The sequence below is a fragment of the Heterodontus francisci genome, chromosome 1 (genome assembly GCF_036365525.1).
Source record: "Heterodontus francisci isolate sHetFra1 chromosome 1, sHetFra1.hap1, whole genome shotgun sequence".
Lineage (NCBI taxonomy): Eukaryota > Metazoa > Chordata > Chondrichthyes > Heterodontiformes > Heterodontidae > Heterodontus > Heterodontus francisci.
In genome coordinates, this window is record NC_090371.1 from 76,574,812 (window position 1) to 76,820,484 (window position 245,673).

A 245,673-nucleotide genomic window follows, 5' to 3' on the forward strand; every position below is an offset into this window, starting at 1 on the left:
AGTAGCACAATTTGTCTTTTCTCTTTATTGAAGCTGACTGACCTATATATTTCCAGCATTTGCAGTCCTTCCTTCTCCTTGTCCATTTATCATCTTTCAGTAAAATCATTCTCAAGATGAATGACAGAACTATTTGTTTTATGCTAGGCACAGGAGATTAATGTCATGTGTCACAGTTAGTTAAAAAGAAGCCAAGTACAAAATTGAATGAATCTAATTCAAGTTGGTAATGTACATTGCTGCAATGTTAAGCCGACAGGAAGATATAAAAAAAAGTACCAAAATCTACAGTTTCATATTCTGGACTAGTGAATACAGCCAGTCGGGATAAATGGGTCATTTTCAGGTTGGCAAACTGTAACTAGTGGAATGCCACAGGGATCAGTGCTGGGACCTCAACTATTTACAATCTATATGAATAACTTGGATGAAGGGACCGAGTGTATTGAGCCAAATTTGCTGGTGATACATAGATAGGTAGGAATGCAAGTTGTGAGGCAGACACAAAAGAGTGTGCAAAGGGATATAGATAGGCTAAGTGAGTGGGAAAAAGTTAGCAGATGGAGTTGTTGCAGCCATAGTCACAGAGGACCATAGACAACTCTCTCCATTAGAGAGAGACAGTTGGTGATGTATAACTTGAAGGTCACCATTCCTTAAGCTTGGGGAAGGCCTCCACGAACTACCACAGCCAGTATGGGGGTTGAACCCACGCTGTTGGTGTCTTTTCTGTATCACACTCTAGAAAAACAGAGAGAGAGACTGCAGAATGCTGCAATACAAAAGTATCTGGGTGTCCTGGTACGTGAATCACAAGAAGTTAGCATGCAGGCACGGCTAATTAGGAAGGAAATTGGATGTTGGGATTTATTGCAAGTGGGTTTGGGGTATAAAAGTAGGGAAGTCTTGTTACAACTGTAAGGACATTGGTGAGACCATGCCTAAAATACGGTATACAGTTTTAGTCTCCTTACTTAAGGAGAGATACATACGAACATACGAATTAGGAGCAGAAATAAGCCATTCGGCCCCTCGAGTCTGTTTTGCCATTCAATAAGATCATGCCTGATGTGCTCGTGTCTTGAATTCCCATCTACCTCTGATAACCTTTGATTCCCTTGCCTAACATGGATCTACCTCCACCTTAAAAATATTCATTGTCCCCACCTCCACCACCTTCTGAGGCAGTGTTCCAAAGTCGCACAACCCTCAGAAAAAAATTTCTCATGTCTGTCCTAAAAAGGGCAACCCCTAATTTTAAAACTGTGCCCCCCAGTTCTAGACTCATCCGCAAGAGGAAACATCCTTTCCACATTCACCTTGTCAAGATAATTCAGGATCTTATTTACTTCAATCAAGTCTCCCCTCATTCTTCTAAACTCCAGTGAAAACAAACCCAGTCTGTCCAACCTTTCCTCATAAGACAACCCGCTCATTCCCCAGGTATCAATCTAGTAAACCTCCTAAACCGTCTCCAACGTATTTACATCCTTCCTTAAATAAGGAGACCAAAACTGCACACAGTATTCGAGATGTGATTTCACCAATGCCCTGTATAACTGAAGCATAACTTCCTTGCTTTTATTTTCAATTCCTCTCGTAATAAAGGATAGCATTCTATTAGCCTTCTTTATGACTTGCTGAACCTGCATTCTAACTTTTTGTTACTCGTGCACTAGAACACCTGGATCACCCTGCACCTCTGAATTCAGCAGTCGTTCTCCGTTTAAGTAATACTCTGCTTTTTTTTTTATTCTTCCTGCCAAAGCGAACTTCACATTTTCCCACATTATACTCCATCTGCCAGATTTTTGCCCACTCATTCAACCTATCTGTATTCGTCTGCAACCTCCTTATGTCCTCTTCACTACATATTTTCCTACCCATCTTTGTGTCATCTGCAAATTTAGCTACCATGCTATCGCTCCCCTCATCTGAGTCATTGATATAAATTGTAAAAGGTTGAGGCCCCAGCACTGACTCCTGCCAATCAGAAAAGGACCCATTTATGCACACACTCTGTTTTCTGCCAGCCAGGCAATCTTCTATCCATGCTAATATGTTACCTCCTACTTTGCGCAATAACTTTTTATGTGGCACCTTGTCAAATGCCTTATTGAAATGGTGGAGCAGGCTCAAGGGGTCGAATGGCCTTCATCTGCTCCTATTTCTGATCTTATGTTTGAGCATTTCACGAGGTTAAGTGTTCAAAAGAATAGATGAAGTCTCTAACATGACAAAGGTATGCTGATGTATTTGAAGATCGAGGATGCATAACAGGAAAGTGGAGCATATAACTATAGCTAACCAAGTGAGCATTCATGAAGAGCTGGATAAAATGGAGGAAGTTGGTATAATAAAGTCAAAGAACCACACTAGTTAACAGTAGTCAAATAGTGAACTGAATGACAATATGCCTCATCTTAACACCATAGAAAGAGAATATTTTACAGTGTATATCATGGAGAAAGACAATTTTCAAATGCCAAAATAATTAGCAAACTTGATGTAAATTGTGATTACTGGTAAGTGCAACTGGGCGAACATTTATCAAACTTGTGAGGGTGGTGGGGTTAGTGGACCCAGAGGGAATTGGGGCGAAGAAGGGGAGGGAAACTAGGTCAACAGGGAGGGGTGAAGGCAAAGAAAAAACCTCAGTTGGACTGGGTGTAAAGTCAGGAAACAAACTTGTGTTAAAAAGTATCACAGTGAGAATGTCAGCAGAGCACCTTGGATGAGGGCTGGGAAAATACATAGGGGGTGTGGGTTGGTGAGAAGGGGAGAGCAGTGAGTGCACAGCCCATGTTAAATCAGCAAGTTTAAGAACAGCATTGAATCTTCTTGGATGATTCAGAGAATGAGTGGGCTTCGCACTGGTCTGCTACTTATGTCAATTTGATTATATACACTGGATTGTACTGCTTAAGATAAGGAGATTAAATATATGTGGTTGCACAAGAGGCCTCCTTCTCAGGATTTTTTTGAAGGACCTTTCATCAAGGTCACTTCGGGTTGACAAAGTTGGTGAGGCAGCAGCAACGGGGAGTGGGGTTGTGGAATGGGAGAGTGGTTTCGATGCATAATGTAATTTCCGAGGAAGGTGTAACAGCCAGGAAATGGGTCTGATCGGGAAGGCTGCATCCTAAATTAACGTTTTGGTGTGGTAATGCAAAGCCATTGTGTGGAGTACATGGGGCCTTGGAAGCGGGGAAGGAAAGAAAGTAGGCAGACCATGACATGCATGATGCATGTCAGGCGAATTCTTCAAGCAAGAGCCAGGCCAAATATTATAAGTTGGAAGGGGAACTGAAGAGGAAAGTAAGACAGGTAAAGAGAGAATATGAGAATGAAATGGCAGTCAACATAAAAGGGAACCCATGAAACTTCTAACAGCATGTAAATAGTGGGTAGTAAGGCATGGTGGGGCCTATTCGGGACAAAGAGGGTAATAATGTTTAGAGGCGCAGGGCAATACTAGAATACTTAATGAGTACTTTGTATCAGTGTTTACTAAGGAAGAGGAGGCTGATAAAATAATAGTAGAAACGGAGATGGTAAAGGTAATGGATGGGGTGCAAATTGATGGGAAGGATTTACTGGAAAGGCTGGCCATATATATTGGATAAGTTGCCTGGTCCAGATGGTTTTCATCCCAGGACATTAAGGGAAGTGGGGTTGGAGATAGTGGAAGGGCTTGCCATAATCTTGCCATCTTCCCTAGATATTTGGGAAGGTGCCAGAGGATTGGAAAGCAGCAAATGTGGTTCCCCTGTTCAAGAAAGGGTGTAAGGATGTTCATAGTAACTACAGGCCGGTCAGTTTAACATTAGTGGTGGGTAAGGTTTTAAAAACAATAATCAGGGAAAAAAATTAATCGGTGCTGGGAGAGGTTTGAATTAGTTAAGGAGCACGAGCATGGATTTGTAAAAGGCAGATGAACAAGAAGAGAAGGTTAATGAAAGGAATGCAGTGGATGTTGTCTACATGGATTTTAAGAAAGTGTTTGATAAAGTACTCATTAAAATTCGGTTAACAAAATTGAGGCTCATGGAATAGGAAGGTCAGTGTCCAATTGGATAAAAAATTGGCTTAAGGACAGAAAACAGCAAGTTGTGGTAAATGGTTGTTTTTCAGAATGGAGGATGGTAGACAGTGGTGTTCCCCGAGGCTCAGTGCTAGCACCACTGATTTTTTGATATATATAAATGGCTTGGATATTGGAATCTAGAGTAAAATTTCAAAATTTGCCGATGATACCAAACTTGGAGGTGAGGCAAACAGTGAGGATGATACTAACCGGCTGCAACAGGACATAGAATGGCTGATGGAATTTAATAGAGAAGTGTGAGGTGATGCATTTTGGCAGTATGGGTAAGGTGAAGCAGTATAGACTTCTAGAAATGCACTTAAGTGCCTGATTGGCAGTAGATTCAGCAGACCTTCCGGAGTAGAGGCGAATTGGAGTTCTCGGCGTCTCTTTTCCCAGACGTTGAGACACCCCCCCCCCCCCCCCCCCCCATTGCCATCATATAATCTCGGGGCCAAAGAGTTGCACTGAAAGTACAGTGGTATAGAGGTTAGTCATAACAAACAGCTGATAGACCCAATAATTCATCACGTTTATTGCGATGGTAGTAAGTATTGAAACTGGAGGCATGCCTCCCCCAGAAAACCTTCATCTGGTGTGATGCATTTGTTGGCGTTGTGGAACATACGGTGATTAAGAGTGAATCTCAGTTTTTTAATTTATTATTTGTAAAATAAATCACTCCAATCTTACTCCCTATTCTATTTCCAAACCTTGATAATCCCACAAGTGCACTAATGGAAACTGTCAAATATACCAGTTAATACATTCACACAAGAGAGCATCCACCTGATCTCAAAAAAATCAACTTCAGCCAGTATTGGAGAAAATAAACTTCACGTAAGCTAACAACCAGGCATTTCCCAGAACATTATTATGGAGGAAATTGAAGGATTTTTAGAAGTTGCATTGTAGCAGTTTACTGCTTATTTATCACAGCATAGAATGGTCACAGCACAGGAGGAGGACATTCGCCCAGTCGTCGTCATGCCAACTCACTGCAAGAGCAACTCAGCTCCCACTCCCCTGCCTTTTCCCTCTCACCCTGCAATTTTTTTTCTCTTCAGGTAATTATCCAATTCCTTTTTGAAAGCCACAATTGAATCTGCCGTCCACCAGACTCTCAGGCAGTGCATTCCAGTTCCTAAACACTCACTGCAAAATTACATTTTTCCTCATGTCGCCTTTGGTTCTTCTGCCATTCATCTTAAATCAGTGTCCTCTGGTTCTCGACCCTTCCGCCAATGGGAACATTTTCTCCCTATCTGCTCTGTCCAAACCCCTCATGATTTTGAATACCTCTCAAATCTCCTCTCAACCTTCTCTAAGGAGGACAGCCCTGACTTCTCTAATGTATCCACTTAACTGAAGCCCTCAACCCCAGAACCATTCTCACAAATCATTGCTGCAATTTCTCTAATGTCTTAACATCCTTCCTAAAGTTTGGTGCCCAGGACTGGACGCAGTAGTCCAGTTGAGGCTGAACCCCTCTTTTATAATGGTTCACCCATAACTTCTTTGCTTTTGTACTCTATGGCAAAATTTTACGTCAGGGCAGAGGCCTCACCCACTGGCCAAAAAGTCGGGGGTGAGCTGGCCTCCGCCGGGCCTAAGCCGTGCCATGATTTTACATGGCCCAGGCCCTTATTTGGCCTTGGGTGGGACTTCTGCCACCTCTGAGGCAGCAAGAGCTGCCGGCCATTCAGCGGGCCGGCAGCTCTTCTGTCCCAGCACAGTGCTCTGGGAGTGGTGGCCACTGCTGGGACTGTACCCAGCAAGAGAAGCAGCAATGGTGTAGGCCCCGAAATTGAGGTAAGTGTGTGACGCCTCACTGGGGACAATCAGCAAGGCCCCAGTGCGGCGGGGTGGGGTTGGGGGGGTGCCCTCCATGGGGCAGCAATATGGGAGGGCGCCCTTAAGTGGTAATTAATTGGCCTGGGACAGGCGGGCCATTTGTCACCTCCCCTGCTGCTAGTAAAATTGCAGCGGGGCAGGAAGGCAACAGGAACAGCACCTCCCCGCGTCCCACTTAATTTTACCTCTGCTCTGCTCCGCTCCACCCCGCCACCTTCACCTCGCTCCCATGGGGTGTAAAGTTCTAGACTATGCCTCTTCTGAACATAAGCCTACTGCACCTGGTATTCCCAATCAGTCTCCATTCCAAATACGAACCATGCCTGGGACTGCTCAGCTTCCAAGACCAGGTGTTTTTATGACTAGAATGGCCGTAGACATGCCTTTATTTATAAGCTCAGGGACTCTTATGTCTTATTCACTGTTTTCCCAACTGCCCCGCTACCTTCAACAATTTGTGCACATATGCCCCCAGGTCCCTCTGCTCCTGCATCCCATTTAGAATTGTATCCTTTATTTTATATTGTTTCTTGTTCTTCCTAGCAGATTGTGTCACTTCACACTTCTCGGCAGTTTCATCTGCTACATGTCTGCCTTTCTGCTCATTCCACCAGCCTGTCTGTGGCTGGAATTTTACATCAAGACGGAGGCCCTGCCCACTGACTTAAAAGTTGGGGCGAACCCGCCTCCACGGGGCCTAGGAGCCATGTAGAGATTTTACATGGCCCAGGCCCTTAATTTACCTTAGTTGGGACCTCTGCCCCTCTGAGGCAGGAAGTCCCACCTCTAGGAGTTGCCAGCCTATCAGGAGGCTGGCAGCGGCTCAGTCCCAGCAGCGCCACCAAGAGTGGTGGCCACTCAGGAGGACTGTGGATGCGGCATTGAAAAAGGTAAGCGGAGTTTTGGGCTTCATGGGGGACAATCGACTGGGCCCCGTAGAGGGAGGTGGGGTCAATCGGGAGGGCAGTGGGCGGTGCACTAGTGGGGCCAGCAGGAGCCACTGGGGGGGGCCCCTCTGTGGGGCACAGGGTGCCCGATCAGGAAGGTTCCCCCCACCCACCCCGGCCTACAAGGAGACTGCCTGGTATTGCTGGGCAGCCTTCACAACTGACAGTGTCCATCCACCATAATATACCAGCAGCAGTGGGAGAAGGCCCTTAAGTGGCAATTAATTGGCCATTTAAGGGATTAAATTGGCCTGAGGCAGGCGGGCTGTTTGTCACCTCTCCTGCCACTCGTAAAATTGTAGCGAGGGAAGGAAGGTGCTGGGAACGGCAGCACCCCTCCCCACCACCTATTTAATTTTACATCCTCCCCCCGCCTCCAGCCTGGTCCCACGGGGTAGGTGGGAAATTCCGGCCCATGTCTTCTTGAAGTCTATCACTATCCTCATAGTTCACAATACTTCCAAGTTTGGTGTTATCTGCAAATTTTGAAATTGTGCCCTGCACACTCATGTCTAAGTCATTTAGATCAAGAAAAGCAGTGGTCCTAGTACCGACTCCTGGGGAATAGCACTATATACCTTCTTCCAGTCCGAAGAAAACATCACATATACTCTGTTTCCTATCACTCAGCCAACTTCGTATCCATGCTTCTACTGTCCCTTTTATTTCATGGGCTTTAACTTTGCTGACAAGCCTGGTATGTAACACTTTGTCAAATTCCTTTTGGAAGTCCACGTACACCACATAAACTGCATCACCCTCATCAACCCTCTCTGATATTTCGTCAAAAAACTCAATCTTTAAATTAGTTGAACAAGATTTACCCTTAAATCCATGCTGATTTTCTGTAATTAATCCACATTTGTTCAGGTGACTGTTAATTTTGGCCAGGAATATTTGGCACTGAAGGAGGCCATTCGGCCCATCGTGTCTGCGCTGGCTTTCCGAAGGAGCAATTTAACCAGTGCCACTTCCCAACCTTCTTCCCGTAACCCTGCAATTCTTCCTTTCCCAACTTCTCCAATCGATCTACATAACAGAAGTTCCTAATCCCTGAATCTATTCTTATGAATCTTTTCTGTACTCTCTCCAATGCCGTCACATCTTTCCTAATGAGTGGTGCCCAGGACTGGACACAATACTCCAGTTGAGGCCAAACCAGTGTTCTATACAACTTTTAACATAACTTCCTTGCTTTTTTGCTCTATGCCCCTAGTAATAAAACCTAGGATGCTGTATGCTTTATTAACTGCTCTTAACCTGTTCTGCCACCTTCAATGATATATGCACGCATGTCCCCAGGGTCCTCTGCTCTTGCTTTCATTTTAGAATTAATTGAACACTGATTAGGGGTGGTGACATAGTGGTAATGTCACTGGGCGAGTAATCCAGAGGCCCAGAACCAGGCTAATGCTCTGGGGACATGGGTTCGAATCCCACCACTGCAGATGATGAAATTTGAATTTAATTGTTAAAAATCTGGAATTAACATCTAGTCTAATGGTGCCCATGAAACCACTGTCAATTGCTGTAAAAACTCATTGGGCTCACTAATATCCTTTAGAGAAGGTTATCTGCTGTCCTTACCAGGTCTGGCTTACATGTGACTCCAGACCCACAGCAATATGATTGACTCTAAACTGCCTTATGAAATGGCCTAGCAAGTCGTTTAGTTGTATCAAACTGTTATGAAGTCTAAGAAGTGGAATGAAACCAGACGGACCACCCAGTATCGACCTAGGCACTGGAAATGACAATGGCAAACCCAGCCCTATCAACCCTGCAAAGTCCTCCTTACTAACATCTGGGAGCTTGTGCCAAAGTTGGAAGAGCTGTCCTACAGACTAGTCAAGCAACAGCCTGACATAGTCATACTCAGAATAATACCTGACAATGTCCCAGACACCATCACTGCCATCCCTAGGTATGTCCTGTCTCACTGGCCGGACAGACTGACAAGAGGTGATGGCACAGTGGTATACAGTTGGAAGGGAGTTGCCCTGGCGTCCCCAACATTGACTCCGGATACCAAACCCCACAAAGTTTCATTGCATCAGGTCAACTATGGGCAAGGAAATCTCCTGCTGATTACCATCTACCGTCCTCTCCTCTTCCTCCATGGTGAACACCAATTGGAAGAAGCATTAAGGGTAGCAAGAGCACAGAATGTACTCTGGGTGGGGGACTTTAATGTCCATCACCAAGAGTGGCTCGGTAGCACCACTACAGACATAGCTGCTGGACTGGGTCTGCGGCAGGTGGTGAGGGAAAAACCTACTTGACCTCATCCTCACCAATCTGCCTATCGCAGATCATCTGTTGAAGACAGTATTGGTAGGATTGACCACCGCACAGTCCTTGTGGCGACAAAGTCCCATCTTCACATTGCGGATACCACCGTGCTAAATGGGATAGATTTCAAATAGATCTGGCAACTCAAAACTGGGTATCCATGAGGCATTCTGGGCCATCAGCAGCAGCAGAATTGTATTCAACCACAATCTGTAACCTCGTGGCCCGGCATATCCCCCACTCTACCATTACCATCAAGCCGGGGGAGCGACCCTGGTTCAATGAAGAGTGCAAGAGGGCATGCCAGGAGCAGCAACAGGCATTCCTCAAGATAAGGTGTCAGCCTGGTGAAGCTACAACACAGGACTGCTTGCATGCCAAACAGCGTAAACAGCATGCGATAGGGCTATCAATCAACGGATCAGATCTAAGCTCTGCAGGCCTACCACATCCAGTTGTGAATGGTGGTGGACAATTAAACTAACTGGAGGAGGTGGTTCCACAAATATCTCCATCCTCAACGATGGAGGAGCCCAGCACATCAGTGCAAAAGACAAGGCTGAAGCATTTGCATCCATCTTCAGCCAGAAGTGCCGAGTGGATGATCATCTTGGCCTCTTCCTGAAGTACCCAGCATCACAGATGCCAGTCTTCGGCTAATCTGATTTACTCCACATGATATCAATAAACTGCTGAAGGCACTGGATACTGCAAAGACTATGGGCCCTGACAACATTCTGGCAATAGTACTGAAGACTCGTGCTCTAGAACTTGCCGCACCCATACCAAGCTGTTCCAGTCCAGCTACAACACTGGCATCTACCCGGCAATGTGGAAAGTTGCCCAGGTATGTCCTGTACACAGAAAGCAGGACAAATCCAACCTGGCCAATTACCACCCTATCAGTCTACTCTCGATCATCAGCAAAGTGATGGAAGGGGTCGTCGACAGTGCTATCAAGAGTCACTTGCTTAGCAATAACCTGCTTAGTGACGGTGGCTCTGTTTGGGTTCTGCCAGGGCCACTCAGCTCCTGACCTCATTACAGCCTTGGTTCAAACATGGACAACAGAGCTGAACTCCTGAGGTGAGGTGAGAGTGACTGTCCTTGACATCAAGGCAGCATTTGACCAGGTGTGGCATCAAGGAGCCTAGCAAAACTGGAGTCAATGGGAAAAAAGGGAAAACCCAACCTTTGACAGTCTGCCGTGTTGGTGAAGGTGAGGTTCAGGTCTATTTCACACACAATAATCATCAGGTTTTGGAGTCATACCCAGCACAAAGGAAGATATGCTTGTGGTTGTTGGAGGTCAATCATCTCAGTCCCAGGACATCACTGCAGGAGTTCCTCAGGGTAATGTCCTAGGCCAAACCATCTTCAGCTGCTTCATCAATGACCTTTCCTCCATCATAAGGTCAGAAGTGGGGATGTTCGCTGATGATTGCACAATATTCAGCACAATTCACGTCTTCTGAGATACTGATTCAGTCCATTATCAGAGGCAGCAAGACCTGGACAACATCCAGGCTTGGACCAATATGTGGCAAGTAACATTCACACCAGACAAGTGCCAGGCAATGACCATCTCCAGCAAGAGAGAATCTAATCAGCTCCAACAACACTCAAGAAGCTCGATACCATCCAGGACAACGCAGCCCACTTGATTGGCAACCCATCCACTACCTTCAACATTCACTCCCTTCACCACCGATGCACAGTGGCAGCAGAGCGTACCATCTACAAGATGCACTGCAGCCACACACCAAGGCTCCTTCGACAACACCTTCCAAACCCGCGACTGCTACCACCTAGAAGGACAAGAGCAGCAGATGCATGGGAACACCAACACCTGCAAGATCCCCTCCAAGCTACTCACCATCCTGACTTGGAACTATATCGCCGTTCCTTCACTGTCACCAGGTCAAAATCCTGGAACCCCTTTCCTATCGGCATTGTGGGCGTACCTACACCACATGGACTGCAGCTCACACCACCTTCTCAAGGGCAATTAGGGATGGGCACTAAATGCTGGCCTAGCCAGCGACGCCCACATCCTATGAACAATTAAAGCAAAAACGGATTGTAACTATATGATAAATTATCAAATTGTCTTTAGTTTTTATAGTAATTAATTGATCTAATCGTACTTTATAGATGATTGAATTAAATTAAAAGCTTACCAGTATACTCATCCCACATGCATCCTTGTCCTGTGACACCACTTCGTGATTTTTTCCCCTACTGTTTTGTTCAGACTCACAGTCCTATCACAGAGCTGCTCTACTCCATTCCCAGCCTTTCCTTTTACGCTGCTCTGCTCAGCTCCCAGCCTCTCCTTTTATGCTTTATCCTTTAATAACTTTTTTGGGGACCATTTCTTTCTGCCTCAAGTGCGTGTGCAACAGAGATTGGAGGAAAGTAACATTTGATTGGTTTCAATTCCATCTTCCAACTCATCCAGTTCTGACAGGTTGCAGTCCCACCTTCCAAATGATTGGCCAATATTGACAACTGCTACTGGTAATAACGAAAGCTGATTTTCCCCGTAAAACACAGGCAAGCTGATACATGGGTTGAAAAGTTGATGATATTGTGTGTGAAATAGACCTGACCCTCACCTTCACCAAGATGGCATACAGTCAAAAAATTTCAGAGAACTAATTTTCTGCAGAGTCACCCAGGGGCGCTACATGTGTTATCGTCAACAGAAACCGAGTTTAGAAAGAATTAACATTGAAAACACCATAAGGAACATTGACAGCACAGACCAATATTGATAAGGCATAGATGATGTTCTGATTTGGGGATAATAGAAACATGATAAAGGTGGAAGTTCCTACAAATAACAAAAAACACTATGTGATGCTGACTGTGAATATGATGCAAGTTCAAAGAACAGAGGGCATACATGTACATCAGAGGGTCTTAAGACCGTTGGAGAAAATGTGGAAGTAACCAAATACCAAGCAATAATAAAATACCTGCAACAGCACCTTGACACGTTAAACTACTTATAAGAGTTCCTGTTAATGACAACATTCAGGCTTGGGCTGATAAGTGGCAAATAACATTTGCGCCACACGTGCCAGGTAATGACTATCTCAAACAAGAATCTAACCATCTCCCCTTGATGTTCAATGGCATTACCATTGCTGAATCCCCCACTATCAACATCCTGGATGTTACCATGGACCAGAAACTGAACTGGACCAGCCCTATAAATACTGTGGCTACAAGAGCAGGTCAGAGGCTAGGAATTCTGTGGCGAGTAACTCACCTCCTATCTCCCCAATGCCTGTCCACTATCTACAAGGCACAAGTAAGGAGTGCGATGGAATACTCTCCATTTGCCTGGAGGAATGTGGCTGCAACAATACTCAAGAAACTCAACACCATCCAGGACAAAGCAGCCTGCTTAATTGGCACCCCATCCACCACCTTCAACATTCACTCCCTTCACCACCGACACACAGTGGCAGCAGTGTGTAGATATAAGATGCACTGCAGCAACGCACCACGCCTTCTTTGACAGCACCTTCCAAACCCGCAACCTCTACCTCTTCGAAGGACAAGAAGATTAATGGGGACACCACCACCTGCAATTTCCCCTCCAAGCCGCACACCATCCTGACTTGGAACCATATCACCGTTCCTTCACTGTCGCTGGATCAAAATCCTGGAACTCCCTCCCTAACAGCACTGTGGGTCCAAGTTCTCTGCATTGCTATATCAAGTGTGCGGGCAGACATTGACTACTTGTGCAAGTAAAACAATGCCGGGTATCTCACTAAATGGGGAGAAATGTATTTTAAATGTTTTGATGGCATTAAGTTGGCTATAAACTTTCTATACAGATCAGTTGCCCCATGTCCATGGCTGAATCAATAATTTTGTCAAATGTCCGCGATGCAACATGTTGGTGCCTATTCCTGCAGAAGAACTCATTCAATTCAGGAATGTGTCTTGATGGTTTCAGGATGGGTGCAATTGACACCTCTTAGTCTGCCATGTATCTTTTTGTCCTTTTGAGACAGTGAGACATTTTGAATATACAGGCCAAATCAGCTGACCTTTGGCAGCCATCTTGCAGCACATTGACCACTTTTTAAAGGAAAAGTCAACTTCAAAGTTTCCACATTGAATAAAGTTTGTATCTTAAAAGTAGGAATGTGATATGTTTCTACTGAGCATGACAGAGTGAGTAGGGTTTAGGATTGGACAAGATGTGGGCACCTGTTTTTAGACAAGTTAGAGTTTATGTGGCATGGACAAAGGAAAGCCAATGAAAACACTAATAATTATGGGGTCAAGAGAAGTAGTGGAGAGGTAGGGTCAAGTGTCATCAGCAACAATATAAAAGCTGACCATATGCCTACAAATCATGTCAACAAAAGGCAGTATGTAGATGAAGTAAAGGAAGAAGCCAAAGATAGATCTTTTCAGGACCGTAGAGGTGTCTGTGTTAGGAACATATTGTGCAAGGTGTGCTAACTGAGTTTGGATAGGCAGACGTTGAACCATGAAGCCCCACAGAGCTGGATGATGGAGGTGATCCTGTGGAAGAGGGCATCATGATTGACAGTGCCAAATGCCGTGGAGTGAACAAGGAGGTCACAGTCATAGAGGACCTAACTCGTGACTTTAGCCAAAGCAACTCCAATGTTATGACATGGCAAAAACAGCTGGCAGTATTCAAACAGAGCTTTTCAGAGAGATAAGCATGGAGCTGGGAGGTGATTGTTACATATTGGGTGGCAAAAATAAAGAAGACCGACACAAAGAATGGCCAATATTGCATCATTACATACTGTGCGTGCTCTAACATCTTGTTTCATTAACATAATATATGAATACATTACAGTGATAATCGGCTAGAATTTTCGAGAAAAAAGAGGTTCGAGATGGATTGATAGAGATGACAGATGAATGAAGAGTGAATTGTTTGTGGAAGGCTTGATTACAGCCGTTTTGAAGAGAAAGCAAATCTACTAAAAATGTCAGCTAGCATTAGGCCAGGAGGGGTAATTAAGTGATCAGACATTGAGTGGAGTTCAGTTTTGTTGAAGAGTTGAGTTTAGACAGGCCAAGGACAGAGGTGGAAGGCCTCTTGCTTGACCCTCCCCCATCCTCTCTATATCCTCAATATTAATGATTTCCAATGTAGCCTTAGGGGAACTCAAGCATCTCAAAAAATGAGGCCTTCCTGCTGCCAAATCTGTTCTTCTCTGCTATTGCTGCTTTCTCCTATTTCTCTGGCGTTTCTGCAGATTTAATGCCAGAATTATGGCAGATAATGAGGAGAATCTTAGCATACATTCAAATCCTAATAAATCAGAGTCATAGAGTCATAATGGCACATAAGAAAGATATTTGGCCCATCAAGTCCATGCCGGCTCTCAGTAGAGCAGTCCAGTCATCCCCATTCCCCTGTTCTATCCCTGCAAGTTTATATCCCTCCAGCATCCATCCAATTTCCTTTTGAAATCATTGACTATCTCCGCTTCCACCACTCTTGTAGGCAGTGAGTTCCATGTCATTACCACTTGCTGTGTAAAATAGTCCTTCCTTACAACCCCATACATCTCTTGCTCAAAACCTTACATCTATGTCCCCTTGTCCTTCGACCATCAGCTAATGTGAACAGCATTTCTTTGTCTACCTTATCTAAACCTGTCATAATCTTCTACATTGCTCCCCTCAATCTACTTTGCTCCAAGAAGAACAACCCCAGCTTCTCCAACCTAACCTTGTAGCTAAAATCCCTCATCCCTGGAATCATTCTGATATATCTTCTCTGCACCCTGTCAAGGACCTTCAGATCCTTCCTAAAGTGTGGTGACCAGAATGGACGCAATACTCAAGTTGTGACCTAACCGGAGCCTTAAAAATGTTCAGCAAAACTTCCCCGCTTTTGTACTCAATGTTTCTAGTTATGAAGCCCAAGATCCCATATGCTTTACTAACCCCTCTCTCAATATGTCCCGCCATCTTCAAAGATCGATGCACATGCATTCTTGTGTCTCTCTGACCCTGTACACTCTTTAGAACTGTGCCATTAAGTATATATTGCCGTTCCCTATTCCTTCTGCCAAAATGCATCACCTCACACTTCTCTATATTAAATTCCATCAGCCACTTGTCTGCCTATTCTACTAGCCTATGTTTAGTTGCAGTCCGTTGGAATCATCCTCACTGCCACACCTCCAAGTTTGGTATCATCGACAAATTTTGAAATTATACTCTGTATTCCAATATCCAAGCCATTTATATATATCAAAAAAGCAGTGCTCCTAGCATTGACCCTTGGGGAACACTACTGTCTGCCATCCTCCATTCCAAGAAACAACCATTTACCACAACTCGTAGTTTTCTGCCTTAAGCTAATTTTTATCCAAGCCAACACTGACCCTTCCATTCCATGACCCTCAATTTTGTTAACAAACCTTTTATGTAGTACTTTGTCAAATGCTTTCTTAAAATCTATATAGACAACATCCACTGCATTCCAAAGAACAAAGAACAAAGAAAATTACAGCACAGGAACAGGCCCTTCGGCCCTCCAAGCCTGCGCCGATCCAGATCCTCTATCTAAACATGTCGCCTATTTTCTAAGGGGCTGTATCTCTTTTCTTACTGCCCATTCATGTATCTGTTCAGATACATCTTAAAAGATGCCATCGTGCCCGCATCTACCACCTCCGCTGGCAACGCGTTCCAGGCACCCACCACCCTCTGCGCAAAGAACTTTCCACGCATATCCCCCCTAAACTTTTCCCCTTTCACTTTGAACTCGTGTCCTCTAGTAATTGAATCCCCCACTCTGGGAAAAAGCCTCTTGCTATCCACCCTGTCTATACCTCTCATGATTTTGTACACCTCAATCAGGTCCCCCCTCAACCTCCGTCTTTCTAATGAAAATAATCCTAATCTACTCAACCTCTCTTCATAGCTAGCGCCCTCCATACCAGGCAACATCCTGGTGAACCTCCTCTGCACCCTCTCCAAAGCATCCACATCCTTTTGGTAATGTGGCGACCAGAACTGCACGCAGTATTCCAAATGTGGGCGAACCAAAGTCCTATACAACTGTAACATGACCTGCCAACTCTTGTACTCAATACCCCGTCCGATGAAGGAAAGCATGCCGTATGCCTTCTTGACCACTCTATTGACCTGCGTTGCCACCTTCAGGGAACAGTGGACCTGAACACCCAAATCTCTCTGGACATCAATTTTTCCCAGGACTTTTCCATTTACTGTATAGTTCACTCTTGAATTGGATCTTCCAAAATGCATCACCTCGCATTTTCCCTGATTGAACTCCATCTGCCATTTCTCTGCCCAACTCTCCAGTCTATCTATATTCTGCTGTATTCTCTGACAGTCCCCTTCACTATCTGCTACTCCACCAATCTTAGTGTCGTCTGCAAACTTGCTAATCAGTCCACCTATACTTTCCTCCAAATCATTAATGTATATCACAAACAACAGTGGTCCCAGCACGGATCCCTGTGGAACACCACTGGTCACACGTCTCCATTTTGAGAAACTCCCTTCCACTGCTACTCTCTGTCTCCTGTTGCCCAGCCAGTTCTTTATCCATCTAGCTAGTACACCTTGGACCCCATGCGCCTTCACTTTCTCCATCAGCCTGCCATGGGAAACCTTATCAAACGCCTTACTGAAGTCCATGTATATGACATCGACAGCCCTTCCCTCATCAATCAACTTTGTCACTTCCTCAAAGAATTCTATTAAGTTGGTAAGACATGACCTTCCCTGCACAAAACCATGTTGCCCATCACTGATAAGCCCATTTTCTTCCAAATGGGAATAGATCCTATCCCTCAGTATCGTCTCCAGCAGCTTCCCTACCACTGACATCAGGCTCACCGGTCTATAATTACCTGGATTATCCCTGCTACCCTTCTTAAACAAGGGGACAACATTAGCAATTCTCCAGTCCTCTGGGACCTCACCCGTGTTTAAGGATGCTGCAAAGATATCTGTTAAGGCCCCAGCTATTTCCTCTCTCGCTTCCCACAGTAACCTGGGATAGATCCCATCCGGACCTGGGAACTTGTCCACCTTGATGCCCTTTAGAATACCCAACACTTCCGCCCTCCTTATGCCGACTTGACCTAGAGTAATTAAACATCTGTTCCTAACCTCAACATCCGTCATGTCCCTCTCCTCGGTGAATACCGATGCAAAGTACTCGTTTAGAATCTCACCCATTTTCTCTGACTCCAAGCATAACATTCCTCCTTTGTCCTTTAGTGGGCCAATCCTTTCTCTAGTTACCCTCTTTCTCCTTATATATGAATAAAAGGCTTTGGGATTTTCTTTAACCCTGTTTGCTAAAGATATTTCATGACCCCTTTTAGCCCTCTTAATTCCTCGTTTCAGATTGGTCCTACATTCCCGATATTCTTTCAAAGCTTCGTCTTTCATCTGCCGCCTAGACCTTATGTATGCTTCCTTTTTCCTCTTAGCTAGTCTCACAATTTCACCTGTCATCCATGGTTCCCTAATCTTGCCATTTCTATCCCTCATTTTCACAGGAACATGTCTCTCCTGCACGCTAATCAACCTCTCTTTAAAAGCCTCCCACATATCACATGTGGATTTACCTTCAAACAGCTGCTCCCAATCTACATTCCCCAGCTCCTGCTGGGTATAGTTGGCCTTCCCCCAATTTAGCACTCTTCCTTTAGGACCACTCTCGTCTTTGTCCATGAGTATTTTAAAGCTTACGGAATTGATGATCACTATTCCCAAAGTAGTCTCCTACAGAAACTTCAACCACCTGGCCGGGCTCATTCCCCAACACCAGGTCCAGTATGGCCCCTTCCTGAGTTGGACTATTTACATACTGCTCCAGAAAACCCTCCTGGATGCTCCTTACAAATTCTGCTCCATCTAGACCTCTAACACTAAGTGAATCCCAGTCAATGTTGGGAAAATTAAAATCTCCTATCACCACCACCCTGTTGCTCCTACATCTTTCCATAATCTGTTTACATATTTGTACCTCTATCTCACGCTCGCTGTTGGGAGGCCTGTAGTACAGCCCCAACATTGTTACCGCACCCTTCCTATTTCTGAGTTCTGTCCATATTGCCTCACTGCTCGAGTCCTCCATAGTGCCCTCCTTCAGCACAGCTGTGATATCCTCTTTGACCAGTAATGCAACTCCTCCACCCCTTTTACTTCCCTCTCTATCCCGCCTGAAGCATCGATATCCTGTGATATTTAGTTGCCAATCATGCCCTTCCCTCAACCAAGTCTCAGTAATAGCAATAACATCATACTCCCAGGAACTAATCCAAGCCCTAAGTTCATCTGCCTTACCTATTACACTTCTTGCATTAAAACAAATGTACCTCAGACCACCAGTCCCTTTACATTCATCATCTGCTCCCTGCCTGCTCTTCCCCTTAATCACACTGATTTCATTATCTAGTTCCTTACAGGCCTTTGTTACTACCTCCTTACTGTCAACTGACCTCCTCAATTGGTTCCCATCCCCCTGCCACATTAGTTTAAACCCTCCCCAACAGCGTTAGCAAAAGCACCCCCAAGGACATTGGTTCCAGTCCGGCCCAGGTGTAGACCGTCCAATTTGTAATAGTCCCACCTCCCCCAGAACCGGTCCCAATGTCCCAAAAATCTGAACCCCTCCTTCCTGCACCATCTCTCAAGCCACGCATTCATCCTGACTATTCTTTCATTTTTACTCTGACTATCACGTGGCACTGGTAGCAATCCTGAGATTACTACCTCTGAGGTCCTACTTTTTAACTTGGCTCCTAACTCCCTAAACTCTGCTTGTAGGACCTCATCCCGTTTTTTAGCTATATCATTGGTGCCTATGTGCACAACGACAACTGGCTGTTCACCCTCCCCCTTTAGAATGTTCTGCAGCCGATCTGAGACATCCCTGACCCGTGCACCTGGGAGGCAACATACCATTCGGGAGCCTCGTTTTCAACCACAGAACCGCCTATCTACTCCTCTTACAATCGAATCCCCTACGACTATAGCCCTTCCACTCTTTTTCCCGTCCTTCTGAACAGCAGAGCCAGCCACGGTGCCATGAACCTGGCTACTGCTGCCTTCATTAACCTTCTCTGCTACTTCATCAAAAAATTCAATTAGATTAGTTGTGCCTTTTACAAGTCCGTACTAGCTCTCCTTAATTAACTCAAAACTCTCCAAGTGCCTGTTAATTCTTTCCTTGATTATTGTTTCCAAAACCTTACCCAGAAAAGTCCTTGCACATTTTCTTGAACAAGGGAATCACATTTGTCACTTATCGATTCTTTGGCACCTCCCCTGTATCCAGACAAGTTTGGAAGATTATGGCAAGCACTCCTGCTATCTCCATCCCCACTTCCCTTAGCAACCTGGGATGCAAGCCATCCAAACCAGGTGACTTATCAACTCTAAGCATAGCCAGTCTGTCCAGTACATCCTGCCTATTAATTTTCACTTCATCCATTACCTCTACCATTTTCACTTATACCAATATTTTGTCAGCATCCTCTTCCTTAGTAAACAACGATACAAAGTACTCACTAAGTATTGTAGCCTTGCCCTGCACTTCTAAGCGTATGACACCCTCTTTGTCCCCTAACAGGGCCCACCCCACCTCTTACTACCCGCTTAATATTTACATACCAGAAGAGTAGTTTTGGTTCCTTTTAATGTTAACTGCCATTCTATTCTCATATTCTCTCTTTGCCAGTCTTACTTTCCTTTTCACTTCCCCTCCGAACTTATTGTATTTGTCCTGGTTCTCGGTTGAAGAATTGACCTGACATGCATCATACACCCTCTTTTTTTGTTTCTTCATATTCTCTATCTCCCTCGTCATCCAAGGAGCCCTGGCTTTGGTTCCCCTGCCTTTCCCCCTTGTTGGAATGTACCTAGCCTGTACCTGAAACATCTCCACCTTAAGCATCACCTATTGTTCTGTTACAGTTTTTCCTTTGCAACCCCACTACTTAAGAAAGGAGGAAGAGAGAAAATGGGGAACTACAGACCTGTTAGTCTAACATCAGTCATAGAGAAAATGCTAGAATCTATAATAAAGGATGTGATAACAGAACAGTTAGAAAACAATGGTAGGATTCAGCAAAGTCAACATGGATTTATGAAAGGGAAATCATGTTTAACCTGTTGGATTTTTTTGAGGATGTAACTAAGCAGAATAGATAAGAGGGAACTGGTGGATTTTTAAAAATTTTTTTTTTTTTTTTTAGAGATACAGCACTGAAACAGGCCCTTCGGCCCACCGAGTCTGTGCCGACCATCAACCGCCCATTTATACTAATCCTACATTAATCCTATATTCCTACCACATCCCCACCTTCCCGCAATGCCCCTACCACCTACCTACACTAGGGGCAATTTACAATGGCCAATTTACCTATCAACCTGCAAGTCTTTGGCTGTGGGAGGAAATCGGAGCACCCGGCGAAAACCCACGCGGTCACAGGGTATTGTATATATGGTATATATAGATTTTCAGAAAGCTTTTGAAAAGGTCCCACACAAGAGGTTAGTAAACAAAATTAGAGCACATGGGATTGGGGGGAATGTACTGGCACGGATTGAGTACTGGTTAACGGACAGAAAACAGAAAGTAGGAATAAATGGCTCAGTTTCAGGTTGACAGGCTGTGACTAGTGGGGTACCACAAGGATCAGTGCTTGGGCCCCAGCTATTCACAATCTATATCAATAATTTGGATGTGTGCATTAAATGTAATATTTGCAAGTTTGCAGATGACACAAAACAAGGTGGAAGTGGAAGTTGTGAGGAGGATGCAAAGACGCTTCAAAGGGATTTGGAGAGGCTAAGCAAGTGAGCAAAAATTTGGCAGATGGAATACAATGTGGAGAAATGTGAGGTTATCCACTTTGGTAAGCAAAACAGAAATACAGAGTATTTCTTAGATGGTGAGAAGCTGGGGAAGTGTTGAACTTCAAACATCAGGAGTGTGATGGAATAGTCTCCGCTTGCCTGGATGGGTGTAGCTCCAACAACACTCAAGAAGCTCGACACCATCCAGGACAAAGCAGCCCGCTTGATTGGCAACCCATCTACAAACATTCACTCCCTCCACCACCGATGCACAGTGGCAGCAGTGTGTTCCATCCACAAGATGCACTGCACCAAGGCTCCTTAGACAGCACCTTCCAAACCCGCGACCTCAACCAACTAGAAGGGCAAGGGCAGCAAATACATGGGAACACCACCACCTGCAAGTTCCCCTCCAAGTCACACACCATCCTGACTTGGAACTATATCGCCGTTCCTTCACTGTCGCTGGGTCAAAATCCTGGAACTCCCTTCCTAACAGCACTGTGGGTATACCTACCCCACATGGACTGCAGCGGTTCAAGAAGGCAGCTCACCACCACCTTCTCAAGGGCAATTAGGGATGGGCAATAAATGCTGGCCTGGCCAGCGTCACCCACATCCCATGAATGAATTAAAAAAAAGGGACTTAGGTGTCCTTGTTCATGAGTCACTGAAAGCTAACATGCAGGTACAGCAAGCAATTAAGACGACAAATGGGATGTTGGCCTTTATTACAAGAGGATTTACGTATAGGAGTAAAGATATCTTACTGCAATTATATAGAGCCTTGGTGAGACAGCACCTGGAGTATTGTGTGCAGTTTTGTTCTCCTTACCTAAGGAAAGATATACTTGCCATAGAGGGCGTGCAGTGAAGGTTCACCTAACTAATTCCTGGGATGGAGGGATTGTCCTATGAGGACAGATTAAATAGATTAGGCCTTTATTCTCTGGAGGTTAGAAGAATGAGAAGTGTTCTCAGTCAAACATACAAAATTTTTACAGGGCTCAACAGGGTAGATGCAGGAAGGATATTTCCCCTGGCTGATGAGTCAAAAGCAGGGTACACAGTCTCAAAATAAGGGGTAGGCTATTTAGGACTGAGATAAGGAGGAATTTCTTCACTCAGAGCGTGGTGAAAGTTTGGACTTCTATGCCCCAGAGGGCTGTGGAGGCTCAGTCATTGAGTATGTTCAAGACTGAGATCGATAGATTTCTACATATTAAAAACATCAAGGGATACAGGAATAGTGCAGGAAAATGGTGTTGTAGAAGATCAGCCATGATCTCATGGAATGGCGGAGCAGGCTCGAAGGGCTGAATGGCTGACTCCTGCTCCTATTTTTTATGTTCTTATGTTCTTTCAGTTTTTGGCTCTAATTTACCCTGGCTAGATCCTCTCTCATCCCAGTAAAATTAGTCCTCATCCAGTTTAGAAGTTCTACTTTAATTGATTGGCTGGCAGCTCTCAGCAGGCGGGACTTCCGTCCCTGGGGTCCTTAATCCCGTGAAGGCCCACCACTCTCCACTTAAGTGCCTGATTGGCTCGTAATGCGGTGGGCCTTCCCACAAATAGGCAACACAGGGCTCTCGCGGCTCTTCAGCCGGTGGCAGAGACCCCCGTCGCCTACATAAAAATCCCCCCACTGTTATTCCCCTCCTGTGAAGTTCCTTTCCCACTGGTGCCATGGTCTGCACTACAGTCCTTCAAAGTGTCATCACTCCCAATAGTCTCCAATGCTGAGTACTGGTTTGAGAGTGACACACACCCCAAAGATGTCTGCACTTACTGCCTCTTTCTACTCTTCCAGATAGCCACCCATCTACTATTTTGAACTCTCACTGCCTGTGGGGTGACCACCTCCTGGAAAGTATGATCCATCCATCCTCCCTGATGCTCAGCAGTGACTCCACTCTCCCCTCAAGCTTGGAAATCCTGAGCTTGAGCTGAAGCTGCTGGAGACACATGGTCCCCCAAGACACATGAAGTGTCCTGAAGTTCCCACATGGTACAGCAATTGCAAGCAACAGGTCTCAGCTGCCCATCCATGATTTAAAAAAAAAAATCTATTCTCTCTTTTATTTAACTCTCTTTTCTTGTTATTGATTTGAGCCAGTCTCAGATTTTTTGGGTTATTCATCTCACAGAATACATTGTAAAAGGATAAACACAATGTGCTATTTGGTCTCACAGTTTTACTTATCAGCAGTAGTATCAAGCACTCTTACCTTAGAACCAATTGATTATAAGTTCAAGCCCCACTCCTGAGTCTGGAGTATATAATCCAGGCTGACACTTCAGTGCAGTACTGAGTGAAATATTAAAGCTGAGGTACTATCTGCTCTCTCAGATGGGTGTGAAGAAGAGCAGGGAATTCGCCCAGTAACCCAGCCAACTTTTATCCCACAACAAACAAGTTAACTGTTATCTCATTGCTGTTTGTGGAACCTTACTGTGTGCAAATGGGTTGCCACGTTTCTAGACACTATTTCAAAAACGTACTTAATTAGCTGTGAATTGTTAGGTTAAGACTCCTCCCTTGTCCCTTGCTACAAGTAAATAGGACAGTTTGTGGCAGGCAGTGTAGGTCTCCCATTCCCAATCATTGGTTGTTGCATTAAGCACAATCTAACCTGGAGTTTACTGATTATGAACATTTTGTTTCATTTTTTGAACTGTGAAAACACACATTTGATTGGAGTTGATTTCACTTTCTTTTCCTTCCTGTATTTAGGAACAGTAAAAAACCTGAAAATCAGGGGGCTAAACCATATTGTGAGTATCTCTCTAGCTTGTGTGCTCCGTGGAAGAGAGAACCAAACTACAAATGGTTCAGAGCGCACACCTTCTGTTCCTACTGTTCAGCCCATATCAGAAAAAGCAGGGAAGCAGCAGTCCTCCTTGGCTTTTGAATTTGCCATCGACATCTCACAAACCTCATTGGACAGACTGCTGGCAGGAGGATCACAATGTTACTGATTCAGCTGTGAACAAATGCCACCTACACCATTCTGCTCCTTTAACCAGTAAAACAGAAAGTGTGAGAAATATTATGAATAATAAAATCTGGAATAAACTATGCAAATATTTTAAAGAATTCTGAAACTTCAATTGAAATAAATGCAAACTACAAGAAATATGACATTGCATTATAGAATAACAATACATTGTGCTGATTCTGATGGAATAATTCTATCACCAGCCTGGATCAGTACTCAATGTTAGTTCAGGGGCCCTGGTTGTGTCAGAGAGCCCGGATCACCAGGGCAAGGAAGGAGTGACTGAGTTCCGCCGACTGTGGGGAGTAGCAATTGCAACTGCAGGTGGTGAGCAGGAGTGCTAAAGACGGCACTGGGATTCAGCACCATCTTTAATGCTCCATATCCTCTACCCAGGCAGCAAACTTTAACTCCAGAGCCAGAAAAATGTGTATTAAAATTCTTGAAATATATAATGGCTACTTTCTTCTCAATGAAATCTGTTGTGTGATTGACTTTAGAGCAAATAAATAAATTAGTGGTGCCTCAGGGAAAGTATATTGGGGTTGTATTTCCCAGGAGATGGAATCAGGCAGTGGAGGGTATATACATCATATATATATATATCTCATATATATATAATCAATATATCATTTGCTTTCTTAACTGGTTGTTGCACCTGCATGCTTACTTTCAGCGACTGGTGTACAAGGACACCCAGGTCTCGTTGCACCTCCCCCTTTCCCAATCTAACGCCGTTCAGATAATAATCTGCCTTTCTGTTTTTGCCACCAAAGTGGATAACCTCACATTTATCCACATTATACTGCATCTGCCATGTATTTGCCCACTCACTCAATCTGTCCAAACACACTGGAGCTTCTCTGCATCCTCCTCACAGCTCACACTCCCACCCAGCTTTGTGTCGTCTGCAAACTAGGATATATTACATTTAATTCCCTCATCTATATCAATAATATATATTGTTAATAGCTGGGGTCCTAGCACTGACCCCCACTAGTACCCCATTAGTCACTGCCTGCCACTCGGAAAAAGACCCGTTTATTCCTACTCTTTGTTTCCTGTCTGCCAACCAGTTCTCTATCCATGTCAGTACCTTACCCCCAATCCCATGTGCTTTAATTTTGCATGCTAATCTCTTATGTGGGACCTTATCAAAAGCCTTCTGAAAGTCCAAATACACCACATCCACTGGTATATACTATTATATATACTATATACATGTGGTATATACCACATCCCTTATCTATACTACTAGTTACATGCTCAAAAAATTCCAGTAGATTTGTCAAGCATGATTGACCCTTTCGTAAATCCATGTTGACTTTGTCTGATCCTGTCATTGTTTTCCAAGTGCTCTGCTATTACATCTTTTATAATGGACTCTAGCATTTTCCCCACTACTGATGTCAAGCTAACGGGTCTATAATTCCCTGTTTTCTCTCTACCTCCTTTTTTAGCTACCCTCCAATCCATTGGAACTGTTCCAGAGTCTATAGAATTTTGAAAAATGACCAGCAATGCATCTACTATTTCTAAGGCCACTTCCTTAAATACTCTGGGATGTAGATTATCAGGCCCTGGGGATTTATCGGCCTTCAATCCCATCAATTTCCCTAACAACATTTCCCGACTAATACTGATTTCATACAGTTCCTCCTTCTCACTAGACCCTATGTTCCCCAACATTTCTGGGAGGTAATTTGTGTCCTCCTTTGAGAAGACCGAACCAAAGTATGTATTTAATTGGTCTGTCATTTCTTTGTTCCCCATTATAAATTGCCCCATTTCAGATTGTAAGGGACCCTCATTTGTCTTTTTTTTAATCATTCATGGGATGTGGGTGACGCTGGCCAGGCCAGCATTTATTGCCCATCCCTAATTGCCCTTGAGAAGGTGGTGGTGAGCTGCCTTCTTGAACCGCTGCAGTCCATTTGGGGTAGGTATACCCACAGTGCTGTTAGGAAGGGAGTTCCAGGATTTTGACCCAGCGACAGTGAAGGAACGGCGATATAGTTCCAAGTCAGGATGGTGTGTGAATTGGAGGGGAACTTGCAGGTGGTGGTGTTCCCATGTATTTGCTGCCCTTATCCTTCTAGTTGGTAGAGATCACAGGTTTGGAAGGTGCTGTCTAAGGAGCCCTGCTGCATTGCATCTTGTAGATGGTACACACAGCTGCCACTGTGCGTCGGTGGTGGAGGGAGTGAATGTTTGTAGATGGGTTGCCAATCAAGCGAGCTGCTTTGTCCTGGATGGTGTCGAGCTTGGGTGTTGTTGGAGCTGCACCCATCCAGGCAAGTGGAAAGTATTCCATCACACTCCTGACTTGTGCCTTGGAGATGGTGGACAGGCTTTGGCGAGTCAGGAGGTGAGTTACTCGCCTCAGGATTCCTAGGCTCTGACCTGCTCTTGTAGCCACGGTATTTATATGGCTACTCCAATTCAGTTTCTGGTCAATGGTAGTCCCGAGGATGTTGATAGTGGGGGATTCAGCGATGGTAATGCTGTTGAATATCAAGGGGAAATGGTTAGATTCTCTCTTGTTGGAGATGGTCATTTCCTGGCACTTGTGTGGCGCGAATGTTACTTGCCACTTATCAGCCCAAGCCTGGATATTGTCCAGGTCTTGCTGCATTTCTACACGGACTGCTTCAGTATCTGAGGAGTCACGAATGGTGCTGAACATTGTGCAATCATCAGCGAACATCCCCACGTCTAACCTTATGATTGAAGGAAGGCCATTTATGAAGCAGCTGAAGATGATTGGGCCCAGGACACTACCCTGAGGAACTCCTGCAGTGATGCCCTGGAGCTCAGATAATTGACCTCCGACAACCACAACCATCTTCCTTTGCGCTAATATGACTCTAGCCGGCGGAGGGTTTTCCCCCTGATTCCCATTGACCTCCGTTTTGCTCGGGCTCCTTGATGCCATACTTGGTCAAATGCTGCCTTGATGTCAAGGGCAGTCAATCTCACCTCACCTCTTGAGTTCAGCTCTTTTGTCCATGTTTGAACCAGGGCTGTAATGAGGTCAGGAGCTGAGTGGCCCTGGTGGAACCCAAATTGAGCATCACTGAGCAGGTTATTGCTAAGTAAGTGCTGCTTGATGGCACTGTTGATGACACCTTCCATCACTTTACTGATGATTGAGAGTAGGCTGATGGAGCAGTAATTGGCTGGGTTGGACTTGTCCTGCTTTTTGTGTACAGGACATACCTGGGCAATTTTCCACAATGCAGGGTAGATGCCAGTGTTGTAGCTGTACTGGAACAGCTTGGCTAGGGGCGCGGCAAGTTCTGGAGCACAGGTCTTCAGTACTATCGCCGGAATATTGTCAGGGCCCATAGCCTTTGCAGTATCCAGTGCCTTCAGTCGTTTCTTGATATCACGCGGAGTGAATCGAATTGGCTGAAGTCTGGCATCTGTGATGCTGGGGACTTCAGGAGGAGGTCGAGATGGATCATCAACTCGGCAATTCTGGCTGAAGATTGTTGCAAATGCTTCAGCCTTGTCTTTTGCACTGATGTGCTGGGCTCCCCCATCATTGAGGATGGGGATATTTGTGGAGCCACCTCCTCCAGTTATTTGTTTAATTGTCCACCTCCATTCACGGCTGGATGTGGCAGGACTGCAGAGCTTAGATCTGATCCGTTGGTTCTGGGATCGCTTAACTCTGTCTAACGCATGCTGCTTATGCAGTTTGGCATGCAAGTAGTCCTGTGTTGTAGCTTCACCAGGTTGACACCTCGTTTTGAGGTATGCCTGGTGCTGCTCCTAGCATGCCCTCCTGCACTCTTCATTGAACCAGGGTTGGTCTCCTGGCTTGACGGTAATGGTAGAGTGGGGGATATGCCGGGCCATGAGGTTACAGATTGTGGTTGAGTACAACTCTGTTGCTGCTGATGGCCCACAGCGCTTCATGGATGCCCAGTTTTGCATTGCTAGATCTGTTCGAAATCTATCCCATTTAGCACGGTGATAGTGCCAGACAACACGATGGACGGTATCCTCAATGTGAAGGCGGAACTTCGTCTCCACAAGGACTGTGCGATGGTCACACCTACCAATACAGTCATGGACAGAAGCTTCTGCAGCAGGCAGATTGTTGAGGACGAGGTCAAGTATGTTTTTCCCTCTTGTTGGTTCCCCTACCACCTGCCGCAGATCCAGTCTAGCAGCTATGTCCTTTAGGACTCGGCCAGCTCGGTCAGTAGTGGTGCTAACGAGTCACTCTTGGTGATGGACATTGAAGTCCCCCACCCAGAGTACATTTTGTGCCCTTGACACCCTCAGTGCTTCCTCCAAGTGGTGTTCAACATGGTGGAGTACTGATTCATCAGCTGAGGGAGGGCATTAGGTGTTAACCAGTAGGAGGTTACCTTGCCCATGTTTGACCTGATGCCATGAGACTTCATGGGGTCCAGAGTCGATGTTGAGGACTCCCAGGGCAGCTTCCTCCCTACTGTATACCATTGTGCCACCACCTCTGGTGGGTCTGTCCTGCCGGTGGGACAGGACATACCGGGGATGGTAATGGCAGTGTCTGGGACATTGTCTGCAAGGTATGATTCCGTGAGTATGACTATGTCAGGCTGTTGCTGGACTAGTCTGTGGGACAGCTCTCCCAACTTTGGCACAAGCCCCCAGATGTTAGGAAGGAGAACCTTGCAGGGTCAACAGGGCTGTGTTTGCCATTGTCGTTTCCGGTGCCTAGGTCGATGCCGGGTCGTCCGTCTGGTTTCATTCCTTCACTGATCTTTTTCTCTTCACATATCTATAGAAGCTTTTACAGTCAGTTTTTATGTTCCTTGCAAGCTTACTCTCATTCTATTTTCCCCTTGTTAATCAATCCCTTTGTCCTCCTTTGTGGAATTCTAAACTGCTCCCACTTTCAGGTTTGCTGCTTGTTCTGGCCATTTAATATTTTTCCTCCTTGGATCTAATACTATCCCTAATTTCTTTTGGAAGCCATGGTTGAGTCACCCTTCTTGTTTTATTTTTGTGCCAGACAGGAATGAACAATTGTTGTAATTCAACCATGTGCTCTTTAAATGCTAGCCATTGCCTATCCACTGTCAACCCTTTAAGTAACGTTCCCCAATCTATCATCGCCAACTCACACTTCATACCTTCATAGTTTCCTTTACTTAGATTCAGGACCTTAGTCTCAGAATCAACTCTCTCTCTCCATCTTAATGAAGAATTATGGTCGCTCTTCCCCAAGGGACCCCACACAACAAGATTGTTAACTAATCCTTTCTCATTACAAAATACTCAGTCTAGTTCTCTAGCCTGTTCTCTAGTTGGTTCCTCAACGTATTGGTCCAAAAAACCATCACGTACGCATTCCAGGAATTCCTCCTCTACAGTATTATTGCTAATTTGGTTTGCCCAATCTATAAGAAGATTAAACTCACCCATAATTACAGTTGTACCCTAATTGCATGCATCTCTAATTTCCTGTTTAATGCCATCCTTTACATCACCATTCCTGTTTGGGGGTCTATATACAGCCCCCACCAACGCTTTCTGCTCCTTGGTGTTTCTTAGCTCCACCCATACAGATGCCACATCAGGATTATCTGAGAACAAGAACAAAGAACAAAGAACAGTACAGCACAGGAACAGGCCATTCAGCCCTCCAAGCGTGCGCCGATCTTGATGCCTGCCTAAACCTTCTGCACTTCCGGGGCCCATATCCCTCTATTCCCATCCTATATTTGTCAAGATGTCTCTTAAACGTCGCTATCGTATCTGCTTCCACCACCTCCCCTGGCAGCAAGTTCCAGGCACTCACCACCCTCTGTGTGAAAAACTTGCCTCGCACATCCCCTCTAAACTTTGCCCCTCGCACCTTAAACCTATGTCCCCTAGTAACTGACTCTTCCACCCTGGGAAAAAGCTTCTGACTATCCACTCTGTCCATGCCGCTCATAACTTTGTAAACCTCTATCATGTCGCCCCTCCACCTCCGTCGTTCCAGTGAAAACAATCTGAGTTTTTCCAACCTCTCCTCATAGCTAATGCCCTCCAGACCATTCAACATCCTGGTAAGCCTCCTCTGTACCCTCCCCAAAGCCTCCACGTCCTTCTGGTAGTGTGGCGACCAGAATTGCACGCAATATTCTAAGTGTGGCCTAACTAAGGTTCTGTACAGCTGCAACATGGCTTGCCAATTTTTATACTCTATGCCCCGACCGATGAAGGCAAGCATGCCGTATGCCTTCTTGACTTCCTTATCCACCTGCGTTGCCACTTTGTGACCTATGGACCTGTACGCCCAGATCTCTCTGCCTGTCAATACTCCTAAGGGTCTGCCATTTACTGTATACCTCCCACCTGCATTAGACCTTCCAAAATGCATTACCTCACATTTGTCCGGATTAAACTCCATCTGCCATTTCTCCGCCCAAGTCTCCAACCTATCTATATCCTGCTGTATCCTCTGACAATCCTCATCATTATCCGCAACTCCACCAACCTTTGTGTCGTCCGCAAACTTACTAATCAGACCAGCTACATTTTCCTCCAAATCATTTATATATACTACAAAGAGCAAAGGTCCCAGCACTGATCCCTGCAGAACACCACTAGTCACATCCCTCCATTCAGAAAAACACCCATCCACTGTTACCCTCTGTCTTCTGTGACTGAGCCTGTTCTGTATCCATCTTGCCAGCTCACCTCTGATCCCGTGTGACTTCACCTTTTGCACCAGTCTGCCATGAGGGACCTTGTCAAAGGCTTTACTAAAGTCCACATAGACAACATCCACCGCCCTTCCCTCATCAATCATCTTTGTCACTTCCTCAAAAAACTCAATCAAATTAGTAAGACACGACCTCCCCTTCACAAAACCATGCTGTCTCTCGCTAATAAGTTTGTTTGTTTCCAAATGGGAGTAAATCCTGTCCCGAAGAATCCTCTCTAATAGTTTCCCTACCACTGATGTAAGGCTCACTGGCCTATAATTTCCTGGATTATCCTTGCTACCCTTCTTAAACAAAGGAACAACATTGGCTATTCTCCAGTCCTCTGGGACCTCACCTGTAGCCAATGAGGATGCAAAGATTTCTGTCAAGGCCCCAGCAATTTCTTCCCTTGCCTCCCTCAATATTCTAGGGTAGATCCTGTCAGGCCCTGGGGACTTATCTACCTTAATGCTTTGCAAGACACCCAACACCTCCTCCTTTTTGATAATGAGATGACTGAGACTATCTGCACTCCCTTCCCTTGGCTCATCATCCACCAAGTCCTTCTCCTTGGTGAATACGGATGCAAAGTACTCATTTAGCACCTCAGCCATTTCCTCTGGCTCCACGCATAGATTCCCATCTCTGTCCTTGAGTGGGCCAACCCTTTCCCTGGTTATCCTCTTGCTCTTTATATACGTATATGCTAATATCCTTCTTCACTATTGTATTGATTTCCTCTTCTACTAGCAATGCTACTCCACTGCCTTTCCCTTTTTGCCTGTCCATCCTAAATATTGAATACCCTTGGATGTTCAGTTCCCATCCTTGGTCACCCTGCGGCCATGTCTCCGTAATCGCAACAATATCATATCCATTTACATCTATTTGCACAGTTAATTCGCCTGCCCTATTGCAAATACTGTGCCCATTGAGACACAATGTCTTTAGGCTTGTCTTTTTAACATTCTTCGTCATCTTAGCATTATTTTGCAATATGGCCCTATTTGTTTCTTGCCCTTGATTTCTACGCTTTTCACTTTTGCCTTTTTGTTTCCTGTCTTTCGTTTCTATCCTTGTTTCCTCCTCCTCAGTCTCCCCGCTCAGGTTCCCAACCCCTTGCCATTTTAACAGCACGAGCAAACGCCCTGTGAGAACATCGGTTCCGGTCTTGCCTGGGTGTAACCCGTCCTGCCTGTACAGGTCCCACCTTCCCCAGAACCAGTCCCGATGTCCCAGGAATCTAAATCCCTCCCTCCTGCACCATTTCTCCAGCCACACATTCATCTGGTCTATTCTCCTGTTCCTATACTCACTAGCACATGGCACAGGAAGTAAACCTGAGATTACTACCTTTGAGGTCCTGCTTTTTAATTTAGCTCCTAACTTCTTAAGAACAAAGAAAATTACAGCACAGGAACAGGCCCTTCGGCCCTCCAAGCCTATGCCGATCCAAATCCTCTATCTAAACCTGTTGCCTATTTTCTAAGGGTCTGTATCTCTTTACTTCCTGCCCATTCATGCATCTGTCTAGATACATCTTAAAAGACGCTATCGTGCCCGCGTCTACCACCTCCGCTGGCAATGCGTTCCATGCACCCACCACCCACTGCGTAAAGAACTTTCCACGCATATCCCCCCTAAACTTTTCCCCTTTCACTTTGAACTCGTGTCCCCTTGTAACTGAATCCCCCAATCTGGGAAAAAGCTTCTTGTCTATACCTCTCATGATTTTGTACACCTCAATCAGGTCCCCCCTCAACCTCCGTCTTTCTAATGAAAATAATCCTAATCTACTCAACCTCTCTTCATAGCTAGCGCCCTCCATACCAGGCAACATCCTGGTGAACCTCCTCTGCACCCTCTCCAAAGCATCCACATCCTTTTGGTAATGTGGCGACCAGAACTGCACGCAGTATTCCAAATGTGGCCGAACCAAAGTCCTATACAACTGTAACATGACCTGCCAACTCTTGTACTCAATACCCCGTCCGATGAAGGAAAGCATGCCGTATGCCTTCTTGACCACTCTATTGACCTGCGTTGCCACCTTCAGGGAACAATGGACCTGAACACCCAAATCTCTCAGTACATCAATTTTCCCCAGGACTTTTCCATTTACTGTATAGTTCACTCTTGAATTGGATCTTCCAAAATGCATCACCTCGCATTTTCCCTGATTGAACTCCATCTGCCATTTCTCTGCCCAACTCTCCAGTCTATCTATATTCTGCTGTATTCTCTGACAGTCCCCTTCACTATCTGCTACTCCACCAATCTTAGTGTCGTCTGCAAACTTGCTAATCAGACCACCTATACTTTCCTCCAAATCATTTATGTATATCACAAACAACAGTGGTCCCAGCACGGATCCCTGTGGAACACCACTGGTCACACGTCTCCATTTTGAGAAACTCCCTTCCACTGCTACTCTCTGTCTCCTGTTGCCCAGCCAGTTCTTTATCCATCTAGCTAGTACACCCTGGACCCCATGTGCCTTCACTTTCTCCATCAGCCTACCATGGGGATGCATCTTCTGGACCTCATCATTTTTGTACCTATGTTGTTGGTACCAACATGAACCTTGACCACAGGCTGTTCACACCCCCACCCTTCAGAATGTCCTGCAGCCACGCCGAGACATCCTTGACCCTAGCACCAGGGAGGCAACATACCATTCTGGAGTCTCTTTTGCTGCCACAGAGCTGCCTGTCTGTTCCCCTTACATTTGAATCTCCTATCAATATGGCTCTCCCAGTCTTTTTTCTCCCTTGCTGTGCAGCAGAGCCATCCGTGGTGCCACAAACTTGGCTACTGCTGTTTTCCCCTGGGAGGCCACCCCCCACCACCCCCCACCCCCAGTATTCAAAGTGATCAGAGGGGGGGGGGGGGCAGAGTAACCTGGACACTGTGTTTCAGGAGACAGTCACACCCCTTAGATTAACTGTCTTGAATTCGGCCAGTGGTCAGGGACAGGAGGGTGTGACTATGCATGAGGCAGGTAGAGGGATCCAGGAGGTAGTGTTGCAGGAGCCTCAGTCCTTTTCCTTGTCCAACAGGTTCCAGATTCTTGCTCCCTGTGTGGACGAGAGCAGGGACTGTAGGGAGGATGAGCAAACTGACCATAGCACTGTGGTACAGGGAGCCATTCAAGTAGGGGGAGAAAAGAGAAATGTAGTCGTAATCGGGGATAGTATAGTTAGGGGCATAGACGCTGTTCTCTGTCGCCAGGATCGAGAGTCCTGAAGGCTGTGTTGCTTACCTGGTGCCAGGGTTCAGGATATCTCATCTGGACTGCAGAGGAACTTGGAGTGGGAGGGGAAATATCCAGTTGTCGTGGTCCACGTAGGTACCAATGATATAGGTAGAACGAGGATAAGAGGTTCTGCTGAGGGAATATGAGCAGCTAGGGGCTGAATTAAAAAGCAGAACCAAAAAGGTAATAATCTTCGGATTACTACCTGAGCCACGAGCTAATTGGCACAGGCTCAATAAGATTAAAGAGGTAAATGCGTGGCTCAAAGATTGGTGTGGAAGGAATGGGTTCAAATTCGTGGGACATTGGCACCAGTACTGGGGAAAGAGGGAGCTGTTTCGATGGGACGGCTCCACCTGAATCATGCTGGGACCAGAGTCCTGGTGAATCGCATAACAAGGACTGTAGATAGGGCTTTAAACTAAATAGTGGGCGGGAGGGTTCAGTTGCATAGAAAATCAGGAAGTCAAAGCTAAAGGAGAAGGTAGGAGTGCAGGTTAGTGATGAGGTTGATTGTTACCAGAATATAAATGGTAGGGTCAGAAAATGTGAGCGTCATATTGCTCTAAGGAATCGTACAGGAGTAGGGAAATTTGATAATAGAACAAACTTAAAGGCTTTGTATCTGAATGCACGTAGCATTCGGAATAAAATTAATGAGTTAACAGCACAAATAGAGACAAATGGGTATGATTTAGTGGCGATTACGGAGACGTGGTTGCAGGGAAACCAGGTTTGGAAATTGAATATCCAAGGGTACTCAGTATTTCGGAAGGATAGGCAGGAAGGAAAAGGAGGTGGTGTAGCTTTGTTAGTAAAGGAAGAGATCAGTGCCAAAGTGAGAAATGATATAAGCACTGGAGATCAAGACGTAGAATCAGTCTGGGTGGAAATAAGAAATAGCAAGGGAAAGAAGACCCTGGTGGGAATAATCTATAGGGCCCAAACAGTAGTTCCGCAGTGGGGCACAGTATAAACCAGGAAATACTGGGGGCTTGTAAAAAAGGTGCGGCAATAATTATGGGTGATTTTAATATGCATATAGACTGGATTAATCAAATTGGCAAGGGTAGCCTCGCGGGAGAGTTCATTGATTTTTTTGATTTATCTATTGGTTATTTGAAAAAGACCATAGCAGAGAAGTATCAAAGTATTTAACTCATAAATTTATATAAAGTAATAAAGTAATTAACTAAGTAGAGATGGCTGGGCAGGTGATGTGCTGTAGCTGTATGATGTGGGAGCTGGCTGTCCCCATTGTGAACGGCAGGGACCACATCTGCAGCAAGTGTTGGTTGCTGGAAGAGCTCCGGCTCAGAGTTGATGATCTGGAATCTGAGCTTCAAACACTGCGGCACATCCGGGAGGGGGAGAGTTACCTGGACGTTTTGTTTCAGGAGGCAGTCACGCCTGGTAGATTAAGTAATTCAAATTCAGTTAGTGATCAGGGACAACAGGGTGTGATTGCAAGTGAGGCAGGTAGGGGGATCCTGAGTTCAGGAGTGGAGGAGCCTCAGCCTTTGACCTTATCCAACAGGTACGAGATACTTGCTCTCTGTGTGGATGAGGAAAAGGGCTGCGGGGAGGATGAGCCAACTGACCATGGCACCCTGGTGCAGAAGGCCATTCAAAAGAGGGGAGCAAAAAGACAAGTGGTAGTTATAGGGGATTCTATAATTAGGGGGATAGATAGTATCCTTTGCAAGCCGGATTGGGAGTCCCGCATGGTGTGTTGCCTGCCCGGTGCCAGGGTGCAGGACATCTCTGACCGGCTTGAAAGGATATTGGAGCGGGAGGGGGAGGATCCAGTTGTTGTGGTCAACGTTGGGACTAACAACATAGGCAAGGCTAGGATGGAGGACCTGTTTGGGGATTATAAAGCACTAGGAACGAAATTAAGGAACAGGTCCTCGAGGGTCATAATCTCCGGATTACTGCCCGAGCCACGTGCAAATTGGCTTAGGGATAAGAATATTAGGGAAGTAAACACGTGGCTAAGGGAGTGGTGTGGGAAAGAGGGGTTCCATTTCATGGGGCATTGGCATCAGTTTTGGAACCGGGGGGATCTGTACCGATGGGACGGTCTCCACCTGAACTGATCTGGAACCAGTGTTCTAGCGAAAAGGATAAATAGGGTGGTCTCTAGGACTTTAAACTAGTGACTCGGGGGGGAAGGGAAAGGGAAAACGACAGGGAGTATGATAAATAAAAAGGTAAGCAGCAGGCTAACATGTGTGCAGGAGGGTTTAAGTTCAAGGCAGACTATGAAAGAAGCAGAAAGGAAGGATAACTCAGGAGATATTATTAGAGATGTTGGGAATCATGAGGGTAAGAAATCGAGCATGAAGGCACTTTACCTGAATGCTCGTAGCATTCGTAACAAGGTTGATGAGTTAACGGCACAAATCATCGCGAATAAATATGATTTGGTAGACATTACGGAGACATGGTTGCAGGTTGGTCACGACTGGGAGTTAAATATCCAGGGGTACCAGACTATTCGGAAGGACAGACAGGAAGGTAAGGGAGGTGGTGTAGCTCTGATACTCAAGGACGACATCAGGGCGGTGCTGAGAGATGATATAGGTTCTATGGAGAATGAAGTTGAATCCATTTGGGTGGAAATTAGAAACTCTAACAAGAAAAAGTCATTGATAGGCGTAGTCTATAGGCCACCAAATAATCACATTGGGGCGGGCAATAAACAAAGAAATAACTAATGCCTGTAAAAATGGTACGGCAATTATCATGGGGGATTTTAATCGACATGTAGATTGGTCGAACCAGCTCAGTCAGGGTAGCCTTGAGGAGGAATTCGTTGAGTGTATCCGTGATAGTTTTCTTGAACAGTATGTAATGGAACCGACGAGGGAGCAAGCTATCCTAGATCTAGTACTGTGTAATGAGACAGGAATAATTAATGACCTCATGGTTAGGGATCCTCTTGGAAGGAGTGATCACAGTATGGTTGAATTTAGAATACAGATGGAGAGTGTGAAGATAAAATCCAGTACCAGGGTCCTGTGCTTGAACAAGGGGGACTACAATAGAATGAGGGAGGACTTGGCTAAAGTAGACTGGAAACAAAGATTTTATGGTGGGACAGTTGACGAGCAGTGGAGGACTTTCAAAGCAATTTTTCAAAGTGCTCAGCAAAAGTATATTCCAGTGAAAAGGAAGGACTGGAAGAAAAGGGGTAATCTGCCATGGGTGTCTAAGGAAATAAGGGAGGCTATCAAATTGAAAAAGAAGGCATACAAAGTGGCCAAAAGCAGCATGAAACTAGAAGATTGGGAAAACTTTAAAGGTCAAAACAGAAAGCTACAAAAAGTAAGATGGAACATGAGAAAAAACGAGCACAGAATATAAAGACAGATAGCAAAAGTTTCTATAAATATATAAAACGAAAAAGAGTGGCTAAAGTAACCGTTGGTCCTTTAGAGGATGAGAAGAATTTAGTTATGGGATATGATGAAATGGCCGAGGCATTGAACAGGTATTTTGTATCGGTCTTCTCAGTGGAGGACATTAATAACATGCCAATAATTGACAAAGAGACGAACGTAGGTGAGGACCTGGGAACAATCATTATTACGGAAGAGGTAGTGTTGGGCAAGCTAATGGAGCTAAGGATTGATAAGTCTCCTGGCCCTGATGGAATGCATTCCAGGGTACTAAAAGAGATGGCGGGAGAAATAGCAGGTGCACTGACGGTAATTTTCCAAAATTCGCTGGACTCTGGGGTAGTCCCAGTTGATTGGAAAACAGCAGATGTGACGCCACTGTTTAAAAAGGGAGGTAGACAAAAGATGGGGAATTATAGACCGATTAGCTTAACCTCTGTAGTGGGGATGATGCTTGAGTCTATTATCAAGGAAGAAATAGCAGGGCATCTCGATAGAAATTGTCCCGTTGGGCAGACGCAGCATGGGTTCATGAAGGGCAGGTCATGCTTGACAAATCTTTTGGAATTCTATGATGACATTACGAGCAAGGTGGACAATGGGGACCCAGTGGATGTGGTGTACCTAGATTTCCAAAAGGCCTTCGACAAGGTGCCGCACAAGAGGCTGCTGCATAAGATAAGGATGCATGGCGTCAGGGGTAAAGTATTTGCATGGATAGAGGATTGGTTGACTAACAGGAAGCAGAGAGTGGGGACAAATGAGTGCTATTCTGGTTGGCAATCACTCACTAGTGGTGTGCCTCAGGGATCGGTGTTGGGACCGCAATTATTTACAATTTATATAGATGATTTGGAGTTGGGGACCACGTGCAGGGTGTCAAAGTTTGCAGATGACACTAAGATGAGTGGCAGAGCAAAGTGTGCAGATGACTGTGAAACTTTGCAGAGGAACATAGATACATTGAGTGAGTGGGCAAAGGTCTGGCAGATGGAATACAATGTTAATAAATGTGAAGTCATTCATTTCGGTAGGAGTAACAGGAAAAAGGATTATTACTTGAATGGTAAAAAGTTGCAGCATGCTGCTATGCAGAGGGACCTAGGTGTCCTTGTGCATGAATCGCAGAAGGTTGGTCTGCAGGTACAGCAAGTAATTAGGAAGGCAAATGGAATTTTGTCCTTCATTGCTAAAGGGATTGAGTTTAAAAGCAGAGAGGTTATGTTGCAGCTGTATAAGGTACTGGTGAGGCCGCACCTGGAGTACTGTGTGCAGTTTTGGTCTCCTCACTTGAGAAAGGATTTAGTTTAGAGATACAGCACTGAAACAGGTCCTTCGGCCCACTGAGTCTGTGCCGACCATCAACCACCCATTTATACTAATCCTACACTAATTCCTACACTAAAACACAGAAGTCCTTGAAGCGGCCAACACCCCCAGCTTATACACACTACTGAGTCAGCGGCGCTTGAGATGGCTTGGCCATGTGAGCCGCATGGAAGATGGCAGGATCCCCAAAGACACATTGTACAGCGAGCTCGCCACTGGTATCAGACCCACCGGCCGTCCATGTCTCCGCTATAAAGACGTCTGCAAACGCGACATGAAATCGTGTGACATTGATCACAAGTCGTGGGAGTCAGTTGCCAGCATTCGCCAGAGCTGGCGGGCAGCCATAAAGACAGGGCTAAATTGTGGCAAGTCGGACTTAGTAGTTGGCAGGAAAAAAGACAGAGGCGCAAGGGGAGAGCCAACTGTGCAACAGCCCCGACAAACAAATTTCTCTGCAGCACCTGTGGAAGAGCCTGTCACTGCAGAATTGGCCTTTATAGCCACTCCAGGAGCTGCTTCACAAACCACTGACCACCTCCAGGCGCGTATCCATTGTCTCTCGAGATAAGGAGGCCCAAAAGAAAGAACACTAATTCCATATTCCTACCACATCCCCACCTGTCCCTATATTTCCCCACCAACTACCTATACTAGGGGCAATTTATAATGGCCAATTAACCTATCAACTGCAAGTCTTTGGCATGTGGGAGGAAACCGGAGCACCCGGAGGAAACCTACGCAGACACAGGGAGAATATACTGGCACTGGAGAGGGTGCAGAGGAGGTTCACTAGGTTGATTCCAGAGTTGAGGGGGTTGGCTTATGAAGAGAGACTGAGTAGATTGGGAATATATTCATTGGAGTTCAGAAGAATGAGGGGGGATCTTATAGAATCATGAAGGGAATAGATAAGATACAAGTAGAGAGGATGTTTCCACTGGCAGGTGAAGCTAGGACAAGAGGGCATAGCCTCAAGATTAGAGGGAGCAGATTTAGGACTGAATTAAGAAGGAACTTCTTCACCCAGAGGGTTGTTAATCTATGGAATTCCTTGCCCAGTGAAGTAGTTGACGCTTCTTCAGTAAACGTCTTTAAAGCTAAATCTTTTTGAACAATAAAGAAATTAAGGGATACGGTGGGAGCGCGGGTAAGTGGATCTGAGTCCACGAAAAGATCAGCCATGATCTTATTGAATGGCGGAGCAGGCTCGAGGGGCCGGACGGCCTACTCCTGCTCCTAGTTCTTATGATCTTATGATTATGAATGTATTAGAGATTGTTTTTTGGAGCAATATGTTGTGGAACCAACCAGGGAGCAGGCTATTCTAGATTTGGTGTTGTGTAATGAGGTGGGATTAATTAATGATCTCATAGTTAAGGATCCTCGAGGGAAGAGTGATCATAGCACGCTAGAATTTCAAATTCAGTTTGAGGGCGAGAAACTGAAGTCCCACACTAGTGTTCTGGAGTTAAACAAAGGTAATTACATAGGCATGAGGACAGATTTGGCCTAGTGGACTGGGCAGGAAGACTAAAAGGTAGGGCAGTTGATGCGCAGTGGCAGATATTTAAGGAGATATTCAAATGCTCCCAACTAAAATATATTCCAGAGAGGAAGAAAGATTGTAAGAGGGGGAAAAAACATCCATGGCTAAGCAAGGAAGTTAAGGGTAACATAAAGACAAAAACTAAGGCATACCATATTGCAAAGGCCAGTGGCAGGCTGGAAGATTGGTAAACTTTTAAAGATCAACAAAGGGTTACTAAAAAATTAATAAAAAGAGCAAAGGTAAATTATGAAAGAAAACTAGCGCAAAATATAAAAACAAATAGCAAAAGCTTCTATAAGTATATAAAAGGGAAGAGAGTAGCTAAAGTGAATGCTGGTCCCTTGGAGGATGAGACTGGGGAGTTAATAGAGGGGAACACAGAAATGGCAGAGACACTAAATCAGCATTTTGCCTCAGTTTTTACAGTGGAGGACACTAGTACCATTCCAATAGTAACAGGTAATGCAGAGGTTATAGGAAGGAGAAACTTAGAACAATCATGATCACTAGGGAAAAAGTACTGAGCAAACTATTGGGAGTGAAGGCAGACAAGTCCCCAGGGCCTGATGGCCTAAATTCTAGGGTCTTAAAAGAAGTGGCAGCGGAGATAGTGGATCCATTGGTTATAATACTCCAAAATTCCCTGGATGTGGGAAAGGTTCCAGTGGATGAGAAAAATGCTAATATAACGCCCTGAGTGAGAGAGAGGAACTGAAGGAAATCAGTATTAGTAGAGAAATGGTGTTGGGGAAATTGATGGGATTGAAGGCCGAAAAATCCCCAGGGCCTGATGGTCTGCATCCCAGAGTACTTAAGGAAGTGGCCCTAGAAATAGTGGATGCAATGGTGGTCATCTTCCAAGATTCTATAGACTCTGGAACAGTTCCTACAGATTGGAGGGTAGCTAATGTAATCCCACTATTTAAAAAGGGAGGTAGAGAGAAAGCAGGGAATTATAGACCAGTCAGCCTGATGTCGGTAGTGCGGAAAATTCCAGAGTCCATTATCAATGATTTTATAGCAGAGCACTTAGAGAACAGTGGTAGAATCCGGCAGAGTCAGCATGGATTTACGAAAGGAAAATCATGCTTGACAAATCTACTAGAATTCTTCGAGGATGTAACTAGTAGAGTTGATGAGGGGGAACCAGTGGATGTGGTTTATTTGGACTTTCAGAAGGCTTTCGACAAAGTCCCACATAAGAGATAAGCGTGTAAAATTAAAGCGCATGGGATTGGGGGTAATGTATTGCGATGGATAGAAAATTGGTTGGCAGACAGGAAACAAAGAGTGGGGATAAATGGGTCTTTTTCCAAATGGCAGGCAGTGACTAGTAGGGTACCGCCAGCTATTCACAATATATATCAATGATTTAGATCACAGAATCACAGAATAATACAGTGCGGAAGAGGCCCTTCGGCCCATCGAGTCTGCACCGATGCATTAAAGACACCTGACCTGTCCACCTAATCCCATTTGCCAGCACTTGGTCCATAGCCTTGAATGTTATGGCGTGTCAAGTGCTCATCCAGGTACTCTTTAAAGGATGTGAGGCAACCCGCCTCTACCACCCTCCTAGGCAGGGCATTTCAGACCGTCACCACCCTCTGGGTAAAAAAGTTCTTCCTCAAGTCCCCCTTAAATCTCCCGCCCCTCACCTTAAACTTGTGAGCCCTCGTAACTGACCCTCAACTAAGGGGAACAGCTGCTCCCTATCCACCCTGTCCATGCCCCTCATAATCTTGTACACCTCAATCAGTTCACCCCTCAGTCTTCTCTACTCCAGCGAAAACAACCCAAGCCTATCCAACCTCTCTTCATAGCTTAAATGTTCCATCCCAGCCAACATCCTGGTGAATCGCCTCTGCACCCCCTCCAATGCAATCACATCCTTCCTATAATGTGGTGACCAGAACTGCACACAGTACTCCAGCTGTGGCCTTACCAAAGTTCTGTACAACTCCAACATGACCTCCCTGCTTTTATAATCTATGCCTCGATTGATAAAGGCAAGCGTCCCATATGCCTTTTTCACCACCTTCAGAGATCTATGGACAAACACGCCAAGGTCCCTTTGTTCCTCGGAACTTCCCAGTGTCAGGCCATTCATTGAATACTTCCGTGTCACATTACTCCTTCAAAGTGTATCACCTCACACTTTTCAGCGTTAAAATCCATCTGCCACTTTTCTGCCCATTTGACCATCCCGTCTATATCTTCCTGTAACCTAAGACACTCCACCTCACTGTTAACCACTCGGCCAATCTTTGTGTCATCCGCAAACTTACTGATCCTACCCCCCACATAGTCATCTATGGCGCTTATATAAATGACAAACAATAGGGGACCCAGCACAGATCCCTGTGGTACGCCACTGGACACTGGCTTCCAGTCACTAAAACAGCCACTTGTCATCACACTCTGTCTCCTACAGCTAAGCCAATTTTGAATCCACCTTATCAAGTTACCTGTATTCCATGTGCATTTGCTTTCTTGATATGTCTCCCATGTGGGACCTTGTCAAAGGCTTTGCTGAAATCCATGTAAACTACATCAACTGCACTACCCTCATCTACACACCTGGTCACATGCTCAAAAAATTCAATCAAATTTGTTAGGCGTGACCTACCTCTGACAAAGCCATGCTGACTATTCCTAATCAAATTTTGCCTCTACAAGTGGAGATAGATTCTCTCCTTCAGAATTTTCTCCAATAGTTTCCCTACCACTGACGTGAGACTCACTGGTCTGTAGTTCCCTGGCTTATCTCTACAACCTTTCTTAAATAGTGGGACCACATTAGCTGTTCTCCAGTCCTCTGGCACCTACCCCGTGGCCAGAGAGGAATTAAAAATTAGGGTCAGAGCCCCTGTAATCTCCACCCTCGCCTCCTACAGCATCCTGCGACACAAATTGTCCGGACTTGGAGATTTGTCCACTCTTAAGCCTTCCAAAACCTCCAATACCTTGTCACTCCCTATGACAATTTGCTCAGAAACCTCACAGTCTATCTCTCTAAGTTCCATATCTACAACCTCATTCTCTTGGGTGAAGACAGATGTGAAGTATTCATTCAACACCCTACCAATGTCCTCTGGCTCCACGCACAAATTTCCCCCTTGGTCCCTAATGGGTCCTACTCTTTCCCTGGTTATCCTCTTCCCATTGATATACATATAGAATACCTTGGGATTTTCACTACTTTTACCAGCCAGAGCTTTCTCATATCCCCTCTTTGCTCTCTTAATTGCTTTCTTAAGCTCCATCCTACACTTTCTGTACTTCAATGCTTCCATTGATTTGCTCTCCTTGTATTTGCTAAAAGCCTCTCTTTTCCTTCTCATCGTACCCTGAATGTTCTCTGGGCTTGTTGCTCCTACCTATTACCCGAAAGGGAACATGTTTGGCCTGTACCCTCCCCATTTCCTTTTTGAATGCCCCCCACTGCTCTTCTGTAGATTTCCCGACAAGTAACTCTTTCCAGTCTACCTTGGCCAGATCCTGCCTTATTTTACTAAACTTCGCTCTCCCCCAATCCAAAACCTTTTTTTGCAACTAAATGTAATATCTCCAAATTTGCAAATGACACAAAACTGGGTGGGAGGGTGAGTTGTGAAGAGGATGCAGAGGGGTTTCAGGGTGATTTGGACAAGTTGTGTGAGTGGGCTAATGCATGACAGATGCAGTATAATGTGGATAAATGTGAGGTTATCCACCTCGGTAGCAAAAACAGGAAGGCAGATTATTATCTGAATGGCTATAAACTGAGAGAGGGGAATATGCAGCGAGACCTGGGTGTTCTCGTACACCAGTCGCTGAAGGTAAGCATGCAGGTGCAACAGGCGGTAAAAACGGCAAATGGTATGTTGGCCGTCATAGCGAGAGGATTCGCCTACTGGAGCAGGGATGTCTTGCTGCAATTATACAGGGCCTTGGTGAGACCACACCTGGAATATTGTGTGTAGTTTTGGTCTCCTTATCTGAGGAAGGATACTCTTGCTATAGAGGGAGTGCAGCGAAGGTTTACCAGACTGATTCCTGGGATGGCGGGACTCCTCCTCCTATTTTCTATGTTTCTATGTTTCAAAAAAGGAGGGAGGCAGAAAGTAGGAAACTATAGACCTGTCGTTTGGAAATTGTTAGAATCCATTATTAAGTAAGTAATAACAGGACATTTAGAAAATCAAAATGCAATCCATCGGAGTTAGCATGGTTTTATGAAGGGTAAATCGTGTTTGACTAATTTGCTGGAGTTCTTCGAAGATGTAACAAGTAAAGTGGATAATGGGGATCCTGTAGATGTAGTATATCTGGACTTCCAGAAGGCATTTGATAAGGTGCCACACAAAAGGCAAATACACAAGGTAAGATCACATGGGGTTAGGGGCAATTTATTAGCTTGGATAGAGGATTGGCTAACCAACAGAAAACAGAGAGTTGGGATAAATGGGTCCTTTTCTGGTTGGCAAGCTGTAACTAGTGGGCTACCACAGGGTTCGGTCCTCCGACCCCAACTATTTACAATCTATTTTAATGGCTTGGATGCAGGGATAGAAGGTGCTATAGCCAAATTTGCAGATGACACTAAAATAGGTGGGATAGTAAATTTCAATAAAGATATAAGAAATTTACAAATGCATATGGATAGGTTAGATGAATGGGCCAAAATTTGGCAGATGGAGTTTAATATGGATATGTGTGAGGTTATCCATTTTGGTCAGAAGAATAGAAAGGCCAATTATTATCTAAATGGAGAGAAACGGCACAGTGGCGCAGTGGTTAGCACCGCAGCCTCACAGCTCCAGCGACCTGGGTTCAATTCTGGGTACTGCCTGTGCGGAGTTTGCAAGTTCTCCCTGTGACCGCGTGGGTTTTCGCTGGGTGCTCCGGTTTCCTCCCACAGCCAAAGACTTGCAGGTTGATAGGTAAATTGGCCATTATAAATTTCCCCTAGTATAGGTAGGTGGTAGGGGAATACAGGGAAGGTGGGGATGTGGTAGGAATATGGGATTAGTGTAGGATTAGTATAAATGGGTGGTTGATGGTCGGCACAGACTCAGTGGGCCGAAGGGCCTGTTTTAGTGCTGTATATCTAAATAAATAAAAAACTTCAGAGTGCTTCGTTGCAGAGGGATCTGGGTGTCCTCGTGCATGAATCGCAGAAAACTAGTATGCAGGTACAGCAGGTAATAAGGAAGGCAAATGGAATTTTGGCATTTATTGCTAAGGAATAGAGTATAAAAGTAGGGAAGTGTTGCTGCAACTGTACAAGGCATTAGTGAGACCGCTGCTGGAGTATCGTGTACAGTTTTGGTCTCCTTATTTGAGGAAGGATGTTGTTGCATTGGAGGCAGTTCAGAGGAGGTTCACTAGCTTGATTCCAGAGATGAGGGGTTTGTCTTATGAAGAGAGATTGAGCAGTTTAGGCCTTTACTCTCTAGAGTTTAGAAGAATGAGAGGAGATCTAATTGAGGTATATAAGATGATTAAGGGGATTGACAAAGTAGATGTAGAGAGGATGTCTGCTCTGGTGGGGCAATCTAGAATGAGAGGTCATAGTTTTAGGATAAGGGGTAGCAGATTTAAAACAGAGATGAGGAGAAATTACTTCTCTCAAAGGGTCGTGAGTCTGTGGAATTCACTACCCCAGAGTATAGTGGATGCCGGGACATTGAGTAAATTTAAGGAGGAGCTAGACAGATTTTTAATTAGTAATAGGTTGAAGGGTTATGGAGAACAGGCAGGAAAATGGTGTTGAGGCTGAGATGAGATCAGCCATGATTGTATTGAATGGTGGAGCAGGCTCTAGGGGCTGAATTGCCTACTCCTGCTCCTAGTTCTTATGTTCTTAGGTGATATATCTGTTTGAGAGGGGGATAGCCACAGGGGACTCCTGCACTACTTGCCTGCACCTAATACTCTGCCTGGTGGTCACCCATCCCTTTTCTGCCTGTGCAGCCATTACCTGCATTGTGACCACCTCTCTAAACCTGCTATCCACAAGGTCCTCAGCATCGTGGATACTCCACAGTGAATCCACCCACACCTCCAGGTTTGTAATGCAGGTAGCCAGTAGCTGCAGATGGATACACTTCCTGCACACATGGTCGTCACTGGAAGCGTCCCTGATTTCTCACATAGCGCAGGAGGAGCATATCACGGGTGCGAGCTCTCCTGCCATGACTTACCCTTAGATTAATTAGTTACGCTCTTTAATTTAAAAATACTAATTACGCTAGGGGCCTTGTTCTACCCAAACACTACCCACTACAATCTAAAGTCCTTAATAAATTACACTAATTTAAAAAAATCACACTTCAGTAGTACTAACCTTATCACTTATAAGGTAGGTTTAAAAAAAGAACTTTCCCCTGACTGTTTTCAGCTATTTCCAGGCACTAACAGCTGTTACTCACCAACCTTGCGGCTTTCCTGTGGTGTCACTGACGGCTCTCCACTCTCGGAAGGTAAGTGACTGGGCCTCGATCCTTGGGCTCAATTTATCCTCTTCTCTCTCTCGGCATTCTCCCCACAGGTCCGCTCCTCTCTTCTCCACTCCTGGAAGGTAAGAAGATTAGGAACATTTTGGAAACCAGCAAAGGATGATTTAAAAAAGAGGGAGAAATTAGAATATGAGAGTTACAAAGAACAAAGAACAAAGAAAATTACAGCACAGGAACAGGCCCTTCGGCCCTCCAAGCCTACGCCGATCCAAATCCTCTATCTAAACCTGTCGCCTATATTCTAAGGGTCTGTATCTCTTTACTTCCTGCCCATTCATGTATCTGTCTAGATACATCTTAAAAGACGCTATCGTGCCCGCGTCTACCACCTCCGCTGGCAACGCGTTCCAGGCACCCACCACCCTCTGCGTAAAGAACTTTCCACGCATATCCCCCCTAAACTTTTCCCCTTTCACTTTGAACTCGTGTCCCCTAGTAATTGAATCCCCCACTCTGGGAAAAAGCTTCTTGCTATCCAACCTGTCTATACCTCTCATGATTTTGTACACCTCAATCAGGTCCCCCCTCAACATCCGTCTTTCTAATGAAAATAATCCTAATCTACTCAACCTCTCTTCATAGCTAGCGCCCTCCATACCAGGCAACATCCTGGTGAACCTCCTCTGCACCCTCTCCAAAGCATCCACATCCTTTTGGTAATGTGGCGACCAGAACTGCACGCAGTATTCCAAATGTGGGCGAACCAAAGTCCTATACAACTGTAACATGACCTGCCAACTCTTGTACTCAATACCCCGTCCGATGAAGGAAAGCATGCCGTATGCCTTCTTGACCACTCTATTGACCTGCGTTGCCACCTTCAGGGAACAATGGACCTGAACACCCAAATCTCTCAGTACATCAATTTTCCCCAGGACTTTTCCATTTACTGTATAGTTCACTCTTGAGTTGGATCTTCCAAAATGCATCACCTCGCATTTTCCCTGATTGAACTCCATCTGCCATTTCTCTGCCCAACTCTCCAGTCTATCTATATTCTGCTGTATTCTCTGACAGTCCCCTTCACTATCTGCTACTCCACCAATCTTAGTGTCGTCTGCAAACTTGCTAATCAGACCACCTATACTTTCCTCCAAATCATTTATGTATATCACAAACAACAGTGGTCCCAGCACGGATCCCTGTGGAACACTATTGGTCACACGTCTCCATTTTGAGAAACTCCCTTCCACTGCTACTCTCTGTCTCCTGTTGCCCAGCCAGTTCTTTATCCATCTAGCTAGTACACCTTGGACCCCATGCGCCTTCACTTTCTCCATCAGCCTACCATGGGGAACCTTATCAAATGCCTTACTAAAGTCCATGTATACGACATCTACAGCCCTTCCCTCATCAATCAACTTTGTCACTTCCTCAAAGAATTCTATTGTTGGTAAGACATGACCTTCCCTGCACAAAACCATGTTGCCTATCACTGATAAGCCCATTTTCTTCCAGATGGGAATAGATCCTATCCCTCAGTATCTTCTCCAGCAGCTTCCCTACCACTGACGTCAGGCTATAATTACCTGGATTATCCCTGCTACCCTTCTTAAACAAGGGGACAACATTAGCAATTCTCCAGTCCTCCGGGACCTCACCCGTGTTTAAGGATGTTGCAAAGATATCTGTTAAGGCCCCAACTATTTCCTCTCTCGCTTCCCTCAGTAACCTGGGATAGATCCCATCCAGACCTGGGGACTTGTCCACCTTAATGCCTTTTAGAATACCCAACACTTCCTCCCTCCTTATGCCGACTTGACCTAGAGTAATCAAGCATCTGTCCCTAACCTCAACATCCGTCATGTCCCTCTCCTCGGTGAATACCTAGTTAACTAGCAAGAAGTATAAAAACAGACAGTAAGAGCTTCTGCAAGTATATAAAACGGAAGAGAGTAACTAAAATAAATGTTGATCCTTTTGAGGATGAGACCAGGAAATTAATAATGGGAAACAAGGAAATGGCAGAAATTTTGAACAAATATATTGGTCTGAATTTTACTGACCCCCCCAAAGCCGGGGGTTGTGATGGGCGGGCCTGGAAAATCCTCTGGGAGAGGCCCGTCATGGGCCTCGACGCTGGGAAGGCCCCGCCCCATTTTACCAGTTGTAGTGAGGCCTCAGAGCGGCCCCGCCACTGCTCGGCAAAAAAAAAATCATTAACATGTTTAAATAAATTATAATTGCAGAATAATGACTTACCGTGCAGTAATGGCCATTCCATGCCAATATTCCAGCAGTTGGCTGTTTGGAGATCCAAGGTGGAATATTGGTGGGGAGGTGGGAAGAGTGAATTTTCAGGGTGGGGGAAGGAGCGGCAAAGATGAATGCGATTGGCTGAGGGGATGGTGGGAAGGGGTTGAAGGTCAAAGAACAGGAAGTTCGGGGGGAAAGGGCGGGATCGAGAATTTACAGTTTTTGGGGGGGCATGGAAAATAATGAAGTGATTCTCGTGTGGGCGGGGGAGACATGGGACAGGAGTTGGAAGCGTGACTAGATTTCTTTTAATTGTTTCACAAATCTGCGCCTTTAAAAATTTAAATGTCCTGTAAGGGCTTGAAGCCCTTTAAAAATGGCGCCGGCACCTGCGCAGTGACGCCGGATGCTGTTGCCGGGAACGGAGTGCCTGCCCCCCTACATCATCAGGGGCAGGCGGTCTTCCACCTGCATGCTAATGAGCCACCTCGCAAAATATCGCGGTGGCTCTGCAGCGCATGTCCCCAACGTCTGCCGTGCACCTTTTGAAGCTCGCCACCATGAAGGGCGTGTTATGAAAATTCAGCACATTGTATCTGCCTTCACTGTAGAGACACTAAAAGCATCCTATAAATAGTAGAAAATCAGGGGGCAATGGGAGGGAGGAACTTAAACTAATCACTATCACAAGACAAAAAGTACTAGGAAAACTAATGGGACTAAAGGCTGACAAGTCCCGTGGACCTGATGGCCTGCATCTTAGGATCTTAAAAGAAGTGGCTGCAGAGATAGTGGATGCATTGTTTGTAATCTTCCTAAATTCCCTAGATTCTGAAAAGGTCCCAGCAGATTGGAAAACTGCAAATGTAACGACCCTATTCAAAAAAAGAGGGAGACAGAAAACAGGAAACTATAGGCCAGTTAGCCTAACATCTGTCATTGGGAAAATGCTGGAGTCCATCACTAAGAACTAGTAACAGGATATTTAGGAAATCCTAATACAATCAAGAAGAGTCAACATGGTTTAACTAAAGGGCTATCATGTTTGACAAATTTATTAGACGTCTTTGAGGATGAAATAAGCTGGGTAGATAGAGCGGAACTAATTGTTGTAGTGTATTTGGATTTCCAAAAGGCATTAGATAAGGTGCCACACAAGATAAGCAGTCATGGTGTTGGGAGTAATATATTAGCATGGATAGAGGATTGGCTAACTAACAGGAAATAGAGTCGGGATAAATGGGTCATTTTCAGGTTGGCACACTGTAACAAATGGGGTGCCACAGAGATCAGTGCTTGGGCCGCAACTATTTACAATCTATATTAATAACTTGGATGAAGGGACAGAGTGTATTGTAGCCAAATTTGCTGATGATACAAAGATACATGGAAAAGCAAGTTGTGAGGAAGATGCAGAGAGTCTGCAAAGGGATGTAGATAGGTTAAGTGAATGGGCAGAAATTTGGCAGATGGAATATAATATGGGAAAATGTGATGTTATCCACTTTGGTAGGAAGAATAGAAAAGCAAAATATTATTTAAATAGAGAGATACTACAGAATGCTGCCGAACAGAGGGATCTGGATGTCCTCTTACATGAATCACAAAAAGTTGGCATGCAGGTACAGCAAGTAATTAGGAAGGCAAATGGAACGTTGGCCTTTATTGCAAGGGGAGGGAGTATAAAAGTAAGGAAATCTTGCTATAATTGTACAGAGCATTGATGAGACCACACCTAGAGCACTGCATACGTAAGAACGAATATATTTGCATTGCAGGCAGTTCAGAGAAGGTTCACTAGGTTGATTCCTGGGATGAAAGGGTTGTCTTATGAGGAAAGGTTGAGCAGGTTGGGCCAATACTCATTGGAGTTTAGAAGAATGAGAGGTGATTTTATTGAAACATAAATGATTCTGAGGGGGCTTGACAGGGTAGATACTGAGAGAATGACTTACCATCTGGGAGAGGAGAGGAGAGGAGCCGGAACTGCGTGGGAGCAACTAACATAGAGAGCAGATAAATACAGAGTGAGGCTCTGGGCTTTAACCTACCTTCAGGAAGCAGAGAGGAGCCGAAGTTGCGTGGGAACAGATAAATTGAGAGCGAGGCTCTGGGCCTTCACTTCAGTTACCTTCAGGAAGCGGAGAGGAGCCACATCTGCGTGGGAGCAGCTAACAGCTTCAGGAGTCGGCATGCGCTGACTGAGTTTGAAAAAAAATCAGTGACATCACAGGAAAGCTGTAAGGTGATTGGTTGGTGTGTAACTGCTGTTAGAGAGTGCCTGTACATAGCTAGGTTAGTACACTGCTGTTAGGGTATGTGTTTTAATAGCTGGAAATTAGAAAAATGTAAAATTAAAATTAAAATTTTAAGTTGCTACCTTATAATTAAGACACACAAGCAGAAGGGAAGTAAGAAGCTGGTGAGTCTACTGTTTTGTTTTATTTTTAAGCAGTAAGGTTTATTATATTACCAAGGTTTCATTTAGTACAGTTAGTGCTGGTGAGGAGAGGCATTAATTAAAAAAGTAGCAAAGTAAATTAATTAGTTATTTAACACATAATCAGGATGGCAGGACAGGTGATGTGTTGCAGCTGCAGTATGTGGAAGCTCGTGGATGCCAGTGTGATCCACAACAACCACGTCTGCAGTAATTATCTACGGCTCGAAGAGCTTTGGCTCAGAGTTCATGAGCTGGAGGCCAAGTTACAGACACTGCGATGCATCAGTAAGGGGGAAAATTACCTGGACACTTTGTTCCAGAAGGCAGTCACACCACTTAGGATAGGGTCTTCTGACATGGTCAGTGGTTAGGAACAGGCGAGTAAGGCAGGTATGGGGATTGAAAAGGCAGAAGTGGAGGAGCCTCAGTCCTTGCAATTGTCCAACAGGTTTGAGGTTCTTTCAGCCTGTATGAATGAGAGCAAGGGCTGCAGGGTGGATGAGCAAACTGACCATGGCACCATGGTACAGGAAGCCATTCAAGCGGGAGAATTAAATAGGAATGTAGTGGTAGTAGGGAACAGCATAGTCAGGGGGATAGACACAGTTCTCTGCAGCCAAAAGCAAAAGTCAAGAAAGCTGTGTTGCCTGCCCGGTGTCAGGGTTTGGGACATCTACTGAGGGCTGGAGAGGAACTTGCAGTGGGGGGGGGGGGGAAATGATCCAGTACCATGGTCCACGTGGGTAGTCACAACATCGATAGAACTAGGAAAGAGGTTCTGCATTGAGAATATGAGCAGCTAGGGGATAAATTAAAAAGCAGAGCATCAAAGGTAATCATCTCTGGATTATTACCTGACTTGTGAAAATGAGGAACTGAAAGAAATTAGTATTAGTAAAGAGGTAGCACACGAAAAATTAACTGGATTGAAGGTTGATAAATCCCCTGGACCAGATGAGCTACTTCCCAGAGTATTGAAGGAGCTGGCTATAATAGTGGATGCATTGGTGGTGATCTTTCAAAATTCTATAAATTCTGGAGGAGTTCCTACAGACTGGAAAATAGCAAATGCAACTCCACTATTTAAGAAAGGAGGAAGATAAAACAGGGAACTACAGACCTGTTAGTTTGGCGACAGTAGGAGGGAAAACGTTAGAATCTATTATAAAGGATATGATAACTAGACACTTAGAAAATAATGATATGATTGGGCAGTGTCAACATGGATTTCTGAAAGGAAAATCATGTTTGACAAACCTGTTGGAGATTTTTGAGGATGTTACTTGTCGTATAGATAAAGGAGAACCAGTGGATGTGGTGTATTTGGATTTTCAGAAGGCTTTTGATAAGGTCCCACACAGGAGGTTAGTAAACAAAATTAGAGCACATGGGACTGGCGGTAATATGCTGGTATGGATTGAGAACTGGTTAACAGACAGAACACAAAGAGTAGGAATAAACGGGTCATTCTCAGGATGGAAGGCTGTTATTATTGGGGTACTGTTCACAATCTATATAAGTGATTTGGATGTGGGGACCAAATGTAATATTTCCAAATTTACTGATGACACAAAACTAAGTGGGAATGTAAGTTGTGAGGAGGATGCAAGGAGGCTCCAAGGGGACTTGGACAGGCTAAGTGAATGGGCAAGAACATGGCAGATGGAATATAATGTGAATAAGTGTGAAAAAATCCACTTTGGTAGAAAAGAATCAGGAAGACAGAGAATTTCATAAATGGTGAGAGGTTGGGAAGTGTTGATCAAACACAGAGAGGGATGAGCATGTGCCACTACACTCAATTGTACGTCTCTTCTTTCCCTCTTTGCAGAAGAGAGCACAGAACACCAAGGAGAGGCAGAAAATTGGAGGGGGCCTAGCGCAGAATACGCAGCTCACAACTGTAGAGGTGAAGGCATTGGAGAACAGTGGATTAAGACGTCCCTTGCTGTCAGAGATGGGAAGATAGGGAACTCCCAGCTACCTGGTGACACTATTAACTAAAAACCACCCAGATGTCATACAGCACTCAATGAGTTCAACAGCATGTGAAATGTGGTCATCTTTATCATGACATTTTTACCTTGCCACGTGTCTTTTATCTCCACAGGGCCTTTACGTGTGCAGCAGGAATTGGTGGACGTGGCAGGCGACGAGTTCTTAGAGGAGTTGAGTCCTTCTGAGGGTACACTGACACAGCACTCATGCAGATCATGCTCCAGCTCAGATACTCACACTTCGATGGGACCAGATGCTGACTTACACTTCACAAATAAGAGGTGGTGGAGACAGGGACAGCAGTGGAGAGTCCATGTAGGAGTGCGCTGCCCTCTCCAAGCTCTCCTCAGATTGGCACAGATGCTGCACCTGGGAGTGGTTGATAAACAGGAGACTCATTGCCACAATTGCAGAGAGATTAGAGGAGTCCACCCTAAGCATGGGGGTCGCTGGGGTGGGGGGTGCAGGGTGGAGGGTAGTGACGTTGCAGGCCACTGAGGTCATGCTGGCTTTAATGGATAGAGTGATCAGCGCTATGCACCGTCATACACTCCAATCACAAGTCCATGCACACCTTCAACATCACCGTGTACACTCTGGGTGCCAACATGTCTGCCATTGTAAATAAGTTGACAAATACCTTGGCCTTGACTTCACAGAGCCGCACTGATCTGCAGCAAAGTGCTGACCATGCAGTGCTAACAGTGAAAAGGGCCATGAGAGGTATGATAGCGAAAGGGGTCATGGAAGTGGGGACACACTTCTCATCCACAGCCCACTGCTCTGTCAGTACCCCACAAGCTGCCTTGTCTCCCGATGGCTGAATCTTCCCATGCACAGGTACAAGTGGAACAGTCTTTGGCGGGGCCCTCACAGGCTCCAAAACGCTGAGAATGTTGGCCGAGAGAGGCTCAGCAGTTAGAGCAGTGAACTGAGCAGCCTGTGCTGAAACCACAGGGGTTGCACCATGTAGGAAAGGAACAGTTAGTCTTTGTAGTTGCACAAAAGTGGGCATATTAGTATTTGAGAAAATGTTGTTTTGATCAGCTTCTGTTCTTTATTTACATCACATGAAGGTCATGAGTTGATGGGGACAATGGGGCATTGTTGAAGGGGTGGTTGGTTGACTGCAGGACTGCTTTGTGCCAGTGGCATTGGTGGTGGGGGGGGGTGGGTGGGTGTTGGGTGGTGGAACGGGAAGACTGGTGTTTATCGTTGCCTTATGACATGGGTGCACTGGTGCAGCCTAACTGAACCTTGCATTATTAAGCATATCCCTGGCATCCCAGGGAGCATTGTGAACAGCTGGGGGTGCATTGCTCCCATCATCCTCCTTCTCTTCCTCCCCTTCCAAATCCTCTGAGGACGATCTGAACTCTTTGCCTTGTTGCTCCTGTGGGTCTAAGCCTCCCTGATTTGCAATGTTGTGCAAAGCACAGCAAACACCAACCACTCTGGAATCTCTGGCTGGTACATACTGAAGGGTGCCTCCAAGTCTGTCCAGACACCTGAAATCCACCTTCAGGATGCTGAGGGCCGGTTCATTCACAGATTTGGTGGTGATAGGTGATTCATCACAGTGCTGATGGGTCTCAGTGATTGGCTTTCTGACAGGTGTCCTAAGCCAAGTTTGACATGGGTATCCTCTGTTGCTGAGCAGCCACCCCTTAAGTCTGCTACCAGGTGTGAAGAGATCAAGGAGCTTTGATTGCCACAGGACAAAAAGCATCATGGCAGCTGCCTGGAAATCTTGTGCATCCCTGTATAAATAGCTTACTGTGGTTCCACTCAAGCTGCACATTGAGGGAATGGAAGCCCTTGTAGTTGATGAATATTCCTGGTTGTTCTGGGGGTGTTCTGATTTCCATGGCTGCCATTGCTAGCCAGAGTTGCAAATGCATGGCCACCAGGTCCAGCAGACAACAGGTCTTCTTCTTGGAGGGCAGATGTCTGCCACCACTTGCCGTAACATCCTGAGCATCCTGAGACATTGGTGTTCAGACATGACAAGGAGTCTCAGTCTCTCCCTGTAGACTCAGGTCATGGATACTGCCTCCTGTGAGCTGCACCCCTCTGCTGGAGGCGCTACAGGTTTGAGAGCGGCGGGCTGCTCCTGTTGCTGCTGCAGGTGCTGCAGTTGGTGCTATTCCTGGTCATCTTGGTCTTCGTCTGAGGTCCAATTTAAGGTAGCATAAGTGGCACCCAACCTCCAAAGTGCAGATGACACCTCCAAAGTGTAGAAAGTAACCTCTCAGCAAAAGTATTGTCAACAAATCCTTTCCCACTAGCAGGTATTGGGTATTTTTATTGTCATATTTCCCTGAGATTGATTCAGCCCCCCAATTGGTGCCTTGTACTCGCTTAACCTTCACTGGCAAGTTTCATGAAGCCCAGGAAACCCATGGGCCTGATACTAAAGTCAAAAGGGTGTGTAAATATTTCTCTAATTGAGCAATTAACATATGATAATTGGCAACCCGTCCTCTCCTGAGGGAGTTGCATGTTCACAGCCTAATGCACTTGAATTAAATGCTGGAGTCATTGGGTTCTTGATGCACTGCCATTTGTCCTGGTTTTAACCACCCGCTCCCAAACCCGGGCCCTCTTCTAGGTTAAAATTCAGCCCAATGTGTCGGTACTTTTTCCCCTAATTTGATAATCCAGATACCCAAATTTTTTGAGGGAAAGGTCAAATTGCAAGCAAAAATGAATAACTTTAAGACATTTTTCAGGAAGAGAATTTTATTAGTTGAATGTTTTATTCAAACACATTTGCTAATATTGGCAGGAACATCTTTTATCTTGAAAAGCTGAACTATTTCTTTGCTCAATTTTGAAGTAGTGCTCGGAAATAATACCTTTAAAAAGTCCCTTAAAATCTGTGTGAAGCAACAACTTGTGGAAACAGTGTAATTAATTAAAGTTGCTCCTAATCTAGCTCATCACCCTGATTTTTGTTGACCTGCACTGGCTTCCTGCCTCCCAAAATATTAAATTTAAACTCCTCATCCCTATCTTTAAATCCTTCCATAGCCTTGTCTCACTTTACCTCTGCAACTTCCTCCAGTCTTGCATCGACCCCCATCCACTTTATGATACTCTGACTCAGGTCTTTTGTGCGTTCCACTCTTCCTTTTGCACCTCCATTGGTGGCAGAGCCTTCAGCCATCTTGGCCACACTCAGCTCCAGACCTCACTACAGACTTGGTTAAAACATGGACAAAAGAGCTGAATTCCAGAGGTGAGGTCAGAGTGATTACTCTTGACATCAAGGCAGCATTTGACCAAGTATGGCATCAAGGAGCCCTCACAAAAATTGAAGTCAGTGGGAATCGGGGGAAAACTCTCCACTGGTTGGAGTCATACCTCCCACAAAGGAAGATGGTTGTTGGTGGTGAAGGCCAATCATCTCAGCCACAGTACATTGTTGCAGGAGTTCCTTAGGATAGTGTCCTAGGCCCAACCATCTCAGCTGCTTTATCAATGACTCCAACATAAGGACAGAAGTGGAGATGTTCACTAAGGATTATATAATGTTCAGTTGCATTCACAACTCTTCAGATACTGAAGCAGTCTGTGCCTACATGCAGTAGGACAACATTCAGGCTTGTGCTGATAATTGGCAAGTAACATACGTGCCATACAAGTACCAGACAATGATCATCTCCAACAAGAGAAAATCTAACCATCCCCCCGTTGACATTCAACAGCATTACCATTGCTGAATCCCCCACGATCAACTCCAGAGCGGGCCAACCACATTCTGAGCAAAATCAAAGTGTGACGTCACAGGAAAACAGGTAGTTGATTTGCTGATGAGTATTTTTCACAGTTATCTTTCAAAGCTCAGGTAATTTTAGTAATTGTAAGGTTTTATTAAGTAGTGGTAAGGTTTACTAATAGTAGTAAAGCTTATTAGATTGGCTGGTGAGTATTTCCTATTTATCTTAACTAGGGAATTTCAATCAGGGTAAGTAGAACATTTATTGAAATAATAAGAATATAAGCACAGTCAGGACTTGAGACATTAATTAAAATTTAATCAGTTAATTAATTAATTACTATAAAGATGGTAAAGCAGGTGATGTGTGGCGGCTGCAGAATCTGGGAGCTCGTGGATGCCTGTGTGATCCAAGGCAAACACATCTGCAGTAAGTGTCTGTGGCTTGATGAACTGCGGCTCAGAGTCATTGAGCTGGAGGCCGAGCTGCAGACACTGCGACACGTCGGGGAGGGGGAAAGTTACCTCAACATTTTGTTCCAGGAGGCGGTCACAACCTATAGGATAGGGTCATCTGATTTGGTTTGTGGTCAAGGACAGGAGGGTGTGACTGCAAGTGAGGCAGGTAAGTCAAAGCAGGGGCTGCAGGGTGGATAAGCAAACTGACAATGGCACCATGGGGAGTAAATAGGAATGTTGTGGTAATAGGGTCAGTATAGTCAGGGGGAAAGACACAGTTCTCTGTAGCTGAGAACGAGAGTCCAGAAGACTGTGTTGGTTGCCTGGTGCTGGGGTTTGGGACATCTGCTCTAGGCTGGAGAGGAACTTGCAGTGGAAGGGGGAGGTTCCAGTTGTTGTGCTCCACATGGGTACCAACGACATAGGTAGGACTAGGAAAGAGGTTCTGCTTAGAAAGTATGAGCAGCTAGGGACTTTATTAAAAAGCAGAACCTCAAAGGTAATAATCTCTGGATTATTACCTGAACCACAAGCAAACTGGAGTAAGGTAAATAAGATTAGAGAGTTAATTGCATGGCTCAAATATTGGTGTGGGAGAAAAGGGTTTCGATTCATGGGGCACTGGCACCAGTACTGGGAAAACTGGAAGCTGTACTGTTGGAACAGCCTTCAGGTGAACCGTGCTGAGACCAGTGTTCTGGTGAGTCGTATAGCTAGGGTGGTCGAAAGGGCTTTAAATTAATAGTGGGGGCAAGGGGTCAAGAAATGGAAGAAGCAAACATAAATTAAAGTGAGAGGAGAAGGCAAGAGAGCAAGGCAGCAATAAAGGAATTGATAATCTGAGTGCGGCAGGAAGTATCAGAGTGCTAGCAGGTAAGGTGAGAGCTTGTGAAAATAATAAAAAGACAGAAGTAAAGGCACCCTATCTGAATGCACACAGCACTCGCAGCAAGGTAGATGAATTGCCGGCACAAATGGAAGTAAACAGATATGATCTAATTGTCATTACGGAGATGTGGCTGCAGGGTGACCAAGCTGAGAACTGAATGTCCAAGGGGATTTGACATCGAGGAAGGATAAGCAAAGAGGACAAGGGGGTGGGGTATCGTTGTTAATAAAGGATGAGATCAGTACATTAGTGAGAGAGGATCTTAGATGGAAGGATCAAGATGTAGAATTAATTTGGGTGGAGCTAAGAAACAGCGAAGGGCAGCAAGACCTGGTGGGAATTGTTTATAGGCCACCAAACAATGTGAAGATGGGACTTCGTCTCCACAAAGACTGTGCTGTGGTCACTCCTACCAATACTGTCATGGACAGGTGCATCTGCGGCAGGCAGATTGGTAAGGACAAGGTCAAGTAGATTTTTCCCCTCTTGTTGGCTCCCTCACCACCTGCCGCAGACCCAGTCTAGCAGCTATGTCCTTTAAGACTTCATCAGCTCAGTTAGTAGTGGTGCTACCGAGCCACTCTTGGTGATGGACATTGAATTGCCCCACCCAGAGTACATTCTGTGCCCTTGCTACCCTCCATGCTTCCTCCAAGTGGTGTTCAACATGGAGAAGCACTGATTCATCAGCTAAGGTGGGGGCGGTTGGTGGTAATCAACAGCAGGTACTGGAGAAATTAATGGGACTGAAAGTTGATAAATCCCCTGGACCTGATGATTTACATCCCAGAGTGTTGAAAGAGGTGGCTGTAGGGATAGTCGATGCCTTGGTGATCGTCTTCCAAAATTCTACAGATTCTGGAACGGTTCCTGCAAATTGGAAGGGAGCAAATGTCACCCCACTATTTAAGAAAGGAGGGAGAGAGAAAAAGGGGAATTACAGACCTGTTAGCCTGACATCAGCAGTAGGGAAAATGCGAGAATCTATTCTAAAGGATGTGATAACTGGATACTTAGAAAATAATGGTAGGATTGGGCAGAGTCAACATGGATTTATGAAAAGGAAATGATGTTTGACAAACCTGTTGGAGTTTTCTGAGGATGTAACTATGTTAGGACCACTCAGGACAAAGCCCCCAATCAATATATATAACTCTGATCGCAGTGGGAGCAACGTACTGTCAACTCAGTCCCGTCGCTTCACAGGTCACATCATATTTCTTTAAGCTTTCCTAAGCGAAGAAAAAAGCAGCCAAACTGAACAATCTAGAAGCGAACCAAACCAGGTATCTTTAGATATCAACAAATGAACTATTTGTTAAAAAAAACTAAAATCTTAAATTACTAAGATAAACCATTATCTAAAGACCTTATAACTTCATATGTAAAAATCTAACTCCTGCATTCGCATACATATATAGAACATAGAACAGTACAGCACAGTACAGGCCCTTCGGCCCACGATGTTGTGCTGAACCTTTAACCTACTCTAAGATCTAAGTAACTACTTACCCTTCATTCTACTATCATCCATGTACCTATCCAAGAGTCGCTTAAATGCCCCGAATGTATCTGCTTCTACTACCACCGCTGGCAGCGCATTCCACGCACCCACCACTCTCTGTGTAAAGAACCTACCTCTGACATCTCTCCGAAACCTTCCTCCAATCACCCTAAAATTATGCCCCCTGGTGATAGCCCTTTCCACCCTGGGAAAAAGTCTCTGGCCATCCACTCTATCTATGCCTCTCATCATCTTGTACCCCTCTATCAAGTCACCTCGCATCCTTCTACGCTCCAATGAGAAAAGCCCTAGCTCCCTCAATCTTTCTTCGTAGGACATGCCCTCTAGTCCAGGCAGCATCCTGGTAAATCTCCTCTGCACCCTCTCTAAAGCTTTCACATCCTTCCTATAATGAGGCGACCAGAACTGAACACAATATTCCAAGTGTGGTCGAACCAGGGCCTTATAGAGCTGCAGCATAACCTCGCGGCTCTTCAACTCAATCCCCCTGTTAATGAAAGCCAACACACCATACGCCTTCTTAACAACCCTATCAACTTGGGTGGCAACTTTGAGTGATCTATGGACATGGACCCCAAGATCCCTCTGTTCCTCCACACTACCAAGAATCCTATCTTTAAGCCTGTGTTCCGCATTCAAATTCGACCTTCCAAAATGAATCACTTCACACTTTTCCAAGTTGAACTCCATCTGCCACTTCTCAGCCCAGCTCTGCATCCTGTCAATGTCCCGTTGCAACTTACAACAGCCTTCCACACTATCCACAACTCCAGCAACCTTCGTGTCATCGGCAAACTTGCTAACCCAGCCTTCCACTTCCTCATCCAAGTCATTTATAAAAATCACAAAGAGCAGAGGTCCCAGAACAGATCCTTGTGGAACACCACTGGTCACCGAGCTCCATGTTGAATACTTTCCATCTACTACCACCCTCTGACTTCTATGGGCCAGCCAATTCTGTATCCAGACAGCCAACTTTCCCTATATCCCATGCCTCCTTACTTTCTGAATGAGCCTACCATGGGGAACCTTATCAAACGCCTTGCTAAAATCCATATACACCACATCCACTGCTCTTCCTTCATCAACGTGTTTTGTCACATTTTCAAAGAATTCAATAAGGCTTGTGAGGCATGACCTGCCCCTCACAAAGCCATGCTGACGGTCTCTAATCAAACCATGCTTTTCCAAGTAATCATAAATCCTGTCTCTCAGAATCCTCTCCAATAATTTGCCCACTACCGACGTAAGACTGACTGGTCTATAATTCCCAGGGTTATCCCTATTCCCTTTCTTGAGCAAGGTAACAACATTTGCCACCCTCCAATCATCCGATACTACTCCAGTGGACAGTAAGTCGCAAAGATCATCTCCAAAGGTGCAGCAATCTCTTCCCTCGCTTCCCTTAATATCCTTGGGTATATCCCGTCTGGCCCCGGGGACTTATCTGTCCTCATATCATTCAAAATTTCCAGCACATCCTCCCTCTTAACATCAACCTGTTCGAGCATATCAGCCTGTTTCACGCTGTCCTCACAAACGACCAGGTTCCTCTCACTAGTGAATACTGAAGCAAAGTATTCATTTAGGACCTCCCCTACCTCCTCCGACTCCAGGCACAAGTTCCCTCCACTATCCCTGATCGGCCCTACCCTCACTCTGGCCATCCTCTTGTTCCTCACATAAGTGTAGAACGCCTTCGGATTTTCCTTAATCCTACCCGCCAAGACTTTTTCCTGTGCCCTTCTAGCTCTCCTAAGTCCATTCTTCAGTTCCTTCCTGGCTACCTTGTAACCCTCCAGAGCCCTGTCTGATCCTTGCTTCCTCAACCTTAAGTAAGCTTCCTTCTTCCTCTTGACTAGCTGTTCCACATCTCTTGTCATCCAAGGTTCCTTCACCCGACCATCCCTTCCCTGCCTCATCGGGACAAACCTATCCAGCAGTCGCAGCAAGTGCTCCCTAAACAACCTCCACATTTCTGTCGTGCATTTTCCTGAGAACATCTGTTCCCAATTTATGCTCCCCAGTTCCTGCCTAATAGCATTGTAATTTCCCCTCCCCCAATTAAATATTTTCCCATCCCGTCTGCTCCTGTCCCTCTCCATGACTATAGTAAAGGTCAGGGAGTTGTGATCACAATCACCGAAATGCTCTCCCACCGAGAGATCTGCCACCTGGCCTGGTTCGTTACCAAGCATCAAGTCCAACATAGCCTCCCCTCTAGTCGGCCTATTTACATATTGAGTCAGGAAACCTTCCTGGACACACCTGACAAAAACTGCTCCATCCAAACTATTTGCACTAAGGAGGTTCCAATCAATAGTAGGGAAGTTGAAGTCACCCATGACAACAACCATGTTACTTCTGCACCTTTCCAAAATCTGCCTCCCAATCTGTTCCTCCGTGTCTCTGCTGCTATTGGGGGGTCTATAGAAAACTCCCAACAAAGTGACTGCTCCTTTCCTGTTTCTGACTTCCACCCATACTGACTCAGTAGACAAACCCTCCTAGACGGCCTCCCTTTCTGCAGCTGTGATACTATCCCTGATTAACAATGCCACTCCCCCCACCTCTTTTACTCCCTCCCTATTCCTTTTGAAACATCTAAACCCTGGAACATCCAACATCCATTCCTGCCCCTGTGATATCCACTTCTCCGTAATGGCCACAACATCGTAGCTCCAAGTACTGATCCATGCTCTAAGTTCATCACTCTTATTCCTGACACTTCTTGCGTTAAAATAGACACACTTCAACCCATCATACTGGCTGCAACTTTGCCTTGTCAACTGTCTAACCTTCCTCACAGACTCTCTGCACTCTGTATCTGCCTGTTCAACAGCTACTCCATCCACTGATCCGTGGCTTCGGTTCCCATCCCCCTGCCAAACTAGTTTAAACCCTCCCAAAGAGCTCTAGCAAACCTCCCGCCCAGGATATTGGTGCCCCTCCAGTTCAGATGCAACCCGTCCTTCTTGTACAGGTCCCACGTTCCCCAGAAGGTATCCCAATCATCCACATATCTGAATCCCTCCCTCCTACACCAGTTCTGTAGCCACGTGTTCAGCTGCACTCGCTCCCTGTTTCTAGCCTCACTAGCACGTGGCACCGGTAACAATCCTGAGATTACTACTCTGCTCGTCCTGCCTTTCAGATCCAACCTAACTCCCTATATTCGCTTTTCAGGTCCTCACCCCTTTTCCTAGCTATGTCATTGGTACCGATATGTACCACGACCTCTGGCTGCTCCCCCTCCCCCTTAAGAATCCTACAGACTCGATCCGAGACATCCCTGACCCTGGCACCCGGGAGGCAACATACCATCCGGGAGTCTCGTTCGCGACCACAGAATCTCCTGTCTGTTCCTCTAACCATTGAATCTCCTATCACTACTCGGTTTTAAATTAGCTGACCAAAAAAATAAGAAAAAAAATAGTCTTTGCAAATTATGTTCCTGTTGAATGGTCTTCCAATACAACAATGTCAAAGTTCACTTGCAGTCACAGAAGGTCCTTCCAAAGATAGGGGTTCAACAGTTCGGCTGTTGTAGTATTAAACTCTTTTTTTCCCAATGATGAGGACAGCAGATATCAATAGTTTAGATTTAGATTTAGATTTAGATTTAGAGATACAGCACTGAAACAGGCCCTTCGGCCCACCGAGTCTGTGCTGACCATTAACCACCCATTTATACTAATCCTACACTAATCCCATATTCCTACCACATCCCCACCTGTCCCTATATTTCCCTACCACCTACCTATACAAGGGGCAATTTATAATGGCCAATCTACCTACCAACCTGCAAGTCTTTTGGCTTGTTTAATTTAGTTTAGTTTAGTTTAGAGATACAGCACTGAAACAGGCCCTTCGGCCCACCAAGTCTGTGCCGACCATCAACCACAAATAATTTATTGTGAAAGAAAAAAGCTTTTTTCTTAATTTTTTTATGGAATTAATTCAGCTTGAAGCTTTGTAGAATTTTGAGAGAGAAATAATACAGCTTTTCTTCCTTCAGTTTAAATTGTCTCAGAGCTCTGCTTCTTCCTTCAATTACTGGAACAGTCTCTCTCTCTGCAAACCAGTCTCAGCCAGCCAGTTTTCAAAAGTCAAAGTACAACATTGAATCTCGTATCCTCTCTCTCTCTCTGTGGCTGTTGCTTGGCAATCAGAATGCACCCTGGCTCACTGTGCCTCTGGAGAGTTCTTAAAAGTGCACTGTTCTTTTTACAGTCTTAAAGGCGCACTGCAATATTTCCGAGGAGAGAAAAAAAACACAGGACCCTAACAACTAGCAGAATAGATAAAGGAGGAACCAGTGGATGTGATGTATTTGGATTTTCTGAAGGCTTTCCGAAAGGTCCCACACAGGAGGTTATTGGGGGTAATATACTGGCATGGATTGACAATTGGTTAATGGAAAGAAAACTGAGAGTATGAATAAACGCATCATTCTCAGGTTGGCAGGCTGTGACTAGTGGGTGCCGCAAAGACCAACTATTCACAACCTATATCAATGATTTGGATGTGGGGACCAAACATAATACTTCCAAGTTTGCTGATGACACAAAAACTAGGTGGGAATTTGAGTTGTGAGGAGGATATAGACAGGCTAAGTGAGTGGGCAAGAACATGGCAGATGGAATATAATGTGAAAAAATGTAAATTTATCCACTTTGGTAGGAAAAACAGAAATGCAGTGTATTTCTTAAATGGTGAGAGATGGGGAAGTGTGGATGTCCAAAGGCACCTGGGTGTCCTTCTTCATAGGTCACTGAAAGCTAACTTGCAGGTACAGCAAATAATTAGGAAGGCAAATGGTATGTTGGCCTTTATTGCAAAAGGATTTGAGTACAGGAGTAAAGAAGTTTTGCTGCAATTGTATAGACTTTGGTGAGACTGCACCTGGAGTATTTGCACAGTTTTGGTCTCCTTACTTATGGAATACTAACCATAGAGGGAGTGCAATGAAGGTTCACCAGACTGATCCCTGGGAAGGTGGGATTGTCCTATGAGGAGAGGTTGAGGAGACTGGGCCGATATTCTACACAGTTTCGAAGAATGACAGGTGATCTAATTAAAGCATACAAAATTCTTACAGTGATCGACAGGGTAGATGCAAGAAGGATGTTTCACCTTGCTGGGGGCTGCGGGGGGGTCGGGGTGGGGGTGGGGGAGGGGGGGGGGGGGGGTTGCTGTAGAAACAAGGGGACCCAGTCTCAGAATAAGATGCAGGCCATATAGGACTGAGATGAGGAGGAATTTCTTCCCTCAGAGGATGGTGAATCTTTGGACTTCTCTGCCGCAGAGGGCTGTGGAGGTTCATTCACTGAGTATATTCAAGATAGAGATTGATAGATTTCTACATATTAAATATTTCAAGGGATATGGGGATAGCGTGGGAAAGTGGCATTGAGGTAGAAGATCAGCCATGATCTATTTGAATGGTGGAGCAGGCTCAAGGGGCCGAATGGTCTACTCCTGCTGCTATTCCCTATGTTCCTATGAGTCCATGCAGTGCATGTGCACCATCATGACTCAGGGATTTGAGTGCATGAGCTCTTCCATTGAGAGAATGGCCAACCTCTTGGAGAGCCAAATGCAGCACCACTCTAAGTGGACGCAGGAGCAGCATGCTGATATGCACAGGAAGAGTGAAACTCTCTCCAGAATGGACTCTCAATGTTGCTGATGGTGCAGAGGTGCTTGGAGTGGACGCCAGCTGCATCCCAGCTGGTGGCCTCATCCAACATCCAAGCCTCCAAGGAAGCATTCCGGGGCAGCAGTGGAGAGGATCTGACCTGCGGGAAGAACACGAAGTGGGGAGCTGTTAAATACAGCCCGAGGATCACGGCCTAGATCACTTACCTTCCGGGAGAGCAACGGCGAGGAGTCCAGGCACGCCGGAGCTTGAAAACAAAGTGAGCAGTGATGTCACAGGAAAACTGCAAGGTGATTGATTGGTGAGTAACTGCTGTTAGAGAATAATTCTAAATAGCTGGGTTAGTACACCAGTGTTAGGGCGCGTGTGTAAATAGCTTAATAATAAGGAACAAGTGAGTTGCTTTTTTTTTTGAGTAAGGTTTATTTTAACAAGTGAACTGTATTGATTTTTGGCAGGATTTAGCAGTCGCTTCAAAAGTAAAAGTAATGACTTTAGACTGCAGTGGGTAGTATTTGGAGTAGAACAAGGCCCCTAGTGTAATTAGTATTTTTTAATTAAAGGGAGTAACTAAGTAATCTAAAATTTAGTCATGGCAGGAGAGCTCGCACCTGTGATATGCTCCTCCTGCGCTATGTGGGAAATCAGGGATGCTTCCAGTGTCCCTGATGACCATGTGTGCAGGAGGTGTATCCATCTACAGCTACTGGCTACGCGCATTATGGAGATGGAGCTGCGAGTGGATTCACTGTGGAACATCTGCGATGCTGAGATCGTCGTGGATAGCACGTTTAACGAGGTGGTCACACCACAGGCAAATGCTGCAAAGGCAGAAAAAGAATGGGTGACCACCAGGCGGAGTAGAAGAAGGCAGGTAGTGCAGGAGTCCCCTGTGACCACTCCCCTCTCTAATAGATATACCATTTTGGATACTGTTGGGGGAGATGGCTGAGGGGAAAGCAGTAAGAGCTAAGTTCATGGCACCATGGGTGACTCTGCTGCACAGGAGGGGAGGAAGAAGAGTGGCAGGGCTATAGTGATAGGGGATTCAATCCTAAGGGGAACAGACAGGCATTTCTGTGGCCCCAAAAAAGACTCCAGGATGGTATGTTGTCTCCCTGGTGCTAGGATCAAGGATTTCTCTGAGTGGCTGCAGGGCATTCTGAGGCGGGAGGGCGAGCAGCCAGTTGTTGTGGCACATATCAGTACCAACGACATAGGTTCAAAAAAGGGATGAGGTCCTACAAGCTGAATATAGGGAGTTAGGACATAAATGAAAAAGTAGGACCTCAAAGACAGTAATCTCAGGATTACTACCAGTGCCACGTGCTAGCGAGAGCAGAAATAGCAGGATAGATCAGATGACTACTTGGCTGGAGAAATGTTGTAGGGGGGAAGGATTCAGATTCCTGGGACATTCGGACCGGTTCTGGGGAAGGTGGGACCAGTACAAGCTGGACAGGTTGCATCTGGGCAGGACTGGGACCAATTTCCTCAGGGTGGGGGGGGGGGGTGGTAGTGGGGGTGGGTTGGTGTTTGCTAGTGCTGTCAGGGAGGATTTAAACTAGAATGGCAGGGGAATGGGAATCTGAGCAGGGAGACAGAGGAGAGGGAAACAAGGATAGAAATGAAAGACAGAAAGATAAGAAGCAAAAGTGGAAGGTAGAGAAAACAAGGGCGAGAAACAAATGGAGCCAAAGTGAAAATTAGATAAATTAACAGCGCAAATAGATATAAACAGTTATGATATAGTTATGATTACGGAGACATGGCTGCAGGGTGACCAAGGATGGGAACTGAACATCCAGGGGTATTCAATATTTAGGAAGGACAGGCAAAAAGGAAAGGCGGTGAAGTAGCATTGTTAGTAAAGGAGGAAATCAATGCAATAGTGAGGAAGGATATTGCTCGGAAAATCATGATGTGGAATCTGTATGGGTGGAGCTAAGAAACACCAAGGGGCAGAAAACGTTGTTGGGGGTTGTCTATAGGCCCCCAAACAATAGTGGTGATGTAAGGGATGGCATTAAACAGGAAATTAGAGAGGCATGCAATAAGGGTACAACTGTATTTCTGGGTGACTTTAATCTACATATAGATTGGTCAAACCACATTAGCCATAATACTGTGGAGGAGGATTTCCTGGAGTGTGTACGTGATGGTTTTTTAGACCAATACATTGAGGAACCAACTAGAGAACAGGTTATCCTAGACGGGGTATTGTGCAATGAGAAAGGATTAATTAACAATCTTTTTGTGCAGGGTCCCTTGGGGAGAAGCGACCATAACATAATAGAATTCTTCATTAAGATGGAGAGTGGAGTAGCTGAATCCAAAACTAGGGTCCTGAATCTAAATAAAGGAAACTACGAAGGTATGAGGTGCGAGTTGGCTAAGGTAGATTGGGAAACTTTAGTAAAAAGATTGATGGTGGATAGGCAATGGATAATATTTAAAGAACGTGTGCATGAATTACAACAATTATTCATTCTTGTCTGGCGCAAAAATAAAACCAGAAAGGTGACTTAACCGTGGCTTACAAAAGAAATTAGGGATAGTATTAAATCCAAAAAGGAGGCATATAAAATTGCCAGAAAAAGCAACAAGTTTGAGGATTGGGAGCAGTTTAGAATTCAGCAAAGGAGGAAAAAGAGGTTGATTAAGCAGGGGAACATAGAGTATGAGAGTAAACTTGCAGGGAACATAAAAACTGATTGTAAAAGCTTCTATAAATATGTGAAGAGAAAAAGATTAGTGAAGACAAATGTAGGTCTCTTGTAGTCAGAAACGGGGGAAGTTATAATGGCGAACAAAAAAATGGCAGAACAATTAAACACATACTTTGGTTCTGTCTTCACAAAGGAGGACACAAATAACCTCCCAGAAATGTTAGGGAACTAAGGGTCTAATGAGAGGGAGGAACTGAAGGAAATCAGTATTAGTAATAAAATAGTGCTAGGGAAATTAATGGGGTTAAAGGCTGACAAATCCCCAGGCCTGATAATCTACATCCCAGAGGACTAAAGGAAGTGGCCCTGGAAATAGTGGATGCATTGGTGGTCATCTTCCAAAATTCTATAGACTCTGGAGCAGTTCCGACAGATTGGAGGGTGGCAAATGTAACCCCACTATTTAAAAAAGGAGGGAGAGAAAAAGCAGGGAATTACAGACTAGTTAGCCCTACATCAGCAGTGGAGAAAATGCTAGAGTCTATTATAAAGGATGTGATAGCAGAACACCTGGAAAGCATAAACGGGATTGGACAAAGTCCGCATGGGTTTACGAAAGGGAAATCATGCTTAACAAATCTACTGGAATTTTTTGAGGATGTAACTAGTAGAATAGATAAGGGAGAACCAGTGGATGTGGTGTATTTGGATTTTCAGAAGGCTTTTGATAAGGTGCCACATAAGCGGTTAGTGTGCAAAATTAAAGCACATGGGATTGGGTGTAATATACTGGCATGGATTGAGAATTGGTTGACAGACAGGAAACAGAGTAGGAATAAACGGGTCTTTTTACGGATGGCAGGCAGTGACTAGTGGGGTACCACAGGGATCAGTGCTTGGATCCCAGTTATTACAATATATATTAATGACTTGGGAGTTTGCAGACGACACAAAGCTGGGGGGAATGTGAGCTGTGAGGAGGATGCAAAGAGGCTCCAATGTGATTTGCACAAGTTGGGTAAGTGGGCAAATGCATGGCAGATGCAGTATAACGTGAATAAATGTGAGGTTATCCACTTTGGTTGTAAAAACAGAGAGGCAGATTATTATCTAAATGGTGATAGATTGGGAAAGGGGGAGGTGCAACGAGACCTGGGTGTCCTCGTCACTGAAAACAAGCATTCAGGTGCAGCAAGCAGTGAAGAAGGTATGTTGACCTTCATTGCAAGAGGATTTGAGTACAAGAGCAAGAATGTCTTACTGCAGTTATACAGGGCCCTGGTGAGACCACATCTGGAGTATTGTGTGTAGTTTTGGTCTCCTTATCTGAGGAAGGATATTCTTGCCATGGAGGGAGTGCAAAGAAGATTTACTAGGCTGATTCCTGGGATGGCAGGATTGACGTATGAGGAGAGATTGGGTCAACTAGGTCTATTTCTTAATGCCAAAGGGATCAAAGGATATGGGGAGAAAGCGGGAACAGGGTACTGAATTAGACGATCAGCATGATCTTTTTTGAATGATGGAGCAGGCCTGAAGAGCCAAATGGCCTAGTCCTGCTCCTATTTTCTATTCTCTAAAAAAGAAAGGGCTGAGGCAGCCAAGGAGGCTGATGAGGAGACCGCCCTTCAGGTGGTACTGCCGTCCTCCTTCACCTCCATGGCCCCTCCGACTGAAGAACTATCTATGCCACAGGGCACTGTGACAGAGACTGCCCATGCAAGAATGCAAGTGCAGCAGCCTGTGCAGGAGCCCCATGGCCATCTCCATGATGAGGGTGGAATCCACAGGTATCTCAGCTGGTTTCAGAGACAGTGGAACAGGCTGCCAGTATCTCATCCTCAGCTACAGAGGGACCACCTCGTAAGAGTGGGCATGAGCGCAAAGTGCCATGAAACCGTTGTCGATTGTTGTAGAAACCCATATGGTTCACCAATGTCCTTTAGGGGAAGAAATGTGCTATCCTCATCTGGTCTGGCCTACATGGGACTCCTGACACACAGCAATGTGGTTGACTCTTAAATGGCCTAGCAAGCCACTGAGTTGTATCTAACCACTATGAAGTCAATAAAATAGAATGAAACCGGACGGACCACTTGGCATCGAGCTAGGCACCTGAAATGACAACGGCAAACCCAGCCCTGTCGACCCTGCAAAGTCCACCTTACTAACATCTGGGGTCTTGTGCCAAAGTTGGGAGAGCTGTCCCACAGACTAGTCAAACAACAGTCTGACATAGTCATACTCAAGGAATCATACCACACAGACAATGTCCCAGACACTGCCATCATCATCCCCGGGTATGTCCTGTCCCACCGGCAGGACAGACCCAGCCGAGGTGGTGGCACAGTGGTATAAAGTTGGGAGGGAGTTGCCCTGGGAGTCCTCAACATCGACTCTGGACCCCATGAAGTCTTATGGCATCAGTTCAAACATGGGCAAGGTAACCTGCTGCTGATTACCACCTACCACCCTCCCTCAGCTGATGAATCAGTACTTCTCCATGTCGATAACCAAGAGTGGCTCGGTAGCACCACTACTGACCAAACTGGCAGAGTCCGAAAGGACATAGCTGCTAGAACTGGGTCTACGGCAGGTCGTGTGGGAACCAACAAGAGGGAACAACATACTTGACCTTGTCCTCACCAATCTGCCTGCCGCAGATGTATCTGACCATAACAGTATTGGTCGGAGTGACCACCGCACAGTCCTTCAGGAGACGATGACCCGCCTTCACATTGAGAATACCGTCCATCATGTTGTGTGGCACCAGCACTGTGCTGTATGGGATAGATTGCGAACAGATCTAGCAATGCAAAACTGGGCATCCATGAGGCGATCAGCAGCAGCAGAATTGTACTCAACCACAATCTGGAACCTCATGGCCCGGCATATTTCCCACTCCACCGTTACCATCAAGCCAGGAGACCAACCCTGATTCAATGAAGAGTGCAGGAGGGCATGCCAGGAGCAGCACCAGGCATACCTCAAAATAAGATGTCAACCTGGTGAAGCTACAATCCAGGACTACTTGCATGCCAAACTGCAAAAGCAGCATGCGATAGACAGAGCTAAGTGATCCCATAACCAACGGATCAGATCGAAGCTCTACAGTACTGCCACATCCAGCCGTGAATGGTGGTGGACAATTAAACAACTAACTGGAGGAGGTGGCTCCATAAATATCCCCATCCTCAATGATGGGGGAGCCCAGCACATCAGTGCGAAAGATAAGGCTGAAGCATTTGCAACAATCTTCATCCAGAATAGTCGAGGCGATGATCCATTCGGCCTCCTCCTGAAGTTGCCAGCATCACAGATGCCCGACTTCAGCCAACTCGATTCAAGCCGCGTGATATCAGGAAATGACTGAAGGCACTGGATACTGCAAAGGCTATGGGGTCCTGACAATATTCCGGCAGTAGTACTGAAGACCTGTGCTCCAGAACTTGCCACGCCCCTAGCCAAGCTGTTCCAGTATTGCTACAACACTGGCATCTACCCTGGCAATGTGGAAAATTGCAAGGTATGGCCTGTACACGAAAAGCAGAACGTCCAACCCGGCCAATTACCGCCCCATCAGTCTACTCTCAATCAATCATCAGTAAAGTGATGGAAGGTGTTATCGACAGTGCTATCAAGCGGCACTTGCTCACCAATAACCTGCTCAGTGACGCTCAGGTTGGGTTCCACCAGGGCCACTCAGCTCCTGACCTCATTATAGCCTTGGTTCAAACATGGACAAAAGAGCTGAACTCCAGAGGTGAGGTGAGAGTGATTGCCTTTGATATCAAAGCAGCATTTGACTGAGAATGGCATCAAGGAGCACTAGCAAAACTGAAGTCAATGGGAATCAGGGGGAAAACTCTCCGCTGGTTAGAGTCATACCTCGCGCAAAGGAAGGTGGCTGTGGTTGTTGGAGGTCAATCATCTCAGCTCCAGGACATTACTGCAGGAGTTTCTCAGGGTAGTGTCCTAGGCCCAACCATCTTCAGCTGCTTCGTCAATGACCTTCATTCAATCATAAGGTCAGAAGTGGGGATGTTCGCTGATGCTTGCACAATGTTCAGCACCATTCGCGACTCCTCAGATACTGAAGCAGTCCATGTAGAAATGCAGCAAGACCTGGACAATATCCAGGCTTGGGCTGATAAGTGGCAAGTAACATTCGCGCCACACAAGTGCCAGGCAATGACCATCTCCAAGCAGAGAGAATCTAACCATCTCCCCTTGACATTCAATGGCATTACCATCGCTGAGTCCCCCACTATCAACATTCTAGCAGCTACCCATTGCCCAGAAACTGAAGTGCAGTAGCCATATAAATACCGTGGCTACAAGAGCAGGTCGGAGGCTAGGAATCCTACGGTGAGTAACTCACCTCCTGAATCCCCGAAGCCTGTCCACCATCTACAAGGCACAAGTCAGGAGTGGGATGGAATACTCTCCACTTGCCTGGATGGGTGCAGCTCCAACAACATTCAAGAAGCTCAACACCATCCAGGACAAAGCAGCCCGCTTGATTAGCACACCATCCACAAACATTCACTCCCTCCACCACTGACGCACAGTGGCAGCAGTGTGTACCATCTACAAGATGCACTGCAGCAATGCACCAAGGCTCCTTAGACAGCACCTTTCAAATCCGCGACATCTACCAACTAGAAAGACAAGGGACCAATGAATGGGAACACCACCACCTGCAAGTTCCCCTCCAAGTCACACACTATCCTGACATAGAACTATATCGCCATTCCTTCACTGTCGCTGGGTCAAAATCCTGGAACTCACTTCCAAACAGCACTGAGGGTGTACCTATGCAATATGGACTGCCGCTGATCAAGAAGGCAGCTCACCACCACCTTTTCAATGGCAAATTAGGAATGGGCAATAAATGCTGGCCTAGCCAGTGACACCCACATCCCATGAATGAATTTTAAAAATGTTGTTATTTGCACTTTTTGGGTCACCTGGGTGATGTTCTCTGAATTTGTTTGGTGATTTATTTATCATTTCATAATAATAATTGCCAATGATCATGAACAGTCTTGTGTCTTAGTCATGCTTAATAGCAAAAGTAAAATGCGGGTTGGGGAAGGTGGTGGACGTGGGGCCAGTGGGGGGGGGGGAAGAGGTTGGTGGTGCCTGGGTCTAGTGCGTTTGCATGGTTTGCGGTATGGCAGAAAGTTGACATTGGAGACCCTATACTTAAATGTTTTGGGTGGCAATGGGATTACTAAGATGTGTGTGCTTGCTGGATAATCTGCCTCTCTGATGGAAGTTGAGGAACGGAGTTGTCTGTCATAAGGGCTGAGAGGCGCTCGAGTGAAGTGTTACTTAATCAGCCTCACCCTTGCGGCCAAACCACCCTGCTGGTCGTCCTGAGGCCTGGGACAGCCCCAACGGTCTTCCTCCAACGTCTGGACACCGGGCATCTCTGCAGCGCCCCCTTCATCCTCCTCTTCCACTTCTTCCTCCTCCCTGTCCTCCTCTGAGAAAAGGTGATGTTCCAGGTCCTCATCAGCTCCAGACTCTTTGCATAGCCACATTGTGCAGTACACAGCAGGCGACCACAATACAATACACTCTGGTTGGCTTGTACTAGAGGGCACTACCCAAATGGTCAAGGCAATGGAAGCGCATCTCCAAGATGCCAATGATCTGATCAATGTAGATTTGTTAGGGAATGGCTTTGCTTATAGCTCTTCTCATCTTCCATGGGTGGATACCAGATCGGCATCAGGAGCCACCTCTTTGGGGGATAACCCTTATCGTCCAGCAGCAACCCACGGAGTCTGGATGTGGGCTTGAAGAGGTGCGGCACCTGAGACTTGCGCAGGATGAAGTAATCATGACAGCCGCTTGGGAACAGGGCACACACTTGCAAGATTCATTTCCTGTGATCACAGACCAGCTGGACATTCAATGAGTGGTAGCCTTTTCTGTTCGGGGATCTGGCCAACTGATCCGTTGGTGCCTTGATGGCTACGTGGATGTAATTGATGAGCCTCTGGACCTGCAGAAATCCTTCGATGGTGGAAAAGCCCAGTGTTCTCTGTGCCTGTGCTGGCTCATCTGTCTCAAAATGGATGTAGGCCCCCGCCCTCTGGAATAGGGCATCTGTGATCTTCCTGATGGCGTGGTGAGCTGCCAACTGCGAGATGACATCAAAGTCCTCAGCTGATCTTTGGAACGACCTGAAAGCATAAAATTTAAGGCGACTATGACCTTGACGGCTGCAGGTAGGGGACTGCCATGGGAGTCACGAGGCTTCAGGCCTTTATAGGCAACAGCACAAATCTCTGAGACCATCTGCCTGGATAGGCGCAGTCTCCTGCAGCACTGGCGCTCTGTTATTTGCATGTAGTTGACCCCTGGGCGGTACACCTGATGTCTTGGGTACACCTTCTTCCCATTGCAGCCCCTCGCTCTGCTCCTCTGCAGCAACTTGCCAAGGCTCCTTTGACAGCATCTCCCAAACCTGCGATCTCTAGCAACTAGAAGGACAAGTGCATGGTAATACCACCACCTCCAAGTTCCCATCCAGGTCACACACTTTCCTGATTTGGAACTATATCGCTGTTCCTTCATTGTTGCTGGGTCAAATTCCTGAAATTCCCTCCCTAACGGTGTACCCACAGCACACGGGCTGTAGTTGCTCGTGAAGGCAGCTCACCACCACCTTCTCAAGGGCAATTAGGGATGGGCAACAAATGCTGGCCTTGCTAAAGCCACCCAAATCCCATGAATGAATAAAAAACTCCAAAACTCCCTCCCTAAAGCCCTTTATCATGCCTTTACGATCAAGCTTGTGGTCAACCCTTCTAACCTTTCCCTTCTTGGAGTCCATTTCCCTGTTTAGTTGAATTTGTGAAACCTGTTAGGACTTTTTGTTATTAAAGGCACTGTATAAATGCAAGTTGTTGTAGTAGTATCCTGAGGGATAGGGTCTTCTTTCTTGATCTGTGGTTATAGTTTTCCTTTACTCACTAAAAGCCTCCTTATTTTAGACTGTAATTGAGATGTAGTTGCTGTATTTGTTGCCATTTTATGGTTCCCAATAATGCTTTTAAAAAGATCGCTCTATGCCAATCCTGCTACTTCTTCCAGCACAGGCTAGTACTGACTTTGTATCACTTTATAAAATATCAGTTCAAAACTAAAAGACACAAATATATTTTTGTGAAAATCCTTTCCCTCCCATCACAAAATTGCATTTCATCACTAGACAGATACATAATTGAGCCCATTTGCGTAACAACATTCAGTAAGTATGCCCAAGCACTCTCCAACACCACCAAGTATGTGTGTGACATCCTGTGCCATACAGTAAAGCAGATAACATAAAGTGCCCTTATATAAAACATTTAATGTAGAAAAACATAGTAAAGTACTCACTAATTGACTTAAAGTTAACTGTTTTATACAACTGATCTAAATTTTTTACCATTCTTCTAGTGTCTGAAAAATCGATAGCCTCAGTGGAATAGTTCTATACTGCTCTACTCTTTAGGTACCACATTTCTTTACATTCCATTCAGATCACAATATGTTACAATGCAATATTTTACTAAAGCTTTACTTCTTCCTAGTACTGCATAGAATAATTGTTATTCAGAAGCAGTTTCAAACTGCATCGAGACACGTGAAGTTCTGAAGACCGCAGATAATAAACAAGTAATTTGTTCTCGAGGAATCAATAACTTCTGCTCTAATAATCAAATTCGATTTCGGATTTCCAGCTGGTAAACTTATTCGCTGTAATCTCATGCCTCCATTGTAGCGGCAGGTTTGTAAATTACTTTCTGCCCTCTTTCAGTGTCTGATCTGCAAAAGGTAAAAAAAATTGCAATATGAAGTGAAAAGTCACCGTGAAGGGAATCAGAAAGAGAAAATCTGGTAGGTTTTTTAAAAGGATGCAGGCTTACCAATTTGAAAATGTGGCTAAGATTGTTTTTATGTTCATAAGAAATGCTTTCAGTAACAAAAAGTTATAAGCATCAATGAACATTATATTAAACGGATCTTGCATAATGGCCTGGTGTAACATTAAGGCATGCAGACTAGAAGAAGACTCCTGCTTTGTGTTAAATCAGCTTCTAACAGCTGAAGCAGTGCTATAACTGGTATCTATGCCGCAGGGTGAAGAAAGTGTGGACAATCAACAAAGGGCTTGATTCTGCTCCCTATCCAATAACCCCTGCTGGATGTTGTGTGAGAACATGAACATGCTTGGCTGTGATGCCCTCTATGTTCAAAAAGCCTATTGGCATTCACTTTCTCAGCTCTCATGAGAATATGACTACTTGGTCAAGGTACCAGAGATCTGGCATTACCATGAAACTTTACTCAGCATCTTCAGGACAGGAGCAGAGAAAATGGGCAGTGAATGAGTGAACGAGGAATCTCATCATAAATGAAAATGAAAGTTTTAAAACTTATGATCAGCTTCAACCTCCTAGACCTGATTGCCCTCCCCTCCATTCTCCTGAGCCCAGCATGTATATGTTTTTCACATCAGTCAGCTTGAACTTGGCTGACTCCATTCAGTTTTTGGAGTTCAGCTGATATAAATATGTTGGCCGAGCATTAGGTGGGACTACGGCCTTTAAATCAAGCCTGAAAAGTTGTGCAGACCTTAAAGGCCTGTATCAGTGTTAACAGTGTTAAGGAAAGAAACTGGCCGTGAAACAGTCCTGTGATACATACTTATCCAGTTGTGAAGTACAGTAAATCTGCATTTGGCAGATCAGGGCTGAGATCCAGCACGGCTGGGATCACCCCAATTTATGGCCCCACTAATCTTCAGTAATTCAGGACATGGCCCTTGGATTGCCCTCCCACCCAATCAGCAAAGTGCATGGTCGACCAACTGCATCTCTCCCTAGTGGCACCATTGAGATTACAGTTAGCATTGCACAGTGAGCCCAATTTTCTGAGTGTTTGGGCTGGATTTTTCCACAGGCTTCGGGACCCTAACATCAGGACCAAATGGGAGTCCCCAGCCCACACTTTCCGGCAGCGAGACCGGCGGCGCAATCTTTCAGGAGGCAACCTCCTAATTGGCAGCCTCCATGCTCACCATCCTATTAGGGATGGCGGGTGGACTTCCAATGCTGCTAATCGGAGGCCTGGCAACTCTGGAGCCTCAGCAGCCCACTGGGAGGGATGGGCGCTGCTGTGGCAGGTCAGTGACTGAGAGGGCGCCTCAAAATGGAGGCACCCTTGGAGGCACGGAGGAAATAAAACATTATTGGGGCTGAAGCTGGTAGGTCCCGCGGAGCAGAGTGGAATCGTTCCTTCCTGCCCGTGGCCCTGCCATTGCAGCATAGAGCCTCCGCCTCCGATGGCATCCCTGCCTGCTGCAGGGAGGCAGCCTCCATTGAACTAGCAGTAAAATCACCCCTAACTAAGGCCTTAACAATGTTAATTGGCTGCCATGGAGGAGGCAGCCAATTCACTTCGTAGTCCCACTGGGAAAGTTCCCCAGCGCAGCGTCGGGATTGGGTCAGGGAGCCATCCCAGCACGGCTCGCCCAATTCCAAGCCCGCCAACCTGGGGCCGAGAAAATTCAGCTTTTAATTCCTATGCTGATTTGTACTGGATTTAACTGAATGATGAATGCTCACTGTCGAAAACATCATTGTCAGGGGACATAACCCACTAGCCTAAGAAACTCTATTATTTTCTGATATTTCAAGAATAATTTAAATCTATTTCCTTTGTCTTTGTAGAGCTGAGGATAACATTTATAATAAAAACAAGAAATGCTGGAAATACTCAGCAGGTCTGGCAGCATCTGTGGAGAGAGAAGCAGAGTTAACGTTTCAGGTCAGTAACCCTTCTTCAGATGACTGTATTGGTGCCGTTTCCTGCTCCCGCCCCGAACTTTGCTTCTAATTTCCACCCTTCTCTCACCTTTACATGGTCCATCTCTGACACTTCCCTTCCCTTCCTCTATCTCCAAATATGGCTGTCTACTAATATCCATTATAAGCCCAATGACACCCACAGCTACCTCGACTACACTTCTTCACACCCTGCCTCCTGTAAGGACTCCATTCCATTCTCCCAGTTTCTCCGTCACCGACGCATCTGCTCTGATGATACTACCTTCCAATGACAGCTCTTCTGATATGTCTTCCTTTTTCCTCAACCGAGGATTCCCCCCCACTGTGGTTGACAGGGCCCTCAACCGTGTCCGGCCCATTTCCCGCACCTCTACCCTCACCCCTTCCCCTCCCTCCCAAAACCGCGACAGGGTTCCCCTTGTCCTCACTTTCCACCCCATCAGCCTCCATATCCAAAGGATCATCCTCTGCCATTTCTGCCACTTCCAGTGTGATGCCACTACCAAATGCATCTTTCCCTCCCTTCCCCTGTCAGCATTCCGAAGGGATCGTTCCCTCCGTGACACCCTGGTCCACTCCTCCATTAGCCCCACCACTTCGTCCCCTTCCCATGGCACCTTCCCCTGCAATCGCAGGAGATGTAATACCTGCCCATTTACCTCCTCTCTCCTCACTATCCCAGGCCCCAAACTCTCCTTTCAGGTGAAGCAGCGATTTACTTGTACTTCTGTCAATGTAGTATACTGTATTCGCTGCTCACAATGTGGTCTCCTCTACATCGGGGAGACCAAACGCGGACTGGGTGACCGCTTTGTGGAACACCTCCGCTCAGTCCGCAAGCAGGACCCCAAGCTTCTGGTTGCTTGCCATTTCAACACTCCCCCCTGCTCTTATGCTCACATCTCTGTCCTGGGATTGCTGCAGTGTTCCAGTGAACATCAACGGAAACTCGAGGAACAGCATCTCATCTACCGGTTAGGCACACTACAGCCTGCCGGACTGAACATTGAATTCAATAATTTCAGAGCAGTTCTGAAGAAGGGTCACTGACCTGAAACATTAACTCTGCTTCTCTCTCCACAGATGCTGCCAGACCTGCTGAGTATTTCCAGCATTTCTTGTTTTTATTTCAGATTTCAAGCATCCGCAGTATTTTGCTTTTATTTGAGGATAACATTTGATTGACTCAATAGCAGTATTGCAGTTGTGACAGATACAAGGTTCCATCCTGTTTCATATTGTAAACGCAGTGTATTATACTTCTTATACCTTCAATGGGCTATGAAGGGTAAATATAACTCTTAGCATAAAGAGTCATAGAGTCATTACGGCACAGAAGGAGGCCATTTGGCCAATCGAGTCCTTGCTGGCTCTCTCTGATCAGTCCGATTCCCACATTCTATCCCCATAGCCCTGCAAGCTTATTTCCCTCAAGTACCCGTCAAATTTCCTTTTGAAATCATCAAAAATAGTCTCTCCACCACCCTGGTAGGCAGTGAGTTCCAGGTCATTACCATTCGCTGCCTGAAAACAATTATTTTGTCTTTGGCCTGAGGATAGAGTGAATATACAGTACTGGCTAGGGCAGAGAATCATATCAGAAATGCTAGCCCAGAGGGGAATAATTATACTAACTGGATCAAAATCAAGATTGTTTGGCCAAACTCATTAGACTTTTGAAAGGGGAGACAAGCAAGAGGGTTGCCAAGGGAAGCAAACAAAAATTATTGTCTATAATGGTTGGCCTTCCGGAAAGAAGGCAATTGTCTCAAATTAACAACTGTGATAGGAAAAGCTTTGCTTTTGACCTAACCTGATTTTGGCCTTGATTGACAAGGGAGTCAAAGGTTATAGCGGGTAGACAGGAAAGTAGAGTTGAGGCCACAATCAGATCAGAATGATCTTAGCCAGCGGTGGAGCAGGCTCAAGGGGCCGAATGGCCCACTCCTGTGTCTAATTCATATGTTCGTATGTAAACGTCCCCATCTATTCAGGTGGTAGAAATAAGTTATATTGTGATTAACAGCCTGTTGAGAAAGAACCAGCAGTTTCTTCTCAGAAGCTGACCTCTGCTTCAAAAGCAAAGGGGAGAATGTGTGGACAGCAACCCTGGGTTGTTTAGTTCACTTAATTCAATGGTATTTCTACATTATGATAAGGAGAATGGACTGCATAGGGTGGAGGTGTATACCAACATAAATGGCTGAATGTCCCCGCGGGCTTCAGGACCCCGATGTTGGAACCAAATGGACGCCCCAAGCCCGCACTTGCCAGGAGCAAGAGCGGCACAAGGATATCCCCAGAGGCAGCATCCTAATTGGCTGCCTCTGAGCTCACCGTCCAACTAGGGACAGCGGGCAGGCCTCTGATGCTGCTGGCCCAATCAGAGGGTTGGCAGATCTGGAGCCTTGGCAGCTCTTCTGAGAGAGGTGGGAGCTGCTAAGGCAGCTCAGAGAACACTATCGCACCTCAAAATGGAGGCACCCTTGGAGTCTAAAAAATAAATAATAATTTAAAGTTGCCCCTACTTGGGGTCTTGATTACATCAATAGGCTGCCCAATTCCGTTGAGCAGGGAGCCGATCTGCATACTGAAAACGTCCCCAGCGACGGGAATGCAATGGGGAGCTGTCCTGATACGGCCCCCTGCCTCTTAACCCACCCACCTCAGGCCAGGAAAATTCAGGCAAAAGATTCTGAAAAGAGGCTGAGATTCGAGCCAGATTCAGAAAATTGTATGCAAGTTTAAGATTGCTCCCCTGCAAACAGCCTCGAGGGGCTAAATGGCCTACCCCTATTCCTGTGTGAATTTATTTCCAGTAATAAACTTGACTGCTAGCTTAGCCAGGACAGGACTGTCTGACAGTGCAGTGCCTTTCCACCTGCCAAAAGCATGAGTGTGCGGTGAGCCATGTTTTTGTTTCTTTGTTGCTTTACGTAAACATTTATTTTAATTGCTATGTTTAGTTTTAAGTATGTTGTTTGGGGTTACTGTACCACCTTCTGTATTTATTAAAGTAAAACTCTCCTAATGAACTAATATATATGAAATTATTTGATAAAATCTGTTATATTGCTGGTAAAGTTCTCTACTTATTTCTGAGGCAGATAATAAGTGTTCTCATCATTCTCACCTTTGTCTTTTCCATTGCTTCAACACATAAATTACAAAGGCCAAAGCAGTACATCCAAACAGGATCCCAAATATAATGGCCAGCGTATCACCTATAGACACATAACAGATATATTGATTAGAACTCTAGTTTAAAGGAGAGAGACCCTGAATGTTCTTGGGACCAGTGGATCAAGGGAGCTTCTTATGGGGGAATGGTTGGACAGATGTTTCGATCAGCTGCTGTTTCTACCTCCTGACCTCAAGCAAGCTGGACAGCAGCAAGAGATCAGTGCCCAGTTCAATGGAGCAGAGTAAGTGAGGCTCAAAGGGCTGTTTCATGCTGTGGTGATGGTCTGGAACACTCCAGATGATAACAGACAGCCACAATGGAATAGGCCCTCTGATAAAGTGCATCAATTGCATATTGTCTCTTCCTTTTTAGTTGGACGTGCCAGCTTTGAGCCCATGTGGCTGTCAATCATGTATTTTTCTCCCTGCTCCTCTAGCGACATCCAAGGTGCCCAAATACTAGTACAGGCATTCTCCTAATTTATGGCATTGGCCTATTCTCACACTGACCATGAAACCTTTGGTAAGGTTAGACTCCCAGCTCACTGGTGGTCATCAATTCCTACTCCGCTATAGTCATGCTGAAAGAGTGGGATATTTGGGGCCCAGGTGGTTGCTACCTTCAAAGATATGAATATATTCACTTTACTTCACCGTCAACTCAGTTGTCTTGATTACAACCCCATTACAGGTATCTCGTTCAAATTGCCATTGAGTCAGCAGACAAAGTGAGCTTCCTAAGGATTTGAGTCCTAAGATTGCTTGACCATTGGAATGGATTTCTGCCTGAGGTTTGACAGGGGTTGTCTGAAATGGTTGGCAATCTGGCCAGGAACTGGATAAGCCCTTCTGGTAGAATTTCCTGATGGCCTTATAGGCCGGAACTTGTAACCGACCAGGAGCCATGGAATGGGGGACAGGGACTCTCTAGGTCAGGAGCTCCTATTCCTTGCTCCTCAGTCAGGACCCAACATGGCATCGGGACAGACATGGGCCTCATCAAAACTAGTGAAATACAGCCCGCCTGGAAATCCAAGAAAAGGTTGGGGATGGGGTTCCCAAAAATGGGGGGTGGGGGGGTGCACAGGGAATCAACATTATTTTTTCAATTTTTAAGGCAGTCTGTTTTGTAATGGAGTTGTGGGACAGTCAGACTGTTTTACTTGGGGGTTACCTAGCACACCCCAGGATCAGCCAATGCCGACCGGAATTTCTAGTAACGTCACTGGGATTGCCACAGACGAACCTCCAAACCACCAAAAGCCTGTTCCTTCGTCCTCACCAAGTGAACTTCAGTGGGATGGAGTTCCATGGCACACATGCTCCCAATAATTACTTCTGTGGTTTTTCTGGATTCCCTGTTTTCAAAGGTTTGAAATTTGCAATAACTCTGTCAACATTGGTGTTTCACTATTTTTTAATCCAACAAATCACAAAGCTGACTCTCAAGCCCCTGTACCTTCAGGAAAATGATAAAAAAAATAATTATAATAGTGGGATATAGTTAACAGGGGGAAATGACGGTACAAACTGAAGAAGCCACATGTAGCAGATGTTAATTTGTGGAATCGATTGCTAGCTAGGTAATGAAAGGCGATTCACTTGAAGCATTCAAAAGAGAGCAGGATACATTGTAAAATAAGCAGGCAATGAAATGTGGCTTTGGGTCAGGAGATTGGCATTCTCTGTCATGCCGACCCATGACTACCATTGCTGGCACCCCAAAGCAACAACTCCAACCTCATTGATGATGACTCCATTCACATTATGGTTCTGACCAAAACATGGCTCACCGATGCCAATTCCTTCCCCTCACTGAAGTCTCCTCACTTGGCAATGCTTTCCCTCACTCGCTCCACCCAAACCACCAGAGCTGCCTCTCTCATTGCTCACTAGCACCTTCCTTGGAATACTGGCCTTTCTATACAAAGGGGAAGAAGTCATGCTTCAGCTATTCAAAGCCCTGGTTAGACCACAACTGGAATACTGTGAACAGTTCTGGGCACCACACCTTAGGAAAGATGTTTTAACCTTGGTGGGAGTGCAGTGTCGATTTACCAGAATGATACCTGGACTCCAAGGGTTAAATTATGAGGAGACATCACACAAACTAGGGTTGCACCCACTGGAATTTAGAAGGTTAAGGGGTGATTTAATCAAAGTTTTCAAGATATTAAAGGAAACCGATAGGGCGGATACAGAGAAACTATTTCCACTGATTGGGGAGTGTTGCCTGGGGGTCATAGTCTAAAAATTAGAGCCAGACCTTTCAGGAGTGAAATTAGGAAACACTTCTACACACAAAGGATAGTAAAAGTTTGGAAGTCTCGTCCACAAATAGCAATTAATGCTAGATCAATTGTTAATTTTACATCCGAGATTGATAGATTTTTATTAACCAAAGGTATTAAGGGATATGGGGCAAGGACAGGTATATGGAGTTAGGTCACAGATCAGCTATGATCTCATTGAATGGCTAAGCAGACTCAAGGGGTTAAATGGCCTACTCCTGTTTCTATGTTGCTATGTAACTTTTCTTCAAAGTCTTCATCCTGTTCCATCCTTCCATCCCCAACCATTTGTCAACTTCTTTACCAAGATGTTCTCCTTTCTCTCTTGCATTAGTTTCTGCCTTAAGCATCAACTCATTCATTCCGCACCTAAACACCTATGTCCCCTCTCCCCTGTCATTCTATTCTGCTAGCCACATAAAGGGAAGTTTTAAACTTACCTGGAAAGGCCTCTTCAGTCTTCTGAAAAGGTTGCAGCTGCTGGGGGCAGCTGAAGCGGGTGCACTAATCTCCTCTGCGTTAAATGGTATCAGGGACATTGGTGTTTATGAGGCTCTTGCCTCTCTTAGGCAGGTACCTCATATGCCTGAAATGTCAGGCATCTTAAAATCAGAACGGAGCAGCAACCAATTCAACCACTCAGTTTTGATGAAAGGTCATCGACCTGAAATGTTAACTCTAGTTCTTTCACAGATGCTGCCAGACCTGCTGAGTATTTTCAGCATTTTCTGTTTTTATTTCAGATTTCCAGCAATCAGAGTATTTTGATTTTGTGTTAAATTTAAAATCCTTTTCCTTGTCTTGAATTTCCTCCATGTCTTTTCCTCCTCCTTTACATTTCTCTCTCCTCTTTTAAAACCTTCTCAATCCACCTTGTCTCACATCCTTTGGCCTTTTGTGTATGTCTTTTGCTGGTGACCATTGGTGACAGAGCCTTTGGCTGTCTAGGGTCCACTCACTGGAACTCTCTCCCTAAATCCCTCCACCTTTCCACTTCTTTTTTTTCTACTTCTCTCTTTTCCTTTAAGAACTTCCACAAAACCCATCTTTTAAATGAGGCTTATAGTCAGCTCTCATAAGCCATAACCTTCATGGTTTGATGTCTATTTCCATTTGTGAATTGTTTTGGGATGTTTTTATGTTAACGGTGCAACATAGATGTAAGCTTTTGTTATTGGAGGGAAATTAAAAATGTTCAGTGAATTTCTCTTTGGTTACTTGAACAAAAAAGTTTCCATCTTATTTTGCTACCCCTGTTAACCAGTTTAAGGTTTTCTCTTTGTTGCTAAGTGTTCAAGCAGTCTTTCAAGTTTATGAAGATATTGTATGAAATTCGGATTCTTTAGTTATTAGCTCATTCAGTAAATATTATCTGTTCTAACAGGAAATGAGATATTTGTTAACATGCAGCTTTTAGTCAAATCAGGACATAGTTTTCCCTGCCACACTGTGTTAGAATTGCAAAGACTGAAGAATTATTTTCTAACAACAAAACTCTTGAGAATAAAAACACAGAATTTTAAAATACTTACCTAAAGAGAAATGGTTGCCATCTACTGGATTGAAAGAGGAAGAAAGAAACAGAAGTTACACATTGTAGAAATAGCATGATAATATACCACTTCATAATCAACATTGCAAAGAAATAATTTGTCAAGCTTTTACCTTTGAAAATACCCTTTTAACACATCAGTTTTAGAAGAAGAAAGGAAATGTCTGGATCTTGCCAACTAATGACAGATATAAATAGCTAAAGCACTTTAGAACTGAGAGTACATTGTTAATCTAGTAAATGATGCAATCCAGTAATAATCTTAAGGTCCTACCCCGATCAGGAATCTGTGAAAAATAAACAGCCTTTTCTGGCTAAGCTTTCAGACCCACAGTTTTGGATCAGTAATTTGACATCTTTAAAGGTAGATTTTCCAGTTGCTCTATAACGTTGTCAGATATTAATGGCAATGTTTTGAGAATTTCATGATTAATTATTTGGGATGTGGGCTACTACATATCTAAAAAAACTACAACTGACTCCCAGTGGCTCATTGGATAAATGTATTACATATTGTAGTACTGAGCTACAGACAAAGATGGCCCCAGGTTTTCTCACTGGCCTGTGTTCACTGAGCTATCTGTTCCTAGCTGCAGGTGTTGTGGGGATCCTAGAACTGTGAAAGCACAAAAAAAATCACTAGGCTTCCCATTCCTCATTGTTGTCCAGCAACCCCTGAAAGAAATTAATTGATAATCCTGGATGAGGATAGCATCAGGCTCAGTTTATTTAGCAAATGCAAATCCCCGGAACCAAGCGATAGCCTTCGAATTTGTTGAGTCTGAGGTGATTAGTCTGCCACTTAATCTGTAGAGGGGACACTCCTTGGTAAAGTGCAGCATTGTTTGTGTCTCTCCACAAATGCATAAGGGGTTTGTACTGAGGCCCCAGCAGTGGAGGTTGACCATGTAGGGGCCCTGGCTTGTCCTGAACCTGTTTAGCAAGGACTACTCTCACCGTGATAATAAAAACAAGAAATGCTGGAAATACTCAGCAGGTCTGGTAGCATCTGTGGAGAGAGAAGCAGAGTTAACGTTTCAGGTCAGTGACCCTTCATCAGAACTCACCGTGGTAGTTCAAGCCTGAATGGGGTTTGTCACAAGGAACTTGTTAGTGACTTCCTGTGTTTCCCATTCCTTGATTCAAAGGATGTGTGCTGGTAGACTGCTTGCTGAGGAAGGTTGTTCCATATGGGGCCCCGAGATGGAAGGCAGGCAGATGGAAAGGGGACAATGGATCAGTGTTCATGCCATGCCTCCCCCCCCCACCCCCCATCAGTACCCAGTTGCCCCGGGGAAGCATATGATCCTACCAGCACACTGAATTCCAAAAGAAAATTAAAGGACTCTGAAAGAGCCCCCTTGCGGAATCCCAGTTACCCCAAAACCACCTTTCTCAACATTGAGCAACCCTCTGGCTTTATGGCAGTAGGGCATGCTCTCCGAATCTTACAACTTAATGTTGAGGGCCCATCAGCTGCCAAGCGAAAACTCATTGGATGTCCTGCCACCCAACACTCCACATCGACAACATTTGCCTACTTCTTTCATTGGCCCACTGACACTACATCCCAGATTTTTTGATTGGGATCACACAATTTACAAGCACAAATTGGTAATGCTGATGGGAGAAGTATGTGGAGACTTGTTGCACTGGATCTCTGCCAGCCCTTCCCGGCGTCGAGGCCCATAGCGGGCCTCTCCCAGAGACATTTTCCGGCCCCCTCCCAGGGGCATTTTCCAGCCCCCCTGCCACGACCCCCAACGTTGGCGATGCAATAAAATCCAGCCCGGTGTCTGATGCAGACCACCTGAACCCCCAGAAGCAAGGAACATGAAGCTACACTGTTCTGAGTCAGAGTTGAAAATGCTACCAACTAAAGGAAAAACAGATTTTAAGATAATAATTGGTCATGAGGTCTAATGTTAAGAATTATCATTATAGGTTTAAGGTGCAAGGGGCAAAGTTTGGAGGGGATGTGCGAGGCAAGTTGTTTACACAGAGGGTGGTGAGTGCCTGGAACTTGCTGCCAGGGGAGGTGGTGGAAGCAGATATGATAGCGACATTTAAGAGACATCTTGACAAATCCATGAATAGGAAGGGAATAGAGGGATATGGGCCCCGGAAGTGCAGAAGGTGTTAGTTTAGGCAGGCATCAAGATCAGCGCACGCTTGGAGGGCCGAATGGCCTGTTCCTGTTCTGTACTGTTCTTTGTTCTTTGATTGTCTACTGGAGTTGTAATTAACTTCTTCAAAATATACATCCATCACAGAGATGGCAGTCATTTGTTTGCTGATGCATTTATATGCTGAAGTATTTATTTTATATGGTTCAGGTACAAGGCCAAAGGGTTGTGGAAAGAGCAAGGCAAGATCAATCCTTTTTTTATATGAAGACTATGAAATTTATATAGTTTGTTTGCTGTTTCAGAGCTGAAGCAAGTGGGATGCCATATAAATTAATTGTGGCAGTAAAACTTGCCTTGGACTTTGCCTCAATATCAACACAGGAGGATGAAAGTTTTATGATGTTAAAGCTGTTACACAAGTTTGCTATAGCCAATTTTTCCAGCCCAAGCTGGGGCCTATTTATAAAGTCAAAGTTAATCAACCACAGATAAATAGGTTAGTGAGGGAGGGTGACTGGTTGAGCAAGATTTTCGATACAGGTGGAGCTGGGGCTGGGCCAGGGTGCCATCTCCTGGGTCTCCAGCATGACTGCTGCTTCCATGATTTTGGCCAAATTAGAATATTTCCATCCCTATTTTGGGTGGGCATGGTGTTTTGTTCATGGCATCCAGGATTGCTAAGATGGCGAAGGAGAATTAGAAGGAGCACTGGGCAAGGCATGTTTGTAAAAAATTCAAGAATGAATATTTTTCTGCTGCCCTGGGGCCTGCCAGTCACATGACTCCTCAGCAGGTGGCCAAGGCCAGCCGCAGACATTTTCCTCACTCACTACAGGACAGGAAACCCTGTACAGCTTGGAAGATTGCCAGAACCCATCTCAATTATGTATAAGGATGATTTGTCAGGGTCAGTGGTCCATGAGATAGGCAGGTTCTGCCTGTGATCTGTGAGATTCAGACTGGATTAGAAAATCCAGCCCGTTTTGTCATTGTCTTCATCTGCAGAAGGATGGCAATTGTTGGGTGAAATGCTTTTAACATTCTAACTGATTATCAGTTTTCCAGGCTCTTGTCCCACTCAGTGCATTCCCTAATATTTTAGATAATAATTTGTTTTATGTTTTAGCAGACTGAGAATCTGGTGAATCAGATGCACACAGTAATAGCCCAAGTGAGAGGATTTTTAGCTTGAAGCACATTAGGGAATCTGATGCACAATATTAACTCTAGTTGAACTGCATTTTCCAGGGTTGTCTTACTGCCAGAACGAATATAGGGGGCTGAGTGCCCTTGGCTGTCCCACTGGATTTTTGCTGTAGTCCAGTGGGAATTTGGCAGAGCAGCTTGGATAAATATTGGGACTCGGATACGCAGGTCCTGTCCTTAGTCCCTTATAAGGGCACTGACATGGAGAGGGTGGGCTGGTGGCTGAACTCTCTACACTAGGATTATCCACTTCCTCAGCCTATAAGGGACCTAAAATAGCACTGGAAGCTGGTACAGGTGAGATGAGCTTACTCGTCTTCAAGAGATACAAGAATGCCTCACCATTGTGAGTGGGTGGAGAAAAGGAGAGTAAACTGGACTCATGAAGATTAGGAGTTTAGGTAATTTTTTCTCTAAATATTATGGGTAGATTACACACAGGATCCGCACTGGAAGGCAGAGGAAGGTTCAATTCAGGTGTAATTGCCCACACCTTTTCAGCACCTTATGCTGTTTGCAATGTGCTCAATTATTTCATCCAAATCATCTCGCTTTTATAAGGCAGCTGTATTTTACTGAGATAAACTGACTGTGCCACTGATGGAATTTAATGTTATATCATTCTTGGCTAATTTTCTCCCACCCTAACCCACTGAGAGCAAGTGTATCAGCACAAACAGATTAGCACACTCAGCGCAAGTCAAAGATTAAAGCTGGAATCACCTTGTCAACATGGTTTAGTAGAACTCCAGGCAGTGTCCAAAATGTATCTAGCAGGATAACACTATTCATAATATAAGTAGATCTTCAGAAAAGACTCCTGTTTTAAATCTGGTACTGCGCTAATTTAGGTAGTATGTATCACTGTTAGAGGAAGGCACAAATAATGCTTTTGGTAAGCTGAATAGAGTGATACTTCTTTTGGTATCGATCATATAATGAGGCAGAGATGTTTTGGTTGGTGGGTTTTTCAGTCTTGATGTCAGCTTTATTGAATGATTATAGTTTCTGTAAACACTTTTATTGCGTTAGCGGTTATCATTCTGGGTGCAGCTTTACAACCCTTTCAAACTGAAACTTTGAGAGTCAGATATGCTGTAGTTTCTGATTGGATACTAGATGTCAGGTCATGAGATATGATTTGATTTCAATGATCCATTAGTGCATTCAATCGAATAATGAGAGTCTGACAGACTGCTGTCCTGAACTGCTTCTTAATTACGGTTAGAAATTTCCAAGAGGTTTTCCCGTAGCCATTCTCCCCTTCAGATTAGGTAAATTGGTTTATCATTGTCTACAGACCAAAAGTATTTGTAACATTCTTTACTTCCACTTTTTCCTCTGATTTTCTCTCCTTGTCCCCATCTCTTCTTGCTTTATCAATTCTCGCTGAAGTATATTTACACAGAAGGTGATGACCATGCAGGACCTCATCCAGGTTGGGTTTGGATAGTGAACACTAGATACTCCACTATGGATATACTGTACACACCAATTGTTTGAAATGAATGTTACACTGACTCCAACTGACGTATGTGGCTTTCTGTGGTCGGCTATTAGAATTATGCACAGCTTCAGGTGCAGATTTTCACGTGCACAGGAAACACACCTCTGGCAGGAGCAATACATTGCATATAAGTGAGATTTAAAAGGATGTAGACGTCAAATGTAAAACAGACAGAGAAATGAACTCCTAACTCCATGGGATCAGCTATCTTTACTTTGAACAACAATATTTGTCAGGAAGTACCAACAAAACCCATTCTTCCTTTCCACACCTATTTCTTCACATTGTGACTAACCTTTGTGCCAGTGTAATTACTCTAGTTCCTAATCTACTCCTCCTACAAAGTACTCACTGAGTGAAATAATGTTGAGTGGTGGGTTACTGAATTGGAGGTGTTGCTGCATGAGGTGGATGCAAGGAGGTTGGCCGTCTTTATCATTGCATGACGCCATCCTCATAAGTCAGTATTGCAGCATGTCTGGTGAGGGTTAGAAGCAGGTTTCAGACTGTCTAGTACTGTCACTAGGTATTCCAGCCCTATGATGTATGGTAATTGTAGGTGTCTTAGGAGCTGATCGCACCTGGTTCTGTGATAGTGCAGACTTTGTGAAGGCAGTTCCCCATTCTTATTATGGCACTATCTGCACATATTGTTACTGGCATCTTGGTGGATATGATGAATCAGACTATTTTGGCTGTGGTATGCCTTGGTTTATGTGGTAGCACTGAAAACGTGGTATACTATAATTGAGGTGCTTCTGATGAAGCAGCAATCATTATGGTGGGCATTCATATACCATAGTGATGCTATCTGATCTGCTGTCCCAGCTTTCTTTGGGAATAGGAATCTTACATACACTAATCATATGCCAAAGTCAAATATGTTCATCTCTGTCTTCAGGTGCTCGGTGGATGGACACAAAGTACATATTGTGCAGGCTACCTGGAATTCATTTATTGGCCTTTCAAACATCACAGATTGGGGAATGGTGTTGGTTATGATGCTGAGGGCAAAAGTAAGCATTACACCCATTGGGCTGGACTTTAAGAGCCTGCCGCCAATCTCGACGGTGAGCTCAAAGAATTGCAGGCCATGTGCCAAACAGCCGCCGCAATCACCTGCATGGTGGATCATTTAAATAGCCAGGGCAGCCTTCACCACCCCCCCTGCCCCCAAATTACGTGGAGGGGGGTGGGCTGTCCATCCCCAGCAATGGTGTCAGCACTGCCTGTGTGCATGTGTTGGCACCGTTTTTAAAGTGCAGCCTGCCCTGCTGGCGTCTTTACATTTTTAAAGGGAACCACCTCCCCAAAATTCATCAAATAAATTTCTAATACCTCTTTACCACCCACCCCCCAATAACAATACATTGGCTATTTGCCCTTCCCCCCAACAGAACACTTACCTTTCAAATCTGACCTTCCCCCACCCCAAGACTACATAAAGTTTAAAGTTCTTCCCTTCCCACCATTCCCTGCACTCATTACATTTATTTGACCCCGTTCCCCCACTGCCCCCGCACTGGAAATTTTAACTCCTCCTCCCTCCCCACCAGTGTCACACCGGCTTTCTCCAAATGGGGAATTGAAGACACGGGAATGCCAACTGCTGCACTAAGGATCACAGCAGGCCTGGAAGATTGAAGGTAAGTTTATGTTAATATATCCATTTTATTGATTTAAGTGTATATACAGGTCCCATCACCCAGCAGCCGGGTGGGGGTGCAGGGGGTGGGGGGAGTAGGGGCGGGGGGGGGGGGCAGGGGGCTGCCATGGAGCCACGCCACTGCTGGGAGGATCAGGCAGGGCCCTCCTGGCATCGAGCTCTGTGGAAGGCCTCTGCTGCAACCATCGTCTGGCCTCCCCCGCCACAGACCCTGACGTCATGGGCTTGGTAAAATCCAACCCATTGAGACACAGTGGCAGCAACATAAATTTCAGCCCACTATTCAAATAAGAGCAGAGTGTTCTCCCAGCATCCTGGTGAATATTCCTTCCTCAGCCAACTCCACAAAAATTATCAACTGGTCATCCATCCAACCTCTGTGCACAAATGGCTGCCTTATTTCCCGAGATAGCAATAGTCAACATTTCAAAACAGTATGTAATGCACTGGGATGTATCTGAGGTATTGATAAGGAGTTTCAAAAATGTAGGTTGCTTCATAGAATCATAATAGCACAGAAGAAGGCCATTCAGCCTGTGTTTGGATGAGCCCGTCATATCTATGCTGTCTAGTCCCACTCTCCAGCCCTTTCCTCATAGCTCTGCAAATGCTTTCTCCTCCGGAGTGATTATCCAATTCCCTTTTGAATGCCATGATTGAATCCACCACAGTCTCAGCCAATGCATTCCAGATCCTAACCACTCGCTGCATAAAGATGATTTTCCTCATGTCACTGTTGGTTCTTTTGTCACTCACCTTATATTGATGTCCTGTGCATCAATGGGAACAGTTTTTCCTATCTACTCTGTCCAGACCTCTCATGATTTTGAACCTCTCTATCAAATCTCCTCTCAACCTTCTCTTCTCTAAGCAAAACAGCCCCAGTTTCTCCAATCTATCCACATAACTGAAGTTCCTCATTCCTGGAATCATTCTCGTAAATCTTTTCTGCACCCTCACTAAAGCCATCCTTCCTTAAGTGTGGTGCCCAGAATTGGACACAATATTCTAGTTGAGGCCGAACCAATGTTTTATAAAGGTTCATCATAACTTCCTTGCTTTTGTACTCTATGCCTCTATCTATAAAACCCAGGATCCCGCATGCCTTTTTCACCACTTTCTCAACCTACCCTGCCACCTTTAATGATTTATGCACATATACCCCCAAGTTTTTCTGTTCCTGCAGACCCTTTAGAATTGTACCCTTTATTTTATATTGTTCTTTCTACCAAAATGTATGACCTGACACTTCACTGCATTAAATTTCATCTGCCACATGTCCACCCATCAGCCAGCCTGTCTATGTCCTCTTGAAGTCTATCACTATCCTCCTCACAGTTCACATACTTCCAAGTTTTGTGTCATCTGAAAATTTTGAAATTGTGCCCTGCACACCCAAGCCTAGGTCATTAATAAATATCGAGAAAAGCAGTGGTCCTAGTACTGACCCCTGGGGAACACTATTGTATACCTTCCTCTGGTCAGGAAAACTGTCACTCAGCAACATCATACCCATGCTGCCACTGTCCATTTCATTCCATGGACTTCCACTTTGCTGACAAGCCTGCTATGTGGCAGTTTATCAAATGCCTTTTGGAAGTCCATGTACACCACACTACCACATTACCCTCATTCACCCTGTTACCTCATCAAAAATCAAGTTAGATAAACACAATCTGCCTTTAACAAATTCGTGCTGGCTTTCCTTAATTAATCCATACTTGTTCAAGTCACTGTTAATTTTGTCATCCTTGATTATCATTTCTAAAGGCTTCTCCACCACCGAGGTTAAGCTGGCTAGCCCATCGTTGCTGGAATTATCCTTACATCCTTTTTTGAACAAGGGTGTAACATTTCTTTTTAAATTACCTGCATATCTGTAATCCATAATATGCTCAGGAGAACAGCTACATTTAAAGAGTTGGGGCAGAGAAACTGGGCAATTTTGCAATCTGCAGCCATTCTTGACATAACAAATTTGTATGGGACATGCTGCCCTTATTCCCTGCTCCCCATTCCTCTCCCACCCTAAAGTATTTACAGCTATGTGTGCATGCTTACTTCATCCAAGAGGTGAAAAATATATCTATAAAATAACGATTTTTAACAATTCTAATGTTTTATGCAAATAAATTGTGTATCAATTACATATTAAAAATCTAAACAATGAGCTGATCTTTTTATCGTTCAAATACAACAAATATCCTGCAATCAGACACACCGCATGAAGTCTCATAATCCCTCACTTCGAACATGCAGTCGCTCACTAATTCATTTTTATTGCATTTTCCTACCTTGAACTTTATTCTCAGAGATCGCACTTCAAAACTGGAACTCTGGGCAGTTGAAAGAAGTTCTGCCCTCCATTATAATTCGTTCATGCACCATTTTTTTCAATACATTTTTCGATAAGCAAGGGACATTCCAATTGACATTGGGATTCTAATTGGCTGAAACAGGTTTTAAAGTTCCTCAGCGAATCAAAAAGGGGATTTTTAAAGTTTGTCCTCAGGTCACCTTGAAAGTGATATTTTGGATACCAGAAACAGAAGAAACAGTGCTGAACAAAACACAATTTGTCGGTAGCCAGCTTAAAGATACTGTCGCAATGAATTATTTCATCAGTTGGATCACCTTGGAGGTGTTAAAGGCATGTTCAGAATCATATAAAATTGCAATGCATTTTTCTTACAGGTTATATACACAGATAAAAAAAGTCCCAGAGAAATTCAAATAAGGCACAACTGTAACTATTTCTGTGTCAAATTGGCTCTTAAATCTAGAAATTACCGTACCTGACTTGTCATCTCCAATTGATTCAGTAGAGGCACCATTAGGAACTGTGGGCACAAAAGGTTACTATGTTATTCATAAAGCTAGATGGCACTCTCAACTTTTGCACTTGACTACTAAAATCTGATTGAATATTTGGCATATTTAATCTGTAAAACATTCACAATGTCATTAATCAGCAATTATCTAAGCAAAGCTTCCATTTGGAGTCACATTCACGGCCACATTTCCTTTTGACTGGTTTATTTGCGGAGTTTTGAAGGACTAGGATCGGCCAATCGAAATAATTGAGGCAAACTCCTAACAGCTATGAGGTTATAAAATTTGCATTTTAACTTTCCATGACCCCTTGCATTTGCCTCAAGTCAAAGTCTAATAAGGGTAGACTTTTCCATCAGAATTGACTCTGTTCAGTGTGGATATAGGAAAACATAAAATAAAAAAGACCATTCGCCCAATTTGCCTGTTCCCCTTCCACAGACTGTACGAAATACACTTTATTGTGGACAGCAGAAGGTTTTCTACTCCCTTTTTGCCAGTTTATTGATGATTCTGAGACAGTGTGGAAGGAGTGGAAGATCAACTGGAACAACTGTTCTGCTTAACACTTACTGCCTGAATTGATGGTGGACATGAATACATCCATCCAAATAAGGCTGAGAATATTAAAATTACAAATTGATCTTATGGGCTGAATTTTCAAGACACAGACTGAATCTTACCAGCTTTGGAGGCAGGAGGGTGGGGAATCTTTGAAATGTGCACATCAGGTATTCTACTGGATGCATTCCCACCTCTGAGTGTGCTTGCCAGAGGTAGGGTCAGACTGGCATCAGCTACCTGCCCACAGCAACACCGGGTAGCTCATTATCAACAATTATGTGCCTACCCAGGGCCAGATTGGTGACGTGTCGGGATCTTCCCAATGGTGGAACGGTCCCCCGCTGAGGCCGAAGTCCGACAGGTGCTAGAAGGCGGCCTCCTGGTGGCAGGCCAGAAGGGATAGTGAGGCCTCCTTTAATTCCCCGTGCCCCCACACACCAACCCAACCCCCTGGAGCTGTGGGTGCCACAGGTTCAAATTTGTGGCCACAGGCCAATCCGTGAAGGGGTTCCCCCTTTACAATGATGGCCTGGCAGCTTTGTCTATCCTTTATTTAATGTTTTTTTGAAATGTTCAGAGGGCACCTCCATCATGGAGCACCCTCATGGCCCCCTACCTACAGCGAGAGCAGCCACCTCTCCTGGTGGGTCTGCTGGCTGCCCAGACCCTCGGGCACTCCCATTGGCCCTCCTGCCTGCACAGCCAGCCAGCCATCCTTAATTTGACAGGGCACCTGGAGGTGGTCAATTAACAGGCGGCCTCTGGGAAGATCACGCAGGCAGGCGGACCTCATAAACCATTGGGATTGGAAATGGTCCTGTCCTTCATTTAAAAACGAAAGTGCTAAGATTCTGCTGTCAGAATAATTTCAGCCATTGGCACCATTCATGGGTCTGGAACCCGGCTGTCAGTGCAGTGCGCCTTCCGCTCAATTTTCTGGAGGCAACCAATTAGCAGGCTGCCTTTGGGTTTGCCATTCAATCAGGGATGGCAGGCGGGTTGGGGATGAGGGAGGTTCAATCAGTGCCAGCAGCCTTCACAGAAGCTGGAGTGTTAGTGTGCTGCTGAGGCAGAAGCCTCAAAGGAGAGTGGAGCGAAATGACTGTGAGAAAAGGCTGAGGGAACAGGCAGCTATCCATGCACCCTGAGCAATGTCCGTGAGAGCAGTCTCCAGGATCTGCAGATACCATCAGAACTTCTGAACTGCAGTTCTGATGAAAGTTCGACCTGGAACTTTAACACTGTTTCTCTCTCCATAGATGCTTCCAGACCTGCTGAGTATTTCCAGCACTTTCTGTTTTTATCTCAAAGAACAAAACATGTTGCTTTGAGGGTTATAAATTGTTGGAGAAATTTTCTTAGCTTTGCTAATTATTACTTAACTTTGTAGAAGCAGAAAAGCAGGACACAGCTTGTATCTAATTTCAACCAACGGTCATAAATTGTAGACAGAGCAGCTAACCACAATCAGACATTACGGCCAGATATGGTGTCTGGAGTGGGCATTAAATTAAGGAACTAGCTTGTTATTGTTGAAACTGATGTTTTGCTGACCTCGGACTGTGCATGGTGTATAGTCACGTAGGCAGTCCTGTGGTTATCTTGCGGTTTTATGTCTGATTGAGAAACTGTCTGTTCTGCCTCTGTTATACTATATAAGTCCACGGCGATCTGTAACTGGGGGAGGAGCACTGAACCGCATACAGGTAAGGTGTTATCCCCCATGATATCATGCAATAAAGGGTTTGATTCTCAATGTCTGAGTCCGGAGAATTTGTTCAACAATAGGGCACAATCTGGATTTTCTTCAACATAAATATATTGCAAAATATATTAAACGAATGGTGTAAAAACCTAGCTGCAAATTTCAAAAATAAATAATGACCAATCATTGTCATACAATTGCAAACATTTTGAAGAACAGGTTACATTTTATGTTCTAAAAACCATCTTGCTTAAATATTTCTTCATAATTCACCTTTTCAAAATTCCTCTAAATAAATCAAACACATTACGAAAATTCTATTATTTACTTTCTGCTACAAGATCCATCTATCAATTTAAAACATAAAGTAGATGTAAAGATTGATATCAGTGGGTGGTGCATTTTCAAGGTGAATAACCCATTATAAACAATAGCATAAAACTGTAACAGTGTGTCATTCTGTACCTTGTATACTTTGTCAGGAAAATCCCTATATGCCAAATGGGACATATTAATTTAATCGGTTGGAAACTTACCTTAGACTTTTAATAGGTAGAAACCCTACAAGTAACTTTTTAAAAAACTAGCAGCCAAGATGGCCACTGCCATTTACATCTGAAATATCAGGAGATTGGACTTGAGACAAAAAGTCTAACAAAACGCCCAGCCAGGACAATGGCTTGATCTAAGTGATTGAATTACCTAGAATAGCTTCATTAGCACAGCAATCAAGGCCATCCCCACCCATTGACTTTGAAAGAGACAACTCCCTCCAAGTGTGAATGGTCACCCTGGGGCATGTAGAACCTTGAATTTCATTAGAAGATTCCAGAAAAACCTCATTAGAAACAAAGGGGATTGAGAAGAACCATGTGACTGCCTGCTCATCTCTGAAGAAACTAGAAGTTTTATTACACAGAGAGAAGACAGGGAGTAACTGACTGTACAGCAGCACAGAAGGCTGCTGCTCCCCTGCCTCTCTCTCTGAGCAGACTCAGAGGGCAGAGTTCCAGAGCGGTAAGTATAAAAAAAAACTAACCTCGGAGATTCTCGGCACAGACTCGGAGGGTGGAGTTCCAGAATGGTAAGAATAAAATAAAACTTACCTCGGAGATTCTCGGAGCAGACTCGGAAGGCGGAGTTCCAGAGCAGTAAGTTACCGCGGGTGGGGGAAAAAAACTGAAAAAAATGAGGTCACAGGAAAGCTGTGACCTGATTGGCTGGTAGGGAATCTGTACCGAATTTGAAAATAAAACTGATAAAAATAGATTAAAGCACTAATTAACTAATTAATAAGTAGAGTAACTAAACCAGAGGGAGGAGATTACTGTATTTAGTTAGCATTTAGTATTTATTGTAGAAATCTAGCACTAGGGACCATATAGTTAAGTGGGGCGGCACAGTGGCGCAGTGGCTAGCACCGCAGCCTCACAGCTCCAGCGACCCGGGTTCAATTCTGGGTACTGACTGTGTGGAGTTTGCAAGTTCTCCTGCAAGTTCTCCCTGTGTCTGCATGGGTTTCCTCCAGGTGCTCCGGTTTCCTCCCACATGCCAAAGACTTGCAGGTTGATCGGTTAATTGGCCATTATAAATTGCCCCTAGTATAGGTAGGTGATAGGGAAATATAGGGACAGGTGGGGAAGTGGTAGGAATATGGAATTAGTGTAGGGTTAGTATAAATGGGTGGTTGATGGTCGGCACAGACTCGGTGGGCCGAAGGGCCTGTTTCAGTGCTGCATCTCTAAACTAAACTGTATCATAATTTAGTAAGCATTTAATAAATATTTATTGATTTTATATTAATTAACTAATTAGTGCGAGAAATGACAGTTAGAGGGGTGAAGTGCTTTACCTGTGAGATGTGGGAGGTCTGTGACGCTTCCAGCGTTCCGGGCAACTTCATCTGCAGGAAGTGTACCCAGTTGCAGCTCCTCACAGACTGCATGGATCGGTTGGAGCAGCAACTGGATGCACTTAGGAGCATGCAGGTGGCGGAAAGCGTCATAGACAGGAGTTTTAAGAAGTGGTTACACCCAAGGTGCAGGTAGATAGATGGGTGACCGCTAGAAGGGGCAGGCATTCGGTGCAGGAATCCCCTGTGGCTATCCCCCTCTCTAACAAGTATACCGTTTTGGATACTGTTGGGGGGGATGGCCTATCAGGGGAAAACAACAGCAGCTAGAGCAGTGACACCACGGCTGGCACTGTTGTTCAGCAGGGAGGGACAAAGCGCAGAAGAACAATAGTTATAGGGGACTCTATAGTCAGGGACACAGATAGGCGCTTCTGTGGATGTGAAAGAGACTCCAGGATGGTATGTAGCCTCCCTGGTGCCAGGGTCAAGGATGTCTCTGAACGGACAGGGGGCATTCTGAAGGGGGAGGGTGAACAGCCAGATGTTGTGGTACACATCGGTACCAACGACATAGGCAGGAAGAGTGATGAGGTCCTGCAGGGGGAGTTTAGGGAGTTAGGTAGTAAGTTAAAAGACAGGACCTCTAGGGTTGTAATCTCTGGATTACTCCCTGTGCCACGTGCCAGTGAGGCTAGAAATAGGAAGATAGTGTAGCTAAACACATGGCTGAGCAGCTGGTGTAGAAGGGAGGGTTTCAGATATCTGGACCATTGGGCTCTCTTCAGGGACAGATGGGACCTGTACAAGAAGGACGGGTTGCATCTAAACTGGAAGGGCACTAATATCCTGGCTGCAAGGTTTGCTAGCGTCACTCGGGAAGGTTTAAACTAGTGTGGCAGGGGGGTGGGAACCAGAGCAGTAGGACAGCAAGTGAAATAAATGAGGGGGACATAGTAAATAAGACCAGTAGGACTAAGAGGAAGAGCAGGCAGGGAGATGTTGCTGAGCACAGCGGGACTGGTGGTCTGAAGTGCACTTGATTCAATGCGAGAAGTATAACAGGTAAGGCAGATGAACTTAAAGCTTGGATTAGTACTTGGAAATATGATGTTGTTGCTATTACAGAGACTTGGTTGAGGGAAGGGCAGGATTGGCAGCTCAATGTTCCAGACTTTAGAAGCTTCAGGCGGGATAGAGGGGGATGTAAAAGGGGTGGGGAGTTGCATTACTGGTTAAGGAGAATATCACAGCTGTACTGCGGGAGGACACCTCAGAGGGATCATGCAGCGAGGCAATATGGGTGGAGCTCAGGAATAGGAAGGGTGCAGTCACGATGTTGGGGGTTTACTACAGGCCTCCCAACAGCCAGCGGGAGGTAGAGGAGCAGATATGTAGACAGATTTTGGAAAGATGTAAAGGTAACAAGGTTGTGGCGGTGGGTGATTTTAACTTCCCCAATATTGACTGGGACTCACTTAGTGCTAGGGGCTTGGATGGGGCAGAATTTGTGAGGAGCATCCAGGAGGGCTTCTTGAAACAGTATGTAGATAGTCCAACTAGGGATGGGGCCATTCTGGACCTGGTATTGGGGAATAAGCCTGGCCAGGTGGTCGAAGTTTCAGTGGGGGAGCATTTCGGGAGCACTGACCATAATTCCATAAGTTTTAAGGTACTTGTGGATAAGGATAAGAGTAGTCCTCGGGTGAAGGTGCTAAATTGGGGGAAGGCTAATTATAACAATATTAGGCAGGATCTGAAGAATTTAGATTGGGGGCGGCTGTTTGAGGGTAAATCAACATCTGACATGTGGGAGTCTTTCAAACGTCAGTTGATTAGAATCCAGGACCAGCATGTTCCTGTGAGGAAGAAAGACAAGTTTGGCAAGTTTCGGGAAGCTTGGATAACACGGGATATTGTGAGCCTTGTCAAAAAGAAAAAGGAAGCATTTGTAAGGGCTGGAAGGCTAGGAACAGATGAAGCACTTGAGGAATATAAAGACAGTAGGAAGGAACTTAAGCAAGGAGTTAGGAGGGCTAAAAGGGGTCATGAAAAGTCATTGGCAAACAGGATTAAGGAAAATCCCAAGGCTTTTTATACATATATAAAGAGCAAGAGGGTAACCAGGGAAAGGGTTGGCCCACTCAAGGACAGAGATGGGAATCTATGTGTGGAGCCAGAGGAAATGGCCGAGGTGCTAAATGAGTACTTTGCATCAGTATTCACCAAAGAGAAGGACTTGGTGGATGATGAGCCTAGGGAAGGGAGTGCAGATAGTCGCAGTCATCTCATTATCAAAAAGGAGGAGGTGTTGGGTGTCTTGCAAAGCATTAAGGTAGAAAAGTCCCCAGGGCCTGATGGGATCTACCTTAGAATACTGAGGGAGGCAAGGGAAGAAATTGCTGGGGCCTTGACAGAAATCTTTGCATCCTCATTGGCGACAGGTGAGGTCCCAGAGAATAGCCAATGTTGTGCCTTTGTTTAAGAAGGGTGGCAAGGATAATCCAGGAAATTATAGGCCGGTGAGCCTTACATCAGTGGTAGGGAAACTATTAGAGAGGATTATTCGGGACAGGATTTACTCCCATTTGGAAACAAACGACCTTATTAGCGAGAGACAGCATGGTTTTGTGAAGGGGAGGTCGTGTCTTACTAATTTGATTGAGTTTTTTGAGGAAGTGACGAAGATGATTGATGAAGGAAGGGCAGTGGATGTTATCTATATGGACTTTAGTGGAGCCTTTGACAAGGTCCCTCATGGCAGACAGGTACAAAAAGTGAAGTCACACGGGATCAGAGGTGAGCTGGCATGATGGATACAGAACTGGCTCAGTCATAGAAGACAGAGGGTATCAGTGGATGGGTGTTTTTCTGAATGGAGGGATGTGACTTGTGGTGTTCCGCAGGGATCAGTGCTGGGACCTTTGCTGTTTGTAGTATATATAAATGATTTGGAGGAAAATGTAGCTGGTCTGATTAGTAAGTTTGCGGACGACACAAAGGTTGGTGGAGTTGCGGGTAATGATGAGGATTGTCAGAGGATACAGCAGGATATAGATCGGTTGGAGACTTGGGCGGAGAAATGGCAGATGGAGTTTAATCCGGACAAATGTGAGGTAATGCATTTTGGAAGGTCTAATGCAGGTGGGAGGTATACAGTAAATGGCAGAACCCTTAGGAGTATTGACAGGCAGAGAGATCTGGGCGTACAGGTCCACAGGTCACTGAAAGTGGCAACACAGGTGGATAAGGCAGCCAAGAAGGCATACGGCATGCTTGCCTTCATTGGTCGGGGCAGAGTATAAAAATTGGCAAGTCATGTTGCAGCTGTACAGAACCTTAGTTCGGCCACACTTAGAATATTGCATGCAATGCTGGTCGCCACACTACCAGAAGGACATGGAGGCTTTGGAGAGGGTACAGAGGAGGTTTACCAGGATGTTGCCTGGTCTGGAGGGCATTAGCTCTGAGGAGAGGTTGGATAAACGCGGATTAATTTCACTGGAACGACGGAGGTGGAGGGGCGACATGATAGAGGTTTACAAAGTTATGAGCGGCATGGACAGAGTGGATAGTCAGAAGCTTTTTCCCAGGGCGGAAGAGTCAGTTACTAGGGGACATAGGTTTAAGGTGCAAGGGGCAAAGTTTAGAGGGATGTGCGAGGCAAGTTTTTTTTACACAGAGGGTGGCGAGTGCCTGGAACTTGCTGCCAGGGGAGGTGGTGGAAGCAGATACGATAACGACGTTTAAGAGACATCTTGACAAATATATGAATAGGAAGGGAATAGAGGGATATGGGCCCCGGAAGTGCATAAGGTGTTAGTTTAGGCAGGCATCAAGATCGGCGCAGGCTTGGAGGGCCGAATGGCCTGTTCCTGTGCTGTACTGTTCTTTGTTCTTTGTTTGTTCTTCTTTCTCTCTCCCCAAAAAACATCAAGTGAAAACTGTCTGTGACTGGGGGACCCTCCAAGCCTACAGACTGTTACAGCCAGTGACAAGGGGAAGAGAACGAACTGCAATTCTGCTTTCAAGAAACCCTGAGCAAAGCAGGCCAACCAAAGTGCACTTTAACCAACGAGGACTTCAAGAATACAGCTTCACCTGAGGACTACTGGATTTACAGACTGCATTTAAGTTCTGTTTATTCTGGACTTTAATCCAGCAAATCTATTTTCCCTCCTGTAATCTATTTGTGTATGTGTGATTCTTGTGTGAATTATACATGAATGTGCTGTGTATTTTTAAATTGAGTTAGAGCGTTAAGTATAATAAACTTACCTCTTTCTTGTTTAAAGTCAAGAAAGCCTGTCCAATTGGTTCTTTTGTAATCACAGTAAAGGTAAAAGATAAAACACTCACGGAGGTGGTATGCACAACCACTGTTTAAAAGTAATAAACCCTGTTGCGGTCAAATAAGAGGAAGGGGCAAGAGGGGAGCCCGAGAGACCCCTCCCTCATCTGGCCGCAACAACTTATACAGGCGCTAAATAAAGAAGGCATGCAATAGACGACACTAAGATGTTAAAAATATCACCTGTTTTGAGCGACAAATGCAACAGCTGGAAAAGGGGCTGGAACATCTCAAGGAGACTCAAGAAGCTCAACTGCATCTAGACAAAACAGCCCTCTTGATTGGCACCCCATACACCACCTTCAACATTTATTCCCTTCACCACCTACACACAGTGGCAGCAGTGTGTACCATCGACAAGATGCACTGCAGCAACTCACCAAGGCTCCTTCAACAGCACCTTCCAAACCCAACCTCTACCACCTCGGAGGACAAGGGCAGCAAATGCATGAGAACACCACCACCTGCAAGTTCCCCTCCAAGCCACACCATCATCCTGACTTAGAACTATAGCACCGTTCCTTCACTGCTCTGGGTCAAAATCCTGGAACTCCCTTCCTAACAGCACAGTGGATGTACCTACACCCCAAGGACTGCAGCGGTTCAGCAAGGCAGCTCACCAAGGGCAATTAGGGATGGGCAATAAATGCTGGCCTAGCCAGCGATGCCCACATTCCAAAAACAAATGCAAAACTGACTCAGTTATTCATTTATCTCCCACTCTCCCATTGCTCAACACGTCCTCCTAGTCAAGGGCCCCATCCTGTATAGAATTGTGACCAAGGACATACGAACATACAAATTAGGAGCAGGAGGAGGCCAGTTGGCCCCTTAGAGTCTGTTCCAACATTTAATAAGATCATGGCTGATCTGATTGTGGCTTTGACTCCACTTTCCTGCCTACCCCCGATACCCTTTGACTCCCTTGTTGGTCAAGATTTAATCTACCTCTGCCTTAAAAATATTTTGTGACCCTGCCTCCACTGCTCTCTGTGGAAGAGAGTTCCAAAGACTCACAACCCTCTGAAAGAAAAATTTCTCCTCGTGTCTGACTTAAATGGGCGACCCTTTATTTTTAAACTGTGTCCCCTTAGTTCTGGTCTCTCCCACAAAGGGAAACATCCTTTCAGCATGCACCCTGTCAAGTCCCCTCACAATCTTATATGTTTCAGTAAGATCACCTCTCATTATTCTAAACTCCAATGGATACAGACCCAACCTGTCCAACCTTTCTTCATAAGATAGCACCCCCTCCATCCCAGGTATTAGTCAAGTGAACCTTCTCTGAATTACCTCAAATGCATTTATATCCTTTCTTAAATAAGGAGACCAAAAACTGTGCACAGCACTCCAGATGTGGTCTCACCAATACCCTATAAAACTGTAGCAAAACATTACCCGACTTTTATATTCCATCCCCCTTGCAATAAACAACAACATTCCATTTGCCTTCCTAATCACTTGCTGTATCTGCATACCAACCTTTTGTGATCATGTACCAGGACACCCAGATCCCTCAGAGTTCTGCAAACTCTCTCCATTTAAATAATATGCTGCTTTATATTCTTCCTGCCAAAATGGATAAGTTCACATCTTCCCACATTATACTCCATTTGTCAAGCTCCCTCCTGCAGTTTAGAAATTGTGATGTTGTAACTGGGCTCCTTATATATTTTGGACCTAACACATTATCGTCAGCACTGCACTAGACCCAATATGCTTCAGCAGTTGGGTAGTATACACAGTACCATTACAGGTTACGGCAGTTCCATGTTGTTGGAGATGGAATTTATTTGTGCTCATCAGTAAGGCCGGCTGCCGCAAAACTCTACTCCTGATCTGGCTCAATTCCCCAGTAGAGGCCAAGGAGGCTGCCTCCAATGAAGTAATAGTGCCCAAAGGCCAGACTACAGTGACAGAGGATGTCAGTTCAACCACAGATTCTCATTGCACTTACTTTGAAGTGAGGCAAGTAAGGGCACATTCTGGTTCCAAGGAGATTCCAGATCCATTTATACAGGAGTTGTCCTTAATATGAAGTCAAATGGAATATCTAGTGTAAAACTCAAAAACATAAGGCCCAATTTTAACACCTGAGCCTGTGGGAACAGAGTGTTAAAATGGTGGCAGCATGCAACTCCCCAAGTCCATCCCAAACTGGCGCCATGTGGCATTTTAGCAAGTGTGTTTTGCCAGCCAGCAAGGCCCTTTCCCCAAACACCAAGGGCCTCAGTGAGTTTCCAAATGTCTGGTGTCAATCGGACCCTGATTCTAATATAACTTTGATCATGAGATCAACAACTGGTGCTAGCCTCGCCAGGGACACTCGGCACCATGAAGGGCCAAGAAGGTCAGTATAATTCTTTTTTATGGCTTCAGGCAGCATAACGTGGAAGGATTGCGCTGGAATGATATAAAACAAAGCAAACCGAGATTTCCTGTAAATGAAAGGGATTTCACAAGATGAAAAAAAACCCCACTAAAACCTGGCAAGTCCTGTGTGAGTAGATACCAATCCGTGGTAGTAAATCCATGTAGTGTCACCTTCTCCTTTCATAATTAGGAGCCTATCCGAAGAATTGTGAAACTTTTATATTTTTTGATCTTTTTTGTATGTAGGGATGGGATACAGAGCAGTTTACTCAGTCTGTTGCCACAGTATATAAATCAAGCAACACACCCAGTTATTTCAAGGTAAAGGTCAGGTTAGCATTATAAAAATTATAGAATGTAAATCACAGGTTGTAAAAGCGTAGGAATCATGAGTCATTTTCTCATTCACACCTTAAACTGTACTTGTAACTGAAGGATTTAACAAAGGGGGCGTGGAAGTTATATAATGCCTTAATATGGAAACAAAAATTAAATGAATCATTTACCTTTCAATTTCCCTTTATTACTGCTACAAATAATCAACGACTTTATCATTTTTAGCTACTGACTGAACAAATGTACTCATTAAGGGCCATAAGATGTTTCATTGCTGATAACTGGCAGTATTACTAATTAGTTATAACATATTAAGTGGTGATAAATGGCCAGTAACTGAAACCTTATTTATATTCTGCAATAACTGTAGAAATATACTCACTGACACTTATCCATTAAAGGTATTGTTAGCATAGTACTAAAGGAGTGATTTTAACTGCCTGCTGGCCCAGTGGAGATTGGGAGGTTAAAATCACCTGTGGGGCATAACTACCAAGGTCTCACTCTCTTTCTGCAAGCTCCAATTTTAACCTGCTCTTCTGAGCTTGTGGGAAGAATGCTGGTTGGGTCCTTCTTTAAATATGCAGATCGGGCCCTAATAGTGTCAATTGGGTCTGACTAATAGTTTAACTAGAGGCCTGTGTGGAGAAGATGTCTTTTAGTTTAGTTTAGTTTAGAGATACAGCACTGAAACAGGCCCTTCGGCCCACCGAGTCTGTGCCGACCATCAACCACCCATTTATACTAATCCTACACTAATCCCATATTCCTACCACATCCCCACCTGTCCCTATATTTCCCTACCACCTACCTATACTAGGGGCAATTTATAATGGCCAATTTACCTATCAACCTGCAAGTCTTTGGCATGTGGGAGGAAACCGGAGCACCCGGAGGAAACCCACGCAGACACAGGGAGAACTTGCAAACTCCACACAGGCAATACCCAGAATTGAACCCGGGTCGCTGGAGCTGTGAGGCTGCGATGCTAACCACTGCGCCACTGTGCTGTGGCTTTCCTACCAGACTGAACCAGTGGGAAGAGAAGTCGGGACTAGAAAGGCCCAGAAAGTTTTCTTTTGTTTTGTTTTAATTTTCTTGTGGGGCCACGAGGAGTGGGAGAGCTCTTCCAGCCCCATAAGGAAAATTTAGGCCACCCCTGCCACGGGCACCCCCTTCCTCCCAAGCCTCCTCACAGTGACTTATGTGAGCGCCTGGCGCTGTTACTTTGGTCCCCTCCAGCAGCCTCCTGCTGCCTGATATTCCACACCTGCCTTCCCACCAGTTGCCAATTCCCTTTACATTTAGTCAGGAACCTGATTTAGGTCTGTCCAGATAAGGCCTGAGTGTTGAAACCTTCCTGGCTTTCCACTGCCGAGGTTGGGACAGTTTGTCGCCCACCTCGACCGCCCCACCATGCACAATATTTGGTAGGAAGAACAAGGAGAGGCAATATAAAATAAAGGGTACAATGCTGAAATGGGTGCAGGAACAGAGACACCTGTGGGTATATGTGTACAAATCATTGAAGGTGGCAGGGCAGGTTGAGAAAGCAGTTAATAAGGCATATGGGATCCTGGGTTTTATAAACAGAGGCATAGAGTACAAAAACAATGAGGTTATGAAGAATCTTTATAAAACACTGGTTCCATCTCAAATGGAGTATTGTGTCCAATTCTAGACACCACACATTAGAAAGGATGAAAAGGCATTAAAGAGGGTGCAGAAAGAGTTATGTCAATGGTTCCAGGGATGAGGGACTTCAGTTACTTGGATAGACTGGAGAAGCTGGGTTGCTCTCCTTAGAGAAGAGAAGGTTGAGAGGAGATTTGATAGAGGTGTTCAAAATCATGAAGGGTCTTGACGGAGTAGATAGGGGGAAACTTCCCATTGGCAGAAGAGTCGAGAATGGGCAGACACTGATTTAAGATGAATGGCAGACGAACCAAAGGTGACATGAAGAGAAACTTTTTTTACACAGTGAGTGGTTAGGATCTGAAATGCACTGCCTGAGAGTGTGGTGGAGGCAGATTCAATCGTGACTTTCAAAATGGAATTGGATAAGCACCTGAAGGGAAAGAATTTTCAGGGCTACAGGGAAAGGGCAAGTGTGTGTGACTAGCTAAATTGCTCTTGTAGAGAGCCAGCACAGATTCGATGGGCCTAAAGGCTTCCTTCTGCACTGTAACCGTTCTGTAATTCAGTCAAAGAAATCCTGGCCCAAGGTAAAACAGTAGAACTGTAGCTTAAATCATACAGGCCATAGATGCAAAGTCCAGTTCCAAGTCTGTGCTAAACCAGCTGACCTTGATCAAAGCAGTAATTGAGGTGCTTCTGATGGCTTCATCAACCCTGAGCTAAGGAAGGAAAATTCAGGCAGGTTTTTCAAGCAAAGTTGGGAACCTTAGCCTGAGAAGGGCCTAAGGCCCTACCCAACCAAATAAGAAGATGTCTGTACAAGAGTTCAGAACCCAGTGTCACCTTTCTGCCTTCAGAGAGATTTACAGTCGGGGTAAGGTTTGAGGACTTCCAGAAGGTTCAATTTGATTCTGGTCAAAATAATAAGGTGATGTCTCACTCTTCCGAGCGCTAAAAGACCCAAAACAGGATCCTTTTTTTTTAAGCAGTCATTAGAGTGAGACATTCAGCTTATTATTTTGAGCTGGATTCAACTCCAGAACGCAGAGTGTTGGAGGCCACACAATCACCTGGTCTCCATAGATCTAATTATGTTAAAATCCATATTTGAGATAGGTCACTACTACAATGCAGCTGAAATTGTATAGCCATTCCAGCACTTTCCTGATTTTAGTTCCAGTGTGTTCTCCCCCTGAAAAATTGGTAGATATACACCGTGAGTTATTGTATTTTCTAAAGGCCTGTTACAGAATGGTATAGAGGCCTGGAAGGTCACCTGCCTCTACTTTAGTCTGGGAATCACAAGGGATCCAGAAGAAATAAAAATGGTAGATGTACAAGTCACATAGAACATCTGTTCATCCATTCATAATGTACACACATTATTTACTCTTTCATTAGCCCTGGGAGGTTTATAAGGATAAACTATTATTCTGTTCCTGACAGAGTGACTGAAATGAATAACATTTATTTTTGGGTGTACTGATAAAAGCTCTAAAATACTGAAGAAGATTGATAATGGAAATAACCATTTAACAGATTTACAGTTTATAACTCACCCTTTCATTCAATATCCAGGTAAAAAAAAAACTCATTTTATGTACAAAAACAAAATACTGCGGATGCTGGAAATCTGAAATAAAAACAGAAAGTGCTGGAAATACTCAGCAGGTCTGGCAGTATCAGTGGAGAGAGAAATAGAGTTAACTTTTCAGGCCGGTGACCTTTCATCAGTTCTGATGAAAGGGCACAGACGTATAACTCTGTTTCTCTCTCCACAGATGCTGCCAGACCTGCTGAGTATGTCCAGCACTTTCTGTTTTTATTTCTCTTTTTATGTATTCCTTTTAAACAGTAACTCAAGTGTACAAACCACAACTACTGTTCATCGATATAAAATAGATTGCAATGTATAGATTTTTCCTTATACTTGATGTAGAGAAACATATTTCTGCATTTGAATAAATGCATAACAAATATTTCCCATTATTCCCCATCTCAATCTGTGATAAATTGTAACATTTGTTTTGACTGAAACAAAAAGTGTTCATCATTTCCTCAACTCCTGTAATTTGAGGCAACACCTAATGGATTATTTGTGCTGCACAATTAGCACAAAATTTCTCCCCAGTGAGTCAGAGATAACTAGACTGGTAGTTGGGAATACATCTTTGCTGATTAGTTATCACTAGTGACTAATTTCCATATTCAGTGTTTTAAAATTATTCTTCCTCCCAGAAACTGGTGAGTGAGTCTCAGCTGGTCTGGAAATGATCAGCGCTGAAACGTGAAGAGCTAAAAGCTGTAATCATTAGCTAGCTACTTATTTACCTATTCTCCGTGATGATGTTGATGCTGAAAAAGAAGCAAACACAGTCCTTCCGTTGAGTGGCTGAACCTGCCTAAAGTTAGAATGCAACGTGCGACGGCCGGTCTTTAAACTGGTCTCCAATTTGTCCAGCTGAAGAAAGGACAGGGTAGAGCTTTAGTAGCCATTCTCAGATAACTTAACAGAAAATTCATTTGTAATCTATATGTAGAAACAATAAATTATCATGAGCATTATAATGGATTCTTGCTTAAGCTCCATGCTCAACAAACAAACATTATAGTCTTAAAGGAGCCAGATTTGTAAATCGGAGTGTGTGATTATATTATCAGATTATGGATTCCATGGGGTTAACCTTAATCCCCAAAAAACAGGTGGGTGGGGTCAGATGAGATGTAAAAAATGTTTAAAAAACTCAAACTCAACCCAAACCCACCCACTTCTGGGTTTAGCAGAAGTGGGGAGGGGGTCAGCAGCTAACCATCTCCCAGGAGGTGGATTGTCCATTTAAATATTACAGTGAGGCTAAGAGCCTCATATTTAACCTGATTTATGAGTTTGATCCTGGCTGAGTTTCTCAGCCTTCGGGAATTTAGCAGCTCAAGGTAAGCGAAGACTGCTTTTGGGAAAAGGTTAAGTCCCGTTACATCAGTGCTTGTGGAGACAGTGGTGAAGTGATAACTCACTAGACTAGTAATCCAGAGGTCCAGGCTAATGCCCTGGGGACATGAGTTCAAATCCCACTATGGCAGCTGGTGGAATTTAAATTCAACTAATTAACAAAAATTGGAATTGAAAGCTAGTCTCAGTAATGGTGCCATGAAACTGCCATTAAATTGTCGTAAAACCCTATCTGGTTCGCTAATGTCCTTTAGGGAAGGACATCTGCTGTTTTATCTGGTCTGGACTACATGTGACTCCAGACCCACAGCAATGTGGTTGACTCTTAACTGCCCTCTGAAATGGCCTAGATAGCCACTCAGTTCAAGGGCTATTAGGGATGGGCAACAAATGCTGGCCTACCCAGCGACGCCCACATCCCATGAAAGAATTTAAAAATAAAGAGTAGGCGGGCTTCCTCACAGACAACCAAGCTACCTTCTTCCCCACCCACCTTTGGAAACCCGCCGACTGAAAGATCCCACAGCAGGATCGGACAACACACTCCGCCCCAGGATCCAACCCCTTGATCTGGTCCCCCTGCAGTCTGGCGATCAGACCCCTTCCCAAGATCTGGATACACCACCCGTCCCCGCACCCACTTACCTGCCCCAGCTCCTACAACCTCCTCTCCCATGCTGACTGGAAGCCAAACTTATCAAGCAGGCTGGCTTTTGGGCAGGGAACCTGTTAGGAAAAACGAGATGCACACTGTGGAGTTGGAATTCCACAGCATGCGGAGAAACCAGGTTTCCTGACCAAATTACCACCCGCCACTTCTCTCCTGCTTTCACAGCCCATCCCTATCAATAACGGGGCCTTTGTGTGCATAAATTTCCAGACTGATTATTGATGAGCCACACACACAGACACACAACAGCAGAATGGCTCCCCTTTTAAGCATTTTCCCCACAGATGGTGTGTCTAATTATCATTACAGGTCTTTTCAGAAATCAGGTTCCACTGCTGAGTCATTGGTTACAATTCAACGCAGTGTCAGGATGAAAACCTCCCTTTGGTGGGTGAAAGAGTCCTAATTGAAAAGTGCTTTATCAAACTGGCCGCAGATCCTGGTGATGATTGGCCCATAGCATAAAACTGCCCACAGTTCAGTATAAATTAGAGTTATATGGGCCCTTTCACTCACAGGGGTGGCTGCCATGAAATGTATTAAAAAAAAGTCTGTTAAACATTGCAATTAGTTTATTATAGTATGTAATAGTATATTAAGATTAATTCTTATTGCTGCTAAGCTATGTTTAAAATAATACTGTACGCCATATCAAGATAATAAGGAACAAGAAAGCAGGGAAGAACTTAAGCAATAGGAGCAGGAATAAGCCATACGGCCCCTCGGCCTGCTCCATTATTGCTACTCTTGATTTGTAACCACACCACTGTTTGAATTTAGCATGAGGCAGGAGCTCATGGCAGATCGCTCACATGCTAAATTCATGACTTCCAAATACTTTCTCATTCATTATTGTCTGAGGATAAAAGGCACTGACTGACAACACTATTAAAAAGTTACTCGCAATTGCCTATTAGTTGTATACATACCTGTGCTTGGGAAATTTGAACGATTTCCTTGAATACAGTCCAAATAACAGTCTGAAAGCAGGGAGGAGTTGTCAAAGATCCATTATAGCGGAAATAGTGGGACAGCTGACGGGGTAACAATGTGCTTATGTCAAAACCAGGAATGTGCACATTAGCACCTAAAATGGAACCAAAGCAACACAGTGGGTTCTGTGCAGAGAGCATCTCAAGAAAGATTTAAATATCAGAAGCTGTCTGTACAATCTGAGGACAAATCAAAGATTTTAATTCACAGTAATTTTGGCTTCATAAGTAATTTTAAATGATTACTAACCTTCCACCCCAAATCAATCCATGTTAAAAGTGTTTTTAAGTTACTCACATCAAATGAACATAAATCTATTTGAAAAAAATCTAAAATACAATGATTTTAAATAAAGCCACCACAGTAACTTCTTTTTAAAAAATCGATATATTGCATGAAATGAATTTGTAATAGGGCTAAAAAATGCAATCTGGTGAGATACCCTACATTGGTCAAGTGTGTTAACACTTTCTGTCCAAAATGCACACCATTTTGTACATTTCATCCCTGCCAGGTTATGGAAAGGTTTATAAGCACAGGGTGGCACATTGGCGCAGTGGTTAGCACCGCAGCCTCACAGAGCCAGGGACCTGGGTTCAATTCTGGGTACTGCCTGTGCGGAGTTTGTAAGTTCTCCCTGTGTCTGCGTGGGTTTCCGCCGGGTGCTCTGGTTTCCTCCCACCTCCAAAGACTTGCAGGTTGATAGGTAAATTGGCCATTGTAAATTGCCCCTAGTGTAGGTAGGTGGTAAGAGAATCGTGGGGATGTGGTAGAGAATATGGGATTAATGTAGGATTAGTCTAAATGGGTGGTTGTTGGTCAGCACAGACTCGGTGGGCTGAAGGGCCTGTTTTAGTGCTGTATCTCTAAATAAATAAAATAAATTTAAAAAAAGCAGGTGCATGTGGCAAATGCTGAATGGGAAAATATATCTCCTGAGATTTAAACACGGTTGTATCCTCCCAACTCCTACTCTTGTGCTTTGGGCCAAAATATCAGGTATAAGTCAGATTGATACAGAAAGGAGGGGAGAGAGCAGTCAAAAACAAAAAGAAGCGATACAAAGAGAAAGAAAAGGAACACAAGACAGCAAATATCTAAAGTAGAGGAGAAAAGACACGGCAGCCAGAAAATAGAGGGGAAACTTGCTTTCTCCATGCAAGAAGGGAGAGATAATCAGAGGCCACTCCCAATACCTACTCAGAGCTGGCTAAAAACCAGAATGGGCAAAGAGCCAGGAACAAATTTCAATCAGGCCTCTTGGTGGGGAAAGCTGCATCACAGGGAAACAAGTGGTTCGAAAATTGTGATAAAATGTTAAGATACATTGTAAGAAAAAGCCATCATGACTTAAAAATATATACAGATGGCATTTCAATGCACTTTACAACAACAACTACTTGAATTTATATGGCACTTTTAATGATATAAAACATCCCAAGGTGCTTCACAGGACTATTATGAAACAAAATATGACACCAAGCCACATGAGCAGATATTAGGGCAGGTGGCCAAAAGCTTGGACAAAGAGGTAGGTTTTAAGGAGTACCTTAAAGGAGGAAAGCGAAGTGGAGAGGTTTAGGGAGGGAATTCCAGAGCTTAGGGCCTTGCAGCTGATGCCATTCCCACCAAAGATAAGCAATTAAAATTAGGAATGCTCAAGAGGCCAGAATTAGAGGAGTGCAGGTATCTCAGAGGGTTGTGGGGCTGGAGGAAATTACAGAGATAGGGAGGGGTGAGGCCATGGAGGGATTTAAAAATGAGGAGGTGAATTTTAAAATTGAGGTGTTGCTTAATCGGGAGCCAGTGTCGGTCAGCAGTGATGGAAGGTGTCATGACAATGCTATCAAGCGCCATTTAAACATCAATAACCTGCTCACCAATGTTTTGGGATTCGCCAGGGCCACTTGGCTCCTGACTTCATTACAGCCTTCGCCCAAACATGGAGAAAAAAGTTGAACTCAAGAGGTGAGGTGAAAGTGATTGCCCTGGATATCAAGGCAGCATTAGACTGAGTGTGGCAGCAAGGAACCCTAGCCAAACTGAAGTCAATGAGAATCCAGGGCAAAACTCTCCGCTAGTTGGAGTCATACCTAGCACAAAGGAAGATGGTTGTGGTTGTTGGAGGTCAATCGTCTCAGCCCCTAGACAGTGCTGCAGGAGTTCCTCAGGGTAGTGTCCTAGGACCAACCATCTTCAGCTGCTTCATTGCAAAGGGATGAAAGGTTATTGGGGGTAGGTGGTAATGTGGAGAAATCAGGTCAGCCATGAACTTATTGAATGGCGGAGCAGGCTTGAGGGGCCAAGTGGTCTACTCCTGCTCCTAATTCATATGTTCGTATGTTCATCAATGACCTTCCCACAATCATAAGGTCAGAAGTGGAGATGTTCATTGATGATTTTACGATGTTCAGTCCCTTTTGCAACCCCTCAGATACTGAAACAGTCCATGTCCAGATGCAGCAACACCTAGACAACATTCAGGCTTGCGCTGATAAGTGGCAAGTAACATTCATGCCACACAAGTGCCAGGCAATGATGATCTCCAATAAGAGAGAATCTAACCTTCTCCCCTTGACATTCAACAGCATTACCATCACTAATTCCCCCACTATCAACATCCTGTGGGTTATCACTGACCAGGAACTGAACTGGACCAGCCAAATAAATACTGAGGCTACAAGAGCAGGTCAGAGGCTAGGAATCATGCGATGAGTAACTCACCTCCTGACTCCCCAAAGCTTGTCCACCATCTACAAGGCACAAGTCAGGAATGTGATGCAATACTCCCCACTTGCCTGGATGACGGCGGATCCAACAACACTCAGGAAGCTCGACACCATCCAGGACAAAGCAGCCAACCTTATTGGCATGAAAGGCCTGCTACCTGACCCGAACCCGATTGGACTCAACAACATGCGTTGGGTTTGGGTCGGGTCGGGTCGGGTTGCTCTTCCGGGTCTGGCCTTCGGGCTCAGGTCGGGTCGGGCTGGGTCTGGGTCGGACACACAAAGTAAGTATTGCTGGTAAGGGTTAAAAGTAAAAAACCTACCTGAGCTGACGTCAAGGAGGGAAACTCTGAGTCTGTGCAGTGAGCGAGTGAGCGTCTCTATGACGTCATCACGCTCATGCTGCAGTTTCCTGCAGATTTGGAGTTGCAAGGTAGGTAAAGGGAACATTCCGGCAGTCGGGTTGGGCGCAGGAAAAAATGGATCGACTCAGGCCGGGTCGGGCTCAAGTCCGATGTGGTTCTGTTGGGTTTGAGTCGGATTTTTTTCCCTGACATGAGCAGGCCTTTAATTGGCACCCCATCAACCACCTTAAACATTCATTCCCTCTACCACCAATGCACAGTGACAGTAATGTGTGTACCATATTCAACATGCACTGCAGCAACTCGCCAAGCATGGGAACACCACCACCTGCAATTTTCCCTCCAAGTCACACACCATCCTGACTTGGAAATATATCCCTGTTCCTTCACTGTCCCTGGGTCAAAATCCTGGAACTCCCTCCCTTATAGCACTGTGGATGCACTTCGCACCAGATATGTTGCAGCGGTTCAAGAAGGCAGCTCACCACCATCTTCTCAAGGGCAATTAGGGATGGGTAACAAATGTTGGCCCAGCCAGTGATGCCCATATCCCATGAAAGAATATAAAAAAAAGAGCAGGGGGATGTTGAATGACTGGGACCTGGTGGGAGTTGGGACATGGGTAGCATAGTTTTGGATGACGTCAACTTTACAGAGGGTAGGACATGGGAGGACAGCTGGAATAGTCAGGTCTAGAGGTAACAAAGGAATGGATGAAGGTTTCGTTAGCAGAGGAGCTGAGGCAGAGGCGAAGGCAGGTGAATTTATGGAGGTGGAAATAGGTGGATTTGTGATAGTGCGAATATAAGGTTGGGAGATCACCCTGGGGTCAAATATGACACAGTCAAATGTGAACAGTCTGGTTCAGCCTCAGATAATTGCTAGGGAGAGGGATGGAACCGGTAGCTCAGGAACAGAGTTTGTTGGGGGAACCAAAGACAATGGCTAACAATTTAGAGCAGGGATAGGCACCAACATGTTGCACCATGGACATTTGACAAAATTACTGACTCAGCCATGGACATGGTGGCAATTAATCTGTATATAAAGTGTATAGCCCACCTAATGCCATAAAAACACGGTCTAATTTAAAACACATTTCTCCCTATTTGGTGAGATACCTGGCATTATTTTTGCTTGCACAAGTAGTTGATGCCTGCTCGCACACTTGATGTAGAAATGCAGAGAATTTGGATAGATATCCATCTGTCAGGAATAATCGTGATCGCTCTCTCCCCATGTCTGTGTCCATCCCCCTCTCCCCCTCTCTGTTTGTCCATCCACCACTCTGTATCCACCCCCCTTTCCACTCTCTGTCCATCCCGTGCTTCCCCCCCCATATGTCCATTCTCCTTTCCCCTCTCTGTGTCCATCCCCCTCCCCGTCGTGTTCATCCCCCTCCCCAGCGCCCCCCCACCACCTTCACTGTGAATCACCAATCAGCACTTATCCCACCCAGGCAGCCCACTGCCAGTCACAGTGACCAATCATAGACAGGCGACTGTCAGATGCAAGTCCCACTTTCACCTGACGTACACCTTAATAGGAGAGCAGACAATCAAAGCCAATCCACAGGTAGCCCACAGTAAGTCACACAGGATTGGCAGGCTGGATGGAAACCACAGACCTCAAAGTTTTTTAGCACAGACACTGGTGTCCGTGCACAGATATGTTGCCGACCCCTGATTTAGAGACAGTGGAAGTTTTGAGAGGGGTGTTGTCAGTGTACATGTGGAAACTGGTGTGTTTTAGGATGGTGCCACCGAGAGCAGCATGTAACAGTTAACAGCACCTGTTAATTTTGACTACAACCGTATTTAGCTGGGAGCGATGTGTCTGACAAACAAGAAGAAAAAATTCCGTTGATCTTGATGGAAATTCAATGCCCCTATCTCGTGGCTATTTACGTACAGGATAACATGTCATCTGTCACATTATCACTTCTGCAATGATGGCATTTACCACCAGCATTCTTAACTAGCCTGCACTCGGTAGCACACTGCTTTTAACACACGGACAATGGGGCATCAGTCACACTATCAACAAATGTATGTTTGACTTAGCAACTGTATCAGTGTGTACACAAAACAAAAAGTAGCAAGTTTAGTTTCCCCTTCTCCATACTGTTCCTTCTTTCAGACATCCTGTTCATTTTGAACTGGTTTGCCCTGCTTAATTCTGAACACTGACAGCACAAAGGACACCTGCTTCTTTAGCCAATTAGGAAGTGTGCTTTTGCAGGCAGAATTTCTAAGTCTCATTATCTGACCACTTGGCCAGGTTTTACAGCAGTCAGTTTTTTCTCTTCTAAAATGTAACCTGCACATTATTTTACCCTCTTGCTCATTTCGGAGCTTGGAAAAAGATGGCTATCTTAATAATCTCATCAGGAAGGAAATTTTGCCACCATTCACACAGTTTGTGGGAATGAGCAGTCATTGCATCAAAACAAGTAGAAGTAGCTGGCTCCAGAAATAAATACAGTGCAGTTGTCGCCAAATAGTTTGCAATTTCAACATAATGGCCCTGAATTTCCATGGGGGTTCTCCTGATCTCTGGGTGCAACTTTAGTGAGAGATCAGCAGAAACTCCAGAGAAGCAAAGTGAACACTGAAAAACAAGTTAGGATGGGAATTCAGGACCAATAACTTTAAACTGGAAATTAATGGAGCATTTTTGATGCAATTAAATAGTATTTATTATGAAAATATATGCATGTGCTGGGCAATTCAGAGATATGATAGAATAAATAAGGATTCTTAATGGATTTAAAAATGATCACTTTGTAGTGTCAGTAAAACTTCTATTTTTCTTAGATGGAAGTTTAAGAAAGTGACAGGCTAACCCAGGAGACAGAACAAAGACGAACACAGAAGTGACAGGCTAACATTGAAGAGACAGGAAGACCCACAGTAGAGAACAGACATAAATGAGACATTGGAGAACTCAGCACAGCAGGTAGAAAAATATTGGTTGATTCTCTGCATGAAACATGGAGTGTTGATGCCTGCCGTGTCTCCATTACCTATGCTAAAGGCCTGTGCAGCAGTTGAGTACAAGGTTCATTAAAACTTCAAGAACCACGTTAATGAGGTGAAGCTCCAAAATTTTGTTCTTAGCACCTAAACTGCACTGCAGTTGCTCAGTACTGATATAAAACAGGCACTAGATGGTAGGCCTTAAAGTCAGCCATTTGGGTTCTCTTGCTTGGTATTTGTAGCAAGTCACTGTATTTCGACTCAGTGATCTGTCTGCTTTGTTATTGGTTTATTTTTGCTTTTGCATCTTCTTGAACCAGTACTCCATCTCACATCTGCGGTTGTTTTCAAAACTAAGGGTAATTGTACGAAGCCCACATAACACCTCTGGGTGTTCCTATCCAATTACAGGCTCTGGAATAAAGGCTGGCTTGGGTCTGGAAAAAAACCCCAATCCAAACCCGACAGAACCACATCGGACCCGACCCCGAACCGAGTCCTTCCATTTTCTCCTGCGCCTGACCTGACCTGCGCCCAACCCGGCCACCGGAATGTTCATTTTCTCCAGTTGACAGCGTTGATTTTACATCCATAGTGCACTCACTATACTTACCACTTTTGGATGGATGGAATGGATGGAAGCTGCAGCATAAGCGCGATGACGTCAGACGCTCACTCGCTCAATGCGCAGACTCTGAGTGTCTAGAGTCCGGATGCATGTTTCCCTCCTTGACATCCCGGAGTCCCAGGTCAGGCAGGCTTTTCAAATTTTTATGCTTACTTACTCAACTTCCCTTTTCCTCCCAGCAGAGCAGGGTGTGTCTGACCTGGGCCCTGCCCGACTCGAGCCAAGCCCGAAAGCTGGACTTGCAAGAGCGTCCCGACCCTGACACATGTCGTCGGGTCCCGTTGGGTTCGGGTTGGGTAGCAGGCCTTTACTCTGGAAGAGGACAATTAGAGGAGGCATGGATGACATGTGGATCTACACCTTAAGTGCTGAAGAAGGAGCTACCCCTACTTTGTATTCTGGTTCAAGCATACTTTCCTCGACATGTCTGAGGAAAATTAACCAGTATAAATGAAGTGGTAGCAGCCTGAACATGGTTTTGGGTCACTTACTGTCCCATTTACACTGGTGGTCTGGCCACTGCTGTCTTGTTTGGAGCGCATGTCTTTTGCTCCTTTCATTATTGTGGAGCCAAGTCGATCCAGTGTGTGATCTCTCCGCCAATCCCCATTACCCCCAATTGCCACCTTGGCCCAGATTGTTGGTCAGCTCCCAAACTGAGCTGACCAATTTCCAGCCCTAATCAAGCTGCACTGGTGTGCTGGTTAGATGCCAGATTGAAGAAAATGAGGCATGGGCTGTTAAACAGATCCAAGCCGAATGGTGAAGGATGAAGCTAGATACAGATCCTTCTCTTGATAGTCGGATTATTCACAGAATGCAGCATTACCTAAGTCTGCCTTTTGCTTTCTCCCCTTCTGTCCCACCTCTGAAGTGTTTTGCCCCAAGTCACCAGAGTCACAGGTAAACAACATCTGAACTTAGGGCCTCATCCTAGGAAACCTCTACTGTAAAGGGCCCATACTCTTCATGCTCAGTCAGAGACTGGATGGAGAGATCATTCAGTCAAATTCAGCACTGTGGCAGCTTTAAAGATATATATTTGTTTAGTAAACCTTGGATGAAAGACAAAGAGTGCTTGATTCTTAAGCCACGCTCTAGCAATCTCTTCCAAAAGCATTTTTTCTTGCTACCTCTCTTCTTTCCTTCAAAAGCCTCCATAAAACTTCTGTTTGACCATTTTGTGACAAAAATGAGATATTTTTGTCCATGGTGGATTATTTATTGAATGCTTTCTTGTGTGTCACAGTTCTTCTTCTTTGGCCTCCTTGTCTCAAGAGACAATGGGTAAGTGCCTGGAGGTGGTCAGTGGTTTGTGGAGCAGTGCCTGGAATGGCTAGAAAGGCCAATTCTAGAGTGACAGGCTCTTCCACAGGCGCTGCAGATAAAATTGGCTGTCGGGGCTGTTACACAGTTGTCTCTCCCCTTGCGCTTCTGTCTTTTTTCCTGCCAACAGCAAAGTCTCCTCGACCAGCTCTGGCGATCACTGGCAACTGACTCCCACAACTTCTGATCAATGTCACAGGACTTCATGTCGCGTTTGCAGACGTCTTTAAAGCGGAGACATGGACGGTCGGTGGGTCTGATACCAGTGACGAGCTCGCTGTACAATGTGACCTTGGGGATCCTGCCACCTTCCATGCGGCTCACATGGCCAAGCCATCTCAAGCGCCACTGGCTCAGTAGGGTGTATATGCTGGGGATGTTGGCCGCCTCGAGGACTTCTGCGTTGGAGATACGGTCCAGCCACCTGATGCCAAGGATTCTCCAGAGGCAGCGAAGATGGAATGAATTGAATTAACACAAGGTGTAATAAGCTGATAGCTCAAACAGAGAATACACATGTCTAATAGACTGTATACATTAATGTACTTCAGTAGGGTGTTGCTGTGATATGAAAGGTGGTTTAATATGCTAATAGCTGTTAAGCTTTAGCTCTATTCCTTCTCGAGCAGACTTACTGATAGCTCTCTATCAAATCTCCCCTCAATCTTCTTTGCTTCAAGGAGAACAACCTCAGCTTCTCCAATCTAACTTTGGAGCTAAAATCCCTCAACCCTGGAACCATTCTGGTAAATCTCCTCTGCCCCCTCTCAAGGGCCTTCACATCCTTCCCAAAATGTGCTGATCAGAACTGGATGCAAGACTCTCGTAATAACTTCTTTGGTTTTGTACTCTGTACCTCTATTTATGAAGCCCAAGATCCCATAGATGTGTACAAGATTCTGGCAGGTTTGGATAGGGTAGACAAAGAAAAGCTGTTCCCATTAGCTGATGGTACTAGGACTAGAGGATACAGGTTGAAGGTTTTGGACAAGAGATGCAGGTGGGATGTGCGGAAGAACTGTTTTACGCAGTTAGTGGTAATGACCTGGAACTCGCTGCCCACGAGGGTGGTGGAAGCAGAGACAATCAGTGAATTCAAAAGGAAACTGGATGGGCACATGAAGGAAGTAAACTTGCAGGGCTACGGGGATCGAGCAGGGAGAGAAACAGACTGGATTTCTCCCCAGAGAGTTAGCATGGACCCAATGGGCTGAATGGCCTCCTTCTATGCCATAAATGACTGAGACTAAGGATTTCCTTCCACCATGGTTGACAGGATCCTCGACTGTGTCTGGCCCATTTCCTACACTTCTGTGCTCACCTCTTCCGCCCCTCCCAGAACCATGATAGGGTTCCCCTTGTCCTCACCTTCCACCCCACCAACTTCTACATTCAATAAATGCAGCACCCCCCCCCCTACCATTTTCAGCATGCTGAAGGGGCCGTTCCCTTGGTGACACCCTTGTCCACTTTTCAATCACCCCAACACCTCCTCCCCTTCCCATAATACCTTCTCATGCAAATGCAGGAGATGCAAAACCTGCCCTTTTATGTCCTGCCTTCTCACAGTCCAGGGCCCCAAATACTCCTTCTGGTGAAACAGCGACTGACTTGTACTTCTTTCAATTTAGTATAGCGTGTTCACTGCTCATGATACAGTCTTTTCTACATTGGGGAACCAAAACGCAGATTAATTGACCATTCTCGAAGTACCTCTGTTCAGTCTGCAAGTGTGACCTTGAGCTTCTGGTTGCCTGTCATTTTAATTCTCGGCACCACTCCATTCTGACCTCTCTGTCCTTGGTCTCCGACACTCTTTCAATGGAAGCTTGGGGAATAGCACCTCATCTTTCGCTTAGGAACCTGACAGCCTTCAGGACTGAGGATTGAGTTCAACAATTTCAGATCATAACCACTTCTATTTTTTCAGACAGAAGTGGCTGGTAATGATTCTGTTGTTGTCATTTACACCTCCTCTGGACCTATCTTTTGTTTCTTTACTGGTCCCATTACCACTCCCTCTTGTTGCCCAATTACCCCTTTTATCATTTAATCCCTCCTGCCTTCCACCCTTTCACAAAATTTTGCTTTTGTTCTTTCCTTCTCTCCACTTTCTCTGACTCTGTACTAGCTTAAACCCTGTTACAAAGAACAGTACAGCACAGGAACAGGCCATTCAGCCCTCCAAGCCTGCGCCGATCTTGATGCCTGTCTAAACTAAAACCTTCTGCACTTCCGGGGACCGTATCCCTCTATTCCCATCCTATTCATGTATTTGTCAAGATGCCTCTTAAACGTCGCTATCGTACCTGCTTCCACCACCTCCCCCGGCAGCAAGTTCCAGGCACTCACCACCCTCTGTGTAAAGAACTTGCCTCGCACATCCCCTCTAAACTTTGCCCCTCGCACCTTAAACCTATGTCCCCTAGTAACTGACTCTTCCACCCTGGGAAAAAGCTTCTGACTATCCACTCTGTCCATGCCACTCATAACTTTGTAAACCTCTATCATGTCGCCCCTCCACCTCCATCGTTCCAGTGAAAATCCGAGTTTATCTAACCTCTCCTCATAGCTAATGCCCTCCAGACCAGGCAACATCCTGGTAAACCTCTTCTGTACCCTCTCCAAAGCCTCCACGTCCTTCTGTCAGTGTGGCGACCAGAATTGCACGCAATATTCTAAGTGTGGCCTAACTAAGATTCTGTACAGCTGCAGCATGACTTGCCAACTTTTATACTCTATGCCCCGACCGATGAAGGCAAGCATGCTGTATGCCTTCTTGACTACCTTATCCACCTGTGTTGCCACTTTCAGTGACCTGTGGACCTGTATGCCCAGATCTCTCTGTCTGCCAATACTCCTAAGGGTTCTGCCGTTTACTGTATACTTCCCACCAGCATTAGATCTTCCAAATGCATTACCTCACATTTGTCCGGATTAAACTCCATCTGCCATTTCTCCGCCCAAGTCTCCAACCTATCGATATCCTGCTGTATCCTCTGACAATCCTCATCATTATCCGCAGAATAAGCTGCTGGAAGAGGGAGGAGGGCTCTCAGCAAGAGGCCATATCCACCCAGGGTGTTCAGGGGACAATTTTTCTACTTGAACCTCTATGAGGAAAAATTTATGAGATGTCTGCACTTCAGCCACAACTGCAACCTCAGAGCAGGGCAAGGACCACATTGCCAGTTATTGTGAAGGTGACTGTGGTGATGAATGTTTATGCGTCTGAAGATATTTGCAACATCTCGCAGTTTGTTGTCTACTGTTGTGTAAGGGAGGTAATTGAAGCTCTCCATTTAAAGAGAACTAACTACAATTCATTCACTCTTGCCAGAGACAAGCAAGCAGAGTGTGTACATGACTTTGCTAGGATTGCAGGCTCCCCCATGGTACAGGGTGCCATTGAGAAAAAGAAAGAGTTGCATTTATATAGCGCCTTTCACGACCACCAGAAGTCTTAAAGTGCTTTACAGCCAGTGAAGTACTTATGAAATACAGTCACTGTTGTAATGTAGGAAACATGGCAGCCAATTTGCACACAGCAACTTCCCACATATAGCAACATGATGTTGATTGAGGGAGAAATATTGGCCAGGACACCAGGGATAACTTCCCTGCTCTTCTTTGAAATAGTGCTGTGGGATCTTTTACATCCACCTGACAGAGCAAACAGAGCCTAGGTTTAACATCTCATCCAAAAGACAGAACCTCCAACAGTGCAGCACTCCCTCAATAGAGAAGTACCAGCTTTAATTTCTGTGTTCAAGTCTCTGGAGTGGGATCTGAACCCACAACATTCTGACTCAGGCGCAAGAGTACCACCAACTGAGCCAAGACTTCACACCCATCACTTTGCAGATGCTGCATGTCAAGCCTGCCCTATACTAGAACCAAATGGGACTCCACTCCCTCAAAATCCAGATCTTGTGTGACCATAGGCAACACATCATGCTGGTCAATGCCAGTTATCCTGGCAGCAGCGATAATGTATTCATTCTGTGGCAGTCCGCTGTGCCAGCTGCATTTGAGCCACCACAGGAAACCAAAGGGTGGCTACTGGGCGACAAGGGCTATTCGCTGATGACATGGCTGATGACTCTGGTGTGTATCCCATGCACATGTATGCAGCTTGCATACAATGAAAGTCATAATGACACACAAAATGTGATAGAGCAGAACGTTAGTTGTTCTGAAACAATCCTTCTGCTGATTGGATCACTTTAGAAGAGGTCTGGGATACTTGGCAGATGTCAAGACTCGTGATGGTCTGCTGCATACGGCACAACCTCCCTATCATGAGGGGACTGCCCTTTTCACCAGCTCTACAGTGACCAGCTTGATCAGGATCAGGAGCATGAGAAGAGGAGGAGGAGGAGGAGGAAGGGTGGAAGCAACCTAGACAGCCTCTTTTTGTATAGACTGCCCGTGAAGAACTCATCCGAGTGTGATACCAGTAACTGCAACACCAATTCCCCATTCACCAACAATCCCACACCTCACCTTCTCCCTGTCACTGAACATCACAGTGTCTGCTTGGCAACAATGCAAAAATAAAAACCACCACCAAAGTAAATATTCCAGACCAAATTTATCAATGATATCATGCCATATTTTACATAAAAGTCAATAATCATCCTTGTGCATTCCCTTTGTGCCTGCCTTCTGTGTGCCTTTGCCTGTCCTAGTGCTCCTACACAGTGCTACCCCAGTGGCTGCAGTCTGGCTGCTGGAAGGCTGCTATCTTTCACTGGAGGAAACTGCAGATGGCCTTGGAGGATGACTTTGAGCTGCTCTGGGCCTAGAAGGCCCTGCTGCAGACTGCATCATCTTGTCATGGGTGGCAGCAGTCTGAGCTGGATGGCTGACAGGCAACAGAAGGAGTGGCAGGAGTGGGAGGACGAGTGCCATCTTCCTGAGAGGACAGCAGGTTTTTCTCCATGGACCCACTGCCAAGCCCCTGGGGTGGTGTCTCAGCTATCCCAGTAATTTGTTGAAGGACAGATTGCTGCATCAGTGTGAACTCTGCAAGCCCCTTTGCACACTGCAATCCACAGCCATGATTCCAGCAGCCTGAACTTCTACTGCAGCATTCAGACTCTGGGTGGCTGCTGCAATAGAAGCTGCCATATCGGCCATCAGTTGCTGCACCATGGTTGGGTTCACAAGTGTGCAAACGGAGTTGGTCACCACTTCCATGCTGAAAAGGATGGGCTCCATGGTCTGCCCAAAGTTGGTGCCAAGTTGGTGCTTGTCTCCTCCGTGCTCCTTGACATTGATCACAGTCTTTCCGGCAGGCTTCCCCAATGCAGCAAACATTTTGCTGTGCATATCCATTATCATTATTCTGTATGCTGCCCCATCAACGTTGTCATCTGAGTGCTCTGCAGTGGAACCCATGTGCAATCTCGCCCTTCAATGAGCTGGCAACTATGCTATCATTGCTTCTTGCCTTGGCTGCAGCCCACTCATGTTCAGTGTCTCACCACATACAGAACCCACCTCTTATCTATCCTATTAGATATGTGTAGTGCCAATATCAGATCTGGTCACTGCGAGTATGAAATTAAGTGTGTCTTCAGTGATTCTTAAGGGATGCTAACTAGCTTTAAGAGGTGCAGGCTAGCTGATCCTTAAGTGGTGTTAGCCACTCACAGTATTGGTCACCTGCTGATGAACAGTGTAGTTAGTGCTGGCCGGATGCAGAGATCATTCAAATGAGCAGGTAGCACAGAGTTTGCCTGCTGCCAGTTCTGCAATCAATGGGCATGGGTATTTGGGCATCGGAATCCCAGTGCCTGTTTTCGGGGACTTTCCAATTTAGCCCCAATTAACTCTGTGCCTCTCTCCACAAATGCTGCCTGACCCATTGAGTATTTTCAGCATTTCTGTGTTCATTTCACATGAAACTGGTGTCCAGCTTGATCTGAAGATGATCTTCAAGTTCCACATCTTATCCATCACCGAAACCAGCTATTTCCAATTCTGTAATATTGCCTGCTCTTGTCCTTAACTCAACACCCACAACACTGAATCCTTATCAATGTTTTTGCTACCTCTAGATTTGATTTCTCCAATGCTTTCCTTGCTTGTTTCTCATTTTCCACCCTCTGTAAACTCCAGCATGTCCAAAACCAATCTGCCATACATATCCTGACCTATCCTGCACTAAGTTCCAATTGCTGATCACATCTGTCCTTGTAGATCCTACATTTCCCCTGGGATGATCGTCTTGGGGTTCTCTTTGGCAGCAGGACCATTTGAAAATGATAAGAAAGTCCCCCTGTATAAGAGCTGCATAAATTTCTCTCACAACCAACAAAGGGTTCTTTTCTATTGATCAAATTCCTCTTGCTGGAGCTGGGGCCCTTCCTCCTCCGTGACCTCCATGACTAAGCAAGGTTATATGGTGCACCAAACACCAATAATCCCGGAAACTCATTGAGCTGCATTGCAGGACATCCTCAGATCAATCCTGGCATCTGAAGTGGGCTTTTAATATGAAACTGGTATGCCTGATGATAACTTGCCTTGCCAGTGACACTCACATTTCAGGAACAAAGAAGAATAAGCTCTTGTGGAAGCAGCAGCTCAGTTTATCTGTTCTTTGCTGGTGTTCATAGATTGTGCAGAGGCATCAGGACCCATGGCTGCAGTGAATCACCCAGGAGCCATCATATTGCTTTTCAGAATCACACAGTGGTGGCACATAGACTGCCTTTAAAAATCAGTTTCCATTTGCTACTCAGTACCCAGTTTATCTGGGACGGTGAATGAAACAGAGTAAAATAAACAGAAAGTCTGATGTATCGTTAGATATTAAATTCCCATTTGCAAATTGACAGTTTAAAAACACTGCTACATAATCAGAACAGAGGAAAAATACTGGACATCAGACATTAGGGATTTCCACCTAATCTTGCAATCAGAAGAAAAACAGTTGTCTTGACTGAAAAGTCAAAGCCCCAAAGCAGCAACCTAAGATTAAAATTGTATGGAGCACTTTTCAGTATTTGAATCTGAATGGATTTTTACCATTGTTGGCTGACTTCCCTTTCCTTACTAAAGTGAAAGAATTGCCTTAATCATTTTGGTTCTAAGTTTTCTGATAGCACTGCATGGCACTCCTCGCCTCCAAAGTCATCACATACCTCTGATAAGATAACGCTAACTCAATCCACGATTATTGTTCAGATAGAATCAATGACAAAAACCTTGGCAACAAGGCCCAAGGGAGCAGGGGCACCAGGGACACATATATCAAGGCGCAAGTGAACGTGGAACTTGGCTTAAAAGTGGCAAGGCTCAGGGTGATAAGTGCTGATGTAATGGGTACAGCAAGATCATTGTTGGCACAGTTACGCAAGAGGTGCCAGTAAAGTCACAGTGGTAGAACATGGCCAAAAATTTGTGGCTCTTCCATCTCACTCTTCACTTGGCAGCAAGCCATCAGAAGGACCAGAAATTAGGCCAGGACCCAGTTGCGCTTGATGACAGGGCAGATGGTGTAGTGGTAATATCACTGAACTAGCAATCCAGAGGTCCAGGCTAACACCCTGGGGACACGGGTTCAAATCCCACCATGGTAGCTGGTGGAATTTAATATCAATTAATAAATTCAATTAATTAATAAAAATCTAGAATTGAAAGCTGTTTAAATCCCAACCCAGCAGCTGGTGGAATTTGAATTTAATTAATAAATTCAATTAATTAACAAAAATAGATCTGAAATTAAGAACTAGTCTCAGTAATGGTGCCATGAAACCACCAATTGTTGTAAAAACCCATCTGGTTCACTAATGTCCTTTGGGGAAGGAAATCAGTTCTTTGCTGGTGTTCATAGATTGTGCAGAGGCATCAGGAACCATGGCTGCAGTGGTATCAGAGGTATGTGATGACTTTGGAGGTATTGAGTGCCATGCAGTGCTATCAAGCCTACATGTGACTCCAGACTCAAAGCAATGTGGTGGACTCTAAACTGCTCTCTGAAATGGCCTAGCAAGCCACTCAGTCGTCAAGGGGATTCAGGGATGGGCAACAAATGCTGCCCTTGCCAGTGACACCCACATCCCATGAAAGAATTTTTAAAAATTGGGAGGATATTGATAAGGTGGTAATTAGCTGTGTTAGATACATCTTGTTTTTGTGGGTAGGTCATATCTGAAATCCTTTCTCCACTTAAGCATTTTCTTTTCCTGTATGTGTTTATGCTTTTTTCTCCTTCCCCCTTCCACTTGTTCTGTTCTTTTTTAAAATGCTGTTCATCCATCACATCTTCCAATTCTGAGGAAGGCTCCAAACCCGAAATATTAAATTGGCTGTTCTCCCCACATATGCTGCCTGACCTGCTGAGTGTTTCTCGCATTTTCTGCTTTCACTGCAGATTTCCAGCATCTGCAGTATTTTGTATTCATGTGTGCCCGAAGGAGTTGGAAAGTTGGGTGCAGACCTGACTAACCATGGAGAATGTGGGGACATGACAACCTGCTGGCAAGACCTGTGTGTGGCCACCAACTAAGAGAAATAAACCATTAATGCTTTTGATGAAATAGCAGACCATACGAATTAAGCCACGTCACTGCCAAGAATCTGCAGACCAAAGATTTCAAGAAAGACATTGGTGCTTTGTTGACCTTAGAATTACTTGAACTCAATGTGACCAGTTAATTTTGCAACAGCACACAGATAATCCTAATTACACTCCTCAATATGAAACGATAAATACTTCTGTTTTTATATGATAGGTCGATTGTTTAAGTAATCAATTACCTTGTTCAGCAATGTCTTGAAGTTTATCAAAAATGTGATCATAGTTTTTATTATTTTGTGGTCCAACCTGCAACATAAACACATTGGGTTGTATCTTAACTCTCAAAAAACAGATGTGTTGGGGTCGTGTCAGAGGTTAAATACAAAAGAAACTAGAAACAAACCTGCTTTGAACCAGCCCACCTTCTGTTTTAATGGAAGCAGTATGAGGGACAGGCGACCAATCTGCTCCTGGGCAAATGTTGGTCATTTAAATATTATAAAGAGGCTGCCCACCTTCATTTTAACAGTAGTTCTAATTTAAACCGCAGGTGGCCAGGTTTTCTGGGCCTCAGAATAGTCGCAGCTTAAAGGAAGCAAAAAAGTCTGAATCCATGAGCTAAATGCCTTTATAGAACTGCTTGTGGACCAGAAAGAGCAGGAGTGTTTCCTCCAGGCCCAAGGTACCCTGTCAACCCCTCCCCCCACACTACACCCCTGTGTTCTGTCTGCTCACCGCCCGACCACAATCAAACCCCACCCCCCCGACCATCATCAGATCCCTGGCAGACAGGACACTGAGAATGTTATTTTTGCTATAATCAGTTAAATAGATAATATGTGTACTGACATCTTGCAGACAAAGCCAACGGCAAGATGTGGACGGATTTCTATTCCTTAATGTGCATTTTTTAAAAATTTGAATTCATATTTTACATTTTTTATGTATTCACTATGTGAAGTGCCCTCAAATCAGGAGAAGTATTATGAAAAAGTAATTTAAACTGTACTTCTGGTAAGCATAAGAAAATACACACCAAGAGCAGGTTGTATGTAAAGAAATGAGGTAACAATACCAAATTAGTATTTTCCCTAGATATAGCGATGTCGTTGTGAAATAGAATATCTTGTCACTTATACTTGAACGAACAAGATTCTGTTTCAAATAATTTTTCTACATTTTTACTTGGCTCTTTTCAGTATAGGAAGTAATTGCATTGAAATGTTCCTTTCTGTAGCTTGATCTCCATATCTGCAAAGGAAACAAATATAACTGGGCTAATGCCAGTCTGTAGTCAAAACATCTCTGGGAAACAAATGTAACTCAATGTAAAGTTTTAAAGGTAGAGTTCCTGAGTCCTTGAACATACCTATAGGAATATGATGTGTATTGTAGCATGTGAGGTTCATCATGCATGCGAGGACCCAGGGATGCAGCCTATTTTCTGAAAATGTAGCCTTACACATTCTACAGTTTAGGTTATTGAAGAACAAAGAACAAAGAACAGTACAGCACAGGACCAGGCCATTCGGCCCTCCAAGCCTGCGCCGATCTTGATGCCTGCCTAAACTAAAACCTTCTGCACTTCCGGGGACCGTATCCCTCTATTCCCATCCTATTCATGTATTTGTCAAGATGCCTCTTAAACCTCATTATCGTACCTGCTTCCACCACCTCCCCTGGCAGCAAGTTCCAGGCACTCACCACCCTCTGTGTAAAGAACTTGCCTCGCACATCCCCTCTAAACTTTGCCCCTCTCACCTTAAACCCATGTCCCCTAGTAACTGACTCTTCCACCCTGGGAAAAAGCTTCTGACTATCCACTCTGTCCATGCCGCTCAAAACTTTGTAAACCTCTATCATGTCGCCCTACCACCTCCGCCGTTCCAGTGAAAACAATCCGAGTTTATCTGGTTTACTTGATCCTTTGTACAAACTGCAACCCCCCCACCCCACTTCAGTCGACATGAACCATGCTCAGTCAGTGCAAAGCAGAAACTAAAACAACACCACCACCTTGTACTTATATAACACCTTTAATGTAGTAAAACATCTCAAGGCGCTTCACAACAATATTATCAAATTAAATTTGACACTAAACACAAAAGTATATTTTAGGGCAGATGACCCAAAAGCTTGATAAATGGCTAGGTTTTAAGGAGCATTTTAAAGGAGGAAAGAGAGGTGGAGAGACAACAGAATACTGAGTTCATTGAAAAATTACAAGATATATAGGGTTGATTCTGTGATCCAGCATTTACAGTAGGGAGCTGTGTGCAGAGGAATTATGGGCTACAACAGTGTAGGCATTATTCTGTGATCCACATTCCTGTGTTTTTTATTCATTCTTGGGATGTGGGTATCGCTGGCATGGCCAGCATTTATTGCCCATCCCTAATTGCCCTTGAGGAGGTGATGGTGAGCCACCTTCTTGAACCGCTGTAGTCCATGTTGTATAGCTACACCCAAAGTGGTGTTAGGGAGGGAGTTCCAGGATATTGCCCAGTTACAGTGAAGGAACGGCGATATAGTTCCAAGTCAGGATGGTATGTGACTCGGAGGGGAACTTGAGGTGGTGGTGTTCCTCTGTGCCTGCTTCCCTTGTTCTTCTAGGTGGTAGAGGTTGTGGGTTTGGGAGATGTCTAAGGAGCCTTGTTGCCTTGTAGATGGTGGACAGGCACTGGGGAGTCAGGAGGTGAATTACTCACCACAGAATTCCCAGCCTCTGGCCTGCTCTTGTAGTCGCAATGTTTATGTGGCTGGTGCAGGTAAGTTTCTGGTCAATGTTGATCCTCAGGATGTTGATGGTGGGTGGAAGGATTGGTTCAGCAATAGCAGTGCCGCTGAATGTCAAGGGGAGATGGTTAGATTCTTGCTTACTGGGGATGACCATTGCCTGGCACTTGTGCAAGTGTTACTTGCCACTTATTAGCACAGGCCTGAATGTTGTTCAGGTCTTGCTTCATGCAGGCACAGACTGCTTCAGTATCTGAGGAGTTGCGAATGGAACTGAACACCGTGCAATCATCAGCAAACATCCCGACTTCTGACCTTATAATAGAATAAACTTAATTGGTGAAGCAGCTAAAGATTGTTGGGCCTAGGAGACTACCTTTAGGAACTCCTGCAGCAATGTCCTGGGGCTGAGATGATTGGCCTCCAAAAACCACAACCATCTTCCGTTGTGCGAGGTATGACTCCAACCAGTGGAGAGTTTTCCCCATGATTCCCATTGACTTCAATTTTGTTAGGGCTCCTTGATGCCATACTTGGTCAAATGCTGCCTTGTTGTCAAGGGCAGCCATTCTCACCTCAACTCTGGAATTCAGCTGTTTTGTTTATGTCTGGACCAAGGATAGAATGAGGTCAGGAACCGAGTGGCCCTGGCAGAACCCAAACTGAGAATTTGTGAGAAGGTTTTTGGGGAGTAAGTGCCATGTGATAGCACTGTTGACGACATCTTCCATCACTTTGCTGATGAACGAGAGTAGACTGGATGTGTCCTGCTTTTTGTGGACAGCACGTACCCAGGCAATTTTCCACATTGTCGGGTAGATGCCAATATTCCAGCTGTACTGCAACATCTGGGCCAGGAGAGCAGCTAGTACTATTGCCGGAATGTTGTCAGGGCCAATAGCCTTTGCTGTATCCAGTGCTATCAGTTGTTTCTTGGTATCATGTGGAGTGAATCAAATTGGCTGAAGACTGGCATCTGTGATGATGAGGAGCTCAGGAGGAGGCCGAGATGAATCATTCATTTGGCCCTTCTGGCTGAAGGTGGTTGCAAACCCTTCAGCCTTGAATTTTGCACTGATGTGCTGGGCTCAACTACTGTTTGGATGGGGATGTTCATTCAGCTTCCTCCTTCCATTAGTTGTTTAATTGTCCGCCATTATTTGCGACAGGATGTGGCAGGACTTTGAAGCTTTGATCTGATCCATTGGTTGTGGGATCTCTTAGCTCTGGCTATAGCATACTGCATCTGCCTTTTAGCATGCATGTAGTCCTGTGTTGTAATCTCACCATATTGGCACCTCATTTTTAGATCTGCCTGGTGCTGTGTCTGGCATGCTGTCCTACACTCCTCATTGAACCAGGGTTGGTCGCCTGGCTTGACAGTAATGGCAGAGTGAGATTGTGATTGAAAATAATTCTGCTGCTGCTAATGGCCCACAGCGCCTCATGGATGTCCAGTTTGAGCTGCCAGATCTGTTCTGAATCTATCACATTTAGCACATTGGTAGTGCCACATAACATGAACGAACATGTCCTTAGTGTGAAAATGGGACTTTGCTTCACAAGGACTGTGCGGTGGTCACTCCGTGTCATGAACATTTGCATCCTCGACAGGTAAATTAGTGAGGGTGAGGTCAAGTAGGTTTATCCCTCGTGTTGGTTCCCTCACCACCTGCTGCAAGCCAATCTGGCAGTTGAGTCCTTCAGGTCTTTGCCAGCTCAATCAGTAGTGGTGTTACCGAGCCACTCTTGGTGATTGTCCCCCACCCAGAGTACATTCTGTGCCCTTGCTACTCTCAGTGCTTCTTCCAAGTGGTGTTCAACATGAAGGAATACTGATTCATCAACTGAGGGAAGGCGGTAGGTGATAATCAGCGGGAGGTTTCCTTGCCCATGATTGACCGGATGCCATGAGACTTTATGGCGTCTGGAATCGATGTTGAGGATACCCATGGCCACTTCCTCAAGACTGTATATTGTGAGTGCAGTTCCCCACTGGGAGTGCAGAATCACTCATTATAAATCTGAGTGCCATTTTTATGTATTGTGCTCCTGTGTGGCTGCATTCAGTGTTAAACACCGAGACACTAGGGAAATAGTCAAACCCTGGAATCACTGCAGAGAAGGGTCTCAAGACTGATCCTTAGTGTGAGGGAACTGAGGAAAGATTTGAAAACCTTGAGATTGTTTAGCATTTTAAAGAAGGCAAATGAGAGGAGAGTTTATACAGGTATGAGAGAAATAGAAATGGTTAAGCCTAAGTGTTATTTCAAATTGAACAATGACAACAAGGCAATAGAGCACATTACAAACTGATAAAAGGCGCATTCAGTACTGATATCACATCACATTTCTCCACACAACAGGTCCATTAATATCTGGAGTGATCTCCTGGGTACAATAGAGAATGCAAAACTCTGGAGTCATTCAAATGGCAGATAGATGCTGTGATGGAGGATTCTATATAAGGATGAATTAGATAGGCCGAATGGCATCCCTCATCTATATTTGCCTTTGTGACATGAATCCAGTAGAGCCAGTCTGTCAGGGTTACATTTTCATAGCACTTTCATACTGGTTTTATGTGTCTAAACTTTAATGTATTCCCCCCCCACGCTTTGCCTCCCCATTAGCAAGTTTGCCTTCAGCTGCCCAGGCCCCATGTTCTTGAATTCCCGATGTAAATCTCTCTACTACTCTCTCCTCCTTTAAGACCTTCCTTAAAACCCATCTTTGACCAAGCTTTTGATCCCCCCCCGCCCTCTAATAGTTCCTTCTTTAGCTCAGCATCCTTTAATTTCTGATAAGCTTCTGTGAAGAGCTGTGGAATATTTTTCTACATTAAAGATGATATATAAATGCAAGTGGTTTGTTGTTATGCATGATGTACCATGGCAAATTTAAAATTGTATGGTTTCAACACCAACATCACCAGCATAAAGTTCTAAGAAGGTTGACTATAATTTTAGCCACAATTCTGTAAAATATGAAAAGATTGTTTTTCACTTGCAGCTGTTTAAGTATCAGCCTTACAATGATTATATATTACAGAAGGATATTTACTACCCAACTATATTTAAAAGCTTATGGACACTGTTGTCTTTGACTGGAAGGCTTGGTGCTAACAAAAGCCGTCCTTAAATTAACAACTCAAATATGACTAAATCTGTCATCTGTGAACTCACGTGCACAGTAATCAGTGTCTCCCGACTGTTCAATATTCAGTGTATTAACACCTAATCTGTACTAATGCTTTGTCTTTCAACACACCATTAACATATTGTTTGCCTTTGCTCCGTGACCTTTTGGTCAGCTATGTGGCCTGGTCCAATCTAGACCTCATTTGTTATCTCTTGCCCCACCTCCACCTCACTTGCTTATAACCTGTGACTTTTCTAATATTTGTCAGTTCCGAAGAAGGGTCACTGACCCGAAACGTTAACTCTGCTTCTCTTTTCACAGATGCTGCCAGACCTGCTGAGTGGTTCCAGCATTTCTTGTTTTTATCTCCCGATTGTTATTTGATTTTCATGGTAAAATAGGATATTACCCATTATATTCTTTGTATTCTTTTCAGTACACATACATAAATGAGGCTGCACTGGGAGTTAATTCACATCCATGTAGGACCTGATGTGTGCACCTTTTTATTATTATTGAGAAAGCAAGATGATGACCAAGACCCATGTTGAAGGGCACCACCAAGGTTGAAAATAGTAAGGGAGAAGATGTCACAGAAACACAGAATTGTTTCAGCACAGAAGGAGGCCGTTTGGCCCATCATACCTGCACCAGCTATCTGAGTGAGTAATTCACTTAGTGCCACTCCCCTGCCTTCTCCCCATAACCCTGTACATTCTTCCTTTTCAGGTAACTATCTAATTCCCTTTTGAATGCCTCGATTGAATCTGCCTCCTCCACAATCTCAGACAGAGCTCTCTGCATGAAAAAAGTTTTCTTCATGTTGACACTGCTTCTTTTACCAATTACCTTATCTGTGCCCTCTTGTTCTTGATCCTTTCATGAGTGGGAACAGTTTTTCCCTATCTACTCTGTCCAGACCCCTCATGATTTTGAACACGTCTATCAAATCTCCTCTCAGCCTTCTCTTCACCCAGGAAAACAGTCCCAACTTCTCCAATTTATCTTTGTAAATGAGGTTCCTCATCCCTGGACCCATTCTCGCCAATCTTTTCTGCACCCTCTCCAATGCCTTCACCTCTTTCCTTAAATGTGGCACCCAGAACTGGATGCAATACTCCATCTGAGGCCAAACTAGTGCCCTTTTTAAGTTCAACATAACCTACTTGCTCTTGTATTCTATGCCTGTATTAATAAAACCTGGGATACTGTATGCTTTAATGACTGCTCTCTCAACCTGTCCTGCCACCTTCAAATTCTTGTGCACATATACACCAGGTCCCTCTGCACCCTCTTTAGAGTTGTATCCTTTATTTTATATTGTCTCTCCATGTTCTTCCTACCAAAATGAATCACTTCACATTTCTCTGCATTGAACTTTATCTGCCACTTGTCCACCCATTCATCCAGCTTGTCTATGTCTTTTTGAAGTTCTATACTATCCTCCTCACAGCTCACAATGCTTCCAAGTTTCGTATCATCCTTAAGTGTGATAAATCAGGTTCCTCCAGTTGTTAAATGTAGCAAGCGTGGATTTTAAAAGTTTGTAGATTGCAGGGAAAAGAGATAATAAAGTTCAAGAGACTGAATATAAGTGTGAAATAAATGGAACAGATGGGGGAGAGGGAGAGATGTAAAAATCTCTTACTAACAAGTGATCTCTTAAAGAGAATGAGCAAAGCCCAGCTTTAGCAAATTGATGACACCTTACCTGAAAAAACACCGCCAACACGGCAAGACCATCTTCTTTGCGAACTGCTTGACTCAAGGTTCCATATTTGGCAGCATAATGAACAATATGCATCTGCAGCAATAATAAGTACAAATTACCACTGGAAAGATTCCAGCTATTGGGTTAATTCATATTATTGTAGCAATATTATTGTAGGCCTAAAAAGAGTGGATTTACTGTGTTGATAAAGTATATCTCATCTCCAAGACTTTCCAGCAATTTTGCTGATATTCTTTTACCTACATTAACAAATACGTTTTTTTTAATAATCTGCCATAGCAGCATTCCAGTAGCCACTCAATAGCGTGTGTCACATAAGCCACGGCGTTCATGTTCAGGCTGCCTCTTATTATTTACATGGATTATTTCAGTTCAAGTTTCTTAGGCCCTGATTTACGGTGGGGGTGAGAAAGGAGTATGCAACCCCTGAAGTGATTGGCAATTCCGGTAAGTTCAAGGATATGGATGCCAGGTCAATCTTTGTGGCAGGGCCTCATTTGAATAAATTTCGCTGGAGAACCACCTGATAGGGACGCCCATGGATTCTTTGTGAGGCCTGAAGGAACACTCTACTCCTCCTGCCCCACAAGGAAACTTAAAATTACATTTTCCAAACTTCCCGCTGGGCCTTTTCTGGCTCATAGTCCAGTTCCTGACAGGTCTGGCCTGACGTGGAAGCCGGCACTGCTCCCCTGCTCAGGCCTCCGACTAATATCGCAATCTCTCTCCATTTAAGGAAGGTCCTCCTTTCTGTGGTTATCCTGCACAAAAGGGCAGGTTAAGATAGGGACATGGCAGGAGAGCAATGGGATCAAAGAGGGTAAATGATTGGCCTCATTTTAACTGCTCCACCACCCAGTTTCGACCAGGTGGGGAATTTAAAATTGAGGCCTTAAACATGCATATGAAACCACTTTCGAAAACAAACATGTATGTCTAGCTCACTGCATTTAGATCACATTAGCGATACAGCACTGAAACAGGCCCTTCGGCCCACCGAGTCTGTGCCGACCATCAACAACCCATTTATACTAATCCTACACTAATTCCATATTCCTACCACATCCCCAGCTGTCCCTATATTTCCCTACCACCTACCTATACTAGGGGCAATTGCTAATGGGGCAATTGCTAATGGCCAATTTACCTATCAACCTGCAAGTCTTTGGCTTGTGGGAGGAAATCAGAGCACCCGGAGGAATCCCACGCAGACACAGGGAGAACTTGCAAACTCCACACAGGCAGTACCCAGAATTGAACCCGGGTCGCTGGAGCTGTGAGGCTGCGGTGCTAACCACTGCGCCTCTGTGCCGCCCCTTACCTAACTAATACTTATCCTGCTGGCAGAACCATATGCCAATATCTTCCAAATTGAAGGAGATCCTGTATTTGTAATAAACTGAAGTCTATAGTGTAACAGCAGCTTTTATCACAAATTCTGTTAGATGCCTATTAATACAAGGTTTACATCTGAAAAGCTGAGATGTGGCTGGTGACCTGGTAGCACCTATATAAATAAAAGCAGAAAATGCTGGAAGCACTCAGAAAGTCAGGCGGCATCTGTAGATGTTTCTTTCTCCATAGACGCTACCTGACTTTCTGAGTGTTTCCAGCATTTTCTGCTTTTATTTTAGATTTCCAGCATCTGCATTATCTTGTTTTTACTTTCACCTACAATGCAGTAGGTTTAAAAGTCACAGGTGGTGAATTTTACATTGTGTGATGAATAGATGAGCTGCATACTCAGTAGTACATCTATATTCAGAAACTGCCTTACCAATATCCACTAGGACTCCTATTAATATTCTATTCAACTTCAGTTAAATGGCAAGCTGCTTGGTATAATTATACTACTTAGTACATACAACTTAGGTTGCATTCAACATAAAATCATAAGCATTACTTTACTGGATAATGATTACAATTATAGATCAATTGTTATATTATTTTTTGTAAAAGATGAGTCCAATGTGAAAGTCACCTCACCTTCAATAATGATTAACAAAATAGTCACCTATTCTTGTATAGTAAATAAACAAATGCTCATGTATTACCTCAGCAGCATACTGGGTACCATCCATTGTGTGTTCTGATCCTGGAGTGGTTTCTGATCCCCAATGAAAATGCAGTTGAGCTGCTGTATATTTCTGCATGAAACCAATGCTTATGCTCATTGAATTTGGGAGTAAAACTTTAACTTGAGGAAAAACAAAAACATAACAATGTTATCACCCCTTGCTACTAAATCAGAGGGACACACCACTTTCTAACAACTTTCATAAAGGCGCACTTATTGACGCCTGGAATTCTGTTCCAGTCATGTTCACCTTGGTATCATACTTGTTTTAGGAAAGGCTGGATTGTATGTTATCAGAAAAAAATAAACAAGAGATTGCTTTGTTGGAATAAGGGATATTTCAAAATGCTACAGACTGTTCAAGTTTCATTTTCATATTTTGAGCGACTAGCAAACTCTTACATTGAAGTTACAGCACAGAAATAGGCTATTCAGCTCAACTGGTCTATGTCAGTGTTTATTCTCCACACAAGCCTTCTCACACTCTTAAAGGTGTTATAGTTTTCATAATACTGAACACAGCTTTTATTCAATATTCAATGGCTTCATTAAATTTACAATTCAAACAAAATTTCCTTCAAAAACTTACTGTGATATACACCACATATCAGTGACAAATGCTATACATCTATACATTGTAAAAATGTTTATTTATGGTTGGCCTCTTGTGGCTTTGCTCACAGGGATTGAAGAACAAATGAACTCTTCAGATGACGTAGAGGGCAGGGGATAATTGAAGCAGGGAAAGCCATTTTAAAGTCTCTCCTCATTTTGTACAAGACTTTGTTTTTATGTGACAACTTATAGCTAAATAGCAAAACTAGCAGCAGAGAACAAGATTTGACTGGAGCATAGGAGTTTCTACAGGCTGAGGGCCTGAGAGACATAAAACTGATATAATAGCACCATCATTGAGAAGAGGGTGTAATCACAATGTGACACATTTACAGAGGCAGCTACCATTATAAATGTAGGTGAAGGATGTAGAATGGGAGATGATAAAAACAAGACGTAAGGTTTTGTAGCCAGGACGTTTGTGCAGAAATAAGATTTTTAATACATTATAGATTATTGTCATAAGAGTACATCCCATTGCATGGCATCACAAATTTTAGAACGTGGTGTTCCTCATGCTGAACTGGAGGTTACACTTGCAGGAGCAGGAGAATTGTTGGCATTAAGCGAGAGGTGAACATCTACATAAAAACTATGTGGAAAGATGTTTGTAGGAGATGGGGTCAGAAACAGTGCAGTTAGAATTTTTAAGTGGTTCAAAGAAAATAAATATATATATTTTTTTACCCACTGCAGGGTAGATAAATAAATACATTTGCTTCCCTCATGTACCACTGCTACATAACTAGTCATATCTGTACATGTAGGCTGTGTGAGAAGGCAGATCTACTTTTCATTTTACAAACTGACCATGTGGATGGTCTGAGTTACAGCTCTTCTTTTCACTGCAAAAACATGTCTCTATCTTTCTCCAACACAATTAAACACAGGAGTCAGATGGATGCAGTTAGAACAGTTATATTTATTCATTTGAAAAGATGTTTTCATCAAAGTCAACCCATCACTGCTGGCTACAATATCAAATGGATACACTGTTTAAAAAATTTCACTTGCTCTCTGAGCCATATCAATGGTAGTGGACAGGAAATGTCAGTGCTTCTGGTGAGGAGCACCGCAGTTAGGGTATCCTGCTCCTGACTGCCACACAGGAGGGTCTGGAAAATCATTTTTGAGCAAAAGGTTCCTTCCATAAACACCTCCTTACCTACAATAGCAAATAAGTGAGTGTCACATTTGTTCAGAGTATGGATTTTCATCACAACCAAGAAATACAAATAGTAATGAAAATGGCTAATATATAGATTTCTGTTAGCTAATGTGAGCCGCATGGAAGATGGCAGGATCCCCAAAGACACATTGTACAGCGAGCTCGCCACTGGTATCAGACCCACCGGCCGTCCATGTCTCCGTTATAAAGACGTCTGCAAACGCGACATGAAATCGTGTGACATTGATCACAAGTCGTGGGAGTCAGTTGCCAGCATTCGCCAGAGCTGGCGGGCAGCCATAAAGACAGGGCTAAATTGTGGCGAGTCGAAGAGACTTAGTAGTTGGCAGGAAAAAAGACAGAGGCGCAAGGGGAGAGCCTACTGTGCAACAGCCCCAACAAACAAATTTCTCTGCAGCACCTGTGGAAGAGCCTGTCGCTCCAGAATTGGCCTTTATAGCCACTCCAGGCGCTGCTTCACAAACCACTGACCACCTCCAGGCGCGTATCCATTGTCTCTCGAGATAAGGAGGCCCAAAAGGAATGGTATCATGGCTATGGAGCAAAGGCGAGTAAATGAGGTTAAGGTGCAGATTAGTCATAATCTAATTGAATGGTGGAATAGGCTCGAGAGGCTGACTGACCTACTTCTATTCATATGTACCAATGAAATAAAAACTAAGTTACTGTGAAGCCTACCCTCTTTACCAAATACCTGTGGTGCAGTACTCACTGTTACTAAAACAGTCTGCTTAAATCAATCTGTTTAAATTCAGGAATTATATTTAGAACTTCCCTCCAAGGTGGAGTAATGATACAATCCTTCCAGAATTGCTACCGTTGTATATTTGCTAAATAAGCATTTCCTTAAATGTAGTGACATAGATTTTCTGAATGTGTTATCCCATCTCCGCCTTGTAATTTGAATAAATTTAGGTGAGAAATGTTCTCCTAGCCGATGCACTGGCTCCTGACATTTCTGAAACACCCCACTGGAAGTGATAGGGGTACGCACAATATGTCTGCCCATACATGCTGTGACAGAAACCACACCTGCCAAAATGAGACATATAAATCTTGTCATATGGAACATTATTTTTGAACTGTTACTGGATTTGAAATAACTTGTTTAAAAAGGCCACAACAGTGGCTGAAACCATGGCTGCACATTTGCATTCTAAAATACAGTTGCATGAAGAAGACAATGGGAGTGCTCCCTAATTCAATTAGCCAGACGGATTTTATCCATAGTGATGATCAACAGATGCTGAGAGTCATTGAGCCAGCATTCCACCGCAACCCCCTCCCACCACCACCGCCCCCCTCCCCACTCAGAGTGTCTGGGAAGCTTGAATTAATCCACAAATCTCACAGGCGAGGTTGCTCCAAACAAAGAGCTAGTCACATGACTAACCTGCTAGCCAATCTGGGGGTTTTTTGAATTGTGCCTGACTCAGAACAGTTTTGGAAGAGACTACAACTGAACTTCAAGAAGAGAGCATTCCTCTCTCTCTCTCTTGCAAAGTTCCAGTGGCCCACGGAAGTAACTTAAGCCTCAAGACAGAAGACCAGCGAAACAAGTTTAAAAGTGTGCACTGGGCCCCAACAAGAACTGCAAGCCCTAACTTCAATCAAAGACTTTACATCCAATCCAAAACCAGTAACTAAACCACAACTATTACTTCAAACCTTTCCCCTTCTTTCTCCTCCTCTATCTGTATTTGTGTGTGCGTGTATCGTGTATGCATGTTAGCGTGGTTGCATCGCGTATTTTTAGTAGTTTTAACAGAATTAGAATTACGATTAATAAACTTACAGCTTTCTTGTTTAAATCTGAGAAAACCTGTCTGGTTGATTTCTTTGCAATCACAATTAGAGAGCGGTGAGCAAGGATTCACTGAGCGGAAGCTAAAAACACGGTGTTTTAAAAATTAAACCCTGTTACGGCCAAACCAGGAAAAGGCTGAGAGGGAGCCCAAGACCCTTGCCTCAGCTGGTTGGAACAATGCCTATATAGTAATAGGAAGGGAAATAGGTCATGCAATATATTAACTGTAATTGTAACCGTAGCAATGATGAATAAAAGGTTCCCTGCTTGTCTCTGGTGTCCAGCATTGCTTTGGGGCAATTAAGCCACTCAGTTGTATCTAACCGCTATGAAGTCAATAAGGAATGAAACCAGACAGACTACCCGGCATCAACCTAGGCACCGAAAATGACAATGGCAAATCCAACACTGTTGACCCTGCAAAGCCCTCCTTACTAACATCTGGGGGCTTGTGCCAAAGTTGGGAGAGCTGCCCCACAGACTCAAGCAACAGCCTGACATAGTCATGCTCACCGAATCATACCTTACAATGTTTCAGACACCACCATCACCATCCCCGGGTATGTCGTGTCCCACGGGGAGGATAGTCCCAGCAGAGTGCCAAGGAAGGAGAGAAGGGCGGCACAGTGGCGCAGTGGTTAGCACCGCAGCCTCACAGCTCCAGTGACCCGGGTTCAATTCCGGGTACTGCCTGTGTGGAGTTTGCAAGTTCTCCCTGTGTCTGCGTGGGTTTCCTCCGGGTGCTCCGGTTTCCTCCCACAAACCAAAAGACTTGCAGGTTGGTAGGTAAATTGGCCATTATAAATTGCCCCTAGTATAGGTAGGCGGTAGGGAAATATAGGGACAGGTGGGGATGTGGTAGGAATATGGGATTAGTGTAGGATTAGTATAAATGGGTGGTTGATGGTCGGCACAGACTCGGTGGGCCGAAAGGCCTGTTTCAGTGCTGTATCTCTAAACTAAACTAAACTAAAGAGGTGGCGGCATAGTGGTATACAGTAGGGAGGGAGTTGCCCTGGGAGTTCTCAACATCGTCTCCGGATCCCATGAAGTCTCATGGCATCAGGTGAAACATGGGCAAGGGAACCTCTGTTGATTACTACCTACCGCACCCCCCGCTCCCCCACCACCCCTACCCCCCACCCCCTCAGCTGATGAATCAGTACTGCTCCATGTTGAACATCACTTGGAGGAAGCACTGAGGGTGGCAAGGGTACAGAATGTACTCTGGGTGGGAGACTTCAATGTCTGTTACTAAGAGTGGCTCAGAGCACCACTACTGACCCAGCTGGCCGAGTCCTAAAGCACATAGCTGCTAGACTGGGTCTGCAGCAGGTGGTGAGGGAACCACAAGAGGGACAAATATACTTGACCTCGTCCGCACCAATCTGCCTGCCGCAGATGCATTTGTCCATTGCAGTATTGGTGGGAGTGACGACTGCGCAGTCTTTGTGGAGACAAAGTCCCGTCTTCACATTGAGGATACCCTCCATCGTGTTGTGTGGCAATACCACTGTGCTAAATGGGATAGATTTCGAACAGATCTAGCAATGCAAAACTGAGCATCCATGAGGTGTGCCATCATGCTGTGGGCCATCAGCAGCAGCGGAATTGTACTCAACCACAATCTGTAACCTCATGGCCCAGCATATCCCACATTCTACCATTACCATCAAGCCGGGGGACCAACCCTGGTTCAATGAAGAGTGCAGGAGGGCATGCCAGGAGCAGCACCAGGCATACCTCAAAATGAGGTGACAACCGGGTGAAGCTACAACCCAAGACTACTTGCGTGCCAAACAGCGTAAGAGCATGTGATAGACAGGGTTAAGTGATCCCATATCCAACAGATCAGATCTAAGCTCTGCAGTCCTGTCACATCCAGTCGTGAATGGTGGTGGACAATTAAACAACTAACTGGAGGAGGTTGCTCCACGAATATCCCCATCCTCAATTATGGGGGAGCCCAGCACATCAGTGAAAAAGATAAGGCTGAAGCATTTGCAACAATCTTCAGCCAGAAGTGCCAAGTTGATGATCCATTTCAACCTCCTCCTCAAGTCCTCAGCATCATAGATGCCAGCCTTCAGCCAATTCGATTCACTCAGCGTGGTATCAAGAAACGACTGAAGACACTGGATACTGCAAAGGCTATGGGCCCTGACAACATTCCGGCAATAGTACTGAAGACCTGTGCTCCAGACCTTGCTGCGCCCCTAGCCAAGCTGTTCCAGTACAGCTATAACACTGGCATCTGCCCGGCAATATGGAAAATTATACACAAAAAGCAGGACAAATCCAACCTGGCCAATTACCGCCCCATCAGTCTACTCTCAATTATCAGTAAAGTGATGGAAGGTTGTCATCAACAGTGCTATCAAATGGCACTTACTGATTGTTGTAAAAACCCATCTGGTTCACTAATGTCCTTCAGGGAAGGAAATCTGTCATCCTCACTTGATCTGGCCTACATGTGACTCCAGACCCACAGGAATGTGGTTGACTCTTAAATGCCTATGAAGTGGCCTAGCAAGCCACTCAGTTCAAAGGCAATTAAGGATGGGCAACAAATGCTGTCCTAGCCAGCGACACCCACGTCCCATGAATGAATAAAAAAAAACCTGCTCACTGATGCTCAGTATGGGTTCTGACAGAGCCACTCAGCCCCTTACCTCATTACAGCCTTGGTTCAAACATGGACAAAAGAGTTGAACTCAAGAGGTGAGGTGAGAGTGACTGCCCTTGACATCAAGGCAGCATTTGACCGAGTATGGCATGAAGGAGCCCTAGCAAAACTGGAGTCAATGGGAATCAGGGGGAAAACAATCTGCTGGTTGGAGTCATACCTAGCACAAAGGAAAATGGTTGTGGTTGTTGGAGGTCAATCATCTCAGCTCCGGGACATCACTACAGGAGTTCCTCCAGGTAGTGTCCTAGGCCCGACCATCTTCAGCTGCTTCATCGATGACCTTCCTACAAACATAAGGTCAGAAGTGGCGATGTTCGCTGATGATTGCACAATGTTCAGCACCATTCACAACTCCTGAAGCAGCCCATGTAGAAATGCAGCAAGACCTGGTCATTGGACAATATCCAGGCTTAGTCTAATAAGTTGCAAGTAACATTTGCACCACACAAGTGCCAGGCAATGACCATCTCCAACAAGAGAAAATCTAACCATCTTCCCTTGACATTAAATGGCATTATGATTGCTGAATCCCCCACTATCACCATCCTGGGGGTTACCACTGACCAGAAACTGAACTGAATTAGCCATATAAATACCATGGCTACAAGAGCAAGTCAGAGACTCGGAATCCTGTGGTGAGTAACTCACCTCCTGACTCCCCATTGCCTATCCAACATCTACAAGACACAAGTCAGGAGTGTGATGGAATACTCTCCACTTGCCTGGATGGGTGCAGCTCCAACAACAGTCAAGAAGCTCGATACCATCTGGGACAAAGCAGCCCGCTTGATTGGCACCTCATCCACAAATATTTACTCCCTCCACCACCAACGCACAGTGGCAGTAATGTGTACCATCTACAAGATGCACTGCAGCAACACACCAAGGCTCCTTAGACAGCACCTTCCAAACCCTCAACCTCTACCACCTAGAAGGACAAGGGCAGCAGAGGCATGGGAACGTCAGCACATGCAAGTTCCCCTCCAAGCCACACACCATCCTGACTTGGAACTATATCACCGTTCCTTCACTGTTGCTGGATCAAAATCCTGGAACTCCCTTCCTAACAGCACTGTGGGTGTACCTACCTCACATGGACTGCAGCGGTTCAAGAAGGCAGCTCACCACCACCTTCTCAAAGTCAATTAGAGATGGGCAATAAATGCTGGCCTAGCCAGTGAAGCCCACATCCCATGAACGAACAAAAAATTTAAAAAGCCGATGTAGTCAAATACTTTTGAATTGGTTACATGAGTTCATGCACCAGACTGAAATTTTTCCATGTGTGAACCTATACTGAGGCTGGCAGCAACGCCATGCTGTGAAGGCCTTTGCAGCTTTCCATAGCTGTTTTCTACCCTCAATCCCAGGAAGGCTGCAAATATTATGTACATTGCCCCCAAGGCTGGAAAATCATCTGGAGTCTGAGCTACATCATTGTGGAGGCAAAACTCCTGCCATCTGAAATTCTGATAAAGCAGTATATCTGTGTTTGTAACCTGCTACTATTTCTTCTGAAAGTTACCTCAGATAACGTTCCAAATTTTATGATTCACACTGTTTTGACACTTTTTCACAGAAAAAAATTAAATGGTCTTAACTCCTAACAATGGCTTCCTTTGAGTTTCTTCAGCTCTTCTCTACCAATGAACACGGAAGGGAAGGACGTAAACAGAAAATTCTGGCCAATGTTGCTATTAATCATTTAAAAAATCTGGAATTCTAGGTGCAGATCTATACAGAAGCTGTGTCAGCTACCTTATTAGCCTCTTCAGCTGTGAGTTTGTTACAAAGGCAGGAAAAGATTGTGCGAGTGGGTGGAATGTACCTACCATTGTTTTTATTATAATCTAGATAAGCATAGACAGTTAGAGATGTGAGATCTGGGTGGTCAAATCTCTGGAGATTTTCCAAGACATCATCAATGCTGCTTCTGTCTGAAGTGTGAGGGACATGATTGAGCTTCACAAATACATGACCCTCACTATCCATGCTCTGATCTCATAGATGATTCCTGAGAATGAGATGGTTGTCCCATGACGAGAGATTGAGTAGAACGTGCCTGTATTCTTGGAAGTTTAGAAGAATGAAAGGTGATCCTATTGAAACTTCTCAGAGGTCTTGGCAGGGTGGATGCTGAGAAGCAGTTTCCCCTTGCTGGAGAGTCTAGAACTAGGGGCTAATAGTATCAGGATAAGGGTTGGCCATTTAGGACTGAGATGAGGAGAAATTTCATCATTCAGAGGGCTGTGAATCTCTACCCCAGAGGGTTGTGGATGCTCAGTAGTGGAGTATATTTAAGACTGAGATCGATAGACTTTTTGGACATTCGGGGAATTAAGGAATGTGGGTCTAGGGCAGGAAATTGGAGTTGAAGTAGAAGTTCAGCCATGATCCTATTGAATAGTGGAGCAGGCTTGAAGGGCCATATTGCCTACTCCAACTCTATTTCTTATGTTCTTATGATTAGTGAAATTGATATGCAAGGAAGAATACTACAATTTCACACATACCTGTGTGTCCATTATTAGTTAAAATAAGTTGTTCTGTTTCTGGTAGGTTGTATCCTTCAGGAGTGATTAAATGAAGGTTTTTGTTCAGCATGGTTTCTCTAGTGTTAATATTGATAGGAGACTGTAATTTCCCCTGACAAAGTCCATAGTCTTTGCTCCAGTCTTGATCTGAAGAAACAGAGCAAAAAACCTCCATTAGGATTTATTTACTGAACACAAATCACTGGAAGTACTGAATGTATATTATCACTATTATACGAATTTTTGGCAGGAATATTTTACATATGCTGTATGTGGTGACTTCATAGGGTAGAAATTCCAATTGGAAAAGTTTACATACAAGTGCTTACCACATTCTGACTACATTCCTGTTTACACAGCTATTAATCTATTTATAATAATTTCTACCCATATGAGCAATACTCTGGATTATTTTGAAATATATTGACAATCGACACATAGGATGACCATCCATTCTCCTGTCCAAGAGCCATTTATTATTAAAAACTCACATTTACTATATTACTTTAATAAACTGTGCTAAAATTACCCTTTTTAAAAATTGTTCTATTAATGTTAACATTAAGGTCTTTTATTTAATTTTGTCAATCTGCTGATTTTTTTCAAAGGAAGTATTTTTTTCTCCTACTTTATTCCTAGTTTTATTCCCCCACCCCACCGAAGGTGTTGACTGAACTGAAATATAGGGATAAAATTCCAACATGATGTTCCTTGGTGCACACCAGAAGAAAATATTGTCTATTATCCATCTGTCCATTAAAGTTAATGGATGGAAAATTGTAGGCAGGAACTGTATAATTTTGCAGAACATGCTCTTGGCAAACACTGACCAGCTGTTCAAAATGATTGCATTTGGTTTCCATGGGCACCAGTTGCCCTCTGGTACCTTGCCCAATTGACCATTCTTTACAGTGTATGTGATCCTAGTATCAACAGGCTATTTGACTATATATAGAGATCATCGCAGCTGAGCAAGTTCCCATCCTCATCTGATATCCACACCTCCAATCTTCCAATAAATCTTGCTGGATACAGATCAAGAACAGGATGATTTCCTCTCCCTAAACCAATTCAAATACATCTCAGCTGAGATCAGCTAACTCAGAAGTGATCATGGATCGAATCTGGGGCCTTTGTGGGCTCACTATTGAAAAGCACGCAAGGTGGAGTTGCCGTACTTGGCCAGTAGATATGACTAAACATGCCACAGAAAGCTAGAGCTTTTTTGAAGTGATGCAGGAAGCCTGTTTTGAGCCATTTAAGGTCTGTGCATATCTAATTAAACCTGGATTTGCTGTCAAGAGATACTTTCAACAATGTGCTAATTAATAATTACTGCAATGAACTTCTCTGGCAGTGTAAACTAGCATTTACAAGTGCAGAGTCTTATTCCTTTAGGTTTTAATTGTTGTTTGTTATTTTTAAAATGGGAAATTTATAATGAATACTTTTTAAACTTTACTTTTCATTTTTTTCTCTCTCTCCCTTAATCCAGTCTTTTGTTCCCTCTCTTTATTTTTCTTTCTGTACCTGATTTGTCATTAAATTCCCTCTCTCTAATTTAAACTTCCTTATCAGTCCTTGTGCTGTTTAATTCACAATCCTTCAGACTGATTGATTAAGGAGATACACATTGCTTGCCCTGTTCACTCAGACCCCAGATGCCCGGTTTTCTTCGCTGTGAGTTTTTAGCTCGCACTTTCAGCAACTTGCAACACAAAATATCATTGTGATTAAACGGGTAAGGGCGAGTCTAACACAGCTGCCATTAGATTCACTCCTACATCCTACTCCTACGCCCCTTCTATCTTTACCCTTTATATGTAAGTCCCAAAATGTGTTAATCAGACACATGGCGATACATAAAATAAAAACAGAAAGTGCTAGAAATATTCAGCAGGTCAGGCAGCATCTGTGGACAGAGAAGCAGAGTTAATGTTTCAGGTCTGTGACCTTTCATCACAATAGTTCTGATGATATTTCACATCAACAGTTAGCCTATTCAGGACATTGTCTCCTTATCTGCATTTGTGGATAAAAATCATTGCTGCTTCATCTTCCTCCCCACACCCTGGAGACTCCCCTCATGCTATCATGGTACGATAGGAAAATATGAACTCAGAACTTGGTCATGGAGACCAGCAATACTCAATCACCTGAAGCAGCAGCAGTAGCGGCAACAGGAGAAGATTGGAGCTAGGAGCAGTGGTCTGGGGAAGAGAGGAGAGTGCTAGCTTGAACTGAAGAGAGACAAAGAGGATGTCAGCATGGACTGAGGGCAAGGGGCAGAAGGGACGAAGGGGACAAAGAGCTGGATAAGTTCCTTATCACCACTCTTAGAAATGTCCCAAATGAATCAATTCTCTCTTGATATTTAAATTACCTCATAATTCTCACAGTTATTCCTATTGAAAATGAGGCCCGAAGATGTGATGTATGTACATCACATTGTGACTTCATCATGCACATTGCATACGTTGTTTTATGACAATTAAACATATACTTTGGTTCTGTCTTCACAAAGGAGGACACAAATAACCTCCCAGAAATGTTAGGGAACCAAGGGTCGAATGAAAGGGAGGAACTGAAGGAAATCAGTATTAGTAAAGAAATAGTGCTAGGGAAATTAATGGGGTTAAAGGCTGACAAATCTCCAGGGCCTGATAATCTACATCCCACAGTACTAAAGGAAGTGGCCCTGGAAATAGTGGATGCATTGGTGGTCATCTTCCAAAATTCTATAGACTCTGGAGCAGTTCCTACAGATTGGAGGGTGGCAAATGTAACCCCACTATTTAAAAAAGGAGGGAGAGAAAAAACAGGGAACTACAGGCCAGTTAACCTTACATCAGTAGTGGGGAAAATGCTAGAGTCTATTATAAAGGATGTGATAGCAGAACACCTGGAAAGCATAAGCGGGGTTGGGCAAAGTCCGCATGGGATTACGAAAGGGAAATAATGCTTAACAAATCTACTGGAATTTTTTGAGGATGTAACTAGTAGAATAAATAAGGGAGAACCAGTGGATGTGGTGTATTTGGATTTTCAGAAGGCTTTTGTTAAGATCCCACGTAAAAGGTTAGTGTACAAAATTAAAGCACATGGGATTGGGGGTAATATACTGGCATGGATTGAGAATTGGTTGACAGACAGGAAATAGAGAGTAGGAATAAATGGGTCTTTTTCCGGGTGGCAGGCAGTGACTACTGGGGTACCACAGGGATCAGTGCTTGAGCCCCAGCTATTCACAATATATATTAATGACTTGGGTGAGGGAACTAAATGTAATATTTCCAAGTTTGCAGATGACACAAAGCTGGGTGGGAATGTGAGCTGTGAGGAGGATGCAAAGAGGCTCCAATGTGATTTGGACAAGTTGGGTGAGTGGGCAAATGCATGGCAGATGTGAGGTTATCCACTTTGGTTGTAAAAACAGAAAGGCAGGTTATTATCTGAATGGTGATAGATTGGGAAAGGGGGAAGTGCAACGAGATCTGGGTGTCCTTGTACATCAGTCGCTGAAAGCAAGCATTCAGGTGCAGCAAGCAGTTAGGAAGGTGAATGGTATGTTGGCCTTCATTGCAAGAGGATTTGAGTACAGGAGCAAGGATATCTTACTGCAGTTATACAGGGCCTTGGTGAGACCACATCTGGAGTACTGTGTGCAGTTTTGGTCTCCTTATCTGAGGAAGGATGCTCTTTCCATGGAGGGAGTGCAAAGAAGATTTATTAGGCTGACTCCTGGGATGGCAGGGTTGATGTATGAGGAGAGATTGGATCGACTAGGCCTATATCACTAGTGTTTAGAAGAATGAGAGGGGATCTCATTAAAACCTATAAAATTCTAACAGGACTAGAGAGGCTAGATGCAGAGAGGATGTTCCCAATGGCTGGGGAGTCCCAAACCAAGGGTCACAGTCTCAGGATACGGGGTATGCCATTTAGAACCGAGATGAGGAGAAATTGCTTCACTCAGAGGGTGGTGAACTTGTGGAATTCTCTACCGCAGAAGGCAGTGGAGACCAAGTCATTAAATATATTCAAGAAGGAGATAGATGTATTTCTTAATGCCAAAGGGATCAAGGGATGTGGGGAGAAAGCGGGAACAGGGTACAGGAGACGATTGGCTATGATCTTTTTTGAATGACAGAGCAGGTCCAAAGGGCCAAATGGCCTACGTTTATTTATTTATTTATTTAGAGATACAGGCCCTTCGGCCCACCGAGTCTGTGCCGACCAAGAACCACCCATTTATACTAACCCTACAGTAATCCCATATTCCCTACCTACATTAGGGGCAATTTACAATGGCCAATTTACCTATCACCTGCAAGTCTTTGGCAGTGGGAGGAAACTAGAGCACCTGGCGAAAACCCACGCGGTCACAGGGAGAACTTGCAAACTCCGCACAGGCAGTACCCAGAATTGAACCCGGGTCGCTGGAGCTGTGAGGCTGCGGTGCTAACCACTGCGCCACCCCAAACTTCCTCTCCTAATTTCTATGTTTCTTTGACAGGTTGTACATTACACAAATGAGTGCAATAATGTCACAAATATGATACACACGCATCTTAGGTCCCAATTTTCAGCAGAAAAAGAATCAAATCATTTGCAGTTTAACAGTGGGAAATGTTTTAATGCCTCATGTGATTCTTCACCAGGGAGTCTTATAAACTAATCCAAGCTGAAAGTTAGGGAAAAGAGGACTTCCATGAAGTGAGAGAAGGAGCGAGATGGAAAGCAGCTGCATCACCATAATAACTGTATAAATAACATGAACATAAACTATCAACCTTTTTAGCAACAAAAGGAACTCGTGCACATCCATAATAAGTTGCAATTTCTCGGCATCAACTGAAGGAAAATCTCTGACATGTTTGGCATTGGCTTCAGTATAGACATGATGGAATGTTGGGTATACCTGCAACTTTAGTTATGACAAGGCCGCGTCACAGTGTATGTTCAGTGTAACCATGTTATAAGCTAATAGGTAACACTTATTTCTGTGATCTTGAGGCCTTTTCTCTGTCTAACACATCATGTACACCTGGCTCTGAGGTGCTAGAAAGAGGAGGCAGGTATGAAGATCTGATACTGAGAGTCTCTGTCCCCATTGCATTAATGTGTATTTCTAGGGGCACCAAGCAGCTTGGCCACCCCATGCCCGAAAAGCACTTTATCATACGCATAGAATTATTTTGATGTGAACTGTCATTCCATCAGGCACTGGCAACCTAGTTTGATTTTTGTTTCAAAACAAGCAAAGGTTTGGAGTATTGTATCGTTTTGGCACCTTTCTAAACTGGCCTTACACCAACTGTCATTGAAGTGAGAAAAGCAGAGTTGTGATGGCAATGACATACTTTCTTTTAAAAAATATATCTTGTCCATGACAATAAACAACATTTGAGACACAAAAGCAGGTTTAGCATGACAGAGTCTGCAATGGGAATTTCTTCATGCCACCATCATTGGCTATCATATCTTTGATGGATAGATGTGGGAACAGGATTTCGGACAATCGTGCACTGAGGTCACTGCTGGCCAATTGAGAGACAGCCCCGGAAGGAAATCCCTACATAGCTCTTTAGTGAGCAACTGTTTGCCCTGTTAATCACGGGACAGAATCAGCTCACGTCAAGCAAGCAGCTGCTGTCCATTAATCTTTGATGTTACTGTTAAGATCAACATCGAATTAGGTCGTGTACTCAAACAACGATTATTACCTTCATAATTCCAGTGGTCACCCACGTTACCTTAGAGGAGAAAACAGAAAAGAATCATTAATTTTATTGAAAAGTCAACAGCTGTTGCCGAGACCGATAACAACAGTTTTAAGATTAGTTATAAACAGCAAGTTTTTAAATGAAAACAGGAAGTGCTGGAAATACTCATCAGGTGTGGCAGCATCTGTGGAGAAAGAAACAGAGTTAACGTTTCAGGTCTGCGACCCTTCATCAGAACTGCAAAGGTTAGAAATGTGATAGGCTTTGAACAAGTGAAAGGAGGGAGGGGGCAAGAAGAACAAAAGGCAAAGTGTGTCGTAGGGCTGAGGGCAGGAGAGATTAAATGACAAAGATATCACGGAACAAAGCCAAATGGAGTGATAATAGTTGTAATAAAAGACAAAGCATTAGGTCAAAGAGAGTGTTAATGGTAGAATAATGAACAAATTTAAGACCCATGTTAAAAAATAAAATAAAATTTTTTTTTACAAAGGTAGTCATGCTCGGAATTTGTTGAACTCAATGCTAGGTCCAGAAGGCTGTAGTGTACCTAATTGGAAGATGACGTGCTGTTCCTTGAGCTTGCGGTGAACTTCACTGGAACACTGCAGCAGACCAAGGACAAAAATGTGGGCGTGGTGATTTAAAATGGTAAGTAACCGGAAGCTTAGAGTCACGCTTGCAGACTGAACAGAGCAAGTTTTTAAAACCCACTCAGCATTTAGTGGTGAAACTTGTCTGGGTGATAGTGCAAAACAATCCATAGTGAATCACAGGCCATTTTACACTCTGTCCACTTTTACAAGACGAAGTTCACCTTCTTAGACTTTTTGTCCATTACTGGAGTTCCATTGTGATAAATATCTGGGGCTTGAAAATAACCACTACTGAGTATGTGTAATTGCGGCTGATAATCATATGTCCAGAAATCGCTACTCGTTTTCTGTGATTTTGTTATAATTCTAATGGGGCAGAGAGTTGGAAAATGGAGGAGATTCACATCTGAGGGATTTCTGCTCCTTTTACACTGCTCAGAAATTTACACTAGAAAGACAAGCATTTCTGCCCTCCCCTCCTCCCACCTTTATTTATCATAGCAGCACCTTGGGGATGTTTCTGAGCTCATTTACAGGTTATCTAGTGAATTTTGCCAAAAGAACCCCTTATCTACAGCTTCTGAAAGCAGGCTTGGCTACCATGTAGTTTTACATTGAAGCCTAAAGTCCAAAAGGCAAAAAGTGATCAATCTCAGAAGGATCAATTGCTGCTGCACTGAGTTACTGCTGTCTCCATGGGGTGGACCTCCGCCATTGCACCACCACAGGTGTGGACTTCCAACCCTATTGTTTAAGTCTCTCTGTCCTTAGGGTCATGGAAGGAAGAAGTTCTGCTCTTCTGCGTCTCTAATGGTGCAATGGTACTGTGGGATTTTTTGCATTACAAAATTTACCCTACACTATTCAAGAAAAAAAATTGGATCAATGTTAGGACTATATTGCGGAGGCAGTGGTGTAGTGGTATTGTCACTGGACTAGTAATCCAGAGACCCAGGAGATTGTTCTGAGGATATGGGTTCGAATTCAACCACAGCAGAAGGTGGAATTTTAATTTAATTAATAAATCTGGAACTAAAAGCTTGTCTAATGATGGCCATTAAACCATTGTCAATTGTTGTAAAAACCCATCTGGTTCATTAATGTCCTTTAGGGAAGGAAGTATGCTGTCCTTACCTGGTCTGGCCTACATGTGACTCCAGACACACAGCAATGTGGTTGACTCTTAAATACCCTCTGAAATGGCCTAGCAAGCCACTCAGTTGTATCTAATCGCTACAAAGTCAATAAGGAATGAAACTGAATGGACCACCCAGCATTGACCTCGGCACCAGAAACGACAACGGCAAACACAGCCCTGTTGACCCTGCAAAGTCCTCCTTACTAACATCTGGGGACTTGTGCCAAAGTTGGGAGAGCTGTTCCACAGACTAGTAAAGCAACATCCTGACATAGTCATACTCATGGAATCATACCTTACAGACAATGTCCCAGACACTGCCATCATCATTCCTGGGTATAACCTGTTCCACCAGCAGGACAGACCCAGCAGAGGTGGTGGCACAGTGGTATACTGTCAGGAGGGAGTTGCCCTGGGAGTCCCTAACATCGACTCCGGACCCCATGAAGTCTTATGGCATCAAACATGGGCAAGGAAACCTCTTGCTGATTACCACCTATCTGCCTCCCCCCTCCTCAGCTGATGAATCAGTACTCCTCCATGTTGAGCAGCACTTGGAGGAAGCATTGAGAGTGGCAAGGGCACAGAATGTACTCTGAGTGGAAGACTTCAATATCCATCACCAAGAGTGGCTCGGTAGCACCACTACTGACTGAGTTGGCCGAGTCCTAAAGGACATAGCTGCTAGCCTGGGTCTGCGGCAGGTGATGAGGGAACCAACAAGAGGGAAAAATATACTTGACCTCATCCGCACCATTCTGCCTGCCGCAGATGCATCTGTCCATGACCGTATTTGTAGGAGTGACCACCGCACAGTCCTTGTGGAGACGAAGTCCCATCTTCACATTGAGGATACCCTCCATCGTGTTGTGTGGTAATATCACTGTGCTAAATAGGATCGATTTCGAACAGATCTAGCAATGCAAAACTGAGCATCCATGAGGCACTGTGGGCCATCAGCAGCAGCCGAATTGTACTCAACCACAATATGTGACCTTATGGCCTGGCATATCCCGCACTCTACCATTACCATCAAGCCGGGGGACCAAACCTGGTTCAATGAAGAGTGCAGGACGGCATGCCAGGAGCAGCACCAGGCATACATCAAAATGAGGTGTCAACTTGGTGAAGCTACCACCCAGGTCTACTTGCATACCAAACAAGGCAACAGCCTGTGATAGTGCTAAGCAATCCCACAACCAATGGATCAGATCTAAGCTGCGCAGTACTGCCACATCCAGTCGTGAATGGTGGTGGACAACTAAACAACTAACTGGTGGAGGTTGTTCCACAAATATCCCCATCCTCAATGATGGGGCAACCCAGGACATCAGTGCAAAAGATAAGGCTGAAGCATTTGCAACAAACTTCAGCCAGAAGTGCCAAGTGGATGATCCATCTCGACCTCCTCCTGAAGTCCCTAGCATCGCAGATGCCAGTTTTCAGCCAATTCGATTCACTCCGTGTGATATCAAGAAACGACTGAAGGCACTGGATATTGCAAAGGCTATGGGCCCTGACAACATTCCAGCAATAGTACTGAAGACCTGTGCTCCAGAACTTGCTGCATCACGAGCCAAGCTGTTCCAGTACAGCTACAATACTGGCATCTACCCGGTACAGTAAGAAATTAGGAAGGCAAATGGCATGTTGGCCTTTATTGCAAGGGGATTGGAGTACAAGAATAAAGAAGTCTTGTTCCAATTGTATGCGACTTTGGTGAGACCACACCTGACATACTGCGCACAGTTTTAGAGTCCGTATCTAAGGAGGGATGTATGTGTCTTGGAGGTGGTACAGCAAAGGTTGACTAGATTAGTTCCTGGGATGAGTGAGTTGACCTATGATGAGAGGCTGATTGAATTGAGCCTGTACTCTCTGGAGTTTAGAAGAATGAGAGGCGATCTAATTGCGACATCCAAGATTCTGAAGGGGTTTGACAGGGTAGACTCTGAGTGGTTGTTTCCCCTGGCTGGGGCACAGTCTCAGGATAAGGGGTTGATTATATAGGACTGAGATTAGGAGCAATTTCATCACTCAGAGGGTTGTGAATCTTGTGAATTCTCGACTCCGGAGGGTTGTGGATATTCCATCATTGATCACATTCAAGGCTGTGATAGACAGATTTTATATCTCTCAATCATGGAACATAGGGATAGGGCAGGAAAGTGTGCATGAGGCAGAAGATCAGCCGTGATTATGATGAATGGCGGAGCAGACTCGAGCGCTGAAAGGTCTACTCCTGCTCCTATTGCTTATGTTCTTATAAGCTGAAAGACCTGGATTGGAAAATGGGCCAATGTTTCTGTTCTGCCAAAACTCCGCTCACTTTACCATCTATTCTCTTTTCCAGTATCATTTCTGCTGGTCAAAACAGGCAGGAGCCTCTGTTATCGACGTGTGATCATCCTCACTCAATTTTCCAAATGTTGTCAGTCTAGGCAATTCTATATGCTCAAGCATTAAAAGGTAACTCTTTAAGTGCTTTGGGCCATCCTGAGGTCATGAAAAGTGCTATTTAAATGCAAGTCTTTTTTTTAAAACCTTGATCATTCCAAGCTTTTTTGTTTATAAAAATACATTCAAGGCACTTGAGCTCTCATAACTCCTCACGGAAACAGACCAGTGTACCAATATTGTGAACTCTGAGTCCTTGTTCTCAGCCCTTAGCGTGAGGTCCCCTGACTAAGAAAACACCAAAAACCAAAAAAGGCTATAGGGAATAAACACTGTGCATCTGGTCAGCAGAGAATCAATTGCAGAGCAGAGTGCCATCTGCAGAAAGCATACTTACAGCCAAGCTGCGACATGGGAACTTTCCTGCCTGAGGTCAGCAGGGTTATAACTACATTAACTGTTATTGTTGTGGCTCATTCTCAGCTGGCAATGCAACGTCAGGCACTATGAAACAGCTAGCATGGCCAGCGATTTCATCCCCTTTAAAACTAAGTACCATATCATGACTGACCCATCTTATCACTTTGCTGACTCGCCCAGGGTATGACAGGGTATATGCCTGACCGGATATAGGAGTAGACAGCATCACAGACAGAAAGAGAGAGAGAGAGAGAGAGAGAGAGAAAGCGAGCAGACAGCATCACAGAGAGAGAACAGAAAGCATCGCAGAGAGATTGAGAGCAGACAGCATCAGAGAGAGAGACAACAGATGGCATCAGAGAGAGACAGCAAACTGCATCACAAAGGGGGAAGAGAGATAGCAGAAAGCATCAGACAAAGAAAGACAGCAGACAGCATCACAGAGAGAGAGAACAGGCAGTAAGCCAGAGAGAGAGCAGACTGCGTAAGAGAGAGAGCAAACTGCATCATAGAGAGAGAGAGCAGACATAATGCCAGAGAGAGAGAGAACAGAAAGCATCGCAGAGAGATTGAGAGCAGACTGCACCAAAGAGAGAGACAACAGACAGCATCATGGAGAGAGCAGACAGCATCAGAGAAAGCAGACAGTGGCCAGAATTTTACCTTAGGATGGAGGCCCCGCCCACCAGCTTAAAAGTCAGGGGCGAGCTTGCTTCTGCCAAGCCTGGAAGCCACACAGAAATTTTGCATTGCCCAAGCCCTTAATTGGACGACGTTGGGGCTTCCACCCTTCTGAGGCAGGAAATCCCGCCTCCAAGAGCTGCTGGCCAGTCAGAGGGCCAACAGCTCCTCTGTCCCAGCAACACCACGAGGAACGGTGGCCACTGCTGGGATTGCACCCAAATAGGAACAACAAGATGGAAGAGGCCCCTGAATGGAGGCAAGTGTGTGGGGCCTTGCTGGGACAATTGGCAGGGCCCCGCGAGGTGGGGGGGGGGCGGTGGGGGTTCAATTGAGAGGGCAGGGGGAGGTGTTCCAATGGGGACGGCTTGTGCTGCTGGGGTAGCCACCTGTGGGGTGCAAGGTGCCTGATCAGGAGGGCCCCCACCCAGTCCGCAAGAAGGTTGCCAGGTTTAACTGGGTGGCCTCCCCAAGTGGTGACGTGCCCATCTACCAATGGTAAATACCAACGGCAGTGGGAGGAGGCCCTTAAATGGCAAATAATTGGCCACTTAAGGGCCTTAATTGGCCTGGGGCAGGCAGGCTATTTTCCACCTCCCCCGCCGCTGCTAAAATTGTAGTGAGAACGGGTAGGCGACGGGAATGGACTGTAAAATTCCAGCCAGCATCAGAGAGAGAGGGAAGCAGAGCAGACAGCATTACAAAGAACAGGCAATATAGTACAGTGAGAGTAGGGAGTATCAGAGAATAAGAGTAGACAGCAGAGGGCAAGGTTAGAGAGGGAGAGCAGCGAACAGCAGCAACAGCAGAGAGTGAGAGCAGTCTGTATCAGAGAGGGAGAGAGCAGACAGCATTGCAGAGAGCGCGAGAGCAGACATCATGCCAAAGGGAGAGTAGACGGCATCACAGAGAGAGAAAGCGAAAGAGAGCAGGGAGCGAAAGCGGACAGCAGAGAGTGAGAGCAGGCTGCGTCAGAGAGAGGGCAGACAGCATCATGAGACAGCAGACAACATCAGAAAGAGAGCAGGCAGTATTGCAGAGTGAGAGTAGGAAGTGTCATAGAGAATAACAGTAGACAGCAGAGCATGAGGGCAGAGAGGGACAGCAGAGATTTGGGAGGGAGTACAGAGAGCAAAAGCCCTCTGACTGCATCAGAATAAACAGACAGCATCACAGGGAGAGAGAGAGAGCAAACAACATCACAGAGAGAGAGAGAGCAGACAGCATCACAGATGGAGAGCAGACAGCATCAGAGAGAGAGAGCAGACAGCATTACAGACAGAGCAGGCAATATTGCAGAATGAGAATAGAAAGTGTTACAGAGAATAACAGTAGACAGCAGAATATGAGGGCAGAGAGGGAGCAGAGATTTGAGAGGGAAAGCAGGGAGCAAAAGCAGAGAGCAAAGAGCAGACAGCATCAGAGAAAATAGACAGCATCAGAGAGAGAGAGAGCAGACAGCATCACAGGGTGAGAGAACAGACAGCATCACACAGAGAGAGAGCAGACAGCATCACAGGGTGAGAGAGAGCAGACAGCATCACAGGGTGAGAGAACAGACAGCATCAGAGAGAGAGAGAGCAGACAGCATCACAGGGTGAGAGAACAGACAGCATCACACAGAGAGAGAGCAGACAGCATCACAGGGTGAGAGAGAGCAGACAGCATCATAGAGAAAGAGAGAGAGCAAGTAGACAGAATCACAGAGAGCAGGCAGTATCGCAGATTGAGAGTACGAAGTGTCACTGAGAATAAGAGTAGATAGCAGAAGGTGAGGGTAGAGAGGGAGAGCAGAGAGCAGGGTGTGAGAGCAGACAGCAGAGACTGAGAGTAGGCAGCATAAAATGAGATTCTCCTCTTACTATGTCTTTAGAGGTTATAGTTCTTCTTGTAGATTTACAAAAATCCAAATAAATGTTGGGAAATTTGTGGAAATCAGTTACACAGTAAGAGATGGGTAATTCAAATCTTCAAAAAAGTATTTTTTTTATTCATTCTTGGGAGGTGGACACCACTGGCAAGGCTGGCAATTATTGTCCAACACAAGTTTCCTTGGAAAGTTTGAAACAATATGATTGGGTTGCAAGGCACTTCCAAGGGAAGTTGAGAATTTGGGTTTTTATAACAATCCGTCAACTTCATGGTCACTTTGACTGATCTTTTCTGGATCTTTATTTCCAGATTTATTTTAACTGAATTCAAGTTCTTAAACTTCCATGCTGGGATTTGAACTCCCAACTTTGGATATTCAAATCCCACCATGGCAGCTTGAGAATTTGTGTTAAAAAAGTTAAAATAATGAGCACTCAAAGCAATTGCATCTTATAAATCGGCTTCCCTATGAAAACAGAATCTAGCAACCAAGCATTTATCCTGTGCTTACTTTGAAACTCAGATATATTTTTATTTTTGCCTCAAACTTCCTGCTCCAAGTCAGATGCCTGGATAAACTTCTACTGGTATATCTCATAAGAGACCAAAGAATTTATGTGGAATGTATGCAAACAGTTATTAAAAAAATTATGTTGAAGATTAAATACTATCATTTTCTTCAACTATGAACTAAAAACTAATACCATATGTCAGATATCAGATCCGAGAATGTGATATGTAGACTATGAAGCATCAAAGAATTCTGATAAGATCAAGAAATCATGAGAAGAAATTATGAACATTTTTCAGCATTATTTTGGAACACAAAGATCTGTTAGCATTGGCAACTTGAGAGATATGGGAACATACTGGGCAATTCATACAAACGTCATAAAGACTTTGCAAACTTGCACTCATGATGTGAAGCCTCGCATGCGGGGAGTACGGAGTTCACTATATCTTGCACACTTTACATCCATGAATTTTAATGAATGGAAAATGCAGGGTCCGCAGATTGCTATGCCAGGATTTACAATATGTATTTCATGCGTACAAAGCTCCATACTGGGAGTACAAATACATTAAATTGACCCTTATGAGTGAGCCTGCAGGGTTCTATCGTGTGAACCTAAGTGGATCAGATGGGAAAAATGATTGGTCACTTCTGTCTTAAACAGACTTCACTGTATTTTTTATTCTATGCATTTGTGCTTTTAATAGGAAAAAATTACAGTTAGAAAAAATAGGTTTGATATCTGCACGGATATCGTAAAATTCATAGAATTACAGAAATTACACCGCAGTAGGAGACCATTCAGCCCACCAGAGGGTAATGGTGTTAGATCTTCAACGGCTTTGCTTACCTTTTACGAGTATCCTTTTATATTTTGTCGAATAAAACATTATTGTCTCTGCCTTAACAGTCACTTCTCGTAAAACATTACATAGTTGAAATTGGTCTTTGCCAGTCACACAAAATGGGTGGCATTGTGTCACCAACCCCTTATACTCCCCGACTGATGGTCAGCGCCATTGACATCAATCCAACTGAATATCAAGCAGGATGTAGAACAGATGGCCGGTGCAATGCCAGCTGTTTCATGCCACAATCTAAGATGAACTTTTATCCCGCATGTTCTAATAACTGTGAAAAATTATTCTACCTACCATATATAAAAACAGAAAGTGCTGGAAATACTCAGCAGGTCTGGCAGCATCTGTGGAGAGAGAAACAGAGTTAATGTTAACTCTGCTTCTCTTTGCACAGATGCTGCCAGATCTGCTGAGTGCTTCTAGCACTTTGTTATTTATTTCATATTTCCATCATCCGCAGTATTTTGCTTTTATTTCTTTTATTCTACCTACCACTTTGTTCATCTAGTGATAATCCTGAGTTTATTGTTCCCTTCTTACTAAATTCACCAACCAATAGAAACAATCTAGCAGTACTTATTCTTTCAAAAAACTTACATTGGATTAATCATCACTGCACCAGCGAAAAATTAAGTGGACAAGCTCTGTTTCCCAAGATTTTCTTCCTAACTCTAACTTCTTATTCTGTGTATCATTCTAGCAAATATTTGCTGTATCCTTTCCTTGGTTCCAATATGTTTCTATAACGGGGTGACTATATCAGAGACCAATACTCCAACCGCAGCCGAGGCAATGTCTTGGACAAAACCCTTGTTTTTGAATTCCTATATATAAAATCCAGAATCCCATTTTGTTTTCAACCTGCACTCCGAACTTGTAACACTTGTGTTCTACTCAGTGAAGATTCCTCTACTGTGAACAATTTTACCACTTCTTCGAAGGAGACAGTTAAGGCAAAAGGATAGGAAGGGAAGGGAAGAGAGTAACAATCTGAGGATGGGGGGCCCTCTGCGAGTGAGCAGGATTTGGAGAGTGGTTGGAGGGTTAAGGGTGAAGTGAACATAGGAGTGGGAAATCTAGGGGTTAAGTTGGTGGTTCAAAGATGAAGAAGTAGAGGTAGTGATGGAAGTGAGGAAGTGGTAGGAAGGGAAGGAGGTAATGGGATGGTGAAGGAGCAAGATATGTGATGAGAATAAGGAGGTGGAGGAAATAGTGAGTAATTGGAAAAGGGAATGGGAAGAGATGGCAACTCCACATCCTGGATTTTTTACACACCTAGCTATCGGCAAGCTGTCTGTGAACAGTGCTTCAGCCTTTCTTGCTCACCAATCCCATGCAAATGAAGCCTGACCATTAAAATAGTCTCTCACTGAGGACATCATGCAAGCAGTACAATTGCTCCACTCACTCCTGCTCAATATTCACCAAAAGTTAATATTGACTACCATATTGTCAGATGTAATGTGTACAATACCACAGGAGATTGATCAGTATATTATTCAAATCAGTGTGTCGCATCTTCCATTGGAAAGTCTTATATAGAAACCTTCCTATGAAGATTTTCACTTAAAATGCATTTACGCCTTACCTGTTATGCTTCTTCCTAACCTTTGTCTGTGCCCCTGTAGGTAGCGTTCTTCTAAGAATTGCAGTAATAGTCTGAGCCCTGAGGTGCAACACTTGGACCTGTGACTGCTTTAAGCCGACCTGTTATTTCAGAGCCCAGTCACTGAGGAGCAATTTTCAAGACTATCACTGCCCACCATCTTTTCTCCTGTTGCAGATAAAAAAATTATGGGGGTCTGAGGAAACAATCTTTTGTTTTAGATGAATCTGAATAAATCTGAAATATGCAATGCTGAATTTATACCGTGAGAAATAATATTTCATTCACGATGGGATACAAAAATGTAGTGTTTTCCCAATGTGTGATTGAACTCAGCATTGACCCCATGCATCAGTCCCGACTTACATGAATGGTTGTGGGGAAGAGTCACGGGAAGAGAAGCATTACTTTGAATGGATCCAGTGCAAAGACATAGCATTTTATTTCATTTTATTTATTTAGCAGCAGCATCACTGCATGCCTTGTTCATGTTCATTCAGTTATTTTGTACAAACTGAAGAAATTCAGATATGTTTGACCACTTTATGGCAACATGCATAGGTTTATTAGCTGCCAAGTTCTGATACTTTCTAGTTCATTTTGGATCAGCATGTAGATTATGATGGACTGAGCAGATCAAAGCTCTGCAGTCCTACCATATCCAGTCATGAATGGTGGTGGATGATTGAACAACTAACGGGATGAGGAGGCTCCACAAACATCACCATTCTCAATGATGGCGGAGCCCTGCATGTCAGTGCAAAAGTCCAGGCAGAAACATTTGCAACCCTTTTCAGTCAGATCTGCCTATTGGATTCACTCCACGTGATATCAAGAAATGGCTGAAGGCACTATATACACCAAAGGCTCTGGACCCTGACATCATCCTGGCTGTAGTATTGAAGAATTGTGCTCCAGAACAAGCTGCAGCCCTAGCCAAGCTGTTGCAGTACAGCTAAAACACCTACATCTACTTGACAATGTGGAAAATCGCCCAGGTATATCCTGTCCAGAAAAAGCAGGACAAATCCAATTTGGCCAATTACCACCCTATCAGTCTACTCTCAAAGTGATGGAAGGGGTCGTCGACAGTGCTATCAAGCAGTACTTACTCAGCAATAACCTGCTCACCGATGCTCAGTTTGGGTTCCACCGGGGGCTGTCGACTCCACACCTCATTACAGTCTTGTTCCAAACATGGAAAAAAGAATGGAGTTTAATAGGTGAGGTGAGTGTGACTACCCTCGACATCAAGGCAGCATTTGACCGAGTGTGGCATCAAGGAGTCCTAGCAAAATTGAAGTCAATGGGAATCAGGGAAAAGCTCTCCACTGGTTGGAGTCATACTTAGCACAAAGGAAAATGGTTGTGGTTGTTAGATGTCAATCATCTCAGCTCCAGGACATCACTGCAGGAATTCCTCAGGGCAGTGTCCTAGGCCCAGCCATCTTCAGTTGCTTCATCAATGACCTTCCTTCAATCGGAAGGTCAAAAGTGAGGATGTTCGCTGATGATTGCATGGTGTTCAGTATCATTTGCGACTTCTCAGATCCTGAAGCATGCAGCGAGACCTGGACAACATTCAGGCTTGGGCCAATAATTGGCAAGTAACATTTATGTAGCATAATTCAGTACTGCAGTTGCCTACATGAGAACAATGACTGCACTTCAAAAATAATACATCAGCTGTGAAGCATCTGGAAATGTGATGGTGCACTATATAAACGCAAATTCTTTCTTTTGTGGTATTTTATCAAATGCCTTCTGAAAATCCATGTATGCAACAACCATCTTTTCCTTTTTGGCCACGTTGTCTCGAGAGACAATGGATAAGCGCCTAGAGGTGGTCAGTGATTTGTGGAGCAGCGCCTGGAGTGGCTATAAAGTGACAGAATTTTCCACAGGTGCTGCAGATAAAATTGGTTGTCGGGGCTGTTACACAGTTGTCTCTCTCCTTACACTTCTGTCTTTTTTCCTGCCAACTGCTAAGTCTCTTTTACTCGCCTCTCTTCAGCCCCGCCTTTCTTGCTGTCCGCCAGCTCTGATGATCACTGGCAACTGACTCCCACGGCTTGTGGTCAATGTCGCAGGATTTCATGTCGCATTTGCAAACGTCTTTAAAGCGGAGACATGGATGGCTGGTGGGTCTGATACCAGTGACAAGCTCACTGTACAATGTGTCCTTGGGGATCCTGCCATCTTCCATGTGACTCACATGGCCAAGCCATCTCAAGCGCCGCTGGCTCAGTAGGGCGTACATGCTGGGGATGTTGGCTGCCTTGAGGACTTCTGCACGGTCCTGCCACCTGATGCCAAGGATTCTCTGGAAGCAGCGGAGATGGAATGCGTTGAGACATCGCTTTTGGCTAACATACATTGTCCAGGCCTCGCTGCCATAGAGCAAGGTACTGAGGACACAGGCTTGAAACACTTGGACTTTTGTGTTCCTTGTCAGTGCGCCATTTGCATCAACTGCCACATTCCCTTTATATACACAATCTGCTCCTCAAAAATGCAGCCAAACGATTTGATTTTCCATTGGGGTTCCAACTGTACTCTTCAGGTGAAGTATAATTAAAGGGCATTTACATGGGATTGCCGAGCAATGAAGGATAATTGGGCTAGAGCATGCAGTGTAACTTGATCTCCATTTTAAAGTCTTACATTCTGTCTTTAGTTTTATATTACCATCAAAATTCTTATAACTACACCAATATTGGAAACTGCTTAGGTAAACTTAACCACATTGAAATTACACAATCCTGCCATTTGTAATGCTGCAGCAGTTCCACTGGGGGAGGATTTGGATTTAAAGATTTATAATGGGAACAGTTGAAAGAAACTAATATTTTTAATATATATTTAGTTGACCTCCCATGTTGTTGTATATGGGGAGTCAAGACCGACTGTAGTTTTTAGGTGAACCAGGATTAGAAGCTAGTCGATAATTAAACCAAGTCACATAGAAGTAATTCAGACTTTCAATAAAACATATTTATAAACAGTATTAAACCTGAATTTTATACCTAATTCATTTTCTTCTACAAAATGGAGGAGTATGCGGAATGAAATTCCCCTGGAATTTTCTTCCCCTTTAACTTGCTTTACATGCCATGTATTGGGAAACTTAATATCACCTACCAAAACTTATTGAATTATCTCAACTTTTCTACTGCTTTTTTCCACCTTGATGGTATCCTGAATGTGATCCGTAACCTGTTTCTCAATTGAATGGAATGGAGCTTAACTAAGCACATACTGTAAACCTGAGCTGCACCTGCAGTGGATGAGATCCAAAAAAAGTTTACAATCTTTTGTCAACAATCTTTTGGTTTTGTGCAGGGAAGGTCATGTCTTACCAACTTAATAGAATTCTTTGAGGAAGTGACAAAGTTGGTTGATGAGGGAAGGGCTGTAGATGTCATATACATGGACTTCAGTAAGGCATTTGATAAGGTTCCCCATGGTAGGTTGATGGAGAAAGTGAAGTCGCATGGGGTCCAGGGTGCACTAGCTAGATGGATAGAGAACTGGCTGGGCAACAGGAGACAGAGAGTAGCAGTGGAAGGGAGTTTCTCAAAATGGAGACGTGTGACCAGTGGTGTTGCACAGGGATCCGTGCTGGGACCACTGTTGTTTGTGATATACATAAATGATTTGGAGGAAAGTATAGGTGGTCTGATTAGCAAGTTTGCAGATGACACTAAGATTGGTGGAGTAGCAGATAGTGAAGGGGACTGTCAGAGAATACAGCAGAATATAGATAGACTGGAGAGTTGGGCAGAGAAATGGCAGATGGAGTTCAATCAGGGCAAATGCGAGGTGATGCATTTTGGAAGATCCAATTCAAGAGTGAACTATACAGTAAATGGAAAAGTCCTGGGGAAAATTGATGTACAGAGAGATTTGGGTGTTCAGGTCCATTTTTCCCTGAAGGTGGCAACGCAGGTCAATAGAGTGGTCAAGAAGGCATACGGCATGCTTTCCTTCATCGGACGGGGTATTGAGTACAAGGGTTGGCAGGTCATGTTACAGTTGTATAAGACTTTGGTTCAGCCACATTTGGAATACTGCGTGCAGTTCTGGTCGCCACATTACCAAAAGGATGTAGATGCTTTGGAGAGGGTGCAGAGGAGGTTCACCAGGATGTTGCCTGGTATGGAGGGCGCTAGCTATGAAAAGAGGTTGAGTAGATTAGGATTATTTTCATTAGAAAGACGGAGGTTGAGGGGGGACCTGATTGAGGTGTACAAAATCAAGAGAGGTATAGACAGGGTGGATAGCAAGAAGCTTTTTCCCAGAGTGGGGGATTCAATTACTAGGGGTCACGAGTTCAAAGTGAGAGGGGAAAAGTTTAGGGGGGATATGCGTGGAAAGTTCTTTACGCAGAGGGTGGTGGGTGCCTGGAACGCGTTGCCAGCGGAGGTGGTAGACGCGGGCACGAAAGCGTCTTTTAAGATGTATCTAGACAGATACATGAATGGGCAGGAAGCAAAGAGATACAGAAGCTTAGAAAATAGGCGACATGTTTAGATAGAGGATCTGGATCGGCGCAGGCTTGGAGGGCCGAAGGGCCTGTTCCTGTGCTGTAATTTTCTTTGTTCTTTGCTCTTAACAAATGGCTCCCGCAAGGTATTATTTAATATTCAAATTAATTTTGCAATCTTTTGCTTACGTTAAATTTTCTGGTTCCATTTAGGAATCAAATAAGTGAAGCACAAGTCTACATTCAGAACAAAAATATAATGCAAAACTTTACTCCATTTTGGGCTTCTCTCTGTCCAGAGTCACTCTTTTAATAGTATTTTACAGGAGACAGTTGCCTATCTTTGGGACAATTTTAATTGTTTCAGTGGGATTGGAACTTCAGACGCTTATGGGAGCTGATCCCATGTTGATCAACTTCAGAAAATGACATTGCTTAGTGAGGTTGATTCTAAACATGTGGAGTGAATCGCAATGTAAGTGCTTGATTTAAATATTGAACTGTGCACCTAGCAGATTGCAAAACCCAACTGCACAACCACTGAGGCAGCATTTTCAACAAAGAATTACTTCTGTCATAGGGAGCCACAACTTGGACACAGATGTAAAGTTTTGCATTATATTTTCATTCTGAATGTCGACTTGTGCCTCACTTATTCGATTCCTTGGTCAGGACCTGGAATGCTGGATGATTTTCCCCTAACCAGCACTGGTATACCAGTGTCAATGATAGCACCTCCAACAGAGATCAGCTAACCCGGCACTGATCTAGAATCATTCAACCTATACCGTTTAGTGCTTAACACCGCAGAGTGTCTTTACCCACTAGATCATCAGGACAGTGTGTCATTGAGCTTATATCTGATTTAGGCCAATGTCTCTTTATTCTAATAGTCCTCTTACTGCCAGGATAGGAAGAGAGCAACAACAACAGTGACTGAAACTGTTTGCCAAGGGCAGCAAAGCCAATCTTCTACCCCCAACTTCGTCTTTTATTTCTTTTTAGCTTTGTGTGAAATCTTTGGTGTTTTCATAATAAAGATACTTTAGCAAACCAATCAAAATCACAGAGCAGAGGACTTTTGGCCCTAACACATTGAGCACTAAATTAGATTTTAATAGTTTATATTGACAGACTGTTTGAACTGTGTCTGTACAGGGCAGAGGGAGTGTCTCACTATTTGAGTGAGCAGAGATTCAGCAGGTCAATATAATTTTAGTTTTGATTCACGTGTCCTACTTGATTATTCCGCAGCTTCTTAACTTACAACAGGCAGACTTTTGAATTTCACTTTTAGAATTCGAGCTGTTGAATATTCCTTTCAGAGAACAAATAGTTTCTGCCTTATTTATCAATAAACGTCTTGTTTAAAATTTAGTTATTTTTTTATTTAGAGATACAGCACTGAAACAGGCCCTTCGGCCCACCGAGTCTGTGCCGACCAACAACCACCCATTTATACTAACCCGACAGTAATCCCATATTCCCTATCACCTACCTATACTAGGGGCAATTTACAATGGCCAATTTACGTATCAACTTGCAAGTCTTTGGCTGTGGGAGGAAACCGGAGCACCTGGGGAAAACCCACGCAGACACAGGGAGAACTTGCAAACACCACACAGGCAGTACCCAGAATCAAACCCAAGTCCCTGGAGCTGTGAGGCTGCGGTGCTAACCACTGCGCCACTGTGCCTTGGCTTTGAATTCCAGTAATACTTGGAGCTTCAATTTCGAACATATCTCCAAGGAATACACTATTGGACTGTCACAAAGGTCACCCATGTTATTTTTCTGTGCTGATTATTCTAACCTGAAGTGATTGAATAAATTTAAGAAGTGACTGAAAGCTGTTTCTGGAAATGGTTGAAAACGGATTAATGGCCCATGCAAACAGGCCACTCTGAACTATAACCTGATTCTTAACAACCTTACTCAAAATGTTATCTCCTTAATGACATAAGTCTAAGAATATTAACAGTCAAAAGGTTTACAAATACAGATGTAGCTGAATGTGAAACACACTGGAGAAAATTGAACAAACGTGGTCCTGGGTCTCTGAATTCAACACCTGCATGGGAATTTCTGGCTGCATGCCTATCTGCAATGTGCAGAGTTTGATGTCCAAATTAATCTTTCTGAAATGAATTTTGTTCAAGTATTAATAATATTGTTGACTCACTCCTACACACTAGCAGTTTTTCTGACCAACATCTTCCAGCTTGGTCTTGGAAGCTTGTTGTTTGCTATTAGTAAAACATGTATTAAAGCATTAGTATGGAATTCCTCTGCACACTATTTTGACAAAGGCATTTACTGTTTAATTAAAGGGGTTACCACCTTTTGTCAACTAGGGAAGCAAACAATTTCACATAATATCTGTTTCATAATGCAATTTCAATTTCACTTGACAAAATTTTTGTAGGATTGGCCAATTAATGGACAGAGGGAGGGATTGCCATCCCATTAAGGACACCCGATGCTGGAGGGCCAATAGGAGGCCCATCAGAACAGAAAGAGAGGCAGCCTGCCAATACAGGTAAGGGAGAGAGAGGGTGCCTTGCGTTGGAGGCGCCCTGTCAACACTTGCTGTGGCAGACCACTATTATGGAGAGCGAGCTCCTCTTCAGGGCAGCCTGTGGCTGCAGCTGTGCCAATGTAGGTATGCCAACTGTGGGAGGGGGAGCCTCAAATTGATCCTGGAGCTGCGGTCTGTCAGATTACCGTCAGGCTTCGGACATCACGGGGGGCCCACAGGCCGACTGGAAAATTCCAGTCCTCCCACTCTAATGGCCTCTTCCCACCCTGCTACTGTAACCTTTCTCTCTCTTGTATGTATCAGGCCTCCCTTTAAATGCATCAAAGAACAAAGAAAGAACAAAGAAAATTACAGCACAGGAACAGGCCCTTCGGCCCTCCAAGCCTACGCCGATCCAAATCCTTTATCTAAACCTGTCGCCTATTTGCTAAGGGTCTGTATCTCTTTACTTCCTGCCCATTCATGTATCTGTCTAGATACATCTTAAAAGACGCTATCGTGCCCGCATCTACCACCTCCGCTGGCAATGTGTTCCATGCACCCACCACCCTCTGCGTAAAGAACTTTCCACGCATATCCCCCCTAAACTTTTCCCCTTTCACTTTGAACTCGTGTCCCCTTGTAATTGAATCCCCCACTCTGGGAAAAAGCTTCTTGCTATCCACCCTGTCTATACCTCTCATGATTTTGGACACCTCAATCAGGTCCCCCCTCAACCTCCGTCTTTCTAATTAAAATAATCCTAATCTACTCAACCTCTCTTCATAGCTAGCACCCTCCATACCAGGCAACATCCTGGTGAACCTCCTCTGCACCCTCTCCAAAGCATCCACATCCTTTTGATAATGTGGCGACCAGAACTGCACGCAGTATTCCACATGTGGCCGAACCAAAGTCTTATACAACTGTAACATGACCTGCCAACTCTTGTACTCAATACCCCATCCGATGAAGGAAAGCATGCCGTATGCCTTCTTGACCACTCTATTGACCTGCGTTGCCACCTTCAGGGAACAATGGACCTGAACACCCAAATCTCTCTGTACATCAATTTTCCCCAGGACTTTTCCATTTACTGTATAGTTCACTCTTGAATTGGATCTTCCAAAATGCATCACCTCGCATTTGCCCTGATTGAACTCCATCTGCCATTTCTCTGCCCAACTCTCCAGTCTATCTATATTCTGCTGTATTCTCTGACAGTCCCCTTCACTATCTGCTACTCCACCAATCTTAGTGTCATCTGCAAACTTTCTAATCAGACCAACTATACTTTCCTCCAAATCATTTATGTATATCACAAACAACAGTGGTCCCAGCACGGATCCCTGTGGAACACCACTGGTCACACATCTCCATTTTGAGAAACTCCCTTCCACTGCTACTCTCTGTCTCCTGTTGCCCAGCCAGTTCTTTATCCATCTAGCTAGTACGCCTTGGACCCCATGCGCCTTCACTTTCTCCATCAGCCTACCATGGGGAACCTTATCAAACGCCTTACTGAAGTCCATGTATATGACATCTACAGCCCTTCCCTCATCAATCAACTTTGTCACTTCCTCAAAGAATTCTATTAAGTTGGTAAGACATGACCTTCCCTGCACAAAACCATGTTGCCGATCACTGATAAGCCCATTTTCTTCCAAATGGGAATAGATCCTATCCCTCAGTATCTTCTCCAGCTGCTTCCCTACCACTGACGTCAGGCTCACCGGTCTATAATTACCTGGATTATCCCTGCTACCCTTCTTAAACAAGGGGACAACATTAGCAATTCTCCAGTCCTCCGGGACCTCACCCGTGTTTAAGGATGTTGCAAAGATATCTGTTAAGGCCCCAACTATTTCCTCTCTCGCTTCCCTCAGTAACCTGGGATAGATCCCATCTGGACCTGGGGTCTTGTCCACCTTAATGCCTTTTAGAATACCCAACACTTCCTCCCTCCTTATGCCGACTTGACCTAGAGTAATCAAACATCTGTCCCTAACCTCAACATCCGTCATGTCCCTCTCCTCGGTGAATACCGATGCAAAGTACTCATTTAGAATCTCACCCATTTTCTCTGACTCCACGCATAACTTTCCTCCTTTGTCCTTGAGTGGGCCAATCCTTTCTCTAGTTACCCTCTTGCTCCTTATATATGAATAAAAGGCTTTGGGATTTTCCTTAACCCTGTTTGCTAAAGATATTTCATGACCCCTTTTAGCCCTCTTAATTCCTCGTTTCAGATTGCGCCTACAATCCCGATATTCTTTCAAAGCTTCATCTTTCTTCAGCCGCCTAAACCTTATGTATGCTTCCTTTTTCCTCTTAGCTAGTCTCACAATTTCACCTGTCATCCATGGTTCCCTAATCTTGCCATTTCTATCCCTCATTTTCACAGGAACATGTCTCTCCTGCACGCTAATAAGGGCGGCACAGTGGCGCAGTGGTTAGCACCGCAGCCTCACAGCTCCAGGGACCCGGGTTTGATTCCGGGTACTGCCTGTGTGGAGTTTGCAAGTTCTCCCTATGTCTGCGTGGGTTTTCTCCGGGTGCTCCGGTTTCCTCCCACAAGCCAAAAGACTTGCAGGTTGATAGGTAAATTGGCCATTATAAATTGTCACTAGTGTAGGTAGGTGGTAGGGAAATATAGGGACAGGTGGGGATGTTTGGTAGGAATATGGGGTTAGTGTAGGATTAGTATAAATGGGTGGTTGATGTTCGGCACAGACTCGGTGGGCCGAAGGGCCTGTTTCAGTGCTGTATCTCTAATCTAAATCTAATCTAATCAACCTCTCTTTAAAAGACCCCCACATATCAAATGTGGATTTACCTTCAAACAGCTGCTCCCAATCTACATTCCCCAGCTCCTGCCGAATTTTGGTATAGTTGGCCTTCCCCCAATTTAGCACTCTTCCTTTAGGACCACTCTCGTCTTTGTCCATGAGTATTCTAAAACTTACGGAATTGTGATCACTATTCCCAAAGTAGTTCCCTACTGAAACGTCAACCACCTGGCCCGGCTCATTCCCCAACACCAGGTCCAGTATGGCCCCTTCCCGAGTTGGACTATTTACATACTGCTCTAGAAAACCCTCCTGGATGCTCCTTACAAATTCTGCTCCATCTAGACCTCTAACACTAAGTGAATCCCAATCAATGTTGGGAAAATTAAAATCTCCTATCACCACCACCCTTTTGCTCCTACAGCTTTCCATAATCTGTTCACATATTTGTACCTCTATCTCACGCTCGCTGTTGGGAGGCCTGTAGTACAGCCCCAACATTGTTACCGCACCCTTCCTATTTCTGAGTTCTGCCCATATTGCCTCACAGCTCGAGTCCTCCATAGTGCCTTCCTTCAGCACGGCTGTGATATCCTCTTTGACCAGTAATGCAACTCCTCCACCCCTTTTTCCTCCCTCTCTATCCCGCCTGAAGCATCGGTATCCTGGGATATTTAGTTGCCAATCATGCCCTTCCCTCAACCAAGTCTCAGTAATAGCAATAACATCATACTCCCAGGTACTAATCCAAGCCCTAAGTTCATCTGCCTTACCTATTACACTTCTTGCATTAAAACAAATACACCTCAGACCACCAGTCCCTTTGCTTTCATCATCTGCTTCCTGCCTACTCTTTCCCTTAGTCACGCTGACTTCATTATCTAGTTCCTTACAGGCTTTAGTTACTACATCCTTACTCTCCACTGACCTCATTTGGTTCCCATCCCCCTGCCACATTAGTTTAAACCCTCCCCAACAGCGTTAGCAAAAGCACCCCCAAGGATATTGGTTCCAGTCCGGCCCAGGTGTAGACCGTCCAATTTGTAATAGTCCCACCTCCCCCAGAACCGGTCCCAATGTCCCAAAAATCTGAACCCCTCCCTCCTGCACCATCTCTCAAGCCACGCATTCATCCTGACTATTCTTTCATTTCTACTCTGACTATCACGTGGCACTGGTAGCAATCCTGAGATTACTACCTCTGAGGTCCTACTTTTTAACTTGGCTCCTAACTCCCTAAATTCTGCTTGTCGGACCTCATCCCGTTTTTTACCTATATCATTGGTGCTTATGTGCACAACGACAACTGTCTGTTCACCCTCCCCCTTCAGAATGTTCTGCAGCCAATCTGAGACATCCCTGACCCGTGCACCTGGGAGGCAACATACCATTCGGGAGTCTCGTTTTCGACCACAGAACCGCCTATCTACTCCCCTTACAATCGAATCCCCTACGACTATTGCCCTTCCACTCTTTTTCCCGCCCTTCTGAACAGCAGAGCCAGCCACGGTGCCATGAACCTGGCTACTGCTGCCTTCCCCTGGTGAGCCATCTCCCTCAACAGTATCCAAAACGGTATACCTGTTGTGGAGGGAGATGACCGCAGGGGACACCTGCGCTGCCTTTCTGCTCTTTCTCTGCCTTTTGGTCACCCATTCCCTTTCTCCCTCAGCAATCCTAATCTGCGGTGTGACCAATTCGTTAAACGTGCTATCCACGGCCTCCTCAGCATCGCGGATGCTCCAAAGTGAGTCCATCCACAGCTCCAGAGCCGTCATGCGGTCTAACAAGAGCTGCAGCTGGACACACTTCCTGCACGTGAAGGAGTCAAGGACATCAGCCATGTCCCTGAGCTTCCACATTGAGCAAGAGGAGCATGTCACGGGTCTGAGATCTCCTGCCATTTTTAATCTTAAACTTAAACTTAGTTAAATGAAAAAGGAACGAAAAGTTTTTAACCAATCACACTATAAAACAAAAAAGAGAAATAGAAAAAGCCTTACCTTATCTGCACACCAGCGAGTCCTTTTTTTTTGGTAACAGGAGGAGGGCGGATGGGAGATACTCCAGGTGTAGTGTCTCGGGTTCAGAAACGGCCCAAATATATAGGGTTTTACTTACCCAGCAGCCCCCTGGTCTCCGCCGAAAACAAAAGGAAATTAAGTTTACTTTAAACTGACCTTCCCAGCTGCTCACTCGCTCGCACTCTCTGCTCCCAAAAAAGCTGCTGCAATGAAAGGCAAGTTATTTTAAACGGCCCAAATATATAGGGTTTTACTTACCCAGCAGCCCCCTGGTCTCCGCCGAAAACAAAAGGAAATTAAGTTTACTTTAAACTGACCTTCCCAGCTGCTCACTCGCTCACACTCTCTGCTCCCGAAAAAGCTGCTGCAATGAAAGGCAAGTTATTTTAAACGGCCCAAATATATAGGGTTTTACTTACCCAGCAGCCCCCTGGTCTCCGCCGAAAACAAAAGGAAATTAAGTTTACTTTAAACTGACCTTCCCAGCTGCTCACTCGCTCGCACTCTCTGCTCCCGAAAAAGCTGCTGCAATGAAAGGCAAGTTATTTTAAACGGCCCAAATATATAGGGTTTTACTTACCCAGCAGCCCCCTGGTCTCCGCCGAAAACAAAAGGAAATTAAGTTTACTTTAAACTGACCTTCCCAGCTGCTCACTCGCTCGCACTCTCTGCTCCCGAAAAAGCTGCTGCAATGAAAGGCAAGTTATTTTAAATGGCCCAAATATATAGGGTTTTACTTACCCAGCAGCCCCCTGGTCTCCGCCGAAAACAAAAGGAAATTAAGTTTACTTTAAACTGACCTTCCCAGCTGCTCACTCGCTCGCACTCTCTGCTCCCAAAAAAGCTGCTGCAATGAAAGGCAAGTTATTTTAAACAGCCCAAATATATAGGGTTTTACTTACCCAGCAGCCCCCTGGTCTCCGCCGAAAACAAAAGGAAATTAAGTTTACTTTAAACTGACCTTCCCAGCTGCTCACTCGCTCGCACTCTCTGCTCCCGAAAAAGCTGCTGCAATGAAAGGCAAGTTATTTTAAATGGCCCAAATATATAGGGTTTTACTTACCCAGCAGCCCCCTGGTCTCCGCCGAAAACAAAAGGAAATTAAGTTTACTTTAAACTGACCTTCCCAGCTGCTCACTCGCTCGCACTCTCTGCTCCCAAAAAAGCTGCTGCAATGAAAAAGTGCTAACAGCTTCTACAACTCCATATGGCAGCAAGTTCCACATTCTCACCACTTTCTGTGCAAAGATATTCCAAGGTTAGTCACCATTTTGATAAAAAAAATTATATATGTAAACAAGAGAAATGAAATAATAACCTACTTTGGTCTGTTCCATCTATTATAGGCAACAGCTCAAGCAACACAACTATTACATATGACAATGGCTGGATGCACATGGATGGAGCAAAACCTTTTGGAAACAGGAAAAATTATCGTTTTTGTTGAAGTCATGCTTGAGCTGATCAATGCCTGAAAAGTCTTGATCATGCTCCTTTTACAATGATTTTAATCATTACCTTGATTAATAAGTAACAGTTTCTGTAGAATACCAGTTATACAAAGTAAGTGAGGAAAACTATGTAATTCATGAGTGGTAAAGTCTAAGTAATACAAATGTTTTACCCTCTTCAATTATGAGGAAATGATCATTTACATATTAATCTTGATCAAATGCAGAGCAATTTGATACTTCGCACTTTCAACAGTACTTGGATATGTTTGATTATTCTTAAGTATTTATTTTTCTTTTCTCTTTCGTGCATCATCCCTCATTATAAGGACAGAAAGACTTTCCTGTTTATGCAGCTGCACTGCCACATCCTGTATCAATCTGAAAGGTCTGACTGAACCATTTCTCCAGCCTGTCAAACCTTTTCTTCCCAGGCAATATTGTTTGTAACACTACATCTGCGTCAGAAATTCAAATAAAGACTCAACCATTAGTTGCTAAATCTGGGTTACTGCATATGGACTAGGCTATGATTTTCTTGCAGATCAGCTCTAAATCTAGAATTCCTTCCCTAAACATTTGGTAGGGAATATGGGATTACTGTAGGGTTAGTATAAATGGGTGGTTGTTGGTCGGCACAGACTCGGTGGGCCGAAGGGCCTGTTTCAGGGCTGTATCTCTAAATAAATAAAAAAATAAACCTCTCCACAACTCTACTTTGCTCTCTTCATTTTTAAGATAAAGTTTGTTTCTAAAAGTAACAGGCAGACCTGGTACTAACCCTTGAGTGTATGATTGAAAGACAGATGTTGTGCTGGGACACAAACCATTCTATAATAAACTGTCCCTGTGATTAACTATAGAATAAGGTTTCCTTTCTCATTTCTTGCACTTCCTCCCACACCACTTCCTGTAAGGACTATTCCATTATCCTAGTTTCTGTCTCCATCACATCTGTTCTGATGATGCAAACTTCCATACTAGTGCTTCCGATATGTCTTCCTTTCTCCTCAACTGAGAATTCGCACCCACCCATCCCGCCACACATGGCCCTCAACCATGTATGTTCCACTTCCTGCACTTAGGCTCATACCCCTTCTCCCCCTCCCAGAACCATGATAAGATATCACTTGTCCTCACCTTCCACAACAGCTTCCCATGCAAACACAGGAGATGCTCTTTTACCTCTTCCCTTCACACTGGCCAAGGTCCCAAACACTCCTTCCAGGTGAAACAATGATTTACTCGTACCTCTTTCAATTTAGTACATCATATTTGCTACATTGCGGAGACCAAACGCAAATTGGATCATCGCTTTGCGGAACACCTCCATTCAGTCCTCAAGCATGGCCCTGGGTTCCAGTTCGTGTGGCACTGGCACCAGTACTGAGGAAAGTAGTGGCTGTACCGTTGAGACAGTCTACACCTGAACCGTGCTGGGGCTGGTGTTCTAGCGAGCCACATAACTAGGAAAGTAGAGAGGGTTTTAAATTGAATAGTGGGAGCAAGGGATCAAATTTGGGAAGATATGGTAAATCAAGGAGTAGAGACAAGGAAAGAGAGAAAGGTATTAATATGGGAAATGATAAACAGATTGTGATGGGAAGGGACAGAGTGTACAAATCTTAGAGTAAATCAACAAATAAGGCGAGAGGTTACAAAAATAATAAAAGGACAAAACTAAAGGCTCTGCATCTGACTGCACGTAGCATTCAAAACAAAACAGATGAACTGAGGGCACAAATAGAAATAAATAAGTATGATCTGATAGCCATTACAGAAACATGGCTGCAGGACAACATGAATTGGGGCCTGAATATTGAAGGGTACGTGGCATTTAGTAAGGACAGGAAGCTAGGAAAAGGTGGAGGGGTAGCTCTGTTAATTAATCATGGTATTAGCACAATAGAGATGGATGACCTAAGTTCAGGAGACCAGGATGTAGAAGCAGTTTGGGTAGAGATGAGAAATCATAAAGGCAAGAAGTCACTTGTGGGGGTGGTATACAGGCCACCTAACATTAACCACACTGTAGGATGGGGTATAAAGGAAGAAATAATGGCAGCTTGTCAGAAAGGTACAGCGATAATTATGGGGATTTTAATCTACATTATAGATCGGAAAAATTAGATGGGCAGAGGTAGCCTCGATGAGGAGTACATAGAATGTTTTTGGGATAATTTCTTGGAAAAATATGTTCTGGAGTCAACCAGAGAGCAGCCTATACTAGACCTGGTATTGTGCAATGAGATAGGATTAATTAATGACCTCATAGTTATGGCGCCCCTAGGTAGCAGCAGTCATAATATGATTGAATTTTACATTCAGTTCGAGGGAGAGAAGAGTGGCTCCAAGATGAGCATTTTAAACTTAAATAAGGGCAATTATGAGGGCATGAGAGCAGAGCTAGCTAAAGTGAACTGGCAAATTAGCTTAAGGGGATAAGTCAATAGAGATGCAGTGGCAGACATTTAAGGGGATATTTCAGAATACACAGAATAGCTGCATTTTAACGAGAAAGAAAAATTCCAAGGGTGGGTCCCGCTATCCGTAGTTAACTAAAACAGTTAAAGATAGTATCAAACTTAAAGAAAAAGCCTATAATTGTGCAAAGATGGGAGGCAGGTTGGTAGATTGGACAGAATATAAAAAACAGCAAAGAACTAAAAGATTGATAAGGAATGAAAAATTAGAGTACGAGAGAAAGCTAGCGAGAAATATAAAGACAGTAAGAGTTTCTATAGATATTTTAAAAAGAAAAGAATTAACAAAGTGAGTGTTGGTCCTACAGAAAGGGAGTCTGGGGAATTAATAATGGATAATAAGGAGATGGTAGATGAATTGAACAGATATTTTGGATCGGTCTTCACAATAGAGGATACAAGTAACATCCCAGTATTAGCTGTAAGTCAGGAAATGGAAATGAGGGAGGAATTCAAGAAAATTACAATCACCAGCAAAGTGGTACTGAACAAATTGTTGGAGCTGTGGGCTGACAGGTCCCTGGGTCCTGATGGACTTCATCCTAGAGTGTTAAATGAAGTGGCTAGTGAGATAGTTGGTGATTTTAATTTTTCAAAATTCCCTAGATTCAGGGAAGATTCCATTAGATTGGAAAATAGTGAATGTAACTCCTTTATTCAAAAAGGGAGACAGAAAGCAGGAAACTACAGGCCAGTTAGCTTAACATCTGTCTTAGGGAAAATGTTAGAAGCTATGATGAAGACGTTATAGCAGTGCATTTAGAAAAATTCAAGGTAATCAGGCAGAGTCAATGTTGTTTTGTGAAAGGGAAATCATGTTTAATCAATTTATTGGAGTTCTTTGAGGGAGTTACATGTGCTGTGGATAAAGGGGAACTGGTGGATGTATTGTACTTAGATTTCCAGAAGGCATTTGATAAGGTGCCACATCAAAGGTTATTGCAGAAAATAAAAGCTCATGGTGTAGGGGGTAACATATTGGCATGGATAAAAGATTGGTTAGCTAACAGGAAACAGAGAGTAGGCATAAATGGGTCATTTTCTGGTTGAAAGATGCAAAGAGTGGTGTGCCACAGGGATCTGTGCTGGGGCCTCAACTTTTACAATTTATATAAATGACTTAGATGAAGGGACCGAAGGTATGGTTGCTAAATTTGCTGATGACACAAAGATAGGTAGGAAAGTAACTTGTGAAGAGGACACAAGGAGGCTACAAAAGGGATCTAGATAGGTTAAATGAGTGGGCAAAGACCTGGCAAATGGAGTATAATGTGGGAAAGTGTGAAATTGTTCACTTTGGCAGGAAGAATAAAAAAGAAGCATATTATCTAAATGATGAGAGATTGCAGAGCTGTGAGGTGCAGAGGGATCTGGGTGTCCTAGTGCATGAATCGCAAAAGATTAGTATGCAGATACAGCACATAATTAGGAAAGCTAATAGAATGTTGTCATTTATCACAAGGAGAATTGAATACAAAAATAGGGAGGTTATGCTTCAGTTATACAGTTATACATCTGGAGTACTGTGGCCTCCTTATTTAAGGAAGGATGTAAATGCGTTGGAGGCAGTACAAAGAAGGTCTACTAGACTAATACCAGGAATGGGCGGGTTGTCTTATGAGAAAAGATTGGACACACTAGGCTTGTATTTGCTGGAATTTAGAAGAGTAAGAGGCGACTTGATTGAAACATATAAGATCCTGAGGGCTCTTGGCAGGGTGGATGTGGATAGGATGTTTCCCCTTGTGGGAGAATCTAGAACTAGGTGTCACTGTTTAAAAATAAGGGGTCGCCCATTTAGGACAGAGATGAGGGGAAATTTTTTTGTCTCTGAGGGTAGTGAGTCTTTGGAATTCTCTTCCTCAAAAGGCGGTGGAAGCAGAGTCTTTGAATATTTTTAAGGCAGAGATAGATAGATTCTTGATAAGCAAGGGGGTGGAAGGTTATTGGGGGTAGGTGGAAATGTGGAGTAATCAGTTCAGCCATGAACTTATTGAATGGTGGAGCAGGCTCGAAGGGCCGAGTGGTCTAATCCTGCTCCTAATTCGTACATTCGTCTGTCTTATTCATTCGTCTATATATGCCTGTCTTTTTGTGGGATATGTCGAACATTCCTTGTTCCAGTCCTACTCAGGCCCCCTCCCCCAACTCTTTTTCTGGTACATTGATGACTGTATGGGTGCTGTTTCCTGTTCCCGCCCTGAACTGGAAAACTTTATCAACTTTGCTTCTAATTTCCACCCTTCCCTCACCTTCACATGGTCCATCTCTGACACTTCCCTTGCCTTCCTCGACTTCTCTGTCTCCATCTCTGGGGATAGGCTGTCTATGAATATTCATTATAAGCCCACCGACTCGCACATCTCCTGAACTGGAAAACTTTATCAACTTTGCTTCTAATTTCCACCCTTCCCTCACCTTCACATGGTCCATCTCTGACACTTCCCTTGCCTTCCTCGACTTCTCTGTCTCCATCTCTGGGGATAGGCTGTCTATGAATATTCAATATAAGCCCACCGACTCCCACATCTACCTCGACTACACTTCTTCACACCCTGCCTCCTGTAAGGACTCCATTCCATTCTCCCAGTTTCTCCGTCTCCATGCATCTGCTCTGATGATGCTACCTTCCATGACAGTGCTTCCGATATGTCTTCCTTTTTCCTCAACCGAGGATTTCCCCCCCCCCCAACTGTGGTTAACAGGGCCCTCAACCGTGTCTGGCCCATTTCCCTCAGCTCTACCCTCACCCCTTCCCCTCCCTCCCAGAACCGTGACAGGGTTCCCCTTGTCCTCACTTTCCATCCCATCAGCCTCCAGATCCAAAAGATCATCCTCCACCACTTCTGCCACATCCAGCATGATGCCACTACCACTTGCATCTTCCCCTCCCTTCCCCTGTCAGCATTCCGAAGGGATCGTTCCCTCCGCGACACCCTGGTCCACTCCTCCATTACCCCCACCACCTCATTCCCTTCCTACAGCACCTTCCCCTGCAATCGCAGGAGATGTAATACCTTCCCATTTACCTCCTCTCTCCTCACTATCCAAGGCCCCAAACACTCTTTTCAGGTGAAGCAGCGATTTACTTGTACTTCTTTCAATGTAGTATACTGTATTCACTGCTCACAATGTGGTCTCCTCTACATTGGGGAGACCCAAATGCAGATTGGGTGACTGCTTTGTGGAACACCTCCGCTCAGTCCCTAAACATGACCCCGAGATTCCGGTTGCTGGCCATTTCAACACACCCCCTGCTCTCATGCTCACATCTCTGTCCTGGGATTGCTGCAGTGTTCCAACGAACATCAATGCAAGCTCAAGGAACAGCACCTCATTTACCAAATAGGCACACTACAGCCTGCTGGACTGAATATTGAGCTCAATAATTTCAAAGCATGACGGGTCCCCCTTTTTATGCTTAGTTATTTTTTCTTTTTTTCTTTTCCCTTTTTTATTTGGTTATTTTATTTTAGGTTTTTCAGTTTGTTTAGTTTGCTTCCACTGTGTTTACCCACTGTTTTGGTTTTTAAAAATGTTTTAATGTTTGTGCTTGGAGTGCTCTGTGCTTTACAGTCATTCAAACCCTCTCTGTACTAACGCTTTGTCTTTCAGCACACCATTAACATACCGTTCACCTTTGTTCCATGACCTTCTGGTCAGTTATTCTCTGTGACCCTGTCCTATCAACACCTTCACCTTTGTTATCCTTTGCCCCACCCCCGCTTTACTTGCTTAAAACCTTTTACATTTCTAATATTTGTCAGTTCTGAAGAAGGGTAACTGATCTGAAACGTTAACTCTGCTTCTCTCTCCACAGATGCTGCCAGACCTGCTGAGTATTTCCAGCATTTCTTCTTTTTATTTCAGATTTCCAGCATCTGCAGTATTTTGATTTTATTATCCTATATTCGTATGTTCATTTTAATTCTCCTCTCCACTCCCACTCTGACCTTTTCGTCCTCGGCCTCCTACACTGTTTCAATGAGGCTCAATGCAAAATCGAGGAATAGCACCTTATCTTTTGACTGGGCACTTTACAGCCTTTTGGACTCACTGAGTTCAACAATTTCAGATCATAACCTCTGTCCTTTTTTGGATGGCAGCTGTTGGTGATGATTCTGCTTTTTCCCTATTTGCACTTCCTCTGGACACTCTGGTCACTGACCCGAAACGTTAACTCTGCTTCTCTTTCCACAGATGCTGCCAGACCTGCTGAGTGAATCCAGCATTTCTTGTTTTTGTTCCTTTGTTTCTTTACCTGTCCCATACCATTTCCTTTTGCCTTGCACTATCATGCCTTTTGTCATTTAATCTCCCCTGCCTTCCACTGAATCACACATCCTCCCATTTGTTCCTTCCTCCCCACCCCCCCACAACCCTTTCTTAAAACCTGTTACACCTCTAAGCACTCTTAGTTCTGACGTCGCATTCGAATAACTCGTGAATATATACTTGAGGTGTTGTATGCAGAGCTACAGACCATGAGCTCGCAGGTGGGATTAGACTGGGTAGCTCCTTTTCAGCCAGCACGTTCACAATGTGCTGAATGGCCTCATTCATGCTGTAAATCTTTCTATGTTTCTATATTTAAAGAAGGACCCTGCCAGTTCTGGTGGGCATCCTACTCGCTTGTTCAGAAAAGCAGATTAAAATCAAAGCCAGTGGGAAATGTGGTATGTCAGCGGCTAAGTAGCCTGGGCCATTTTAACATCCCGCCTGCCCGCCCAGTTTCCGCCAGATGGGCAGGGTTAAAATCATCCCTTCAGATTCAGAATCCCACTGTAAGTTGTTCAAAGTTGCAAATGACCATAAACTAAGCTACAATGGAATCCAAAGGAGCGCAGCTCAGAAATTACAGAATGAATTGGACAAAATATGCTGTGGGTAGAAGAATGGTGGCTGAAGTTTAATCCTAAGTATTACACGTAGGCAGGAAAATGGGTGACACATTTACTGCATTAATGTTGCTGAAGTAGCTTAGAAAGAAGTTGGAAAAGACCCAGGAGTAAACTTAATGTTCAACATGCCCAATCAATGCTGAGAAGCAATCAACAAAGCCAGTAGATTCTGGAACTATATAGCAAAAAAGAGTTAAATATGTGACCAAACAGGATAGTGCTGTGACCAAAACAAGAAATGCTGGAATCACTCAGCAGGTCTGGCAGCATCTGTGGAAAGAGAAGCAGAGTTAACGTTTCTCTGCTTCTCTTTCCACAGATGCTGCCAGACCTGCTGAGTGATTCCAGCATTTCTTGTTTTTGTTTCAGATTTCCAGCATCCGCAGTATTTCGCTTTTATTTTAGTGCTGTGACCAGTTCGGGTTGCTGAGACTCAAAGAAGATATTCAGCTTCTGGAGATAGTGAAAAGAAAGGCCATGAGGCTGATCCCCAGACTCAGGCATCTGAGTTAAGAAGAAATGTTGGATAGACTTGAGCTTTTCAACCTTGAGTGGAGGCATTCAAGAAGTGATCTTGTAGAGGCATGCAAGATAGTTAAGGGAATGGAAATTTTTTTAGCCAGAATATTACTTTAAATTAGACTGTGGAAGGACTAGCGAAGACCAAGTTCAAACTAATAACAATAATTTCGGGACTGGTGTCAGGAAATTCTTTTTCATGCAAAGTGACAAATATGTAGAATAAACTTCCAGAAAGGATAGTGGGAGGTAGAAATACTGGAATTATTTAAGAATTGATTAGACGTTGAAATGGAGTGACTGCAGGATCTTCCTGGCTGGATGAACTCTAGTTACTTTGGCCTGGATTTTGCGGTCCCAATAATGGTGAACGCCCAGATGTTCACTGTTATTAAGAGTTGGAATGGCACGACAACTTCCAGCATGCACACTTGCACTGAAAACTGGAAGTTGAGGTGCGTCTTAGTGGGCTCCAGAGGAGCCTCTGATGATGGTCTCGCCAGGCTGCTTTGTAAAGCGACAGAGTCCCATAATTTCATCAATTTGGGCTGATTCCAGCACCAATTGTGGGCATTTAACATTGATTTATTTAGAGCTGGTATCAGCAGGCCGTCCCAGCAGACCCACTGGCCGTCCATGTCTCCGCTATAAAGACGTCTGCAAACGCGACATGAAATCGTGTGACATTGATCACAAGTCGTGGGAGTCAGTTGCCAGCATTCGCCAGAGCTGGCGGGCAGCCATAAAGACAGGGCTAAATTGTGGCGAGTCGAAGAGACTTAGTAGTTGGCAGGAAAAAAGACAGAGGCGCAAGGGGAGAGCCAACTGTGCAACAGCCCCGACAAACAAATTTCTCTGCAGCACCTGTGGAAGAGCCTGTCACTCCAGAATCGGCCTTTATAGCCACTCCAGGTGCTGCTTCACAAACCACTGACCACCTCCAGGCGCGTATCCATTGTCTCTCGAGATAAGGAGGCCCAAAAGAAAAGAGATCAGCAGGCACAGAGCCTGCTCGGGAGCACGTTCAAATCTGTTCGCAGTATTAAATTATATGCAAGGAATGCTCGGCTTCTGTTTAACATTTGGAGGCAACTTTTAAACGATTTGGATCTCATTCGTAGCAAAAGTAAATTGCTGTAAATACCGAAGTCTCAAACACTGAGCTCTAATCTCAAACAGTTTTTAGACATTCAAGAGCTGCTGCTGGCAGGAGAGCAGTACTTTGCTATGGTGGCACATTCCCAGTATTCAGGATTTTAGAGTCACATTCACAGCTATTACAAACAGTAAAGAGCAGAATGCAGTCACTGACTTACAGCGCTGTGCTGACACTGGCTGGAAGGTGCCCCGGTGTCTCGCACTCCGTTAGCTGCTGAGCCACCCACCCCACTGCAACCCCCACCTCCCCATCCCCAGCCCCGCCCTGGTGTCTCTCAGAGCTGAAGGGAAAAAAACAATAGTGTCTAGCATTTTGAGGAATAAATGCAGATTGTAGCAGAGCAGTAACATATTTACAGTCACTCAAAAGGTGATATTGTGCATTATTAAATGAACAAGGCTTTGATGAAATGTTACTTTAGAAATTATAATTAGAAAGTGGGTGAGGAAAATCTGTAGGGCTGAATTTTATGGAGCCTGCAGGAGCGGAATAGGAGGCAGGCTTGCGGCGGGGGGTGCGGGGTGGGGTGGTGGGGTGGGTGGGTGGCGGAGGGATGGTGCTGAAAAATTGGGAGGAGATGTGCTCGCCTAGAAACCTGACATCATGATGTTGGTTCCGCATTTTGCCAGCGGCAGTAAACAGCCTAGGCTCATTGCTGCTACAACATAGCGGAATTGCAATTAAGCCACTTGACCAGGTGTTAAGATTAATTTTCATGGGCCTGGCTGTGATTTTACATGGAGGTTTGAATTTAATGAACAGTGCACAGAGATCACAGGAAATCCCTGACCAGTTAAAGCTGCCGGCACCAAGGGGAGGCCTCAGTGCTGCCTCTGGAAGTCAGCCATAGTGAGGTTGTTGGTCTATTATTGGTTGCCTTGAAGGGAAGAATGGGAGTGGAGGCCATTGCCAGCCTGCGACAGATGGCCTCTAAGAGCAGGAGCTCCTTCGGGTGGTGGCCCACCCCCGCTCGAGCATTGGATAGGCCTCTCACCTCCAGGCCATTAATTAACCATAAATTCAGCCCATAATCTCTGTTGGCTCATAAGAAAAAGTACTGAAATAAACTTAAATTTTACACCAATTCAATCATGCCAGTTTTAAGGGTGAATTCTGATTCTGATTGCAAAGTTGTTGCCAGGAAATGTGAACTTTAAAACCACAGGCAAATAAAGCATTAATATAAAACCAATTAGTCATATCTAAGATATGACCAGATAAAAATGGAGTAGTTCTGAAAGAATAGTGTACGTTAAGGTACTGTTATGGCCAGGTGGCAAGGGCAGTGGGTGATTCTTGCTGTTCACCTCTCAACTGTGACCATGGCAAGTGTTTTTGTTACTAGGGTTTTAATCCCTTGTGTTTTATTTGTGAAATAAACAGACACTGACAGGTTTACTTGTAGAAGATTAAATATTACACACACACACACACACACACACGAAAAGAGCAAGTAGGTTGAAGTCAGGTAGGTGTTCAGGGTTCACGGTAAACCTGATGAATCTTCTCGGAGGAAAGTTTCTCTTTTAAAATTGCAGGCCTGGGTTGTTTGTAGATTTTCCTGGTGGTTGAGAATTCAGTTTGGAGGCAGTGGTCACTTTCAGTTCTCTGCTGCACCACATTGAGGGGTAGAATTCGCAGCAGGGCTCCTTCTTTGGTTTTTGCTGGATCTTGCACAGCTCTCGGCTGGAAAGGCTTTTGTGATGTTGTTGTAATTTCTCTCCTCCTTTCTCTCTCTCCACAAAGAGCTACTTTTTAAGGTAAAAATCTCTCACATGCTGTCTCTGTTGGGAGACACAGGTCCTGGGGAGGACCCCGAGCTTCCGGTTGCTTGCCATTTCAACACTCCCCCCCTGCTCTCATGCTCACACCTCTGTCCTGGGATTGCTGCAGTGTTCCAGTGAACATCAACGCAAGCTCGAGGAGCAGCATCTCATTTACCGATTAGGCACACTACAGCCTGCCAAGCTGAACATTGAGTTCAATAATTTCAGAGCATGACGGGCCCCCCATTTTACTTTCATTTTCAGTTATATTTTTCTTTTTCCTTTTTTTTTTATATATATATTTTTTTGTGTGTTTATTTTATTTTATTTCATCTCGGTTTGTTCAGTTTGCCTACCCACTTTTTTTTCATGTTTGTACTTGCAGCTGTTCAACTTTCAGTCCATTAACACCCTATCTGTACTAAAGCTTTGTCTTTCAACACAACATTAACATATCTTTACTCCACGACCTTCTGGTCAGCTATTCTGTGACCTTGTCCTATTTACACCTTTTTCTTTGTTATCTCTTGCCCCACCTCCGCTTTACGTGCTTATAACCTTTTACATTTCTAATATTTGTCAGTTCTGAAGAAGGGTCACTGACCTGAAACATTAACTCTGCTTCTCTCTCTCCACAGCTGCTGCCAGACCTGATGAGTATTTCCAGCATTTCTTGTTTTTATTATCTTTGACTAGGCCATCTGCCCTAAAATTGGCTTATGTGGCTCAGTGTCAAATTTTGCTTAATTACGCTCCTGGGAGGCACCTTGGAATGTTTTATTACATTAAAGGTGCAAGATAAATATAATTTGTTGCTTTTTTGTATTAAGCTTGGCTGTTGCAATAGTTACAACACAATGGATATTCTTTTACAGTTTGTTGCACTTCAGCCTTTCTCATTTGAACTGTGAAATTAATAACAAAGGGGCAGAAAGGGGCAAAAAGGCAGAAAGGCTATGGGTGTACCTACCTCACATGGACTGCAGCAGTTCAAGAAGGCAGTTTACCACCACCTTCTCAAGGGCAATTAGGAATGGGCAATAAATGCTGGCATAGCCAGTGATGCCCACTTCCCATGAATGAATTTTAAAAAAAGAAATCCATTTGCTGCCAATTTCCAACTGAGGGCAATTAATATGTATAGCCAATCTAATGCCATCAAAACACAGTCTGATTTAAAACACATTTCTCCCTATAAATAAAGTGGCTAAGCATACAACCATCAATGGAGAGCAGCACAATTGTATTCGCTAACAGTACTAGCTAGCTAGCAAGCAAAATAGCATGTAATACCAATACAAATTATTATTGTTGACAGAATAGAGGTAGCTACACCCTGTCACGGGTGTGGTAGATGGACCTTATTGGATGAATTCTGTGGATTCACACTATGTCAGGAGTGCAAATTCATCCAATAAACCATAAAATTCAAGCAGGATTGGCATTGTGGTTATTGAGGTGAGGCAGTAGAACAATCAGCAATAGGAAGACAGACCATTTCTCACACTGCTATTGTCACAAGAAATCTAGCCCGTGATGGTCAATGTTTGTGCAACTACTCCACCTGTTTCTAATATGTGTCTGAAGACAGGGCAGCCAACAAAAGGGCAGTGTTCTCCAAAGCAGGAGAATTTTATACAATACAGCAGATAGTCCTTCAGAAGAGTCATGTAAAACACAAAAGCAAACTGGGACAAGAAGGGACAGAGAGATTAATGGTAGGTAGCCAAGACTAGTTTATTCATATTGACAGGCTGTTAAACTAGGTCCTGGATTCTAAAATACAGAAACAACAGCATCTTTCATGGACAAAATGTAATTTACTCACCAAAGCTAGTGAGAAAATTAGATAAACACAACTACAAATTAAGTGTGCCTTTCAGTTCCTCTAATAAAGTGATTTTCTTAAATTCACTTAAGTCTATATTTCAGTCTATCACTATCTATTCCGATTCAGCTCTGCCAAGATAATTATTAACAAAAAGCTTTTCTGCAAACATTGAGCAGTTGTTACTGCATGTATTGTTCAGTTACAAAATGTTTAGTCACAGGCCAGAATTTTACTGAGCTCCGGACGTTGAGCTCCATGGTGGGGGTGGGGCTCTGGCAACAGACCGCCATGGAGCCTCATGCCGGGACTGCTGAGCCCGATCTTCCCGGCGGTGGCAAGGCTCTGCGGTGTGTGCCCCCCACACCAGCCCCACCACTGGGCGATGGGACCCCGATTAACATATTTAAATTAATGAAATAAATACATTTAAATAAAATCAACAGCGATCCTACTGTCAGGCTGTGATCTTCTGAGAGGTGGTCGGCACTCACTCACCTACACTTTCCTGTTCAGGGAAGGCAGGCACCACCATGGTGGGGAAGGGGGGAATTTATGATTTTAAGTACAGTGGGGAAGTGGGGGTGGAGGAACGGGCTCTAATGCAAATTACTAGTGTAGGGGAGGGTGGGAAGGGGAGACCTATGCATGGTTTGGAGGGGGAAGGTCAAGTGTTGAAGGTAAGTGTTTTGCAGGGGGTGGTGGGGGAAGAGGGCAAATGTTGAATTTAATCGTTATTGGGGTGAGAAGGGGCGATAGATTTATCAATGGTACATTGATGGGGTGGATAGCCCTTTAAAAATTTACATGACTCGGCGAGGCGGGCTGCCCTTTAAAAATGACACTAGCGTCTGAGCACAGGCAGCTGATGCCATTGCCTGCTTTGGAGAGCCCGCCCCCTCCATGTGATTGGGGGGGCCCCAACAGGCTCATTACCCTGGGCCACGGTGAGGAAGAGCGCAGCAGCATGGCGCCATGTGGCCCATCCACCGCAGCTTCCGGCGGTGGGAGAAGAAAGTCCAGCCCACTATCTGTAATAATTGTACTCCAGACTAACCAATTTATGCCCAAGCCAAATTTCTTACCCATTAGCAAAGGTGCACTTTTAATGTCATGTTATTGTATGATACAAACAACTTTCAAATGACAAAGGCCACTCAGGTTATCTGCCCTCAAACAGGACTGTAAATGAAGCACATTGCAGTTACGGATCTTTTACATACTTGTAAAACTTGTCCTTTAATGCAATTTGCAGGAAAGAAAATGACTGTTTCTGACATGGTCATTGAAGCAGAATACATTTTTGCTATGTCTTCTATGACAGTTTTAAATGTGCAAATGCAGCATGGATTTTGTTAAAGAATCATAGACAGTTCATCATAGATTAAGGTTTATTAAACCTGTTACATTGTATTTACTAACTATTGTATATGGGTCAGTAGCATCCTGTTTTTGCCAATATCATTCAGCCCCATTACACTGCACCCTTGTATTCATGAGGAAATTACAGTGCTAACTTCTGGAGATTCCTTGGATTTTCTTGCCTATTTTCCCCTCAGTAAAAGTTCTTGAACAATAATGTGATTCCAAATGGATAGCAGCACAACTGTGACATTTATATAGAAATAAAAGTCCAGTAACTTTCAACATGTCACTGAGCTTGTGTCGCAAGTGAAAGTAATGCGTGCCAGAGTGTAGAAATCGAGACATTCCCTTGGTGACATTTGCCATTTTAAAATGAGTTTACATAATATAGGCCTTTAAACATGTGTTTTAAAATAACCTAGCTGCTAGGTTATTTTAAAACACAAGGTTAAATGCTTGGAGCAGGGGTGTCCAACAGTTTTGCATGGGGGCTGCATTACAATTTTTGTCATAGGGGGTTGGTGAGACAATTTCGGAAAGATAAAGGCATTAAAAATTTGTCTATTAATCAAAACAACAACAAATGTGAATTTTTGTGAAGAAGCTTTAAATGAGAAGACTAATTTATTGACTTACTTTTCTTGTGTTGTCACTATGTTGGACACTGATTTACTGAGATACCTGGCATTTCTTTTTTGTTTGCACATGGAGTCAATGTCTGCCTATGCACTTCTTATACTGATGCAGAATATTTTGGATAGATGGCCATCTTTCAGGAGTAATCTTGATTACTCCCTCTCTCTCTGTTCGCCTGTCTCTCCCCCTCCCTCTCTGTGGCCTCCCCCCTCTGTGTTCCCCCCTCTGTCCACACCACCCCCCCCCCGAGTCATCCCTTCCTGAGTTGCCCCCCCATGTTGTCCCTCCTCTCTGTCATCCCTGCTCTCTGTCCCCCTCTCTCTCTGTCCCCCAGCTCTTTTTCTATCCCTTGCTCTCTGTTTCTCTCTGCCAGCTCTCTCTGCTCTTCTCTCTATCTCTGTGTGCCCCCCCTCTCTCTCTGTCCCTCACCACCACGTCCCCCCCACCGCCCACTACCCCAACCATTGCCGAAAGCGGGAACAGTGGTTTAAGAACTGCGGACAGCTGCAGGGTTTCCGGCGGGCTGTTCCAAAAAAAATTGAAACTTGCCAGGAAACCCCAAAGCTGTCTGAAGGTTGAAAGCCATTGCTCTCACTCTCAGCACCTGTCAACTGTGAATATGGAAAGGAATGTTAATGAGCATTAGTTGAAGATCTGACCTTAGAAATTCCAATTCAGCCGTGAACAAAGAACAGTACATCACAGGAACAGGCCATTCGGCCCTCCAAGCCTGCGCCGATCTCGATGCCTGCCTAAACTAAAACCTTCTGCACTTCCAGGGTCCGTATCCCTCTGTTCCCATCCTATTCATGTATTTGTTAAGATGCCTCTTAAACGTCGCTATCGTACCTGCTTCCACCACCTCCCCCGGCAGCAAGTTCCAGGCACTCACCACCCTCTGTGTAAAGAACTTGCCTCGCACATTCCCTCTAAACTTTGCCCCTCGCACCTTAAACCTATGTCCCCTAGTAACTGACTCTTACACCCTGGGAAAAAGCTTCAGACTATCCACTCTGTCTATGCCTCTCATAACTTTGTAAGCCTCTATCATGTCGCCCCTCCACCTCCGTCATTCCAGTGAAAACAATCCGAGTTTTTCCAACCTCTCCTCATAGCTAATGCCATCCAGACCAGGCAACATCCTGGTAAACCTCTTCTGTACCCTCCCCAAAGCCTCCACGTCCTTTTGGTAGTGTGGCGACCAGCATTGCATGCAATATTCTAAGTGTGGCCTAACTAAAGTTCTGTACAGCTGCAGCATGACTTGCCAATTTTTATACTCTGTGCCCCGACCGATGAAGGCAAGCATGCCGTATGCATTCTTGACTACCTTATCCACCTGCGTTGCCACTTTCAGTGACCTGTGGATCTGTACGCTCAGATCTCCCTGCCTGTCAATACTCCTAAGGGTTCTGCCATTTACTGTATACTTCCCACCTGCATTAGACCTTCCAAAATGCATTCCCTCACATTTGTCCGGATTAAACTCCATCTGCCATTTCTCCGCCCAAGTCTCCAACTGATCTATATCCTACTGTATCCTCTGACAATCCTCAACTCCATCAACCTTTGTGTCGTCCGCAAACTTACGAATCAGACCAGCTACATTTTCCTCCAAATCATTTATTTATACTACAAACAGCAAAGGTCCCAGCACTGATCCCTGTGGAACACCACTAGTCACAGCCCTCCATTCAGAAAAGCACCCTTCTACTGCTACCCTCTGTCCTCACCTGTAGCCAATGAGGATACAAAGATTTCTGTCAAGGCCCCAGCAATTTCTTCCCTTGCCTCCCTCAGTATTCTGGGGTAGATCCCATCAGGCCCTGGGGACTTATCTACCTTAATGCTTTGCAAGACGCCCAACACCTCCTCCTTTTTGATAACGACATGACCGAGACTATCTACACTCCCTTCCCTTGACTCATCATCCACCAAGTCGTTCTCTTTGGTGAATACTGATGCAAAGTATTCATTTAGTACCTCGCCCATTTCCTCTGGCTCCACACATAGATTCCCATCTCTGTCCTTGAGTGGGCCAACCCTTTCCCTGGTTACCCTCTTGCTCTTTATATATGTATAAAAAGTCTTGGGATTTTCCTTAATCCTGTTTGCCAATGACTTTTCATGACCCCTTTTTAGCCCTCCTGACTCCTTGCTTAAGTTCCTTCCTACTGTCTTTATATTCCTCAAGGGCTTTGTCTGTTCCCAGTCTTCCAGCCCTTACGAATGCTTCCTTTTTCTTTTTGACTAGGCTCACAATATCCCGCGTTATCCAAGGTTCCCGAAACTTGCCAAACTTATCCTTCTTCCTCACAAGAACATGCTGGTCCTGGATTCTAATCAACTGACGTTTGAAAGACTCCCACATGTCAGATGTTGATTTACCCTCAAACAGCCGCCCCCAATCTAAATTCTTCAGTTCCTGCCTAATATTGTTATAATTAGCCTTCCCCCAATTTAACACCTTCACCCAAGGACTACTCTTATCCTCTTCCACAAGTACCTTAAAACTTACGGAATTATGGTCACTGTTCCCGAAATGCTTGCCTACTGAAACTTCGACCACCTGGCCGGGCTCATTCCCCTATACCAAGTCCAGTATGGCCCCATCCCGAGTTGGACTATCTACAAATTGTTTCAAGAAGCCCTCCTGGATGCTCCTTACAAATTCTGCCCCATCCAAGCCCCTAGCACTAAGTGAATCCCAGTCAATATAGGGGAAGTTAAAATCACCCACCACTACAACCCTGTTACCTTTACATCTTTCCAAAATCTGTCTACATATCTGCTCCTCTACCTCACACTGGCTGTTGGGAGGCCTGTAGTAAACCCCCAACATCGTGACTGCACCCTTCTTATTCCTGAGCTCCACCCATATTGCCTCGCTGCACAACCCCTCCGAGGTGTCCTCCCACAGTACAGCTGTGATATTCTCCTTAACCAGTAATGCAACTCCCCACCCCTTTTACATCCCCCTCTATTCCGCCTGAAGCTTCTAAAGTCCGGAACATTTAGCTGCCAATCCTGTCCTTCCCTCAACCAAGTCTCTGTGATAGCAACAACATCATATTTCCAAGTACTAATCCAAGCTCTAAGTTCATCTGCCTTACCTGTTATACTTCTTGCATTGGAACAAATGTACTTCAGACCACCAGTCCCGCTGTGCTCTGCAACATCTCCCTGCCTGCTCTTCCTCTTAGTCTTACTGGCCTTATTTACTAGTTCCCCCTCATTTATTTCACCCACTGTCCTACTGCTCTGGTTCCCATCCCCCTGCCACACTAGTTTAAACCCTCCCGACGCTAGCAAACCTCGCAGCCAGGATATTTGTGCCCCTCCAGTTTAGATGCAACCTGTCCTTCTTGTACAGGTCCCACCTGTCCCTGAAGAGGTCCCAATGATCCAGATATCTGAAACCCTCCCTTCTACACCAGCTGTTCAGCCACGTGTTTAGCTGCATTATCTTCCTATTTCTAGCCTCACTGGCACGTGGCACAGGGAGTAATCCAGAGATTACAACCCTAGAGGTCCTGTCTTTTAACTTTCTACCTAACTCCCTGAACTCCCCCTGCAGGATCTCGTCACTCTTCCTGCCTATGTTGTTGGTACCGATGTGTACCACAACCTCTGGCTCTTCACCCTCCCCCTTCAGAATGCCCCCTGTCCGTTCAGAGACATCCTTGACCCTGGCACCAGGGAGGCAACATACCATCTTGGGGTCTCTTTCAAGTCCACAGAAGCGCCTATCTGTGCCCCTGACTATAGATCCCCTATAACTATTGCTGTTCTGCGCTTTGTCCCTCCCTGCTGAACAACAGTGCCAGCCGTGATGCCACTGCTCTGGCTGCTGCTGTTATTGTGAAACAGACAGTGCGATTGTTTTTTAAATAGCTGGTCTGGTTTCAATGAAGAAGCCAATTGGAAATTTCTTATCCCTGAAATTACCAGTCACGGACCTCAAAAGTTTTTTACCACGGACACTGATGTCAGTGTACAGACACGTTGCCAACCCTTGCCAACAGCATCCCACCCCCCACCGTCGTCCCATATATGGTCCATGACGATGGAGGGGTGGGATCTCCCAAGCTGGGAATTTCTTCGGCCTTGGTCTGCCTTCTGCCCAGTGAACTGGACTCCATGATAGATTCAGCCTCCAGGCTTGCCAGGAGGTTGATGTGGGGCCAACTGGCCTGGAAATCATGGAAGCTGTTGCCTGCATCGGCAGTCCTCGACCTCTTCTCCCACCTCTCCTCCTCTGGTAGGTGCTCAAAGATACACTGCAATATTCAAACAAAGTCACCCTGTTCGGATTCCAGATATTCTGACTGGGTAAGGAGCAGAGGTTTACTATGCCCAATCCGTTACACTTCCAGTGACATAGTGGGACCTTTGGTCCCAATCTATCCACTGGTAACATAGGAATGTTCAGGATCAGAAAAAACCTTTATAGTCTGCTTGGTCAGTCCCAGTGTCTAGCAAATATCACCTCCCACGACTGCATACTGTAAGCGCCCCTCCAAGCCACATACCATCCTGACTTGGAACTATATCGCCGCTCCTTCACTGCTGCTGGCTCAGAAACCTGGAACTCCCTCCCTAATGGCACTGTGGGTGTATCTGCACCATATGGACTGCATGTTACATAACTATCACAATTAAATTTAGGGATGGGCAATAAATGCTGGCCTTGCCAGCAATGCTCACATCCCATGAATGAATCACAAAAAACCTGTCTATCAAATTTTTTTTGCCAGATTCTTATCCAACTCCCATTGTTTCCCTTGGCAATCCATTCCATACATTCACCACCTTCTGCTTCAAATATGAATTGTTTCACTTCTAGATCATGGCATTTGTTTCATTAACCATAGAAGTTTCTCTGTACCAAATGCACAATGGATAACTTAGTTCTGTGGCATCCTTCAGCTAAGGTGACAGCCCTGTGACTGTTAGGCAGAATCATTTTTTTTTTAAAAGGACAGCTGTTGTAAAAATATTGATAAGTTTTGAATTTCAAAAGGCATGTATTTTTACTTAACTTATTAAAAAAAATATTCATACATAGAAGGTTTATATTGAAAATAATTCCAGTTAAAGGGATCATTGTAGTGCTTACCACTAGCATTTTTAGCAGCAGGGTTCATTTACTAATTACCTCATAGACTGGAATGTTTCACATGGAGTTACATAGTGTCGATAGCACAGAAACGTACCATTCAGCTCAACTGGTCTACGCTGGTGTTTCTGCTCCACATGAACTTTCTCCCACCCCTCTTCATCTAACCATATAGGTTTAATAACAATATCATCATCGTTGGTTGACTATTATCAGAGCTTCTGTGACTGCCCTCTCCACCTCTTTACACGGCAGGAACCTAAACCTTGGTGTTGTGTTTCAGACAGTCCATGGTCGCTCTGTCATTGACTTGTTTTAAGCTGCAGCTGCGTCAGATTAAATAATTATTTCGTCCACCTTTCCATGGCATTACCTCCATTAAGCATCCCACTACTCTCTTCCAGGCGCTCATCGCCCAAAGCCATTGGCATTTTATAGAGGTGGCCAGGTTACATAACTATCACAAGGCACTCAGTAGTGACCAGTCCCAGGTAAAGGAAGAAAATAAATAACTTGCATTTATTTAGCACCTTTCACGACCTTAGGATATTCCAAGGCACTTGACAGCCACTGAAATGCAGCACTGTTTACTGTCATTATGGTCACAGGTTTTAACATCTGACCTGACTGAGCTAATGATATCACTCGGGGAGATGGTGGCATAGTGGTAATATCACTGAACTAGTAATCTGAAGAAGGGTCACTGACCTGAAACGTTAACTCTGCTTCTCTCTCCACAGATGTTGCCAGACCTGCTGAGTTTTTCCATCACTTTGTTTATATTTTAGTAAACCAGAGGCCTGGGCTGATGCCCTGGTTACATGGGTTTGAATCCCACCACAGCAGTTGGCGGAGTTTGAATTTAATTAATAAATTCAATTAATTAACAAAAAATTCATCTGGAATTGAGAGCTAGTCTCAGAAATGGTGCCATGAAACTAATCATTGATTGTCAGAAAAACCCATCTGGTTCACCAAGGTCCTTTCGGGAAGGAAATCTGCTGTCCTTACCTAGTCTGGCCTAAATGTGACTCTAGACCCACAGCAATTTGATTGACTCTTAACTACCCTCTGAAATGGCCTAGAAAGCCACTCAATTGTCAAGGGCAATTAGAAATGGACAACAGTGGCCTTGCCAGTGACGCCCACATTCCATGAAAGAATTAAAAACATCCATATTTGGTACTAGGTACTTGGGTACATGATAGCATCATAACTTTTTAGAATTATCCTATGATAACAACCCTCTGTGTTCAGGAGAATCAATTGATTACTTTTAAGAGCAATTATAATTGTAAGGAAAATGTAATATACAGAATATTCAGGCTAGGTCTGTACAAAATCTATTACAAATTTTGATAATTTTAGATTTGGCACCATTTGGTCTGTTTACAGTTACTTTTTTTATTTTGAAACTCTGGGGTAGATTTTAAGATGCTGCTTAAAATGGTGTGGCGTTTCGGGGGGTGGGGGGGGGGTTAGGGTTGTGGGGATTTGGTCGCACATCATTACTGTACAGTTCGCAACATGCTCCCCACCTTTCTTAACATACCTAAGACCAGGAAAGGAAGGGGTCCCTGCCCAGGGTAGGTGGGGCCCTACTGTAAATTAGAAAACCACAGTGTGCTGATGTCTTGAGCGCTGTAGCAGCATTTTAACTTTCGGATTTGGGAGGCCTACACAGGGCCAACTAAGAAAGCCAAACCATGGCAGGAGTCACAGAGAGATCAGAAGAAGATTACTTAAATAGGTAGCCTTTCAGAAGGCCTTCCATAATGTGCCCCATAATAGATGAATGGATTAAGATTAGAGAATGCAGAGTCGGGACAAATGGTTAAATGGATTGCTCTTCAAGACAGAAAGCAGAGAGGGGAGTAAAGATTTTTAAGCTGTAATTACCTTATTCCACCAATTTGAGGTCTTGAATTGGAGAGAGAGCCAAGCAAGGAAAGAAGAACATTGAAAGAGAAAGAAACTCTAGTGCGGAGAAAGCCTAGCAAATAAAAAAAATTAAGGAGGAAGGAAATGTATGCTATGTGAGGAGCCATACTATAAATACATAATTAGATCGTATTCATATTTATAAAGGACCTTTCACAACCATGAGACATCCAAACATGCTACAGCCAATTAATTACTTCTGAAGTGTAGTCACTGTTGGATGTAGGGACACATGGCAGACAATTCAAGCACAGCAAGATCCACAAACATCAATAAGACAAAGAATCAGAAAATCCATTTTAGTGATGTTGGTCAGGATACCAGAATAACTCTACTGTTCTTCAACCAGCCCCGTGGGATCTTTTAGATCCATCTGAGATTGTAGATAGTGCGTGCTTTCTCATCCAAAAGACAGTACCTGCGACAATTTAGCCCTCCCTCTGTTTTGTAATTGTAGCATGTACACAGACCTGTACTGTTCTATTTTTCCTTAGTTGCCTGCGTCTTTAAATACAAAGCAAGGTGACTATCTATATTATTTTACAAAGACAAAAAGGAAAATATGTTACTCTTTCCGTATACTATGCATGTGAATGTTTTCTGCATACATACACACTTGATGCAAGTCTCTTAACATTCTAATTATTTAAATAATTGTCTAGATTCTTACTTTTGTATGTCTATAAAGGGAAATATATAAAAAGTTAAGAAAAATGCAAGAAAAAGTGATCATTGGAAAAAGTGATTGCGATTTGGGAACACTGGCACATATTGCACATGTTCAGAAACAATTAATAATGGCAAATACTAACAAAGAATGGTTATTTGCACACAACTAAGTACATTCAAACTTGCAGGCTCAATTTACATTCTGGAGCGTGATACTTGAGCCTCAACAAACTGGAGTGATTACAATGTGGAAAAACTATATACAAAGGTCCTGTCAGACTGTTTTATACTCTTTAGATATCAGCCAGCCTTTGAATACAGCATTCAACTGGATAGCGTGGTAACTGAGTACTTTATACCTCTTGTTAAAATTTACTGAAAATCCCAAAATATAAGTTAAACATTTTAAATGTCATTAGATTTTCATTCCTTTCCTTGTTGAAAAAGGTTGAATACTTTGACATTGGTTTCTAAGTTAACCTTAAAGTACATTTCTGAGGTTGTGCAAGCAAATACAGGAAATCAGTTTGTTGTTCCTTGTATGATTGTTTAAATCAATCAATGATACAACATTTCCTCTCTTTAGAACAAATTGTCTTACCTTTATGTTTTTCTCCATGTTCAGGATCTGGACTTGTATCACATGTACCAGTTGTTAAAAGCTGAGCCAATATCAGAAACAATAATCTGTGCATTATATAAGGAGTTCTACGTTTTGCTTTAACATGAAAAGCTTCCAGTGAGCTCATATCAAACGCCTGTGGTTCTCCTAAATCTATCCAGCAAATTTGTGGTCTCACTAACATCAAGAGCTCCTGTAACCACCCCTTTGAAGGACTGTTTCAGTGACCGTGCCTCCTCTGATGCTTTCTGTGTTCAACGTCAAGTGAATGGCATGCGGTCTTAAATGCCTACTAACCATTAAAGGTGATAGTCTGTCCTTGTGTCCAAATTGCATAATTTTGCCAGGCAGAAAATAAGTCTTTGCTGGAGAGTTATAGCCTGTAATGTGATTCCACATGCTGTGTAACACTGATACAGTGGTGGGAACAAAGTGCAGGATTAAAGGTGATTTTTTAATGTAGGGTGTCTTAAAGAGGAATAGCAGACTTTCCTGTCCTGCTGACTAATTTCATTTACATTTTACAAATCATTAATTAATATGTTGCAAGCAAACGAAAATGTCAAAGCAATTAGTTTAATAGCATGTTATTTGAATAATTTAAGTGTAAAAAAAATCCCAATATATTTCACAAATGCAAATGGATATAAAATACAGACACCGAGCCAAGGAGGGAATGAATAGGCAGTTGAAAGCTCAGTGACAAGGTGAGTGTTGAGAAAATCTTCTTAAAAATAAGAAAACAGTGGATTTAGGGAAGGAGTTCCAGAGAGTCTGGCTGGGGGCTCTCCTATTAATGGTGGACTTAAGGGAGGGGAGACTCACACCAGACCAGGGCCTGAGAATTAGCGGGTGCAGGATAGGATATAACACTGGAGTAGGTTGTGGTGATGGGACAGGATATAGGTAGCCGAATTCTGGCAAGTTACAATTTGTGAAGACAGGAAACCAGAAAAGAAAGCACTGGAATGAGTGAGATGAGAGGTGACAAAAACACGATCAATAGTTTCAGTGGGAGAGTAACTGATGCAGGGATGGAAGTGAGCAGGTACAAATAGACTGGCTTAGTGGTGGAATGGTATGTGGGATTGGAAGCTCAGGTCTGGGTTGAACAGGATGCCAATGTTTTTCATGGTTTGGTTCAGCTTGAGTGGATAGAGGGAAATGGAGTCAGGAGCAAGGGTGTGCCGTTTATTGTGGGAACCCAAAACAATACCTATGCAGCATTTCCATTTTTGCAACATTTCCTACGTCCTGATATTCAGTTGGGGGAAGATGTGACACATTAAATATTTATGGATAGAATTTAACTCCTTCCAACTGGCATGGGAGTTAAAATCAAGGCAGTGGACTCAGCTACTTTTCTGCCCTGCTGCCATCTTTCATCAGCTGCTGATTTAATATTTTGCTGAGGTGCTGGTCTGACAAGCAGGGCCCCAATTTAAATTGGGGTCCTATTACATAGATAAGACATTTTTATGGCTGACTGGGTACAGCATGTGCGGCAGTACTCCTCTGAGGATAATCTGGGTCGCTGCGAACTGCATCATGGTGCCAATTAGGGATGGGCAGCTCACCAAATCTATTCAAATGAGACCTGGCCCTCAACATGGTGAAAGCCCTCCATAGCATCTGCAAGGTGGTTGACAGCTGTCTGCCCAAATGATAAAATAATACCTTTAATGTCAGAAAGGCAATCTGACAGCATGGAGGTCATTCCAGAGTTGAAAGGAGTGTTGGAAAGGTAGAGTTAGATGTTCTCAATATAAGTATGAAAGCTGACCTGTGCTTGAGGATGATGGAGCAGCATGAAGATAAGGAAGGGAAGACCAGGGTCAATCATTGGGGAACTATGGGAAAGGCAGTACAAGGGCAGAAAGGAAACCATTTCTGGAAGTTGCTCCGGCCATATTTGGATGGGGACCATGCAAGGACAATCTGGACAATGGAAGAGATGGGGTGGAAGATTGCGTATTCTAGAATATTAAGTCGAGAAGGACAGTGGTAAGGAACAGTTCCAAAAAAATGTCTTGTGTGACTTTGGGCTGGGCTGTGAATAGACTGAAGGGATTCAAACAGGGAGATTTCAGTAAGGTGAACATGAATGTGGGAGACAACAGCATGTTTGAGGACCTTGGTGAGGAAAGGGAGGATATACATGGTGTGATAGCTGGAGAGGATAGATGGGTGAATAATACATGTTTTGAGGAGACTTCTAACGGTGGTTTAGAAAGGGACAGCAACAGTACCTGATGAAAGGGAATTATTACCAATGTCAGCTGACAAGCGGGCCTGGAGAGGATCTAAATACTTTAGTACATTTAGGAAAACTGAGGAATATGTAACCAAAAAAAGAGGTGAATAAGAAAGTAATAAGGTTTATGGTGGGGGTTTGTGTAGAGAAGCAATCCTCAGTCCCATTGGATGGAGAACATTTCAAAAGGGTCTTCTTTGTAGAAGTTCACACATCAGTCCAGACTAGTGTCTGATCAAGGACATGACAGATGTAAGCAGCTCACAAACAGTGACTATAAATCAAAACAAAGCAGAGCATAGCAATGGGAATTAAGATAAAGCAATGATGGTGAAATCCTGTAATTATGTTAGGAATAGAAAAGGCTGCTTTTTAATGATGGGTAAATCTAAAGGGTTGCTGCATTTCTATCAACTAGTAACTCCTAGTGGGAATATCCAAAACTCTGCTGTCTGTGGCAGGCAGTATGTCCAAACCTGCAGGGATTAGATTTGACTGAGCTAACTCTGCTCTGACTGGGCTGCTTTCCAGTGTTTCTGGATTGAGGCAGATTTTGTTGGCAGCTCTGTTTGTTTCCACAAGACTGGCATGCAGCTCCATTCAACAAGTGAAAGAAGGTCAACTGAATTACTTAAGCCAGTATCTGACAGGATTTCCAATGAGTCCTGACGTACAGTTATCCTATGCTGTGGCCTGAATGTCAGGAAGCTACTCAACAATGGAGGGTAACACAGTTGAATTTGTTTCTGTATCTCACCTAGTGTCTACATAAAGCACATTCCAACAAGGATCAGCAGATCATAATCAGAAGCAAGACCATAAATGATGTTTTCTCTCTGCCTCACCATAACTGCAACTTGCACTTCTCTGGTGCCTTTAAAGTAATAATATTCTGGATCATAACAATTTACTGTGTAAAAAAAGGTTTTCCTCATCTCCTCTCCGGATATTTTGCCAATTATCTTAAATGTGCAAGTTCATCCAGAATATTGGCCACCAGATCTTTTCTCTATTTTTGACAGTTGGAAATATTGGGAAGACTGAAGCCATCGTTTTCGATCCCTGCTCCAAACTCCATTCCCTAGATGCTGACTCCATCCCTTTCCTTGGTAACAGTCTGAGATTGCCAGTCTGTTCCCAACCTTAGTGTCACATTTGACCCCAAGATGAGCTTTCATATTCACATCATTACTAAGACTGCCTATTTTCACCTCCGTAACATCACCCAACTTCGCCCCTGTCTCAGCTCATCTACGGCTGAAACCCTCATTTGTACCTTTGTTACCTTTAGATCTGACTAATCCAATGCACTCCTGGCTGGTCTCCCACATTCTGCTCTCCGTAAACATGAGGTCATCCAAACTCTGCTGCCCATGTCTTAACTCACACTAAGTCACATTCATCTATCACGCCTGCACTCACTGACCCCCTACATTGGCACCCGGTCAAGCAACGTTTTGATTTTAAAATTTTCATCCTTGTTTTTAAATCCCTCCATGGCCTCATCCCTCCTTATCTCTGTAATCTCCACCAGCCCCACAGCCCTCCTAGATATCTGTACTCTTCTAATTCTGGCCACTTGAGCGTCCCCAAGTTTAATCGATTCACCATTTGGTGGCCATGCCTTCAGCTGTCTAGGCACTAAGTTCTGGAAATCCCTCCCTAAACCTCTCCGCCTCTCTACCTCGCTTCCCTCCTTTAGGACACCCCTTAAAACCTACCTCTTTGTCCAAGCTTTTGGCCATCTCATCTAATATCTCCTTATTTGGCTCAGTGTCATATTTTCTTTTATAATGCTCCTGTGAAATGTCTTGGGTTGTTTTATTACATTTAAGGTGCAATATAAATATAAGCTGTTGTTGTTGCTCCAGGAGTTAGCATTGCTGTTGATGTTGCACAAGGTATGGACAATATTGAATGGCTCTTTTGCTCATATCATTGTCACCCTAGACTTTGGTGTACAGGGCACAATTTCAAAATTTGTGGATGATACGAAACTTGGATGCATCGTGAACTGTGAGTAGGAGAGAACTTCAAAAAGACATAGACAAGTTGGTGGAATGGGTGGACAGGTGGCAAATGAAGTTCAATGCAGAGAAATGTGAAGAGATTCATTTTGATAGGAAGAGCATGGAGAGACAATATAGAATAAAGGGTGCAATTCTTAAGGGAGTGCAGGAGTAGAGAGACCTGGGTATATATGTGCATAAGTCATTGAAGGTGGCAGGACAGATTGAGAGATGGCCTGGCCAGTTTGCACTTCTTGGGTATCTGAAAGGTGAAAGGCACAAGGGTAAGGTTGTGTTCAGGAGAGGAAGAGAAAGCAAGAGACACACTGAATAGATAGATGTTAGATTAGAGGAGTGGGGACTGCTTAAGGAGTTGAAAATTAAGTTGCTGTAGGCCTCAGGAATGCAGGCATTGAATTGAGGAGCCCTTTTTATGATGCACTGAGATCCTGAGCAGGATTTTCGCCTCAATATGGGTTTGGGAACAGAAGCGGGTGGGTGCATGCTGCTGGCCATCGTGCAGGCTTGCTGTTGCCGTTCTGACTGTTGGCGATTTTGCTCACGAGGGGAAAAGCGGGATCAGGAAACCCACCCCATTCAGAGCAATGGCCAATTGGGCTTGTTAACGAGCTTGTTGTCAGCTCATCAAGGGCCAGTTTGCTATTTTGTGGGGAGGCTCAGGTTACACAATGGATCTGGAACAGTCCAAGTAACACAGCGGGGAGCCAATCGTGACCACGCCATCTAATTAGGTGGGCCCATAAAAGGGTGCACATCTGAGAGGGGCCACTCAGTTTCCATCGGGTGACCAGAGTTAGTGGAGCAAATGGTCTGCACACTCGGTCAGTAGAGAGTGACATGATCCCCCAGGGATCATGGAGCCATCGGAGGTTGAGGGTCCAGTAAACATTGGTGATAGCTGACCGAAAGCAAAGTAACATGGGATTAAGGTACTCGGAGATAGGGATGCATAACAATGAGGATAAACATCTTCAGCAGCAGAAGCAGAGCCCTGGCTATGAGGAGGGCAGAGGAGAGGAACAAGGGGCAAGAAGGCAATGAAGACCATACCCTCAGTATCGAGTGTACCGCCAAAGAATAAGTTGCCCGGACATGTCAGAGAATTATTGGTAGAGACTTCTCCTATCTAGGCAGATGGTCACTGAGATATGTGCTCTTATTGAGGAAGACCTCAGACCTCGCAGAACTGCTAACTACATCCTGCCAGTAGCCATTAAAGTCACCGTGGCCTTGAACTTCTTTGCCTCTGTCTTGCTCCAAGGATCAGAAGCGGACCTTGGTGGCATCTCTCATGTAGCAGCAAACCGTTACATCTTGCAGGTCACTGATGCCCATTTTGCAAGAGCTGGGCAGTATTACAATTTGAAACAGATGGTGCCCCGCAGGCACAAAGGGCAGTGGAATTCACCTTCATCACTGGATTCCCACAGATATCGGGCATCATCAATTGCACCCACGTGGCCATCAAAGCGCCGAGTGAGCGGCCAGTGAGATTCATCAACAAGAAGATCTTCCATTCTCTCCACATTCAGCTTCACTGAGACCACACCAAGAACTTTTGTCACCACTGAAACTCCATGGATGGATTCAAGGGGATAAGGGACATGTGTTGAAGAGATGGCTACTCACCCTTTACGTGACCCTGATCCCAAATGGAAAATCCTACCCTCTGTGGTTAAAGTGGTAGCTGGAAAAAAATAGTGAGCAACAGCCACAGAGAGGAAAATGTTGGAAGAAGTCAACAGCTTGTGTAGCTGCTACATCCACTGATAAATACATTTGGATGTACTATGATTTGTGAATGTATTAGTCTTGCGATGTCATCAAAGTCAATGCGGAGAGAGATAACTATTTATATTATTACATTGATTAAAGTGGAGGAACTTAGGAACAGCAGCAGGCCATTTAGTCCTTTGATCCTGTTCCACTATTCAATGAGATCATGCTGATCTTTGACCTAATGCCATGTACCTGTCTTTGCCCCATATCCTTTAATACCTTTAGTTAACACAGAATCACAGAATTCCTACAGCACAGGAGGAGGCCATCATGTCTGCACCAGCTCTCTGAATGAGCAATTCATCTAGTGCCATGCTCCTGCCTTCTCCCCATAACCCTGCACATTCTTCCTTTTCAGGTAATTATCTAATTCCCTTTTGAATACCTCGACTGAACCTTCCTCCACCACAATCTCAGGCAGTGCATTCCAGACCTTAACCACTCACTGCAATGAAAAGGTTTTTCCTCGTGTCGCTTTTGCTTCTTTTGCCAATTACTTTAAATCTGTGCCCTCTCATGAGTGGGACCGGTTTCTCCTCACCAACTCTGTCCAGACCCCTCATGATTTTGAATACTCCTAACACGTCACCTCTCAGCCTTCTCTTCTCCAAGGAAACAGTCCTAACTTGTCCAATCTATCTTCATAACTGAAGTTCCTCATCCCTGGAACCATTCTTGTGAATCTTTTCTGCACTCTCTCCAATGCTTTCACATCTTTCCTAAAGTGCAGTGCCCAGAACTGGATGCATTACTCCAGCTGACGCTAAACTATTGTCTTGTACAAGTTCACTATAACCTCTTTTCTCTTGAAAGCTATGCCCCTATTAATAAAGCTCAGGATACTGTATGCTTTATTAACCACTTTCTCAATCTGTCCTGCCACTTTCAATGACTTATGCACATATACACCCAGGTCCCTCTGCTCCTGCACCCCCTTTAAAATTGTACCTTTTATATTGTCCATGTTCTTTCTACCAAAATGAATCACTGCACATTTCTCCACATTGAACTTCATCTGCCATGTATCCACCCATTCCACCAACTTGTCTATGTCCTTTTGACGTTCTACACTATCCTCCTCACAGTCACAATGCTTCCAAGTTCCGTATTATCTGCAAACTTTGAAATTGTGCTCTCTACACCAAGGTCTAGGTCATTAATATATACAAGGAAAAGCAAGGGTCCCAACACTGACCCTTGGGGAACTCCACTACAAACCTTCCTCCAGCCGGAAAAACATCCATTAACCACTACTCTTTGTTTTCTGCCACTCAGCCAATTCTGTATCCAAGTTGCTACTGTCCCATTTATTCCATGAGCTATAGCTTTGCTCACAAGTCTGTTGTGTGGCACTTTATCAAATGCCTTTTGAAAATCCATGTACACCACATCAGCTGCATTACCCTCATCAACCCTCTCTGTTACCTCCTCAAAAAGCTCCAGCAAATTAGCTCAACATGATTTTCCCTTATGAAATCCATGCTGGTTTTCTTTAATTAACCCTCATTTGTCCATGTGCCTATTAATTTTGTCCCGAATTATTTTTTTCTAGAAGTTTTCCCACCACTGAAGTTAAACTGACTGGCCAGTAGTTGCTGGGCTTATCTTTACACCCTTTTTTGAACAAGGGTGTAACATTTGCAATTCTCCAGTCCTCTGGCACCACCCCTGAGTCTAAGGAAGACTGAAAAATTATGACCAGTGCTTCTGCAATTTCCACTCTCACATCCCTCAGTATCCTTGGTACATTCCATCCGGTCCTGGTGTTTTATAAACTTTTTAGTATAGACAGCCTATCTAATACCTCCTCCTTATCAATTTTAAATCCTTTGTGTATTAATTACACAAAAATCTATCAAACTCATTTAACATTAACAACTGAACTAGCATCGATTGCTGTTTCCAAAAAGAGAGCTCTAAACTTTTCCCATGCTTTGTGTGTAGAAGAGTTTCCTCTTTGCACTCCTGAAAGTTCTGGCTCTAATTTTTAGGTTACACCCCGAAGTTCTAGGGCTGAATTTTTAGGAGGGAAGCAGGAGATGGGACTGTTTCCGGATCCCACACCTGCCTGAGGGCAAACAGCCATTTGACCAGGGTGCCATCATAATTGGCATGGAGACAGGTTCCTTGTCTAATTAAGGGCAGCGGGTGGACTTTTAACGCTGGAAGGCCAGTCAGAGGCTTTACAGCTTCAGAGGAGCGGCACAGTGGCGCAGTGGTTAGCACTGCAGCCTCACAGCTCCAGGGACCCGGATTCGATTCTGGGTACTGCCTGTGTGGAGTTTGCAAGTTCTCCCTGTGTCTGCGTGGGTTTTCTCCGGGTGCTCCGGTTTCCTCCCACAAGACAAAAGACTTGCAGGTTGGTAGGTAAATTGGCCATTATAAATTGTCACTAGTATAGGTAGGTGGTAGGGAAATTTAGGGACAGGTGGGGATGTTTGATAGGAATATGGGATTAGTGTAGGATTAGTATAAATGGGTGGTTGATGGTCGGCACAGACTCGGTGGGCCGAAGGGCCTGTTTCAGTGCTGTATCTCTAATCTAATCTAAAAGGAGCAGCAGGCTGCAATAAAGGGTAAGTAACTGAGAGGGTGCTTCAACATGAAGGCACCCTCTGAGCAACATTTTTACAAATTTTATTAAAAAATAGTAAAAGCAACCAGGCCACCATTGCACCCTCAACCAGGCAGACAGGCATCGAGGTCCTGTAGGCCTGCTGCAGTGTCTCCAGGGAGTTGAACTACTTGCCTGTCACATTGGGAAACTGGAGCCCGACTGGAAAATCCCAGTCAACTTCCATTAAGAGCCTTGTTAATGGTAGATAATGAGCCCAATTGTTCGGCCTTGAACCTGCATCCCCCAAAATGACCAGTGGCAGGAAACCATTTCCGACCTCAGCTGGGTCCAAGAATCCTGCCCCTAGTCTCTTGACCCAGTGGAAATAGTTTCTCCCCATCCATCCCATCTTTTCCTCAATATCTTGAGAACTTCAAGCAAATCATCCCTTAACCTTCTAAATTCCAGGGAATATAACCCTGGTTTGTGTAATCTATCCTTGAAATTTAACCCTTGGGCTCCATCTATTCATTCATGTAAATTCCACTACACTCCCTTCAAAGTCAATATATCCTTCCTAAGGTGTGGTGCCCAGAACTGAACACAATACTTCCGGTGTTTTGTATAGCTGAAGCATGACTTCAACTCTCTCGTATTCTAGTTCTCTAGATATAAAGGCCAGAATGCCACTGGCCTTTTTGATTATTTTCTGTACAGTTCAAGACATTTTAATTATGTGCCTGGACCCCAAAGTCTCTTTAGACCTCCACTGTTTCTAGCTTTTTACCATTTAGAGAGTACCCTGTTCTATTCTTTTTAGGTTCAAAGTGGATGACTTACATTTGCCTACATTGAAATCCATTTGCCACAGTTTTGCCTGTTCACTTAATCTATCAATGTCTCTTTGTTACATTACGCTTCCATGCTTCCATCTACACTGTTTAGAATGCCGCCTATCTTTGTGTCATAGGCAGATTTTTATGTGGCTTTTGATCGCATCATCTCAGTCTTTAATGAATACAGTGAGTGGTTGAGGACACAATACGAGGGACTTTATCAAATGCCTTCTGGAAGTCCATTGGCATTCCCCCTCCACTACTTCATTCACTTCAAAAATTTCAAACAGCGTTGTCAGGTATGATCTACCCTTTACAAATCCTTGTTGGCTCTCTCTGATCAGCTGAAAATTTCAGTCACCCTATCCTTAATTATAGACTCTAGTAATTGCCCAACAACAGATGTTAGACTAACTGGTCTAAAATTCCCTCTTTTCTTTCTTTCACTTTTCTTAAATAGCAAAGTGGCATGCGCAATTTTCTAATTTGCAGGAATGGTTCCTGAATTAAGAGAACTTTGGAAGGTTATAGTTGGAGTGTCTGTCATGTTCTCACAACTTTCTTTAAAACCCAGGATTGGAAACCATTTGGTCTTGGGGATTTGTCAGTCTTTAGTGGTATTATTTTCTTCATAACTATTATTTTGTTTGCATTAATTTTGGTGAATCCTTGACCTTATTCAATATTACTTTCTTTGGGATGTCTGGCATTCTGACCTCATCCTCCACTCTAAAAATGATCCAAAGTAATTATTCAACATGTCTGCCATTTCCTTATTTTCATTGATAATTTCAATATTATCAGTTTTTAAGGGTCTCGCATTGCTTCTGACGACCCTCTTTATCCCAATATAATTGTAAAAAAATTTTGAGTTGATTTTGACATCCTTTGAAAGTTTATTTTCATGCTGTTTGTCACCCTTTGATGTTGTTTCTATCATTCCTATTTGCTAGGATCTGTGCTTGCTCTTGCAGTTTTGTATGCTTTTTCTTTTAGCTTTATGTTTTCTCTTACCTCTTTGGTCAGTCATGGCTTCTTTGGCAAGTAGAGCCAGCTCCTCCTTAGGGGTATAAACTGGTTCTGTATCACATTAAATTCTTCTTTGAACACCACCCATTGATTTACTCAATCAACAGATTTTCCCAGTTTACTGTGATTGTCTCTGTCTCATCGCATTGATATTAGCCTTACCTAAATGTAGAATCTTGGGGCTGAATCTTAGGCTTTCCAGCTTCTGAGGAGCAGCAGGCTTCAATAAAGGGTAAGTAACTCAGAGGGTGTTTCAACATGAAGGTGCCCTCTCAGCAAAATTTTTTTTTAATTTAATTAAAAAATAGTAAAAGCAGTCAGGCCACCACTGCACCCCCATCCAGGTTGGCATGGAGATCCTGTAGGCCTGCCTGCAGTACTGGCATGCCGCTGGGTACCTGCCTGCAGGGGAGTTGAAATGCACCCCCCCCCCCACCCTCACAAAGTGCATGGATGAATCTGAGGGGACAAGGGAAATCCCTTGAAGACATGGCTTCTCACTCCTCCACAGGAGCCCCAGACAAAGCCACGGAGGTGATACAACCACTGCCACCTGTTCAGCAGGACAACCATCAGGATTCTGAGGATGCGATTCCAGTGCCTGGGCAGGTTGGGTGGCACCCTTCAATACCCTCCTGCAAGGTTCTCTGTCATTGTGGTGGTCAGGCCAGACACACACGGTAAGTGCTCTGCTGGTAAGTATTGAAATTTTTTAAAAAACTTACCTGAGCTGGGAGTCCGGGACGAAACTGACGTCATCACGCATGCGCTGCAGCTTCCTGGAGGTTCCGAGTTGGAAGGTAAGTAAAGAGATGGTTGAGTCGGGCTCGGGGCAAAATTGGAGGGACTCAGGCCGGGTTGGGCTCAGGTCCGCTGTGGTTTGGTCGGGTTCGGGTGGGAGTTCTTTTTCCCAACCTGAGTAGGCCTTTACTGCAAAAGCTATAGGTCCTGACAACATTTGGCAATAGTACTGAAGGCTTTTGCTCCAGAACTAGCTGCGGCCCTCGCCAAGCTGTTCCAGTAGAGCTACAACACTGGCATCTACCCAGCAATGTGGAAAATTGTCCAAGTATGTCCAGTGCACAAAAAAAACTGGACAAATCCAACCCAGCCAATTACTGCTCTACCAGTTTACTCCTGATCATCAGCAAAGTGATGGAAAGGGTTGTCGATAGTGCTTTCATGTGCCATTTAAACAGCAATAAACTGCTCACTGATGCTCAGTTTGGGTTCCGTCAGGGCCTCAACTCGCCACCTCATTACAGCCTCGGACAAAAGAGCTGAACTCCAGAGGTGAGGTGAGAGTGACTGCCCTTGACATCAAGGCAGCAATTGACCGAGTGTGGAATCAAGGTGCGTGAGCAAAACTGGAGCCAAAGGGAATTGGGGGAGAACTTTCCACAGGTTGGAGTCATACCTAGTGCAAAGGAAGATGGTTGTGGTTGTTGGAGGTCAATCATCTCACTCCCAGGACATTGCTGCAGGAGGTCCTCAGGGTAGTGTCCTAGGCCCAATCATCTTCAGCTGCTTTATCAATGACCTTCCCTCCATCATAAGGTCAGAAGTGGGGATGTTCGCAGTTGATTGCACAATGTTCAGCATCATCTGCAACTCCTCAGATACTGAAACAGTCCGTATCCACAGGTAGCACGATCTGGACAACATCCAGGCTCAGGCTGATAAGTGGCAAGTAACATTCGCATCACTTAAGTACCAGGTAATCTAAGCATCTCTCCTTGATGTTCAATGGCATTACCATTATTGAATCCCCCACTATCAATATCCTGGGCATTACCACTGACCAGAAACTGAACTGGATCAGCCATATAAATACTGTGGCTACAACAGCAGGTCAGACACTACGAATTCTGCGGCAAGTAGCTCACCTCCTGTCTCCCCAATGCCTGTCCACTATCTACAAGGCACAAGTCAGGAGTGTGATGGAATACTCTCCACTTGCCTGGATGGGTGCAGCTCCAACAATATTCAAGAAGCTCGACACCATCCAGGACAAAGCAGCGTGCTTGATTGGCACCCCATGCACCACCTTAAACATTCACTCTCTTCACCACCAATGCACAGTGGCAGCAGTGTGTACCATCTACAGGATGAACTGCAGCAACTCATCAAGGCTCCTTTGACAACACCTTTCAAATCCATGACCTCTACCACCTAGAAAAGGACAAGGGCAGCAGATACATGGAAACACCACCACCTGCAAATTCCACTCCAAGCCACATGCCATCCTGACTTGGAACTATATCACCGTTCCTTCACTGTCACTGGGTCAAAATCCTGGAACTGCCTTCCTAACAGCACTGTGGGTGTACCTACACCCCAAAGACTAGCAGTTCAAGAAGGCAGCTCACCACCACCATCTCAAGGGCAATTGGGGAGGGGCAATAAATGCCGGCCTAGCCAGTGACGCCCACATCCCACAAACAAATAAAGAAAAAAAAATCACAATGACTGGATACTCTCTTCCCTCTCCAATATCTTTTCATGGTGTTTGAGATGTCCCTCACCTTGGCAGCTGGTTGGCAAAATATCGTGTGGGACTTTTCATCCTGCTTACAAAGAATGTTATCTGTCCCTCTAATTATGCATTCCCTACAACTGCACCACCTCCTCCTTCTCATCCCTCCTTTGGACAGCCTTCTACTCCAAAGTGCCATGGCCCTCATTCTGGCTGTCCTTCTGACAGTCTTTATCCTTATCCTCACAGGTAGCAAGTACCTTGTATCTGTTAGATAGGATCAGTTTCTGAGAATTCTCATTGTCTCCCTCACCTGGGTTCCACTTACTCTACATTTATTAAGGTAAATAAGATAATCACTTCTAAAGTAAATTGGAAATTTTGTGTGTGCACATATGTATGCACATAGGGCCTGTAAATTAATATATAAAGTACAGTAATAACAAAAGTTTACCAAATCATTCATTATTGTCTTAAAATGCAACTCTGCCATGCTTGGAAATGCCTGGCAAATGAATAAACCATAACTAGACTCCAAAGTAAAGAAACACTGGTAGAAAATTAACTCTATTGTGAAGTAAATTGTGGGCTGTGAGTTGACATAGGGGGTGGAAACAGAGGATTTAGCAAAACCATGACAAACAAAAGATTGTTAGTACTCAATCTCATTACAGTTTATAAAGTAATAATGGCTGAACTATGTAGAAATGAGTTGCCAAGGTTGCTGCGCAGCACAGAAATACAGGATGTTCTCAAAAGAGCTTGTCAAAGTATAAATGAGACAAACAAATCAATAACTAGGTATCTGATAAAGCGACCAGAAAAGAGAAATGAAACTTTATTACTCTTGTCATTAAAAAGGCAGTCTCTATTTCACCATTGGTTTTCCCAAGGTTGGTGAGACCTCACCTTTTGATAGAGATGAGTTCTTCAAGATATTAGATGGCAGTGCAAAACCCTTTCAGGCATTAGGTTGGTGCATCAATAGATAGTCGATGCTCTCGGACTGCTTGAAATAATATAATACAATGAAGAGTGTAGGAGGGCATGCCAGCAGCAGCACGAGGCAGACATCAAAATAAGGTGTCAACCCGGTGAAGCCACAACACAAGAGTACTTGCGTGCCAAGCAGCAGAAGCAGCATGTGATAGACAGAGCTAAGTGATCCCACAACCAACGGATCAGATCTAAGCTCTGCAGTTCTGCCACATCCAGTCGTGAATGGCGGTGGACAATTAAACAACAGACTGGAGGAGGAGGCTCCACAAATATCCCCATCCTCAACGATGGGGGAGCCCAGCACATTGGTGCAAAAGATAAGGCTGAAGCATTTGCATCAATCTTCAGCCGGAAGTGCCGAGTGGATGATCCATCTCGGCCTCCTCCTGAGGTCCCCAGCATCACAGATGCCAGCCTTCAGCCAATCCAATTCACTCCACGTGATATCAAGAAACAGCTGAAGGCACTGGATACTGCAAAGGCTATGGGTCCTGACAACACCACAGCTGCAGTACTGAAGACTTGTGCTCCAGAACTGGCCAAACTGTTCCAATACAGCTACAACACTGGCATCAAACCAACAATGTGGAAAATTGCCAGGGTATGTCCTGTCTACAAAAAGCAGGACAAATCCAATCGAGCCAATTACCACCACATCAGTCTACTCTCAATCATCAACAAAGTGATGGAAGATGTCGTCGACAGTGCTATCAAGCGCCACCTAAACAGCAATAACCTGCTCACCAATACTCACACAGCTCCTGACCTCATTACAGCATTGGTCCAAACATGGACAAAACAGCTGAATTCAAGAGGTGAGGTGAGAATGATTGCCCTGGATTTCAAGGCAGCATTTGACCGAATATGGCATCAAGGAGCCCTAGGAAAACTGAAGTCAATGGGAATCAAGGGGAAAACTCTCCACTGGTCGCAGTCATACCTAACACAAAGGAAAATTGGTTGTGGTTGTGGTTGTTGGAGATCAATCATCTCAGTCCCACGACTTTGGTACAGGAGGTCCTCAGGGTAATGTCTTCAGCCCAACCATCTTCAGCTGCTTCATCAATGACCTTCCCTCCTTCATAAGGTCAGAAGTGGGGATGTTCACTGATGATTTTACAATGTTCAGTACCATTCGTGACTCCTCAGATACTGAAGCAGCCCGTATCCATTTGCAGCACGATCTGGACAATATTCAGGCTTAGGCTGAGAAGTGACAATTAACGTTCACACCACACAAGTGCCAGGCAATGACCATCTCCAATAAGAGAACGTCTAACTATCTCCCTTTGACATTCAACAGCAATACCATTGCTAAATCCCCCACTATCAACATTTTGGGATTCCCACTGACCAGAAACTGAACTGGACCAGCCATATAAATGTCGCCACAAGAGCAGGTCAGAGGCTGGCAATTCTGCAGCGAGTAACCCACCTCCTGACCCCCTAATGCCTATCCACCATCTAAAAGGCACAAGTCAGGAGTGTAATGGAATACTCTCCACTTGCCTGGATGACTGCATCTCCAACAACACTCAGGAGTCTTGACACAAAGCAGCCTACTTGATCTGCACCTCATCCACCACCTTAAACATTCATTCCCTCCACCACCAATGCACCGTGGCAGCAGTGTACACCATCTACAAGATGCACTGCAGCAACTCACCACGCTTGCTTTGACAGCATTTTCCAAACCCGCTGTTGAAGTGAACTGAACCAAGTACCAGGATGCAGTCATGCCAGAGTCACTTTGCAACTGTAACACCTAGAGGAAAGTTCTGTAAATAGTTTTCTCTGTACTGTAGATAATAGTTTAGCTGTAATAAATCTGTTTGAGATCTTCAGCATAACTGGACTCCACACATCTCATTTATGCAGCATCAGTCAACTGCAGGGGATGGGAACAATCGAAATGTGGAGCTTATTCAAGGAGCAGCTACTGCGTATCCTTGATAAGTATGTACCTGTGAGGCAGGGAGGAAGTTGTCGAGCGAGGGAGCCGTGGTTTACTAAAAAAGTTGAAGCGCTTGTCAAGAGGAAGAAGAAGGCTTATGTTAGGATAAGACGTGAAGGCTCAGTTAGGGCGCTTGAGAGTTACAAGCTAGCCAGGCAGGATCTAAAGGGAGAGCTAAGAAGAGCAAGGAGAGGACACGAGAAGTCATTGGCGAATAGGATCAGGGAAAACCCTAAGGCTTTCTATAGGTATATCAGGAATAAAAGAATGACTAGAGTTAGATTAGGGCCAATCAAGGATAGTAGTGGGAAGTTGTGTGTGGAATCAGAGGAGGTAGGGGAAGTGTTAAATGAATATTTTGCGTCAGTATTTACAGTAGAGAAAGAAAATGTTGTCGGGGAGAATACTGAGATTCAGGCTACTAGGCTAGATGGGATTGAGATTCACAAGGAGGAGGTGTTATCAATTTTGGAAAGTGTGAAAATAGATAAGTCCCCTGGGCCAGATGGGATTTATCCTAGGATTCTCTGGGAAGCTAGGGAGGAGATTGCAGAGCCTTTGTCCTTGATGTTTATGTCGTCATTGTCGACAGGAATAGTGCCGGAAGACTGGAGGATAGCAAATGTTGTCCCCTTGTTCAAGAAGGGGAGTAGAGACAGCCCTGGTAATTATAGACCTGTGAGCCTTACTTCGGTTGTGGGTAAAATGTTGGGAAAGGTTATAAGAGACAGGATTTATAATCATCTTGAAAAGAATAAGTTCATTAGCGATAGTCAGCATGGTTTTGTGACAGGTAGGTCGTGCCTCACAAACCTGATTGAGTTTTTCGAGAAGGTGACCAAACAGGTGGATGAGGGTAAAGCAGTGGATGTGGTGTATATGGATTTCAGTAAGGCGTTTGATAAGGTTCCCCACGGTAGGCTATTGCAGAAAATATGGAAGTATGGGGTTGAAGGTGATTTAGAGCTTTGGATCAGAAATTGGCTAGCTGAAAGAAGACAGAGGGTGGTGGTTGATGGCAAATGTTCATCCTGGAGTTTAGTTACTAGTGGTGTACCGCAAGGATCTGTTTTGGGGCCACTGCTGTTTGTCATTTTTATAAATGACCTGGAAGAGGGTGTAGAAGGGTGGGTTAGTAAATTTGCGGATGACACTAAGGTCGGTGGAGTTGTGGATAGTGCCGAAGGATGTTGTGGGGTACAGAGGGACATAGATAGGCTGCAGAGCTGGGCTGAGAGATGGCAAATGGAGTTTAATGCGGAAAAGTGTGAGGTGATTCACTTTGGAAGGAGTAACAGGAATGCAGAGTACTGGGCTAATGGGAAGATTCTTGGTAGTGTAGATGAACAGAGAGATCTTGGTGTCCAGGTGCATAAATCCCTGAAGGTTGCTACCCAGGTTAATAGGGCTGTTAAGAAGGCATATGGTGTGTTAGCTTTTATTAGTAGAGGGATCGAGTTTCGGAGCCACGAGGTCATGCTGCAGCTGTACAAAACTCTGGTGAGACTGCACCTGGAGTATTGCGTGCAGTTCTGGTCACCGCATTATAGGAAGGATGTGGAAGCTATGGAAAGGGTGCAGAGGAGATTTACTAGGATGTTGCCTGGTATGGAGGGAAGGTCTTACGAGGAAAGGCTGAGGGACTTGAGGTTGTTTTCGTTAGAGGGAAGGAGGAGGAGAGGTGACTTAATAGAGACATATAAGATAATCAGAGGGTTGGATAGGGTGGATAGTGAGAGTCTTTTTCCTCGGATGGTGATGGCAAACACGAGGGGACATAGCTTTAAGTTGAGGGGTGATAGATATAGGACAGATGTCAGAGGTAGTTTCTTTACTCAGAGAGTAGTAGGGGCGTGGAACGCCCTGCCTGCAACAGTAGTAGACTCGCCAACTTTAAGGGCATTTAACTGGTCATTGGATAGACATATGGATGAAAATGGAATAGTGTAGGTCAGATGGTTTCACAGGTCGGCGCAACATCGAGGGTCGAAGGGCCTGTACTGCGCTGTAATGTTCTAATTCTAACATAAAGAACCCATTACACCCAAGACCTCTGCCAGCTAGAAGGACAAGGGCAGCAGATGCATGGGACCACCACCATGGGCAGCACAGAGGCGCAGTGGTTAGCACCGCAGCCTCACAGCTCCAGCGACCCGGTTTCAATTCCGGGTACTGCCTGTGCGGAGTTTGCAAGTTCTCCCTGTGTCTGCGTGGGTTTCCTCCGGGTGCTCCGGTTTCCTCCCACATGCCAAAGACTTGCAGGTTGATAGGTAAGTTGGCCATTAGAAATTGCCCCTCGTGTAGGTAGGTGGTAGGGAAAATATAGGGACAGGTGGGGATGTGGTAGGAATATGGAATTAGTGTAGGATTAGCATAAATGGGTGGTTGATGGTCGACACAGACTCAGTGGGCCGAAGGGCCTGTCTCAGTGCTGTATCTCTAAACTAAACTAAACCACCACTTGCAAGTTCCCCTTCAAGCCACACATCATTCTGACGTGGAAACATATCGCCATTTCTTCACTGTCACTGGATCAAAATCCTGAAATCCTTCCCTAATCCCTGCCCATCTGTGTTCTGGCACCAGATGGACTGACTCAACACCACCTTTTCAATGGTAATTAGGTATAGGCAACAAAGGTTGCCCTTGTAAGTGCTGCCCACATCCCATGAAAGAATAAAAAAAATCTGTGCTGGTTTAGGATGTGCTGGAACAATGTGACACTGCTTCCTCTGTTGTGTCAAGTGCTTTTGCAGGCAAGGCCTTATCTTCTACTTGGCCTGTGAGAGAGATGTAAGGGCACTGCATATTCTATCACCTCCTTCTGCCTGCCCTTCAATTGGAGCTCCCTGTGTTCAGTGAGGGGCACAGTTGTGTTATAATTATTACTTGCCAGAAGGCTTAATAGCCTCTTCCATTTGGTTGATCATGGTCTTGGGGCTCTGCTCATGGCTCATCATCAATGACAGGCTGTCCTGCTTCCAAGCCACCTAGTTCCATCAGCTCCTCTTCCACTAGAGTCAGTACAGCAAGAAATGGCATGCCTCCTCCAGTCCATCATCTTTCTCTGGCATTGAGCGCTCTCTTCTCCTGCAAACACAAAAATACACATGGTCACTTGTCCATCATAGCCACGCTGCAGGGCTATTTTGGTGGCAGCCTCAATGTCAGTCATTGCATCACAGGGTTGATGCTGCATTCAGCCATGCAGTATTGGTAATGCAGTGGACAACTCTAACCAGGGATAGGCACCAACATGTTGCACCACGGACATTTGACAAAATTATTGACTCAGCCACAGACATGGGAGCGATTAATCTGTATATAAAGTGCATAGCCAGTCTAAGATTGGTGGAGTAGCAGATACTGAAGGGGACTGTCAGAGAATACAGCAGAATATAGATAGACTGGAGAGTTGGGCAGAAAAATGGCAGACGGAGTTCAATCAGGGCAAATGCGAGGTGATGCATTTTGGAAGATCCAATTCAAGAGTGAACTACACAGTAAATGGAAAAGTCCTGGGGAAAATTGATGTACAGAGAGATTTGGGTGTTCAGGTCCATTGTTCCATGAAGGTGGCAACGCAGGTCAATAGAGTGGTCAAGAAGGCATATGGCATGCTTTCCTTCATCAGACGGGTATTGAGTACAAGAGTTGGCAGGTCATGTTACAGTTGTATAGGACTTTAGTTCGGCCACATTTGGAATACTGCGTGCAGTTCTGGTCGCCACATTACCAAAAGGATGTGGATGCTTTGGAGAGGGTGCAGAGGAGATCCACCAGGATGTTGCCTGGTATGGAGGGCGCTAGCTATGAAGAGAGGTTGAGTAGATTAGGATTATTTTCATTAGAAAGACGGAGGTTGAGGGGGGACCTGATTGAGGTGTACCAAATCATGAGAGGTATAGACAGAGTGGATAGCAAGAAGCTTTTTCCCAGAGTGGGGGATTCAATTACAAGGGGACACGAGTTCAAAGTGAAAGGGGAAAAGTTTAGGGGGGATATGCGTGGAAGTATCTTTACGCAGAGGGTGGTGGGTCCATGGAACGCTTTGCCAGCGGAGGTGGTAGACGCGGGCACGATAGCATCTTTTAAGATGTATCTAGACAGATACATGAATGGGCAGGAAGTAAAGAGATACAGACCCTTAGAAAATAGGCGACAGGTTTAGATAGAGGATTTGGATCGGCGTAGGCTTGGAGGGCCGAAGGGCCTGTTCCTGTGCTGTAATTTTCTTTGTTCTTTGTTCTTTGTTCTCTTTGTTCTAATGCCATCAAAACACAGTCCTATTTAAAACACATTTCTATAAATAAAGTAGCTAAGCATACAAGCATCAGTGGAGAGCAGCACAACTGTATTAGCTGGCTAGAAAGCAAAATAGTATGCAATGCCAATGCAAATTACTTTTGTCAACAGAAACATTGGCTACACCATGTTATAGGGTGGTAGATGGACCATATTGGATGACCTCTGTGGATTCACATTGTGCCAGGAGTGCAAATTCATCAATTACCAATAAAACTGAATGAGAGGATTGTTATTGTGGTTATTGAGGTGAGGCGGTCAAAAAATCAGCAATAGGAATAAAGAGTTAAGCAGAATTAAGAAATGTATTGGAAAGATAACTCAACAGAATATAATTAAGTCAGGATGAGAAAGAAACAGACAAGCTGTTAGGGCAAAGGCAGGATTAGGGAGTGAAGGTTGATAGCTGGGATCAGTACAGACTTCACAGAGTCTTGTACAGAGTTCTCAAAATGCACGAACTGTGGAATGTTGTTTAGTGTGAAACAAAGAGACCCAGGCTAGAGACATCTGGAGTGGACACTGATAAAGACCAAGAACGGTGTATTCAATAGAGTGCATGATCAATTATCCATTGTTTGACCATATTACGTAAGAAAACTAGTATATAGGTTTATATCCTTGTGTGTAAATCAGAGCACGATCTCGGACTGCCCCATGTGGACTCTCCTTGCATATGCTTGAATAAATGATTATTTACCTATACCTGAGTCTCCTCATGTGGTAATTGAGTTGTCCCACAACAGGAAGATGGAACATTTCTCACACTGCTGTTATCACAAGACAATTTAACCCATGGTCAATGTCTGTGCAAGTTCTCCACCTGCTTGGAGTAGGTGTCTGAAGACAGGGCAGACAACAAAAGGGCAGTGATCTCCATATCAGGAGAACTTTATAGGTTGGGGAAGATAGTACTTCAGAACAGTCATGTAAAACAGAAAAACAGAGTGGGACAGGAAGGGACAGAGACATTAATGGTAGGTTTATTCATCTTGATAGGCTGTTAAACTAGATTCTAAATTGGATTCTAAAGTGCAGAAAGAACAGACTCTCTCGTGGACAAAATGTAATTTGCTCACCAAAGCTGGTGAGAAAAATAGATAAACACAATTACAAATAAAGAAAACCCTTCAGTTCCTCCAATAAAGCGATTCTCTTAAATTCACTTACGTCTATATTTCAGTCTATCACTGTTGATTTCGATTCAGCTCTGACAAGATATTTTTAAAAAGTTTTTCTGCAACAAGTTGAGCAGTTGTTACTGCATATATTATTCAGTTACAAAATGTTTAGCCACTATCTGTAAGATTGTACTCCAGACTAAGCAATTTACGTCCAAGCCAAATCTCTTGCCTCTTAGCAAAGGTGCACTTACAACATAACATAACTACATGATACAGACAACTTTCAAATGACATTGGCCACTCAGTTTATCTGCCCTGGAACTGGATAGTAAATGATGCACATTGTAGTTACTGATCTTTGACATGCTTATAAAACTTGTCCTTTAATCCAATTTGCAGCAAAAAAATCAGTTAATGACTGTTTCTAACATGGTAATTGAAGCATAATAATTTTTTTTATTATGTCTTCCGACAGTTTTTAAAACAGCAAATACAACATGGATTTTGTTAAGGAATTGTAGACAGTTCATCATAGATTAAGGTTTATTAAAGCTATTTGTTATATTTATGAATGTCATGAAAACCCTGCATGCCAAATGGGAAATATTAATTTCATTGATTGCAACCTTGCCTGTGACTTTTACTGGAAATTGTTACAAATAACTTTTAAAAAGAAAAGCTGGCAGCCAAGATGGCCACTGCAATTTACATATGAATTATCAACAGAGTAGCCCGGAGACAACATGACTGATTCAACCTAGCCAGAACAATGGGGTGCCCTTTGATTAAATTACCTGAAATGGCTTTATCAACCCAGTTGTCCGGAGCCATCGGCACCCACTGACTTTGAAAGAACCAACCCCCACTAAGTATGTCTGCACAGCTTGAGGGGAGACATTTGAATCTCTCAGAACATTCCAGAAGGACCTCATTAAACACAAAGAGGTTTGGGGATGTCACGTGACTGCTGTGCAGCTCGAGAGAGAGACTACATTTTGTCACTCAGAAGGAGAACAGCAACTGTAAGCCATCAAGGGAACAGCTCTCACTCCTTCCCCCTCCAGTAAAGATTCACAGAAGCCTCAGCTGCAATTGCTAAAGCCTCAACCCTACAGACCAGAACAGCTAACAACTAGGGGACAAGGACCAAACACTCTCTTCTGCCTTCCGGAGCCTGAGAAGCAAGCCTGCAACTGTGCACGTGGCCCAGCAAGGACATCAGGACTACAATTTCAACTGCGGACTCTGGAGATTCCTTGGATTTTCTTGCCCGTTTTCCCCTTAGTGACAATTTCTGGAACTGATATTCAACATTTAAATCCCATTTATTCCAGACTCTACTCCAACCACCAAAGCTGTTTTCCCTCTATAATTGATTTGTATGCATGTGACTCTCGTCTGAATGTGTGCGTGGATGTGTAGGGTATTTTAGTAATTTCAACCGGTTTAGAGTGTTCAGGATAATAAATTTATATCTTACTTGTTTAAACTCAAGAAAACCTTTCTAATTGGTTCATTAGCAATTATATTAGAGGAATAGGAACAAGCACTCACTGAGGTGGTAAGTTCAATCACTGTGTTAAAAGGATAAGCGCTGTTGCAGTCAAACCAGAGAAGGGACGAAAGGGGAGTCTGAGACTCCTTCCTCACCTGGTTGTAACACTAACTACTGTATATGGGTCAGCAGAATCCTATTTTCACCAATATCACTCAGCCCTAATACACCATACACTTCTATTCATGAGGAACATACAGTGCTGACTTCTGGAGATTCCTTGGATTTTCTTGCCTGTTTTCCCCTTAATACATTTTCTGGAACAATGATTCTAAATAGAAAGCAGTGGAATTGTGACATCTATATAGAATTAAAAGTCCAGTAACTTTCAACATGGACTGAGCTTGTGTCCCAAGTGAAAGTAATGTGTGACAGAGCGCAGAGCTGGAAACATTCCCTAAGTGGCTTCTGCCTTTTTAAAAATGAGTTTACATAACACAGGCCTTTAAACTTGTGTTTCAAAATAACCTAGCTGCTAAGTTATTTTAAAACACAAGGTAAAAGTCTTGGAGCAGGGGTGTCCAACCATTTAGTGTGGGGGGAGCCACAATACAATTTTTGTCTTACATAGGGGGCCAGTGAGAAACTTTCGTAAAGATAAAGGCATTAAAAGTGATCTTTTATGAATCAAAACAACCACACGTGCATTTTTGTGAAGAAGCTTTAAATGAGAAGATTAATTTATTGACTTACTTTTCTCATCACTATGTTGGACACTGATTTAGTGAGATACCTGGCATATTTTTGCTTGCACAAGTAGTCGATGTCTGCCTGCACACTTGCGTAGTGGTGCTGAGTATTCCGGTTAGATTTCCATCTGCAGGAGTGATCTTGATTGCTCTCACTCCCTCCTCTCTCTGGTTCTGTCTGACTCTCTCTCTCTCTCTCCCCTCTCTCTCTGTGTTGTCCACCCCTCTGTGATGCATACACCGCACCCCATCCCCGTGTCATCCCCCCTCGGTGTGTTTCTTCCCCATCATATCGTCCCCCTGCCCTCTGTGCCATCCCCGTGCTCTCTGTCCTCACTCTCTGTCCTCCCACACAACTCTCTGTTCACCCCCCGTGCTCTCTTTTCCCACATTCCTTCTCTCCCTGCCAACAGTCTCTCTCGCCCCCCACCCCACACAGACACACACATACACACACTCTCTCCTCCCACACTCACTCACTCTCCCTCTCTCTCCTCCCACACTCACCCACTCTCCCTCCCTCTCTCCTCCCACACTCACCCACTCTCCCTCCCTCTCTCTCCTCCCACACTCACCCACTCTCCCTCCCTCTCTCTGCCACACTCCCTCTCCCTCTCTCTCCCATGCTCACTATCTCTCTCCCGCACTCACTATCTCTCTCTCCCGCGCTCACTATTTCTCTCTCTCTCGCGCTCACTATCTCCCTCTCTCTCGCGCTCACTATCTCTCTCTCTCTCTCGCGCTCACTATCTCTCTCTCTCTCTCGCTCACTATCTCTCTCTCTCTCGCGCTCACTATCTCTCTCTCTCTCTCGCGCTCACTATCTCTCTCTCTCTCTCGCTCACTATCTCTCTCTCTCTCGCGCTCACTATCTCTCTCTCTCGCGCTCACTATCTCTCTCTCTCGCGCTCACTATCTCTCTCTCTCGCGCTCACTATCTCTCTCTCTCTTCCACACTCACTCTCCCTGTTTCTCTCTCTCTCTCTCTCTCTCACTCCCACACTCACTCTCCCTCTCTCTCTCCCACACTCACCCTCCCTCTCTCTTTCTCCCACACTCTCCCTCTCCCTCTCTCTCTCTCTCTCCCACACTCACTCTCCCTCTTTCTCTCTCTCCCACACTCACTCTCTGTCTCTGTCTTCCTCTTCCTCTCTCTCCCACACTCACTCTCTGTCTCTCTATTCCTCTCTCTCCCACACTCACTCTCTGTCTCTCTGTTCCTCTCTCTCCCTCTCTCTCTCTCTCTTCCTCTCTCCCACACTCACTCTCTCCCTCTCTCTCTCTCTCTCCCACACTCACACTCCCTCTCTCCCTCTCTCTCTCTCTTTCTCCCACACTCACTCTCTCCCTCTCTCTCTCTCTCTCCCACACTCACACTCCCTCTCTCCCTCTCTCTCTCTCTTTCTCCCACACTCACTCTCTGTCTCTCTCTTCCTCTCTCTCCCACACTCACTTTCTCTCTCTCTCTCTTCCTCTCTCTCCCACACTCACTCTGTCTCTCTCTCTCTCCCACACTCACTCTCCCTCTCTCTTTCTCCCACACTCACTCTCCCTCTCTCTCTTTCTCCCACACTCACTCTCCCTCTCTCTCTCTCTTTCTCCCACACTCTCTCTCCCTCTCTCTCTTACTCACTCTCCCTCTCTCCTTCTCCCACACTCACTCTCTCCCTCTCTCTCTTCCTCTCTCTCCCACACTCACTCTCTCTTCCTCTCTCTCCCAGACTCACTCTCCCTCTTTCTCTCTCTCCCACACTCACTCTCCCTCTCTCTCCCACACTCACTCTCCCTCTCTCGCCCAAACTCACTCCCCCTCTCTCTTTCTCCCACACTCTCCCTCTCTCATTCTCCCACACTCTCCCTCTCTCTTTCTCCCACACTCTCCCTCTCTCTTTCTCCCACACTCTCCCTCTCTCTTTCTCCCACACTCTCCCTCTCTCTCTCTCCCTCTCTCTCCCACACTCACTCTTCCTCTCTCTCTCTCCCACACTCACTCACCCCCTCTCTCTCTCTCTCTCTCTCTATCTCTATCTCTCTCCCAAAATCAGTCTCCCTCTTTCGCTCTCTCCCACACTCACTCTCCCTCTTTCTCTCTCTCCCACACTCACTCTCCCTCTTTCTCCCACACTCACTCTCCCTCTTTCTCTCTCTCTCTCTCACTCCCACACTCACTCTCCCTCTCTCTCTCCCACACTAACTCTGTCCCTCACTCTTTCTCCCACACTCTCCCTCTCCCTCTCTCTTTCTCCCACACTCTCTCTCCCTCTCTCTTTCTCTCACACTCTCCCTCTCTCTCTCTCTCTTCCTTTCTCTCCCACACTCACTCTCCCTCATTCTCTCTCTCCCACACTCACTCTCCCTCTCTTTCTCAAACACACTCCCTCTCTCTCTCTCCTTATCCCACACTCCCCCTCTCCCTCTCTCTCCCACACTCACTCTCCCTCTCTCCTTATCCCACACTCTCCCTCTCCCTCTCTCTTCCACACTCACTCTCCCTCTCTCTCTCTCTCTCTCCCAAACTCACTCTCCCTTTCTCTCTCTCCCACACTCACTCTCCCTTTCTCTCTCTCCCACACTCACTCTCACTCTCTCTTTCTCCCACACTCTCCCTCTCTCTTTCTCCCACACTCTCCCTCTCCCTCTCTCTTTCTCCCACACTCACTCTCCCTCTTTCACTCTCTCCCACACTCAGTCTCCCTCTCTCTTTCTCCCACACTCTCCCTCTCTCTCTCTCTTCCTCTCTCTCCCACAATCACTCTCCCTCTCTCTCTCTCTTTCTCTCTCCCACACTCACTCTCCCTTTTTCTTTCTCCCACACTCTCCCTCTCCCTCTCTCCCACACTCACTCTCTCTCACTCTCCCACACTCACTCTCCCTCTCTCTTTCTCCCACATTCTCCCTCTCTCTCTTCCTCTCTCTCCCACACTCATTCTCCCTCTCTCTCTCTCCCTTTCTCCCACACTCAGCCTCCCTCTTTCTTTCTCCCACACTCATTCTCCCTCTCTCTCTTTCTCCCACACTAACTCTCCCTCGCTCTCTCTTTCTCCCACACTCATTCTCCCTCTCTCTCTTTCTCCCACACTCACTCTCTCTCTCTCTCTCTCCCACAATCACTCTCTCTCTCTCTCCCACACTCACTCTGCCACCCTCACTCTCCCTCTCTCCCACATTCACTCTCCCTCTCTCTCTGTCCCACACTCACTCTCCCTCTCTCTCTCTCCCACACTCACTCTCCCTCTTCCTCTCTCTCCCACACTCACTCTCCCTGTTTCTCTCTCTCTCTCTCTCTCTCTCTCACTCCCACACTCACTCTCCCTCTCTCTCTCCCACACTCACCCTCCCTCTCTCTTTCTCCCACACTCTCCCTCTCCCTCTCTCTCTCTCTCTCCCACACTCACTCTCCCTCTTTCTCTCTCTCCCACACTCACTCTCCCTCTCTCCCACATTCACTCTCCCTCTCTCTCTCTCCCACATTCACTCTCCCTCTCTCTCTTCCTCTCTCTCCCACACACTCTCCCTCTCTCCCACACTCACTCTCCCTCTCTCTTTCTCCCACACTCTCCCTCTCTCTCTCTCTCTCTCCCACACTCACTCTCCCTCTTCCTCTCTCTCCCACACTCACTCTCCCTGTTTCTCTCTCTCTCTCTCTCTCTCTCTCTCTCCCTCTCACTCCCACACTCACCCTCCCTCTCTCTCTCTCTCCCACAGTCACTCTCCGTCTTCCTCTCTCTCCCACACTCACTCTCCCTCTCTCTCTCTCCCACAGTCACTCTCCGTCTTCCTCTCTCTCCCACACTCACTCACCCTCTCTCTTTCTCCCACACTCTCTCTCTCCCTCTCTCTCTCCCTCTCTCTTTCTCCCACACTCTCCCTCTCTCTTTCTCCCACACTCTCCCTCTCTCTCTCTCCCTCTCTCTCCCACACTCACTCTTCCTCTCTCTCTCTCCCACACTCACTCACCCCCTCTCTCTCTCTCTCTATCTCTATCTCTCTCCCTCTCCCAAAATCAGTCTCCCTCTTTCGCTCTCTCCCACACTCACTCTCCCTCTTTCTCTCTCTCCCACACTCACTCTCCCTCTTTCTCCCACACTCACACTCCCCTCTTTCTCTCTCTCTCTCTCACTCCCACACTCACTCTCCCTCTCTCTCTCCCACACTAACTCTGTCCCTCACTCTTTCTCCCACACTCTCCCTCTCCCTCTCTCTTTCTCCCACACTCTCTCTCCCTCTCTCTTTCTCTCACACTCTCCCTCTCTCTCTCTCTCTTCCTTTCTCTCCCACACTCACTCTCCCTCATTCTCTCTCTCCCACACTCACTCTCCCTCTCTTTCTCAAACACACTCCCTCTCTCTCTCTCCTTATCCCACACTCCCCCTCTCCCTCTCTCTCCCACACTCACTCTCCCTCTCTCCTTATCCCACACTCTCCCTCTCCCTCTCTCTCCCACACTCACTCTCCCTCTCTCTCTCTCTCTCTCTCCCAAACTCACTCTCCCTTTCTCTCTCTCCCACACTCACTCTCCCTTTCTCTCTCTCCCACACTCACTCTCACTCTCTCTTTCTCCCACACTCTCCCTCTCTCTTTCTCCCACACTCTCCCTCTCCCTCTCTCTTTCTCCCACACTCACTCTCCCTCTTTCACTCTCTCCCACACTCAGTCTCCCTCTCTCTTTCTCCCACACTCTCCCTCTCTCTCTCTCTTCCTCTCTCTCCCACAATCACTCTCCCTCTCTCTCTCTCTTTCTCTCTCCCACACTCACTCTCCCTTTTTCTTTCTCCCACACTCTCCCTCTCCCTCTCTCCCACACTCACTCTCTCTCACTCTCCCACACTCACTCTCCCTCTCTCTTTCTCCCACATTCTCCCTCTCTCTCTTCCTCTCTCTCCCACACTCATTCTCCCTCTCTCTCTCTCTCCCTTTCTCCCACACTCAGCCTCCCTCTTTCTTTCTCCCACACTCATTCTCCCTCTCTCTCTTTCTCCCACACTAACTCTCCCTCGCTCTCTCTTTCTCCCACACTCTCTCTCTCCCTCTCTCTCTCCCTCTCTCTTTCTCCCACACTCACTCTTTCTCTCTCTCTCTCCCACACTCACTCTCTCTCTCTCTCTCTCTCTCCCACACTCTCCCTCTCCCTCTCTCTTTCTCCCACACTCTCCCTCTCTCTCTCTCTCACTCTCTCTCCCACAATCACTCTCCCTCTCTCTCTCTCTTTCTCTCTCCCACACTCACTCTCCCTTTTTCTTTCTCCCACACTCTCCCTCTCCCTCTCTCCCACACTCACTCTCTCTCACTCTCCCACACTCACTCTCCCTCTCTCTTTCTCCCACATTCTCCCTCTCTCTCTTCCTCTCTCTCCCACACTCATTCTCCCTCTCTCTCTCTCTCCCTTTCTCCCACACTCAGCCTCCCTCTTTCTTTCTCCCACACTCATTCTCCCTCTCTCTCTTTCTCCCACACTAACTCTCCCTCGCTCTCTCTTTCTCCCACACTCATTCTCCCTCTCTCTCTTTCTCCCACACTCACTCTCTCTCTCTCTCTCTCCCACAATCACTCTCTCTCTCTCTCCCACACTCACTCTGCCACCCTCACTCTCCCTCTCTCCCACATTCACTCTCCCTCTCTCTCTGTCCCACACTCACTCTCCCTCTCTCTCTCTCCCACACTCACTCTCCCTCTTCCTCTCTCTCCCACACTCACTCTCCCTGTTTCTCTCTCTCTCTCTCTCTCTCTCTCACTCCCACACTCACTCTCCCTCTCTCTCTCCCACACTCACCCTCCCTCTCTCTTTCTCCCACACTCTCCCTCTCCCTCTCTCTCTCTCTCTCCCACACTCACTCTCCCTCTTTCTCTCTCTCCCACACTCACTCTCCCTCTCTCCCACATTCACTCTCCCTCTCTCTCTCTCCCACATTCACTCTCCCTCTCTCTCTTCCTCTCTCTCCCACACACTCTCCCTCTCTCCCACACTCACTCTCCCTCTCTCTTTCTCCCACACTCTCCCTCTCTCTCTCTCTCTCTCCCACACTCACTCTCCCTCTTCCTCTCTCTCCCACACTCACTCTCCCTGTTTCTCTCTCTCTCTCTCTCTCTCTCTCTCCCTCTCACTCCCACACTCACCCTCCCTCTCTCTCTCTCTCCCACAGTCACTCTCCGTCTTCCTCTCTCTCCCACACTCACTCTCCCTCTCTCTCTCTCCCACAGTCACTCTCCGTCTTCCTCTCTCTCCCACACTCACTCACCCTCTCTCTTTCTCCCACACTCTCTCTCTCCCTCTCTCTCTCCCTCTCTCTTTCTCCCACACTCTCCCTCTCTCTTTCTCCCACACTCTCCCTCTCTCTCTCTCCCTCTCTCTCCCACACTCACTCTTCCTCTCTCTCTCTCCCACACTCACTCACCCCCTCTCTCTCTCTCTCTATCTCTATCTCTCTCCCTCTCCCAAAATCAGTCTCCCTCTTTCGCTCTCTCCCACACTCACTCTCCCTCTTTCTCTCTCTCCCACACTCACTCTCCCTCTTTCTCCCACACTCACACTCCCTCTTTCTCTCTCTCTCTCTCACTCCCACACTCACTCTCCCTCTCTCTCTCCCACACTAACTCTGTCCCTCACTCTTTCTCCCACACTCTCCCTCTCCCTCTCTCTTTCTCCCACACTCTCTCTCCCTCTCTCTTTCTCTCACACTCTCCCTCTCTCTCTCTCTCTTCCTTTCTCTCCCACACTCACTCTCCCTCATTCTCTCTCTCCCACACTCACTCTCCCTCTCTTTCTCAAACACACTCCCTCTCTCTCTCTCCTTATCCCACACTCCCCCTCTCCCTCTCTCTCCCACACTCACTCTCCCTCTCTCCTTATCCCACACTCTCCCTCTCCCTCTCTCTCCCACACTCACTCTCCCTCTCTCTCTCTCTCTCTCCCAAACTCACTCTCCCTTTCTCTCTCTCCCACACTCACTCTCCCTTTCTCTCTCTCCCACACTCACTCTCACTCTCTCTTCTCCCACACTCTCCCTCTCTCTTTCTCCCACACTCTCCCTCTCCCTCTCTCTTTCTCCCACACTCACTCTCCCTCTTTCACTCTCTCCCACACAGTCTCCCTCTCTCTTTCTCCCACACTCTCCCTCTCTCTCTCTCTTCCTCTCTCTCCCACAATGACTCTCCCTCTCTCTCTCTCTTTCTCTCTCCCACACTCACTCTCCCTTTTTCTTTCTCCCACACTCTCCCTCTCCCTCTCTCCCACACTCACTCTCTCTCACTCTCCCACACTCACTCTCCCTCTCTCTTTCTCCCACATTCTCCCTCTCTCTCTTCCTCTCTCTCCCACACTCATTCTCCCTCTCTCTCTCTCTCCCTTTCTCCCACACTCAGCCTCCCTCTTTCTTTCTCCCACACTCATTCTCCCTCTCTCTCTTTCTCCCACACTAACTCTCCTCGCTCTCTCTTTCTCCCACACTCATTCTCCCTCTCTCTCTTTCTCCCACACTCACTCTCTCTCTCTCTCTCTCCCACAATCACTCTCTCTCTCTCTCCCACACTCACTCTGCCACCCTCACTCTCCCTCTCTCCCACATTCACTCTCCCTCTCTCTCTGTCCCACACTCACTCTCCCTCTCTCTCTCTCCCACACTCACTCTCCCTCTTCCTCTCTCTCCCACACTCACTCTCCCTGTTTCTCTCTCTCTCTCTCTCTCTCTCTCACTCCCACACTCACTCTCCCTCTCTCTCTCCCACACTCACCCTCCCTCTCTCTTCCCACACTCTCCCTCTCCCTCTCTCTCTCTCTCTCCCACACTCACTCTCCCTCTTTCTCTCTCTCCCACACTCACTCTCCCTCTCTCCCACATTCACTCTCCCTCTCTCTCTCCACAATCACTCTCCCTCTCTCTCTTCCTCTCTCTCCCACACACTCTCCCTCTCTCCCACACTCACTCTCCCTCTTCCTCTCTCTCCCACACTCACTCTCCCTGTTTCTCTCTCTCTCTCTCTCTCTCTCTCTCCCTCTCACTCCCACACTCACCCTCCCTCTCTCTCTCTCTCCCACACTCTCCCTCTCTCTCTCTCTCTCTCCCACACTCACTCTCCCTCTTCCTCTCTCTCCCACACTCACTCTCCCTGTTTCTCTCTCTCTCTCTCTCTCTCTCTCTCTCCCTCTCACTCCCACACTCACCCTCCCTCTCTCTCTCTCTCCCACAGTCACTCTCCGTCTTCCTCTCTCTCCCACACTCACTCTCCCTCTCTCTCTCTCCCACAGTCACTCTCCGTCTTCCTCTCTCTCCCACACTCACTCACCCTCTCTCTTTCTCCCACACTCTCTCTCTCCCTCTCTCTCTCCCTCTCTCTTTCTCCCACACTCACTCTTCTCTCTCTCTCTCCCACACTCACTCTCTCTCTCTCTCTCTCTCTCTCCACACTCTCCCTCTCCCTCTCTCTTTCTCCCACACTCTCCCTCTCTCTCTCTCTCACTCTCTCTCCCACAATCACTCTCCCTCTCTCTCTCTCTTTCTCTCTCCCACACTCACTCTCCCTTTTTCTTTCTCCCACACTCTCCCTCTCCCTCTCTCCCACACTCACTCTCTCTCACTCTCCCACACTCACTCTCCCTCTCTCTTTCTCCCACATTCTCCCTCTCTCTCTTCCTCTCTCTCCCACACTCATTCTCCCTCTCTCTCTCTCTCCCTTTCTCCCACACTCAGCCTCCCTCTTTCTTTCTCCCACACTCATTCTCCCTCTCTCTCTTTCTCCCACACTAACTCTCCCTCGCTCTCTCTTTCTCCCACACTCATTCTCCCTCTCTCTCTTTCTCCCACACTAACTCTCCCTCGCTCTCTCTTTCTCCCACACTCACTCTCTCTCTCTCTCTCTCTCCCACAATCACTCTCTCTCTCTCTCCCACACTCACTCTGCCACCCTCACTCTCCCTCTCTCCCACATTCACTCTCCCTCTCTCTCTCCCACACTCACTCCCTCTCTCTCTCTCTCTCCCACACTCACTCTCCCTCTTCCTCTCTCTCCCACACTCACTCTCCCTGTTTCTCTCTCTCTCTCTCTCTCTCACTCCCACACTTCTGCCTCTCTCTCTCCCACACTCACCCTCCCTCTCTCTTTCTCCCACACTCTCCCTCTCCCTCTCTCTCTCTCTCTCCCACACTCACTCTCCCTCTTTCTCTCTCTCCCACACTCACTCTCCCTCTCTCCCACATTCACTCTCCCTCTCTCTCTCTCCCACATTCACTCTCCCTCTCTCTCTTCCTCTCTCTCCCACACACTCTCCCTCTCTCCCACACTCACTCTCCCTCTCTCTTTCTCCCACACTCTCCCTCTCTCTCTCTCTCTCCCACACTCACTCTCCCTCTTCCTCTCTCTCCCACACTCACTCTCCCTGTTTCTCTCTCTCTCTCTCTCTCTCTCTCCTCTCACTCCCACACTCACCCTCCCTCCCTCTCTCTCTCCCACAGTCACTCTCCGTCTTCCTCTCTCTCCCACACTCACTCTCCCTCTCTCTCTCTCTCCCACAGTCACTCTCCGTCTTCCTCTCTCTCCCACACTCACTCACCCTCTCTCTTTCTCCCACACTCTCTCTCTCCCTCTCTCTCTCCCTCTCTCTTTCTCCCACACTCACTCTTTCTCTCTCTCTCTCCCACACTCACTCTCTCTCTCTCTCTCTCTCCCACACTCACTCTCTCTCTCTCTCCCACACTCCCTCTCCCTCTTTCTCTCTCTCCCACACTCACTCTCCCCACTCTCCCACACTCACTCTCCCTCTCTCTTTCTCCCACACTCTCCCTCTCTCTTTCTCCCACACTCTCCCTCTCTCTCTCTCTTCCACTCTCTCCCACATTCACTCTCCCTCTCTCTCTCTCTCTCCCACACTCACTCTCCCTCTCTCTCTCTCTCTCCCACACTCACTCCCTCTCTCTCTCTCTCTCTCTCCTCCCATGCTCATTCCCTCTCTCTCTCACGCACACTCCCTCTCTCTCCTCCCACGCTCACTCCTTCTCTCTCTCTCCTCCCACGCTCACTCTCTCTCTCTCACTTTCTCCCACGCTCACTCTCTCTCTCTTTCTCCCATGCTCACTCTCTCTTTCTCTCTCTCTCCTCCCACGCTCACTCCCTCTCCCCACGCTCACTCCCTCTCTCCCTCTCTCTCTCCTCCACGCTCACTCCCTCTCCCCACGCTCACTCCCTCTCTCCCTCTCTCTCTCTCTCTTTCTCCCACGCTCATTCCCTCTCTCTCTCTCTCTCTCCCACGCTCACTCCCTCTCTCTCTCTCTCTCTCCTCCCACGCTCACTCCCTCTCTCTCTCTCCTCCCACGCTCACACCCTCTCTCTCTCTCCTCCCACGCTCATTCCCTCTCTCTCTCTCTTTCTCCCACGCTCACTCGCTCTCTCTCTCCTTCTCCCACGCTCACTCTCTCTCTCTCTCCTCCCACGCTCACTCCCTCTCTCTCTCCTCCCACGCTTACGCTCACTCCCTCTCTCACTTCCCACGCTCACTCCTTCTCTCTCTCTCTCCTCCCACGTTCACTCTCTCTCTCTCTCTTTCTCCCAAGCTCACTCTCTCTCTCTCTCTTTCTCCCACGCTCACTCTCTCTCTTTCTCCCATGCTCACTCTCTCTCTCTCTCTCTCTCGCTCACTCTCTCTCTCTTTCTCCCACACTCACTCTCTCTTTCTCTCTCTCTCTCTCTCCTTCCATGCTCACTCCCTCTCTCCCACTCCCCACGCTCACTCCCTCTCTCCCTCTCTCTCTCCCACGCTCACTCCCTCTCTCTCTCCTCGCACGCTCACTCCCTCTCTCTCTCCTCCCACGCTCACTCCCTCGCTCTCTCTCCTCTCACGCTGACTCTCTCTCTCCTCCCACGCTCACTCTCTCTCTCCTCCCACGCTCACTCTCTCTCTCTCTCTCTTTCTCCCAAGCTCACTCTCTCTCTCTCTTTCTCCCACGCTCACTTCTCTCTCTCTCTCTCTTTCTCCCAAGCTCACTCTCTCTCTCTCTCTCTCTCTCTTTCTCCCACGCTCACTTCTCTCTCTCTCTCTCTCTTTCTACCACGCTCACTTCTCTCTCTCTCTCTCTTTCTACCACGCTCAATCTCTCTCTCTCTCTCTTTCTCCCATGCTCACTCTCTCTCTCTCTCCCTCTCTCCCACATTCACTCTCCCTCTCTCTCTCTCCCATACTCACTCTCCCTCTCTCTCTTACTCACTCTCCCTCTCTCCTTCTCCCACACTCTCTCTCTCTCTCTCCCACACTCACTCTCTCTCTCTCTCCCTCTCCCACACTCACTCTCCCTCTCTCCCACATTCACTCTCCCTCTCTCTCTCTCCCACACTCACTCTCCCTCTCTCTCTCTCTCTCCCACACTCACTCTCCCTCTTCCTCTCTCTCCCACACTCACTCTCCCTGTTTCTCTCTCTCTCTCTCTCACTCCCACACTAACTCTCCCTCTCTCTCTCCCACACTCTCCCTCTCCCTCTCTCTCTCTCTCCCACACTCACTCTCCCTCTTTCTCTCTCTCCCACACTCACTCTCCCTCTCTCTTTCTCCCACACTCTCCCTCTCTCTCTCTCTCTCTCTCTCGCTTCCGCACTCACTCTCCCTCTTTCTTTCTCCCACACTCACTCTCTCTCTCTCTCTCTCTCCCACACTCACTCTCCCTCTCTCCCACATTCACTCTCCCTCTCTCTCTCTCCCACACTCACTCTCCCTCTTTCTTTCTCCCACACTCACTCTCTCTCTCTCTCACTCTCCCACACTCACTCTCTCTCTTCCTCTCTCTCCCACACACTCTCTCTCTCTCCCACACTCACTCTCCCTCTCTCTTTCTCCCACACTCTCCCTCTCTCTCTCTCTTCCACTCTCTCCCACACTCACTCTTCCTCTCTCTCTCTCTCTCTCTCTCCCACACTCACTCTCCCTCTCTCCCACATTCACTCTCCCTCTCTCTCTCTCCCACACTCACTCTCCCTCTTTCTTTCTCCCACACTCACTCTCTCTCTCTCTCTCTCTCCCACACTCACTCTCCCTCTTCCTCTCTCTCCCATACACACTCTCCCTGTTTCTCTCTCTCTCTCTCTCACTCCCACACTCACCCTCCCTCTCTCTCTCTCCCACAGTCACTCTCCGTCTTCCTCTCTCTCCCACACTCACTCTCCCTCTCTCTCTCCACAGTCACTCTCCGTCTTCCTCTCTCTCCCACACTCACTCTCCCTCTCTCTTTCTCCCACACACTCTCTCTCCCTCTCTCTTTCCCTCTCTCTTTCTCCCACACTCACTCTCTCTCTCTCTCTCCCACACTCACTCTCTCTCTCTCTCTCTCACACTCACTCTCTCTCTCTCTCTCTCTCTCTCTCCCACACTCACTCTCTCTCTCTCTCTCCCACACTCACTCTCTCTCTCTCTCTCTCTCCCACACTCACTCTCCCTTTTTCTCTCTCTCCCACACTCACTCTCCCTCTCTCCCACATTCACTCTCCCTCTCTCTCTTCCTCTCTCTCCCACACACTCTCCCTCTCTCTTTCTCCCACACTCTCCCTCTCACTTTCTCCCACACTCTCCCTCTCTCTCTCTCTTCCACTCTCTCCACACTCACTCTTCCTCTCTCTCTCTCCCTCCCACACTCACCCTCTCTCTCTCTCCCACACTCACTCCCTCTCTCTCTCTCTCTCTCTCCTCCCACGCTCAATCCCTCTCTCTCTCTCACGCACACTCTCTCTCTCTCTCTCCTCCCACGCTCACTCCTTCTCTCTCTCTCCTCCCACGCTCACTCTCTCTCTCTCACTTTCTCCCACGCTCACTCTCTCTCTCTTTCTCCCATGCTCACTCTCTCTCTCTCTTTCTCCCACGCTCACTCTCTCTCTCTTTCTCCCACGCTCAATCCCTCTCTCTCTCTCTGTCTCCCACGCACACTCCCTCTCTCTCTCTCTCTCCTCCCAGGCTCATTCTCTCTCTCTCTCTCTCCCACGCTCACTCTCTCTCTCTCTCCTCCCACGCTCACTCCTTCTCTCCCTCTCCTCCCACGCTCACTCCCTCTCTATCTCTCTTTCTCCCACGCTCACTCTCTCTCTCTTTCTCCCATGCTCACTCTCTCTCTCTCTTTCTCCCACGCTCACTCACTCTCTTTCTCCCACGCTCACTCTCTCTCTCTCTCCTCCCACGCTCACTCCCTCTCTCTCTCTTTTTCTCTGCTCCCACGCTCACTCCCCCTCTCTATCTCTCTCTCTCCTCCCACATTCATTCCCTCTCTCTCTCTCTCTCTCTCTCTCTCTTTCTCCCATGCTCACTCTCTCTCTCTCCTCCCACGCTCATTCCCTCTCTCTCTCTCTCTCTCTCTCTCTCTCTCCCACACTCACTCCCTCTCTCTCTCTCTCTCTCCTCCCACGCTCACTCCTTCTCTCTCTCTCTCTCTTACACCCACGCTCACTCTCTCTCTCTCCTTCTCCCACGCTCACTCTCTCTCTCCCCCCACGCTCACTCCCTCTCTCTCTCCTCCCATGCTTACGGTCACTCCCTCTCTCTCCTCCCACGCTTACGCTCACTCTCTCTCTCACCTCCCACGCTCACTCCCCCTCACCTCCCACGCTCATTCCCCCTCACCTCCCACGCTCACTCCCCCTCATCTCCCACGCTCACTCCCCCTCACGCTCACTTCCTCTCACCTCCCACACTCACTCCCTCTCACCTCCCACGCTCACTCCCTCTCTCTCTCTCTCACCTCCCACGCTCACTCTCTCTCTCTCCCACGCTCACTCTCTCTCTCTCTCTTTCTCCCACGCTCACTCTCTCTCTCTTTCTCCCACGCTCACTCTCTCTCTTTCTCTCTCGCTCACTCTCTCACTCTCTCTCTCTTTCTCTCTCGCTCACTCTCTCTCTCTTTCTCCCACGCACACTCTCTCTCTCTCTCCACTCCCACGCTCACTCCCTCTCCCCACGCTCACTCCCTCTCTCCCTCTCTCTCTCTCTTTCTCCCACGCTCACTCCCTCTCTCTCCCTCTCTCCTCCCACGCTCACTCCCTCTCTCTCTCTCTCCTCCCACGCTCACTCCCTCTCTCTCTCTCTTTCTCCCACGCTCACTCGCTCTCTCTCTCTCTCTTTCTCCCACGCTCACTCTCTCTCTCTCTCCTTCTCCCACGCTCACTCTCTCTCTCCTCCCACACTCACTCCCTCTCTCTCTCCTCCCATGCTTACGGTCACTCCCTCTCTCTACTCCCACGCTTACGCTCACTCTCTCTCTCACCTCCCACGTTCACTCCCCCTCACCTCCCACGCTCACTCCCCCTCACCTCCCACGCTCACTCCCCCTCATCTCCCACACTCACTCATTCTCACGCTCACTTCCTCTCACCTCCCACGCTCACTCCCTCTCACCTCCCACGCTCACTCCCTCTCTCTCTCTCTCACCTCACACGCTCACTCTCTCTCTCTGTCTCTCTCCCACGCTCACACTCTCTCTCTCTCTTTCTCCCACGCTCACTCTCTCTCTCTTTCTCTCTCGCTCACACTCTCTCTCTCTCTCTTTCTCCCACGCTCACTCCCTCTCTCTCTCTCTCTTTCTCCCACGCTCACTCTCTCTCTCTTTCTCTCTCGCTCACTCTCTCTCTCTTTCTCCCACGCTCACTCCCTCTCTCTCTCTCCTCCCACGCTAATTCCCTCTCTCTCTCTCTTTCTCTCTCTCTCTCTCTCTCCCACGCTCACTCCCTCACTCTCTCTCTCTCTCTCCTCCCACGCTCACTCCTTCTCTCTCCCTCTTCCCACGCTCACTCTCTCTCTCTTTCTCCCACGCTCACTCTCTCTCTCTTTCTCCCATGCTCACTCTCTCTCTCTCTCTCTCTCTTTCTCCCACGCTCACTCTCTCTCTCTTTCTCTCTCGCTCACTCTCTCTCTCTTTCTCCCACGCTCACTCTCTCTCTCTCTCTCTGTCTCTCTCCCACGCTCACTCTCTCTCTCTCTCTTTCTCCCACGCTCACTCTCTCTCTCTTTCTCTCTCGCTCACTCTCTCACTCTCTTTCTCTTTCTCCCACGCTCACACACTCTCTCTCTCTCTCTCTTTCTCCCACGCTCACTCCCTCTCTCTCTCTTTCCTCCCATGCTTACTCCCTCTCTCTCTCTCTCTCTCTCCTCCCATGCTCACTCCCTCTCTCTCTCTCTTTCTCCCACGCTCACTCTCTCTCTCTCTCCTCCCACGCTCACTCCCTCACTCTCTCTCTCTCTCTTCCACACTCACTCCCTCACTCTCTCTCTCTCTCTTCCACACTCACTCCCTCTATCTCTCTCTCTCTCTCCCACACTCATTCCCTCTCTCTCTCTCTCCCTCCTCCCACGCTCATTCCCTCTCTCTCTCTCTCTCTCTCTCCCACACTCACTCCCTCTCCCTCTCTCTCTGTCGCTCACTCTCTCTCTCTTTCCCCCACGCTCACTCTTTCTCTCTCTTTCTCTTTCTCCCACGCTCACTCTCTCTCTCTTTCTCCCACGCTCACTCTCTCTCTCTCTCTCTTTCTCCCACGCTCACTCACTCTCTTCCTCTCTCTCACTCTCTCCTCCCACGCTCACTCCCTCTCTCCCTCTCCCCACGATCACTCCCTCTCTCTCTCTCTCCTCCCATGCTCACTCCCCCTCTCTCTCTCTCCTCCCACGCTCACTCCCTCTCTCTCTCCTCCCACGCTCACTCCCTCTCTCTCTCCTCCCACGCTCACTCCCTCTCTCTCTCTCTCTTTCTCCCACGCTCACTCTCTCTCTTTCTCCCACGCTCACTCTCTCTCTCTCTCCTCCCACGCTCACTCCCTCTCTCTCTCTTTCTCTCTCCTCACACGCTCACTCCCTCTCTCTCTTTCTCTCTCCTCCCACGCTCACTCCCTCTCTCTCTCTCTCTCTCTCTCCTCCCACGCGAATTCCCTCTCTCTCTCTCTCTCTTTCTCTCTCGCTCACTCTCTCACTCTCTCTCTCTTTCCTCCCACGCTCACTCCCCCTCTCTCTCCTCCCACGCTCACTCCCTCTCTCTCTCTCTCCTCCCACGCTCACTCCCTCTCTCTCTCTCTCTTTCTCCCACGCTCACTCTCTCTCTCTCTCCTCCCACGCTCACTCCCTCTCTCTCTCCTCCCACGCTCACTCCCTCTCTCTCTCTTTTTGTCTGCTCCCACGCTCACTCACCCTCTATTTCTCTCTCTCTCTTGCCCCACGCTCATTCCCTCCCTCTCTCTCTCTCTCTCTCTCTTTCTCCCACGCTCACTCTCTCTCTCTCTCCTCCCACGCTCACTCCCTCTCTCTCTCTTTCTCTCTCCTCACACGCTCACTCCCTCTCTCTCTTTCTCTCTCCTCCCACGCTCACTCCCTCTCTCTCTCTCTCTCTCCTCCCACGCTCATTCCCTCTCTCTCTCTCTCTCCCACGCTCACTCCCTCTCTCTCTCTCTCTCCTCCCACGCTCACTCCTTCTCTCTCTCTCCTCCCACGCTCACTCTCTCTCTCTCTCTTTCTCCCACGCTCACTTCCTCTCTCTCTCCTCCCACGCTCACTCCCTCTCTCTCTCTCTCCTCCCACGCTCACTCCCTCTCTCTCTCTCTCTTTCTCCCACGCTCACTCTCTCTCTCTCTCTCCTCCCACGCTCACTCCCGCTCTCTCTCTTTCTCTCTCCTCCCACGCTCATTCCATCTCTCTCTCTCTCTCTCTCTCTCTCTCTCTCTCCCACGCTCACTCCCTCTCTCGCTCTCTCTCTCTCCTCCCACGCTCACTCCTTCTCTCTCTCTCCTCCCACGCTCACTCTCTCTCTCTTTCTCCCACGCTCACTCTCTCTCTCTCTCTTTCCACCATGCTCACTCTCTCTCTCTCTCTCTCTCTCTTTCTCCCACGCTCACTCTCTCTCTCGCTCACTCTCTCTCTCTTTCTCCCACGCTCACTCTCTCTCTCTCTCTCCTCTCCCACGCTCACTCCCTCTCCCCACGCTCACTCCCTCTCTCCCTCTCTCTCTCTCTCCTCTCTCTCTCTCTTTCTCCCACGCTCATTCCCTCTCTCTCTCTCCCACGCTCACTCCCTCGCTCTCTCGCTCTCCTCCCACGCTCACTCCCTCTCTCTCTCTCCTCCCACGCTCACTCCCTCTCTCTCTCTCCTCCCATGCTCACTCCCTCTCTCTCTCTTTCTCTCTCCTCACACGCTCACTCCCTCTCTCTCTTTCTCTCTCCTCCCACGCTCACTCCCTCTCTTTCTCTCTCTCTCTTTCTCCCACGCTCACTCCCTCTCTCTCTCTCTCTCTCCTCCCACGCTCACTCCTTCTCCCTCTCTCTCTTCCCACGCTCACTCTCTCTCTCTTTCTCCCACGCTCACTCTCTCTCTCTTTCTCCATGCTCACTCTCTCTCTCTCTCTCTTTCTCTTTCTCCCACGCTCACTCTCTCTCTCTTTCTCTCTCGCTCACTCTCTCTCTCTTTCTCCCACGCTCACTCTCTCTCTCTCTCTCCTCTCCCACGCTCACTCCCTCTCCCCACGCTCACTCCCTCTCTCCCTCTCTCTTTCTCCCACACTCATTCCCTCTCTCTCTCTCTCCCACGCTCACTCCCTCTCTCTCTCACTTTCTCCCACGCTCACTCGCTCTCTCTCTCTCTCTTTCTCCCACACTCACTCTCTCTCTCTCTCCTTCTCCCACGCTCACTCTCTCTCTCCCCACACGCTCACTCCCTCTCTCTTTCCTCCCATGCTTACGGACACTGCCTCTCTCTCCTCACACGCTAACGCTCACTCTCTCTCTCACCTCCCACGCTCACTCTCCCTCACCTCCCACGCTCATTCCCCCTCACCTCCACGCTCACTCCCCTCATCTCCCAAGCTCACTCCCTCTCACGCTCACTTCCTCTCACCTCCCACGCTCACTCCATCTCACCTCCCACGCTCACTCCCTCTCTCTCTCTCTCACCTCCCACGCTCACTCCCTCTCTCTCTCTCTCACCTCCCACGCTCACTCTCTCTCTCTCCCTTTCTCCCACGCTCACTCTCTCTCTCTTTCTCCCACGCTCACTCTCTCTCTCTCTTTCTCTCTCGCTCACTCTCTCTCTCTTTCTCTCTCGCTCACTCTCTCACTCTCTCTCTCTTCCTCCCACGCTCACTCCCCCTCTCTCTCCTCCCACGCTCACTCCCTCTCTCTCTCTCTCCTCCCACGCTCACTCCCTCTCTCTCTCTCTCTCTCTTTCTCCCACGCTCACTCTCTCTCTCTCTCCTCCCACGCTCACTCCCTCTCTCTCTCTTTTCGTCTGCTCCCACGCTCACTCCCCCTCTATTTCTCTCTCTCTCTCGTCCCACGCTCATTCCCCATCCCTCTCTCTCTCTCTCTCTCTATTTCTCCCACGCTCACTCTCTCTCTCTCTCCTCCCACGCTCACTTCTTCTCTCTCTCTCCTCCCACGCTCACTCTCTCTCTCTCTCTTTCTCCCATGCTCACTCCCTCTCTCTCTCCTCCCACGCTCACTCCCTCTCTCTCTCTCTTCTCCCACTCTCACTCCCTCTCTCTCTGATTCCCCCACACTCACTCTCTCTCTCTCTCCTCCCACGCTCACTCCCTCTCTCTCTCTTTTTCTCTGCTCCGACGCTCACTCCCCCTCTATTTCTCTCTCTCTCGTCCCACGCTCATTCCCTCTCTCTCTCTCTCTCTCTCTCTCTCTCTCTCTTTCTCCCACGCTCACTCTCTCTCTCTCTCGTCCCACGCTCACTCCCTCTCTCTCTCTTTCTCTCTCCTCACACGCTCACTCCCTCTCTCTCTTTCTCTCTCCTCCCACGCTCACTCCCTCTCTCTCTCTCTCTCTCCTCCCCACGCTCATTCCCTCTCTCTCTCTCTCTCTCTCTCCCACGCTCACTCCCTCTCTCTCTCTCTCTCTCTCCTCCCACGCTCACTCCTTCTCTCTGTCTCTTCCCACGCTCACTCTCTCTCTCTTTCTCCCACGCTCACTCTCTCTCTCTTTCTCCCATGCTCATTCTCTCTCTCTCTCTCTTTCTCCCACGCTCACTCTCTCTCTCTCTCTCTCTCGCTCACTCTCTCTCTCTTTCTCCCACGCTCACTCATCTCTCTCTCTCTCTCCTCTCCACGCTCACTCCCTCTCCCCACGCTCACTCCCTCTCTCCCTCTCCCTCTCTCTCTCTCTCTCTTTCTGCCACGCTCATTCCCTCTCTCTCTCTCCCACGCTCACTCCCTCTCTCTCTCACTTTCTCCCACGCTCACTCGCTCTCTCTCTCTCTCTTTCTCCCACGCTCACTCGCTCTCTCTCTCTCTCTTTCTCCCACGCTCACTCCCTCTCTCTTTCCTCCCATGCTTACGGACACTCCCTCTCTCTCCTCCCACGCTTACGCTCACTCTCTCCCCCTCACCTCCCACGCTCATTCCCCCTCACCTTCCACGCTCACTCCCCCTCATCTCCCACGCTCACTCCCTCTCACGCTCACTTCCTCTCACCTCCCACGCTCACTCCATCTCACCTCCCACGCTCACTCCCTCTCTCTCTCTCTCACCTCCCGCGCTCACTCTCTCTCTCTCCCACGCTCACTCTCTCTCTCTCTCTTTCTCCCACGCTCACTCTCTCTCTCTTTCTCCCACGCTCACTCTCTCTCTCTTTCTCTCTCGCTCACTCTCTCTCTCTTTCTCTCTCGCTCACTCTCACTCTCTCTCTCTTTCCTCCCACGCTCACTCCCCCTCTCTCTCCTCCCACGCTCACTCCCTCTCTCTCTCTCTCCTCCCACGCTCACTCCCTCTCTCTCTCTCTCTTTCTCCCACGCTCACTCTCTCTCTCTCTCCTCCCACGCTCACTCCCTCTCTCTCTCTTTTCGTCTGCTCCCACGCTCACTCCCCCTCTATTTCTCTCTCTCGTCCCACGCTCATTCCCTCTCTCTCTCTCTCTCTCTCTTTCTCCCACGCTCACTTCTCTCTCTCTCTCCTCCCACGCTCACTCTCCCTCTCTCTCCTCACACGCTCACTCCCTCTCTCTCTTTCTCTCTCCTCCCACGCTCACTCCCTCTCTCTCTCTCTCTCTCCTCCCACGCTAATTCCCTCTCTCTCTCTCTCTCTTTCTCTCTCGCTCACTCTCTCACTCTCTCTCTCTTCCTCCCACGCTCACTCCCCCTCTCTCTCCTCCACGCTCACTCCCTCTCTCTCTCTCTCCTCCCACGCTCACTCCCTCTCTCTCTCTCTCTTTCTCCCACGCTCACTCCCTCTCTCTCTCTCTCTTTCTCCCACGCTCACTCTCTCTCTCTCTCCTCCCACGCTCACTCCCTCTCTCTCTCTTTTCATCTGCTCCCACGCTCACTCCCCCTCTATTTCTCTCTCTCTCTCGTCCCATGCTCATTCCCTCTCTCTCTCTCTCTCCCTCTTTCTCCCACGCTCTCTCTCTTTCTCTCTCCTCCCACGCTCACTCCCTCTCTCTCTCTCTCTCTCCTCCCACGCTCATTCCCTCTCTCTCTCTCTCTCTCCCACGCTCACTCCCTCTCTCTCTCTCTCTCCTCCCACGCTCACTCCTTCTCTCTCTCTCCTCCCACGCTCACTCTCTCTCTCTCTCTTTCTCCCACGCTCACTTCCTCTCTCTCTCCTCCCACGCTCACTCCCTCTCTCTCTCTCTCCTCCCACGCTCACTCCCTCTCTCTCTCTCTCTTTCTCCCACGCTCACTCTCTCTCTCTCTCCTCCCACGCTCACTCCCTCTCTCTCTCTTTCTCTCTCCTCACAGGCTCACTCCCTCTCTCCCTTTCTCTCTCTCGTCCCACGCTCACTCCCTCTCTCTCTCTCTCTCTCCTCCCACGCTCACTCCTTCTCTCTCTCTCCTCCCACGCTCACTCTCTCTCTCTTTCTCCCACGCTCACTCTCTCTCTCTTTCCACCATGCACACTCTCTCTCTCTCTCTCTCTTTCTCCCATGCTCACTCTCTCTCTCTTTCCACCATGCTCACTCTCTCTCTCTCTCTCTCTCTCTTTCTCCCACGCTCACTCTCCGTCTCTCTCTCTCTCTCCTCTCCCACGCTCACTCCCTCTCCCCACGCTCACTCCCTCTCTCCCTCTCTCTCTCTCTCTCTCTCTTTCTCCCAAGCTCATTCCTTCTCTCTCTCTCCACGCTCACTCCCTCTCTCTCTCTCTCTCCTCCAACGCTCAGTCCCCTCTCTCTCTCCTCCCACGCTCACTCCCTCTCTCTCTCTCCTCCCATGCTCACTCCCTCTCTCTCTCTCTTTCTCCCACGCTCACTTCGCTCTCTCTCTCTCTTTCTCCCACGCTCACTCTCTCTCTCTCTCCTCCCACGCTCACTCCCTCTCTCTCTCTCTTTCTCCCACGCTCACTCTCTCTCTCTCTCCTCCCACGCTCACTCCCTCTCTCTCTCTTTACGTCTGCTCCCACGCTCACTCCCCCTCTATTTCTCTCTCTCTCGTCCCACGCTCATTCCCTCTCTCTCTCTCTTTCTCCCATGCTCACTCTCTCTCTCTCTCCTCCCACGCTCACTCCCTCTCTCTCTCTTTCTCTCTCCTCACACGCTCACTCCCTCTCTCTCTTTCTCTCTCCTCCCACGCTCACTCCCTCTCTCTCTCTCTCCTCCCACGCTCATTCCCTCTCTCTCTCTCTCTCTCTCTCTCTCTCCCACGCTCACTCCCTCTCTCTCTCTCTCTCCTCCCACGCTCACTCCTTCTCTCTCTCCTCCCACGCTCATTCTCTCTCTCTCTCTTTCTCCCACGCTCACTCTCTCTCTCTCTCCTCCCACGCTCACTCCCTCTCTCTCTCTTTTTCTCTGCTCCCACGCTCACTCCCCCTCCAGTTTCTCTCTCTCTCTCCTCCCACGCTCACTCCCTCTCTCTCTCTTTCTCTCTCCTCACACGCTCACTCCCTCTCTCTCTCTTTTTCTCTGCTCCCATGCTCACTCCCCCTATATTTCTCTCTCTCTCTCCTCCCACGCTCACTCCCTCTCTCTCTCTCTCTCCTCCCACGCTCATTCCATCTCTCTCTCTCTCCCACGCTCGCTCACTCCCTCTCTCTCTCTCTCTCTCTCCTCCCACGCTCACTCCTTCTCTCTCTCTCCTCCTACGCTCACTCTCTCTCTCTTTCTCCCATGCTCACTCTCTCTCTCTTTCCACCATGCTCACTCTCTCTCTCTCTCTCTCTCTCTTTCTCTCTCACTCTCTCACTCTCTTTCTCTTTCTCCCACGCTCACACACTCTCTCTCTCTCTGTCTCTCTCCCACGCTCACTCTCTCTCTCTCTCTTTCTCCCACGCTCACTCTCTCTCTCTTTCTCTCTTGCTCACTCTCTCACTCTCTTTCTCTTTCTCCCACGCTCACACACTCTCTCCCTCTCTCTCTCTCTCTCTATCTCCCCCGCTCATTCCCTCTCTCTCTCTCCCACGCTCACTCCCTCTCTCTCCTCCCATGCTCACTCCCTCTCTCTTTCTCTTTCTCCCAAGCTCACTCGCTCTCTCTCTCTCTCTCTCTTTCTCCCACACTCACTCTCTCTCTCTCCTTCTCCCATGCTCACTCTCTCTCTCCTCCCACGCTCACTCCCTCTCTCTCTCTCTCTTTCTCCCACGCTCACTCTCACTCTCTCTCCTCCCACGCTCAGTCCCTCTCTCTCTCTTTTCGTCTGCTCCCACGCTCACTCCCCCTCTATTTCTCTCTCTCTCGTCCCACGCTCATTCCCTCTCTCTCTCTCTTTCTCCCACGCTCACTCTCTCTCTCTCTCCTCCCACGCTCACTCCCTCTCTCTCTCTTTCTCTCTCCTCACACGCTCACTCCCTCTCTCTCTTTCTCTCTCCTCCCACGCTCACTCCCTCTCTCTCTCTCTCCTCCCACGCTCATTCCCCCTCTCTCTCTCTCCCACGCTCACTCCCTCTCTCTCTCTCTCTCCTCCCACGCTCACTCCTTCTCTCTCTCTCCTCCCACGCTCACTCTCTCTCTCTCTCTTTCTCCCACGCTCACTTCCTCTCTCTCTCCTCTCACGCTCACT

The 245,673-nt window shown here is 45.4% G+C and overlaps 1 protein-coding gene across 2 annotated transcripts; it reads right to left on the reverse strand.

Annotated features, from left to right (window-relative positions):
* Window positions 1-75,600: 75,600 nt before the first annotated feature.
* ca9 (carbonic anhydrase IX) lies at window positions 75,601-199,410 on the reverse strand. Of its 2 annotated transcripts, none has more exons than XM_068052344.1 (12): window positions 199,145-199,410; window positions 152,806-152,835; window positions 147,059-147,226; window positions 138,223-138,365; window positions 136,148-136,240; window positions 128,799-128,865; window positions 111,937-112,094; window positions 109,719-109,848; window positions 94,532-94,576; window positions 85,209-85,229; window positions 81,336-81,426; window positions 75,601-76,178 (listed from the first exon to the last, which is right to left on the reverse strand). In XM_068052344.1, the coding sequence occupies exons 1-12, from the start codon at window positions 199,347-199,349 to the stop codon at window positions 76,118-76,120; spliced, it is 1,212 nt and encodes a 403-aa protein (XP_067908445.1). In that variant the 5' UTR covers window positions 199,350-199,410; the 3' UTR covers window positions 75,601-76,117. The 2 variants fall into 2 exon arrangements, with proteins under 2 accessions (XP_067908445.1, XP_067908393.1); XM_068052292.1 differs by having other exon boundaries at window positions 85,209-85,232.
* Window positions 199,411-245,673: the final 46,263 nt, after the last annotated feature.

What these genes read in the sequence shown, in the direction of transcription:
- ca9 (XM_068052292.1), bottom strand. Translation starts at nt 199,349, where the DNA reads ATGTTAGTGAGACCACAAATTTGCTGGATAGATTTAGGAGAACCACAG. An exon ending in AACTAATAATGGACACACAG is followed by an intron (nt 138,366 to 147,058) that starts GTATGTGTGAAA and finishes TTTTTCCTCAAG; the next exon opens with TTAAAGTTTTACTCCCAAAT. An exon ending in TGTTGGCGGTGTTTTTTCAG is followed by an intron (nt 128,866 to 136,147) that starts GTAAGGTGTCAT and finishes TTTATGTTGCAG; the next exon opens with GTTGGACCACAAAATAATAA.